The 243,793-nt window shown below is 38.6% G+C and overlaps 17 protein-coding genes, 1 long non-coding RNA gene and 2 other non-coding genes across 39 annotated transcripts; 14 read left to right on the top strand and 6 right to left on the bottom strand.

The window, feature by feature from the left end:
- Window positions 1-314: 314 nt before the first annotated feature.
- Window positions 315-27,288, top strand: LOC119546600 (fez family zinc finger protein erm). 2 transcript variants are annotated; one of them, XM_037853031.1, is made up of 2 exons: window positions 315-813; window positions 24,611-27,288. In XM_037853031.1, exon 2 carries the CDS (start codon window positions 24,623-24,625, stop codon window positions 26,462-26,464), a length of 1,842 nt encoding a protein of 613 aa, XP_037708959.1. In that variant the 5' UTR covers window positions 315-813; window positions 24,611-24,622; the 3' UTR covers window positions 26,465-27,288. The 2 variants fall into 2 exon arrangements, with proteins under 2 accessions (XP_037708959.1, XP_037708957.1); XM_037853029.1 differs by lacking the exon at window positions 315-813 and adding an exon at window positions 22,757-22,988.
- On the bottom strand, window positions 7,206-7,278 carry Trnar-ucu. The gene has a single exon. It is a non-coding gene; the product is annotated as a tRNA-Arg (tRNA).
- A 4,940-nt stretch (window positions 27,289-32,228) lies between the features above and the next one.
- On the bottom strand, window positions 32,229-38,074 carry LOC119548562. The gene is made up of 4 exons (XR_005219303.1): window positions 37,911-38,074; window positions 36,340-37,009; window positions 33,345-36,076; window positions 32,229-33,284 (listed from the first exon to the last, which is right to left on the bottom strand). It is a non-coding gene; the product is annotated as an uncharacterized LOC119548562 (long non-coding RNA).
- On the top strand, window positions 36,072-37,152 carry LOC119548560. Of its 2 annotated transcripts, none has more exons than XM_037855866.1 (3): window positions 36,072-36,264; window positions 36,323-36,574; window positions 36,633-37,152. In XM_037855866.1, exons 1-3 carry the CDS (start codon window positions 36,154-36,156, stop codon window positions 37,122-37,124), a joined length of 855 nt encoding a protein of 284 aa, XP_037711794.1. In that variant the 5' UTR covers window positions 36,072-36,153; the 3' UTR covers window positions 37,125-37,152. The 2 variants fall into 2 exon arrangements, with proteins under 2 accessions (XP_037711794.1, XP_037711795.1); XM_037855867.1 differs by having other exon boundaries at window positions 36,617-37,152.
- On the top strand, window positions 37,527-37,997 carry LOC119548561. The gene has a single exon (XM_037855868.1). It carries the CDS (start codon window positions 37,544-37,546, stop codon window positions 37,886-37,888), a length of 345 nt encoding a protein of 114 aa, XP_037711796.1. The 5' UTR covers window positions 37,527-37,543; the 3' UTR covers window positions 37,889-37,997.
- Window positions 38,075-39,014: 940 nt separating the features above from the next.
- LOC119548186 (mitogen-activated protein kinase-binding protein 1) lies at window positions 39,015-107,174 on the bottom strand. 14 transcript variants are annotated; one of them, XM_037855304.1, is made up of 21 exons: window positions 76,594-76,701; window positions 74,288-74,749; window positions 51,969-52,060; window positions 49,942-50,185; window positions 49,669-49,878; window positions 48,921-49,340; window positions 48,137-48,859; window positions 47,230-48,075; window positions 46,823-47,169; window positions 46,438-46,763; window positions 46,229-46,371; window positions 45,906-45,950; window positions 44,843-44,954; window positions 42,045-44,603; window positions 41,756-41,851; window positions 41,534-41,679; window positions 41,388-41,463; window positions 41,253-41,327; window positions 40,992-41,192; window positions 40,780-40,933; window positions 39,015-40,532 (listed from the first exon to the last, which is right to left on the bottom strand). In XM_037855304.1, exons 2-21 carry the CDS (start codon window positions 74,471-74,473, stop codon window positions 40,343-40,345), a joined length of 7,191 nt encoding a protein of 2,396 aa, XP_037711232.1. In that variant the 5' UTR covers window positions 74,474-74,749; window positions 76,594-76,701; the 3' UTR covers window positions 39,015-40,342. The 14 variants fall into 14 exon arrangements, with proteins under 14 accessions (XP_037711232.1, XP_037711233.1, XP_037711230.1 ...); XM_037855305.1 differs by lacking the exons at window positions 74,288-74,749; window positions 76,594-76,701 and adding exons at window positions 78,772-79,187; window positions 106,409-107,174 and having other exon boundaries at window positions 46,823-48,075; XM_037855302.1 differs by having other exon boundaries at window positions 46,823-48,075.
- Window positions 45,434-45,504, top strand: Trnag-gcc. The gene has a single exon. It is a non-coding gene; the product is annotated as a tRNA-Gly (tRNA).
- LOC119546062 lies at window positions 72,502-73,269 on the top strand. Its single transcript, XM_037852131.1, has one exon. It carries the CDS (start codon window positions 72,517-72,519, stop codon window positions 73,267-73,269), a length of 753 nt encoding a protein of 250 aa, XP_037708059.1. The 5' UTR covers window positions 72,502-72,516.
- A 3,318-nt stretch (window positions 107,175-110,492) lies between the features above and the next one.
- On the top strand, window positions 110,493-111,384 carry LOC119547138 (CD209 antigen-like protein E). The gene has a single exon (XM_037853852.1). The coding sequence runs from the start codon at window positions 110,506-110,508 to the stop codon at window positions 111,259-111,261; it is 756 nt and encodes a 251-aa protein (XP_037709780.1). The 5' UTR covers window positions 110,493-110,505; the 3' UTR covers window positions 111,262-111,384.
- Window positions 111,385-113,373: 1,989 nt separating this feature from the next.
- On the top strand, window positions 113,374-139,001 carry LOC119548854. Of its 2 annotated transcripts, XM_037856479.1 has the most exons (12): window positions 113,375-114,068; window positions 117,736-117,858; window positions 119,703-119,866; window positions 126,554-127,007; window positions 129,113-129,512; window positions 129,833-130,263; window positions 130,326-130,470; window positions 130,546-130,697; window positions 131,174-131,490; window positions 131,752-132,036; window positions 134,181-134,288; window positions 138,597-139,001. In XM_037856479.1, exons 1-12 carry the CDS (start codon window positions 113,921-113,923, stop codon window positions 138,792-138,794), a joined length of 2,925 nt encoding a protein of 974 aa, XP_037712407.1. In that variant the 5' UTR covers window positions 113,375-113,920; the 3' UTR covers window positions 138,795-139,001. The 2 variants fall into 2 exon arrangements, with proteins under 2 accessions (XP_037712408.1, XP_037712407.1); XM_037856480.1 differs by lacking the exon at window positions 134,181-134,288 and having other exon boundaries at window positions 113,374-114,068.
- On the bottom strand, window positions 124,874-126,084 carry LOC119548855 (membrane steroid-binding protein 2). Its single transcript, XM_037856481.1, has one exon. It carries the CDS (start codon window positions 125,996-125,998, stop codon window positions 125,129-125,131), a length of 870 nt encoding a protein of 289 aa, XP_037712409.1. The 5' UTR covers window positions 125,999-126,084; the 3' UTR covers window positions 124,874-125,128.
- Window positions 139,002-139,058: 57 nt separating the features above from the next.
- LOC119548853 lies at window positions 139,059-165,254 on the bottom strand. 4 transcript variants are annotated; one of them, XM_037856474.1, is made up of 12 exons: window positions 165,149-165,254; window positions 155,877-157,788; window positions 151,735-151,883; window positions 148,274-148,437; window positions 147,221-147,493; window positions 147,040-147,136; window positions 146,063-146,190; window positions 145,133-145,275; window positions 143,938-144,060; window positions 142,328-142,439; window positions 141,994-142,175; window positions 139,059-141,227 (listed from the first exon to the last, which is right to left on the bottom strand). In XM_037856474.1, exons 2-12 carry the CDS (start codon window positions 157,671-157,673, stop codon window positions 140,838-140,840), a joined length of 3,558 nt encoding a protein of 1,185 aa, XP_037712402.1. In that variant the 5' UTR covers window positions 157,674-157,788; window positions 165,149-165,254; the 3' UTR covers window positions 139,059-140,837. The 4 variants fall into 4 exon arrangements, with proteins under 4 accessions (XP_037712402.1, XP_037712405.1, XP_037712406.1 ...); XM_037856477.1 differs by having other exon boundaries at window positions 142,328-142,430; XM_037856478.1 differs by having other exon boundaries at window positions 142,328-142,427.
- Window positions 165,255-170,687: 5,433 nt separating this feature from the next.
- On the top strand, window positions 170,688-171,526 carry LOC119547800 (neudesin). Its single transcript, XM_037854817.1, has 2 exons — window positions 170,688-170,826; window positions 170,897-171,526. Exons 1-2 carry the CDS (start codon window positions 170,796-170,798, stop codon window positions 171,460-171,462), a joined length of 597 nt encoding a protein of 198 aa, XP_037710745.1. The 5' UTR covers window positions 170,688-170,795; the 3' UTR covers window positions 171,463-171,526.
- A 6,333-nt stretch (window positions 171,527-177,859) lies between these two features.
- On the top strand, window positions 177,860-179,815 carry LOC119546295. Its single transcript, XM_037852479.1, has 5 exons — window positions 177,860-177,922; window positions 177,978-178,229; window positions 178,291-179,009; window positions 179,063-179,434; window positions 179,500-179,815. The coding sequence occupies exons 1-5, from the start codon at window positions 177,860-177,862 to the stop codon at window positions 179,813-179,815; spliced, it is 1,722 nt and encodes a 573-aa protein (XP_037708407.1).
- A 1,086-nt stretch (window positions 179,816-180,901) lies between these two features.
- On the top strand, window positions 180,902-182,634 carry LOC119546293. Its single transcript, XM_037852474.1, has 4 exons — window positions 180,902-180,970; window positions 181,062-181,747; window positions 181,807-182,178; window positions 182,244-182,634. Exons 1-4 carry the CDS (start codon window positions 180,902-180,904, stop codon window positions 182,557-182,559), a joined length of 1,443 nt encoding a protein of 480 aa, XP_037708402.1. The 3' UTR covers window positions 182,560-182,634.
- Window positions 182,635-183,973: 1,339 nt separating this feature from the next.
- On the top strand, window positions 183,974-186,126 carry LOC119547172. The gene has a single exon (XM_037853902.1). It carries the CDS (start codon window positions 184,049-184,051, stop codon window positions 186,068-186,070), a length of 2,022 nt encoding a protein of 673 aa, XP_037709830.1. The 5' UTR covers window positions 183,974-184,048; the 3' UTR covers window positions 186,071-186,126.
- Window positions 186,127-211,409: 25,283 nt separating this feature from the next.
- On the top strand, window positions 211,410-212,646 carry LOC119547893 (putative gustatory receptor 22a). Its single transcript, XM_037854930.1, has 2 exons — window positions 211,410-212,430; window positions 212,483-212,646. Exons 1-2 carry the CDS (start codon window positions 211,410-211,412, stop codon window positions 212,644-212,646), a joined length of 1,185 nt encoding a protein of 394 aa, XP_037710858.1.
- A 1,831-nt stretch (window positions 212,647-214,477) lies between these two features.
- Window positions 214,478-215,691, top strand: LOC119547896 (putative gustatory receptor 22b). Its single transcript, XM_037854932.1, has 2 exons — window positions 214,478-215,482; window positions 215,539-215,691. The coding sequence occupies exons 1-2, from the start codon at window positions 214,478-214,480 to the stop codon at window positions 215,689-215,691; spliced, it is 1,158 nt and encodes a 385-aa protein (XP_037710860.1).
- Window positions 215,692-215,879: 188 nt separating this feature from the next.
- LOC119547897 (putative gustatory receptor 22d) lies at window positions 215,880-217,066 on the top strand. The gene is given in 5 exon segments (XM_037854933.1): window positions 215,880-215,978; window positions 215,981-216,291; window positions 216,293-216,798; window positions 216,801-216,856; window positions 216,914-217,066. Coding segments are annotated over 5 exon segments (1,125 nt in total).
- A 4,644-nt stretch (window positions 217,067-221,710) lies between these two features.
- LOC119547894 (gustatory receptor for bitter taste 22e) lies at window positions 221,711-222,938 on the bottom strand. The gene is made up of 2 exons (XM_037854931.1): window positions 221,922-222,938; window positions 221,711-221,863 (listed from the first exon to the last, which is right to left on the bottom strand). Exons 1-2 carry the CDS (start codon window positions 222,936-222,938, stop codon window positions 221,711-221,713), a joined length of 1,170 nt encoding a protein of 389 aa, XP_037710859.1.
- Between the last annotated feature and the right edge of the window lie 20,855 nt (window positions 222,939-243,793).

Here is a 243,793-nt window from a genome sequence, read left to right as displayed (position 1 = left end):
GGCAGATGATGAGCATGATGGCGTTAATAGCACACACACTCACTCACTCACACCACCTTTCTCCCTAGCTCTCTCTCTCTCTCTTTCACCCATCCCACCACTAAAAAGGTGCGAACGAGACGCATTACATGATAATGACGTTTCGCGGCTCTCCTCTCCCGTTTTCCAGTCAGTGTCAGTTGAGCGAGAGCGAGAGAGCGCGTCGGGTGGCCACATCTTGTTGTTGCTGCCTTTTTTGACTTTACCGACGGCATAATGCCGTTGCCATGTGGGTGTGAAAGCGAGACAGAGGAACAGGCTCTCTTATTGATCAAATTTACCGTTGCTTTCGCCATCGTTTTGTGCATGTATTACGTTCGCCCAAAGGACATCGCAACTTGGCTGTTGCGTTTTTGTTGCTCGCCTTAATTTACTTTGGCGCATAAATCAAATATTTACATTCCGAAATTGACGTCTTGAAAGCGCGGTCGCAAAATTTCACCGTTCGTCCTTTTTGCGCGAGAGTGTGCGTGCGAGAATCTGTGTGTGTGTGTGTAGGTGCAGGATTTAATACCTAAAACAAACAGTTGTTTTTGACCTCCAGCCGATTAGTAAAATACACAAAGTTACCAGCATTAATAAACACGCTTTGAAGTGAACGCCCAAAAAAAGAAAAACATAAGACACCTTTGGAAATTGAATTTCCCTGAAGGAACTCCATCTCAATATTAACTCAAGCTCAAGACATCAAAAAAGGGATATTAATTGCTGTGCGTAAACATTCGCAGCTTGGATCCTGGCAAATAAAGCGTGCGGAAAAGCCCTTACTTATTGGTAAGTTTTCTCTGTATTTGATTTTCATCTATGCATTTTAATGGTTATTTGCGCAAGGTTCAGATAAATTAGCAATTTAGGGGGCTGCCTTATCGGTATGGATTGATTGGATACCATTATTGGTGGTGGTGTTTTAATTTTGGAATTAAGTTTGTAACGTAGTGAAGGAGACGTTTCCGACCCTAACAAATATATAAAATTCCTGGATCATTATCACTAAACGAGTCCATATAGCCATGTCCGTCTCAAGCATAAAAAATAAATATGTTTTTACTTAAACTTTTATATTTACTGTTTTATTATATTGTATTGCAATATTGTAAAAGTATGTTAAAAAAATATCTTGAAAACATTTAAATAAAAGTAAAGAATTAGAACTCGGGACCTTTCTGTCTTTGTCCCTAAGCCTTTGACATCTGAACAACACTAGAAATCCGATTTATGTGATTGCATTTTAAATTTAAGGACGAATTCTTCTTATTTGAGCCGGATAGAACATTAGATCGGGTGACCATAACCCATAAAAACAATTGGTTGTCGATCAGGCAAATTAATGTATCTTATACACAAAAAAGAACATTGTTCTTGAATTGAGAACATTCGTTCTCAAAAACCGCGTAAGTACATTTTGTTATCAATGTCCCAAGATTTGATCGAAATGTTGAGAAGAGAAAAGTTAAATTGAGTTTACTTAAAAACTTTTTGATAAGATACACTACGAGAAAAGTTAAATTGAGTTTACTTAAAAACTTTTTGATAAGATACACTACTGAACTAATAGTTTATAAGTTGATATATAAATACCGCCAATACAACTTGATTCGGGCAAATGAAAACATTTTCTACTTCAAAAATATTGTTATATTTTTAAGAACATTTTCAACTCAAAAGAGAACGTCAGCATTCTTAGTTATAATTTACAATATACTTTCCTTTATTTCTCTGCTTAATATTTGCTGTTGTGTAATTATTTTGGTAACACTTTGACTCGGCTTACCGAAGTTAGACCTTATCGGTTTTAATTTAAGTATATTGTTTTATAGCTTTGGGAACACAACGGTTTAATATTGTTCCAAACTATTTGCCTTAAGCCAATTGACTGCCTATTGAACTGGTGCTCAAATAGTTCCTTAGATATTTATACAATTTAAAATATTTTTTTAACGAAAAGAAAATGAAAAAAGGTGATAAAAATTTTTTTAATTCGATAATACAACAGTTAGTCCTTAAAAATTTCGCATATCTATATCCCATTTACCATTATAGATTAAGAAATTATATGAATAGTTTGTATTAGGGTGAATCTCATAGCCGGGATCTCAAATAGATCTATCTTTCTTGTTCTAAATTATGCAAATTTGCGCGACAAGAAATCCTTAACCCCACACTAAAAGACATTAACCCCTGGGGAGCCGAAGTGGCGACCAGAAGAACTAAAATATTTAAGCCGTCGCCTGGTAAATGCCAACTAGCCGCTAAGCCGGCCACTCGACGGTTTTTCCACTTGCCACTTTTCACTTGGCCCACTGGCGAGCCAGGGACCAAAAGAAAAGGGGTGCGGGAAAGCCGAGGCAGCGGGGGAGAACGTGGAAAACGGGGCCACTCGAGGCGAGTGAGTTGCCCCAGGCGGTGGCAAAGGATCGGTCGTGTGTGTGAGTGTGAAATGAAATGGAAAGTGTCCTTAGAAGCTGCCAACTGAGCGCGACAATCTGTCAAATGTTCAAATGTTCAGTTGTCGTCGTCGGTCGTCTATCAATTGTTAATGTCACAGACGCCCAGCGTGAAGGTAGAATGTGGTTCAAATTGAGGGTGGGAGGTCCTACACAAAGAGAATATTTAAAAAATTTAAATATATTTTTCATTTTAAACCAAAAAAATGGTTAAGATGTCCTTAAAAAGCTGTAAATTATAGAAAGTATAAAATAGAAAATCAATTTATATATTGTGTTGATAATAATATATGTCAAAATGTCTTTATTCTATTTAAAACTGAAATGAATTTAAATATATATTTCCATATCTTGAAAAATAAAACCATTATCTCGGCCCAACTGTTCATAATTTTTAATGAAAATTTAAAATAGCTTAGGAGATTGATTTTCTTAGGTTACCTAAACTTAAGACTTTTTTCTTGCAGTGCAAAAGCTTGACTTAACTTGATGTTTTGGCCTGTTTAACTTTCGCTTGGCTGACGCGGGCTTTCTTTATTTTTAATTGGGATTTGTGCCGCTGGGTTGGGCCAAACGCCTTGGCGGTAGTCGCAGGACTTGCAGGATTCGCAGGACTCTCGCCCTCGCCGTCAATCTTCACCTCAGTGAGCAAGGAGCTGCGTCCTGAAAACGCCACGTGGTTGCTCTCCGTTCCCTCACCTTCTTGGCTACCCTGTGTGTAAAATGCGCTTTTGAATAAAGAACACAATATGCAGTCCTTTCAAATAAGGGAAGCGTTTACCGATTCCGATTTGTACTTTCCATTTTGTGGTTTCACTCGCTTTTTATTTGCTTTGGTTTTTTGATTTCCTGACACGGGTACGCCGGCAATCGTTGTGACATTTTAATTGTTTATTTGCTCAGAGTCCTTACGGCCTGCCCTCGCTTATTCCGAAGTCCTGTATCCTGTATCCTGAATATTCAGGCCCTCAATCCTGCATCCCACTCAAGTCCTCGAGTTCCGCATACAAATATATATATATTTTTTCAGTCCAAGATTTGCGGGTGAGAGAAGTTTATTTTTATTCCCCTCCGAGGAATTGAACTCGCGGTCTGTCCTGCGGTGGAGAGTCCTTCGCGGAGTCCTCCACTTTAAGCTACTGGTTTACGTACATTGGTTAATGTAAATATTTGGCTTTTGTTGTCACTTGAAGAGCTCTCCGCTGCTGTTTATTATTAGTTCCCTTTTTTCTGGGCACTTTGTATTTTATACGGTCATTTTTGTAAGCCCTCTGGGGTATTTGGCAGTTATGGGACTCTTGAAAAAATATTTTAAAGTGTATTATAGGTTTTCTAAGGATATTTGAGTTTAAATATAAATCATAAATTATTGTTTAAAATAACTTTACATTTAAGTACTAAAACTAACTAAATGAAGTTTTTTAATGTTGTAAATAACCCTTGTTTCTGATTTAAAACATATTTTCTAATGAGTTTCCATATAAACTAATCCTTTTATCTTTAAGTACTCACTTTCCTAAGTTCCCCGCTACCCGCTTAATAAAACCAGCTTATCTGATGTATCTTTTACATGTCGCTGACTCCGTATGATATCAATATTTAATAAAAATTGCCCCACACCCCGCGAGCAACACTTGAGCGGCCGTCGAATAAAAAAACCGAATAAAAAACGGTTAAGAAATCAACATAATCAACTTGTGAGTGCAACAGTGGCAGAGATGGAAAAATCTGAACCACCACCAGGGGAAATAGAAATATAGCTCTGGGCACCCTCATATCGCCGGCTGGTTGAACTCAATCAAACATTTCGGGCCTAATAAGCCAGTGGCTTGCATATGGCAGTCTATTAGATACAAATTGTTGGGATTGCGTTTGCGATTGGGAATTTTTCCCACCCCCCTCGGCTAAAAAATAGACGTCGACCATTTTGCAGCTTGGCTGCTCGGATAGTTGCTCTATTTTTCGGTCCGATTCGATTTGGGTGCTTTGCAACGGGGTTGCTCTTAAGGATCGCCATGTGTAGCCATTTTTTGAGAACCGTGATTCTGGTTCAGGACTAACCCCTATAAAGGACTTGATTCAAGTGCGCAAAAAAGTGAAATACAAAAAAAAAATAAAACACGGGAAGTCGCAACATGAAAAGTGAGGATTCCAGGGTTCGTTCGGTTGAAAAACCAGCAATTAAGTCCTGCGTTTATATAGTTTCCATCCGAATCCCTGAACTTCACTCCCCTCCATTGTAACTTTTTGTTTATTATGCCTAATTGCAGTTACTCCATCATCATCACCATTATCCTTGTGCGCTTTTGTCGGCGCTCCTTTTGCAGCTGCTTTCATTCGGTTCGTCCTTTGTCCTTTTCGTTCGCTCGTCGTCCCACATGGCGCATGCTTGATATTTTATATATTCCAAGGCAAGTTCTTGCGAGGCGTTTCCCCGAGCCACTTGCAGGCTTAGATATTTGCATTATTTGCCACTTTTTGCGGCACTGCTCTAAAAATAATTTCAGAGCTCGTTAGGGGTTCGCTTTTTTTGATATTTTTCATGTGGCGAAAATTGTTAGTTTCGAGCTGAGGAACAGGAACTTGCTTAGCTGTGCACAGTGGGCGACATCATTTTGTGTTTATAGTGAAGCCGAAAAAAAATCCATGGGCAAGGGTTACAAAAAGGGTAGATCTGTAGGGGTCTTACATGTGAACATCGCCATCTGAGCAGCAGGAATACTTTCTGCGTAGTTGAGTGGTGTTCAACTTGTTTCGCATTTGAATAGTTCATCGAGTATTCAGAGTGCAGAAGGCTGGGAACAACTTAATTCTGACTTTGAATAATAAAAGTTCACAGCGTAAGTCAGGTATTTCCATTTATTGAAAAAATATATAAACCATATAATATTTAAAACTTTAATTTCAACTTAAAAATGCAATTTTATAATTATTATAATATCATTTTTTGCAAAAATCATACATTATTTTAAGCCTTATTTACCCTTTATAGATTGGAAGTTCCTTCTTAATATATTATCTTTAAGATATAAAATTTGTATAACCCAAGAAATTTGCAGTTTTCTCAGCCTAAAAAAATAATGAAACATATAATATTAAAAACTTTAGTTTCATCTTAAAATTAAAATGTTATAGGAAAGAATTCACAGCGTAAGTCAGGTATTTCCATTTATTGAAAAAATAATAGACTATTTAATATTTTAAACTTTAATTTCAACTTGAGAATGCGATATTAAAGATATTATAATATTATTCTGTGTAAAAATAATAGATCATACATTATTTTAAGTCTTATTTTCCCTTTATACAACTGAATAGATTGGAAGTTCCTTCTTAATATATCATCTTTAAAATTTAAAATTTGTACAACCCAAGAAATTTGCAGTTTTCTCAGGCAAAGGTTAAGCCCCTGGAAATCATTTAAATAAAGATTACCAACATGCAAGTGCCCCCGTCAACAACTCAGGCACTCAGACAGAGGTCGATGAAAAGTAAATTATAGTGCACAATGCCATTTGGGGGCTGTGCCGTAGACTGTCGGCAAATTACGTGGTCGTATGTAAATGGGGAATTTATTTTTAAAACCGGTCGCGAGAAGAACATCGCCTGACTTGGGGTCTAGGTTGGGGCCTCTACAACGGCGATGATTGCACTTTTGAAGGCGGAAACCCGGCGAAACAAAATGGCGGCCTGCGATGGAATGGCTGTTGCCTTGGTGTGCGGATAATTTGCATGTGCGCTGATCATTTGACAAGCGACAACAAATTGCCGAGGCCAGGAATCTTCGTACTCCATGGATAAATCAACCCCGCCATGAGCAATCCGTGGGGAATTATGGGTGGTGGTAGGCTGCATCATTCTGTCAATATTTGCCCTGGTCATGTAAACACACTTTTAATAGCCTGTTTATCAGCTAGTTTGGTTTTGCCATGTATCTCTCAGATACTTGACAGCTGTTGCAATTTACGCTCGAACTGAACGCGATTCATGAGTTTCCGCCTTATTTGCGTTTGGGCTTGCGGCATCCGCATCCCAGAGTTTTCCCATTCTAGTCAGCTGAATGTATCTTTCAGATAACTTCGGTTTATTCGGTGTTTGCTGTTGGCAAATAGTTTTGAAGAGGGCGCCAATTTATTTGCCGTTTCTCAGTTTGTTTTTAATTGAAAATTACATTTTTCCAAAACAAATTCAACCCACAAAGAGAAATATTTGTTCTGCTTAATGAGGTTGAAAAGTGGGCTAAGGCAGATGTAAAACCCATCAAAGGTTTACAAAGCCAAACAAAAATCTTTATCAGCACCACCAAAATATTAGTTGGTTTTTTATAAATAGATTTATAACTCATTAATTTTTATATGTGTCATTAAGGCTGATAAGTAATTTCAAAAATGAACGTAATTTTCTTTCTTATATGATTTTGTTTTAATTTATTTAATTGTGATTTATTTATTTATAATATTCTTTATTAAACTTTTAGCCAAAATATTTTTTAAATAAATATTTTATTTTTTTACCTTAGCTTTACTCTTGTTGTTTAGATAAAAAATGTAGTTTGTAGTAGGCCTTTTGTCATTTGACATAGGAAAATTATTCTTTAAATAAACACAGAAGGTATGTAGTATTATTCACTTACTAAATACCTTTCTAAAGAAGTGGATCATTAAAACGCTTGCCTTCCAAATGTAAGAAAAAAATTGCAGATAAATATATCTGCTTATTCGACAACCCTTGCGGGAATCGAACCCGCCACCTTTGGATTAGAAGTCCAACGCGCTATCCAATGCGCTAAAGGGTCCAACGAACATCGACCGATTTTAAATGCACCCAGCTCGGCTGCGAATTTTAAAAATCGAAAATTACTCACACCCCATGGATGACGAAAACCAACATGTAATTGTGAAACAAAAGAGAATTCTTTTGGGTATTCTCAGCAAACAAAAAAGAGGTTTATAAATATTTCGTATGCATTTCGGTTCCGATGTTTGCCGGGCAATGAGTTTCAATTATTTATAGAGCTCGTTGGGTAGATACAACAAAAAAAAAGTATCTTAGGTTTGGAAAGGTTGAATAAATTGTCGCCGCTGGAATTTGTTGTGATGTCTGTTTTGCTTTTTGGGTTAATCGATAGATCGTTCGATGGAGATTACGTCTTCGAGGAGTTACTTACCCACCCCTCGAGAAATATCCCCCTTTGTGCTGAATTACGTTGGGGGCATTCAAGTGCTCAATTCGGTTTCTTTACTCGTTACGGAGTTTTTTTTTTGCTTTCTTATCAACCCGCTGCGATCTTCATGCGTTTTTAGCTAATAAAGGGGAGGGGGTTTTTCGAATAGGGGTAGCTGCTGTAGGGGTTTTTATTAGGGGTTCGGGTGGAGAGGATTTCCTCTCGTGACTCTCGACAATTACTCAACTCACTTTAGCTGCTGTTGCTACTTTCGGTTTGTTAACGAATTAATCAAATTGAACCAGACCAGAGAGCACCAGACACCCCCTTTCTTAACCCATGACGGCCCTAAATAGAGTAATTTACCCACTTGCAGTCCTGGCGATTTTTTATCTCTGCCCTTTCGTTTTTTGTCCATTGAAAGTGTCCCCCTTTTTTTTTGTATCTGAGGGAGTTTTCTCACTTGTTCGGCATTGTCGTTCCACGTGATTTATCTACACCTTCCGACGGCTTTATTTGGGTCTGAAAAATACATGCATATAGAAATACTTAGTATGCCAACCTGGGGGCAGATTATGCAAAGTATTTCTGGTCGCCGCTGCCTGCACTCGAAACGGATATTAAATTTTATTGCTCATGTTGCCATGGATTTTCCCGAAGGAGTTGGAGTTGAAAATATAAGAGGGCGGGGTGTGGAGTTGCTGATTTTATTGTTGCGCTCATTGAGCTCTCAAGTGGTCGACCAACCGGTCAATTAGCCAGGACTAATCGCACTGCGGAATGTGTGTGCATTTTTACCGGGGAATTAAGAGGAATTTCAGGTATTTTCAAATGCATTATTGAATTCTGATTAAAAGTTATACGAGTTTAGTTGGCTTATTCAATAAAGATTGTTTGAAAAGAGCAAGAAATAGTGATTCATATTAAAAAGTATTTAGAAAATAAAATGATTTCATTACTAAAACTGTAATACTCGTACAATTTTCTGAAAATAAAATGATTTCATAACTAAAAGTTTAACTTTAGTACAATTTTCTGTCTTTGCTAAATGTTTTCTCATAAATTCAAGATATATCCTTTAAGTGTTTAGTTCTGTTTCGACTAAGGATACTACAGATTCTATCAGATTAAATATTTATTTTCATGAAAATAACGAACGAATTTGTCTTTTCCGAATTCTTTGAAAACACTTGCACTGAACTGCAGCCAAATTTCCGTATAAAAGTATACGTACGTCTATTTTAACACAAAAAATGAGAGTAAAAGAGCTGATGAAATGGTACTTTATTTTAAAGCTCTAAGTAGTTAGTAATTTATACTAACCTTCAAGGAATTTTCTTACGGACTCCATTTCAATATCCTTCAGGAACTTTAACAACTGCTCGTCACTTTCACTTTCCATCACTTTAAACTTTTTGCAATATATGCGGCACAAACAGATCGAAACGCTGATGAAATGTGCCAGCCGAATGGTTCAGAAGAAGAAGAGCAAAGAAGAAGGGTCTAACGCGTGCTGACTGTTAACCGAAAGATACTAACGCGTTATAAAAAATCCGCAACACACCATTTCAAGTCGAAATGCAACTCATTTTTTGTTCTATTTTTAGTCCTTTCCGTTCTAACTTTCAGAACATTTTAAGATTATTGGGTTTCTGAGAACAAATTGAATTTGATTTAAGAACCACGTAATAAATGTACAACATTTCGTTCTTGTTTTGAGAACAATTTTGGTTTAACCAAATTTTAAGTACAAACTCAACTTGATTCAATCACAAAGAGAACATTTTGAGCTCACAAAATGCCGTTCTCATTTTAAGAACATTTTCAACTCAGATCAGAACGTCAGAATTCTCTCTGTGCATATATACTAAAAAAATCTATATATATTTATAATAATTACAATAAACATAATATAATAATATATAAGGAACCTGGAATTCTTACCCGAACTTCAATTTGGCATACGATTATATTCCCATTAGTAAATTTTCGTTTTGGCAATCAAAGCAATCTGGCTATAGAGTCACATCTAGCAGCCGTCTTCCTAGGCAAATTCTTAAGGATCAACATCCTGTCGCCTACTCGCATTACAGGCAAGCTGGCACGAGCCAAATTATAATGCCAAATTCGTCAGCGTTTCGAGAAAGAAAAGCGCACATAACCGGCAATTAATGAGCAGTTGTTCGAACGGCGAAACACTCGAAGGACAATGCCAGGACCTCGGAGATTGCGACTGACAGCCGGAATAAAAGGAATTCGAGTCCAAATAGGGAGTACAAAAAAAAACGCGGAGAGCATATGCATTTGATTCTCGAACCGAAAGCGACGATTTCGCTTTCGTTGCGGGGACTTTTAGGCATTGCGGAATATAATTAACCGGAAGCGCGGCACACGCGTCAGGACGAAAAACAGGACTCGAACAGGATGATCGGCACACCGACGCAGGATCTGTGGAACGCAGGATCGCGTGTCAACAACCGTAGAAAGAAAAAGCATTTCCGCTGCCACCGCCGCCGAAAGCGAAATCAAATGTCAGGGCATTTGGAAAAAGAAGCGAACAACGCCCCGCAGGAGCAACCGGTTTTTCGGCCAGGATAATCAAGGCTGGAGATGATCATGCACTTGGAGAAAAGGCCGTAATTCTTTCTTGATTTAAAAATTAAATTAAAAATTGTTAAGGAGTTTATTTTGATTGTCTTTCAGAAATTTAAAAAAATAATAATAATAATATAAACTTAAAACCATAGATATTCACAAGATTTATTTGTATTTAGTATAATACATTTAATCAAATGTATTTTATGTATTTTCAAAGCGCTTATTTTGTTTTAGTTCAATTTAAGTAAGGAATTAAGGTGTTTTATTAATATATTTCTTCCAGTGTAATAATGATGCTCATTCTACAATCAAAGCAAGGGCAAACAAGTCGCTCGATTATCCTTTTCTGCCCACTTCAAGGAGCGAGAATCTCCGCCGGCAGCTGCCTTGCTGAAAAAAGGAATCTCGATCTTGGTGGCTGAACAATTGTTCGACTGCGCACATTGCTTCCTGTCGTCCTGCGAGCCACCGGAAGGATCAGCGCCGTCTCCGAGGGTTGCTCCTTGCTCCAGGATCCTCCCTGCTCCTTACTCCCTATTCCACATTCCTAACTCTCTAGATCCTAGCTTACTTCGGTTTTTTTTTGGAGGCGTGTTCGCTGGTGTGTGTCGCATATGTAGCAATTAATATGCCTCAATCTTGTCGCAGGACATGTGCAAATACTACCCGCATGTCCTTGAGCGCGTGCCTCGCGTCCTTAGAGAATTTCTGGGCGTCTTCAAAGGGGGCGTAGCGCCTGCTGCAATTCGCTCCTTGAGCCTCTAACGTCATCCGATCCTTCGAGACCATTGTGATTCAGTACGGATTGAAGGAGGTGTGGCTGTGATGAACTGGAATTATTAGTAGGTGCAGCTGCCTCTCTATTTAATGAACTTCTTACGAGGGGAGTAATGCAGGGAATTAGGTTTGATGTAAACAGAGATGAACACCCTGAAAGCCTTTCAATTAAACGGAGTTTCTTTGCAGGGGAAATCATCTTTTGTTGAGTGGAGAAGTTTAAAAAATAATGGTTTCATTAATTTGGAAAGATTTTGTTAAAGAGAAATCGAGAAAAATAAATACCCAAGAGAAGCAAAATATTACAAAACGGCTTTGTTTTATTTAATTTAACTTTTAATTGTGGTATTTGTAATAAATCTAATTCTGAACTAAATATTATTATTATACCATTGTTTATTATTATTTCCAGAAAAAAGAGTAAATCGTAGGAGTCTATTATTCAAGATCTAATTTTAAAATTTTATAATCCCTTCATTACTTCAAATACAACCTCTAATCCACTTACAATCTGTCATAACCATTTATTTCCCATTTCCCTTTCGCTTAAGCTAATTACCTTGTCACACATTTCCCCTTTTTTAACGCCGCTTGTCCTTTTTATCTCCCTCCCAACTGCAATAACAAGCCCTAACACAATATTTAACTATCCATGTCGCAGGAAGGAAAGTAATTCTCCCACGAGCGGGGACAAATCATAATGGTAAATAAGGCACTTTCCGGCTGATTAGCATAAGGATATGAAAAGTGTTTCGTGTTCGCTGGAAAATTGTTGCCGTGTGCCGTCGCTTCGCTTCCTGTCATAAAAAAGCAACAAATACAAGCACCGCTTGTCAAGCAGGTCACAGGTCACCGTTTTGCAGGTCGCAGGCTTCAAGGGTTGAGCTAGAATACAAAAAAAAAAATGGAATATGGGAAAAGCGTTTAACGCGTGTCAACGTTTTCGGGCGGGAAATTATTAACATGCTCGGTAGCCACACCTTCGTCGCCCCCTTTTTGTTAACCTGCGGTTAAGCGCATTATGCAACATTGTGACATCCTCCATCAAAACTGGTCACGCGACCCTCGGCAATACAATTATAATTGCAACAAATTGAACGCCGTCGGTGGCACGCGTCTTTATTGGCCCATCTTCCGGTGGTTCGGAAAACAGATTGTACTTTGTTTTTCCCTCGCCTCGAATTTCCCATTAGCTGTGTGCTTTTTTTCTCATTGACTCGACTTCCTTCTGGGTTGATTTATTGGCTTTTACTTATTTCCGGTCGTGTCCGATGTTTCGATGTCCTTAGGACTGTTAAACGGTCAATTTCGATTGAACACCTATTATTGGCTTTCTTTTGAGGGCAGCTTTTTGTGGCTGACACTGGGTGATGACTTTTTGGGGTATAAACTAGGGCAATGTGATATAAACTTAAAATAAAAGGAAATTACAAAGTTTACCCCTCTGTTGAAATGTTTTAGCGCTGCTTGCAGGGTTAATGACTAAGTCGATGACTAAGTATGGGATTTTACTGGTGATGATTGTAGTTGGCTTCTACATAAAACAGGGATGTACAGTGAAGCTTCTACGCTCCTTTTTATATTCCTTAAACTTCTCGAAGTCCAAGCCATGTCCTTGAGTTACCTTAAACTTCCCTCTAGCAAAAAAAGGTCATATATTAGGCCAATCTTTGGAAATACTTGCAGATAAAATATCTTAAAGGTTTAGAAAGATACAGATAAGTATTTTTTATCTTAAAAATACATTTTGAGTTAACACAAATTTTGAATTATATTTATTAATTATATTAATTAATTATATTATTAATTAATTATATTATTAATTACAGTTTTAGAAAACTTAAAAAATGTAAACCCAAAAGGGCAGATGTTTTGATAACCATCGTTATCCCTTTAAAACCATAATTTGCATAATTTGTGTACCCCTCATGGAGGTCCTATTCGGTATTTTTGCATAAGTACATTGCAAATATTTTTAGATAATTGGGTAGATTTTCATCAAAAACAAACCGCAGCTGCTGACCAATGGTCAGCCGCAGAAATTAACCGCAATTAGTTATTTACGTTTATCAGATTATTGATCAACATTGAACAAGAAAAAAATCACTACAGCCAGCTGAAAATCGGAAACAATAAAATTATTTATCCTGAGTGGAAACGCTTAAGGGATTTCAGCAATAATTTGTGCTAATTTGGGTCCAGCGAAAAAAAGATAGAAAGAGAGTTCCCTTTACAAAGGATACGCAGGATTTATGTTCGCCGCTGTCTAATAACCCATCAAAATATAGTGGAAACATGTCAAAATACTGTCAATACATTTCTCAAATCTCTATCTGTATCTGCACTTGTGTTATATTTGTTCTCTGGAGAGCGAACAGGGAACTATTTCCCAGCTTTGAAACGGACCGACAATTTCCTAGGCTACCTACACCCGCATCTATAGCTCCTAATCCCTATGTGTGGGTCTCCCATTGTATTTGGATCGAAAGGAAAGCGGTTTCGGGAGAGGTCCTGGCCAGGATTATACCTGTAATTTGGACTGCTTAGTTTCTTAATTGTACTTAAATGTATGCATAGCTTATAAAATATTTGCCTTAAATATTTTGGTTAAATCGTGAAAGGGTACAAAACCCGCTGCTGGCTATACTTTTTCACATTCTGCGAAAAGTATGTGTACAAATATAACAGATGCCGGAATATAATAGATGGAAAACCTTGAGATATTTGGCTCGAGGTAAAAGCGAATCTATAAATTATATCAGAAATATGAATTAATTTTATAAGATTTACATTATTACAACTAAATCTACGGATTTATAATATCTCGATAATAAGTATAATCCCAAAATGAGACCTCTCAAAATTCACCAGATCTCACCAAAATAAATATATTTCCCCCCAAAACCCCTGGAGTCCAATCCACTTAACATGCTCCCAAACAATGAGTATATCCCAAACAAATTCTGAATGCTTCTTCACAGTCAATTTCGCTAATAAATGTGTTTTGCCAATGCTGGCGAAAAATAATTCCGCAACCCCCCTTGATATTTAATTTCCCTTTGGCTAAGCCACAATTTCCGGTGACACCTACCGAAAGCAAAAATCAACGCCCCCAACAGACATCAAATCACGAATTCGAAGCTGTCAAAATGCAGGCCACAAAAAGAAATTATGACAGCAGGGAGGAGTACGAAAAGTGGGTGTACGAATGTGTATATGTCAAAATGCCAGCATACGCATCGAAAGCCAATTAGGGAAAAATAAATCACGCTTCACATGCGAAAGGAAGAGCATAGAAAACTGGAGATGCACTGAGAAAATAGAAAGCTAAAACTTGATACATTTCTTAACTATTTAAATTCGAACAGCATTTATCTGTACACAGAGAGAATTATTCAAGTACATTGTTCTTGAATTGAGAACATTCGTTCTTAAAAACCATGTAAGTTCATTTTGGTTTCAATGTTCTCAATTCTAGAACGAAATGGTGAGAAGAGAAAAGTTAAATTGAGTTTATTTAACAACTTTTTTAATATGTATACTCTACTGGCTGGGCTTATAGTTTAGTAATTGATATATACAATGTAAATACCGCCAGTTCAACTTGATTCAAGAACAATGAATACATTTTCAACTTCAAAAATTTCGTTGTATTTATAAGAACATGTATATATTCTTAAATACTTAAAAAATGGCTAGTTTATATAGTTTGTAAACATTAAAAAAAGAAGTATATAATAATATCTTATATTTATTATTATATTAACTTACGTTTTATTCTTAAGGCCTTTTACGATTGCATATAAATTAAATTATTATTAATAATTATTATAGTTGGTAAAGGAGCTTATGAGGCTTGACCTAAGTTATATATATTTTATATTTCAAAATACTTTTAAAAGGAATTCATAAAATCTTCTAACTTTGTTATTTTCTCTGTGCCAAATCCGAATCCGAAACCCTTCAAACCTCCCACAGACAAAGAATCCACCACGCACATTGATGCCCAAGTACAGTAGTCATCCCCCAACCCCAAAAGAGGAAGCACCGAAGCCGAGCAAGTGCCAAAAGCTGATTTCACTGTAATTACAATTCACACTCCTTTCGGGTGGTTGTAAACGCTTGGGTTTGGGGGGTGTAATCCCGGCAAGGGGAAATAAAAACATCCTGCAAATGTGTTCTTTTTGTTTGGCAGCACTTAAGCGATGGCCTCCCCCACAGCCCCTCAGCAGACTTTTTTTTTATATATAGAGAGATGAGACTGCTTCTGAGGTTGATGATGATGATGGGTTGGCGAAACCCGCAAAATAGACACACCCACCCAGAATTGGGGGAATGGGCTGCTTCTGTTTCTCTTAGGGGGAAGGGGAAAAATCCTTTCCATTTCCACTCAAAAAAAAATCTAAAAATGGGAAGAAAAACTTTCAGAAACCATATTTCAAATGGAACTATTGAATTTTAAAAGATTAAAAGTAGGTCTTCGGAAAACGATTTTTTTTAAAATGGTGTATACTAAATATTTTACAGAAATGTGAATTTTTAACCAAATATTTTAATTATTTATCATTAGAAACAAAGAAACCTATCATAAACATATTTAAAAATATTATTTACTGCTTGTAAATAGTAAAATTATATGATAATATGATATGTTTTCAAAGTTAATTAGATGGTAAAATATATGTAATATATACAACTACCACCTATTTTTTTCTTAAACGTGTTTGTTCTTTTCTGATTTTTCTGCAAGTGTTCGGTGGTTTTCCACCTTCTGTGTGGGCGTTAAACGCGTGTCAGGCCTACCACTAAATAAACAAAGACAACCTTGGGTTGGCTATGAAACACCAGATCTCTGGGGATGTCGGGCCCTGGCACTGCGGATAAGAGATGGGGGTGTGCAGGCAATAGAAATGTCACAAACAAACCGATTAAACAAGTACTTTTCAAACAAACACCCACAAAAAACCACCGACACCGCCCAAGCGAATCAAAGCTGCGAACCGAAGCCCCGAATGAAATCAAACAATAACCGAAAAGTTTCCAAGGGCGACCAAGCATCCCATTGAACCCGAAAAACCCAACAACCCTTTTGGAAAGTTCGTCTGGAAACATACATTTCCCTTTTCCGGGGCTTCCGATTAAGTTGATGGTGACATCGTTTTGTGGGTCACGCGACTTGTTTCCCAAATTCGCTTGAGCTCTCATCTTTTTGGCACTGGCAATCTGCTAAATATGTTAATGCCTACTTAAGCCTATTAGTGTCAATTAATAAATTGTCGCTAAAAGGATTTTTTGCCAAACTTTTTAGAGCAGGGAACATGTCAAATGCATGTTGAATTTTAAAAATTGCGAGATGCGATTATATGGTCAACTGGTTATCCTAGCTAAAAGGGTTTTTAATGTTCTTGATGGTGGGAACCAATAATAAAATGTATAAGGTGGGGATAAGTAAGAATGTATTTACAAATTAGAAACTTAGAACGGTTTTCCGAAGGTGTTTAGACTTAAAACTAAGAAAGCACACAATTTCTCTAATATACAATATATTAGAATCATAGATTTTTCCATTATACTCCCCAAAGCAAATATCTATAAAGCAATCAAGCGATTCGGCACTCCAATCATCAACTCACCTGAGAAAAAACAGAAAACCAGACAGGACACTCCTCACATGCATGCCCATTCTCATTGCTGGTCTAATTTGTGGGTGTTATGGGGAATTAACCTCTTAATGAACTAATTTACTCAAGATTAAGATGGCAAACAAAGGAGGCGGCCGCAGCTAATTGTAAAAAAGAGCGGGACGCAAGGACCAAAAGAAGAGCGGGACGGGAACTGAAGTTTTGGCCTAGGTAGAAGATCCTATCTTGCAGATAGAAACCGAGCAAATTGCCAGGCGGTTAATCTATTTAAACGCGCCAAATACGCGCGACACAAAAGCAAATCACCAGAAGCAGAATATATATTTTTGGTCGAGTGCACAGATTTAGGGATAGAAAGGATCAAAGGACGAATGGCCAAAGGAAATCCGTCTATGGCCGGCAGCGGACAAAGGACAAAACTCGTCTAATTGCGCGCCTATGAGGGAAGCGAAGAATCCACAGTTCCGACTGGAGAACGAAGAATGGAGAATCCCGAGCGCAGAATGCAGAACGAGAGAACCTGCCAATTGTTTGGGAACATCCCTTAATCTGTGTCGGTAATCGGTAATCGGCGAAAATCGCAGGACGCGCAGCACAAAGCAGCGGCCGAGATCCTTTTGAACTTTTGCTTGGGCGCAAAAGAAGGTTAGCAAAATATTATTACAAACCTACGGAACCGTAACCCACATAACATTAAGTTGTGCACTCAGAGAAATATGGTATAAAGCGGGAACAGAAAATTTCAAATAAGGAAGTTCCCACAAAATAAAATTCTTAAATATTTCTGCTTTGTTAAGTACGCAGTACTTAAGAAATAACAGATTAAATCGTTTTCTTCAGAGTTTTATTAAAAAAAGATTTTAAAATGCAAAAATGTCATACAAATTTATACAAAAATCCGAAGTTTAAGTTCTAGCTCGAAGTTAAATACCAATTTTTTGTGGTGGTCGAATATTTTGGAATTTAGCCTGATCACTTACAAAATAATCTACACAAGTATAAGTTTCTTAAAATGGCATAAAATATGTATAATATAATATAATATCCATTTAAGACCCTTTTTTTCCCAGTGTATCTGCTTTCGCCTGTGCCCGTGTTTACTCTTGAATGAACTGAAAACATTTCAATTTGACAATCGTAATGGAGGCAAGGATGCTAAAGCCGCTCATGGCTAATATAGGCGATTTAGGGGATTACATCAATTGTAAAATTGGTCAAACACCGCAATTGTTTCACTCCGCAAATCGGATATTCCACTGCCCCTGGATACGCTTTCACCCACACAGTCGCGTTCCCACAAAGGAGCGCAGGACGAAGGACGAGGCAGGAATCCTCGGGGCAGCTGTTGAGTTTCCCTTTGAGAGGCCCTCATCGCCGGCCATTGTCCATCGCCGCTTTCGTCCTAGTTACACATATGCATACTCGTCCTGCCAACAAATGTATCTCATGGATACGCCGGGCCCAAAGTCCTTGTTCAATGCCTTGTAATCGCTCCTGGCTTACCGCAGATTATGCAAGCCGCTCTCTTTTGCTTCCCCCGGAATACCATTTTCCCATAGCATTGATTCATTTCCTCCGAAAAACTCTGCCAAATCTCTGCTGCAATCTGGCATCAGCCCAAAGTCCAGTTCCTTCCCGAAGGTGTAAATCTTAAATTTTAAGGTTAATTTTCCGATGAGGTGCGAGAAATGCGAAGCGTTTTATTGGTTTAGTAGATCAGTCCGGAGGCGTAGTGCTAAGATCGCCCACTAACCGTAGATTTATGCTGAGGTTGGTGAAAAGGTATAAGGAAGGTTAATAAAATTTATTAAAATATCCCCCGTCCTGTTCTGAAATTATTTTAAATACCTATGCTTAACAAAACATTATATTATACAAATGTGTAGAATGCATTCAACCTTGTTTTAAAGTAGACGTATTCTTATTGAATAAATGAAATAAGCGACCTTAAAAATGGTACTAAAGGAAATATGTATTTTTTGGGGAAATACCCAAAAGTTGTGGCTTGATATCATTAATATAAAAGATAGACTTCAGAAATAAATTACTTTTACGTATTTTTACACAGATGTTAAAAATGTATGCTAAACCTTATATTATACTAATGTGTTGAATGCATTCAACCACGTTTTAAAGTTAATTGAATAAATGAAATAAGCGATCTTAAAAATGATACTAAGGGAAAAGTTTATTTTTTGGTTCAATACCCAAAAGTTGTGGCCTCAAATCATTGATATAAAAGATAGACTTCAGAAATAAATTACTTTTACGTATTTTTACACACATGTTAAAAATGTAAGCTAATACTGGTAGCCCTTAAAAACAAAATAACTTATAACAAAATGGGTATACATAGCTCTATCACATTTAACCATCACTATTTTAAAGGTCTCTCCTTATGGTAATAATTTATATGTCGCCCCGAAATGAACTCTTGCCCCTCGAGAGCGAAAAAGAATCCTAAAAATAAAAGCGAAATCCAAGAGCACCGCAACCATTTTGCAAACTCATTAAAAATTAAAAAAAAGCAGCGGTATAAAAAAAGACATACAACAACAAGAAGGAGAGCTGCACTCTGTTTCCATCTCTTTCCCGCTGACCTCTGAACTCTGCTCTATTTGCATCTCTGTTTGGCACTCTTTCTCGCACAGCTTTTGCACTTTTCGTTTTATATTTTATTTTTGCACATTTTGCTGGATTTTCAAGTTCTTTTTGTTGTTGTTGTTTAGTTTAGTTCATTCTGCACTGCTCTGCATTTACAGTTAGTCCACTCTGCCACCCCTTTCACCACCCCTTGTCCTTATCAAGGATATACACTCCTCCTTTTTCGCCCCTCTTTTGAGTGTGTGTGTTTGGTCATGCTTGCATGGCCTTTGAATGGAAATGAACAGAGGTGAAAAAGGAGCAGAGATAGTGGAAAAGAGATAAGGTGAAAAAGAGGGGATACAGAGGAAAAAATGAAGTTGGATTAATGGCGAGAATTAAACTTTATCATATCCTAAAAATATTTTAGAATTTATGTGATTTACATATTAATGGAGAAAACTTTTCTAAAATAACTATATCAATTCGGTTTTTATATTTAATCATTTTTTTATGAGATCCCCTGCCAATTTATTTTATTATAATTATTTTTATAGTTTAACTTACTTTTTTTTATCAGTGTATCAAAGCTGCATAGGCCGTTGTCGTTTTGTTTGTTGAATGTCCAGTTTGTTGTTGTTTGTGCTGCTATTTTCTCGTTGTTGCTGTCTTTTTTCGTTGCTTTTATTTATTCAACTAAATGCAGATTGCACATTTCTGCATGCGCCGTTCATTTTGCTTCTAGTTAATCACGCTGCTTTTGTTAAGAATAATGGAATTAATCTGTACCATCTGACTTTATTGATGTGTGAAGTGAGTTCGTTATAAAATGAGCTACAATGAAATCAAATTGAGGCTGTCCTGGATGTAAAAGATGGTTTGATTAAAACTAAACAAATACTTTAATTTAATTTTAATAAAATTAACATTTATTAATGATAAAATAAGCAGCTAATAAAATTGTAAATTTGAATTTGAGTTGAAAATCCGTCGGCACCGCAGCGTTTTAATAATAAAGCAATTCAAAACCTTCTTGTTGTAACTTCCCAAGTGCATATATGTAAATTATACAATTATACCCCTACACCAAATGCTGATATCTATATCTAATCGACAAAGAACAGCTATTTGCATATCGATTTCCCCACACAAGAGGCGCACAATGAGCAAGTTTACCTGAAAATGCATTGGAAACGGCGGCCATAGTCCTTCAAGGATCCCTTAAATCCTCCCTACGCTCCCTTTCGAAGTCCCCGAAGAGTTGTGCTTTTGTGCGATTCTGCAGCTGCAACTGCTCAACTCCAGTGAAAAGCAGCCATAGCAGCCAAGGAAAGGTCCTGGGACCATAGTCCTGAAAATGGAAAAGGGGCAGGGAACCAGTAGAGCTCCCAGTGCAAACAGAGTCAAGAATGCCGCGCTGGAGATACCATCAAAATGAATATGAGATTATATTTGACTAGTGCTGGTTAGAAGCTGTACGGGGGGGTTTCAAATTAAACGGGAAAGAATAGGTGCACAGAAAAAGATTTTAAAGATTAATGTATAATTCTTAATATAATAAGGATAATTTAAAAATGTAAAATCTCTGAAGTTCTTCAAAGATATTACATTTAACAAGGAAGAACGCTATAGTCGAGTACCTCGACTATCAGATACCCGTTACTCAGCTAAAGGGACCAAAGGAAAGTGGAGATATGCAAGCAGCAAATGCGCCACCTACCGGCGGTAAACAGATTTAAGCGTTGTGGGCGTTAGAGAGGGCCTGGCAAAGTTTTTTTTAAATCAATCGATAGGTATTGACAAGACCAATACATTTCAGTTCAAATTTTTTATCTAGCATGAAAATTGTGGGCGCCACAGGCTTGGGCGGTTTGTGGGCGTTAGAGTGGGCGTGGCATATTCGCGTGACAAACTTGCGCTGCGCTCAAGCCTACGGAATCTAAATCTGAAATCTCATTTCTCTGTCTTTGATATTTTTTGAGATATCCGCGATCATATTTACGATTTTTTGAAGTTTGTGGGCGGTTTGTGGGCGTTCAAGTGGGCGTGGCAAACTTTTTTTTGGGTCAATCGATAGGTATTGATGAGAACAATACATTTCAGTTAAAATTTTTATTCTAGCATGAAAACTGTAGGAGCCACAGTTTTTGGCGGTTTGGGGGCGTTAGAGTGGGCGTGGCACTCTGCTGAAACAAACTTGCGCTGCGTAAGAAGCTCAGGAATCTGCACGCCTAATCTCAATAGCCTAGCTCTTATAGTTTCCAAGATCTCAGCGTTCATCCGGACGGACAGACAGACGGACAGACGGACAGACGGACAGACGGACAGACGGACAGACGGACATGGCTAGATCGACTCGGCTAGTGATCCTGATCAAGAATATATATACTTTATGGGGTCGGAAACGCTTCCTTCTGCCTGTTACATACTTTCCGACGAATCTAGTATACCCTTTTACTCTACGAGTAACGGGTATAAAAATTAAAATGTGTTACTAAATTGTTCTCTTTATAAAGCTGGAACCTTTTTAAAGCGACATAGTTTTGGAATCTTCAAAATTATATTACGATTTTGAAAACATAAGTCTCCTTACTATTTCTGAAGCTAACTTTCCTGATTACATTAAAGATTACTAATTGGATTACGGTTGAATTATTTTCTCTGTATATGGTAAGATAGAAGGGGATATAAGAGGCTCGTGGGTTCGGGGTGGAGAACTGGAGAATCAGAGAATCCTTGCCCGCTGGCGGGCTAAAGGTGAGCAAACAAAGACGCTGATAAAACGAAATGCCAAAACGACAATTGAAACGCCCAACAAAAGGCAGGGGCTTTCCCGGGAAGGGGGTTGCTACGAAAGCAAGGGGGGTGGACTAGTGAAAAAGTCAACTCGAGAGGGATCCCCGAGACCGGTGGCTGCCATTTTTTGGTGTCTGCGCCTCATCCAAATCAAGTGTGAACGGAATACGGCCAAAGGTGGCCCTCCATCGCTCTCTTTCTGGCCCTCCAGTGCTCGGTATATCTTTCTCTCTCTCTTCTGGTAAATCCCCTCCATCACATCACTCCTCTATGTATCATCTCTTCCCTGGGCTCTTGAGCTCTATCTCTATATAAATATTTTAGGGGCGGTCTCTTCTCACTGCCTCTCTCTTGCACCATAATATTCCAATTCGACATTTTGTCTTTTCATTCATAATGCAGTCGCAGTCGACGCAGACGTCGGCGTCGGCTTCAGGATATATATCATCCAATCTGAACATGATGATGAAGTTCTCCTTTTGCCTGTCGGTCCCATCAATCCATCTCGTTCTAACGCCCATTCAGGATGTCTGTCTTTGTCTCTCTCTCTCACTCTGTGTGTATACCACCTCTCACTCTGGCGAATGGAGGTTGCATACAGGACTTTCAGGGGTTGATTCCCCAGGATTCACCCCAGACCACTGCGTATGTCCTTTTCATATTTCTTAAGGCCCGCTCGGTTTGCTATTTGCCTTCATTCCGCTTCGGTCGCTGATCCTGTGCAGAACGCGTCCTGTTTCTCGCGTCCCCCGATTTGCATTTGAGAAATCTACATTTTTACGAAACAAGTGAACTCCTTTTGGGTGTTTAAGTAAAGGACCAACTTTAAAACCAGTTTAACTTGTGTGTGTCAATAGTTGTGCTTTGGAACTAACAAGTGGAGATTGGCCGCCTGCCAAAGGAATTGGATATCCACATAGGCAGTGCCTAAATATGGTTTACTTTGTACGTATTTTGAAGAATTTTTATTACTCCTTGATTGGGTGCCAAAACACCGACGGGAATTTGGGATTTATAAATATATAAGAAATAGGGAATCTTGATGATTTCATTATATTAACAGTTTTGGAGCATTTCTGATACAAACTAAAGAGCAGTAAGATGGTTTATTGCTGATTTTGACATTATCGTAAATAAAGTAAAATGATATAATAGTAACAGAACACTATCTTTATAATGAACTATAATACACTCTTAAAACATCTTGATTACCGTAATATAAAATACACTTCAAGTATTCATTTCCAACATTAGTTAGGCAAGTTAATTAAATGAACATTTCTGAAACTAGCCACTTGCTGATCTAAAGACAAAGTTCGTAAGTCTTCACATACTGATTCAATTTGATTCTCCACACATTCTTAATAAGCTTGATGCGGCACACACTCTTCAAGAGCAAAACTCTCAAGTGGCCACTAGAACACCAACATAATTTGGAGGCTTAAAACTTTAACTACCCACTCGTTCATAAATTATAACACTCGGGAAACTTTCGAATTGAGGGCTGACCGTCACTGCCTCCGGGTCAGCGTGTGAAATGGGTAACGCCTACTTTTTAATAAGATTAAACCGCACTTTGGGAGGGAAACTACAAGATGGGCGAGTTCCAGATCCAGATCGGACCTGGACTTATTGAGGCGTCAAATCAAGTTAATTAAAAACGGCAAGGAAGTCGGGTAATCGCACCGGATGTCGCACATTAGCCACACTCGAGGGCACATGGGGAAGATGGAAATGGAGATGGAGTTGGAGTCGGTTCCGGAGATCCAGCCAAGTGTAAGCGATTTAATGATTCGCAAATAAAGCCAAGACCCGCGCCAAAAATATTCGCATACTCCGCGAGAGTCTGTGTTATGATTGATGGCAATATGCTGACGAAAGGATTGAGGGCTTTGTTTGGGTTAAGTGGAGCGTGAGCCAGGGCCAAGCACGGGTTAAATGCAAATGCGGATATGCAAAAATCAATCGGGAAATATTAATATCAAACGCATTGCGGTTTGGTTTCGGGTTTGGGTTTGGCTTTAATTGCAACCCGCTGGCTGGCCATGAATTATCCTGCGGAAGTGTCCTGCCGCTGGGAGCACGCCCTCCGCTGGCGTTTGTTTGTACTCCCGAATTGCCAACGCATTAATCGCACTTGACTGATCAGGCGATAAATAATACATACAGCTGCGGTCAAAACAATAGGGGTTTTCAGAGGAGGTCTTAAATTATATTTTAGAAAGGAAATGGAAGACTGGATGATTTGTTTGGAAGCTATGTTCCTAGTTCTAAGATGAGTTTCCAAAGATCTAAAGAGGGTTTTTTGGTAACTACATTTCTTTCTAGTTTTAAGACGAGTTCCCAAAGATTTTAATTCTTTGTTAAATATTATAAACTGATTCTTGGTGATGTGAAATATTTTACCTTGATTTCCTGGACTGGGATTTCCTATTTATTTCCCCCCAGCTGTGCAGGATCGCTTTTATAGCTTTAAGCATCAACAATGGAGGCATAGCCCTTCGATTAATTGATACCCGTTGCTTAGTTTGCATACTCAATTTGGCTCTTTGTTTCCTTTATTGCAGAGTCCGCGTGGCATGCAACCGTGTAGTCCAGCGGGAGAAGTCGCCATGATGCCGCCATCTAAGAGTCCTGTGATGGAGAGCGCCGCCTCCGACCAGAATCCTGCCCAGCAGAGTAGCCAGCAGGAGGAGCAGAGTGCCAAGCGAGCGTGCCCCTTAAAGTTTTCAATAGCCAAGATCATGGAACCAGATCACAGGCCCAGTCAAGTGTCGCATCCACCTCCGATTCCTTTCCCTACCAATGATGACGAAGAAGATGAGGATCCCGAAATTGATGCGGATTCGGAGCGCTCTTGCAGTCCCATCGAGGTGATCAGTTTGGATCATTCGCCAACGGCCACGGTGAATTATGATTCCGCTTTCAAGAAGTATGTGCCGGGTCCCTGTTTGGGCGCCACTTCTTCGGTGGCCTCGCCCCCGAGCACCGCTGCTGTGCAGCAATTTGTGAGCACCCGTCACCAGGAGCTGCTGTCCCAGTATCCACTGCTGTACTACGCACCCAATCAGCTGATGTGCGCCGCAGCTGCCGCCCAATATGCGGCATTGACCGCCCAACAACAATCGCTGGCCAGTGCCGCCCACCTGAGCAGTTTCACCGCCTCCTTGAATGCCAGTCTGCATCACTCTCAGTCGCTGCGCAGGAATCTTGGTCATCCTTTGGCCGCGGCAGCTGCTGTGGCTGCAGTTGCTCAATCCCAGGCAGCTGTGCCCAACCTTCAACAGAGTCTGGAGAAGTCACCAGTGGCCCCGAGAACAGCTCAAAGTTCGGGATTGCAGGGTAACCTAAAGAGGAAGCGATCGCCGCAGGAGCAAGGATCTGGTGAGGTGACACCACCTCCGCCGGCATCGACTGCCACCTCATCGGCTGGTGGAGCACGATCTCGTTCGCCCTCGCCCCAGGGATCCATCGAGGACAGCAGTCCGGGATCTGCGAGTGGGGGTAAGCCCAAGACTTTCTCCTGCCTGGAGTGTGGCAAGGTGTTCAATGCCCACTACAATCTCACCCGCCACATGCCCGTTCACACGGGAGCCAGGCCATTTGTGTGCAAGGTGTGCGGCAAGGGATTCCGCCAGGCCTCCACTCTCTGCCGGCACAAGATCATCCATACCTCGGAGAAGCCACACAAGTGCCAGACCTGCGGCAAGGCCTTCAATCGCTCCTCCACCCTCAACACCCATTCGCGCATCCATGCCGGCTACAAGCCCTTCGTTTGCGAGTACTGCGGCAAGGGGTTCCACCAGAAGGGCAACTATAAGAATCACAAGCTGACGCACAGCGGGGAGAAGGCCTACAAGTGCAGCATCTGCAACAAGGCCTTCCATCAGGTGTACAATCTCACCTTCCACATGCATACGCACAACGACAAGAAACCGTATACTTGCCGAGTGTGTGCCAAAGGATTCTGCCGGAACTTTGATCTCAAGAAGCATATGCGAAAGCTGCACGAGATTGGTGGCGATCTGGATGATCTGGATATGCCATCGGGCTATGACAGGAGGAGGGAGTACACGCGCAGGGAACCCCTATCCTCGGAATATGGCCAGGCGTCGGGGCAACTTACGCCGGACTCGAGTTCTGGTAGTATGTCACCTCCAATCAATGTGACCACTCCACCACTTTCCAGCGGAGAGACCAGCAATCCCGCCTGGCCCAGATCCACCGCCTCACAGTATCCAGCGGGGAGCTTTCATCATCAACTGGGCGTGGCGCCACCACATGATTATCCCAGTGGTTCCGCCTTTCTGCAACTTCAGCCCCAGCAGCCGCATCAGCCAAATCCGCAACATCATCATCATCATCAGCAGCAACAGCAGCAGCAGAGACTCTCGGAGACCTTCATAGCCAAGGTGTTTTGACAGCGATACTATGCGGACAGCCTGAACAGCTCCACGGGTTCGACCTCGACGACCAGCTCCACGGTGACCACCACCACAACGACCATATCATCGATGGCCACTTCAAGGAGTGATCTACTGATCGACTGACTGCAGTTTGTGGCAGCGGCAGCCGCTGCTAGCAACTCGAATTCCGGGCAGGATCCCGGCGAGTCCCCATCCCCGGAACTGGGATGTACGGCCTTGGGCAGTGCTGTCCGGGCCTTGAATGGACTCTTGTAAGGCAGCAGAAGGACTCTCAAACCCACCTCTATCCATCCCGAAGAATCTTAACCTCAACCGCCACCAAATGGTTTCAACTTGTGCAATACTCTCCCACTCAGAAGATGATGATGACGATCACCCCAACCGCTCAACACATTTCTCTAATCCAAACTCTGTATATAGTATATCCCTAAGAAGTCCCATTTAAGAAAATCTCTCGATGTATAGATGTAGTTAAAGGATTTACCTAGTTAGTCACGAATGTGTAAACGCTCTGAGTTCTGTGTAGATCGGCTACACAGATCCTCAAGAGCACGTTTCGATATAGGATATGATGTTTTTGGCTTTGTGTTAGAGCTTCTATGGGATCTATCAACCGAAATACATAAATGTATCTTAGAGTTGTACTAGATATCTGTACTGTACGTATGTATATCCCTAAGTGTCTGTGTAATCCAACGCAAAAGTAATGAAATTGAGCAACATTTTAACGATGATCGATGAATGCATTGAATTTGTTTAGGATTTAAGTGATATTATTGATAATGTTTAAGCAATAAATCAATTCTTCAATTATTAAATGGTATAAATGTTTTAATTGGATAGAGAAAGTAAGTTAAAACGTCTTTAAGCATTTGAATAACCCCCCAACATATATGCAAATAACTGAGCAACGGTATGGGCTGTCATTGAGTTTGTCTCTTGTGATTTTAAAAAATGCAAATGGATGCGAAATGAAAACAATTATTGCTGCATTACTCGTGCCCAAGAGTCGCGTTTAATGGGCTCTAAACTGTCGCCACGTCTGCCGCATGACATTTGCAACTTAATTAGTGGCGACCAGCCCCCACTTTCCACTTTTCCACCTTCCCATTTCCACCGCCCACTCGGGGAAAACTCCGCAGGTGGCAGGACCAGGCACACGCCTCAATCATTTGCATAGCACTTTGATCTGTGGCTCGAGAAAAGACAAGGAATCCCGGAGTGGAAATGGACCTGCAAATGGGTCTGGGTTTTTGTTCTTGAGCCTGCTCATAAAAATGCAACAGAAGCATTCTTATTAGTCAGGCAGCTCAATTAATAGGGAATGGAAAAATGACGTAAGTATTTGAATCTTAACAAATATAGAAATAAAGATCTCTAAAAACCCTAAGCTTAACTCAAAAGTATTGTAGCATACATTTTTGGGATAATACAAAATAATAATAATAATAAAACAAAAAGAACACTAATAGGTACTGTATTTTTATGTTATATATAATAATATTATATTTAGATTCATTCCTGAATTTTAAAGAACTGATATTAAGAAAAGAGGATGCTTCAGATTGTTCAACTAACGATTTCCATAATATTATTTAACTCATGAATATTACCCTAACTGAATACTTTCCCTTGCACAATAAATAAATAAATATTTAATATACCCAGTGCAAATATTTATATTTATTTGGATAGCTTTATATAATTCAGTCGAATTTGATTTGGTGACATCGGACTATTGTAAAGCTTTAATACCTCCGTCAGGAACGACGCATGTGATGTCCACTTGAGTTGACATTTTTTCCCCCTTTCTTTGGCCATATCATATGAATAATTCAAAACGAATTGAATATCCAAATGGGAACGAAAAGCGAAATCGAGCGATGCGACTCGATGTTTTTTTATGCAAATAATCAAAGACGACTGACGTACAGTGGGCCCTCAGCATATGCTCAAGCCCACCGCCCACTGGCAGAAGGGCAGTGCCATTCAGTTTGACAATCCGGCAGAGAATAGCTTCTGGTTGTGCCCAATTTTCGATGATGACTTTTGACACCGCCTCGCGGCGTTCTTTTGAACCCGATTCCTCGATTCGTATCATCGTCGAAGGCCAACCCCCAATTGTGAAATGAATGTGAATGGTCCTTCAGCTGTTGTCATGTTGGCCGCTCCCCCAGTCGATTCCTTTTGATGTTTGCCTTATGCACGCCCAGTCGGCCATTCGAGTATCCATCTACCTATCCATCTATGCGAAGTGCCCCCCAAAACCTGCCCCCTACCTCCCTTTTCCCCTTTCAATCGCACTGACAAAAACTGACTTATTTGGCTAATTGAACGCGGTTGGTCGGTGGCAGCACTTCATGCAGATCTAGCCCGGATAATTCCGCACTTTCACCACTTCTCGACCCGCTTTTGCATAACACTTTGGCACTCCGGACAATACGATTTGGTCACCCAGCCGGATGACATTAATTAAGCTAATTAATGGCTATTGATTTGCAGTGGGCTATGGGAAAGTTATGATTTCCGCCCAAAGGAAGCTGCTAATGAGAGGTTATGTGGGAAAATGAGAAGGTGTCAGGAAAAGTTAAGAAATTATATTTTAGACTGAAAAAAATATTTCATTGGATTTAGTTTAATACAAAAACTGCTTATGATAACACCCAATAAGAGTCATTAATATAAATATTTTTATATTTTCAAAGGGACCTAAAATTTTAGTTTTTATTTCTTTAAGGAAACTATATAGAACTGTTGTAAAGACACAGAAAGAAAGAAATATTGTATTGCATAATCGAGCAATCCAAAAAAATATCTTTATCTAAAAACAATACTTTAAGGGATAGGTTATTCTTAAAACCTGAAGAAATAATAGTGTTATTTAAATATCTCTTGTGTTCGTAGAAATAATCTTAATTAGGGAAAATGTATTCTGTATAAATATCTAGGGATCATCTTTTCACAGAATAGGAGTAAGTGAAAAAAATGAATTAAGCTCAACAAACATGCGCTTAAATCACTTTTTTCACTTACTCCTTAAAATAAATAATATAAACTTCTGCCATTTTTCATATTATATGTCTAAAAGTATGCAGTGAATAACTAGTTGCAGTCTAACTGAATAAATTTATTGAATTTATGAATTTTGTTGCATACTTTTTGAAACCTAAAATTAAATTTATAAGTGGGATATATGAATTTTTAAGTTCTGAATAAAAAGTTGGGATCAACTTTGCAGACAATTGTATGTTTTTTGCGCTTAAATCACTTTTTTAACTCATTCCATTCAATAAAAAAAAATAATAACAACGTCCGCCATATTTCCGTCTCCCTTTCGATGCCCCCGAAGAACTGTTTACCCGCCATAAACAATTTCCGCAGGCGCCATAATTTTTTGTGTAGCCTCCTGAAATAAGCATAATATTTTCGTCCTTTGTTTTTAGCATATCAATAACTCTTATCGTCGGTTTGGGGGCCCCGTGGCACGCCCCTTCGATTGTGCCACAACAACTCGAGCACGCAACAGGGGCGAAAGCATGGAAAAATCCAAAGTACTCGAGCTGCTCGCTCTGCACAATAAAAAATTATAATCCAATTCCATTGTCCGACATCTGGGGGTGGGAGGTGGGAAAATACGGCAGACAACGACTGCGCTTATCACCCGAAATGAGGCAGAACAATAGGGACACGAGATGGATGCACCGGAGGGGGCAGGGATGTAAGTCGAGCGTGAATTGCAGCATAATCTCTTCCGGATATGATTACGCCACCAAGTGCGAGGAATTGTCTGGCCCTGGTGCTGTGACCTATCAGCTTTGTATCCTCGCATCTTTGCGTCCCCATCCCTGCATCCTCGTATCCTTGTATCACTCGGCTCAGCTGAGTTCATCTGCTGTGATTACAATTTCTTAAAAAGCTAAAGCTGCATTTTCCTTTCAATTACAAGGCACCCTCGGCACCTCTTAATGGCCATATAAGTGTATCTTGTGTAATGTACAATATGCTGGCTAAAAAAAAAGGAGAACAAAACAACACTTAACCCACGTTAATTGTCGACTCTCTGAACTATGACATGATCTCCTGCCACTCCTACACACCGAAAGTGTCCCATGTCAATGGCTGGTTGCCATTAGAAAAAAGAGGAATCCACGGGGCGCTCAAGATGACAGTATTTCAAAATTCTATATGAGTACTTGTAGTTTATAATCTAAGGTGGAGGATGGGTCCTGTGCACTGACAGAAAAACAGCGAAAACAGACGAATGGAATTGCATAACATTATCGTAATTAAGAAAACTGTAGAGTTTAGAAATCCAACTTTGACTAGACACTATTATAATATCAAATGTTAAAAACTGGGAAAATTTATTTGAAATCAAAATCATATAAGCTGACGAGATCCTAACTACCTTTGGTTTTACGTCCCCCCTTATTGAGCTATCAACCTTTACTCAAAATATTTTAGAAATCTTTGGGAGGCTCAAAAAATTTCCTAATATCATTCTGTTTTAGAAAAATACCAAGTTCATGAATTCATAAACAATTACACATTGCCCAAAATAAATCTCAGACAGATTATTCCAAGGATTTATTGGGATATTCCTGTCTTTTCTGATTAATAACCCTCATGGGTCAATAAATTCATCTGAGCTTTGCGAGACAATCGCAGCTTATTTCTGACCCTTCGATCTTTTTTTTGAGGAAGAGCAGCTGACTCGGGTCAGATTCTGGATGGGTGGGTGATTATCTAGTTGGGTTTTTGGGTTCCGTGGTTTTCTTTTCCGGGCAGCAGTTGCTCGACTTCCCAGCGAGAGGCGAGAGGCTGGAAAATGATGACAATATGTGATGGGATCGGCGGGCTGCTTGGCAACACATTGAAATGCATTCGAGTCGACGTAACGCGGCTCAATTAGTGCGGTTCAGCGACTGCCAATGCAGCTTCTCCTGTCCTCCAGTTCTCCGAGTCCTCGGAGTCCTCGTCCTCGTCCTCCTCCTGCGATTCCATTGCTCCAGCCATTGTGCGCCCGTTTGCCTGGCTTTATGTCAACTTCTTGCACGCTTATTCACACCTGAGGACAAAACCGCCCTGCAGGTTTTTGCTGCCTGAAGAGTCACGAATGCGCCGCCAGCTTCCGAGATTTTCCACGCCGCATTTTCACATTGGCGGGCAGCGAGGCGTCGCTCATTACGTGAAAAGCTGCTGCCTAGGATCCGCCTACACTCTATTTATTAGTTTGGCCTGCTTCGGCGCCTTTTCACTAGATAAAATCAAAACCTAGAGAAAAGCAGCATACGAAAATACCAAAAGACTGAGAAAATAATGCTGCATTTTAGGAGTGCCAAAATTCTAATACTAAAGTTAATTCAAGATTCTGAAAGTCATATTGCGTTCCAAATAAATATCTTTATATGCTATTTTAGTCGTCTAAAAGTATGCAGTGAAAAAGAGAAGAGAGAGCCTTTTTGACTGAATTTATTAAACTTCAGAATTTGAATAAATATATTATTGCATACTTTTTGAAACCCAAAATGACATATGATAGTGATTTGTTTTTTAAAGTTTACTTTTAGACACCTATTCAAGGGATTTCTAATTTCTACACATCTTTTTGGGGCTCCCAAATTTTAAAGATAATATCCTTTCAAGGGTTTTAAATTACTGAAATACCACATTGACTTAAAAATATACATACATAAAATATACATTGACTTTAAAAAATATACTTTTATTCCAACTATGACTCTGAGAATTTTCAGTCACACAATATATAAGCACACAAATATACGTATATATACACCTCCACGATATTAGGAACTCGATAAAATGCGGTGTTGCAAGTTTGACAGGAGGGAGACGTTGGAAGAAGATATCTTCGAAGATCCGCGGGTCCGTCGGATGTTTGTCACCAAGGTCCTTTTAATAGTGGCCGTGAGTTTGGAGTCAATACGAGTTCAGATCGATGCTATTAATCCGATCGCCTATTGCAGATTAACTTGGCTTTTACATCAGGGGCCATGGCGATTGCCATAACGACGCGGTCCGTCAAGCAATTTATACAAACACACTGGTATATTGGTCTCGCCGCCACGATCATCATATTCGCAATTCACATTATGATGTGTTGCTGCCGCTACCTCTTTCGACAGTCCCCTATCAAATGGATTTTGCTGGTAATATATGTCATATGCCATGCGGTGTTGGTTTGCTTCCTTGCAGTTAAATTTTCTCCTCTCCTGGTAAGCCAGGTTCCGGTGATATAAAGCCGAAACTTTACTCATCTTTCTTCTTGCAGGTTTTGCTGGCCTTCGGAGTATGTGCTGTCCTAGTCGCGGCATTGTGTATATTCGCAAGATTCGCACCTTGCGATTTTACCTCGTGCTACACATTCATTATGTTGATTGGTGTTACCCTGATTCTTTTGGGCATATTAGCATTTTTTTTCAGAAGTGTTCGGGTGGTATATTTGGCCTTCGGCGTATTCGCCTATACTATATTCATAGTTTATGACCTTCAGTTGATTATAGGCGGCAAACTTCACAAAAGGCAGTACGATGAATTAGATTATATTATTGCTTCCATGACCCTTTTCCATGATGTAGTACACCTCTTTATGTTCATACTGCGACTCGCTGGTTGGATAGATGAAAACTAGTAAAATTGTCATCTAAATTAAAGTGAATAAATGCGGATAAAAAAATATTGGAAATGTTGATAGAGCTCTCATAGGTGACCTGCTTTTATTCATAGCTTTCAAATAGAAAATATAGGAATTCGTATTTCATGTGCATTTTCTATGTATCCTTTATGTTATCATCTATAACAAATAAAGATTAGGTTGTTAATAATATCACATTAAATAAAATTTTGACATTACTTAGGCTGGTGTATCTTTCTTTGAAAGATGCTCTTCCAACTAAGGTCATTAGGGTTTCCTGTCAAGTCATTATATAAACACACTGATACATGTATACGTGTACACATCCACGATCTTTTGGACTTGGTAAAATGTGTAACAGGAAGAAGAGATATGAGACCAACGTGTTTGAAGATCCGGCCGTCCGTCGGATGTTTGCCACTAAGGTCCTTGCGATAGTGGGCGTGGGTATAGACTACTATACGTATTTTGTAAAACAAACTAATCCGATTGCCATATGTAGATCAACTTGACCTTTACCACACTGGTAATGATGATTTGTATATTGGTAGGACCTATTAGGAGTTTTTTACAAATTAACTTGTGGATTTGGATCCCCGCCGCTGTCATCATATTTATAATTCATATTATGATGTGCTGCTTCCAATCGCTCTTCCGAAAGTCGCCCCTTAACTGGGTGTTGTTGGTAGTATACGTCATATGTCATGCTGTTTTAGTGTCCTGCCTTGCAGTTCTATTTCGTCCTCTTTTGGTAAGCCATTGACATATCGCCGAATCCTTAATCGTCTTTATTTTTGCAGGTTTTAATGGGCTTTGGATTATGTGCCATCCTGGTCGCATGTCTTTGTGTCTTCGCAAGGTTTGCACCCTGCGATTTCACTGCTTGCTACACATTAATTTTCATCTTCGGTATTACCGTGTTAGCTCTGAGCATTTTAGCTCTCTATCTAAGAAGTGTCTATGTGGTATATTTAGGCTTTGCCGTGATCGCATACTCTACATTTATAGTTTATGACCTTCAGTTGATTGTAGGCGGCCAAATTCACAAGGAACAGTACGACGAATCAGATTATATTATTGCTGCCATGACCCTTTTCCATGACGTCGCATACCTCTTTATGTTCATACTAGAGATCGCGGGTTTGATAGATGAGGACTAGTAACAATGTCGTTTAAATTAAAGTGAAACTATGCGGATAAAACTGTGTTTTATATGTTGATATAACTCGCAAAGGTAACCTGAGTTTATTCACAGCTTTCAAATTAGAATTGTGGGTAACACTTTTCCTTGTACATTTTCCATGTAACTTTATATAATCAATTATATCAAATAATGGTTAAGTCACTTGCATCATTTCAAGTAATTATCATTATGCAATAATATTAATATTAGTTTTAAGTAATAATACATTAATTAAAATTTTGTCACAACAGTCTGGTGTATCTTTCTTTGAAAGATACTTTTCCAACTTTAGTTCCAAGAGTTTCCTGTCATATTACTATAAAACACACCTAACACACGTATACACAAACACTCTATACATATACACTACCACGGTCTTTTGGATTTGATAAAATGTGTAACAAGAAGAGGATTTATGAGCACAACGTGTTTGAAGATCCGGCCGTGCGTCGGAGGTTTGTCACCAAGGTCCTCACGATAGTGGCCGTGAGTATAGACTATTACACGTTTACCATTTGTTCGTCTTATCCGATTACCTTTTGCAGATCAACTTGACCTTTACATCATTGGCAATGACGATATGTATCATGACAAGGCCTATTAGGCGATTTTTAATTATTAACTGGTGGATTCCAATCCCAGCAATTGCTATCATATTTATAATTCATATTGTGATGTGCTACTGCCCAGGTGTTTTCCGAAAGTCGCCGATTAAATGGATTTTGCTGGTAATATACGTCATATGTCATGCCGTCATTGTGTCCTGCCTTGCCGTACATTATCGTCCGCTTCTGGTAGGTCAGTAATCAATGATATATCGACAAATCTTAATTCGACTTTCTTCTTGCAGGTTTTAATTGCCTTCGCAATATGCGCCGTCCTGGTCGCCTGTCTTTATCTCTTCGCAAGATTCGCACCCTGCGACTTCACCTCGTGTTACACATTAATATTCATCTTAGGTCTTGCCTTATTAGCTCTGGGCATACTAGCCATCTTTATCAGGAGTCTCTGGATTGTGTATATAGCATTTGGCGTGATCGTTTATTCTATATTTATAGTTTATGACCTTCAATTGATTGTAGGCGGCAAAATTCACAAGTATCAGTACGACGAATTAGATTTTATTATTGCTTCGATGATCCTTTTCCATGACGTCGTACATCTATTCATGTTCATTCTACAACTCGCGGGTTGGATAGATGATGACTAGGAATGTTTTCATTTAAATTTATGTGAAATAATATAAATTAAATAATAATAAAAAACTTAAGTTCATGATGTAAGCAGTCAAACATTTTTGTAACTAATTTCATGTCAGTCAAACATCTGGATATCTGGTCCATCGCAGATCAACTTGATTTTCACCGTAATGCTAATAACCTTTTTTGTTTTCCACATGAAAGCAAGAAGTTTCTTATTAAGACACAGGTATATTGGGCATGTCGCTATGGTTGTTATAATCACAATTTCTATGATGATGTGCTTTTGTATCAGCCCCTTCCGGTATTCCCCTTGGAAATACTTACGATATCATCCTAAATTTGTAAGCGGCATTATTTATTATTGTTGATTAGCGGCAAAACCAACGAGAACCAGTTTAAGGAAGAGGATTTCGTATTAGCTGCCATGTTCCTCTACAGTGACATTATATTTCCCTTTCCACTTTACCTTATTGGATTGATAGATTTATTAAAAATACATATAATAAAGCCATTGTTTCATTGTTTGTCGATTCAGTTTCCGGGCATTTCCCGTCATACAGATTTAACTGAAAACAAAAAATTATTTAGAAAATAAAATACACATATACATTTCGAGAACAGACGCATTCTTATAGGCGGCAAAATGTGCTGCGGTTTTAATATAGCTTGTTGCACTAAACCTCGCGAGGAAAATCCCTTCGCTAATCCTAAGGTTAAGCGTCGGTTTATTTGGAGAGTGTTGCTCATATTGGATGTGAGTATTGAGTGTATTGACCCTAGATCCAGATACTTATAAGAAAACCATATTTTAGGGATGCCTGATATGTACCCTCATTCCAACGTTCATCTTCCTGTGCTACCCACCGGCCCACTCGTATATTGCCGGTACATCGTACGTCTTTGCCATTCCAGCCATTATTGCTTTTATAGTAGTTCAGGCCTTCTTGTGCTTCGCAATGAAACTTCTCCAAAAAAGGCCCGTCAAGATTATATTCTTCATTATATGGATCATTGTCCATACCATCTTACTAACCGCGGTGTCAGTTTGGTTTGAACCGTGGGTGGTAAGTCCTTGGTTCGCTTTCTATATTCTTAATTTTGATTAGTTCTAACCCGAACCAGACTTTGATACCTTGCGGAATTCTGGCGTTTGTGATTTTGGCTATGGTCGTATATTCGAGATTCGTTCGCTGCCAGATCGGCCATAAAATTCCGTTAGCCTACCTCGTTGCAGCCGGATTAGTTGTCATAATACATGCCATCCTTCTAGGTTTTTTTTTCAAGTATTACTGGTTTCTCATATTGGTTAGCTTCTCCGTAGTGCTCATTTTGATAATGGTAGTGGTGCTGGATATTGATCTAATAGTTCGCGATAAGACACGTCACAAGTTCGGAAAGCATGAATACATTGTGGCTTCCATGATCATTTTGCGTGACGTTATATGGATCGTTATCATAGTTATTATAATATTGATAGCTGCTGCCTCAAGTTGTAATTGCTGTGGAGATGATAGTGATCATGAAAGTCATGAAAGTAATGAAAGTCATGAAAGTAATGAAAGTGGCTCTAGTGGGTCTTCTGCTTCTAGTGGAAGCGGAGGCTCCTCTTCCTAAATTTGTATGGTGTATCAAAATTTCTATAACTTTCTCTGTGATAAATTTAAAATATGTAAAAATATAGTTAAATAAACCAAAAATATTTTTTGTGATTTATTTGATGGTGGTGATCCAGAGAATGTCATCGTTGTTTTCATAACTGAGGGGTTTTAACCAAAGATTTATAATTATACTTGCAAAGCATATAACCGATATTGATATTAGCAATGGATTGCAATCGCTCAAGAATCTGGTTTGCGTTAATATTACTGTAATTGAACATAATATTGGTCATCTAGGGATGCGATGTTCACTAAGCATATGATCTGCTAAGGGGATTATTCACTAGAGATATCAACGTTTCAGAAAGGGTGCCGTTTTTCTACAGTCAATTTAACAATACATTAAAATATAACTATATCCAAAACATCAAGAAAATGTGCGAGGTGCAAAAGCTGGCCGATGGCCTGTACCAGATGTTTAACAAATACAAGGAGTTGCGTAAAATCGAAATGTTACAGATCCTGAAACGTGTGCGCTGCTGTGATTGCGGCCACAAAAAGAGACTTAGAAAGGCATTGAAGATAGAGTCTGGATGTCCGAAATCCCCAACCCAAGGTCGTATAAGCTTTCTTCTCGTCGCCTGTTTCGGATTCCTTATCCTGATCTCCATTTATATGATCTACGTGGCTCGGCGATACAATCATGTTCGAGCCTATGGCAGCAACGCCTGCGGATCGACTTTTTTCTATACCTACACGGATTGCGACGTGTTCTACTAAAGGACTATCAAATTTCACTTACCAAGGCTTATATTTTTATTCACATTTTGGTAACTGTTCTTGTTTTGTTTCTTTGGATGCGCCACAATATATATTTTCCATTCTTAAATATGTTTGTCAAGTTAAAAAAATGTGTAATTTAATTTGTAGTTTATTCGTTAGGCTACCAAAATTATTACTTTGAAGTTTGTTAAGAGGGCAGTGTGATATTAAGAAAAGTAAATAGTATTTATTGGGTGTTTTTGTGCTTTATTTAAGAATATCCATATTAAACAGCACAAATATATTTTCCTCATTGTTCACTTAATTTTTGTACTTTTTTTTTGCACGCTTCGAGATACACATTCAGGTGATGATGGGACCTCGGAAATTTGGGTGGCTCAGGGCAAGGGCGTGTCTGGCACTTATTGGGAACGTTTCGTGCTCAGCTTTTTCACCCGCTTTATGATTGGACGCTGCCGTAAATTATGCATAAAGCATAAATGCCAGAAAGAGACCAAACGACGGGACCGAGGGAGAGTGCTGGCTTTCGGGGTGAGTCCGTCATCGAACGTGGCCATTCAGTTTTATTGGGTTATCGAGTGGGGCAGGACCAACTCTCCTCTCCACCACCCCCAGTCCACAGGAGCTGCCGGTTGTTGGGCTAGCTCAATATTGACACACGTTAATTGAAGCCCAACGGCTGCCAAAAGTATCCGTATCAATAGCCATCCCTTAGCCGTGGGTCAGCGCCGAATTGAACAACCATTGCCTGCTCACATTGTGAAGTCGGAAAAGACAGGGAAAGTGGGTTTCCGGGTGGGTGAAATTCTGGGGTGGACCTTGGTGGGTTGTCATACGAGGTTCTCATAGAAAAAATGAAATCTTGTACAAAAGCCCATGTTTATTGTATACCTATTCCATATTTTCCTCCAAAATAGTTTGAACATTTTACCAAACATTTCTTATGTAAGAGGTTCACCCTTATTACCTTAATATACCATTATTTGGGTGGTGGTCGCCCAGTTGATTGTGTTTCACATGTTGGGCGATTACATCACCTGCTGCGCGGTCATCTCTTTGATGGCTTTAATAAATCCTGATTGCCAAGGTAATTTTAAACGATCCGTAATTGACTCTTCGAAACTTTACTTTTGTCCGGTAAACGTTGAATTATATTTTATTATACGGCTTTCATATTTCTTAAATGTTACACAATACACAATTCCTGCCAGTTAGTTGTATTAATCGAGTGTGGATGAGGATAATATTTTGTTCTGAATGCTGCCCATCCTATATACATGGTATGTTTATATGAAATCCTGCTGCCATATGAAAGTTGCATATGGGTAGATCACTTAGGAATTAGAATTCTGAGACCCCAAATTCTTAGCTGCCAAATTAAATACAAATTTATGCTATAAGTCCAGGGGGTCTCGGGTTTTAGTTGTTAACAGAATGGGCGATTTTGTTGTTAACAGTAAACAGGGGTGAAGAAGAAGAAACGTGGTTTAATGTTTTCAAAAATTGTGCATTATGTATTATTTTCGCTTTGAATTAGTTGCTTTTTTTAAGTTTAGTTTTGAGTTTAGATAGCATAATTAATCATAAGTGTTGTTTTTTCCTATTTGAAGTTAATTTTAATACATTTCGTTTAGTTGTAAATTATTGTAATGTAAATTTTAGGACTAATTCAAGTTCATATCTAGGTATATATGTATATTTATAGGTAGTGTTATAATTGTTGTAAATACAATCGAATAATTAACTAATACAGAATAATTACAGAACAAATTGTTTGGAAATAGATTTTCGCTCTGATCAAAAGTCTGAAATATCTTTGATTCTCCACATAAGCATTTCTCAGATAATCATTTGTGGTTATAAGTATAATTGTGAGTAGGCATACAAATAGTATATGGGGTATAAATTTAAATTTTGGAATATTCAAATTTGACACACATTTCTTGTAGTTTTGTCTTTTACATTTTGACTGATTCACAAACAGAACATAAACCAAATAGAGAATATAAATCATACAGAAAAAAGGCATACACTAAGCGCACTTTGTAACAATTCGCTCGACACCTCAAGTCCGGACATTCCGTATCATCGTGGCCTTAAACTCAAATAACACTTAACACGTACAAAAACTGCTTATTAAACTTAACATTTACAGAATTTAATTCAAGCTAAACGCAATTGGTTGCCATATAAATTATTGTTAAAAGAAATGCACACGCGCACAAAAACGAAACAGAAAACTTAGCAGCTACGCAACTTGAAATAATTACTAAAGAAATAAATTTACATCATCTGTGAATGGTTATTAATTACAAATTAGTGGTTGGTTGCTTGATTTGTTTGCCATTCGCCTGGGTGTGTGGTTTCAGTTAAATAAATAGGTGCTGGTTAGTCCTCCCCGCAGATCCTCTGCCATCGTTTAGTCATTTAGTCTAGCCTAAGCTCTACACACTAGGAGTTATTCTCACAGTCATCGGGTTTGTGCTTCGTGCGTAAATTGCTCAAAAGATCGGCACAGTTGTTGACCATCATCAGATAGTCTCCGTTGTCAGCGCTCAGCTGATCGTGGTTCAATCCCCCACTACCACCCATTCCCAATCCCCCGCCCACTCCGCTTCCATTGTTTGTTTTCTCCGCTTGTCTGAAATAAAAAGAAATATTTTATTAAATAGCCTTTCTTGAATGGGATTTATTTATAGCCTTTTATGTATCTACAGCGTTTTAAACTTGAAATGCATTTTTTTAGGAAACATTTTATGTTACTTTTTATATGATCTCAAGACAACTTAAAAATTTAGAAACTGAGAATAAATATTTAAATTTCAAAGCTGATTTAAAAACTGCTGTAGATGCATTCAGAACCAGCAATGGAAAGTAATGTATCCTACCGATTGGTGATGCTGCTTAGCATATTTCTGGACATGATAAGGGCGTTCTCAAGTTCCTTCAGCAGCAGCGAGTTCTTCAGGTTCGCATGCAGCTGCATAGCTGCCTGTGTAGTCGTGTAAAGTTTATTAATCACATTGTGTACTTGGGCTTCGGCTGTAAGAATATAAATAAATTAAGATTCTGTTTTGTGTATTATGCGATATGTTCTTACGATCTGTGCCCTCGAAGTCCTCCGTTGAAGTCACTCCACTTCGCTGTTTGGCAATTCCGCCCGGGCTGCCACTATTGTTAATCATTAGCTTGCTCTTGTGATCAAAGCCCAAATTTCTTGGCCTTGGTGGCACAATGGGCTTGTTGTTGACAGTGCTGTTGGGCGTCTCCTCGGAGCTAGAGTCGTCCTGCATGGGTGTGGCTGAAGGGGATTCAAAAATATTATATGGGTTTACAAGAAACTGGGATGAAGTGAACTAACCACTGCTGAAGTTTGGTGTCTTTCGACGATTGTTGTTGACATTGTTGATCTTGTTGCTGTACTGGCGACTGGCAGCTATAGGTTAAGTAATAGATTATTATAGGTTGATTTTCAATATTAAACATTATAGTATACCAATGGGTCCGTTGCTGCGTCCCTGTCCGTTGCTGGCACTACGCAAACGATTGCTGTCCTCTGGTTCGGAGTCGCTCTAAAAAAATGATATAAATAGTAATTTTTTAGAATAAAACTGATTGGGATCCCTAATCGGTAAAACTTACACCCTGATTGAGAACGTTCATTGAGTTGCTGGAGGCACCCAGTCCGGTTTTGCCCTGCAAACTGTTCCTTTTGCTGGCCGATCGCGAGACATTTCCATTTCGGTGCTGGACCTGCGGCTTCTGTGGTGTGCCATTCGATTTGCCAGCTATAAAAAGGTTTAAGAAATAACCAATTAGATATTTTGAAAGTATAAACATATATATAAGATCGAGGGTGCTTACGCTTGCCAAAGTTGCCCATGTGCAGGTCGCTCAGCGAGCAGGCGCGGCGTATGGAGGACTCCTCGATGGGCATGGGATTGAGCGTTTTGGGATTGCCTGAAAAGTGGGTCACAAATTAGTTTCGGTTCGGGTCATGCTGTTATAATATTTCTTGTGCTAGGATATCGAGATATGGAGGGGTGGTGGCCAAAAAGGGTAAATAAAAACTATTAAATAACTGTGGGTGCGCAAATGAAGGTGGCGGAAAACTCAAGAGGCACAACAACCAAGGCGGAAATGGGGCTCAAACCTGGCTCCATCCTCAAAACAACAGTGGGTCCGATGTCATCGTGATCGGTGCTGTCAGCAGTGATCTCTGGACTCGCTGTATTACCGCCCTCATCATCGGCTATCACTTCTTTGGCCAACTCGACACCCTGGCTATTGTAGATGCCAGTGAAATCGGTGCTCTCCAGAACATCGGGCAAGCTGCAATTCCTCCGGATATTTCTGGCATAGGCACAAAGATCCGAGGCATCTCTGGAGGTCAGCTCCTCATCTTCTGTGGGCTCCTCCCCTCGGGCCAGCATGTCAAAGTTCATGGTCAAACTCTTCACATAACCCTTTTCCTTGGCATTGCAATTGAAGGGCCTCAAACGCGATTCGGTGGCCAAACGTATTTGCTCCATTTTGTTCTCCTCCATGGCGATTAGCTTTTCAATAATATCGATCTTCTTGGCTATATTCTGGCACTGATGGCTAGTGGAGCCGCCTGCTCCTTTTCCCTTCCCACTTGCTTCTTTTCCCCCTTTACCGCTGATTTTCCCAGCATTGTCTAGGTTTTTCCTGTATTTTTCCCGCTCTTGTTGGATCTCATCTACCACTGCCTGCAGTTGGGGCTTGGTATAAAGTTTAAGAGTATGCATATTTTCCAAATTCTCCGGGGCATTTCCGTTTTCCGCGAAATACATTTCAAAGCTGCGCTCACCATAATCACTGGGCAGGCTGCCCACCTCCATTTCCGGTGGTTCTTCCTCCCTGGCCTGCCTTTCCCTCTCCCTTTTGGCACTGGGCGTATACTTGATTTGGGAGACTGTATTGAAACGCACCGAAATCTTTGGCCTGTTCTTCTGCCTCACACTGGTGGCTCTTCGATTGCTTTCGCTGGTATCGAAACGGGAGACTTTCTTTAGGCAACTTTGGGTTGCCGAACCTCCGGCCAGAGCCCCAGAACTCACTGAACTTCTCATCGCCGGCCTTCTCTGCTGATCCCTCTCACGTTGCTTTTCCCTTTCAAATTTTTGCAAATTATGCTCAAATTGCTGGACTACACTGGCAGTTCTGGACTGGGATTTCTGCTTTTGCTGTTTCTCCATGTGGCTCAAAGTGCTGATTAGATTCTGTGGTTTGGCCGGCACTGGGGGCTTGGGTTTAAGGGGTTTCCTCACAAAAAGATTATTTCCCGATTGCATGGGATTCGAGTTCCTTTGCTGACGCTGTTGGGCAAAGTCCGTACTCAAAGACTTGTTAACACCTGAGTTATATTGCTTGTTCTTCGAGCGCAGAGTGGGTATATTTTCAGTGGCCTGAACCTGAGCTATTCTCGGATATGTCTTCGAACTGGGCAGTGGCTTTAGTGGCTCCAGATTGTAGCCGGTGACATCGAAGCTATCAGTTGTTGTGGCATGCTGTTGTCGCATATAGTAATCGAAGCTGCCATAGGCATTTGGGCTATTCCCGTAGGACTTGGACACTGGTCCATGGATGATAAAGTTCCGGATGCCAGCATGACGTTGCTGAAGAACAGCCACCTGAGTTTGCGGGTACTCCAAAGGAGCACTCTGACAATCACTTTCGTCGGATAGAACGCTTTCCAAACTATTACAATAGCTTCCAGGTCCATCGCCATCGGAGAGCAGGGAGAGTGACTCCTGACTTTGCTGTCCGGTGAGGAAGAAACTGGCACTGGAATGCCGTTGCGTCTCCAGAAACCGGGCCTCATCCAATCTCCTCTGGCTGGCGGCATATTGCTCAGGTTGCAGGATATCCGAAAGAGATACTTTCCTCTCGCATTGATAGAACTCCCTGTAAACGTAATACTGTGTGGTTCTACCCGTGGGTGTGGAGTCACCAGTGGAACCCAGTCCACCCAAGTTTCGCAGATTCGCTGGCATCGAGTACGAAGCTGGTATACTGGGTTCATCCAGGTCTCCATACTTTCGGGTGATCTCATCAATCATCTTTTCCGTATCAGCATGGATCATATCCAAAATGGTTCTTGCATCATCTGCATAAACCGAATGTCTTTTGGGTTCACCAAGTAGAGCTCCTCTTTCATTTCCCTCCGCGGACCATTCTACCTCTTCGTGGACTGGAGATACTGGACAGGATTTGTAGTGTTTTAAAATACTGGGAGTACGTCTATTATTCCCAGCTGGATTTCTTTTAGCCCTCTGTTGTTGCTGCTGCTGCTGCTGCTGTTGGTGATGATGTTGCTGCTGCTGGGAATGTGAACGCATCACAGATGAGGATCCCGCTGCACATCCACCAAATGGAACCCCAGGAGGCGGATGGATCTGATGAACACCCACATGATGTGGATAAGGAGGATAGTGCTGTTGAACCTGTCGCATCGTCTGGAAGTTCTGTTGCAATTTGGATTTCGGTGCGGCACAATTGAAGAATTGTTGCGAAGATGGTGGAGCATAGTGCTGATTTTGCTGCTGGGTTTGGGGAAGTTGCTCCTTGGTTATTGGATATTGCTGCTGCTGCTGCACTGGTTGCTGATGTTGCTGCTGGGTATTTGGAGATGCAGCAGTTGCTGTTGGGTTTTGGGAGCTAATACACTGCGAAGTGTCATGGGAAGCAACTAATGGGGTTAGTCAAAATATCGTTTAAGGGGCATAGTATTTATCAAAAATAGTATTGCATTACATTATTTTTTACCACAGAGATCGCAAATGGGAGAGCAATATTTAGAAAGAGATAGACAACAGAGAGAGCAAACAACGGGAGAGAGAGTTTTTGGTTATATTAGCCTACTTTCCAACTTGGAGGGGATTTCAATTTGGTTTAACTGGAGGGGTTCCCTAAGTTCATATGACTTACCCGGCTTCGTGTAACGCCCTGGTCCTCCGCCCGCATTCCTCGATCCATCCAAATTGGCAGCCAGACTCAGGTCCGATATGCTATGGCTTCCCCGAAGGGGTCTATGGCCTACCTGTGGATCAAAAATGTATTATTAGTCATGGTTACCTATTTCCTAATTTTAATTAGTACTTTTAAATCAACAACAACCGGTTTTTTGTATTAGTCAAAAACAAAATGTAAATGGTGCATAATTTATGGGAAAGTAAATAAAGAAAATCAAAACTTGATTTAATTATAAATTATTTAGAAAAAACGTATTTATTCACATAGTGACCCTCAAAAAAATGTTATAAATCTAAGTCTTTATAATACATAAATGAACGGCTGATCTTTGAGTGAAGATTTCGGTTTGAGTTAGTGGTGTGAGTGGTTTTCTGGTTCCTCAAATTGCTTGAGTGGTGTTTAATGGAGTGAAAGGGTGAGGGGCTTTGCACATCTTTAGCTCATTCGGGTTATGTGACCAAGCAAGTTTCTTTTATAATCGCTAGTTTGGGCTATTTATAGAAAAAGTCGAATGGTGTAGGATGTTGATTTTCCTTACTTCACCAAGCATCGGTGGTTCAGTGGTAGAATGCTCGCCTGCCACGCGGGCGGCCCGGGTTCGATTCCCGGCCGATGCAAAACAATTTTTTTATTTTTAAACAGATAAATATTTTGTATACTTTTAAAGGCAAACATACGTTTTGTATTATTTCTTGCAAAAATAATTGTTGTATTATTGTTTATTGTTAAATAATGTTTTTTATTAGAATACCTTTTAAGGTATTTAAATTCGGAAAAAGGGTTTAATGTTATTTAGTTTAAGAGTTTCAAATGTTACTTGTTTTTAAAGGTATTGTTTTGTTCAAATAATTTAAAGAAAATGTTATTTTTTATGGGTTGAATATATATAAAGTTTCCTTGAGTGAATGTAGTGCGTAGTCTTTCTCCCGTTAGTGCCAAAGCATTGTGAAAATATACAAATCTGAAGCATCATTAGAAAAGCGAAACTTTCTTTAGAATCCAACATAAATCGGCTCACCTCGGCTATAGCATTCAACCTTGTGTTGCCATTTTTGCGCGTTCCCTAAACACACAAAATCGGGCAGGGGTTTTATTTTTTGTTTTTTTGGGTGCATGTGTTTTTGGGGTAGGGGGTTGGAGATTGGAGGACAGACCAGACACCAAAAACAAATAATGGGACACATATAAAAATACAGAAGAACAACAAAAGAAAAACACAAATTAAATGGGAAAATAAAAGTGGGGAAAAGAAAACCCGCGAATCGGAAAAGTCTGCAATGAAAGGCACACTCAAACGGAAATATACCGAGAGAAAGGTCATCCCTGACCCCCAGCACTTACATTCTCCAGTTGCTGCTTGACCTTGTTGATGACCTGCAGCAGCTCCTCCTTTTTGGTGCTCGTATATGACTTGGTGATGGTGGGCGGTGCGGCCACGCTTTTTCCATTTTCCGTATTGTGCTTGGCACTGATGCTGCGGCGACCTGGTAAAACGAAATATCCAATTAAATCCATAAAAAAGTTTCCTTCAAGGTGAAATGATATCTTACTGCTGCCACCCCGTTCCATGGGCGTTGTTAATCCCGGTCCCTCGGGCAAAGCAGCATGCAGGAAACTATTGCTGCTGCTCTGGGGGAGATTTTCCGAGCTACCGCCCAGCGTGGAGGCCAGCGAACGTTCTGCGTTTTCGGCACTGGGCGTGGAGCCCTCGTCCTCGGTATCCGAGGTTCCTGTTCCGGTTCCGGTGCTCGCCGTATGCGAACTTCCATTTCCGCTGAGCGCCGAGGTTGTAAGTTGAAGGCCTGTCTTTTCAAACTTTTGCCGGCGCACTGATTTGCGCAACTCATCCTCGTTCATGGCCGTCACCTTGAAATCTCTGCAAGAAACAACCAGATATTACTAACTGGAATTTTATATTTATTTGTAAATACTTACGTTGGCGTGCTGGGCGCTAGGTTGTTGTAGAACATTCCATGGTCGGAGCTAGTTCTCTCTCCATCGGAGATATCCTCTACATCTCCATCGTGATCATGGGTGTGGGTATCGAACCGCAGACCCGGCTTCAACCGTTTATCCGGCAGCTGGAGTCGCTGTTGGGCAGGTCCAGAACCCGTTGACATGGCACCATTGGAGGCAGAAACAGCCATCGAGGAAACGGAGGACACAGTGACCACCGTTCCATTGTTGCTGCTGCCGATGAACTTGAGTTCGCCCCTTCGCGTCTCCATACCGGAATCGATGGAGGAGTCCTCGCTCAAGTAGGTTTGATTGTATGTTATGTCCTTGGAAGAGGCACTATTGTAGTCAGAAGTCTGGACATTTACACCGCTATGACCACCTACAGAGGAAACGGTTCCCAGGGGACTTTCCGAGTTGGAGCGCAGATCATCGGCCGTTTCCAATTGTGTGCTCCTCTGGGCCCATCTGCCCCTGGCTCGGGGTGCCAGTCCTGGCATCTGTTGACTCGGCGATGAGCTCAGATTTCCCATCGATGAAGCGGCATGCATGGCAGGTACATTTGTGGATCCACCACTGGGTGTGGGTATGGACAGGGCTCCACTATCCGAATCCGCTGCTGCTTTTCGCATCGCCCACTGAGGCAGTTGTCCCACATCCGAAAACCTCTCAGCCACTCCAAACTTGGGCTGCAATTGCGGCTGCTCTATTTCACTGGTTGGTGATTCTAGGGCGATACCATCCGGTGGTGAAATGGAAGCCAGGGGTCGTGGCAACGGAGCATGTCCCGATCTGAGACGCTGTTGTGACATCCTCGCCTGCATTGTTACTATCATATCGTGTGGCACTTGCCAGATAAAAATACAACCATCGCCGCTGGCCGAGATTAAATGGCGGCAGTCGTTGGTGAACTTCAGACCTGTGACCAGCTCGCTGTGACCATACATCCTCGCCATACACTCACTGGAGTAGTAATCGTATACAGCCAGGGTTTTATCCGTACACGAAGTGGCCACATAGATGCCACTGGGATCGAGGCTCAGTTTAATCAGACTTCCTTCGTCCGAATGGGAACCCTTAAAGGTTTTGGTTTGCTTGGCATTCTGGGTTCCGTAGACCCGCACATTGCGGTCCTGGCAGGCGGTCAAAATGTGCTTCGCATTCGAGTCCACCTCCATGTCATACAACGTCGTCTTTCCAGAGGTGTTGGTTCCCCTCATGAAGATGTTGCCCTGTGAAAGAAGGAGAGAGGTTTAAGCATATACACCTTTATAATATAATCACAAGACTCACCTGAAAACTCCTAAACATAATGGATTTGTCGGCTCCGCAACTGATCATCTGGAAATTGAGTCCAGCACCTACAAACTTAATCGAGGTGATTGAGGAGCTGTGATCATCCAGTGTTTGTAGCAATAAATAATTTTGGGCCACATCAAAGACATGGATCAGACGATCCCTACTGGCACTGGCTAGCAACTTTCGGTCGATCCGCTCATTGGAATACTCCAGACAAAGCACCTCCGACTCATGAGCTTCGATGGTGGTGAGTAGGCGCAGATTGACCAGATTATACACACGTATATTGCCGCACCGATCACCACTGGCCAGGTGTTGCAGTTCCGGACTGATCTTGATGCAACGCACACCATTCCTTCCATCATAAGAGGAATTCCCAGCCTTATCGAATAGCGAAGATCCCTGATCCTTGATGAACTGCAGCTCCTCGTCGCTGTACACAATCTTCAGCAGTTCCTTGGAGTAGATGTTCCTTCGATAGATATCATTGTTGGTGCATCCATCTAATCCCCAGACGCGAATCGTGTCGTCCGAGGAGCAGGTGACGAAGCACTCCTCCGGGAGAGTTTGCGACGGCTCCCGCTCCACATTATATGGCACTGTCTCCACGCCCCAGATGCAAGTGGAGTGGTAAAGGAACGAGTGTGACTTGCCCACTCGTGAGATGTCACGCAGATCCCAAATATAAAGAGAGTGATCGTTGTAAACGCAGCTTACCTGGGGAAATAAAAATTGGGATGAGTATTTAAATATTTTTAAATTATTTGTAACGCCATACCTTGCAACGCTGTTCATCGAAAACCATGGCGATGCAGTCGGGAAACTTGGCCTGCTGCGGCACCGACATGATGTGGTTGATCTGAATGCCCTGGGCCACATCCACGCCCAAGTAATGAGTTCTGGGCAGAGTGGTCACGTACTCCAGCGTGGCCGCATTGAAGATGCGTATGATGGACTCGGCGCAGCCCACCAGGATGAATCTCTCGTTCACGCAGATACAGTTGGCATTGGTGGTGCGGCACTGCACCCACTTGTCCAGCAGGCGACGGGAACTAAACTCCACCAAGTGTCCTTGCCGCGTGATGGCGTACGTGCTCTCCGCACAGATACCCTTTCCGCAGGCCACCGCACAGAAGTCGTTGTCCCGCAAATCACCTAGAATGGCGCTCCGTCCCATCAGGGGAATGGGATCCTTGTACTGCAAAATGGGATGTAAATCATTAGCTCTTGACCTTCAGCAGAAAGTGGTTCATAAAATATTCAAAGCAGCAGAGGGCACTTCCATGAGATGTATTGCTTCTATATTTTAAAATTTATATACAAATTATTCAGTATGTAGAAACATTAAGGCAATATATTCGGAGTAGCAAAGCTTTTATATTAGTACTAAAAGTTAAAACAAAATTGATATGTCACAAGGAGATTATCTTTGGTTTCAAAGGAAAAGAGTTTATATAAAAAAAGGTCTAATAGTCTAGATAAAAGGCAAAATTCTGAGTTTATCATTTACAAATTGAAGGACCCACCTTTCTTCCTCCCTCCAGATACCAGTATTTGACATGGCGATTGCCCACGGTGACAAAGTAGCTGCCATCTTCGGCAAAACACACGGCCGCCACCTTGGAGCTGATTTTATTCGAGGCCATCTTGAGGTTGGCCCGCCAGTCGAACACGTTGACAATCATGTCGTGCTGGGAGCCCACCGAAACCAGGTACTTGCCAGTGGGCGAAAAGGCCTGCGGATAATTGGAGAAAATTATTAATTAATAGTTTATTAAAAAAAATAAAAAGGAACTCACCACACAGGTGACGGCGTATTTGTGGTCCACAAACTCTGCAATAACATTGCCGCCGCTGCAGTGCTCCAGACTTCCGTTTGGAGTTTCCAGCTCCCAGACTTTGATCGCCGGATTGATGCCACACTCGCCGGTGGCCACATAGCGACCGCATCGCGAAAATGCCACGGATGTGAATGCTTTGCGGGAGGTGTTGACCAAGTAGGCCTGTGTCTGGCGCTTCGCGTTGAACAGCACCACCGTGCAGCTAAAAATTAAGGAAAATAATATTATTTTTATAAATTAAAAATTATAAATAAATATATTTAAAAGTTAGGATTGCATCTACTTATCTTAAGCCCACATACTCTCATATTTAAAGATTTCGAATACAAATTAAAATAATCATTCAAAAAACACAAATATGACTAATTAGTGGCATTGTTATTGCCAGCTGCTAAGAATTACTTTGTTTATATTTACTGAAAGCATTGTGTTACGTTGATGATTAAATTTCAAAGCATTTAGAATGCTAAAAATGATATCGCATTTTAATTTAAAAAATTTTAATCGCCTGTATAATTCATCATGACTGTATAAATGACGATTACCAAATAAAATAATGTATGTAACAATAATATAATTAATTTAAAATACATTTTGTAGAACCATGAAATAATAACTACCATATAATATATATTATTTTCTTTTTACCTAATCCGTTAATTATTGTTTTAAAAGTTTTTAATCCTTCCACTCAGTGGTATTTAATCTGTGGGCCACGACCACTTAAATACGTCCTTGACCAAGGCAGGCGGTAAATGTTGGTTACACATTGAAAATGCCCAAGGATGTAGGTTCTGCTCTGCTTGGTTCCCTTTATTTTTCCACCCCACCACCTTCAACCTTTTCCTGCCCCCGTTTAACCCTCTTACGCCCGAAGCTAACTGCCTGCCCGCCTGGCTCATTATTAAGCTGCTCTTTGGCCTCCCCGGTTTTATTTCTGTTGTTTCTACTGTTGCTCGGTTAATGAGCGCATCACGCCCACATCTTTCACTTAGGGTTTATACACTTCTAGATGGTGTATAGTAAACTGTGATATAAGATTTGTTGGGTAACTAAATAAACTATAGGATGTACCCAACATCTTAAAAAATTCTGGCAAAACTCATTGATTTTTTATGATAATAATAAATAATTATATAAAAAGCGTTCCTTTTATGCATATTACTTCTTAGACATTACAGTGCATTTAAAGTTCGCTCGTAGTCCGCGCAAAAAATTTACCTCAGCATTTTCTATTTATTCATGCTTGCAAATGCTACTATGCATACATGTACGAGCAAAGAAAAAAAAACTTTTGCATCGCAATGGAAGCGTAAATGTGCCCTTTTTGTTAATGCACATAATTAGTAGAGTTCCTCGGCTTGATTTACTATAATTGAAATGTTGTCAGAATAAAGAAACGGCATTTAAGCGGGGGAAAAAAAAGATTCAGATTTAAGAGGATAAAATAAATGGAATAAATTGACTTTTTGTTTTAAATTAATTGGCAAGGATTTTCGTTAAACCGAAAAATCAACTGTCATGGCGGTTAATTTCCTGCCGCATTCCATTATCTCTAAGCCTTTGTTTAACCAATCTGTCATTGATAATTACAATTATTCAGTTTATTACGTATACGCCGCGTAATAGCCTATTGTGAGCTAAGCAAATATTCAGTGGCATATGCAAATCCTCTGCGGAAAAACAGCAATCGCGTTGACATTATGTCACTTTGGCCTCTCCCATTTTCCCCCTGTGGCTGTCACAGATTTTCCTCGTCGAGATGGGAAAAGTGCAGGCATGTGCGACAGTTGAAGAGAGATTAAATCAAACATTTTCATGGGACTTGTTTTTTTTTTTTGAGACTGGCCAGGCAAATTTAAAGCACAAAATTTAACGGAATTGAATTTTACCCTGAGCCAAAAAGGAAATGAGTTGCATGTTCTGATGGTTTCCTTTTTGTGCGCTGTTGGATACGTAATATTCTTGAGATATATGAAACTTACCCAGCTGGATAGGCCAGCAGGCCGCTGACTGGGGATACATCCAAAGCCGCATTGCTGCACACAGTCAGGCCCAAGACCTTTTTGAGTTTTATCTGCAAAGAGGAAGGAGTACAGCACAACATTAGATATTACATCACATAACTCGGGGTTCCAGTTTATTTGCTAAGTATTTCTACCCATTTTTTCGCTTTCGGCAAGGTCAGAAGCTTGTGGAATATTTGCCTAAAATACAAACCCAAACGAAGTCAACTTGCTGTGTGAATTGTTAACGCATACAATTCGCACATTTATCATGTTGTTTACATACGAACCCAGCCTTATACGATTTACATAAACATAAACAACAGAAATTGCCTCAGCATGTTAACATGATTTTCCAATGTTTTTTGTACGTTTTTCATAGATAGTTTATTAACAAGTATTGTTATGTTTTAAATTTCTACATAAGGGGCGAAAGCTGGTTTTAAATTTTTTTATTAAAAAAAAAATAACAAGGTTGCTTCCAAAACTAAAAAAGAAATGTATATTTAGTTTCTGGTTTCTAAAATATATTTACACTTGTTACCTAAAGAACCCTAATGATTTCATTCATTAAAACCAAACAAATATGGCTCTTTGTGTTTCGATTTGCCTTTTTGTATTTAAATGCCGCCTTGTTACGCCTCGCTAGAGCTTCACCTTGATCTTGCCCAAGCTACTTATAAGTTATTAACAAAAAGCCATAAAAAACTAAAACAATTAAGGGGCGTATAGCTCAGAACACAACAGGTTGAGTACTTCTAGCTATGGCAAAACAGAAAACGATACTAAATAGCAAGTGGCAAAGAGAAAAGGAAGTGCAAGTCAACACTACCGCATTGGAATCGAATATTGAATATAATATATGATATAAGGCGGAACCCAACAGTGGGCGATCTATAAGAAGACTGTGTCAACTTTGGCATGCTGAGAGCATCCGAAAGATGCTTGATTATAATTCTGCGACGCAAATCGTCGAAACGCAAACTCGGATTCCGATACAAAGTAAACGAGAATACATTCCGGCTGAGATCATCTCGAAGTGTCAGAGAAACAGAAACAAAACAAAGTAGCTCCAACGTTTGTTTACTACGAGCATTACTTTATTGGCTTGTTTCACTTAAGCGAATCTCGAGCCACACCAACGCAGCCTTAAAAATCTATATTTTAATGCATAAGGTCGATCTATGGAACCGGTTTTTTAAGACTTCACGCTCGTTCCTCTCCCGCATATTTGCATTTTTAATGACACTGATATGCCGTGAAATTGTAAACAAATTTTCTGAGCATGACTAAAGTATAGTAACAATGAAAATTAATGCTAGCCATGACTGTAAAATTATAATCAAAGCTTCCCCCAAAATCATGACCAACTGGCATCGATTTCGTTTAAGTGAAAAATAAAAAAGAGATATCGAGGGAGCAAAGCAATTACGGGGCGTATGCGCAATCAAATCCGTGAGTTTGATTTCAACTGACGAGTTTTATTCGTTTTCAAAAGATAATTAGGCAAGGCTTAACCAGGGAAAAAAGTTAATGGGTTTTAATAATTTCGAGAGATTTATTTTCTTGGAAATGCTTTTTTGATTAGCAGATTTTAGTTTCTAGTCAAATAATTGGTAAAAGTTGTAGTTCGATATATTTTTTTGCTTCACTTCTATTATGTGGATGTTTTGATTTTCTGACATGTATAAAAGAGTATATTTTATTTGTTTAATTTTTGATTCTTTTAAGTCTATTAATTAAAAAAAAACAATCCATCCAATTTTCATAGAATTCTGTAAGACCTTGTCGGTATTTTACAAATATTTTTCCTACCACAAAGAGCTGCCGCAGGTCGAAAGGTATTTAAAATTCCATTTATTTTACACATTTACTTTTTTTTTGACCAACGGAAGTCAACACACGCCATCCATCAAAGCTTAATTTGGGTGCTGCCAAATACAAAAGAGCCCTCACAAAAAAAAACTAAGCCAAACAAAGCGAAATTCTTTTGTTACATATTTGGTGTAGTAGCGAAATTTATGTCCATTGGAATAGAACTCAAATTTCCATTTTGTGTGACAGATGCGGCAGTCAAATGATAATTAATTATTATTTAACGAGTGACGAGATCTTGGCCATGACCAGTGAGTAAAATTGGCCAAGAGGCCCGAGGCGAATCACTTTTCGGTCAAGTGGCTTTTGGCCCAATGCCCGCAGTTTGTTAATGAAGTGCCTCTGACTTTACTGGGTCTGCTGCTTATTGTTTTGGCCAAGTTCAATGCACGCAGCTGTTGGCTGCAATTGTTGGCCAAATTCTAAACCCAACCCACATGGTATTGGCGGTCTGAAGCATTTCGGATTTCTGCCCACAATTCGAGCGAATAAAATAAAGGCCACAAATAAGCTGAAGCATTTCCAGCGGACAGGTGTCAACCAACAATCACGCAATGAAAATGTTTACCTTAAGGCCACAAAAAAATGCAAATTTAAAGCCCTCTTCAGTGAGAACAAAACTTGACTGCAAATTAAGGGAATTTGTTTGAGCGGGGGCGGTTCCATTTCTCCATTACTTTATTAATATTTATATTTGAACATGTTCATAAATAATTATATTTAATTCAATCAAGACTCTCTGTGGAAAACATGGCATGCAGCAAATTATTAGTTTGGTTACAGTCCAGCAGCCAAAAGCCCATTGGCGCCTCAAACAAAAGCCAGGCTTAATTGCCTACAAGCTTAATCAATAAATAAATAGCCAAACAGGAAAAGATGTTCATTAAGAATTTCTTGCATAATTAAGACATGAGTTATTGAAAGGCTGATAAAGTCAGCGACTTTTGAGCATGGCTTTATCAAATGAATATTAATTCTTGGCATAAATAAATGCTAAATTTGTGCAGCAATCTTTTTTGTTCTCTTTGGCAAATAGAATTTCTGGTTTTGTCAGTTATTTTTGTTTGCCCTACCACGTTTCATGCATTTCCAATTGGCTTTCATCGGCTTACTCGGCAACTGAGCATGGCCCTCATAACAAAGCTAAAAAATAAAAACATGTACACATAAAAAAAAAAAACTAATAAAAAGTTTTACGAAATGTATCATTTAAAACCCTCCTAAATTTGTGAAATATTTTTAAACGGGTTCAAAATTGCAAACTCTGCATTTTCTATAATTTTAATTTATTCTATATATTTCTTTCTGTGTATAAAAAGATATACATACAAATGGCAGCTAAGTATACCTTAGATACAATCGTATCCACAAGGCGCTTACGTGAGCAAAATGTTTATGACTATGAAAACCAGCCAAAATCCAAGCCAAGCCAAGAGATTTTCAATAGAACAAAATCGAAATAAGCTGGATTTTTTTCTCGTTTCAAATACAATAGGACTGGTATTTTTTATTGAGATTCCTCCTTTGAGTTTTAGAAGCTGCCGACATTAGCTAATTGCCTGTAATTACCCTGGGGGCACAAATCGCGGCAGCTCGAGCTCAAATGGAATATATACACTTATGCCGGGGCAAAAACCACAAAAATCCATTACAAGTGCGGAGACAAAAGTTTTGTAGCGAAATGAATCATGCGGTGGAGTCCGAGATACCGAGAGTGGGTAGAAATCTCATGGATATATGTATCTAACCATGTCCAAACGGATGTTGTTCTGGCCAATATGCAAAAGGGGGGGCTAGAGCCAGTGAAAAGCCAGCGAGAACTTGCTTTCTTAACCCACTAAAATGAAAGTTAAAATGGAACCGATGGCGTTCCGTTCCGCAAAGTGGGCGACCTTTACCTCATAGGCTGCCACATCCTCCTTGCCGTAAATGGCAGTTGGCGATGAGTTTCGGGGGGCGAACATTTCTCAATCTCTTCGAAGGTCCTTGACGACACACAACACCACATTCCTTGGTAAATATTCACTTATTTAGTTAATTGCAAATCTCGCTTCCACGTTATCTTTATTTTTATGGCACATTTGAGACAGAGACGCCCACCAAAAAAAAACTTAAGGCTATAAATTCGTAATTGTTTTTGTTCAGTTTGACTCTTTTTTTTGGGGGCGTAGTGGTTTCGTTTTTCGTATAATTAATAATACACTTTAAATAATACTTTTTACTGTTTTTTTTTCTCTTTTTTTATTTCGTTGCTTTTCGGCTCTTTTTGATGACTAGTCTTTATAGCATTTGTCTTGTGTTTCTCTGCTTTATGGTTTTTGCGACTTTGCGTCAAGGTCGTGTTGGGTGTTCTCTTTGTATCCGTTCGGTTCGTTGTATCTTTCAGTACTGCGGTATCTATGTATCTTTTGTTTCATACCACCGTAACTGAACTATAATTATTTATTGTATTTTTTCTTAAATTTTTTCTTTGCGTTTCTTCAACTTTTGTGTAGTTGTTCATACAAAATTCGTTGCACGTTTTTCGCTGGCTTGCTTGCTAATTTCTTTTTACAACAATTAAAGCGTCGCCTTTGTAATTATTCAAAAAATTGCTTGTCGTTTGTGGTTGTTGTGACTTGTTTTATACTATTTGTTGTTGTTATTATCGTTATTTTTTTTTTGTGTCAGCCGTTGTCGCGTATCGGTTTTTAGCGCGGCTCAAATGAAACTGGCGAGATTTCAACGATTTCAGCACGTCGTCGCCGATATCGAGTTGAGCCAACAGCCAGAGAGCTTGAGATATGACCAGAGATATATACAGAGAGAAAAATGAAATGAGAGAAAAACGCTCGTTTGAGACCTGTCCGATTGAGTATTTGAGCGGCACGCACACCTATCTGTTAGATACTCAGTCTTCAAGCTCGAAAATTTGCATATTTCACGATGAAACAACAGAAGAAACACGTTTCTGGCCCCAAGTCCAAAATAGCAATCGCTGTTCTAACACGCGAAACAAACTATTCAGACCACTTGAAAACGACTGCAACTTTTGTGCGGGAGGGCCAAGAAATTGGTGGCGGGTAGGGGGGCTAATAAGTTTTAAAGCACGCTAAAACAATTAATCAATTGCCGCTAGTTTTTAGCACCCACGATCGCTTTAATTATTTAATAATCTGCATATACACAGTGGAAAGTTATGGCATCTAAAGTCTGTCTGCACTGCCCACCGTTTGCAATAAATTCTTGGAATTACCGATTTGGTGGGCGTACATGTTGTTCCCTCCAAAAGCCGTAAAACAAAATTAGGCAAATCAACAGCAGGGCTAGTGGCTGAAAATTACAATGAGAGTATCTGGGGTCAGCCAAGTGGAACACATTTACCACTGCCATGCAGATAGTTAGATACGGATACAGATGACTACAGATACAGATGTATATCTGTTTATATGGTGCTGTATGGATTGTTGGGGCTGCTTCTATGGTCAAGATTCAGTCTGTGTGGCAAAAGCTAAATAAAGCCATTGCATTATGCACTGACTATTTGCAGAAAATATGGAAATTGCCGCTTATGACTTATGGACTTAATTGACAGTATATCATTGTGAGTTTTCACATGGGGATGGATTCGATTCGAGAACTTAATTTTTCATTGGTTTTTTAAAGCCTAAAATGGAGGAGTTTTCATTTTATTTAGCATTTGTTCTTGACGCTTATTAATAATTTGACTATTTTATTAATTTATAATAAATATTTAGAACATTTAAACTGGGCTACTTGGTATTGAACCATTTAAAGCAAATATCCCAGGCTTTTTTTTTCTTTTTTCTCCATAAATATCAAATTGTTATCCCCACTCACATCACTTTGAATATTTTTGATTCAAGTGCAATCATAAGCTTAGCCATTGCACAAAGGCCAATCAAATAGGTAGCTACCTTTCCATAAACAACTCACCAAAACACACACAAACACTAGAGACGACTGAAAAGAAAATCAATTTGCATAACACAAATCAAGTGAAATAATCAGGCATCAGTCGAGAGAAAAGAGACAGAGGTTGAAAAACCAAACCGATGCCCAAACAAAATCCAAACTTGAAACGCACTGCACCACCGACAGATTGACAAACAAACAAAGCACAGGCAAACACACAGCACACTGGAAAAAAATGCACAGTTGACAGACACCTTCAGTTTCACCCCACCCCGTTGTATCTCTGTATGTATTTCCCTGTGATCCGAAATTGTGCAGCCAATTTCTTTATCTTGTGCCATGGCCAAGTCGCAGTTCGGCGCTAGTTTATGGGGGAAAGTTACAACCGACTTGCTCTGACAGATGCTAGGCAGATAGATATAGACGGGGTATTCGGGGGATTCCCGGGGCATCGGGGGATCCGGGGCTCAACTATCTGGGTATCTGTGGGTCCGACCGCCTGCATGCGCCGCATATTCAAATGAATGCAGACTGCTCATTGTTGCTGCTGTTGCTGCTTGGTAGCCGTTTGTTAATACACAACGAGAAATGTTTACAAATACTACAATTAGGTAATCTTTTAACATTTTTGAAAAGCACATTTATGAATCCATTTAATTGGTTTAAAACGTTACCAAATCTTGTTTTTTAATATTTAAATTACAAATTCTCATTGATTTTAAGTCGCTAGTAAAGACGATGTGGAACTTTTCCTTAAACAAGAACTGTAAAAATATCAATCTTCAGATATAAAATCCAATAAATAAAAAAACATTTTTTCAGATGTGGAATATACTTTTTGGATTTTCAAAACACGTGGTAAAGTACATAAAGTGCCAAATAATTTTTAGTATTAAACTTAACAATATTTTTTGGTTAATGTAATGGTTCATGAAATTAGCTATAACAACAGAAAACTATTTAGGTCAAAAACAGAAAGCACCAGGTACAATTTTCTCGCTGTGCATCCGTGTTTGCTGCTGTGCCACTTGGCTGCCTTTTTCCCTTTGATTTGCGCCGTGAAAAATCGTTGGACTGCACTGGAATTACAAACTATCCATCCACAGTCTGTCTGCTGAGAGCTATTTATCGCCTTGCAATCCCACCTTCTTGCAATTTGTAATTAAAATGCCTTTTGCCTCATTGTCATTTTTGGATTGTACAATTTTCAAATAGTTTTTTGTAATGCAAATTGCCAATCGAATTACTTTTGTTCGGACCTGACCAATGCTGGAAATGAAGCCTTTGTTCGATTTGATTTGTGTGGGCAACTATAATCAATAATTATTATGATTTATTTGCATTGTTCTGGGCGTCGCAGATTAGATCTCTGTGGGCTAAAAACAAGGCAGTCTGTCAAATGGGGAGTATCTTTGGGGGATTGGAAATGAGTTAAGACCGAGATAATTTAGAATAATTACATAATTGGTCCGATCGTTAGGATTAGAGTAATCGGGAATGGTTTAATTACAGCAATAGATTTTAATTGCAGGCTTCACGTTATAATTATGTTTTATTATCAAGTTTTTCGAATGCTCAAATCCCATTCTTATTAAATTCCTAATTGCTCACATCTCTCTCAGAAATGTCTTGAAAAATCCATTGATCACTGATCAACTTAAAAAACGACTCAACATTTCATTCCCAGCTGTCGATCCGTTCAATCAGCGCTCCAATAAACCCACTCAATCGATTCTGCTGTGGCGCATGCGCATTTTGTCAATCTGTCAATATCTCGGCAGCTCGAATTAAAAAAGCTCGCGATGAGGTAAGCTTGAATATCTGAGCAAATCTGAGTCGACTTGCTATCTGCGCCAATCATTTGCAGCCCCATTGAAACGTTGCCGACAATTTTGATTAATTGCACAGATTTGCAGCTAGCTGCAATCCAAAGTGTTACAACAACAGGTTGGCCATCAATCGATGTCCCACAATTAATTCGAAATCAATAAACCCATAAAGCCTAATCACACGGGGTGTTGGAGAAAAAAAAACATAGACAAGAAATGGTAAAAATAAAATATGAAACATAATTCAATAATAAAGCGTTGCAATTTACTGCGCACACCACTTGAACTACGTGACAAGCGTGATGGCTCTTGGCGTTTTCTTCGGAAAAGTCTGGGAAAAACTGGCCATAAATTTGGCAAGGCGGCCGAAAAGAAAACAGTGCATGGAAAGTAGGAAGAAAATATTTAAGGGGCCAGGTTACTCTGGGGTGTCAAAGTTGATGAAAGATGCTGCCAGCTCAACGGGCTCTTAACTTTAACTTTGGCTTTTAAAGGAGGAGTGTCTTTTGGGCCTAGGCATTTCAATCTCGAGACTGCATCTTTGGCGGCTTTAGTTGATTTGAAAGTTTAATCAAGCATTAGTGTTAGTTAAAAGGCTATTTTCGGTGTTTTTATTGCCTTTTTTTTCGAAGAGTTGTTGGTGGCACGTAGTGCACTCTGTAATGGCCGCGCAATTTGTCTAATGATTGCTATTTGTGCAAGTAATTTGCGAGTGCAGATCAAAGAGAGAGGGTTTTATACGGATGGAGTTGAAAGTCTTTTTATTCCGGTCGATTATAAGTGTTAATTATATGGCTAAACTTCCGAGAAGGGGGAATGGGGCTTAAAACGCTTTCGATGTAAGCTTTCTTTAATTGACAAACAAATCTGTGATTTGAATGGCTAAGTGAACGTTGCTGACGTGAGTTGAAGATGATGGAATGCTAATGTGTGGGCTTTAGTTGGAAACTACTGTGGGAAGATGGGGAAAATTGTTTAAATGCCAAGAGACTCTAAATACATTTCCTATAAAAATGTAAAAACAAAACGTTTTTAATATTGTATATGCTTTGAATCTTATTTGAACATTTCACTTTTGTTTATACTTAAAAAAATTTAAGTATTTGATTGTCATTACATTTATTTCATAATATTGCCATCATAGATTTCTTTTGACTATATATTTACAACTTTCATGATGCTTCTCAATTTCAAATCGTCATCATAATGACCCCTTAAAAGTATCGATCTCCATCACAACTTAGCCCTCATTATCTCACTTCATTTGTGGTCGTTTCATTTCCCTTTTGCATATCAATTTCCCAAGCCAAAGACTTAACCCATTACAAACTGATGGCCACATTCAAGATATTAATTACATAATGCCCGAGCCAAAACCGTAAAAATATCAATTTCGTGTGGTCACAAAATGCATTTTAAGATTTAATTATATAGAGAGTGAAACATTTTTATATACCATTTTGTTCGTGCTGTGCTTCATTTTTATGTACTGCTAAATGCTGCAGAGGAGTTGTGGTCGCTGTTGTGAAAACCACTCGAAAAAAATGCGTTTCAAATTGAAACGAGGAGATACGCCCACAAACCGACGAGATACAGATACATGCGATTCCATATGTTATACAAAAAAGTCTCGGGAGCTGCAGTTGCAACGCACTTAACCAAATTGCTACAATTTGACAAATAAAAAAAAACAGAGTACACCCAAGCCAAAAGTGTTGGCTCTAATAACAAGTGTCAGTCTGTCAGCTGCCAGCCCCCAAAATCTGCCCACAGTTTGTCTTTTCTGTTTTTTATTTAAATGCTATTTTTTTGCATAATTTTGTTGGGGTGATAAATATTAAGTACTTAATTTTGTGGTATTAAAATGGCTTTATGACATTATTTATAATTTAATTAAAAGTCGGCAAAAGCATTGAAGAGATTGATACATCATTTCCGGCATTTCATAAATTTAAAATCAGCCAGATGCCAAATTCTGCCCACATAACATTTTTTGCATGAACGTATAACCACTCTTTAAGCAAGTTTAAGAATTTGAATTGATATTTATAACTTATACTTAGAGATTTAAAAAAAATTTTAAGAGCATTTTCTTATTCGACTTGATTTTTATCATCGAGTGAATTCAACAATTTTCGCTTGACCAAAATAAAATCTATGCGAATCGTTTTAACACCCCTAGACATTAATACGCCTCAGCAAAGTCTAGTTGCTTCTTTGCTTCCATATCTGAATCTCTTACAAAAAGCCATAAAATAAAGAAACGGGAACTTATACATATCTAGTATATTTTAAGCAGTCTAAATTGTAGTGCAAAAAGATAACGAAATAAATTATGGCCAAGTGTAATTTAGCATTTTTTTGTGTCGCGATTTTTTGCATGCTTGTTTTTTTTTTAGTTTGTGTTTCTCATTTCCTGAGCTCATTAAACAACTCTATAATTCACACCCAGACAGACTTGAGGGAAAATTGTCTTAGTTTATTAAATATTATTAACTTGCATAACATTTTTGAATTTATGAATATAAATCCAAATTGCTCGGGAAGTTATTAAAAATAATGTATCTCACTTAAAACTGAGTAGAGTAAAATTATTTAAGATATTACTAACAAAGGAGGTCAAGCAGCTCCGAACAAATAAATTGATCTTTTAAGCCATTATGATTTGTTGACAATCTCAATTGGTATATAAATGTTATGATATCATAGCTGATAAGGGAGTTTATAAAATAATACTTATACGACCCGTGGTGCGGCAGAACTTTAAAGGAGGAATTATACAGTAGATAAAAGTTATTTTATGATGGGAAATGTGTTTAAATTTAGAGTATAATTTATTATTTTTTAATTGTAATTTTTATATTTAGAAAGCTTGCATAACCATTTCGTAAGAGATCCCAAAAGTATACACTATTTATCAAAGAGGTTTTAGTAAGGTAAATGGTTTTGTAACACACCTCAAAAAGAAATTAAATATTTTAACATTTTGTTGAAGTAAAATACATATATAATTGGATGGCTAACCGCAACTATTTCTACTTCAAAGACAAATAATCTAAGACCACACACAAAAGACCACATCAACAAATAAAGAACTTTTAAGCTATGCAAATTTCTGAAGACAAAGAAAATAACATATGGACCTTATCTAAAACCATAGCCATGCCATTTAAATTGATTACTCATCTGGGTCAAAAGAGATGGCAAAGAAAGAGTCCGTGCTGGGATTAAGTTACCAATTCTTCAATGAGCCGTAAACAACAAGATTTAGCAACCTCAATTTACAATTTACATATGCCGCTGCAGCTCTCTTTTTACCTCGATTTTTTATCTGCATTTGAGTGGGCGTTCCGATAAATAAAGCCAACAAATTGTTATGGTTGCTTGTGATTATTTTTACAGCATGTTAAGCAGTATCCAAGTTTTTTTTTGGGTCGGACATGACTACCAGGTGAATGCAATTTGGCAGCTCAACAAGGTGAGAAAAGTCAGCGTCTTTGGAAAAAATCAATTACATTCAGTGGATTTTCCTTAGCTAATAAAACTGTCATGTTAAGCCCGCAAGTTAACTTGAAAATGAATAATAGAAATATAATTTTGATTTATGATCGAACTCAACCCGCTTAATACTCAACAAAACGGTTAATAGAAAGCTCAGATTCAACTCGAGAAATGTTTTATTTATGACTTCTGCCGCACGCAATTGAACCAAAAGCCAAGAGAGAAATAAAAACAATTTCGGTTAAGTAGAGGAACCACTCAAGGAACTGACATCATCTGCTGAGACAGCAAACAAAAAGCTTTTTGCGTCTCAGAACCAAAGAAATCTTATTAGAAATGCATTTGCAAGGCCAAAAACAAAACCTGAACCGCCAACAGTCAAGCTAAATTGAGTCTCAACTAATTCTTCACTTGGGCTTCACTCTAATTAATAAATCAACCTGTTGACCAAACAGAAAAGCGATACAGGAAGGCATATAAATTATAAGAAATGAAAAATAAGAGACTTTTCCATTCGAATTGTGGGCGTCGGAGGCAAATGGCTTGATAAAATGATAAACACTCTATTATCACCGTCAAAATGCAAATGAATCCAACATCTTATTTTTACTTAACCTTTTGCTCGAGGAATTCAATCTGTCAAACGAAACGAATATAAAGTGGGCGGCCGAAAAATTGCTTTTCTTATAAATATCGTTGAACTCAGACTGTCTGGCGAGGTTTTCGGTAGCTTCGTAAGATACATTATCTGTATCTGAGAACAAAAACATTTAGGAGTGCCCCGTACATCAATCAATTTGCTAATCATGTGGGTTGTATAAAAAAGAAAGAAGACAAAAAGCTGGGTACAAAGCAGAAAAAGGTAACGAAATAAAAGTAAATAAAAGGTGTTGAAATCAAAATCCAAAATTTATGGGAGGTTTATTTTAATTAAATAAGGTATCATTATCAAGTGCTTTGTTGTTAAATTTTACTTCTTCTTAAGGCAAAACTCTACCCTACCAAATCATATTTAATAGCTAAAACGTGAACCCCCATTTGTTTACCTACTTATCGCACCATATTTATGCGAAGCATTTAAACACACATTTGCCCACAAGTCTAGGCAAATTTGACAACTTTTTTGCCACTCGCCGGTCAGACAACATTCTCGCATTTCGAACTTCAAAAGTTTTTTGCCGATTGACTGTCACAAATCAAGTTTAAGTACAGCAACAAAGCAAAAAACTAAACAAAACTATGTAGAATAGTAAAAAAAAAGTGCCGTCAGTGGGCTGAAACAAATGTAATTGCGCGTGTCGAAATGTGGAACAAAAAAGCCACGAAACATATACATATAGATACTCTGTCAGTCAGCCAGCCTACAACTTTTAGATTCTAAACTCTTGATAAATTTATTTGTCTGCGGGCGACAAAACAATTGAATATTTTTGCCGGCCGGCTTCAACACAATTTAAAATGCACAACGCAACAGGGCGAAAAAAAGAAATACAAAATAAAACGAGAATAAATGCTGGCTGCATTTTGAAATTACTCAGACAGGCAGAAAGACAAGTGTTAACTACGTTTTCATGGTGCGGTTAACGTTCAACGATCGCGACTAGAGGAAAATGCCAAGACGTGCCCAAAACCCAAAGACCCTACTCACCCTTTCCCCATTTTCCTCGATTGCATAAAACTTTTCCGGAGAAAGAGAGATAGAGTGGAATAGAGTCAAGTGAAGTTTTCAATCTGTCGGGATTGGGCAAGAAATGCGGTTACAAAATATTTCACCCATCAATTTGGCGGCTTTAACAAAGTGTGTGGAGGGTTTTACATCTTGACGCTAGTAAAACTGTCAAGCTGACAAGTGGCCATCAAGTGGGTGGAGTTGGGTTGAGTGGAGACGGTAAAAAGATTGTAAGGGCCAGTGATTGATTATTGAAGGAGTTGGGGTTAACTTATAGCTGAGCTGGGAGAAAGAAAAATGGGAAAATACCTTATATTTATTATCCTCATTAAATGCTATCATGCTTATTAAATCAAATCATTTCCTACATCGAACAGCAACAAAATAAATATAAATCACAATAATTCTGCTTATCGATATAAGTCATTTGCTTAAAAAGCTAATACAACTGTTTATAGATCCCTAAATAGTTTTTTTAAATTACTCTTCACATCTCTCGAATATTATCTCTCACCTAATCAACCCGCATTACGTATACCACCCGTGCTCCCCTTTTATTTCCTTTTGCAAACCATTTAAAAATAAATGTTTAAGTCATCTCCCGCCAGGCAAAGTTCTTACCTCATATCTTAACTTCATGGCTTATCGTAAATAATACAAAATCTCGATTTCATTCCGACCTGCACTCGTTCCAGTCGGGTTATTTAAATTCAGCTGCGAGCCAAAAATAAACAAATGACGATAAGCATAAAAAATCACGCTCCGGTCTGATATAGTTAGTGGTATATAGTATAAAGAATAATTCCTATTTGGTTAGGCAATGGGCAGGGAAAAAAACTAGTCACGTTTTTCCGGTGCTCAATGCCAAAGTGCAAAATATGCAAATCTAAGATCGCAAAATGGGGGTGGAGATGGCGGGGCAGTGCTTATAAAGGGTGCCAAGAACTGGCTTCAAAAAAATAAGGTATGCCCAAGAGATATATATTTATAATCGATGGAGTGATGGATGGCTGGTTGAGCAATAGGTAAGCGAGGTTAAAAGGAGTAAGTAATGGTTGCCATTATTTAAAGGAGTAATAAATTTTAAATAATATATTTTTATATGGTTATAGAATGGAAAAATCACTCCAACTTTCCTACGTTTTCTGGATTTTTTTCCGATATGCTTGAGAAGAGCTTTTTTCCGGGTCAAAAATAGTTTGCTACGCTTGGTTGCCCTAAATTAGACTCAACTAACATTTGCACCCGCATGTATAAATAAATAAAACGGATTTTGATACGCGAAGTTCTTGGTTGTGGCTCAGTTCATTGACACTTTTCTAAAAACTTGTTATAATTTCATGGGTTCTACACCTCAGAGCCCCAACATACCTACATTAAACTTCTCTCCCAGTCTGTCTGTCTGTCACTTGCGGGCTCTAACTGTTTTGCATTGTTTTATGGTCAGCCTGACTTTTTGTTCACACATGGGAAACAAAGCCATCAAACAGCAGAAAAATAAAAAACAAAAAAAAAGGCAACTAAACACGGTGTGCTGCAACAGTTTCCATTTAATGAAAGGTGTGGAACCACAGTGGAATTACGGGTACAGTGGGTCACCCATGTGGGTTAGAAGTTGCAACACAGAAGTGCCTGAATCGCTAAACACCGTTGGCTTATTTAATGTCACAGTTACACGATCTTTTCTCGTTGATTTGGTAATGCAATAAAGAAATGTGCGTTACTCTTTCACTCCACAAAAAAAAACGTAGAAACATGGACAAAAAAGCCACTGGAAATTTATGTGCGCTCTACATAATGCCCTTGTAATTAGCCTTTGGGCGATTTGTCAGCCCAACCACTTTTGTCACGTTCTCTGGGCCAAAAGTCGTTCAAGATGGTGATGATGATGTTGTTGAAGTTGCTGTCTTTTGGGGCCTCAAGCATGAAATTGCCGGGCATGAAACTATCGTGAGTTCTTTGACAGCTACAAAAGATGTATGCGAAGTGGGTGTCAATTGGCAGCTAAGTTGTCTCGAAAGGTTTCTTATAAAATATGTAAATTCCCTATCAATAACACGCACAAGTTGCAGAAGCAGTTGTCAGTTCATGATATGGATACACCTAGTCAGAAAATTCCTGCGAAGGAATGACAGCTGCTGTAATTGATATGGCTATGCAAAATCATTGTACTAAAAATTTCCATGAAATTTTAAATGTCAAGGAAAAATGTCATTGAAAGTATTTTATGAATAGTATTTATGAAAAATCGATACTTCAACTAAATATATATTTCAAATGCCAACACAAATACCATCATATTTCCCTTGTTATGCATTAACAAACTCCAACTCGTAAACTAAACTGTTTTAACCCTACTTAATCCGTTATTACATAATTCATGAATTAATCCCATCCCATTTACCACAATCCAATCTCACTTTCAGCACCACAGGTCCATTCCATATTTATGCCACCTTCTTTTCACGTACTTTAGCGGAAACTTCAGCCTTGAAACACACCACCTCGAACAGCCAAGTAAGTGCATTAGTAATTGGGCTTAATAGTCGGGCTAATAAGTAAGAGATGGCACGCCCTACGGCCCCTTGAAAAACAATAAGCAACGGACCAAAACCTGACTAAACCCAACTGAACTTAACTCAACTCAACTGAACTGAACTGAGCCCAACCCAAGAAAACTGAAATTGAAACGAACGCTGCGAGCTGGCCGAAAACATTAATCATGCAAATGGCCCAAACACTTTTTCTCTCGCTTTTGGAAATTACAATCCAGAAAATGCCCCACTATGGGTGACTGCTCCCACAAAAAGGTGGATAGATAGATGCATATAACTATAGGTGTATAGGGGGACGAGGACGGAAAAGCGAGAAAAAAGGGAAAACAGTCTTTGAGGCGTTCGGCCAAGCGGCCAAGCGTTTTCCACATGGCCGCACAGAAAATTAGCAAACGAGATCAGACCAAGAAAAGCTATAATATACATATAGCTATCGGCTTGCAGATTTCCAATACGAGAAGCCCGAATGCAAAATGGAAAATGCAACAAGGAAAAGCTAGAGCGCTGGAAACCGGCGACCGGGGAAAAGTCGAAAGTAAAAGGAAAGACGAAAGGCGACTTTCCCAATACAGGCAGCAAAGGCTACTCCAGACTAGACTGGTCTGCTCTCCGCTTTTCCTTTAGCGATTTTTCCCCCGACTTTGCGTGGGTGTGTCGTCGTTGTCGGCGGGTCCAAAAGCGCACTCGGGATTAGCATATATTAGCGCCCCGGGCAAATGCAAGTCGGGGGTACTAAGCCATTCAGAGAGAGAGAAAACCCAAAGAGATCCGACCAAAAAGGCAAACGACAAAATATCTCATTTCCTCGACTCGAAGAAGGTGTACTCTAAAATAAGTCATAAACACATATTTAAAAAAAATAATAATCTTAAAAGCGCTTAGATGCTGATCAAATATTTCAGAACCTTAGAATACTATGCAAAAATCTTTTCAAAATCTATAAACATTATTCAAATATCTTAATGATATTTGTTCTGGTTTTACGATAAACAAAAAACAAATTACCTGCACTTTGTACTTGCTGGCAATGTCATAATAATAACTTTAATAAATATCATAAAACTCATTAGGATTTTTAAGACTTGTTTGATATGGTTTATTTGTTTTGGATTTTAGATCTTTATATATTTTTTATGGTTCGTTGGTTTTAAAAAACCATATACATTTTAATAGTTTACTTATTAGTTATTAAATAACACACGTTCCCAAGACCACTAAAATATTTAAGAGTAGCCCAAAGCAGGCTAATGCATTGCCACTTTTGTTTGGGGTCCAAGTTTGAGGTGGGTTGTGGGTGGTGCATAAAGCCTGGTGGTTTTAGCCTGGCCACTGAGTGAGTGGTTTCTTTTTGCTGCCTTTAGAGCTGATTTCATTGTTCGGTTAGCAAAGGCTTATAGACTTAAGCCGGGGCGAAGCCCAAAAGCTGGGGCATAAATTAAGACTCGGATATTGTTTCAATAGTTGACTTTTTCTAATCTTGAAGTCTGCAATCTGGAGATCAGAAACGGTATAGGGGGATAAGGGGCGGGAGCGGTCGCTTTGACTTTCAATATACGTCGTGTTTTGTCGCATGCCCAAAAGCCTTTCAATTAAACGAGCCGCACGTTTTTTTTCTGGGAGAAAAAATGCATTTTAACGCCAAAGTTCGACAGCGACAAAACAAAATAAACAGCATTGGCTATAAACCACCGCAAAGTTGAACATTTATATAAATTAAAAGTACAGTGGGGTTTTGATTTTATTATATATTATTTAGAGTTTTTAAATATTAGAAAATAAGAACTCTATATAAACAAACAATTGAAAAATGTAAGTGCTATATTATCTGTAAGTTTATCATAAGAAAAGGGTTAAATTCAATTTTGCTTGTCTTCTTTCCCTGTCCCAAGCTCACAAATTACCAAGGGCAATGTGGTTTTATAAAAGATATATTCATCATGGGATTAACACCCTCCATTAAGATGACATCTTTCATTTAATTGCCAGTCTCCACTGTATGTGGTAAGCATATTTTGTTACATTTTGAGGCCAACATGGGTTGGGGCACAGACAACGAAACCGAACCGATCCAAACTGGCTGCTGTTTTGTTTTTCTGGGCCTGACTCATGATGCATATGCCGCATATTGATACAGTTTTCTGTTATTTTTCAGCACCACAAAAAATCGAGAAAAAGAAATGATATATATACGGCCGGATAAATGATGTATGACGTTGGGTAGGGCTGAGACTGGAAGTGGAAAATGCTGTAGTCATTGCACAAAGACTCCCGTCTATTCATAGCCATTGAACTGGACACAGCTTTTCCTCAGAATTTCCCGCTGCAGTGCCAAGTGAAAAGCGGAAAAGACGCTCGAGATTAAAACGGCAACGATTTAAATGTATAAATCAGTTTTAATTAATCATTCAATGGCATTCAATTCTTTCTTGCCAACGAAAGTGGAAAGTGGACGCGAAAGGAAACAGATAAAAAGTCAAGGCATCAAGTGCAAAAGCTACCTTTCACAAAGTTGCCGAAAAAAATGTGGAGGAAAACCGCTTGGGAAAATGGAAAACCCCAAATGGCAACACTGGCCATAACCTGCTGCTCAGCAACACGATTTGAGTTAATTAAAATGCAACTCTTTCAACACCTACACTCTCTTTTTTACATCATTATATCACCTTCACCGTAAGTCCACATTCGCCTCGAATGCGTTATCGATAGTAGACTTGCTCCGTGATAGATACCACCCACAATTGCAAACATTAGGCGATCATTTGCCAAAATAATTACATGATGTCAGCCACAAATCACAGGCCGCATTCAAAGGTCTTTGGGAGATAAGTATATATCGGGTATTATAAGAACATGCTTATGGGAAGTTAATTGGATGTTTGCTTTGTCTTGGAGTCCCAGAGATAAAAACGATGTATGGAAGGTGAATGGAGGCTTAAAGATGGTTATATAAAATGCTAACTTTTAAAGTGAAAGGATGTATAGCATTACTTAAAATATTTAATGTTAGTATAGTCCTCTAATATTTTTATTAAACACTTTTTATAGATCTTTGTTGCTATGCTAGAAATACGTGCCAAATTAAATGACCATCGTTAAGCCATGATTTCCCACTATGACATATCAATCATAAAAAAGTAAACCCCGCTAATTGTGATCCGCTTAGCCGGTTTTAGCCAGGAAAACACCAGCCAACAATGCGAACAATTTCCAAGCAAACATTTAATCTTTCTTTCATCCAAAGCTGACAAATCAATTCCCCAGGCAAATTAAATAAGAATGATTAAACACACAGTTTTCACTTTGTGTTCGTAGGCCTTAAAAAGAGAATCGTTTAGGCCATATTTAGAAGAGAAGAAAAGCCGTCTCCGACTAAGAAAGTCTGTACATATATATGTTTGTGTACCGACTTGGCTTGATAAATGCTTACAAATCGCCAAACGACACTTTACTTTCTGTGGTGCAGTTAGAAAGTCGTGTTTGCGACTAATAGCGAAATATGATAAACGACAAGACAGACTTGATGAACACTTTCCCAGCGAACTGAGAGGCTGGTCATTAGAAGAAAACACCGCCAACAAGACCGGCAAGACGACTTTGCATTGGTTTTGTTTCTATTTTTTTGTTGTTGCTAGGCAAGAGAAAAGTAGAACAAAAAAGAGGAAAATCAAGACCGCTTTTCCGCGGGCAAACGGGACGGGGAAAAGTGGCTACACATTTTGCTTTCAATTTGCCAAGTAGCCAGCGCGGATAACATGGCGTATGAGCAATGCGCAAGATAATCGAGGGGATGGATCATATGGGCCAAAACAATTACGCCTGCAAATGAAGTTGCTGGCTTTTGTTGGTCGGCGGGTGGTGGGCGTGGCACTGCAAGGGGGGCGGGGGGTTGGTGGGTGTTGGTGGCAATTATGTCCAGCAGTCGTGTAGAAAGAGGGGAAAAGCATCCATCTGCATACATGGAAAATGCAGGAAAAACTCAACTCCTCCTCACGAGCAAATGTTTTCTGCTCCAAAAAGCTCAAAGCGGCTGTGAAAATGATTTTTCCCAGTTTTCTCATCTCGTCTCTAAAGACCGCAATAAGAAATAAAACGTAAAAATGCTTTAAACTGCAGCATAGCTGCCAATAATGAAACCGAAAGGCTAACAGATATCAAAAGCAAAATGCAAATTGCGTGCAAACATGCTGTTTGCTTATCCGCTGATGTGACCTTGAACTTTGGCACCTCCAAAGGGGAGAATAGCAAAAAACAGACATCAAACTTGTTAAATCAGAATGCCCCCTGAGCTCAGCTGATTAATTATTGCGCATTACGCAAGTCGAACGCTAAAAAGTTCCAGCCTTTGCTGTTGTAATTCCCCGCCGAGGGAAAAACAAATTAGAAAATTGTTTGCCGCAAATTGCGCTGCGCTGACATTTGCAAAAGTTGAGCTACGTTTTTTTTCGCAAACAAGAAAGGTTGCCTTGCTTGCGGTTGAAAAATACAAAATGAACTTAAATGATAATTAACAGATCGATGCTTTCATGGGATCTTTCAGTTGGGGGGTTAATGTACAGTACCTTATAATCCAAACACTTTATTTTTGTTTTTACTACCAGTTTATGTTAACTTTACTAGGAGGTTTGAAACAAATTATTATTTGTCTTTAAATGTGGATTACCAGGTTTCTTGGGAGGCCGCTGGTAAAGTGATTTGAAATCACCTTACAAATTAAGGGTCAGGTCACTTCAAGTACACTGAGAAATCCAAATGAATTATTATTATTTTTATTACCTTTAAAATCTTTCTGCTCATATATTTTAAGGAAAACTGGCCTTAAAACTCATTAGGGCCGCGCAACTGTTATAGGTAATAAATTCTACCTTCTACGTGATTCCAGATATTGGGTGATTTCTGGGTTATGTTTTATTGCAGGTCAATTTAAGCACCCCCGGACTAGGATTAGGAAAACCCAGAAATTGAGATGGATTTTGCAAAATCCCCAGATGACATTTGCTTTCCCTTATAGACTACCTGCGAAACATCTGGTCATTTAGGGTTGTGGGCGCCCAAACCGTGGAATAACTTTTCTACCTGTTGCGTATAAATAAGTCCTGAAACAGGACCACCAGCATCAGTTGTCTAACAACCAGCCTAGCTAAAGGACCTGCTCTTCCATTCAGTTCTACAAAAATCACAACAAGATGGCTTCGTACATTTGCACCCAGTTCCTGAACTTGAACGTCAATGACCTGCCTTCAAAGACCACCACCTTCACTTTGAACGCGGGTCTCTTTGAGCAGCGGGATCTTAACTTGTTCATCGAAAGTTTGGAGACCATCTCCCGCTTGGAGAAGGAAAGGCACGAGCGGCGACAGATCCGAAAGGAGAAAAAACTACAGCAGGAAAGGATGAGCGAGTTGGAGGACGAACGCTGCTCCAGTCCAACTCCCAGTGCCGACGAGGCAGCCGATGAGCCCATCTTGTATCTGGAGGCCAAGTGCATTCCCTATAAGGTATCAGAGCCCCTAAGTGCTAAGGTCGACAGCACTCCTGGTCTGCCCGAGTATTACACCTGTGATGACGAGGCATATGGTAGTGTCTCACCTTCAGCTCGAAGCAGCGTGACCTATTGTAGCTGCGCCGGGGTTTCCAGTCAGCATTCAGACTCCCAAGAATCGGGACTCAGTGTTTCCCCTTCGCCGCCTCATATACGACCACGATCCTTACGACCACGCTCCGTGGTAATATCCCAGTCGCAGACCAAGTATCGCTCTGCCAGATCCCGAATCATTAGTATGGTTCTAAAGAAGGAGTACAACAAGTGCCCTGAAAATCTGCAGCCAAGGGATATTAGCGAGGAGATCCGGGAAGAGTACCGAGGACATCCTACCGTTCGAAAGAATTCTCAGGAACCCAGTTTTCTAAACAGGGCCCTGCGCTACCTCACCTTATAATTTTCCTTAATAGTCATAGTTTGTAGTGTACGATTGTTTGTAAAGCATTTGCACTAATTAAATCTAAAATAAAATATAATTACCATAAGCATTTGAGTTTTTATTAAGGGTTATGAGCACTATTGGTTATGTATACAGATTGACTAAACAATTGAAATCAGAAATGGTTTAAGTTTATTTGCTATACGAACCAAACCTTAAAACAGATGAACAGGAACCGAACCGAAACATTTTTATTAATATGGTGCTCTGTATTATATCCGAAATAATATAAACAAATCGGAAATTGCCGTAACTACATGATGGGTAAGTGAAACCAATATAGCTCTGTACACAAATTACAAAGCTGAATTGAAAATTTCTTCTTCACATTCAGATTTTTTAGGTAAAAAAAAACACAAGCATTTGGAAAAGGAGATTTACCAATGTAATACATTATAATATCTCTAAAATGGTGTTCTTAAAATCAAAAATCGCAAATGAAAGTCATATGCAGAGCTGTAAAATTTTTATAACAACTTATCAAGCACAAACAAAATATTTTCTTTTCAAAATCTAAAGATTTCCAAGCCCGAAAAAAATCTGTAGCAACTTTTTGACATATTGGCCAAAGAAAAACCGCCGCAAGCCAAGGAAAAACTTAAATTGAAATGTCAAGTGCTGAAGTCTCCTCAAGTAAAGCTGCACTGCACTCCAAAAACACTGAACTTTTATTGCCCCACAAAGGGGGACATTTGCATCAAAAATAAATGAACGCGTGGAAATTGCACGACATCGGGTGGAAAAAAGGGGGAGGGGGTTAAAAACTGAGAGGCATAATTAATGGAAAACAAGCGGCTGCTGCACTCGTGGATCCATTCATGAACAATATGGAGTAATTTATGATGGGGTCGTCGTCAGTTTTTTTTAGAGCTTTGTTTGGGGGTATGCCATGTTTTTATACTTTTTTGCTTGCCATTTTTTTTCAGCTTGTTTTTTGTCTGATTTTTTTTTTGTTTGCTTGTGTGTTTGAACTCACTTTTTCGCTGCGCTCGTAATTCGCTGGGAACTTGGGCGAGCCGAAGACCGATGACGGCGATGGGGTTAACGGCGACGTCAGCGGCGACTGCGACTGCGATTGGAGCGCCATTCGTTGATGATGCAGCGTGGAAAGCGTCGGCGTCGACGCCGACAGCGACGCCGGGGTCATGATTAAATGCCGCATTATTTCGCCCGATTTTCCACAAATTTTTCTCACTTCTCCACCCGCCTTTCACTGGCTTTTTTTGCTGGCTATTGTTTCTGGGCGTTTTTTCGCTCGTTTTTTGTTTACTTTGTTGCGGCGATTTACATTTCAACAATTACATTGTTTTTTCCGTTTGTTTTGGTCAGCGTTTCGTAACGATCCGCTCTTTTTTTTTTGTTTAATATTATTTTATTTCCACCTTCTCACTTTATTTCACTGTAAATGTCAATTGCCTTTGTGGGACAAAACATTTTGCTAAAAACAACAGAAATTTAATAAGCTAAATTCAACAGCTGCCGCGGATGTTGACAGAACGGAACAGTCATCATTGCCAAATGGGTTACGTTCTGAATACCAGAAATAAAAGTGCTCCCTCACTCTCTGTAATTTGTCGCTCTCTATTTTGTGGTCAGTATACTAATTACAATTTTATCTATGATACTTAACACTATTTGTCTTAGTACGCGCATACACTGCTTTAAATTTAAAATGATATATGGGCGATTTGGAATATCGTTTATAATTATAAAAATCATATAACAGTTTAGAAAATATATGTCTTGATAAATATTAACCCGATTTGTTTTAGTATGATATAGGGCGAATCCAAATATTGTTTATAATTATTAAAATCATATAACAACTTAGATAATAAATGTCTACACAGTAATAAAGCTTTTAGCTCTTTTATAACTTGATAAATATTTAACCCGATTTTTCTTAGTTCGCGCATATATTGCTTAAAATTGAAAATGATATATGGGCGATTTGAAATAACTATTATAATGCTCTTAATTATTAATAAAAAATCATATTTTAATATCTCTACCATTTATATTTAACTTCTAGCTGTTTTATAACTTGGTAAATATTTTTCCCCACTTTATTTACAATAACTTTTAAAATTTTTAGCTACTGCCTAGCAAACGTTTTGCGATACTCACTCTTTCCCCGTTTCTCCTTATCTGACCACTTTAATTGCCTTTATTTTTATCACCTTGGTTTCACACAAATTTGCGTTTCTCCCTTTACCTGTCTCTTATCACCTTTTCCCCCTGATATTTCAATTCCGACTTTTGTTATTTTTTTTAATTCTTATTTCTGCTATAACTAGCATTTTTCAGCTTCTTCTGACGTTGTTGAACCTTATCAGATCATCATATTATCAAAGAAGCAGAACTGCAAACAATTACCGAATTTTGTATTTATTTGTTTTGTAGTTAATTCGCTTAATTAATTATTATTTAATTGACATTTTCAGGCCACTGCAAAAACAATTTCTGTTTTATTTTGGTTTGCGTTTTTTTTATTGTTTTTTAGCCGTCAAGCATATCAGAATTTTGATAAGCATTTTGCGGAGTATCATAAAAATGGAGATATAATGCGTATACGCCACCGAGACACCAAGGGAAATTGAAAGTGTTTGCGATTCAAATATGTTTTTTTGCATTGGTGACACAAAATTAAATTTATTTATAATTTTAATTAAAATTCTAATTATATATTTAGACAATTATAGTTAGGACAACCTCAAACAATGTACTTTTTCGAAGCCCTGAACATTATACTTTGTTTTCCCCCTTTTGTTATAATTTGCATATCGCAGTGATCTAATCACTTAATTAAATTAACCACAAGAATCTCAAAACAGTTAATTCAATTGAGTACTTTTTACTGCGGTTTTACTTAAGTTTTTTTTTTACAGATTATATAACACTATTTCGATCATTAAGTCTTGATGACGTTGGGTTGAATATCTGTTGTATTTATGTATTTTGTTTGTTGTTGTCTGCAGTTGGCAGCGCAGTCGACCGAATTACACGCACCGAAAATGTACAAAAGAGACAAAAACAACAAATAACAACATTCGAAGGTCATTTCGCAGTTTTTGGGCAAATTAGAAACATGAAAAGCACACGAAAAAACTTAGTTTAACACGATTTAAGCGGGTCAAATGCAATTTGTACGCCTGCCAAAATATTACTTTTATTTTGCTGTATTTCTTTTGGTTGGGTTCGTTTTTTTCTTTTCCGTTGATTAACTTTTCATAATTTTCCGAATTGCACAAACAAATTGCATGCGAATGGGTTTGCAAATACCAATACAGATGCAGCCAGGCGAGACGCAAAGAGAGCCCGAGTAGTAAGAGGAAAAGCGCGAGGAAAATCGAGGAGAGCTCGCAGGAAAATCGCGGCGTTCCAATTGGAATACGAATTGTAACTGAAAGACGGCGACCAAAGCAAACGAAGCTAAAGCAGCGCAAAGCAAAGTCGGCGGCGCAGGCAGAGAAAAGCTCACAGCGAGAGAGGGATAGGAGAGGAGCCAGAGAGCACAAGTACAAGCGACTAACGGTGCAGCCCCAACAGCTGATAATCAACAACGGATCACCACTCTCTCCGAAAATTTTGCAAAATCAGCTGTTAAGTTTTGTAAAATAAATAAAATTCTTAAATAAACATAAATCTTAAAAATATTTTTAAGGTCCTGAATTTTAGAAACATACATATACAATCAATTATATATCAACATTATATATACTTAAATTTAGTACATCCTTAAATTGAGTATATAAAAACTTGATTTGAGAACGTCTTAATAATCTTTGTGTAGGTATAAATTAGTATCTCGTTTCTTTATATCATTCATCTATATAATTTTAAAGATCCAAAAACTCAAAATATTTTTGAGAACCGCTAAATATAGTTTTACTCTTTTTAATCCTTCAACTAAGTGATATCTAATACAAAAAAAATACAGTTTAGCCAACCTTTTATAGGATACATTTCCCAAAATTTGTTCTCAGTGTATATTTCAGTATTTTTTTCCCAAAGAGGTCACCACTTTAAAGCTTTTGCCGAGCATGAAAGGCTTTCTCTTGCTCTCTTTCTTTCTAGCGTTTTGTCATTGGATCTCTTTATATTTTTTCTCTCTCTAAGACTCATAATTGCATTCGATTTTATTTATTATTTAATAGGCTTTTCTGTGGGTGGGTGGGTGTTTGGTGGTTTGTCTGTCTGTGTACTGCGTGCATTGAACTTGACATTAAACAATGCAATTGTTTTGTTTTTACTAATTGCGTGAAATTCGAGCGGTCTTTAATTGTGGGTTACTTTGTGGATCGTGAGTTGGGAAGTGTGTGGTGGGATGGTTAATGAACTTATTCATTCGGTGGGTGGTGCGGGTTGGAATGTGGGTCGATGGATGGACAACCGCTGGAGATGATTGATGAGGATTTTTTGCGAAGATGCTAATTAGCTGGGTGTAGCTTTCAGTGAATGATATGAGCAATCATTTGTTTTTTTGTCATCACTTGTGTTGTTAATACTGTTGGTAATTAATTGTAAAGTACACGAATAATTTTTTGTTTTGTAGCTCTTTAGGCTTTTAAATTTTAACTAATTTAACAATTTATAAATAAATCAAATATGTTAAAAAATTTAATTCATTTATCGGTGGCATTCCTCTGCACATTTTTCTATTGTATGGTCCTCGCCAACATTTAACAACTTTCCCAACCAACTATTATCAATTAAAGCCCCCAACCAAAAATAAAAAACTGACAAAAACCAACGCCAACTCATGACCACTCAGCATTTCAAAAGGAAAAATACTTTTTGTGGTATGCCAGCAAATTAATCAAATCGAAGCCAGATAGAAAAAAAATAAATTATAACAATCGGGAAAAATATATAAAAATAAATGACACAATCCATTCGCGGTGCATTTGTGGGCGAAGTTCGAATGAATGCAGCGAAACTTTCCATTTTCCCCTTCGGGCTAAGAAGATAAACAAAAACCGTTTGAAAAACTGGATCACATGCACTGCAGGCGATCGCTCATTTCAGCGGGATCCGACAGTGACAAATTTCACAACTAAACCAAGTTTGGAGCTTCTCACAAACACACAGCGAGTTCGATGAAAGGCGGAAAAGCAAAGAAAAGGAATGGAATACGCCTGAACAAAAGTATTTTACATAAACAAATCTTTATAGACTGTCATACATAATGTACGAACAAAATATCAAGGCTCAGAAAAAGATTAAACATTTAAATTAAAAAGAAAACATAGTTATCGAATTTGAAAAATTCATTTAAACGTTTTTTAAAAGGGAAGGATAGACCTTTTTTAGAAACGTTTTTATGCTTTGTTGCTGTAGGTGTCCACATACCAAATTTGGTGGCGGAACCCACAGTAGATCCTGAGATCCATCGTATTGTTGTAAGCAAACTCTTATACTCTCTGATTACAAAGTGCGTTATATTTTAATTTTACTCACCCTATCCATCAACTGCTCATCGTTGCGTTTGCGCCTCGCCGGCGCTCTTATAATACGTCCCACGTCTGGAGCGTCCATGGTTCGTCGTTCTCTCTGTCTCTTTCTTGCTCACCCACTTTCCAGTCGGGTTTCGAACCAGCGCAAATCACTTATACGCGAGCGCTGGTCGGTTGATGGATCCGCTGAGCGTAGCTTTGAGCATTTAGTTTTGCTCAGAGAATTTGCTTTGAGTTGTGCTCGAAGCTCAGAAAATCCACTGCATACTTTGAAGCTGGCTGCATTTGGTTTTTAAAATTTGGCAGTTTTTGTTGTTAAGTTATTTTTAATTTTTATATGTTTTTATGGCAAGTTTAGATATTTTATTAGTTTTTTGGAAGCATTTGTTGCAATTGGCTTTTGTTTTAGCGGCCAGCAAGCTGTAAAAGAGGAAATAAATTTATTAGTTAAGTTTAGTAAATAATTGAATTTTCTCAAACTAATTTAGTCCATAAAAGTTAACCATTACTTATTGAAATAGAAATTTAATAAAGACTTTTCCTCACTTAAGCTGTTCTATGGGTAATTGAAAATGCATTAAAAGGACTCCTTTACCTTTTCCTCGTTTACCTTAAGCACACTTTTCCAGCTGTTGGTGCCTGGGCGATTTCCTTCGCCTTCCCCCTCTTAGAAACAAAGTTTATCCCCACGATTTTACTTTTTTCCAGTTTTCCGCTGAATAAAATATGATTGAGGTTCAAGGCAACTGAAAGCTTTCAACTGCAACAATGTCAATTTGCTGGCTGAGGAGCTGCGGCGGTTTGTCCCGGGGCTAACTATTCCAGTGTTGGTAAATTGATTTTGACGGTGTGAAGGGGAGGTGCTTATAAAATAGTCAAGAGTTTAGAGGAAAAGCGGAAGGAAACTCGGAGCCACCTAATCAATTTGTCGAGTGGAAAGTGGCTGAAAGATTGGCAACTAAGTTTAGGATGGGTTTTAAGTTTTTCATTGAAAAATGTGTTGGGAAAGTGTTGTTAAAGCTGTGAGATGTGTTGCTAAACGTTTTATGAGGCAAACATTCTCAACCACAAAAAGGCAATCAATAAATAATGTGCAATTGTTTATTTCGTTTAATGATTTGTAAACCAATTAGGTTTAATTCGATAACTACTGAACGCCTATTTAACTTCTGCTATGAGTTTGCTCAGAACCTAAAACCCAATCGCAAAGTCAGACAAATCAGTGAAGCAATTAGACAATCTGCAAATCAATTGAATCAACATGGGGGCTGGAAGATTCGAAAAGTTCGTCACTACCCACTATTGACAAGTCATTTAAGATGCAGTCGACTGGAGGGGAAGTTCTGTTCACCAAAAACGGTTGCCGATTGTCATCCAATAATGGTCGTGTGACGTCTCCAGGGGGCCATAAAGCCAATGAATCACAAATCATTCGTAATTCTCACTTATTTATACACTCCCACCCAGATTGATAAGAGATGTCGCCGTGCGATTTCAAATGATTTCATTAGGGACAAGGTAAGTTTATCTTGTGCTTGCGATAAATGTTAGTGGGTCGATTGTGGTTGTGGTTTTTACACATACGAATATAAGTATATAGGCGGCACCTGGCCAAGTTAATTAAACAACGAAACAAGGAAATACTTGTAATTAATGCGCAAAAAGGTAGCAACAACAAAACAATGACTAAGTGATTACAGATACAAAGCGGGCTGCAAAAACAAAAAACAACGAGTGTTGAAGACGTCGGCGAACCCTCAAAACCTCTGCTTGAATGAATCCAAAAAAGTGTGGCGGAAAAGCGTGGAAAAACAGCGGGAAAAACGGCAAACAAAAGAAGATACCCCCAGTCATGAAGTTGAACAATTTTCCTCTCTTAGGTGTGCCACTATTTTTGGTGTGATGCCGATTGCTGCATTTTCCTTTGCATAATTTGTTGAAAGATGCCAAAGCAGGTGACTTAAAGTTGCGAAAATTCTTTCATTTCCTCACCAAGTTTTCTTTGTCTGGGAAAACTGAAGAGCATCCTATGAAAGGCGTTGACCAAAAAGTTTTAGCTATTTAACATTTATAAAGTGGAGAAGAGAATGTTTCAATGTTTAAGGCTTGCATGTGGCATAAATTTTCCTAAAGTTAAATTTTATTTCTGTAAACTAATACTTCTTACCTAAATCAAACCATAAAATTGTTGACTATTCAGCTGCTTTAAAAACAGTAGCACACGCCATTAACAAATCAGAGTTTATTAATGCAATCAGCACTAAATTGACAATATTATCATTTTGTTAACTTGTTTAATTGCCCGAGTCAGCTCCGACGAATGCGAAAAATATGGTCTATAAATAAGTGTTAACATATTGACAATAAACGGGTAATTTATCAAGCTAAACAACAGTAAATAAAAAGTAAAAGGGGACCTGCAATGCCCACATATAGAGCAGTCTCTACCTTTTACCCATATCTTTTGCTTTAGGATCCTCTTGCCAAGTGGAAAAGCGTGTAAAGGGGGAAACTCCAATCAAGTCAGCTCCAATTCCGCGCCACTTTTCAGTACATCTCGCCCACTTTTTACATGAACCAATTAAATTATGTATTATCTTTGGATTGGCTTTCAGTTTAAATCAAGTTGTAAATCGATTAGGGGGGAACTGTCGCCACTTTTCTTCTGTGTTTTTCTTTTGTATACAGTGACCGTCATAAATAAATGCAGTTGACGGCAGTTTTGAGTGATTTATGCGACAGTTTCCCAGGCAATTGGACTTTTTTTCTGATTCTTTCTTCCTATTTTTCTATTGATTAGATAGACTAGCGACTGGCACATATTGGGCGGATTTTATCTCTGACCATCGCTCCTATAGAATTTTTTTTTTGCAGTTATTATTGTCTGAGCGTTGAGAACAAGTTTTATTTCATTTTTTGCTGTCGGCTGATGGCTTTTTCTCGCTTCTTGTGAGTCAATTGACCCAAATTGTTGGGCTCCGGCCTTTGTGTCTGAATCGACTTGGGCAGCCTCTCTTGTTGTAGCAGACGTGTCGTTTTCGCTGTTCTCAAATTGGCCTCAAAATACCCTGTAATTCAACGGGGACAAGAACAACTAAAAATGTCCATTAAATAAAATTAAAGCTCATAAAAATTTGATATTAAAGATAATTAGCTTTAGATTTATAACAGATTATACACTTCTAAAGCTGTTACTGTTACAGCAATAGTTTTTCGGATAATAAATAAATTATATGCAAATCAAATCTCTTAATTTTAATTGCAATACATTTTATAAATAATATATTTGCAACAGTAATTCTTTTTGGAAAATAAAATAAATTATTTCCAAATTAAGACTCTTGATTTTAGTTACACTCCATTTTAGAAATTATATTTGCATTTAATGACATTATAGGGAACCATCAATTCCATACACTTTATTGAATCTCTATACATGTTTTTCCCTCAGTTTCCTGTTCTTTTGTTTTTAGTGGGTCGTCTTAAAACGAAAGGCAGTTGAACTTTGCCAAAATGATCAGCTGGAAAGCTGAAGAGGTTGGGCATGTGGCCGCAAATAACTCTTATCTGATTTGATGAGATACAAGCTCGGTTTAACTTAAATACTAATGAACCAACTAATGAATGTTTTGTTTTTTGATTTATGAAGAGTGTTGAAATACATTCAGTGAAATTTCAAAATTGCAAATTTTTAATGAATAATGAATGAATGCTTTGAAGTTAATCTTTAAAAAAAAGATTGATACATTATTTAATCACTCTCGCCATGCTCTACTAAATGTTCAGTCAGCTTGGATTTAAAACATTCCAGCCATTTTCTGGAATTAAATCATTAAATCCGTTTACGACAAATGAATCAATAAAATTCAAGGGCAACGCCAATTTGTTTGCTTTTCCCTCATTGTGCTTGCTAAAATTTTCAGCTGAGTCTGCAATTTATCCCAACATTTTATGGATCATTTAGCAAATGAGAGAAGAGGAGGCACCCAAAATGGAAACCGAAAGCCAAGCATCGTGAAAAATATTGCAAACTTTGGTTGAATTTATTTTGAGGCCTTTGACTTTTTTTTGCGAGTGCGAAACGAGTTCAATGAATTTCTGTGTCAACAGCTTTGCAAGTTTTAATTTATTTCGCCGCATTTTGATGACTCGACTTAGGCATTCGATGAACCCAAAAGCTGAGTCCAGTGAAGTGGAAAGTTTTAACAACTATTTTCCTGAATATCCAAAATATTATCTAAAGAAGCAGCAGGACAGAAACAGCTGGCTTAACGCTTCAAAAGACTGCCTAATGATTTGTTTTGTGTTCCGGTAACAAAAGATCAGTGCTGAGTTATTATAGACCTGATTAATACATTTTATCATACTATACAATGTCTGAGTTTTATATTTGTCTTCTCAAGATATAAAAAGGAAAACAGGATAAATAAAGGGTAATCGTAACTTTTCTTTAACAAAATATTTAAAAACATAAATTAACTTCTACATTTTATAACTCGAGTTATTGGATACCGATTTAGTCGTGGGATACCACTATAAGTTTGTGGTTGAATTCTCTAATAACCTACATTAAAATATTTCTTCTAAGCTAGGGTCAAATTTTGAACCCATTTTCATGTTTGATTTTTCCGTATTTGCAATGTCTTTTAGAATCGGAACCCAAAACTGCACTTCTGAATTCCAAAGCTTGAGTTATTTTATCCCGATTTAGACGTGGGATACCTCTATGAGTTTGTGGTTGAATTCTGTAATATTCTATAATAAAATGTTTCTTCTAAACGAAAGTTAAATTTTGTACCAATTTTCATGTTCTATTTTTCCTTATTCGCAATGTCTTTCAGAATCGAAACCCAAAACTGCACTTCTAGATTCCATAACTTGAGTTATTTTATCCCGATTTAGACGTGAAATACCTCTTTGAGTTTGTGGTTGAATTCTCTAGTATTCTTTATTAAAATATTTCTTCGAAACGAGGGTCACATTTTAAACCCACTTGTTAGATTTTTTCGTATTTCGAAGGGCTTCCGGAATCCGTACACTATGTAGTGTACTAAGTGTACTATATTTGTTTATATTTAATAAAAAAAAGTACTTATTTTAAAACTGGTTAACAAAAAAAATTTCCCTTCAACACTTTTCACTACTAAAATGTTAAATATTTCTTATGCTCTCAAAATTACCATTTTCTCTCATTATCTCGTCTGCATAGTGTAATTAAAATACAAACTCACCAGCCACAACCGAAAACGCCCACAAAACAAATAGTTTACGAGAGGGAGTAATTTTGTGGGGGGAGGATTTTCTGACTAATAGCAGAAAAGCAATCAAAAAGGGGCCTCAAAAGGGGCAGCACATAAAATTGAAATCCAAGTCGCTAAAGCTAAATTTTCCACTGAAACAGTGCAACATAATGAAGCTGGAAAATCGAGGAGATATTGCACATTGCACGCTGCGCGTTTTATTTTCTTCGACGCCTCAAGTGTTAATAAAATGTTACAGTTAAGTTGCCATGAGAGGCGGCATGGGAGGCGTGGCACATCCACCGTATGTGGTAAACATTTTTGCAAATGGAATGCAAAATGAATTGCAACCAAATGGAGTTGTTGCCGCCGCAGATGATATTTCAGTAGTTGTTGTTGTTGCGCAAGATGATTGCAATTCCATTTTCAATGATTGGCAAACAGCATCCCCAGGGGCGTAGAGCATTAGGGGGCGGGACCAGGGGCTGAAGGGTGTGAAGGCAACCAGTCTTGGATCCAAGAAAAAAAATCAGTTTAGTTAAGGCCCAGCACATGCAACATCTAAGGCAGCACCAACGAAAAATTTGCATGATGCGCTTGCCATATGCAAAATATTTTTATAGCACTCGCAAAAAGATTTTTAAAAATAAAAATATATTTAAAAGTGAATTAGTACTTAAACTAAAGCATAAAAAGAAAACGATCTTTAAGAGTATATCTCTAATTTAAATGTACTGCCAAATATTTTTTTCGTTATTAAGTTGTACATTTGTTATATTTTCGCCTTATTTTTGCAAGTGTAGTACATAAGTTATGATGCTTTCGGCATAAGGTGTTGTCTAGGGAAAAACTAGAGATCTCTTTAGGTAAAAAGATGTAGAAAAATTTAAATACACATGTGAAAAAATGCGAAATAAAGATAAAGGCCATAAGAAGAGGGATAAGTGGGGAAATAATTCCATCCGAGACAATGAGGCTGCAAAAACGAACGCAGTGCAGAAATTTACACGGAAGTCAAACGGTGAAGAAAACAACGAAAATGAATTTCCAAATCGCGATGGAAATGGTTTTCCAATTTGGCATGGACCTGTGCCTCTCCGGGAAAGTGCAGGGAAAACCCAAAGCAAATAGAAAAGTGAACTCGAGTTAAATGAGCGTTAAATTGCCTGGCAGCACTTGCATATGGAAAACAATAAAAGCTGTGAAATGGTTTAGGGCTTATTAAGAGCACACCGCTAAATACTCAAAAAACATTAGCATACTAAATTTTGAGCCAGCGAGGAAAACATGAAACCGAGTTGAATGAACTCAACGAAAAGAAATCCCTCATCTTTGGCATAATGAAGAAAACCCCGGCAATTGACGCAACATTTCTGCACACACTTGAGACAAAGCCACTAAAAAGAACATAATGAAAGGCAAACTAAAATAATAAAAGGCTACAGAAAGACAAAAAGAAAGAAGGTAAAAACTTCGCACACATAACTAACAATGGGAAGCAACGAACTGTCCTACAAAATTAAAACAAAAGGCTAGAAAAAGAAAGGGAATAAAAAGTCTAACTACTATCGTTCTGTGAAAAATGGCGTCACTACAATCGTCTTCCGATTTCCAGCTATCAAAAGCGTTAATTATATATAGTATAGCCATTAGTTATCAGCGTGAAAAAATAAAACGACTGTAAGCTGATATGGAAAGTCGCAAAGTCGAGAAGGGAAACCACTGAAGAATCGAACGGTAAAAATACAAGATGTGTCACGGGGCCTCGAAATCTCTTGTTTATTTCTACGGCGCCTCTGGCTTCTTTTGTTGTTTACCTGTCTCTTAAAGAAGTTGTTTTCTTTTCTCTTTTTTTATCTTGTCTTGAGCCATCAACAGTTATCAACTGGTGGCAATAAACATATATATCTGGTGGTTCGATTATGACATAGATGTTGAACAAGGCTGTTGACAAGACGTTATATTGAAGAACCTTTCGGGGAGGCATCAAATGTACATTGCTGTGACAGCCCGATGAGATCATATTTTCAAAGTGTTAAAATTGACTCTTAAGCTCACACGCAGAACATCGATCTTCTATATGATTTTGACCTCAATGAATGCTATTATATTTTGGCAGACTACGAATCATTATCATTATTTTAATTGGTGATATACTGCTGGGACTCATCAAATGGTGAACTTAAGCCATTGATTTTTAATGATTAATTATTAAACTGCATGCTCATATTCATAATCATCAAGTACATCTTAAACGATAATAGATTTTGATAGATATTTGCCATAAATAAGCTCAATAATTGTTATCTATAATCACGATTCGATCACGATGTACATTATAAATAAAGTTTAATGAACATACAGTTTTGGATCGTTTAAATTAAATGGCAGTATTAAAAAGAAATGTTTTCAAATTTTGTAATAAACGTTTATTAAGTTTTTAGAACACAATTATTTGATATAGACCTTCGCACATCTAACAGTTGACAGACTGCTTGGTATGATCAAAGTTCGTGTTGATTTCACCTGATTACACAAACGTTAGTTAAGTGCGATCTTAGCTAAAGTTAAACAACCTTAAGTTTGCTAGTTCAGATCAGAATAAAGTGAACTTTAGTCAACTACAAAATGCCCATAAATATAAGATAAGAACATAGAAGTTATACTTGTTAATTAAAATCAACAGCCATTGATAAGCTTTCTGTGACAAATTTTAGTGAAAGTGTTTATAACTTGTTTGATTATCTCTAAACAATTGTGTTTTATAATATCCAACACACTTCCACCAGGAAACTTTCAACAAAAAGATGTCTAATCTAACACTTGACAACATGGGGAAATGTAAAATCAACAGAGCTCATCAGCATGCTGCAGCTTTCATTCAAAACCCAATTAGAATTCAAGTCAAGAATTGTGTAATTAATATGCCCAGGAAAGAGCCGACTTCTGGTTTTGCTGGCAGGTTGCACACGTCAATGGCAGACCCAGAATCCCGAGATTCAGATTCGGATTCGTTTTAGGAACCGAGCTGACAGACTCATATCATATCAAATAACCTTCGTGTGGAAACAAACAGAAACCGGTTGCCTGCACTCTGCTTATATAAAATTATACCCACTACATGGGAGAGGGTTATGTGGTCGCGTAATAAAATTAGAAAATGCAAGGGGCCTTGTAGGGGTGAGGGGGGTCTTTGGGTTCCCAAGAGGAGGAAGTACCACCCATCAACCCAGCAACCCACCAACGGAGCTGCAACAGAGCGGAAACCATTCGCTCTTGCTGGCCATTTTTGCCGCATGGCTCTCAGCTGTTAGATGTTAGTTGTTAGCTGTCGGCCGTTGGCAAATCTCAGATGGCTGGCCATTTCTTGACACTTGACAAACTTGGTTAGCGGGTATTTACGGGGTAGATTGAGCAGCGAGATATTTACCCAAGGTTTCAGGGAGAGGAAATTGCATTAAAACCTAACTTATTTTCCCAGCAATAGGCAGTATTTAAGGAAACAACAAATCTGAAGCTGTAAAGAGTTACTGGCGTTTCATATCTTTGTGACCTTTAAAATAGTTGGCCTCTATAAAGATCTTGTTTCGAATTTTTTTATAATTACCCATTATATCTTAAAGTGAATTTAATTAAGTATTATAGCTTCATGGTAGCTACGGTAGCTATAGACTTAATTAAATTCACTTCATGATATAATGGGTAATTTTAAAAAATCTAAACAAGATTATCAAATTAATAGTATTTATGCTCAACAATATCATTTTCACAGCACGCACTTTATTACAACTTTACATATATTTTTCATATTTTATCTAGGGTACTTTAATGCCCTAACCTATCTTCCCCCTTCATTTAATTATGCAAATCCATCAGAGACTGGCAAATAATTACGAGTATCAACACCCACTGACGGCGAACTGTTATCGACATAAACTAGGCTGCCGGTTCGCGCCCACAGGGGGCGTGTTTGTCGCTATAGTCGCCATATCGGCTCATTAAGTCGTCTATGTCTAGGAAAAAAGTAATTTCCAGGCGTAACAATTGTTAGTGCAGCAAAACGCTGAATGGGCCACTTCATTAGCATTGTCAAACCAACCGCAAAATGACTCAACTTCACTCAAATTTCAGCTTGGAGAACAGAAATGGGAAATAAGTCGAGATCAAGATTCTTCAGGCCTTGTCTCGTAATCTCCTCAACTTTGATGGATGTGTCTTTCTGTGTGGGCCCCGTAAAGCCGACAAAAAAGAAACAAAAAATCCACTTAAAAGCATACATAAATATCAATTAAACGTTTGGCCACTGAACCTTTGTTTGACTTACAAAACCGTTCAAGTTTAAGTGATTTCTGAACCATGAAAGGCCATTCAACAAACTGAAGGTCATTGTCTTGGGGGATATTCATAGATTTTTGGGTCAAAAATTGGGTAAGCTTTCGCCAACACTAATGAAATGTCACAGCAAGTTAAACATAATTTTAGCCCAGCAATTGTGCAATTGTAGCTGGAAAGTTATGCCGAAGTTAACCCAGTTTTTCGGCCCTGTTAGCTTTAATTTGCAAACGAAACCAAAAAAAAAAGGGGGAAACGGGTTACATAGAACACAATTTTCGACTTCATGACATTCCAATTTGCATAGGTGAGTGAAAAACACAAAAAAGAGAGTGAAACCCAGACAATTATTTAGTTATTTTTTGACAATTCGATGAGCAGAACGGTAAAGAAAGAAAGCGAACCTCGTGTCCAGGAAACGGAGTAATGACACTACAAAAAATGGCTCAAGTGAGTCATTAAGCTGGAGAGCTCTGGTTTCCCTGTCTCTTTCTACAGGGCTCTTCCCATCTCTTTCTCTTTGTGGAAGCAGCCATAAAGGAAGCTATCCACACACACCTCAATGGAACTCAAGGGGCAAGGGCAAACACCTTGAAGAAAAAAAGGTGCACAACTGCATTTCCTTTGGTTCTTTGTGTGTGGCATAAAAAACACTTCTTGGCCCAAAGGAATTTTGTGGAGCCATAAAGGATTTCCTTTGTTCTGCTTGGCGATGACGTAAAACGGGTCAACAAGGGAGTGAGTTATCATTAAAATTCAAGGGGGTCTATATAGCAAGAAAATATAAGAACCTTCTGATCGTTGTGCATATTGGAAAAGCAGTAGTTAAACTAAGTTATACAACAAAATCTGAGGTGTCTAAAACCAAAAAGTATAAAAGCAAATTATTCTTTAAGAGTTCTTCAAGTTTTGTGGGTGTGAAACTATATTATACAAGCGGTCTTGAATAAATTAAGACCATAGCAAACACCGCAAAACTACCACGCATAAGGAGTAAACAATTTTAGTGGTATTCCCTTCCATTCCCTGCCAAACCCACTTTCTAACATCTCCGTAATTTTTCCACCATCGTTTCTTTCATTGTTTACCTTAGCAAGTTTTGCAGGAAGCAGACAAACTGACGATTCTGGCCAACCAAAAATATGCAGACAACAAAGACGGGAGGTTTTCCAAGGTGCACAGTGGAAAAGATTACCCAAAAATGGTAAAAATAAAAAAATTTAAATCAATTCGTATCCTTTTTAATGCAGCAAATTTAACGATACTTAAAAGTAATGTTATAATTTAAAATATTATCACATGTTGATCCTATTCTGACAATAATTATTCAAAAAAGTAATGGTTAACTTCAGTGTGGACTGCCTCTTATTCGCCTGTCTGGAAAACTTTGGGAGGGTAAGAAAAGGAAAGCGAGGGAAAATCAACCTGCGGGGGCGTTGTCAGACGTTTTCCAACCGCAGCGGGAAAAGCGGAGGGGGAAATGCGAAAGAAAAGCGTCAACTAACTACAGCTGACTGCGGCTTGGGCTAAATTGAGTTGGCATTAGTCAAACCAAACAGAACTCACAGAAATGGGGATTGTCTGGGGCGAAGAAGCACCTCAAGAGCGAAGAAATCATAGGTAAGAAACTTGGTGCTGCCCCCTCATTCTGCTAAGTATATCACATTTTTTTCCAGCTACGTGTGCCGCTTCTCACGCTCCAGCTTTAGTTCATCGGAACAGATGTTGGCAAAAATATTTCACGTCCATATATATATACATTTTTTATTTTTGCAACTTTTTTACTCATTTTTTTTTCTTTTGCCCGACTGCAACATTTGTTGAGCAGACAAACTCGCCATATTATTTGGTAAATTCACATGTCAGAAAACTGTAGGAAAGAGAGTTCAAAGTTTATATATAAAAACCAATATGTTGTTTGGTTGCGTCTGCAGGAAAAGACAGAAATGATGTCCGAATTCCCTCAAGAAATCGTCTGGACAGTTTGTAAAGTCAGTTTTGGGCAGTCAATAAAATGAAGTGTGAAAGAAATCCCCAAATATCACGTTAGAAAAATAAATAAAATACAAGAATTCTGTTAAGGCAACAATCAGGGTAGTTTGGGGCATAATAGGCCACAAATTAACATTTATGATTTATTTTAAACGGTTTACATTCGTTAAGGAATCATTATAACTCGGGGCCATAAAAATAAAGTCACTAATAAAGCGAAAAATATAACTATCAACAACAAAAAAAAACACCAAGTAAACTATTCTATGAACAAATAAACAAGCTTTTGCAATTAGGCGATTCATTCAAGAAATTCCTAAACAAATTGTTTGCATTTGATGCCCTCAAAAATCATTTTCAATAAATCAAGCCAAACCTGAGACAATTTAAGGAATAAACAAAAACCTTGCAAAACTACCAAGCTGTCTGGGCCAGGTAATAAACAATCGAAGCCGGCAAAATTGAAATTCGAGACCAAACAAGTTTTTCTGTTACTTTGGGGGATCGTTCAATCGTCGAAGTAAATAAACAAAAAAGCCACGTACCAAAATGCATTGCAACAAAGCAACAAAAGTGGCAGCCAACCAATGTGGAATAATTTGAGTCGCCCCGAGAGCGAGCATAAAACGCAGTCAAACAGTCAAATGCCATTTCCGACTGCAGTCAGACAGGAAAAAAAAACAACAGAGACAACTACCGCAGCAATAGTAACACCAGCAATAACAATATCTACAACAGCAGTAAAATAACTACTACAGTACAACATCAATAAGTTTAAACTGATTGAGATGTACACACGAGTATGTACTTGGCACCACAATTATATAAATTAAAACTCCTTTAAATTAATTCAAAAATTGTCTATATTGATGTTGTCTCAAAATATATAACCAAATACCAAAACAACTAGCCAGTAATTTTGTTTAAACAATGCCGATTAGATTTTAAGTAAAATTCAAGATCGATTTCACTTGCTTTTGAGAACATTTTTAGGTTTAGGGTTTAATCGGTTTATATTGAATATTTGGAAAAACGTATCTTAAAATAATACTTGCAGATCTTCGTGTGATCTTCGCTTTTGAAGTTTGTAATATTGGAATTTGTCCAGAATCACGAACTAAACTTCGGTCATCGAAGAACTTTTTTCACAATTTTTTTTTAGATTTCAAAGTTAGCCTTTCGGAAAAGAGTTTTCGAAGCTCGACTGTACACATACCAAACAGTCAAGTCATTTTCAAACTGAAAACTCGGGCCAGTTAAGAGCACGTGGCTCCCCAGACGGAAGCCAGTGGCCAACAACAAGGCATGGGTGTGCCAAAGGGGGTGGAGTTATGGAGGGGGGCCTACTGCAGCCTATGTCTGGCCACCACAGTCTGGTCTAAATACTCAGCGAAACGAACCAAGCGACGTGTTTTATGTGCGTTCACTGGTATTTATGGACTTGCATGTTCAACCGAAGACAGTTGGGCTTATGTTTATTATTTTTTATGTCGCTTTTTTCGGTGGTTAGTGCTGCTCCTTGTTGTGGGAGTTCTGTGGGGACACCTGGGGGAGACCCAGACCACTGGGTAATTTTTCTAAGTGCAACGCTTACATTCTTCCCCCATCGAAGGTGCGCCCACACGATAATGGAGGGGAAAAATAAAGCTCCACACACCTAAAAACCAACGCATATCATGGCTAATTTGGATGGTTGTGGCGGTGGTTTAGCCACCTGGAACAAGAAGTGGAGCATTCAACTCTGCGGGGGTTGTCCTGAGAATCGTAAAAATATACCAAATAACTCTATTTGCAGGAGACTGAGTTGCGGAATTTATGGATACTCTATCTAAGTGGGTCTTAAATAACATGTATCTTCTCAAGCCAGTGTATAGCCTCAAAAATAATTTTTAGCTAAATTTTAATTGTCACATTATAAATATAAACATCAACATATTGAATTCATAAAAAAAAACATCCAATTTTTAGTTTTCATTAAAAATGGTCCCATTAAAAATTTCACTTGCCAGTTTAAAATATGTTTTTATTTTAATAAAGTACTCCCCAATTTAATTCCATTCTTACGTATTTTCCATTTTATGTTTTATCACCAATTTCTAGCTAAACGCCCCAAAAACAGAGCATTCAAAGTATAAACACACAACTGCATTAATTCTTTTTCGGGTTATTTTTACTATAATTAAACAACCAGATAAACGGTGGGCGTTGCCTGATATGAGATTCGTTTCTGTACTGGTACTTTTGTGGGCCATTAACTTGCCTTGACTTTTTGACTTGAAGTTGATAGAAGACTTTGTTTATTACCTGAAAAGATAAGAGAGAAAAACATGTTGAAAATTAATAACAAAAACAGAAGACATACAATAGACATCATTAAAACGGTTAAATATTTGCAAAGAGCTTTCGTAATAGGCAATATCGAGTAAACAAGTCATGGAGTGTATGGAACATACTGTCCTACAATAAAAATCCACTGGGGAGCCATTCACATCTGTTCCTATCTCTTTCTACCGTCCTGAGGCTATCTCTTTCTGCTCGTGCAAATTAACCCACTTTTGTTGGCCCATTCGCACCTTCAACAACTGCCAACGAATTTATGATTATGAAATCGAAAACGGTTTTTGTTTAATTTAATTATATTGCATTTGTTTACCATTTGCTTGGGGCCTCATAAAAAAGCGAATATTAAATTGGTTTAAGCGGAAATATTATACATAATCGCTTATTGAAATGTGTGTTTCGCTTGCAAATAAAAGATTTGTGATTTTCTTTTGGGAGTGTATTTTAGTGATGTATTTTACTGGGGTAAAATAAATCTTTATTTCCTACACTGGTCGGCATATGTATTTTGACAAAACAAAAGTTAAGTATACTCATAACTTGAATTTACTTCTTGTAAACTATAGGCATCAATGGAAAGGTAATTTCAATGCCGTTTGAATGATACAATGCATTTCTTTACCCATTCAGTATTTATTGAAAAGGACGAATTTGTGTAAATCAACTTTTAAATTTTTTTTAAAAACTGATTTTTTGAAGGTGACAATGTCGGAAAAAATTTGTATGAAAAAGAGAAAAATATGGCTCAAATGCCTGTTTTTAAGCATTTTCAAAAATTCATAAAAAATATAAGAAAAATGATTTTTGAAAAATTCTTTTTGCAGTTACTATTATTTTTGTTTGAAGAAACTTTTTGCATCAAAAAATTTAAGTTTTCAAGTCGAGGAAAAAAGTTTTTAAAAAAAATTTAAAAGTTGATTTACACAAATTCGTCCTTTTCAATAAATACTGAATGGGTAAAGAAATGCATTGTATCATTCAAACGGCATTGAAATTACCTTTCCATTGATGCCTATAGTTTACACGAAGTAAGTTCAAATTATGAGTATATTTAACTTTTGTTTTGTCAAAATACTTATGCCGACCACTGTATGTTAAATATTTATATTTGCCAGATGCCCTAATTCTGTAATCTTTCTTCGATTTCCAAATATTTAAACAGGGGAAATGGTGACCTAAAATATTATTGCTTATTGTTCGTCATTTGTTGTTGAGTATTGCTGATTTTTTGTCTTTATTTATTTTCTGTTCGAAATTATTAATCTAACCGATCGTATTCTGCTAGTTTTTAATTTTAGTATTTTTCTTTTCAATTATTTTCTATTAATTTGAATGGATTTACTAAAGAAGATTTTCCAAAAGTATAATCAGCTTCTTTTTAACAAGTCTCTTTTGAAAATATGCTTTCTTTTGAAAGCGTTCTCGCCCTCCGCTAGATTAGAAAACTAACAAACCAACTTGATTTATAATAAACCTAGGCTGTAAGACCCTCCCCTCTTACTTTCTCTATCTAAACCACAAGGCTTTTTACCTTTCCCTCGCAATTTCTCATACCTTCCCATATATCAAAACAATAATTGTCGGATTCCCAGACTTCTAACAAGGAAGCTTCATTCGCAATGACTTTCAAACTTCGACACTGACCTCGGCAATGCCAAAATTCATGAAAAAATGCCACTCAGATACGACTCGTTCCATTGGGTTCCGAATCCACCCCTCCCCTTTTCATAAAGCCAACGACTTTGACTTTCTAAGGCAATTTACGTTTGTTGAGGTTTTATGGCTAGAAAGTCCACTTCGATCATGGAGTTGTAGAAAAATTCATAAGCATAAGCAAGCTAAAATCGTTTTGTGTCCGTTTAGCGGGCCAATAAAAATGTGCAACCGGCCTAGGTTTTTTTTCCACATTTTTTTTCTTGCCGTGTATTTGTGTGCACATGCATTATTAATGCCTCTGACAATTGCAACTGCATTTGGCCATGTGGCAAGGCATCGTCGCATTGTTTATAACTGTAATTTGCCACAGACAACTGAGAAAACTTTTTAGCCGGAATGTGTGAAATTTCCAAACTGCCGGCGCAGTTTAGTTTTAGTAATAGTTACACTCTAGCTGCCACCGACAAACATCTGGCCGTGTGCAGATAAGACCTTAATTGCATTCCCCAAATGTTCCGAAGAGGGGCTTAATTTATTAGTTCGGACAGCAGTAGGATTATTTATGACACCGACTGTCTGCTTGCATAATCAAATGCCAATTTACGATTGGCGCCACTGTATTACGATTGCCAATTGAAAGTGTGGCTTACACGTGTGAAAAACTCAATTAGGTAAGAATTAATTGAAAGGGGGTGTCAAATGTATGGATATGTTGAGAGATAATAGTTATAAGAAAGGTGGTAATTAGCCATTTTGAAGCAATACGCTTAAGAATGTGTTTTTTTTTTTTTTTTTTTTTTTTTTTGTGTTTTATAAGAGGTAAGAAAATGGCTTTAAATATTTCACCAAGCTTGAATTTTCTTTTCAGTTTTTAATATGATTCCTATTATAAAATTCCAACTTAAATAAAATAAATCAGTTTTAGCCACTTACTTATCCTTCATCACAATTTTAACAGCTATTTAGTTATGTGCTACAATAATACCATTTGCCATGAATAACCCAAATAAAGAGTGTACAAAATTTTTTCAATTTAATTTTCCTCAACACTCACCTTGGGACAACGGAAATGTTTAGACTTTTGTTACTCACAACTAATGGCAAAGCAAAATTATTAACACATAAATATATCTATAGATGGAAAAAATAGCTAACGAATGTCGAAGTCAAGGAAAAGTTAAGGAAAACTTATACATTTGTCCAGCGAAAATATTTGATGCGTATAATAATGAATTTGTATTTGGCAAATAAATTGTCCGATATGGAATTAATGCCAATTCGACACGCAAGCCAGACAAAACTTTTAGTCTGATTGAACAATATAATAATATTGAAAGGAATGGCGAAAAATGAGAGGGAATAAATGGGGTACTGAAAGAGTGTTTCCATATGTTGGCAATTTTAAGAAATGAATAATCGGTTATGATATACAGTGGTCGGCATAAGTATTTTGACAAAACAAAAGTTAAATATACTCATAATTAGAACTTACTTCTTGTAAACTTTGGCATCAATGGAAAGGTAATTTCAATGCCGTTTGAATGATACAATACATTTCTTAACCCATTCAGTACTTATTGAAAAGGACGAATTTGTGTAAACATCTACTTTTAAACTTTTTTCCTGGACTTGAAAACTTAAATTTTTTGATGCAAAAAGTTTCTTCAAACAAAAATAATAGTAACTGCAAAAAGAATTTTTCAAAAATCATTTTGCTTATATTTTTTATGATTTTTTGAAGGTGACAATGTCGGAAAAAATTTGTATGAAAAAGAGAAAAATATGGCTCAAATGCCTGTTTTTCAGCATTTTCAAAAAATCATAAAAAATATAAGAAAAATGATTTTTGAAAAATTCTTTTTGCAGTTACTATTATTTTTGTTTGAAGAAACTTCTTGCATCAAAAAATTTAAGTTTTCAAGTCGAGGAAAAAATTAAAAAAAAAAATTTTTAAGTTGATTTACACAAATTCGTCCTTTTCAATAAATACTGAATGGGTTAAGAAATGTATTGTATTATTCAAACGGCATTTAAATTACCTTTCCATTGATGCCTATAGTTTACAAGAAGTAAATTCAAGTTATAAGAATACTTAACTTTTGTTTTGTCAAAATACATATGCCGACCAGTGTAATTTCTTAAAGATTGCATAACGGGAAAAAGGTGGGGGCTGTAGAAAAAAATTGATGAGATGTTATAAACAAATTTACAAGCCCACCATATCAATTTTATAATCAATATGGCACGTTATAATTAAAATAAAGTACTTTTCTTTTGAAATTAAGTAATGAAGCCTACAAAAATCCAATTAAAAATTTAAATTATGCTATTTATATGCCAAGTTTCTATAAATATTTAATTTGTCACACCCAATTTTTAGAAAACTTTCGCTAGTTTAGTGAGAAAGATCGATAGAAAGTACCATCGACCTCAAGAAGATCAAGATACATCCATGGGACCAGACCAAATCGATTAAACCGAAAGTTCGTCACGTTTGCTCACTTCAAATCGTATCAATGAAATATGGAAAATATCGTAGTAGTCATGTGTTTTTTCGAAATGCTTTCGAGGGTCGTTTGTTCACTTTTACTCACAAAAGACGAAACGCATAAATAACCAGCAACGGTCATTGGCGATGATTCCGATGATGACAATGACGAACCGCTAATCATACTTTAAACATTACAACAATACAGCGCCCAGCCCAAGCAAAATCGACGAAACGTGCGCTTCATTAATATGTGAAAATAATAATGCGACACAAAAAAAGGCAAAAAAGTGAAATTTAGTATAAATTTCTTTGTAAATCTTAGAAAATATAATATTGATTTAAAGATATTTTAGGATTAAATAAAAAAAACTGAACCCAATTTTCAGCATTTCCAACTTTACCGCATCCAATCGGAACTTTCTTTTCCCAAAGAAGAAAATGTAACTCGAATTATAATTGATAAGCGAACAACTAAGGCGACTTTCATTGCGATTAGAAAACCGAAAAGGTGGAGTGGAGTAAAAGTTGAGCCAGTTGGGTGAGTAAAAAACCATTTAGTTAAGCGGTAATCGACTCTAATTGCGGCCTGGCTTTCGTGGGTTAAAGGTGTGCTGCCAATTAGCCAAAGCAAAGTGCGATTACTTTTGAGGCCAATAAAATACGAAGGTTGGAGAAGCACGCGAGCTGCCACATCCCATTCCTGTCTGCATTTATCTATATCTTTTAATTAACTATCTGAGGTGCAGTGACCCGAATTAATTAAACAAATTTACCAGCAGTTCGGTTCGATTTAAAAAGCAATTCATTTTAAGTGAAGTGTGGAAAGAGTGTTTATTTTCCTTAATTTTTGGAGGGAGTTTCAAGGGGCTCGTTGAGTAATCGGATAATCTTTAAACATTTAAATATAGAACAAACTTTTCACACTTGTTAGTACTCTCATTCTATTTCAGCTCTTAAGAAAATGAAAGGTAAACAACAGGGGGGAAAATGGCTTTTTGAAGGGCAAACGAATTATAAAATTTGTTGGATTTTGATCTGCTTTGTTTGAAAACAAAAAATACATTTAAATGAAAAGTTTAATCCGCTTGAACTTGTTTTAACTATTTTTCGCCAACATTTTTTCTCTAACCTTTCACACTCTATTAAATGACTGACAGCACAAAGTTCAATAAACTCCCAAAAAAATGATGTACTACCTTTGTTTTATTTCCGCTTTTCTCATTGGGTTGTTTTTAGTTCGTAGAAATTTAAATTGGCGTAACAAGACACACAAAAAAACTACAATCAAATGGAAGGAGATCAACGGCAACAATGAGGAAACACTTTGGATAGGGGTCAAGTTGAATTACTGAACAATAGCGATTTAAAATGAGACAGAGGGAAAAAGATATAGGGTGGGGTATTCCGTTTGTTCCAATTCATTTGGCAAGAACAAACAGAAAAAAATAACGTTATAGACAAAGAAGAGGAAGAATGCCGTACAATAAATTCGACAATTTTTACAGTTGGTAGTTTCATTTTCTGACATCATAGCCCCATAAAACCCACACTTCCAATAACTAGTATAGTTCTGGGGAACAAATGATGACTATAACCCTAACACTAAATTATTATTTAAGGTACCTAAAATAATTTGTAATATTTATGCATTTGTGGGTTTTTCAAAGAAATATCTAAAAAATACAAAGTATTTTTAAAAAATAATTGTTATTCCGAAAAAAAAGATAATTCAGATAATAAAACCCAATATATAACGTTGTAATTCTTTATTATTTTATATTTGTTTATTAAAAAAGCAAAAGTGTTTTTTTTTTTACATAAGATGTAATAAATATTCGCTTTTATTGCGATTATAACATAATATTTTTCAATAATCTTCCCCTCTGATACTTTCTGATCAAGCTATCATCAAATCGATCTCTTGCTTTCCCAAAATTAAAATTTCGCAGCCTTTCCCTCTCGCTATCGTGCCACTTCTGCGAATATCTGATAGTTATAGACTTGTCGTTTTGGCTGTATCTTATCTTTTCCCGTCTGACCCAGCTGACTTTTTCCGTCTAATGACAATAAACACGCGCTCATTCACACAGATACTCACATGCACGCACTCATGGAGTCAATTGTGTTGACCATGGCCAACAGATATTCAACATTCAATCATATTTGCTGACCCTCGCAGATTTTATTTATTTGCCATTACCTCCCAGGTTTTTTTTTTGCAATTAGACGCACCACACTTCCCTCTTATTTTGCCTCTCTTTGCTGGTTTATTGCCGATTTTACCTTGGGCCGCATTTTCTTTTGCTTTCCTATCTCTTTCGATTTTTCCCAGAGCTTTTCGCTTAATTAGTTTCTTTTTTGTATTGATTTTTAGTCATGCCCAGGTTTTTTTTTGTTTTCTAGCTATTTGTGTTGCTTATTTTCGTTCTTAAAGAAGGCAAACACGAGGCATTAGCAGATAAAATAGCAAACACTCCCACAAAAAGAGGCCAACACATTTTGGCAATCGCTTTGTTATTGATTTTGGTTTGGTTGTTATCGCTTTTTTCGGCTTGATTGATTAATGTAAAAAAACCTTGATCTTGTTGATCTATTTTAAAAGACCTCTGTTGTGCCCTAATCTGACCTGAATTTTAAAGGTTTCGACTAATTTTTCGGTCTAATTTCCCAGTAATGGAAACATGATCAATCATTAATCAGTTGATTTTGCTTTGATTTCTTATTTAATATTTCATTTTTCTTGGTTGCCTCGAGCACTAAAAAACACTTGAGACTTTTACGTTAAATTTGATTTTTCTTTCATTTATTTATTGTTTTGTTTTAGCCACTTGACGCTCACTTTCGCCTTTTTTTTTTATAAAATTACGTCTTCAGCTTATCTGTTTGCCAATTTGTTTTTTATTTGTGTACTTTTGGTTGTCACTTGCGGGTGTTATTGCGCCAAAAAACGTTTTAATTTTGGTGATGAGCAATAATTGTTTTCTGTAGGTTTAAGCTTTTGCTTGCGCACAGTATTTATATCAGCACTATATAAGTTATTTTTAGCAAAGATTTAAAAAAAAATTAAACATATTAAATTTAAAAAATATCTGCTCTTTTCAAAGTTTACATTTAAACTTATTATGATTATTTTTCTATATGATTTTAGGTAACTTTTAATTTATTTTTATAATAAAAAATATTTTATAGGGTCTAGATAATTATAAGTAAATGCCATTTAACAGTTCCTGTTACTTTGATTAGTTTTGGCTTAAACTTTCAGACAAATTCCACACTATTTCCCTTCTAGGCTGGGAACAATAAATTATAATTATTGCCAGTTAGTTTTGGTCTGGCAGTTGGCCAAAGGCAATAATATCCGGCGAGAGAAGGGGTCGAGCAAACCAAACGCAGCTGTTGCAATTCAAAATATAAATTTAAAAAAGTCGTCCCTGCAGGTTCTCAAACAATTTCCCCTTCCTGCCCCTATTTTACCCCTAACAACTCGACAAGTTTGAGGACAGACAACAACGAGACGCATAAAGTTTGTTTCTCTTTTTCCTACATTTTTTATTGCCAGCCTGTCACACAAAAAAAGACGAGGAAAAAATGCCTTTAAAAAAATGCCACAAAAATAAAAGCAACTTTGGCCAGTTGTTGGGCGACTGCATAATACTTCCTCTTCAAACTTGGCACAAGCCATGGCCAAAGCCAATTGCAGGCATTGCGGACCGAATTCCAATCCCTCTTAATGGGTTATGACATCGATGGGATATTTCGAGGGAACCGGGGTCTTCGAGCAACAATGTTTACCAGTCCTAAGCCCATATAATCGCAGTGAGCGGCAGCTGGCTTAAAACTTGTAATCCCGCAATTTTCCTTGATTAAGTTGTTGTTCGTTAATAGTTCGTTAGTTGGGTAAATAAACTAAAGTAAGCTCCAATGATTACTGGATGATGAGGATGAAAGTGGTATGGAATTGCCGGCCTTTCATGGAATGTGATCCACGATCATGAGTTGGCAGTTCCTCATCCCATAATCTTAATTTATCTCGCTGCTGCGGCATTGACAAGGAAAAACGATTACAAAACATTGTCGATTAAATAAATATTAAAAACATAAAAATAAATATTGTTCATGCTAACTACTAGTTGGGATATCATGGTTAAGGCAGTTTTCTTTCGCAATCTCTGTAGGGAGTCAGTATAATTAATGTTGTATAATTTCCTTCCTTTCTATTCCCACCATGAATTCTAGAAACAAGTCAGTAATTTCGCATAATCTCCATTGCCAGTCCATAAATTAGTTACCAGGGGGTTCTGCTCCACCCCCAAAAACTAGTTCTTATCCCAAGACTCCCACATAAAAAAGAAACCGTTGCGAAAATACTTTAAAACAAGAAAGAACGCTATAGTCGAGTGCCTGGACTATCAGATACCCGTTACTCAGCTAAAGGGACCAAAGGGAAATGGAAATAAGCAAGCAGCAAAGCAAGACTGAAATGCGCCACCTACCGGCGGTAGACAGATTTAAGCGTTATGGGCGTTAGGGTGGGCGTGGCAAATTTTTTTTTGGTCAATCGATAGGTATTGACGAGACCGATACAGTTCAGTTAAAATTTTGTATCTAGCATGAAAATTGTGGGCGCCACAGGCTTGGGCGGTTTGTGGGCGTTAGAGTGGGCGTGGCATATTCGCGTATCAAAATTGCGCTGCGTACAAAGCTACGGAATCTAAATCTGAAATCCTGATTCTATATCTTTGATAGTTTCCGAGATATCCACGTTCATATTTACGATTTTTTGAAGTTTGGGGGCGGTTTGTGGGCGATAAAGTGGGCGTGGCAAACTTTTTTTTAATCAATCGATAGGTATTGATGAGAACAATACATTTCAGTAAAAATTTTTATTCTAGCATCAAAACTGTAGGAGCCACAGTTTTGGGCGGTTTGTGGGCGTAAAAGTGGGCGTGGCACTCTACTGAAACAAACTTGCGCTGCGTAAGAAGCTCAGGAATCTGCACGCCAAATCTCAATAGCCTAGCTCTCATTGTTTCCAAGATCTCAGCGTTCATCCGGACAGACAGACGGACAGACGGACAGACGGACAGACGGACAGACGGACAGACGGACAGACGGACATGGCTAGATCGACTCGGCTAGTGATCCTGATCAAGAATATATATACTTTATGGGGTCGGAAACGCTTCCTTCTGCCTGTTACATACTTTCCGACGAATCTAGTATACCCTTTTACTCTACGAGTAACGGGTATAAATAGTATACATAACGCTAACCACATGACGGCTATCAATGCGGCAACAAATTCTAATTAAGCTACAAAACAATACAATGCAATTCAAGTCATTAGAATCGACCTCAAACAATGGCCATGGAAGAATGCTAAAAAAAAAGAAAGCTGAAGGAGAAAATCGAACTGGGAGTAAGGAGGAGTTCCCCGGGCATAAATACAAACTTGAGTGAAGATGGTTGAGATGGAGAGAGGAGTTCGAAGGAGGGGATTGTGTGCTCAGCAGCCATGTCTTATCGAATCGGGTTTGCCATTAACTTGGCCCGAACCAAAGTAAACTGCATTCCAGCCATACTCAAGTGCGAGTAGAACGAACTCCTCCCATACCATATATCTCTCCTCGAGGTGCTCCATCCACTGCGAATGTCTTCCTGCCCCTCACATCCCACCATTTTACCCCTGATTTCTTCCTCGCTGAGGAAGCGCCGGCAACTTACATGATATCAATAAAAGTGCACAGTGCTAAGATAAACTTGAAGAGCACCAGAAGGCCAGACACAAAACAGAAATAAAATAAGGCTGGGCTTTGAAGGTGAGAACTCGAAATGCCCTACCAATGAAGAAATAAACTACATTTAAAAAGAAATCATGTTCTATTAATTTTTAAAATAATTGAAACCATAGCTTCATTAAAAACTATTACAGCTAGATAATTCCATAGAATCCCTGAGTTTTAAGTCATTTACATTATCACATTTTTAGTAAGCTTTTACCGAAATGCAAAGTTATGAACTACCTTAAAAAACATATGTGACTTCCCTGTTTAAATATATATTTTGTCCGGTTTTTTCAGTAAATGTAGGGGCACTATAGAAAAACAACGTTATAATAATAATATAATATTTAAGATAGTTCGTCTTGCAATAAAAAAATACAAGTGATTTTGGTGAAATAATAATAATAATAACCCATAACCCATAATAATAACCCATAATTTCGCAACGATTGATAATAAGCATACTACCCTTAGAAAGAGTATAAAATATGGAAGTGGCAGTGGAAAGGAAAAAAGGTAGAGGACACCAAACAGCAGCAGCCAACTCCAGCCAGAACAACAAGTGGAGGATGAGGTAGAAAAGTCAGGAAAATGTAGCAGCAAAAATGTTGCACCTTTGTTAGCTGTTGCAGTTGCCGTTGCCGTTGCCTCTGTTTGTTGGTGGCAACTCTTGACTTCGGGCGGCTTAATGGATATGCAACGCATAGTGCAAATTATCCAAAAATGTTGGCCAGAAGAGAGTTGTTCCAAGGGGGAGGAAGGGAAAATGTGAGCAGAATACACAGGTGAACACGAAGCTAAAGTGCAGGCCACACTTCAGTCGAGACGTTCTCCCCAGGTTGCCATAATTTTGAGCCCTCTCCTTTTTATTTGTCTTGTTTTGTTGCCTTGGCAAATTTACAGTTACATTTTGTGGAATGCATTTGGGAATATTTTTGGCCAGGTGAAAACTGGTTTTGGGTGTTACATATGGGAGTATATTATTGAAAGGTGAAGAAAAGTGGTCCCATTGGCACATAATAAAAATGTACTAAATTCTGTTTATTATTTGAGCACTACAAGATGCTAATAAATGTACACATTAGGGAAAATCCAATCATTATTGTTTTGATGACGAATGAAACTGATGAATAAGAATTCTTCAGAAAATACAGATTTATATATGTTCCGAAGACACAATATATTATAATAAAAACATTATTTCATGACTTGTTTTAAAGTGTACTTCTACTATGGTCATTACTTGATTTTTTGTAAGCATTCAAAATTGTATAGCCAATTTTTGCAATCAAAGAAATGCTTAACATTGTTTCTTGATTACGTACTAACTAACATTTTACAGCTTCCTTTGCTGCCATTCTTAGTCTTTTCCTTATTTCCAGTTGATTGCAGCCGCCACAGACTTCCAACTGAGCCATGCCCCATTAGTTGGAATATACGGCATAATATTTAATGGGCACAGTTTAAAGTTGCAGGCCAATAAGAGAGCGGCTGAGATAAAAAAGAACGCAGTCTGGCCAAAAGGCAATAAAAGAAGACGGGGCACCGAGCCAATGATGTAGATAAGGGGAGAATGCAATTGGAAGGGGCCCGAGACACTGCGGACGCAGTAGGAATATTCAGATTTTTTCATATCGCATCTATGAGATACGTGAGCCCTTGCCTGGCACCGTCACAGATACAGTGAGAGAAATAAATAAAACGTGCTTGAGAAACATACAGAAAAAGAACCATCCCTGGAAATCCTCAAGATGACGGGGGTTCGGGATCCTCCTTTAACCGCCTGTAGATAAATTGCTCAAGCGAGGGAAACGGGTTGAATTCCAAAACTAGAAAACATGGCCATACATACGACTACAAAAATACTCAATGCGCACCTGTCGCCAGGTAAAGAACACAACCGGCAAACGTCTTAGTCAGCAAGGTAAGGCAAAAAGCAAAAAAAAAAACCAGAACTCAAAGACAAAAGTCCAGAAAAATCACACAAACACACTGAGCAGGTAGAAAAGAAGCAGTAGGAAAACAAACAAAATGGGAAAAGTTGGAAAACAGAGAAGATCTCAGACCCAGAGACGAAAAATTGAAAATAAGACAGCGTAAGAAAAGAAGATCCACAGCATATAGAATTAAAATCCACCTGTCACCGATCTCAACATTTTTATTTCTTTCTCTTTTTTTATAACTCGACTAAGCGGCTTTGACATTTGATCGTGAGTTTTGGGTTTCATCATGCCCTGCACTATAGAAGGCATAGGTGATTTAGACAGTAATCTTATTGGTAAAAAATGAAGTACATTTTGGCTATATTTTGTTGAGATGTACTCTTATGATCGATGATATACAGTGTTAAAACTTAATATTATTGAGAATACTTACTAATGTTTACAATATTATTAAAATACTTTCGTATCAAACGGTCCATACACAAAATATTTACAGAGTTTAACTGCATTCTTATCATAACACTACCAGACTATTTTTGAATTTTTATAGCGTCTGCGCTATCAGCTTTTAAACCGAAAGGGCATTGAATTCGTTTAGCTGAACATCATTTTAAGCCTGCCATGTGAAATGGTTTTTTATATATATTTCACAGCTCCCTAATCTGTCTTTTTTCCTCTTCATATGTTGTTCCCGCCGCAATTAATTTTTAACCCTTGGGTAACTTTAATGAGCTTAAACTGACCGCCGTCGTCGGCTCAAAATGAAAACACCACAAGACTCGAAAAAAATAAGATACGTAACGTAAGAAGAGACTTTACAAATTAGTCATTGTGATTAATGAGCCGCCGTTGCCGTCTCTTTCACCCTCAAATCTAGCCATCTCTCTCGCTTCTAGACGAGAAACGTGTCCAAGTTGCGCTGATTTATTTCGTGTGAGCTTTTCGAAAATGATTATAGGTGTCTAAGGCAGGGAAGGGGGTTTTAAGGGGGGCTGGGTGCGAAGGGGGATGCCTTGTGCAACTCTTGGATTTGCCCCTCTGCAGTTATCTAGATCAGCAGAGCGTTAAAGGGGCTGGATCCCAATGTTGAATGCATGTGTTTGGGTCAAGTTCACCTGTTTTGTGGCTGCCTTTGCGCATTTATGGGTTTATTTGACTATGAAAATCGTACGTTAAGGAAGCTGTTTCTTCAGACAGTTGGCTTTATAGATCTTTGTACATTTTTGTAGTAAAATCGACAGTAAAATGTTCTTATTATTGTTTTTATAAACTTGAATTCTAAGAACCAACATTTTTTAAAATCATTTTAATTTAAGAAAAATGAGTCATGGTTCTGTTTTAATTCAATATTGCAATATTGTAACTTGTTATTTTGTATATAGCATTTATAATCCTACATATACCATATAAATATTAAAAAAAAATGATGCGTAAACCAAGATTGAATTCGTATCTTATTCAAAAACAACTGAAGGAACTATGGGATATAATATTATATGTGCTTTATATTAAATTTTAATTATTCTCAATAGGAATAAAATATTTAGAACCTGTTTCCTAGTCGTATCTAGCAAAAACTCTCCCCAAAGTTTCGAAAATTATTTCATTTTAATGGGATCTATCTGCCGCATGGCCTTCAAAATATGTACACACCGAGAAAAGCGAGGCCGCTCAGCTGAGAGCGGAAAACCACCCCCAAAAGGGGGTGGCTCTGCGGCTGAACAGCCCCTCATCCACCTTCAAAAAGTGTGTGTTTGGTCTAGGTTAAATCACAGAAATTTCGACACATACGCAGCATCCAGAGGAATTTCGTCAACCCCCGAAAAAGTGTGAATGAAAGTGTGTCATGCGGTTCGAAACCCACCTTTATAGAGGAATTCCTTCAAAACAGGATTTTTATTCCAGTGTTTCCTGTTTTATTTTCCTTTCACCGGTTCTGTTCTCGAGTAAATCTTTCTCTCACTCGTTTTGATCTCCTTTTATTATCTTATTTTTTTCTTTTACTATTTATAGTTATTTTTTTTGTTTGATTTTTTTTTTTTCGGTTGCCTTTTACTTTATTTATTTGTCACTTGTTTGTTGTTATGGTTTTTGTTTGCCGTCTCTTTTATTTTTATTTTGCAGACAGGTGCACTAACAAAAACAACACACGTACACACACACGGACAATTTTGCAAGCGTCGCACACAAACACTGGCACACACACAAACACGGGGACTTTGGCTTTGAACTTCTTTTCTTCTTTCTCTCTGCGCCTTTTCCACTTTTACGCTTTATATACCCGCCGTGTATTTATCTAATCTCGGTTTCTGCCTTTAGATAAAGCCCAATTGCCGCGGCACTCGAATATAATTATTAACTATTTGTATTTCTCGCTACTGCTCCATCTCTTCCTCTTCCTCGCAAACGCCGCACGCTGCGAACACAAAACACACAGTCACAAGCACACGCACACAGACACGGCGAACGGGGAGCAAATCAAATTTCAAATTTTTTCGGCTTTTGGGGCTCTTCTGAATTTATTTATAATATTATCTTTAGCCCCTGGCCAATCCTTGTTTTTTAAACCAATTAGACCGCGGTTTTTTACAACTTTTTCCCTTTTGTTTTTCCGTTTTTGTTTTCGGTTCGCCCGCTGCGAACTGACTGCTGCCAAAACCGCCTGTGAAACGCGTCGAAACGCGCAAAAAAGACAGACCAGGGAGTTTTTGTTTTTAGATTTATCAGCTGTTGGCGGATGGTCACTCAGTCAGGTTTTAACAGAAATGTTAAAATGTAAAAATGTTCTGCTCTGCCACTGTTAGAAAACGTCAAATCATAACATTTCTGTTAAAGGTTACCCATAAAAAATACCATTTAAATATACCAAAAATATCCATGGACTATTGCCAAATTCTCACTACAGTTCCTGTAAGTTTCCACTCAAATGTTTTGGCGGGATATAGTTTATTTTCAAAAACGAGCGTAAAGTGTGGGCGGCATTTTTAGAATACTTGAATTTAGGTAAGTCAATTTGTAATACAATTGTTTAAGTAGTTCTCATATATTTTTTTGGAGGTTGGACTACATATATTGCATATAACGATCGAAACTAATTATTACTATAATTCCATTGCTCTACATTATATAAATTTTTGTACTTTTATATTAGTAAATTAGTTACAATGAAAGACAGTATTTTTTGAATAAAACGAATAAAAAAAGTTAAATTTAACAAATAAACAATAAATAAATAAATTGATGGATAAAAAGATTTGTCTGAAGATATGTAACCGGTAAAGGGAAGGAAGCGTGTTCGACCTTATAAAGAATATGTACTTACTAGCCGAGTCGATCTAGCCAAGTCCGTCTGTCCGTCCGGATAATCGCTGTGTTCTCGGAAACTATAAAACCTAGAATTTTGAGATTAAGAATGCAGATTCTAGCTCACCGCAAGTTTATTTCTAAAACCTGTCCAGCGCCAAAATTTGTGTTAAAGCGTAAAAAGGATTTTAGTTGGCAAACCGATGCTCCGAAAAATGGAATGCATCGTAAAACCAAATATAACTTGAACGTTAGCATGCGTATGTATGTTCTCAGCGCCAAAGGATTATTTCATTGGTATAACCAAAATGATCAACGATGATATTTTCATTCAGGCAAGCGTATTGAAAATTTAAAACGGACTATGGTCGGCCCACTGTAACGCCACTAAAATGTGTACAAGTTTAAACCGTTTGGTCCCTTTATAACAGCATATTCGCATGCGGTTCTTTGAATATATCCATTTTTTAAGCAAAAATGTTGGGGGCCTTTTGAAGATAATTAATGTATGTTTTGGTGCAATATTTGCATTTAAAAATACATAAAACGGGCCAGTCTTCCTGGCATTATTTGGCGGGACATACTTTATTTTTAAAATCGAAAAAAGAGTACTGGCGGCACTGTTGCGATAATTAGTATTTTCTGACTGCAGAAGAACACTTAACATTTATATTTAAGATTCTGGAAGATATGTATGTACTTTTTGAAAAAGAGCGCCACGAGTTAGGGATGGAGAAACAGCAAAACTATCGATATCTTCATCTGTTAATTCAGGGTCGTGTATCCGCTATGACAGAAGGGAGCATTCGCTAACTGTCGCTGTCAACTACTAGCGAATTCACACACCTTCATGACCTCGGCTAATCAAACCAAATCTGTTCTTTAAAAAAAGATCTTATTCATTAAATATATTTGTTAGAGTTAAGTTTTGACATTCAGACATGTAATTTATTTTTCTTGAATCTTAAAGTGGTTGCAGACTTAAAAAGAATTTATAGATAACTAAAGTGTTTTATGCTTTAATACATTTACTTCTTGTGTACTTTGGCGCAAATAAAATTAGATTTCGTTTTTGAGTCAGATTTTAAATTATTAATCGTTGACTCACTTCCGCTTTCAAAGAAATACTCTCGCTTTTAAAATCAGTCATTGGCCTTTAAATTCTCTGAGCATCTGAATAATATATTTTTTTTTACAAATTTGTTTTCGGTAAAACATATATAAGGCGTAATTGTAAGCAAGATAATTTGTTTTTTGTTGACCTGTGTGATTAATTTTTGCTTTTATACTATTATTTCTTCTATAGTGATGTTGCTCCTGTACTTTTATTATATTGTCGTATTTTGTGTGTATTTCGACACAATTTATCAATCGATGGTTATTTGCTTTATAAGAGATATAATAAATTGATTACGTTTTGTACTGTTTGTGCTCTCGCAATAATCTCCAGTCTATCTTGCTTTCAAGAGCAGTCATTGGCCTTTGAATCCCCCGAGTGTCTGATTAATATATTTTCGGTAGAACATTTGTAAGTCGCTGTGCGCTGGTCAGGGAATTAATACCGAATCAGTTCATCGGCAGCATTCGCTTTCTCCGCAGCACAGCATCCGTTAAAGGATCAATATGCAAAGCTGTGACTACAGATCGACATCCAAGCTGCCAGCATAAACGAAACGTTGGGTATCCAAAAGGATATTCAGGCCAGGTTGGACAGCCCTGAAGGGCATAGGTCACTCTGTGCTGACGCTCAGAAGCCACTTTTGGATCAAATTCAAGATGTTAAGAGGAAGTTGGAAATCCTTGCTGTGAAAATAAATGATATCGCCACCAAGATAGTGCCGGGTGGATTCCAGAAAATCGGTTCTAGATATTTTTATGTAGATAATGGTAAAACAAAAAATTGGGATGACGCTGAAGACGCATGCCAGGAGTCACTTAGCAGCCTTCAAAAGATTGCAAGAGTTTAATGTCGTGAAGGCGATGATCAGGGCGGGAAATAAATATTGACTGGGCCTCAACGATCGGATGTCTGAGGGAAGTTTAGCCTCCGGCTACCCAGCATCATTTTTGAAGTGGCTTGGAGGACAACCCGACAACTACCTTGACCTGCAGGACTGTGTTGACCTGAACCAGGGCCTCTTGGATGATTTACAATGCCATGCAACAATCAACTATATCTGCCAATTAGACGATGAATTTTAGGAAACTCTCTTTAAATAATAATATCTTTAAAAACCAAAGAGCTTCAAGTGCAGTTTTTTGTAGACGTTGATTGATATACAGCTCTTAAAAAATTGTAGTGATCTTAAAAAATAAATCATAATATTTTATAAAAATATTAAAACTTTTATATTACAGAGAATTCTGTAAAATATATTTTATACAAAAAGTTTTAAATTATTGTTTCAAATATCTGTTTACCTTAACGTTAACATTTTTAATAAGTTAGGCTTCTAAGATTACTGGGTATTTGTAATTTTGATTCTAAATATAATCCCAAGTTTGATGTTGACTGAATGAATTAACACGGAATTAACAAAATGCATTCAATCTAATGCAAGCACAATGTCGTGAATTAAGCACCTAGCACTATTTTTACTCACCTGTATATAAGTGCAAGCTAGAATTCTTTGGGCTCATTTCTTAAACAAATTCAGAATGCTCAAGTTTGCGCTGCTATTTTCACTTGTGGCTTGGAATTCGATCGGTTCTCTGAGTGGATTACAATCCGTGTGCCTGCTGGAAGACCCGATAAATCAATGTGGCAACTTCTGCATGACATCACTGGCGCCCATGTTGAATCACATTCGTCAGCACCAAGATGCGTGGGCCGCCAATGATCACTTGATAAAGAAAACGGAGGAAAGACTGAACAGGATTGAAGGCCTACTGACCGCGTTGAAGTACTTGAGGCAGAAAGGCCCAGAGGATACCTGGCCGCAGGATTTCAAGGCCAGGCTGGACAGGCTGGAAACTCAGCAGGGCGATCTGTTGAAAAAACTGGACAAATTCGATAGAAAAATCGTGCCACCCAAGTTCGAACTGATTGGTTCAAGGTTCTTCTACATCGAGGGAGAAACTCGAAAGAATTGGTCCGCTGCTGCAAACACCTGTCGGCAAATGGGCGCTCAACTGGCAGTTATTCGAAATGAAGAGGAGTGGAAGGCCCTCAAGGCGAAACTACCAAGGAATCTCATCTATTGGTTGGATCTTAATGATCTGGAAACCGAGGGGGAGTTCAAATCTTCAGCCACCGGTAAGCTGGCTCCTTTCTTCAAGTGGAGAGCTGGACAGCCCAACAATTCTAATGGCAGTCAGCACTGCGTGGACATCTTGGACGGACTTATGTACGATAACAAATGTGAAAGCCTGAGCTATTTCATTTGTCAGTCAGACGATGGCAGTTTGAACTAAATGGCTAAAAAGAATGTTCTTTAGGACCCGATAAGCCGCATCAATAAATATAGTCAACGAAGAATTTTATTACTACATGTGCGGCTTCCCATAAATTCAATTAGTTAAATTGTTTGGAAAAAAGTCTTAAAATAGGATAATTCTTGAATAAAATTAATTTAAGGTGAAATACTATTAAAATAATTTGTAAGTAAAAAACACAGAATAAGGAAAGTCTGAGATATTTTTTTTATATTATTTTCCCACAACTTTAATTAGCGTTTACCGATATGGGCTAAAATCTCTTCCAACTGCACTTTCAGCGAGACTTTTTACAGTTTCGTTTTTTAGCTTCTGGTTGAAGCTCCCTGAACTCACTGTTGATAAACCAAAAACGAGTACTGGAGTCTGGGACAACTTTGCTTACGTATTTTGTTTTACAACATGTTTGTGTTTGCCCCAGATATCCCTCACATCCATCTCAGATAGATGCATGCTATATATATAGAATAATCTGATAATATCTCTATCGTTGACATCTTTTGGCCGCTCTACTAAAAAGATTTCAACATATAATAAAGTGGCAGAAGGACAAAGAGACTGTGACAGCATAAAACTAATTGACAACACTTTCGGTTACCCGAATTAGATGTATATTTGTAGTTTTCTACATAGTGCCGAGACAGTTTAAATATTTTACTTTGCACTCACATGACACACGAGATGGCATCACATTATCTTATCTGTCAACTAACAAAACAAAGTTATGAACTCCCTTCAGGAAGCGCCGCTAATCAGTTAAGCTATACATATAAAGGTTTATACCTCTTTTATATGGGGGTTAGGCCGGGTCAGTGGGGCGTAAATATTCCTAGACACGCGAAGAAATGTCGGGGTGAAAATTCGCCAGTTGTCAGGGCATACATATCTGCTAATTTGGCGCCCAAGCACGTGCTCTGATCCCAATCAATCAATCGGTATGTACATGTAATTTCCCTATCAGTTAATGTGTTTTTTCTTTTTTCAATCCATGTGTTGGTCTTATCGAAAAATATGTTCAGTTTTGGTCAGTTGAGTTCGGTCTTTGCTTCGGTTTGCAACGTTGAAGAAATTTATAGAAGCCTTCACTGAGGAAATGCATAAAACTTTTGCGATCCTAAAGCGATTTTCCAGTTCAAATCCCTTCAAAAGTCCCAGGGCTGAAATTTTCGAGTGGAGGGGGGATTCTTTCACTGCATTTGAATACGGCTGATACGTAAAAAGTTGTGATATAAAGTAAGGAAGTCGAATCATCATAATTTAAGACGCACGATTTTAGGTGAAAACATTTTCCTAAAATTCGATATCCAGACACTTTTGATCGGCTAAAAAATGTTTTTATTAAATTATATAAAATATATAAAATATTCGTAACCATTGTGGCATTAAATTGGGACTCAATAAAATGATTTCACTTAAAATCCGACTTCTAATCATGATGATAAAATGATTGATTTAAAAAAAAGACTAATTTTGAGGAATATCTTTCTGAACCCCTTGTAATATACACCTAGAGTAGATTTCATAGATTAAATCTAACTGCATCCAGGTCCAAAAATAGATTTGTGGCTTAAAAAAACAGAATCGTTTACATTTTTTTTTTTACTTTATCTTTTGGTTTGCCCTCTCTCTGTCTGTATTTGCATTGCCTTTAATCCCCACCGTGCTCATATCACAGGGGGTGTATCTGAGGCCCCGACCACCCCGGCTGGTGAACCTTGGCCTACCAAGTGAGCTTTTCGCTAGATTCCAGATCCCCGGACCTCCGCGACCACCGGACTGTCAGTCACTCTTGCGGAGATCGCGACATTGTCGCACGTCAGCCGTCGCTCAGGTTCCGTGGGCTTTTTATCTCCATTCAAGAAACACGGGAGACATTATCTCTCGGCGATCTTGTCTCATCAACAAAACACCAACAAGAAGAGCTCAAGATCTGTCACCAACACACTGAGAAGCGCACCAATTTAAGTTAGAATCAGCATCATCATTATGATGATCGCTGTGCTCAGAGATCTGGGGGATACACGAAATCTGAAGATCTGAAGATAGAGATTTAGCCGAGAGGTTGATAAGAGATTTTCATTTTCCTGCAGCTCAGTCACAAAGCGAACGGCGACTGGGAAAGTTCAAGCGGCCAACTAAAACGGAAAATCGAGAAAGTGTGGAAAACGCGCAGTGAATTTTTGGAATAACAAATTGAGGGGAAAATACCAAAGTGGAGCAATAGTGGAAACCTTGAAAAGTGCGAGATAAACGGAGAAGTCAGTATAAAATAACAAAGATCATGGATTAGAAGTTGTGGAAAACAAAACTCAAGCAAATTGTGCACTGTGATTTAGTGTGTAATATATATATATGTATAGCAACAACAACTGGCTTGGTCTGCCTTGATGATCACAAATTTCAATTGAATTTAATCAAAATCACAAGAAAAAGCCAGCGAGAGAAATCGTAAAAAGCAAAATAAACTAGGGATTTAATTTTGAGTGCCTCGCAATGTGTTAGTCTGTGTGCGTATCTGTGTGTGACCGAGAAACTTAGATCGGTGGCAATTTTCCCCTCCCCTTTGGCCGCTTTTCATTGAAACGAACTTCAAAACTGTCAACGAGTCTATGCAAATAGCCAAGTGTTAGACGGCAAAATGGGGAAAATGGTCAGCGAGGAAATGGCCACGGATCCGGCGATTACGGAAAAGGTGGAGCTATCGCGATTCGGAGAGTTCTGCCAGCGACACGGCATCAATCCCAACCTGATAATGCTGAAGATAACTCTTTTCGTGATGTATGGCGGTGAGTAATGTGTAAAAAATATGTCATTAAAAACCAATTAGAAATCGCTCTTATCAATAAGGAAAAACGTAATGTGTCTGCATTTACACTGGGCTTTTGCCTTGGTTTTTACAGATATCACGCATACGCCACGTTGATTTTGAAAGAAATTAGCTAAATTAGGAGAAAATAAACAGACTGTGTCACCACATTATTTCATGTTTATTGTTAATAGTTGATAATTTATATATATTTTTATTTTTAAAATACATTGAAAGGAATAAAAATACCTTAGTATTTTGATTTTAAAGATAACTGAATTCAATTTGTTTTTTAATTATTTAGTTTACCTTTGATTTAGATATTATAAGAAAGGAATATGGAAGTACTTTAAGAAAAACTGCATTCTTTTCATTTTTATAAATTATAAACAAGGTTTTTTATGTACCAAAAAATCTTAAACAAAACTTAAATATTTACCAAATGTGTCAAAACGGAGGTACAGTTTCCCTTTTCCATATCTCAGAAATATAAATATTATTTATAGGCAATGTAGCAGCTGGAAAATTGTTGAGCAAAGTCCGGTAGACCGACTTGTTCTCTGGCAGTGAATCTGAATTCATTATCACACTCCACGAATCCCCTTCTCCGGAATGTAGGGGACTGGGCTGGTCGGAAGTTATCAATTAGGCTGGGGAAAAGATGTAACACATTTGTATAAATTCAGTTAGAGTCTGATGCACATTGAGCAGATTTTCCCAGCGTGTGGCAATTAGGCATTCATAATGCCTGTGTTTGTGTGTGTGTGTTTGTGCGTCTTTTGTAAATAAATCTAGCTTATGAGATTTAAGCTTGAGAAAGGTTTACTTTGATTCGCCTTGGACGAGTGTATATATGTGGCCGCCTCCGTTTTCTGACCGTGCGCCATTTTCTGAATGCTTTTTTTCTGGCGGTCAATGGCAAAAACATTTTACTAACCACCCACCCACCACCTCCCTTTGTCTTTTGCCATTAAACTCACATTGTCACTAAAATGAGTATTAATGCGTTTTTTATTTGGCTAAAGTTGAGCCGAGGATTCTTTTTCGGCATTTCTTTTATTTTCGTCTCGGTTTTTGGGCAGTGCAAAGTTCACAAAATAATTTAATTGGCTTAGAACATGTATGTGTGGCCATATAAAATGTTATTTAATACCTTTCATTGGCTAGACAAAGGAATTCCAGGGCACGTCATTAAAATGATTGTGGCTTCTGCTTTTCATTTTTCTGTGACATATTGATTGTTTTAAAATTAACTTTTAAAGGTCCAGTTTTCAACATTTTTCAATGTGGTATTGTATTTTTCTGTTGCTCTTTGCCGTTCAATTATGTTGAAACGTGTATTAATTAAATATCAATTGTAATAATTAAAATAGTCAATAGCTGAATAAATAAGAGAAAATGTCAATGATATAAAAAGCAAAAATGGATATTCCTTATATATATACAAACATTAAGTTGAAAGTTAAGCAATGGACTAACTTTTGAACTTGTATTTTTTATCTACTTAACCCTTTGACCTTTACAATTATTAATACAGGTAGGGGTTTCAAAAAACAGATATGCTTTCAAAATAAAAAGAGTACAAGTCAGAAAAATTAACGGAAATTCATTATTGCATATGAATGCATATTTATTAAAATGTAATTAGTTATGAATATGCCTTTTGTTTGTATAAGAATCCATTAGTGATTTTATTACCTCCATTTAAATATATTGATTTCGTTTCAATCATTTTGAATTGTGGCCTTTGTTATGTCTTCTTTGTTTTTTAATCTTTTGAATTGGCTTTCTCATTTTCGTGACGACTGACAGATATGCCAATAGTACATTTTTTCTTAAGTTCCCTTTTATGTCAATCAACTTTAATTTCCGAAATGAAATTACCCAGCATAACCATTGCCCTAAATGTCAATTCACTATTCACCGGTCGATGAAACCCCGAAATGAAAAAATGAAGTGCAATTAATATTTCTGGCAGCAAATTTTCCATTTGTCAGTGTCAGTTGTGGATCTCGACCACCTGTCCCCTCAAATATTCACAAATAAAGTGCAATATAGTAGTTGCGAATTGCATAGATGTGCCTGAACGTGTTACCCAAAACTTTGTGCATAGTTGAAAATATGTGCGACAAGCGAAAAACGGAATAATAATTATTAAAGTTGGGGTTTGGGGCAAAAGGGGAATTGAAATGGGCAAAGGGACATTAATTACGAATGACAGCGTGGCAGGAACAGATCCCAACCGAACGGAACCGAGAAAAAACTTTACACTGCCAGCTGGGCAGACAAAGATAAACACGATATTACAATTATTTTTGCTTTAATATTACATTTCTCAAAATTTTGGATATGCGGAAATTATAATTATGCAAACAAGAAAGGATCAAATTATTTTTTAAAAATGTGTGAGGCTTTCCGAATCATTAGGAAATAGTAGCAGGAATATTCGCTAATGATCTTATATTTTTTTAACTAACTAAATTATGTCCAGCTTACTATATTCTTTAAAGTGGATTTTATTTTATAAGCTTTTCTTTCTGTGTTCGAGAACGCGAATGAACATGAATGGCCGCCAAGCCAAACAACCCTGACATGCTTGCGTTTCCGTTTCCGCCGAGCGAAAGGGAAGAAACGGCAACGGCCATACGAGCAATTAATTGTTATTGCATTGAGCAAATACAAACAGACACACACACGGCGTATTATTGTTAATTATCTGAGGCGATGCAGGAGCTGTAAAAACGAATTCAAGCCGCCATTTTCCGAGGCCGAGTGTTAACTGCACTTTAACAAACGAATTTCATTCAGGACACGCACTTTTCCCCCCTTGAACCCACGCACACACACTCATTTCTACGTGCTCGGGATCCTTGGGGTGTTTGCATTTAAATTGGTCAAGGCTGTGGAATGAAATGGTGGCTGGGGAAAATTGGGAATGTGACTGCTTCCCTGTTTCGCCCAATTTGTTGCCATTATTTTCCTCCCACGATTTTCCCCGTTTTTCCTCCTCTTTTGACTGCAGCCACGTGACGCGTGCTCGTTGCGTTAATGTTCATAAATTATTAAAATGCAGGGCGATTATCTGTGGCCCTTTTTCGATTTCGGTTTCGCGGTGTCATCTCTGAACCATTTTTAAAGGTTAAATATTATCAGTTTTAGTGCCACGATTGACTTAGGAATTTTAGGAAAATATACATTTTGGCCTTGACCTGATTCTTTATTAACTAATTTAATTTAGAAGACCTATAATTAGTTATTATATTTATAAATATATTACAAATATTTTTTGTTGACTGATTTCAATACTCTCTTGTGTTTGCTCTATATCAACCAATTTAATAATAATAATAATGTAATTCACTGAAACGTAAAGGAAATGGCATACGAAAATCCCAAATTTTTAAAGTTGGTCAGCCATCCATCAGTTTGATAACCTTTTGTGTGCAAAATCAAACTCTTCTGTTCTTTTGCTCCCTCATTAACTCACAATTTTTAATTACCTTCGACGGGCTTTATTAACCCCAAAGAAATTCCATCATTTCGTTTGAGCAATTTCCCCTTCCTTCACATTTCCTGCTGATAATTAAGTTCTCCTTCTCGATTGCCAATAATTCGCACAATAATCTGTACTCCTTTTGTCATTGCAGCCACCTCATCGCTTTTGCCCTACCTGACGATTCACATGCAGTCGATTGGACTCACGGTGGAGGAGATTGCAATTATCTACCTGGCCCTGCCCTTCACCACTTTTCTTAGCCCGCCCATAACAGGTGAGTAGATGGGCGGTTAATTGTTTTAATGCATCTTAATTAGCATTCTGCGTCGATTTTAATTAAAAGTTTTGCCTTGTTTGACTACTCGTGCATAAAGACGAGAGCAAAAACCGAAAATCAAGCCAAGCGAAAATTGCCAAGAAGCTTTCTTGTGGGTTTGCCACTATTTAATTGTTTTTAATCAACTTACCAAGTTAAATATATAGAGTTAATATATTTCAATAGTGGGAAACCCCTAAAAGAACTCATACAAAATGTTTTCTTATTTAAAATTACAATAAAACATTTTATTTAAAAAGCAACGAACAAAAAATTAAATCGTTACCAAAAATACAAAGATTTTAAAAGCTCTTCGTTTCGTAAATATATACATTTATTCAACCAAACTGCCGACATTTGATTGGTTTTTTATCACCATCATAGCTGCAATCTTTTTCATTGCATGACACTTTCTTTTTTAGACCAGGCCACTTTTCCAAGCGAGTGCGAATAATTTAATTCACTTGCAGTTTAAATGACAATTAAACAAAGTTCTTGTTGTTCTCCTTTGACTGTCTGTATGTGAAGTGCCCCCATCGTGTGGTTGCATTCGCTTCCTTTTGTCCACCGCTTTTTTTATATCCATTCTTATTATTTGCTTTTGCATTTTAAAAAATGCATTTGCGGTATGGAATGTTGGCGACAGCGAAGGTTTTTAAACATTTTATGTGGACACTCGCTGCAGATACATGTTGAAGGGAGATGCACGCTGAAACAAAGGGACGAGGGGCTGTTGGGAAAAGTGCATAAAGCTGGTCAAAATGTTGGACATAAAAGCTGGGAAAAAAATATAAAAAGTGTGCTAAGTGAAAACGCTCTCGTAAAGTTGCGACATCAAAATTTCGATCATCCAACTTGCGTTATAATCATGCTAGATAGTCCCAGTTAATGGCATTGAAAGCTTCAAGGGACGGTGCGATAAAAGTAAAACGAGCTGAAGATATATGAGCGAAATAAAATAGGATGATGGAACAGAGCTTAAGCGTTTAAAAATAAATGCAATGGAGTTTAAGAGTAGTACTTGTAATAAATATTATTCCGAAATAGGTGGGAGCTGATTTAAATAAGAATTAATACTACACAGAGATAAATTTTCAAGTACATTGTTCTTGAATTGAGAACATTCGTTCTTAAAAACCGTGTACGTACATTTTGGTATCAATGTTCTCAATACTAGAACAAAATGGTGAGAAGAGAAATGTTAAAATGAGTTTACTTAACAACTTTTTGATAAGTATATGATGTAGATATACAATGTAAGTAACGTAATTTCAACTTGATTTGAGCGAAATAAAAACATTTTTAACTTTTAAAATGTCGTGCTATTTTTAGGAACATTTTCCACTCGGATGAGAACGTCAGAATTTTCTCTGTACAGTATTTTAAAAGTTTATAACATTGTAATTAACCGTAACCAATTTAAGAACAGTATTTGTAAAGTACATTTATCTTACTAAAATTTATTTATTAATTTTCTTTTCTTTTTAAAACTTTGGTGTGACTTATTGCTTTTAGTCAAATTTGAACATTTTTAAACTGCTGCTTAAATTTAGGACGCACTATTCAGGAATATGGCAGCTTTTCCAGTTTGTCTCCTTGGTGTGGCAAATCCAACTTAAACTGCATTTAAGCTGCTAGCAACCAATCAAAGCCCCCAGCCAAATTGTAGACAACTTACTTTGAGCAGCGAACTCTTGGATTCACACAACCGACGATGCAGTTTCCAAACATCTTGCTGCAATTTCGCTTACATTTTCCCCAGATTGATTCCATTTTTGTTTTTTTTCTTACACTCCCTGCAGGCTTCCTCGTTGACAAATTTGGCAAATACAAACCGGTCGTTGTGATGAGTCTGCTCCTGAATGCGATTTTCCATCACTCGCTGCTCTTTATACCGCAGCAGGAGATTCCGGGCGTGGTGCCATCGGCGTTCGTATTGAGACATCCAGACAGCGGTGATATTGAGGTAAGATGTTCACACACTGAAAAAATTAAATTAAGTAGGTATTCCATAGATATAAAAGTTAAAAAAATAAAATTCATAAAGAAGAATATTTTTTAAAAACATGTAAATATGATTTTTTTATGATCTGGGAACAGCAAAAGATCTGAAAAACATTTATTTTGTATAAGAATAAGTTAATATGACATATTTACTTAGCTAAAATTCTTTTCTGTGCCATACTCTAAGGCGATGAAAAGTTCCACCTTCAATCGATTAAAGCACCCTGACTTCGTTTCAATCAGTTTGAATGTTTGGAGAATACTGTAATCTGCTTAGGGGCTGCGGTTGAGGTGCGTGGGTAAATATCTTTAGACGCTTGTTTAGTTAAGAGCTAAAAATGATGTGGCTGCGGTTTTCCAACCTCGATTCTCTCAGTTTTCCCTCGCGGGTAAAGTTCCCGGATGCATTATTCTGCTGCTCATGGGGAAACAGCTGTTGCTCTTGTACAGTTTTAATGCGCTTACTTTATGGTTACCCTGCACTTTCCTCTTACCCACTCCGATTTCATACGCTTTTCATTTTCTTGATGACTTTGACTGTAATGTGAGTGAGGAGTAGTGTGTGTAGCTGCTAGCTGGTAATTAATATCGTACACTTAAAATGTTTCAAATTACCTGCCATTTATGTGCTGGCCATAAAATATTACATTTCACGTTTGTTCCTGTGGCCTAAGTGTGGTAACTACATTTAATTCTAAATATAATTTAACAAAGCCCTAAATCACATGTATTTGAAAAACACTTTATGGGATATCCATGAATTTACATAGGCAATAAATTATTTCGTTTTTAATTTGCATTTATGTTCTAACGAAAATTAAAGCCATATTTAGGCAATTTTTTTAAAATAAGTTATAAGTCTGATAATCTTTTGGCAATTGTATAATAAATGATTATATAATATATATTTATATTTTATTTTTCGCGAGAAATAATTTAATTTTAAATACAGAACTTATTTATTAATTTATCTCAACAAATTAAAGCCAGTATATAATACTAAGAAATATGAATACTTGCATAAAAAAGGGCGCTGAAAACTAAAGTCCTTCCGCCCCATTCAGAACTTAAAGCAATATGTTGCTACCATAAATAGGTTAGGATTTTCTTGCAATCTTTAAGTGTTCCACATTTCTGGCAGTAAATTTATTGCAGCCCGTCAGATAATTTTCAATGGCAATTGTTGCGTGCGAGTTGCCAAAAATCTTCGGCATCCTCTTAGCCATTGGGAACTGCTCTTAAGCGCTCCTTCCACTTTTCACAATGGTCTCACTTCAGTCACGGCATGTCTCTATTTTGGTGAGGACCAGGGAGCAAAGGATGTGGCAGGCGAGAACTACATAAAAGCCGGCATTTATTCGAGGCAGCAGCAACATAATGTTGCCACATGCAACACACCCACACTCCCCCCCACACACACACACACCAGCACATTTTGCGCACAAAAACACCCATACCAGCGTGCAGAGTATCTGTGTGTGTGTGGGAGTGTGTATCTAATGCGTGTCACGTTGCCGCGTTGCGCGACGCTGCGAATAAAAAGCAGGGAGATGCTTCGTTTCGTTTGGCAACTTCCTGCCGATTTCTGGGCTCCCAGCAGCATGCCACATGCTGACTCACACACAAACGCACCACGGAGCGTATACGCAATGCGACGCGGCACACACAGATGGATATTACGTATACGCATGGAGTACCACACTTGGCAGTCATTCCTTTATTCAAGCGTCTCGACACTCGACAAAAGAGCACATACAAGTACAAAAGGGAACAATTATTAACTCTCAGGCACAGTTATGTAGAAATTGTTTTGTAAATTTTTCAGATTGGTTTTACTTTCTTCTTTGTGTGCTGTATTTTTGGTCTGATTACTGTTGCAATATGATCTCTTTTCAAAGTATGTCAAAGAAATTTCTTCATCTAACAATTTTTATGTCTTCAAAAATCGGTATTCAAATATAATATCGGTACTCTTCGTTAAAAATACTACTAAAAATAAAGTACATACTTGAAATGTATAGGAAGTGCAAAATAAATGTAGAAACACAAATTAAATATCATAAGATTCTTTAAATACATAAATATTTCTGACTTTCCAATAATTGAATTTTATCAATAAACACGTAATGGAATACATTAAAAATTGTAGTAAATATTTAAAATAATATCTAATATGTATTTTTCGAGTGCACATGTTTTTCTGTCACCCTGCGAGTGCAGCAGCTGAAACCGTCCTTTCTCATTCCATACCATTTTTTGTCCTTTTTGCTGCCTTTGGTCCTGTTCCGCTCCTGGTTCTATCTGCATTTGTGCATAAATTTGCGTCATGTAAAATCATCGAAATAAAGCAAATAAATGTCATCCCATCTGAAAGAAGGGGCGACAGAGGGCACACAGGGATATAAATGTATATGTCGAACCAGAATTTCTGTGATTTCCCTCAGCGTTTCCTTTTTATTGATATCGATATATATATGTGTACGCTTTATGCTTATGATCATATCAATGCAAACGACTCTGACTGGGGCTTTGGGGGTTGGATGTTATTGCGTGTCCTTTGGGTCCTGTGGGTCCCTTAAGCCGGTCAGATGTGGCATAACAAATTTGAGTACATGCTTTATGGGTGCCAGTGAGAGATTTCGTGGCACACAGAAGCTGCACAGCTTTTCCCCGAGGTGTTCGACCGGAGTTCAGCTCCACAAAATCCTCTCGAGATTGCATGTTCTTTATGGAGTTTGAGGAGAAGCGGCTGACAGTCTCACACCTTTTGGCAATTGCATTTGGACACAAGCAGCTCTCGACTTCGGGCAGCAAATTGCAGCAGTCGCAGGACTACAGGACTACAAGAGTTTTACATAAATCGAATTATGGACTTGCTGGCGGAACGGTGGAGGCGAAGGGGCAGGGGTAACAGAGACATCCGCATGACTGGGATATTATGGTAAAACGAAGCCAAAGGGCCCTTACGATTGAGAGTGGGCCGAGGCTAAACAAATTCAAATGGTAAATGGAAAATAGAAAATGACAGAAGCAGCAACGCAGCCTGACAGCCAGCAAGCGAATGGAACGCATTAGAAACAGCTCACCAGGAGCAACTACAAGATTTTCCAGAGTGGGGGACATTTTCGGGGCTCTTCTCGAAGTTCTAGTTCTAGACGGTGCCAAAAAATCCACTTAAGCCGAGTGCACATCAGGTTTACAAGCACTAACAAAAAAAGTGGTTTTATATTGTCCAACAAGGTTGAAAGTAATTTAATTACAAGCTGAAAATGTAAAGGTATTGAATTCTGTGTCGAAAAAAATAAAATATGAATATATAAATTGAGAGAGCATAAGTTTGGATACATTTTAAGAATTGAAACATATTCAGCACTACTCTGCAAAATAACAAATACCGACTTTTAATTTTATAAAAATAAAGCTACAAATTAAATCCGTAAGATATATAATATATGCTCTTCTTAAAAAAAACTGTGAGCTGTTTTAAATATATATTTTTATTTTTTATTTGTGTAAATATTATTAATATTTTAAAGTAGTATTATATATTTGTTTACTATTAGTTTTGGGAATTTTCGTGTTGATTTTTCCGAGTGCTAGTGTGAGTGTTTCATGTCCGTGCCTGTGTATCACGTACATTTATCTTAGTGTCGTTTTGCCAGCACTTAAGCCGCACTAAAACACCAACACGAATGCACACTCGCACGCACATTAAAATCTTTCTTTCGCACACACACTCACAATGGCACTCCAGCCATTGCCGTTAGTCGTAATGAAACGCAATGGAACTGCTATTTCGGGGTAGATCCTGGGTCCTGGGTCCTTGGTCCTTGGCCCTTGGCCAAAAGACGCCCCAGTACTCGCCTCATTTCACAAATGTATCTGAAAGATACGCACACACGCATTCAATGGCGGCCAATCCCTCCCAGCATTCTCCACTTGGCACGGGCGTATATTGAATTTGTATTTATGATGTGCCCATAAAATACAATAACACCATTAAAATAGCTGCAGTAAACAGGGGGAGAAAAGACACCGACTAGGCGATTTGGGAATACCCTAAAACAAGGATAATGGAAAGATATATAGGGAAGGCATTAAATCTATCCAATTGATTTCTTTGTAAAAAATATAAAAATTTAAAAAACCAAAGTTACACAAATTGTGGCTACTTCATAAAGAAATTTAAAAAATATTATAAAGAGAGAGAATACAAAAAGAAAATGAAAACTTTAAATAAAATAATAACGATCATATCATAATAGGAAATTATTAAGAACATTACCTAAACTTGAAGATATTAAAAGAAAAGTTGAGTCAACAAAATTTATAGTCTTTACCCATTTTATTTTTGTAATTTTCTAAAATATATATTAAAGTCACAAATTAATTCGAATAAAAACTGCAGATTATTATTATTATAAAGTATTGAAATATTACATAAAAGTATTTCAATTGTTAAAGTCCCAACCCCAAGCTAGTAATACCCCTTTAAAGAGTAATTTGCTGGCATAAGGGCATGCAAACGCATCTTATGGCTACATTTGTGTTCATTCCGCACGTTCGCCGGACGTCGCCATCCTTCGAATCCAGGAGTCCAGGAGTCGGAGTCTCATGTAGCATATCCCGTGTATTCCTGTTCCACTGGCCATGTCCTGTTGCTTGCGGTTTACTATTTTATGCCATTATAGAGCCGAGCTCGGTTTGCCGTTTGGCATAAATTTATTTGGCATCGACCGCCGACGACGGCAGTGAACGGAAATTACCATTTTATTATTGCAGGCGAGCGCTCGATACTGCCGCCCAATCAGCCCCTTGCAACCCTTGAAAGAGCCTTATTGAATTCGCATTAAAATTGGTAACGGATATATGGACGAACACACACAGCCACAGGCAGTACACTGTTAAAATGGGGCTGCTTCTCTTCTTGACATTATAAATATTAACAAAGAAATACATTGCTGATACATTAACCCATTTATTTAATAGCAATATATTACAATTCCATACTGAATCTCAAGCAATATACAATTTTGAGTTATGTATAAAAGTGCTTTTCTCGGTGTAATGGCTGCAAATGCAGATACACGTAAAATCCGAAAGATATTTATTTATGTTTGTGTTATTATGGATGAGGGCTTAAGTTCATATATGGGCGGCTTATGATGGGTTAAGTGCCACTTTTGGCTGGATTTCAATGGGTGATGCGTGAAGGTGAGGGGATTTATGAAGTGGCCACCATCGTTACGTCTGTGTCATTCCAGATGGTCTGGTTGGGAGCATCATCTGTTGGGGCATCGCCATCATTATCCCCCTGGCCAGTTTCAGAGAACTCCTCCTTGTCATTATCATTCCCATCGTCATCAACCTTTCCATCGTCCTCATCATCCTCATCATCAACGCGATCATCTTGACCTGGTGGAAAATCATAGGCAGTGCGAAGGGAATCGCAATCAGAATTAATAGCCTCATCTGGTGAACCCAAATCCAAATCGGGTAGCTCTGGAATCAGTTCTGGTTTCATTTCTGGTTTCTGTATCGGTTCCTTCTCCACTTCCTTTTTTTTCTCCTTAATTTCCTCCTTAATGGTATTCATTTTAATCTTACTCTCAACAAACAGTTGTCTTTCATCATCGATTAGCTTGCCAGCAGGATAGAAGAAATCCTCCAACATCATTTGCCATTCAGACAAATACGTCTCATAGTCACGAATTTCGAATAGAGCTTGTTTCTTTATGAACCCAGTCACTTCGGTTCCCGAAAGCTTGGCATACTTGCCACCAGGTCCGAAATCATGAGCTGCACTGGAAACATCATAGATCACGTCGAGTAGGGCCACCAAATAGGTCTTGTCCGGACGCTCCGAGTTATACTTGGCCAACTGCTTTCGATTGAGACGTAGACCCGTCAATGGAGCTGGCAGCTTGCGGTGTCCCTCATTTTCGTAGTCCTCATCATCGTAGGTTCCATGTTGACGCCTGGTCTTCATATAGGCCACATAACCGAGGACACAGGTCATCGCGATTATGGCAAAGGGCGAGGTGACCAGTTCACGGAACTGAATGCTCCAGGATTTTGTCGGCAGAGAAGACATTCTAGATTTTCCTTGGTTTTCCCTTGGGTGATTGTATGACCTACCTATACAAGTTGATAACTGAGAACTGAGCTAACTGAAGGGTGAACGCTGTGAAGGAATAGTTACGGCCTACTGATTTTTCGGTTTTGCATTTTTAAAGGAATTTCCTTTGTCTAAGGAGACCAGATTAAGCATATAAAAAATAATGTAGAACGCAAAGAAAATATACACATTTGGATTATCAAGTGCAACTAACATCTTTGGTATTTATTTACTTAAACTCACAATATTTCGATTTAAGGTAACAGACATACAAATAAATAAAATGTGTTTAAGTAAATAGCAAAGGTATTTAGCCCTTCCACAGTTTTGATTTTACACATTTCCTTTCCAAGGAAGCGTGATTACACCCAGCTTAAACAATCGATGTAGGAAATCCAAGCAAATGTTCAGGGATATTTGAAGTTTCTGCTGAGCATGCTTTGGCTCTCCAGCTGTTTGCACAAATCCTTTACCCATTTCTAATTTCCAATACATTCCTTTTGTCTTTTTACCCCGTATTTTTCTCCGCAGGTCTGGTGGTCCCCGTGTCCGAGTCGAGAATGTCCGGAGGAACCGGAGCTGGAATTGGCCGTGCATCAGTGCGTCGACTATTGTTTGATGCAGGAGCAAGTTAATCCACAGCTTTACACGAATAACCCGGCGTACGATGTCCGTCCGGGCACCACGTCAACCAGCCAGAGACCCCAGCTAACAGCAACCACAGCAAGGACGACCACAATGGAACCCTCCTCCGAATCGAGCTCATCGCCAGCCCCAACCACATCGACCACCACATCGCCGGCGTCATCATTGCCAGCATTATTCGCAACGCAAACGAGGAGCAGATACCAAGAAGTACTTAATATGTCATCGACCATGTTCCCGCCAATGTCCCAGCTGAAGGAGGTGGGTCTGGGTCGGGGTCTGGAGCCCGGCCAGTCATCGTCAGCCGAACTGTCAGCCATGTCCATGCAGGGATTGAATTGTAAGTGACGTGATGAACCCGTCCACAGTGGACTCCCCTTGCTCAACCACCGACTGACCACAGCGTTATTATCATGGCCAGTTGGATGTGCACTGGCAAAAATTTATAGTCAGAACATAGTTATTTATATGATATGATAGTGACATCATAAAAAAAAACAATCATTCTAGCAAGGGCTCTGCAGCAATTTAAATTTAAATTTATTTCCTAAAGGTTCAGTAGTTCACCTTTTTAATTTTGGTTGATTTATTTTAATAAGATCTCAAAACAATTGAACAAATTTTTTTAATAAAAGCAAGGAGGTATAGTTAACAAAAATTCAATTATAGTTTTAAAAGAATGCCATTAACTTATGACATATTATATATTTATTATATCTCCTTAATTACTTTCTAATGAGGTTGTAAGATAGATAGACCAAACTTAAACAATTTTTTTTTTCTAATTCACGTTCAAACTTTTTTAATGAGTAATCAAAGTTAAAACAAATATATTTTTGTACCTCCGTTTAGTTTGATAAAGAACGAACCATGTTGTTTCTTAGACCTTTTGTAAAACCTCTTTCAACAGTACCATGCATTTTTGTATCCAAGTGTAGGATTGCAAGTTGCTTCTATATAGTTGGTCCTTTGTTCTTCCACTCAGTTTACTTGTTGTCGACTTGCAATGCTCTCCTATGCTCTCCCCAGCCATTTTTTGATATCCATATACTCCGTCCGTGTCCGTGTCGATGTCCGTATCCGTATCCATGTCCGTATCCTTGTCCGTGTCCGTGTTCCTGTCCCTGTCCGTGTGTTTTACTTTTATTAGTTTGTTTTTCCGTCTTTTGTGAGCACCCAACTGGGAGCAGGAGCAGGAACAGAAATGCCAAGAACAACTTGCTCCATAAAAGCCAAAGACCGAAGCGACTCTCTATGAAACTACAAAAAATAAGTATAATTCAACCTGTCTGAGTGCGTGCGAGTGCGGTGGCTGGGGGTTGTCATTAAAGCCTGACGTTTTGTGGGGAGCCAAAGTTTACGGGGAAACTTTTTTCCAATTCTCTGGAAAAAAAACCTTCACAGAGAGGCGTTTTTATTCCACATTATTAAAAGTGGGCGGCAGCTTGTCACTAGGTATGGGGAAAATAGACAGGGGAGTAAAATGAAAATATTTCCAATGGAGATGGAAAAGAGAGTGCTTTCACTTGGGATAATATCTTGGGTAAAAAGTTTAGTTTTGGCAAGAAGAAGATTGTGGGATCGCTACCTCTACAGCTTGTGCTTTCTATTTAACTTAAAGCTTTGAAGATTGAGCCATAAATCACATTGCCAATATTATGAATACTTTTGGATTGAGTACAAAAATTAATAAAGGGAAAATATGCCAACAACATCTTGTATAAATATAACATTAAATACACAGCTTAGATCAAATATTATACCTTTTATAATCAATCAATCTTAATATGTATCTATTTCATATTGTGATTCCCCAAATCCCAAAAGTGCTAGACCCAAATCATGTCCTACTCATGAGAGAAAAGTACCTCACATGCTGGCAAAACTTTCTCCCTGCCCCATTTCACCTAAACAAAACTGAGAAGAGTCCGAAACTTTGGTAATGTCCTGGCTGGAAATCACAATGTGGAAATTCCCGAATAGGGGGCACTACAGCAGCAGACAAAAGTGCATAACTAACTAAACATGATGGCATTACACTGGGCAGTACGCTTGACACTTGGCACAATTGGAAATTGGTCATGCATGGCCGGCACAGGACATCAGGGCCCAGGACACAACAGAGTACAACAGGACACAACTGGAAGTCGGAATCAGGCTCCAGTTTCCCCGGGGGTGCAGAAAAGTACAGGAAAAGTGGAAAAGCAATTTTACTGCCTGTCTGATTATGTGAAAAACTCACTTTAACATAGCGGGGCAAATGGAAAGGGAAAATGACTTACAATTACAGCTCTGTTGCGCAAATGCGTTGGAGAATTAAGTTAACTTTAAAGAAGTTAGGAACTCTAAAACATTTGACCTCTGACTTATAATTTCATAACCCAATAAAAAGGGAATATTATTTTTTATGCAGCTGACGTACTAAGTTTTTCTTTTTCTTAACAGTGACCGATAGTAGCCAGCAGAAATTGCCTTGGAGTAGTTGGGTGCATTCAGATAGTGAGGATGCCACGTACTTCATGCTGCAAATGCATCCCGATCTTGCCGATCCCACCGAGCAACTGGGCATGGAGATCGAACAAGATGCCAATGAGACGGTTACCGATATCCTGCAGAGATTTGGTCAGGACTACCTGGTCAGGGGTAAAATAAACCTCACCGATATGGACGATCTGGATTTGAGGTGTGGCGGCTTGGTTCGTCGCACGAATATGACACACTTGGGATCCGGTGCTGTAAAGTGCATGATGCAACGCTGTACCTTTACCATGAATGCCCCTGAAATCTGCCCACCGGACTATAAGGAGACCGATGAGATCATTTTCTGGGTTTACTTCTTGCTAAGGTGAGTTTAAATACACATTTTCTAGAGGGTGTTAAGATATTCTACATTTTAAAAAGATTTGTTAAAACGTTTAACTTAAGAAGTTCACCAAACTGTAAGACGTCTTTTTAGGTATTTTTTATCGGCTCTACCTTTTTGTAAATATATAATATATACTAAATATATGTTGATAATTTGAACAGATTTTATATATCTTGAGAAGTTTAAATTAAAATTGAACAAAATTCGTTTCCCTCTAAAAACAATACCTTTCACTCCATTTTAATTCGGTTATATTTTCACATCTGTGCTGACGCTGAAATATGTATTTTCCTCCCAAGATTCTTGGCCACCACAATGCTGTCAGCCGGAGTAACCATCATGGATCCGATTGCCCTGACAATGATTGAGAAGTATGGTGGCGATTTCGGACGCGAGCGATTGTTTTCCAGCATCGGCATGGCCATATTCTCTCCGATAACGGGCATTATGATTGATTACTCCTCGAGGGGCCTGGGCTATACGGATTATTCGGCAGCCTTCTATACGTACGATGTGTTGTTGGTAATATCCACAATGTCGGTGCTGATGATGCCTCTTGGCGAGAAACTGCCAGCTGATAACGTGTTCCGAGATCTATGGAACCTGCTAAAAATGCCCCATGTGATTGCCTTTATTTGTTTCCTATTCGTACTCGGCAATTTCTGGGGCTTCATCGAGAGCTTCCTATTTCTGTACCTCAAGGAACTGGGAGCTCCGAACTATCTGCTGGGTGAGTTTGGAAACATTCGAACTGGTTTAATGTTACCTATATATGTGATTTTTGATGACCAGGTATTACCATCACCGTGGGCACCGTGAGCAGTATACCATTCCTGTATGGAGCGGAGAAAATCACACGAATCTTTGGGCACGTTAATTTGATTATTATTGCTTTCTTCTCGCATGCCGGTCGTTTGGTGGGCTACTCCTTCATCGAGTAAGTGCGAATAATGCTGGTCACATGCCAGCCTAATGCAATTCCAAAATTTGATTCCCATCTCCTTCGATAAAGGAATGCCTGGTGGTGTTTTCCGTTCGAGGCCATGGAGTCGTTATCCTGCCACCTTATGTGGGTGGCTGCGGCGACCTACTGCTCGATTCTGGCCCCGAAAAGTCTGCTGGCCACCCTGATTGGTGTTCTGGGCATGGCTCATTTCAGTTTGGGTAAGTACCCGACTTACATGAGGAAAGCATGTTGCAGAAACATGGGTTTCCTGTTTGCACATTGTATTATTTCAGTGTGAGATATTTGTTTAGGAATATACAAAATTACAAAAAACAATATCATTAAAGCTGCAAGGCTAATACAATTTTCTAAACCTTTTATGAGATTTTAATCGATTTGAAAAATGTTTTATAATCTTAGTAAATTTTTCTTTAATATTTCAAACTTTCTAATATTTAGTTTATAAAAAGTTCAAGAACTTTATACATTTTCTTCAATATGTTAAAGTTTTAAAACTTAAAATTTGATTATTTTTTGATCTTTAATATATTTTATTAAATGTATCCATCTTTATAAAATGAATTTTTTTAACATTTTCAAATAATAACGTTTTTTGATTTTTTTTTCCGCGTGTACTTCCCTAATGAGGCACTTTCCGTTTATGTAATCACATTTGGTGTGTCTTCAATTTCAGGACGCGGCAGTGGTAGTTTTACTGGAGGACTACTCATTGGTCAGTTCGGCACTCGAGATGCCTTTCGGTACATGGGTCTTCTTGCAGTGGTGGGAGGCATTGCCTATGGGCTACTCCATCTGATTTGGCTGCGCAAATTCGATCATACAACCGAGGAATCCGAGGAGGAGGTCGAGCAAGTGGAGGCCGGAGAAACGGAGAAGCTCACCGAACCAGCCACAAAGGAGCAGGGCACTTCGATGTCCTTGGAGCGGCTGAGTTTGATGATTAAATACAATCAGATTGGCAGTCTGTCATCGCTGCCCAGGGGCTCGCGGGTAAGTTTTGGCTTAATCAAGAATCCTTTGTGGTCAGGTCAGAAAACCACATTTATTAATTTAAGGTAGAGCTAAGATTTTGAATGTGGTTCAAGGGAGAGTAGTCTTGGAATTTAAAAGTAGCTTTTATGAATAATTACCCTGTTTATATTTTGTTAATGATACCTTGTCCAATTGTCCACCTGTCGGACCTTTTTCCCTCGATTATTTTGTTAATGATACTGCGAGGCGCGCATTTTAAATTGATTTTCATTCCTGCAGGCCGATATCCATGACCATCTGTCGGTGCGTCGCAGCAGCTACAACGTGGAGTCCTTGAGGGGGGTTCCCCGGCACGGGAACATCGGTAGTGCCTCCAAGGTGGATATCCTGCGCTCGGCACTGGAGATTAATCACAAGTCCTCGAACAATTCGATGCTGAGCAAGGCCGATAACAAGACGTCGAATCAATCATTGGGTCGCAATCGGGCCGACAGTGCCCCCAAATTGAATCACACAAATCTGAAGAACATTTCACAGCCGGCCCTTGAGGGCGTGGTCCTGGAGGTGAGTAAATATCTATTTAAGCTCCCCTTTTTTTCGTCCTTTTTGTATGAGTGTGAGTGTGCGTGTTGTGTGCGTTTGAGTGTCTCGCTGCTTGCTGCCAATTGTTTTGATTTCTGTATATTTCTTCCACCAAAAAAAATTGCTTTGGGTCTACCCACTCCTCCGTCGTGTGTTTGGATTTTAAATACCCAACATCTGTTGCCACAATAACTTTTTAGCATGCTGCCGCGTGTCCTTTGTGCCCGGCTATGTCCTGTCTCTGGTTTTTGCCTTGACAGCCGGAAGCCGGGGCCAACTGCATCCGCCTCGGCTTCGATTCGTTCAACATGCACTCGGAAAATAGGAGACTGCACTCGGAAAAAAAATCGGCTATTCAAAATGGCTTTTAAATTGTAAAATTTTGGTTTATAATTAATATTTTCAACGTGTTTATTAAATATAAAATATTTTTAAAGAGTCCTTACTGCATTTTTGCATAAGCTTATTTAAGAAAATGTACTTATACATGTATCTTTACGAATCAAATCTTATGCTGGAGTATCAAAAACATTTGAATGTGTTTTGTAAGCTTTCTAAATTAATTAAGACTGGTTGTGGTACGATATTTTTCTGAGTGAACTCTTTTCAGTATGGGAGTGGGACATTCAAGAGGCGGTTGTTTTGTGTGTTTGGCATTTGGTTGCCTTTGTCGGGCGGTCGTTTCTTTTGATGCCGCCCCAGTGGATTCGATTTCTCTCTGGTTTCTCTGATGCTCCTCTATTCCCGTTGCCGTGCAGCTCGAATTCGAGCCGGGTTTATTGGTTTTTGTTTTCCAAAAGCATATTCGCCGCTGGCCACCATTTTTGCCAATTTAAATTCCGAGCAGGAAAGAACTGTTCAAATCCCCAGAACAGCTTGGGGTTTTAAGGTGCAAATGAAATGGGAATGTTGCTTTTAAGAGGCCATTATGAAACAATAGACTTTTCAATTACAAAAGGAGAACATTGTATGGCACTTTAAAAAGGTAGTTTATTTTAGAGCATTTCAAAAATCTACTGTTATCCTCGGCACCTCAGCTACAATATTTTTTGAAAGTTAATATTTGAAACTATATTTTTCCGAGCCACCCTATTGTTAGAAACCTATTTATAAAGACTTTGGACATTTTTACTAATTTATTGCACTTGGCATTGGCAACTTCAAGTTGCAATTGCTATCAAGCAAACAGTTTTATCCGAGCTATCCTTTAATTAAAAACTTTCCCATGATATATGTCCTGCAATCGATTATCCCCTTACCACCACCCTTCTCCATCCAAGCCAGCTGCACTCTCAAAGCCGCTTGTCAAAGTTAATTTCGTAATTAATTTTCAATGCTTTGAGGCGAGGCCTTTATGGCAACTAGGCAACCATAATTCAATAAATCAAATGCTGCTGCAGCAAAATAAATGGGAGGGAGGAAAACACAACAAATTAATGAATTTATGAACAAGACAAAGTTTACCCCTGGCATTTGCTCTTTCGCTTTTTGCAAAAACATTCCGATGCGAAACAGACCAAACTGACAGTTTTGCCTCCACACATCACCGAGCAAAGAAATGAAATAAAACAAAACCAAACCAAACCCTAGAAGACCAAGAGTTCACTATAGTAGTTTAAAAAAAAGGGGGCAACAGCCTCAGCGGGGAGTTGTTGGGTTTTACATACAGAAAAACTTGTAGGTGTTATAAAACAATTATATCTATTACTTTGATTTTATTTAAAGGTTCCAAAACAACGAATTGGTATTTGCATTTTTGCTATTTTGTTCAGATAGTATTTAGTAAATATGTTTTGACATACGATACGACCAAAATGAAGTTATTAGCGTAAACAATTAATACCGCATAGATCACCATTTAAGAGCACATTTTCTTTCTGTGTAAGGCCCAGCGCTTGCAAATTGCAGGCCAGTTGGGCTGTAGGATCCCGAACCAGGGAGCAAAACTTCGCTTTGTGCAAAATAAATTTGCCAAAACCAGAGAAAGCTGAGAGCTTTCTATTCGATTTCTCTGTATGTGTGAGATGTCGTGTGTGTGAGTGTGTATCTGTGTGAGTGCATCTCCCTTTTCCTATACGTGTGGATAATATATGCTATAGCCAAAAATGCCATTCGCATACAAACAGGGCGTGGAATCAACATTTTTTCCCAGCCGCATGAAAAAGTATCCAAGTGGTTTGTTAACTTCAATACCCGCTGTGGATTTATCCGTAATACCCAGCTCCATGTTAATGGTAATGTACAAGAATCCAACAAAAAACAAAACGAACTGTAAAACCAAAAAATAGCCAAAATAAAATAAAGCATGCAAGATCGAATGCAGAATTACCCTTTGCTAAGTAAATATTTTGATAAGTTGGAGAAATATTCAAAGTTAGAAAATGTAAAAATTATATATGGGCTTTTATCAGATCATTTGAAACACTGACTACTTTAAAATACTTATGATTTGGTTAATTTAGAAAGTAGTTAAATTCAAATTTTAATTTTTTTGTTTCAAAAATATCCCCAGCCATAAGTTAAAGTCATTGTTTAAATGTTTAAAAATTAATCAAAAATATTTTACCATTTGTTGCGACTTGAATATTGGCTAAAATTAGCGTACAACAGTTCAAGGACCTTTGGAAAGGATTTTTAACTAAGTTGTTAGAATGCAAGGATCAACATAATTTAGCTTCTCTATTAACACATTGTGTGGCCAAATATTTGCAGCCAATCGATGTGACCCCTCGACAAAGGGTAATTCGGCACACAAACATATGTAACTGCGACTGCATGGCATGTCCTGGGTCCTTCTGGCATCGCTTGTCCTGGGATGCAAGCGCCCAAAAGCATGCAGCACTGAATGCGAATAAACAGAGGCCACGGCAGTAGCAAAAGCAACCGAGGCAGCAGCATCCTTTGCCAAGATATTGCACTAATGCACTGCGAGAAAGTGTGGCCTTAATATATTACTTATAACTTATTAATTTAAGTGGCCTTTATAATTTTATCATATAAAACCATCCCGAAAAAATAGGTAGTTTCATCAAAACTCATAAACCTTTTAAAAGGCTTAAGATGCATTGCTTTAGTTTTCTTTCTCTGTAGGGATGCTGGAAAATGCAATGGCGTATACAGCATTTGTTGGTTGCTTTTTTTGATGGGTGGTTGGTGGAAAATAGCTGGATGGCTGTAGAACGTGGTGGTTCTGGCGTCGCAGTTTGCCAAGCCATCCGGGCATTAAGTTATTTCGTTGAATTAAAGCCCGCACTTGCGCCATTTGACTTTTGGGCATCACTTGTTTTTATGTGCATAACCCACAAAACCAAGCACCTACCATTCCGACCCCCTTAACCCCCCCGAAGTTGAGTTCTCCTTGCTGAACGCTTAGCTGAGTTTAGTTTAATTTTGCACACTCGTCGAGCAATTTGAGCTTGCCTCCTCACTTCAACTCACATCCCATTTGTCGTTTGTTGTTTTTCTCTGGCCCTCGTTTAAAGTTTTCCATTTCAGATATGGGGGCAGCTTGAAAAATGTCCCTTTTTCTATTGTTCTATGGTTTTTTCATGCGCTCTGATTTTGTTTACGTTTTACGCCAAATGATTTGTTGTTGAACTTAATACAAGTTGACAAAACGGAATAACAATGGCAGCTGTTGCAAAAAAGCAACAATGTTTGTTTTTTCCCAAGGGTGGGGGTGGTGTTTTTAGGGGGGTGGCAGGTGATTGGGTGTGGGGGAGTGCAAAAGAACAACAATGCCATAGAACAAACAAACAAACCGAAGCAAGGCCAAAGGCATCGTCTGTTAGAATGTAGCAAATGATTTCAAACTTTTCAATCGACTGTGGTAAATAGATTTGGGAAAATTTTAAATTCTATAATATATAAATTCGAAGAAGTAATAATAATAGTATTTCAAAGACGAAAAGATAAATAGATACTATTAAAAACAGCGACTTAAGATAAATTGTTATTTTGGAAAATGTGAACTGTTTTGTAAGAATACTCGTACATTTCTAAAAAATCAATTGACATTTGATAAAAATATTTGATGTTCAATGATTTATTTTAAGATTTAAGTCCTTATAAGAAATACCTATATTTTAATTAAAAATCTTAAATATTCCTAATTTTTCTTACCACGGTTCTTGGCAAGAGAAGCACATATGAGACGAATCCCAATCGAATACTCAATATTTTAGCATTGCCAACTCACGTCTTTTGTATGTGTTTTTTGCACACACATACGTGTACGTGTGTATGTTTCCACTTCCTTCGACGATTTCCGGTTTGCTTTCTCTTCTTCTTCTTCACCTATTGCTTTGCAGCTAGAAAAATTCCCATTTTCCTTCACAAACAAACACACATACGAGACTTTTATACCACTTTTTGCGCTGGCATTATTTTTATTTCTTTTTCTATGAAAGCGATTTATCGATGTGTGAGAGAAAGGACGGCACCAAAAAATAGAAATATTTATGGGAATGATCGCAGAATGAATGCCACGTAATTCGATGCTGTTGGCAACATTTGTCATTGTTGATTTTGGCCAGAGACGACTTCATAGCGCGCCATATACGTAGCTTGTCCGTCGAGGCCAATAACTTCTTCAGCGTAACGCACAAAAAGTGAGCGCGAAATTGCGCGTAAGTAATGCCCATTGTAAGGGTCTTCAAAGGACAGTGGCGGGGATTGACGGGACAAAAAGGGGGGCTTAAAAATGTATATATGGAAAGAAAGACCAACTTGAAGCCAAACAAAGGAATGGAAACAAAGGCAGCGCAAAATGAACTGAACAGGAGCATTATAGAAATTCTTGTCCCTTTTTCGCTAGATACACTCAAACAGAATGTCTAATACAAAAATGCATTCTCATCGTACTATCTTATTATGGGCATTAAGTATCATAATAAATAATAGAGTTGTGATATTTTTAAAACCTTTTTAAAAGCATTGCTTCCAACAACACCTCAAAAGAAATTTGTAAAGATGAAATACATTTTTAATAATTTTCTTAAGGATTCAAATTAACAAATAGGGTAATAAAGAATATATTTGGGAATAGGAAGATTTCAATTTGAAATAATTTATAGGGAAAAACTTTTTGTTTTGAAAAAATTTACGCCTCGATGTTTTCATAAACTTTTTGTCGGTGCATTCTCTTATTTTCCCCCTGTTTTCCTTTGAGTTTTCCTCTCGCTCTTCACCACACATGGCACTTAAGATGTGCATTTCTATACGGAGGAGCACTTGTTTGTGTGCGTGAGTTTGTTGGAAAACTTTTGTGCATTCAACTGCAAGGCCGGTGCATTTTCCGGCCATCCCACTCGTCAGCCACCCCCAAACACTTTTTTAATAAAAACCCAAACAACGAGCAAACTACGTTCGATGCATGGCGAATTATCCAAAAAGTTTGATGACGCGGAAATGCCTTTCGACAATAAACCAACAAAAAAAAAAAACTGGGGGGAAAACACCAAACAGCTCCGTTGCAACTGCTGCAGTTTATTCGTTTATTCGTGCATATGCGAAGCGAACTCAGCCGGAATGCTTATGGAATCGAGAATTGAGTGGGGGAAAAATGAAAACATCATTTGAAATTCGAATGGGGGAGCCAAGGACCATAAAAATGGCATATTCCGCTACAAAGGGCCCTAGGGAATAATTAGGGAACAGTTTAAAGGGGTGAAATCAAGTTGAAAGTCATCCTTGTGAAATGTCTTTAATATATTTCGATTTTAAGGCCTTAATTGGCCTAATGCCAAAGCAAAAACCGGCTCAAATCTAAAGATCCTTATAATCCCATATGATTAGTTAGCTTTTCATGAGATTTCTAAATGGGAAGCATAATTTACAGCGCAGACAGCAAACACGTTCATTATGTGGGGTATCCATATAAGCACAATCCACTTGGAATCATCGAACTACAACTCCATTAAATATAATTTATCGGCCACTTAAATTTCATGTTCAAACTCAAATTCGCATGCATGTTGATTATACTTGGCCGGAAGTGCATGAAAATCCATTGAGGGCGTAAAAGGGAAAAACTAAATGCAAGTTGAGTGAGTAAATTGTAAATAGCACTTTACACTGCACAACACAACACGATGTCGGCCACAATTCGGGATGGTTTTTATCCGCTTCATTTTTTTTTAGTTCTGAATCGGTTGGTTAATTTTTATGCTCGTTATGGAATTGGTTTTTGCATGCATTTTACCTTTATAATTGCTAATTGCATGTGTGCGAATAATAAAACGAGTGGATGGAAGTGTGTGGTTGTGTACTCACTTCAATTGCAGAAAATACAGTACAACTTTAATACAAATATCTATTGGATTTATTTTAATATCAACAGAAAGTAGAATAAAAACTATTATAAATTTTACTGAATTTAAAACTTTACATTTGCTTTAAAGTTTTACTGTATTTAGCATGGCATTCTTGTGGTACTTACCCTATACATTTAGCATTGGGCATGGCATAAGAGTATCTATTTTACAAAACAATTAATCATTTACCTTTTTGTTATTTTCATTTTTTTTCTTTTCATTTCCTAGGATCAGGAGGGTCGAAAGGTCATTCCTGAGGAGACGGAGTTGCATGCCTCGAAAACCACTGTGAATTTGGGGGAGGAGAAGGTGGAATCTCCGCAGCAGCAACAGCAACAGCAACAACAACAACCACAACAGCAAGCAAATGGAAATGGGAAAAGTCCGCCGCAGCAGCAGGATGATGAAAAATCCGATGCCACTTGATGGACTGCCAGCCCAATTCTCTGACCTGCCACACGTGGCGTATGAGTGATATTAATAAACCAAAAGCGAGGGGAATTGAAGAGAATAATAAAATTGATAAACGAAAACTATTGTTTAGTTGTACATGTGTGTGTTATGTTATATAAATGTATATGTCTATGTATAAATTATGCAAAAAAAGGAAAAACTGAATAAACCAAAATTGTTGAAAACACAAACGAATAATTGTTTTTCCACTCGAAATTGAATTTAAGGCTTTCCATGGTTCGCTGGATTTTCCACTTTATTTTGCTGATTGGCTTAAAAACTAAATTGTAATTGCCCAAAACGCCAAGTGTTTTGCCATAGGTTAAGTTGCTATTGTTTTAATTTCATTTTCATTACATTACTTTCATTTGCTTTGCTCTCTTTGTGTCTGTATTTTTCTCCTTAGGCTAAGGCTTCTCATTAATTAAATTTTATTGGTTTTTCATTTGTATGTTTTTTTTTCCATTTTCGTTTGCCTCAGTTTATCGTTATCAATTACTTAATATAGCGTTTTAATTACAATCTCATTTTTCTCTGCATATCAAATTGCACGAAAATCTATTATTGATGCAAAAATGTATGCATCAAGTCTCAATTTATTTCACTTATTTGCCTTATGGTTTTTTGTTTTCATTCGGTTTTTATTTGATTTAAATCGCAATTGAGCTCTACTTTGTGCCGACCTCTATTGCATTTCGATCAGCATTTATTTATGTTTACATATCAACAGCAATATGCTAAATGTGGCCAGCACCCGGACACACACACCACACACTCATTTATGGAAATAATTTCAAAATAAATATTATTTATGCACAAAAAACATATTAACTTTTGTGGCTACAATTTTAATTTATGCTAATTATTTTTCACTAACAACTTTCGACTGCGGTCAAACATTCGGGGCCAGCAGCGGCAATAATCTCTGATATCTGCCCTGACCGAATTCAATTTAAATCACCCTCTCCATTTGCCTCACAATTTATTGGTAAGGCAAAATTAATTAAAACTAAACTGAACTAAACAGAATTTTCCCGACATTAGTTGATATAATTCCAATATTTACGACACATTCATGAGAAAATTGATTTCATCGGAACTGAAAACGCATACACAATAGAATTCTGTTTCGCTATATTATTATTTAACTAATTGCAAACATTCGCAAATGAATATGCGGTGAAAACGTTCTATATTAAATGCTATCAAATTGTATTTTCTGTTGCTCATTATAGTGCCATATTTTCGGACTGGCAAACATAATTAGATGAACTCTCTTTGATGTTTCGGGTGGAAAAGTTTTGAATATGCCAAGGCAACTCTTATTAATTAAAATTACAGAGAAACCTTTTTGCTCTTGGCCAGGCAAATCATTTAATCTCCTTGAAATGTCCATATGCAAATGAGCACCTATAAACTTGAAATTCAGACCGGGCATTTGCATAACAAATTTCCTGAAGATTTTATGGTCACAATTAGCCGAGATAGTCTGCCATATCTGCTCCTTCCAGCCATAAAACGATTCCACATGAGGATGCCAACGTGAATTTATGTCTTGTCGGACAAACGTGCAAAATTCATACAATAAACTTAGGCAGTCAGGACAGCATATTAAACATTTACATAACTCTAGATGATCTCCCTCCTCCAACGTCACATTTTAAAATTAAACATTATCCCTCGTTTGTGTCAGTGTGGTCTTGTGTGTGCTTAGCCAAAATAAACCTTGATAAACAAGTTTGCTAAGCCTATTTATGCCAAGAGATACATGTATTAATCATACATGTTTGTGTTTGCATTAGCCCGGAATCATAATCATAAAGTTAATACACACACGTCTTTAGTTTATTATTATCGAATACTGTTCAATATTTGGAATATTCAACGAGTAGCATCAAAGATAATTACACAATCCCACGAACCCAACCCAATATTTTCTGCCGCTTAGCCCACACACTCCTGTTTGTGTGGGGTGAATTTGACTAGCCAACCGCCGTTGCCGCTGCTATCCAAGTCTCACTGTATCAACGGCGAGTGCTGTGAGTTCTCGCTAAAGTCCACCGTGTAGTACATGTCGTTCTCGAGATTCATGGCCAGGTGCCGCTGAAAAGGTCGCTCCTGCAGCTGGCCACCCAGCGTGGCCTGCGTCGGCAGATGTCGAGTTCCCGGCTGCGCTCCGCCTCCTGTGACACCGACGGAGCCGACCCTCGGTCCACCCGGGGGCGCCACATTATTGGCACTGCTGGTCGCAGTCGTCGCGGTGGCCCCTTTGCCACTCAGCCAATGTTTGTTGAGTTTGCCCTGCATTTTCGGCCGGCGACTGAAGCCCAATATGGGTATAAACGATGTGGAACGTGTCGAGAATTTCCGATACGTCTGATTGACCTTGCAGTGACAAATGGTGACCTGCAACGGAGAGAAATGGGCACGAGGGGTTAGGTAAATGGTTATGGATTGGTTCGTAATGGTAATGCACAGAGCACAGAGTGCTAGTTTGCCAAAAAAAGGAGGTTATTCGTTCAAAAGTACTTGGCTAAGGTCCAGATCAAGATGGTTTAAAATGGAATTTCAACTTTAGGAACTCACTATCGAAAAACAAAATCTAAAGCATATGAAGTCCCTCGATTTATTTATATATTCTAACAACTTTAAGACGAGGAAAATGAAAAATGAAAAATATAAAATAATTATTCAAGCACCCCCACAAGTTATTCCAAAAAAATAGCCAAACTTTGACCCCTAAATAACCCAACTTAAACTTTCAACATTAACCTGTCCAATACAGGACTTTATAAGTTTGCATTAATTTAGCAAGGGAGCCATACTGAATTGCTCTTGGCCACCAATAAATTGGCATGGATTCGGCTCTACACTTGAAGGAGCACACATTGTGAACGGACACCAATTGTATAAATTTGCATCTACTTTAAGCCTCGGGTTGCAGGCGATTGGGGAACTTTTGGTTAAAGCCTCGGCTGCAGCTCGAACCATTTTGCCGACATCGAAATGAATATGCAATGGCATTCCGCGCGCTTTGCATAACCGCAGAGTACAATTTCCCCCGTTCGGGGACTGGGACCTTGTACGGGTAGTCCGGGATTTTCGGGGAATTCAGAAGGAGGTTGGGGATGATGAGGATCGGGAAACGGGTGGCTGGAAGCGGGGAACTTACCACAACGGCAACGATGAAAATGGCGGCTGCCAGGACTCCGGCCGCAAAATATGCATTATGCAATTCAATGGGACTCTTAAGCACAACCGACGAACCGAAAGTTTTGTCATTAAAATTTCTGGCGTTCGCATCGTCCACAATAAATTCGCTGGAACTAACGACCGTCTCTACCACAAACTCATCTGCAAAAAGGCCGGAAAAGAAAGAGGCGTAAGAGGGGTAAAAAAAAGTTAGATAGCCGCCAAGGGGAACATATTTCCTAGTGGCCACGCTGATGGCCCTAATCAAGCTAATGACTTTTCGGGGAAATCCGCAGAGCTTCGGGGCAACTCACCTTCGCACATGGTTCCGGTGTATCCGGGACGACAGGCACAGTAGAAGCTCTCGCCACTGGACCAACAAGTGCCGCCATGGGTGCAGGGATTCACGTTGCACTGCTGGAAGTACTGAAAGTTATCAATGCATTGGAGGTGGGTTGAGTGGTAGAGTGCGTGGGGAACTCCCCATGGCAAGTACACTCAAAAAATATTTAAGTTAACACAAAACCAAAATCCAAATATATTAAAAACCTATAAGACTTATGGCTAATTAACTTCAGAATTGTTGAGGTTAATAGGAATGAAAGTATGTTTTCTTATTATTAAGCCACATTTGTTTCATTATTCACAATTTAGAAGACAACAAAAATGTATTTCTATTGGGAACCTATAAAAATATAAACAAATTTCAAATTTATAATAAATTATAGACTTTTAATTTTAATTTTTAAAAGTTCTGCATAATTGTTATCTGTTTTTTCTGGACACAAACAAAATGATCTATTTAAATAGCTCTTCATATTTTAAGACTTACATTCCAAGATGTCTTTAATTACTTCATAGCCCTTACAAATATTTCATTACATATCTTATAATTTATATGCATTTGTTTTAATTTATTCGTTTTATATTACTGTTTTTAAAAATTGTTAACTTATTTAAGGCATATAAATATGTTTAGAGATTACGAATTTCCTAATATTTTTATAGTTGCAAATGCAAGAAAACAATATCTCCTGACAAACAAAATGATTTTCCTTCATAATTTTCAATGCATTGTTATGGCAAAACACTTTTATGATGCCCAAATTGAGAACAACAATTTTTGTATTATATCTCTGCCCTAACGGAGTCTGGTATCATCTAACCACACCCAACTAACAATTAGAATGGAGGGGCTGCCGTTCCGCCATTCTTCCACTTTCTGTGTGTGTGCCTGGCATGTAGAATGTAATTAATTTTGCTGCCTTCCCCAACAGGAGCCACGAGCCACTGGCAGCCGCAATTTCGAGCCGTGGTCTGCCCCTGCCACGCCCCTCTATGCCAACGCCCCCTTAGACCCCCCCCCCCACCCCTGTATAATGACAGTGTTCTGCGGATCCTTGGGTCCTTGGAGCAGTCGCGGTTAGTCAGCGTGTCCATCATTTTCACAAAGCTTTAATTATGGCGCCTTGACGCTTAATTTATGTACATTTTGTTAAGTTTTATTTTAGCACCGCAAATTATCAAGTCCATTGAGCGTTTATTAAATTCCTCCCCCCACCCCCCCAGCGGGGCTAACTCAATTTATGAAGCAAGTTGGCTTGAATGGAAATTGATTTGCAAGTCCAAACAACCGGAAAACTTCTACACAGAATGGAATATCTATTTCAATGCAGAGACTATTCATTAGAGGCCGACGAAGTCGAAGTCGTAAATCAGTTTAAAAATGCACAGCAGCCGCACAAACAATTGTGTGTATGCAATTGTGCAGGGCCAAATTGGCTAGAATTATGCTACTGCGAACAATTTGTGGCTGGAATATGTTGGAATTTTTGCAGGACTAGGACTGCGAAAAAGGAACCACCCATTTCTCCCTTTCCCGAATAGCCAAAACCAAAGCAAAACTGCATAAATCATGACTTACCGTTCGTGGCATTTGATTACAATCCGGTCCGTTCCGACCTCCTGGGCATTCGCAGCTGAAATCATTTCCATGATCAATACAGCGATGTCCTTCGGGGCAAGGCTTGTTGGCGCAGAAATCGACCTAGAAAACACACACAACAGAAAAGCGGGCACAAATCAAAGCATATTGTGGCAGCAGAGTTGGAATAGAAACGAAACGAAACGAAACAGAACGGAGCGGATCTGCAACTTCATTACGTATTCAAAAATGTATTTGCCCAGAATTCGTATCTGAAGGATACACTGCTCCCACACACACACACACCCACACACATCCAATCCCATTTCCTATGCCTGTGTGTGTGAGCGCGAGAGTCTGGGCAAATTAAATCAATATCCATTCAAGTCCCACAGACAACTGCCTTCTGGCTGGCTGCGGAGTCCTTCCACTTTCTCATCGGGGAATTGTCGCGGGATTTGTTTTCAATACATAATATTGATTATCCCGGGGAGCTGGAATCAACTAATGGGCACTCTTGGGTCTTCGTTTCCATTGCAGATATATAAGTCATGTTTTCACACATCCTCAGTTGCTTCTTGAATGTTATAAGTGTTCAGTTTTAGAGCATTTATAAGAAAATGATCCTAAGGCCTTGGAAGAGCTTTGTGTTCTTCCGTTTTTAATATAGGCTTGGATGGAGCCATTTGATGCACTAAATTATTATTTAATTGTTAATTATTATACTTTTGCAATAAGGTAATTCAAAATATCGATAGTATCTCTATACAAAAATTATTATTAAAGGCAGTTTTTCGAATTTCGAAGAATATATTATTAATTTAAGGTATATTTTTAATACGCTGCGGTATTATGCATCCATTACTAATTATAATATAAATCAATTTATATTTATTTTTCTCTGGGGTTAAAAGAAACTACAGAATCGATAATATCGATTGCAACACAATCGGTAGGCAAAACTATCGATGCGTCAGTATACATGATTTCTAACCTATAATTGTAGGTCCAAGGTTTATTTTAAATCTACCTTTTAAGCCCTGAAGAGGTTATACAATTTTTAAGAGTTCTTAAATTTGACAACTCCCCTCCGAAGTTTCAACCCATTATTTCGCCTATTTTATAGGGTATTTACGACTGCGACGTGACTAAAGAGCGACTCCTTTCTTATATTTATTTGGCATTGTTCACTCACCTTAATTTGGCAACGGTTGCCGCTGTATCCCTTCGTGCAGCGACACTCGTAGCTGCCGATGTGATCGATGCACTCGCCGCCATTCTGACACGGATTCGATTCGCATTCATTATACTCGAAGTTGCACAGCTCGCCGGCGAATCCTGCGAGACAGGAATCGAAGAGGAGACAAAAAATGAAAATGTGAATAGGGGGAAGGGTTCAAAAGGTTGCGGGTAATGTAAATGTGCAAAGTAAATGAAATGGAAATTTCAATGGGAAATGGGAAATGCTTTGACTGGGCGACAGACTGAGACACCGCTGTCTCGACTTTCCCGGAATTGCCCTCGTCCCTGTCTCCCCGTTTTCTTACACATTTACTTTCATTGTGATTGAGTGCGATTTATGCAAATTGTGTTTGTGCCAATGAAATAATTTATGAGCTACGATGTAGATTTTTTGATTTGCGCTGATTTGAATTCGATTGCAAAAGCGAAATTTGATTGCCTTAAAGTACGTGTATTTTTGGGCAGTCAGGCTGGGATCCAAAAAAATGGAATTTACAAACGTATAAAATACATTACTAATAATACGATTTCTTTAAGAAAAAGGTTCTGTATATTTTTGGGGATTGTTGTTATAATATTATACATAAATTGAAGTTTTTAGAGGACATGGCTTGTTATATTACTATAACAAAAGTAACGTAAAATTGAGAGTCCAAATTTGTAACCCTATAGCACAATCTACTTTCAATTACCCTTTCTACGGCCAAACAAAACCCCAATATATAATGGATTCGGCTAAAGCCAACAAACGTTGTGTGAAATTTTCACGATGATAACTCACAAAATATTGGCATTATGGGAGCGATTTCGCCAGTGAATCAACAAAAGAATGATGGCAATTTGCGTTTATCTGGGTGGAACCTTGTTGGACGCATTTACTCACCTGGCTGGCAGAAGCAGCGGAACCCGTCCTCCTGGTCGACGCAAATGCCGTGAACACACGGCGAGGACTCGCACTCGTTCAGGCTGTGCTGGCAAAGAGGTCCTGTGAACCCGGGCGCACAGTCGCAACTGCAGGGGCGTTGCAAAAGAGGGGTGGTTAATACGATGGGGAGTCACAATGGAAAACAAAAAATGAACACAAACAATACTGAAACTGGAGAGAAATGGCAAAACTGCGGAATTTTTGAACATGCGACAAAAGTCAACATTTATGAGCAAACACAGACGGCGACGGCTAGACAGAACCGCAAAACAATGGCCAGGATAATTGAATGAAAGCTGCTGCTGGTGCTCCTCCAACTGAAAATATGTACTCGGCAAACACTCTAACTAAATATGATGACTACATTTTAGATGGTTTCCCCAGGAATACAGATATCTTCAGTTGAGAAAATAATTAAATAATGGGGAATGCTACAAAAATTATGGCGGTCTTGAAATCACTTTTAAATGTAATTTCAAGTGTTTAAAAGTATGCAGTGAATAAATCACAGTCGTCTTTCTGTAAGATTGCTTTCTACTTCTACATTTAAAATATTTTGTTGCATACTTTTAGACATGTAAAATGACATTTAAAACTGATTTCAAAACTCTAGTGACTTAGAGAAATAGTAATGGCTATTAAATTAATAAAAAATGTTTGTGGAAATATATTTTGGTTCATGTTTTTTAATGTTCTACTTTAAACCTTTTTTTAAATTAAAATATTTGAGAAATTTAGGTATCTGCATTAATACTTATAAAAATGTTTTGCTATTTTTTAGCCAACTTTTATTTATTTCCTAGTGAACAACTCAATTTTTTGGGATTTTCGTCTTCTAAAAATAGTTAGATTCCCTGTACATTTTTCTGAGTGCACCTAAGCCCCTCATCTTTCAGCCATTTCTGTTTTTTCTCCTTTGTTTGCCTTCGACTCACCGAAAGTGCGTGGAGTTGCCCACACAGCTGCCGCCGTTCATGCACTCGGCGGGATTGCAGGGATCCGACTCGTATTGACAGTTCTTGCCCGCATATCCTGCGAAGACAAAGTGGAATGAATGGATATTAATGGCATAATCGCAGGACGGCCCACTAATGAGGCTCTAAGCTAATGACCTACCGTATGGACACAGGCACTGGTACGAGTTGCCCTCGTGACCCTGCGACAGATCCACGCAGATGCCATTGTTGGTGCAAGGACTCGGATTGCAGGCATCTATCTCCTCGCAATGGGGTCCTGCGAAGCCGCTGCAGCACTGGCACTCGTACTCCTCCATCCCGGAATTCGAGTAGCACACTCCCTTGCCGGAACAATCGGCGTTCTCGCCGCAATTGTCGGTTTTCGTGGTCACCTTCAGGCGAACACACTGCGCCCCCCACAACTCGGACACCACTGGAGGGCAGAAGGAAAATGAAAAAAAAAGGAAAAGGGGTTTCATATTAATTAAGGCTACACGAAGGTTCCGGGTAAAGGATGAAAACAAAAAATATTTTTAATAGGCCGAAAGGGAACCCCAAACAGGGAAAAAATTGCTCCCCCAAGGCGGCTTCCTCTGACAAGAGATGGAATTGATATCGGCTCGATGAAGATGGAATACCCTAGCTGGGGAACTGAGAAAACTCTTTAAGAGGTGCTAAACACTTAACTAAAAATTGTTAGGATAGGTTAAAATAGTAATAACGTCTTTTTAATCCTGACTTAGGGGTTTATCTCAAAATAAAGACTTGGATTCCATAAATGTACTAGACAAGAATTCTGATCATATCAAAAACCTTTAGAATAGTTAATACATGGTGCTGAACGTTTAAAATTTTGGGATCTGCTTGGATTCTTAAAATAATAAAGAGAGTTTTATATAAAACATTATAGAAAACAAAAAAAAATTGTTTTTTAATGAAAAACCTCCACAAATCGACTATAAACGGTGACCAAATGTTATTGGTAAGCAAATTTCTAGGAAACTTAAAATGTTTTTCAAAATGATATACTATTTACTTTTATTTAAGTGAAGTTTACTAAGCTTATACTTTATTTTTCAACCTATCTTATTTTCAACGTTCTTATAAATTCAAAGCACAATGATCTAATTAAGATTGTTCTTCAACGACCCAAGCTAACCAAATTTGCAGCCACAAATTTAGTACAGCCCGCAAGTAGTAAGCGTCTACTCACCAATTAGCAGGTTAACTCCCTCGGTGAGGTCCTTATCGTACAGGGTAACCAGCTTCCTGCCATCGACCACCAGCGGCGTGATATCCAACAGGACGCCCTCGGTAACATCGCAGTGTTCGTGGCCGGAACGAGTTACCTGATACACCTGTGTGGCATGTACAGCGCTGTTCGTTCGTTGACGTTTATTGGGCCCACAATCCAGGTGAGAGAATGAAGCGGCGGGAAATATAGTTACACAGATAGACAATGAGAGCAGGCAGTTGGTGGTGGCAGCCAAGTTAAATGGCTCATGTTAGCTTGTTTAAGTTATAAATATGACCGAAGACGTCAGCAGAGGGAACTCGGCTTAGTCCCTATTCCATGTATTTTGCCTGTATATGTGCTTAATTAATTGAAATTTATTTATAAGCAGTTTCTCTCTCGCTTGCCTAGCTCTAGCGGAAATTAAATAGCACAAAAACGGAAATGAAATTAGTCGAGGCTGGGCAGCAGCCTCGGAAAAAGGGTATATTCTGAGGATTCTTCGGCCGGAGGATTTCCTCTTAATTTCACTGTTGCCAGGCGGTTATTGTGGTTACTTTTTGTTGGGTTTTGTTAGTATATAAGGAGATATTAATAGAGTGTAAGTTAGCACGCCCGAAGTTAAGATACAGGAATATATATTTATGTTAGTCTGTCTGCACTAATAGGATTTTTAAATTTAAATGTTAACTTAAATATAAGCGCTATTAATTCAGTTTATGACTACCTATCTTGCTAGCAATTTATTTTCTATTAAACATATTTATAGTTTTATCTTATTCATGGTCTTTTTGATAAACAATATTATGATTGCTTGACAGCGAAATTTATATATGTGCAATATATTTAGACAATTTCAATATAAACTCTGAAAGGCTCTTAAAGTGTTAAACATTTGTATGGTAACTTAAGAAAAAAGATACAGAGGGAGTCTTGTTCCCAGTCTTGTTCATTTGAAGCCATCTAGTTGACTTTGTACTCCTTCTCTGAAGACTGCTCTATACTTCCCCCAGACACAAAAACATAGTTACAAACAGAGGACGACACCTCATATAGGATCCAAGTTTGCAATTTTTCAACAACACGTAGTCGAGTCAGTGGAAGCAGACAAAAAAAAGGAAAAACTTGTTAGAAAACTGCGAGCCCAGAAAGTTTTCACTACCTCCAGCTTTGCCAATCTATTTGCTACCCACTCGCAACTCGCTTTTCCTTGGCTTCAACGTGGCATCAATATTTGTTGCTATTGCATTTGTTAACTTGGCTGGGACCCTATTCGCACACATGCACATATTAAATCGATAATAAAAACTTTTTTGACATCTCATTTTCATAGTTGGCGGGAACTTTTCTCTGCGGGCCCTGCGCTCAATTGTGCGCTATACTTCGCATCACTTTCACTCCTCAACTAACTCGATTGTTTGCGGTCTTATTTTGGCCCCAAGGAAAGTTACGAAATCGGAACTTATGCCAGGCATTTGGAGTTGCCAGCGCCCGCGGGCTGAATAAAGAAAAAAATATTTATATATATAGAAAGAAAAGCGGAAAATTTCCAACGCGGTCGCGTTTGATGTCTGCCCCAAAAAGTTCGACAAATGAATTTTAATTTTTCTTGCGCTTCTTTTTTGAGGGGGAAAAACTTTGTGATGGGTGGCGGCAGCATCTATCAAGCGATAAGATAAGAACCAGCCACCGAGCTAAATTAAAAAGACCAAAAAATGTGTGCAGCAGGCGGGGTAAAAATGATAGCAAAAACCGAGAGAAACGTGATAATTGCCATGGCAAAAAGGGTCAGCCAGCTGTGGTGTGTGTACGTCCAGGCCAATGACTAATGGTCAACAACTAGAATTGCACAAGGAAAAAATATCACAGCAAAAATTTAAATCAACTAGAAAGGGTTGTATCAAAAAATGTTTATTTAGGGGCCCAAGAATACAAAATTAAAGACTTTAAAAAATCTAAAAAATGCAAGACCTGCTATGTGAATATATTGATATATATAGGATTTTATTTTCATTAAAATTAAATTTGCTTACAGTTGATTGCGTAATAATTCCACTGTACACAAAAAGGGTATAATTTTTTAAAAGAATTTGAAAGCCTTTTTATTCAAGCATTAATGAGGACTTAATGCTTTTAATTAATAAGGCTTCGCAATAAGTACATTTCAATATAAATATGTTTACTACAATTTATTGTAGATATTAAAAATATTTAAGCAAGGATATTAATGTATTTAATTTTTTTCGCGTGCTTTGAAAACTGCCTGACACCGCATTTACATGCACAGTTCGTGAGGGGATTTTGGTCCTGTATTATAAAATAAACAAAACCGAAATAAAAATTGTAAAACAGAAATAAAGGAGAAGGTCAGGAAAGAGAGTTGGACTACGTCTATGGAGTACGAGGAGACAATTTAATAAACTGTAAAAAGGGCATGATAATGGCGAAACGTGTCTGGGACCAGTAACTATTCCCCCTATCTTCGTTCCTCGAGCAGACGTGCTGAAGAAAAATCAATAAAGGTCCTTAATGGACGTTATTATATAATAAGCCCCCCCGAACAAACACGTTTCAGTGCGCATTAAAGCGCTTAACTGAAAATAAAAACAAAAAAAAAGAGAAAAAATAGCTCAGCCAACCCGCCAACTAGGTGTAAAAAAATAAAGGAGTGATTTTATGTTTTTTCCATGGTGAGTTTAGGGGATTCCCCCTTTTTTCTAGTGAGCTCAGGTGTCTGCTGAAAGGGTCTGCCCATGATGAGCTCAATGATGAGACAGCAGTTGCTGCTGGAAGTGTTGATGTTGCTGCTGCTGCTGTTGTTGATGATGTTGCTGATGGCACATAATGACAGTTTTTCCCGGGACCCCAAGTCACTAGCTTTGATCTACTACATACATCACTGCCAGCAGTCAGGTTAACTTTATTTTGCCAGCAACGTTTCCAACAAGTAATGATGACAAAAAATGGGGATTATGTAATTGGATCCCTTATCCACAGTAAATTGATACTGTTGTTTTTTTGTACCATGTCAAATGATTTGTTATAATATTACAGGAGTCATGATTATCTGTTATGATTTATAAAAATCTATTTATGTCTTTAAAGCTAAAGCTATCAAAAGATTTAAAACTTTTTTAAACCAAGTTGAAAATTATAATAATTTATTATCATTTAAATTTAGCCCTTGGGTACTGCGCAGTGTATCTATGAAATGAATATAGCTCGGTAATAAATCATGGGTATGGAAAAAAGTTTTTTTGTATTTAAAAACATGTCACTCTCAACTGTTTTAAACTAAAAGTTTGGTATGCACAGCTGCAAACTCATTTGTATGTGCCATTTTTTTAACCTAGAGCACTAGAAATGCATTTGAAATGTTTTTTATGTATTTTCACTGCAATTCCAATTAACAAATTAATGGAAAGTTGTTTGCCACTTACCTGCTCGTGTTATTCGGCTCATGCGATGGATTCAACATGGCATCATTGATTTCCACAATTAAAATGTCGCCGGACTGGATTTCCGCCTCACCTCGCCATGTCAGGACATTCGGTATACAGTGCTCATCCGGCTTACAGTGTTCCGTGGTCTGGAGAAAAACAGATTGAGGATGGAAATGGTTTATTCAACTGATAGTGAGAGAGGTCTAAAAGGTTTTGTGGTTTGACAGCCGAACATAACTGAATTATTTAGCAAGTTTTCTAATTTCACTTTTTAAACATTGCCTACGGTCCAGCAGATGCTGTCCCTTTTAAGACAGTTTAGTTTTTGGCTGTAGAAATAAATTTACATAAGTAGTAGCCCGAACATAATAAACTTCCAGCTAAAAGGTTCATTTGGGGTGGATATTAGAAAAGTTCCTAACATATGCTCAGACCCACTTGATGTTGCCAAATTTTTATTAATTTGGGTTAAGCCACAGACATGAGCCGCCAGTTGGGCACGTCAAATTCGGTATACAAATAACAAAAAAAAAAATAATCCACAACCCAGTCTCGAATTTGCGGTTGTCCCTGTCCTTTTTTATGTGATCCACTCTTATGTCCAACAATTTTAGCATATTTTTGCGCAATTTGAAGCGGTTTAGTTTGCCTGCCGTTTTTTTATGCCGCTTTTGGACTGTTCGGTGGGGATTTGTAGGAGCTCTAAATTTATGGCATTTTAATGGCCTGTATCTACGTCTCTACGCACATAAAAATTCACATTGTATGTTGGTCAGTTCGCAAAAAAAAAGCTGCATATTTACATGTAAAAGGGGAATGTTGCCCCAGTGGGGAAATGGTCAAGTTTTTGGGTCACATAGAATTTCATGCGTGCTTTGTGGTCGTTTCTTTTTTTATGAACACCGCAGTAGGTAATGGCATAAATTTCCATTTTTATTCGTTGTATATGTTTTCCGAGTTTCTTCGCAAACATACAATTTGTTGAAATTAAAACCACAAATATCAGGGAATTTATGTTGTTGTACAAAACAGAGGGGGTTTTTGTAAAATAGGCAAGTTCACGCTTGGAATAATTCAAGACTTTGACAGTACTGCCTTATTTTTAAATAAGGCTATACTCTTAAAATAACACATAACAATTAGAGTCTTATAAAATTGTATAAAACAGCTTTGAAATCTGAGACAATCCAGTAAAATGTTTTTATTCATTTTAAGTGCCTTCAGGACATTATGCATTCAAGCTCTGCAAAAACTAAAAAAACTTTCATTTAGGCTTAAATGACTTAAAAAGTATCTAAATAAGAACTGAAAGAGAGGAAAAAGGACGAAAAATTCCATCAAAACGAGTCCCAAAACAACAAACGGCAGAGTAAACAAGTTCAGTTGAGAAATGTTTTCTCTGACCTCCACAGAAAAAAAAAGAAAATAAAAACACAGAACATTGAAGAAATGCTTCAACCTTTTATGCAAAACCTGTTTTCTTTAATTGTTTTCTTTTTCTCCGTACCTGGTCTCTGGGAAAAAGGACCTCGAGGTGCCCAAGGAAGTCGGCATTAATTTTATGCAAGGTACACATTATGCCAATGCCTAATGTATATGTATACCCATTTTCCTTTCAGGTGGCCCAGAGTTTGTATAATGCTGCAGAGCTTCTTAATTAAATTCATGGCCGAGCTGCCATTGGCCATTTGCTGACCAAAAAGTAAACAGGAAATCAATTTCGTCGGCTTCTTTGGCTGCCGAATTTTTCCGACCAACAAAAGAAACGAATCTCGACCAAACAGCCTTCAAATGGCCATCAAATTTAATGGTATTTCGGTTGAAAACACACAGAAAACAGTTTCAATAGACAGCCTCGACCAAATGTTAATTAAACATTCGGTGTACAGTCAGTTAGTCAAAGGTTTTTGGCTGCCAAAAAACATACACACATAACTCCAGATGCCGATGAAAGGGGTGAACATATTCTACGAAATGAATTTAAATATTTGCCAAAGGGGCAGCAGCTGTGATTTGGCCAGGCAAATGGCTTGATTTACGTCAATATAAACAGGACATGAAAGGGATGTGAGCTGAACGGAAAACTGACTCCAAACTGAAAAGCAGACCCACACAGAATTTGCCAGATGAGCTCCGGTTCGAGTCCCTTGTCTAGTTTATTCCTGATTTAACAACAAATGCGATTTAATAAAGAAATGGATAACCCTTTTCTCGGCTGAGAAGACAGTGCGTTTCAAATTTAGCAAATCATTTTAATGGCTGAGTTTTTACTCCTTTCTAAAATGGAATATATTAAAATTAATACTTACCTATTTTATGTAATTTGTGGTCATCAATTAATGAAGAGCAATTAAATAACCACAATTATTAATTAATCGTTTATATATTACTTTGACTCTATTTTAAAACTTTTTATCTACCTAATAAGATTTTTTTGTGGCATTTAAACCACAAACTATTTATGCAATTATAGTAATCTTTTTAAAGAAATTTAATTGTATAGCCATTTTTTTTTTGTTAAATAGAAAAGGTGAATCCAATTATTGTATGCTTTTTATAGAAATTTAATTTTATAGCCATTTTTTTTGTTAAATAGAAAGGTTTAATCCTTTGGGTAAATCCTTTATAGAAAGGGAAAGTCTTTTATATTTAAGACCTCGAATTTCACCTGTCTTAAGTAAAACCTAAGCAACCGAACCGGACTGTAAGCTCATCCCTAGGTTTCGTCCTTTTTTTGCATAAGGACTAGGGTAAAACCTTCATGTTTCCGGTCAACTCGTTTAGGGTCATCCTCCTATTTCCATCACACACATGCTGCTCAGGAAATGGCCAAATAAAATGGCGATCAATAATTTCCCTTTGTTGGCCAACTTATCGGGGGATTAAATTTGCAGGGTTCGCTTCGGAAAATCCTTCTTTTTTTTGGTTAGTATGCCGATGTCCTTTTCTTGTCCACTCAACTGTTCCCGTCTATGTTAACTCGAAACGTGCTTGTTATTTATTTATGTGGCCCCGGCCGCCATTGATTTCCTTCGGTTGCCGAATTGTCTCAGCTCTAAAAGGTTTTCAATTAGCCGAGCAAACAGTTTTAACAAGTTTCTGTTGATGGAAGGGAAATTGGATATCGAATGTCGGTTGTCGTTGGCCAAGTTAAAGAATGTTTGGGTTGCTTTTCGTGGGCTTGGGTTGCCCTGCGAACCCAATCCCTAATCAATCTTTTCGAACAACTTCAGCAGCTTCATTAGGAATTCTCGTTTCCGTTTGGCTAATCCGTAGGTTCGTAGAACCCGAAAACTAAGCTTCCTCCATACTAATTAGCCGTCAGCAGGCGTATTATGTAAATGGAGTCCGTTAGTATGTCGCCCACTTTCGCCACCCCCTTTTCCTTTCCCTTTCTCTTTCACTTTTCCCCTGCCCTTTCTCTTAACCACCAGCTAATTGCTTAACCCGCTTACTCGAATAACACACATACGCCGTGTGTACTCATTCCATTCAACTGTTAAGCCGTCTTTTCATCCGCTTCCTGTGTGTCCTATTGTCTGTCTAATGATAAGAACTTAATAAGGTCTCAATTGTTTTGATAAAGCCTTAAATGCACTGCACCAAGAAAAATGATTTTGGTTGAACTTGGTTAAAGTAAGGTTAATAAATTAAGGAATGAACAGAAAACTTGGTTTTGTTTGTTGTATTTTAGAAATACCATTTTTTAAACCATCTGAAGATCAGAATCTTATCTTTTATATTGTTAAGAAATGGTATTTCTCCACAATTATTCTTCAGTTCACAATCTTAACTGAACATTTAACAACTGAAATACATCTTTTTTTAATTTAAAAATCTTTTCTACTCTTCAGATTTAAAATGTATCACTTTAGATGTTCGTTTTATTTATTCCTTGGAATTTAAAATACAATAATATCCTAGCAAAGTTAATAAAATTTTTTGTTATCTTTAAGAACGATTGGTACGACCTGATAGTCAGTATAATTATATATATTTAAACAAATCTTGAAATTAAACCTGGGTAAACCTGAAGTAAGCCTCATAACTTTGCTCAATATCAACCGACTAAAGGGGGCTATTTTCATAAATTAAGAAAAGTATCTTGTAGATAGTTTTCCAAGTGGACTCGGACTCACCACAATGGGCAGCAGCAGTTCGTGGGTCTCGTTGCCGCGCCACAGATGCGAGTCCTGCGGCACGTTGGGGATCTCGCATTCGAGCGAATTGATTTTCTCCTGCAGGCGACTCAGGATGCGCGGCCTGGCAATTGGCTTTGCGGCGGCCTTAGTGGGATTAGCAGGCGAAGGACGAGTCCTGGCCGTGGCCAGCAGAGTGGCCATCGTTGTGGTGGTGGCCAGGATCATCGATGGCGATTCAGAGGATGGGGAGGGGGATTCCCCGCCAACTGGCCGCTTGTCACTCGACTTTGGCGGTGTCAAAGCCTTGAGCAATAATTTGGCACGCTTAAGCTCCTTTTGATATTTTCCAGGGGCTGTTGTTATTGTTGTAGTTGCTGGGCTGCCAGGGGTTGTTGTTGTTGTTATTGTTGTTGTTGGTGATGTTCTTGTGGTAGTTGACTCAGCAGCAGTTGTTGTAGTTGGGGCTCTAGCTGTTGTTGTCGTCATGGTTGTTGGCCCCAAACTTTTCCCTTCTGGCGTCACGTCCAAGTTTGTGTTGGCCCGAGTTGTATCCTCCGCTGACTTTATCGGACTGCCTTCAGCGCTGGTTGCCTTCATTAACTTGCGCTTATTGTGCAGCAGCATTTCGTTGTACAGCTCCTTGCTGTTGTAAAACTTTGTGGTTGAGAATTCGGGATGTGAGGCCGGTGGATTGGGTGCATCGGCATCCGTCTGGAACTTGGTGTTGGCAAAGTCAATGTGCGGCATGGCCATCACATCGCTGGCACGATGTTGCATGGGAAACTCGAAGCTCTTCTTCACCCGGCGATCAATGAAAGTCAAGCCAGGATGTTGGATGGTCGTAGTCCTTGGCTTAAGAGTAGTGGTCTCATGCAGCTGGAATTTGCTCTCGATTTCGGTGATGAGATCATCTTGATCGGCCAGCAGTTTGCCTGTGAAATCAGCTGTGGTTCCCTGATTAGGTCTACTCGTTGTGGTTTTTACTGTGGTGTAGCTCTCGAATTTTTCACGATTGATCTTAACCTTATCCCTCACCTCATCCACCTCTTTGTCCACCATCATCTCCACTTCATTGGGCATCAGATTCTGTTTGTATTCCTCAGCATTTTCGGGTTGTGTGAAAATGGTTCTCTGCTTGATCAACTCATCATTGTCGATCTGTATGATGGGCTGAATATCCTCGATTTTCAGGGGATACAGATCGACTATATTCAGCTTACTGGCCGTGGGCTGTTGGGCCAACATGGCATCGTATCTGGCCCGCTCCTCCTCATTCAAGTCGGCCAACGTTTCGGCTACTTGATATGAGGCAGCGGCCTGCATTTGAATTTGCAGTGGAGAAATCGTGGGGGTCACATCCTCCTCCTCCTGCTGCTCCTGCTGCTCCTCCTGGTCATCCTGATCCATGGCCTCTGGTTGTTCAGTGGTGGTTGTTCCATCCACTGGCCTTTCGATCAATTTAATGCGATGCAGTGCATCCTTGATGCTGCCTATTTCAACCAAATCGGTTTCGGCCATCCTCTGGGTGGTTGTCATTAGCCTCACAGTTGTTGGTGTCTCCACATTTTCCTCGGCAACTGTTGTTGCCCGCGTGGTTGTTGTGCTGGTTGTGGCCGTCGTGGTGGGCGTGGCCGTTGAGGTTGACCCGCCCACAGCTGAAATTTCCCTCGACTCTTCGGTGGTGATTTTCAACAGCGTTCGGTTGCCTTTTGCCGTCAAGTCATTTGTTATGGTTTCACTAGTTGTTGCAGCCCCAACCGCAATTACCAATGTAAAAATGCAGATTTTCCACATTTTTCTGGCTTTGAATTTCCCTTTGGGGATTTTTTTCACGCTTCAGGAATTTTTTATTTTGATTTCAGTTGGCTTCTCCTATTTTTATAAATATCCGCTCATAGCGACTGCAAATCTGTAAATAGAAAAATACATTTTATTAGTGCAAAGCATTTTGTGTTTTTAATTTTTTTTTTCGCAACCACAGTCATCAATTTGTAAAAAGAATATATGGTCATATTTTATTTACAAATCCATAGCCGACTGACTTTTCGTTGTTTGGCTTTTCTGGCGTACATAAGCAAATATTTGCATTTAATCGTATTTATTTTTCCAGCGAGTTTCGCTTTACAGTATTTGTTTGCTTATTTCAAAATCTGATGGTACAAATAGAATTTATAATGGCTGGCAACATATTAATTAAAAATCCATACAGCCTCACATTATTTGCACAAATTCCACACACTCACTCACATATTCGGCATTTTCCAACAATAAACTGGTAAATATACTTGTTCTGCGAATTTGTAGGCCCTCGAAAAAGATTTTTCGCTCAATGAATTGGTCCAAAAGTATGCAACAAATTTGTGCACTCAACACTTTGGAAATATTTGCTAAATGCAGAACGAATGCTTTTGTCAGCTAATCGAATGGTTTTCAATATGCGGGTCGGACCATTCATAATTCATTGGGCAAATTGAATAAGCGACAAAGTAAAACAACTTATACATGCAATTGAATTTGATGGCCCCGATAAAAGGAGACTGGGATTACATAATTGACAAAGCATTTCAAGGGGCACTGAAGCCCGAAATCAGTTGGGAATTTAAAGGGGAGCTCGATTGATTTGCGGATTGCCGCTCCTTAACCCACTGTTGCCCACTCCTGCGTTGGCCACTGCCTCTGGCAGCTGACAACTCACACTTGATTGCGCCCAGTGGACTGGACGAGACATCCATTGAGCCAACTTGAGTGGAACTCGAGCTGGACATACATTCATGACTGGCTCTGTACTGGGTCTTCGTCCTCCCTTTCGCAGTCTTATCTCTGCAGTTTGTCAACGCAACTGAAGACGCAGAGTCGCCCCATGAATTACTCGAGTGCACTGAGAGAAATTGTCTTTATAAAGGGGAGATAAAAAAAACATTAAGACAAATTAAAGAACTATTGGCGAAATCAGCTTAAAATTAAAACCTTTACGATATATTCAGTATTGGTAAAATATTTCGTCCATTTACCTTTAGAAGTTTGGGTTCTGTGTTGATTCTTAGGATTATAAAAATAATATAGATAATATAATTTTTATGTTAATCAGCAGTTTCTTCTTTCTTTTGTAAGTACCTAATTTGACATTAAATACAAATACAATTTATATTCCTTAGTTTTAAATGACTTTCTCCCAGTGCAGCTTCATGTGTGGATGGGCATGAATGTTGAATCTAGTTCAACAGTCGTTCGTTGTGGTACTTTATGTGCGACAGATTTATCAGGAAAAGCCATAATCCTGAAGAAGGATATGGGGGAGCTTGCTTGAGCTATTTATAGGCACATTTTCCCAGATTAAACCGGTTTGTGCACGCTCTGCCAAATGGTTCATATGACCAGTCCAAACGAGATGAGCCATCTAAGATATTCTGTTTGAATGTGGCTTTGGCCGTAAGGCAACTGAAGTCTAACGACTGCTTAAACTAAATTTACACGAGCGAATGCTGATTGGGTGGCTCACTTTAGTGGGGATAATCCATTTCATTTGGATAAATTCAAAGCAATTTTGCATTGATTTAAATCTTTGAAAATGAAAGGATGAAAATATTTACCTAAAATCTCAGTTATCGTTTACTTTAAATGTCATACGTGTAGTATAAATAGAAAAGGCAATTAATATATAAGATTAAACATACAAAAAATGGAATCTGTGTAGATATAGGGCACTTTGAACAACATATAATACAGTATGTTGATTTACTTCAGGACTAATACATCCGAAATAATACTGTACAAAGGCAAAACAAGTTCATATTTAAATAAAAATGTATTTGCAAAGCATTGTCAATATTAAATAAAATATCATACATAGTGTATACAATCGAAATTCATTAGTTTGTTTCACTCCCAACCTCAAGGACTGTTTGTAATTCCGTTCTGGGTTCCGTTGTGCTTATTTACGAGCGCCGATGGCTGGCAATAAATAAAACCTAGTCGCACACAGTGGCGTCGAAAAGTTGCCTCCTGCGGTGCATGTGTAATGCCCGACTAAGTAGCTGTAAAATATATTGCAATTTGTTGCAGCTGCGCATACCGCCCACGCCCAACCACCCACAATTCGGCATGTCCTTGAGCGCCCCCCGGCAGGCATTCAATTAATTATTGTAATGACGAAATTAATTAAAACTCATCCAATTTGATGCTGCGGCTGGGGCCATATTGAAAAGTATATTTATGCTCTGCGGTCTGTCAGGTAGATGGCAAACTTATATTCAGCACTCAAACGGATGTTAATTCTGTATTTAAGCGGGGAAACGTTTGGGGGTGAGGCTAAGGGCATCAGGGACTTTTCCGGCACAAACAACTTAAGTACATTTCTTTGTTTGACTGGAAGTAGCCAGCAAAAACAAACCAAAATCCGCTTAGTTCCGGCTGCTCTGGTCCCCTCGTATTTTTTAAAGTCCCCTTAAAGTCAACTCTGTAGCAGGTTCCGATAACTGACCCCAACTTTTCGCCTCTCCAGCCAGAGGCTGTGATTCCCAGATTTTTCATCACATTTTTGCGGTTGAACTGAACACACTTGCACACAAAAAGCAGGAAAAAAAAGTCGTAAGATGGGATAACTGCAGGAATTTTCATATTTCCTTTGAGGAATGAATTTATGCTTCGCAATTGCCTCCATTTTTTTGCTGACCAGTCTGGACATCAAACGGCCATTTTTATTTGACTGTTTTTTTTTTTTTGAGGGCGTTTCCATCAATTAGAAGTATATACAAAATTTGTATTGAAAAATATGGATAAAAAATACGGCCTTAGAGCATGCTAAAATGTGTGTGTTTAAATAACAAAGAGATTTTAATTGAAATATTTATTATACTTAGCAAGCGAATTCATTAATATTAATGTTTCTATGCTTCATAGGTAAAATATTTATGGTTTAAATAAGCGATTGCATTTAAAGCTTGCCTTTTTTTGGCAAAAAAAGGAAGTCCAAACATTTAAAATTCTTTTAATAAAGCGATTGATTTTTAAATTTTGAAACAAAAGTGTGTCCTAAAATGTAAAATTCTTTTTGGCAAAGCTTATTCAAATCCCCGGCATTCCCTTTCACACATTTAAAATTGTTTTAATAAAGCGATTGACTTTAAAAGATAGTAATTTTTAGTAAAAAAAGTGTATCCTAAAATGTAAAATTCTTTTTGGCAAAGCTTATTCAAATTCCCGGCATTCCCTTTCACGAAAATTGTATATTCAAATAGAAAAACTCATTTCTGTAATCCGGAATGAGATCAACGCTCAAGCTTCCCCGACTGTTTCCTGTCATAAATCATGCTCACAAAGCTAATTCCCAAAATGAAACAAATCTTATGCCGGCTTACGGAAAAAATAAAAACACTTAAAAAATTTCCCAATTTACTGAAGCTTACAAGGAAAGGCATACGAGAATGGAAATAAAATAAAAATGAAGAGAAGTAAGCCTGTAAAAGAGCGAAGTTGCAAAAACGTGGGCCGAAACACATAAATAAACACGTTCAATGGCAAATAAAAAATAAATCAAACATTTCACTTGGCGCAGCCCAAAAATAAATAAAAACAACAACAACAGGGCATCAACAAAAATATTGTAGAAATGCTGGAATAATAAAAGTGAAAATGAAAAACAAATAAAAAATGTGGACTATGGGCTGGGGGCAGGGGGCGTGGCCCTCTATGTCTGGGAAAACTTTTCCGCTGCTGCTGATTTTTCTTCTTCTTGGGCAAACAGTTGCAGCAGCCGAAGAAGAGGAGCAAAAAAATGAAAAGCGTTGTGAGAGGGCAAAATGTAAATAGAAATAAAAATGAAGCTTAATTTAAAATGCGACGAAGCGTGGCACACACACACCGAAAAAAGAAAATTCGTAGATTGCGCCGAACATTTTATACCTGGCTGTAAGTAGGCTACAAAAATATAGCATACTTTTTTGGGCAAGCGAAATATTGAGGGAAGTAAAGTAAATTAAATTAATTATGAAGGCATTAATTTTTTTAAATGAAAAAAGTATCTTTAATAATATCTTATGCATGGGAACAATCATTTCTTCAGTTGTTATATTTTTCCCTAATTCTATATATCCCCAACTCTGCAGATACTGGGTATTTAAATATATTTCTTCAGTTCTAGTTACATTTTATCCTTAACCCTCTATATCCCCAGCTCTGCTAATACTGGGTATAAAAATACATATACACTGGGGCCCATAAACAAGCGCTAATATCAACAGAGCGGGGAAAAGGCCATGGAGATGGGCCCGCTGCAGATAAACATAGCGAAAAACATTTTTCGCTCTATGCAAAGCAACTTTCCTCCTTCGTTTAACCCCCAACACCGCTCCTTATTTTTAGAAATGTGTGTGCTTTTTTTGGAGCCTTCCTTTGGTCTCATTTTTGGGGTAACACACATACATACAAACACATAAAAGAAGAAGAAATCTAAAACTCGGAACCGCAAAAACCACTCCATTCCCCTGTTCTCCTAGACCAACTCCATCCACAAGTTTTTGGGCTGCCGGTGACGCTTTTTTGATAGCAGCCACAGAGCCAACCGAAAAACCCCCCCTTATCACCACCCCAAAAAACAAGGACCTTAAAACAAGGTGTGTCCTTGCACAGTGGTGGCCAGGATGTTGGAAATCCAGTTTGCCTAATTGACATGTTGCCTCATTTGCCGACAAGTTGAGTGGAAGTTGTTGAGCTGCTTTTGAAAAAGGACATTTTGAAAACCGAAATGTACGGGGAAATGTTGTTTTCTAAATTAGTTTTGCCGGAAAAACATTTTAAAATTTAAATACTGAAAGAAACCAAATTAAATATATTTTTTTGAAGCTAAAAACTTGTTACGGAGAGGAATAGTCAATAAACAAGATGTATTTGAAAAAGAAATGTAGGTAAGCCAATTTCATTTCTATCTGTTTTTAAAAATCTTCAACAAATAAGGGACAATTTTTATGAATTCCTTCTGAAAGCACTATTTATATAAAACTTGTTGGCCTTCAGAAAATCTTAAACTTTTTAATATTAAGGTTTCCACTTCTTTACCAGACCATATAATTTCCCACAAGAACTTAACATTTAGAGTTATCTTTTTTTTATAATTTTCCAAACTTTAGTTAACTTTTCCACGCCCTAGCCACAGTGCTTGGTTTCAGGATGGCAAAAGGGGCGTAGTCAGAGGGGGGATTCCAGGGGTTTCGTGGCGACCAACTCAAAGTGTTCGGCACTGCGTTGTAAAGAACTCGCATTTATCTTTATTTTTATGCCACAAACACGGCGTCTTGCTCAAAGCGAAAGGGAGGGCGACGTGGCGAGGTTTTTAGTGCGGGGCGAATGGGGGTTTTGGCGGAGTTAACTTTGGCACCCGTTGCCTTCTGCCCCGCCCCCTTTGCGACCCACGCCACCCAAATCCCCCTTCCCGGGCCAAAGCCAAAGCCAACATTAGCTGGGGCAATGTTGAAGGCGGCGAACGCATACAAATCACAGAGAAAAGAAGGTGCGAGTGCGAAAAAGGCACTTAAAAAAATATATCTCTATTTTAATATTGGGAAATAATATATTAGTTTGTTAAAAATCCATAAACAAATCTTAACTAAGCAACAAAAATGTGAAGAATATTTTTATATCATATTTATCCATAAATCAACCTAAACTTAGCAAGAGTAAAAAAAAATTAAAGAATACTTTTAATCAAGAAAAGAACATTTTTGAAAAGATGAAACGGAGGCAATTTTAGATGATATATCACCCCAGTATTTTTGGCCTATTCAAAAGAAGTATAGAAAATGTAAATAAAAAAATCACAAAGCGGTGTTAGTAAAATATGGTAAGTAAAAAAGGTATCCAAGTGCATTTAAAAAAAAGGTTAAGATCTGAATATTTGTCTCCACATTTTAAATAAAGTACAAATTATGTCCCAATCTTTGATTACGTTTTTGTAGTGTAAGCAAAGAGGCTGGCCCCAAGGCTTTCGGGTCTTTGGGGCGTGGGCATAATCTCTTCAATCTTCTAGTTTTTGCTATGTAAAGTGAAGCGCTTAGGGCCTCTCCTCGTGGGTGACAACATCAGTTACCGCACCCACATACATCCCATCCAGTGCCATACCTTTAGTTGGAAAATCGAAGCTCTTGTGCGCCACTTGAAGCGCTAGGCTAAGCTGGAAAAAAGAGGACTAGAAAATGCGGGGAAAATTCGCAGTAGAAAGGGGAGCCCCCCAGAAGCTAAGTAAAGTTCAAGTGCTGAAAGCCAGAAAAAAGGAGTGGGGGGAAAATACCAGGCTCAGCCGGCGAGGACCCTGCACATCTGCCGGTAAATATTATTCAATGTAGTTCTTGAAAGCAAAATCACGTACAAACTTCGACCAAAACTCCCTCGACCGCCGATACGATCCGTTGGCTCTGCTTTTCGAGTTAGTTTTAATTTCCAATTATTTGTTTGGGTTCACCGTTTTTACTTCGGCCTTGGCTCGTGGCCCTCTGTTTGCACTTTTCCGTTTTTGTGTTTATTTTTTTTGTTAATTTCACTTTGTCGCTTTTTGTTTGTTTTTCATGAATTTTAGTTTGTTTGTACTGTAAAGAATTTTGTCGGTGACTTCTATAGAATGTTATCTTTGCGGGGGACAACTACCCAAACTGTGGGTACTTTTGTGTGCCAGCTTGTACATTTAGCTGATAATTCCCCAAAGTTTTTCTAATCCAAAAATAAGGGTATCACTGAAAGAAATATCAACCTCTCTCGGAATCAAAGAATATTCTTAGTAACATTTTGACTGAAACCTTTTCAATGCAAGCAGTTCTGATACTCAAAATAAAATTAAATTACAGCTTACTTTTATATCCGACCTAAGGCTTCATATATATAAACAAAAACAAATGGAAAGAAAAGATAGTCTTACATTGAACGCGTTTCTTAACATTCATTTTTAAAGTTTATATTGCCTTTAAATAGCTTGTGCAAATATTTTGACATTGAAATGGAATAACTAATGAATTGAAAAGGCTCTTGAGCACTTCAGCTATTGAAAATGTGTGTTCCCATTAATATTTTATACATTATCGAGGTATATAAATACCCAATGGGGATTTGTATTTATTATGGAGAAAATCGCGATTGAAAAATGTATAAATTTTGTGTTGTTAAGTTGGTGGCCAAGTTTATTTTCCCAAGTTTGCTACCACTTGGTCAATTAAATTTAAACCGAAAAGCGTTTTGGAGCACTCGAGCAGAATCATTATGATTGGCTAAGTCGGCTGTGAACTCACTTTAGCTTGCAAACAATGTAAACACACTTCGACCGGGGAACTTTTGAGGTCCCTTACGATATTCCGATTCCAAATCGCGACCAACCGTAACGCTTCAAAGTTACTCCGCTACTGGTCGAAAGGATGCTGGCCATGTTCAGATAAACGTCCTGGAGCTTTGCTATAAAATCTGTGAGAGAGTGCATTTCACTTTCGAGAACGACACTTTCTCTACATGCGCACTCAGCATCCGAGAGAAATGTTTTGGGTTTTATTTGCAAGGGATTTTTGTCTCCGAACCGAAAGGTTTTATTTGAAAATTACCCAAAACATTGGATGCGACGACAGCTGGGGAAACAGCTGATAATTTGAGGATGGTTAGGAGTCAAAGCTTTCATAACTTGTAGAGCGTTTTGTCTCTACATATGTTTTTTTATTATTTTTATATGTTTTTTTTGCCGGCTTTTCTGTCTGTTTGATGTTGCGGTTGCTTTGGCATTCCCATTATTATCATCATTATCGTGTGACGCACTCTTGGCTGCGAACTGCTTTTCATTATGCGCACTAATGTCTATGGCCTTTATGTCTAATGCGTGCATAAGGACCCACTCTGAAATCCCGACTTGGCTCTGTTTGCACTGCGCTTTACGTATATAATAATGCCATATATGTATACAAAAATATAAAAGGGGGCATGTCGGCGCACACATTATGCGGATTGGTTGGGTTTATTTGTATTTTTCTTGGCTCTGGATTATTTTTATCATCGCTTGTGCATGTAATTTATTATAATGATTTACACATTAAGTATCATTAAGCCGAGTGCTCGACTGTTGTGTAAGGGCGTATAAATTGCAACTAATTGTTCACAATGCGGCGTATGCGTGATATATGCGTGAAACTTTAATGAGAAAAGCGCAAATATTTACACGCACCCACACTGACACACAGTTATTAATAATCTGGCATCGTTTGGGGAATTTAACGCAAATTCTCATCGGCACCTTAATGAGCAACTTTTCCAAGTGGGCTTGGGTTGGGGGAGGTGGGAGAAAAGATTGCGGAAAATGATTACGGAAAATCATCCAGCTCGCACGCACAACTTTCCTTCTCATCAATTCGAAACTAAGATGGAAATTTCGCAGGCGTGCATGATATTTATGCCTTGGATTTTGGGTTTTCCTCCCCCTCAATTTTCCCAGGGAGGTTCATTAATTTTTCTCCATCGCTTCTTGCGCAATTATGCAAGGAAACTTTTCGCCGGCAGTTAGACAGACTAACAAACGGATTGATGGGGGGTAAGATATTGATTTAATGCAATGCCAGAACTTCACGATGGAGATTTGTGATTTATTTTTTGGCTGCCTGAGTGAGCAGTGAAATCTGCCAAAAGTTTGGCAGCAACTGTCAGTCTGCAGAGAGAAAAATATTGGATACAAGTTTCAAAGATAAGAAATACTAAAATTAATGTTCTTAATTTGAATAAATAGTATTATTTTGAAATATGTGTATTTCATACATTTCATACATACATTTTTTAAAAAGATTGGCTTAACTTTTGTTATTTTTGTTGCATATTTTCTTAATCAATAAAGGGTACATTTATTATATATCCTATATATGTTTTTCTCTGTGCCCCCGCTTAAAATCTCACTTAAAACCCACTGAATGACATTCGTTCCCCGGGCAACTTTGTCTGCTAAATGCCGGCATACATCTGATATTTTCCTATCAGTAGCCAAACACACCGCACAAAATGCATTAAAAATATGCCAGGCATAAAAAATGTTCTCTCATTCAGTAAATTTGGCCCACAAAGTTGGGCAACTTTCGATTTTTTTTATGTGGGCGACGGTTGAGGGGTTATAAAAGATTGGCACCGCGCTTTATTGCCCCAGTTTTGCTGGCCCTTTCTATCTATTTTTCAGGGGTTTTTTTTGTGGCTGGCGCCGCCTGCACCTTGACACTTTTGCAATTGTCGCATGAAAATATTTTTTCATCCGTTGTTATTCTTGCTCAATTTGTTTGTGTGCGCCCCCATTGTTTGGGCCTGGTTTTGTGGATTTTTATTTTCGCCCTTCCTCTATTTTTCTGTACTTTTACTGCGCTTTTTCTGTACTTTTTATTTATGGTTAGTGCAGCCAAATATTTCAGCATCAGGCGAAAAACCAAAGTGCCGAGTGTGAGGGCGGCATCGAGGCCAAAAACTATGTGGGAGTTTTTATTTTTTTCAGCTTTTTCCCTGCCTCTTCAGTTCAATGAATAAATCATTGGACACCAAGGGGATTGGTTGGGACTTTTGCAAAATGGAGTCGGACTTCTCTCTGGTAATGTTTGATAATATTTTAGGGGAATGTTTGTACTCGTTTTGGCTTTGCATAAATGTGGCAAGAGTGGGGCAATACGAAAAGAAAACAATTTAGGAGCTCGGTTTATTTTTAGAGAACTTTTTGGGCAAAGAGCAGAGAACATACGTTTAAGTCCCAGTGGCTAGCTAGATATTTTTGTATGAAAAGGAACTTAAGCAAGCTTTTCAAAAAAGGGTATTACTAAAATATACAATTTTAGTAAATAAATATTTAAATAAATATTTTTATAATAACAATAATAAAAGCAAGGACGTATAATAAAGCTAGAAATGCTTTAAGGAAACCCCTTCTTAAGTAGTCAATGCCTCAACCTTTTAATGTGTTTCCCTTTTTCCAAGTTCATTCCATTAGCTGGAAACCCTAGCCCCTTTCGAAGGCCTGCAGGAAAGTAAACTAAGCAAATCTGCTGGCAATTTAATCCTTTTGAAATTTGCTTTAATTAACTCGAATAATAAGCAGCATCCGCATACTTTGAACTTCTCCCGGTGCCGCAGCCTTTTTATGCTGTTTGTGGGCTTATGAGCTTTGGCACTTTGTGGTAGAAATTTTGTGATTTTTCTTCTTTTTTTTTTGTTGGCATTCGGATTTCCGACATTTGCCAAAGCAAATTTCAGCAGAGCGGGACTAATAAGCCAAACAAGAGACAGTGGTGAAAGGGGGCGGTGTGGAGAAGGGGGAGCGGCTGGCTGGCAGACAAAGTTAATACGACACAGCTGCCCTCGCAGTTGGTGGGCAATTGAAAAGTTTATTAATAACCAGCAGAAATGGCAGCGGCAGCCACAGGAACTTTAAAGAGATTCCTGCTCTTTTTCTGTATTTCTGTGTGATTTTTATTTTTAATTAAAAGAAGGCCTGGCTGAGCGGAAGCGCAGCGCGGTCTGAAGGAAATGTAATTATATTTGAACAGCATGCGAAATATGTTTTAATTTATTAAATTAAAATAAGCGAAAAAAAAAGGCGCGGAAGGAAGGCAAAATAACAACAAGGACCAAACAGGCAAAGGAAGCAGCCAGCCGCAAACCGAGTGCCCAAAGCAATTTGAACCAACGTCACACGCGGCGTATGCGTAATGTGCTCGCAACAAAATCAACGTTATGCAAATTTTAATGCGAGCATAAGGCGGAAACGAAACGGCGCTACGCTTTCCAGTTTTCTCTTGATTCCAGCTACGGTTATCGCCAGGGTATCGATCGGGTATTATGGTACTTTATAAAGGAAGCGAAAATGAAAGTCGAACTAGGAAGATAGTATGGATTAAAACACATGTTGAGTTAGGAAATACTCAGTAGAATTAATATAATTATTAAAAAAATCTTAAAAGATAGAGAAAGTAGCGGAAAAAATAAATTAATTTTGTGAAAAATGTACTATTGAATTATGCAATGGAAATAAAGATCACTAAAAATAAAAATTAAAATAAATAATATACAATATACACTGGTCGGCATATGTATTTTGACAAAACAAAAGTTAAATATACGCATAACTTGAATTTACTTCTTGTAAACTATAGGCACCAATGGAAAGGTAATTTAAATGCCGTTTGAATAATACAATACATTTCTTAACCCATTCAGTATTTATTGAAAAGGACGAATTTGTGTAAATCAACTTTTAAATTTTTTTTTAAAACTTTTTTCTTCGACTTGAAAATTTAAATTTTTTGATGCAAAAAGTTTCTTCAAACAAAAATAATAGTAACTGCAAAAATAATTTTTCAAAAATCATTTTGCTTATATTTTTTATGATTTTTTGAAGGTGACAATGTCGGAAAAAATTTGTATGAAAAAGAGAAAAATATGGCTCAAATGCATGTTTTTAAGCCTTTTCAAAAAATCATAAAAAATATAAGAAAAATGATTTTTGAAAAATTCTTTTTGCAGTTACTATTATTTTTGTTTGAAGAAACTTTTTGCATCAAAAAATTTAAATTTTCAAGTCGAAGAAAAAAGTTTTAAAAAAAAATTTAAAAGTTGATTTACACAAATTCGTCCTTTTCAATAAATACTGAATGGGTTAAGAAATGTATTGTATTATTCAAACGGCATTTAAATTACCTTTCCATTGGTGCCTATAGTTTACAAGAAGTAAATTCAAGTTATGCGTATATTTAACTTTTGTTTTGTCAAAATACTTATGCCGACCACTGTAATTTTATAATTTCCTAATGAATAATTTTATTTATATTATAAAATTATAGAATATTATTATTATTATATAATAATGACATGATTATTATTATTATTATTATTATTAAGTTACAAGCAAAATGTCGTGCTTCAAGAATATGGTAAACACACTAAACTCACAATAAATATGAAATAAAAAAAATCACTTAAATAACAGCTGTAATAAATGCTCAGTTGAACGAAAGAGCCTCAACAGACCAATTTCAGCTTTCCGGGCAATTGAGCAATCCCAGGGTATCGCTTAAATCCGACCAAAATCTGCGCAGGACTTCTTCGTCCTGCCAGTTGCCCTGCAGTTGTACTTGTATTTACATATGCGTCCGTATGTATTTATCCCAGAACACTCTCCTGGCACAAAATTACACTTTGTTGGCGGGACACACACACTCACATACTCGTAGCGCAAAAATTGTAATGAGCTTATTAAGTCATATTAAAGTCCAAGTACAACCAATTTGATAAAAACAGCAACTGACAGCAGACTGGCGACACACACATGAAAATGTTTATATGCGCCATTTTTTACGACAGCATTTGGCATTAATGTTAATAGCAAATGGCGCAGACACAAACCCTATATGAATGTACTACACTGAACAAAAAAGCTATCAAGAACAACATTTTAATCTCAAACTGAAAATTTAATCAAGTTTAAGACAAAGATTTTTTTGGCTTTTACCAAGTAAAATTATTGTTCAACTAAACCAAGTTATTAATATTTTTATTAAGAATATATACTAAATGAGTTAAAATTTTGAAATACCTTTCAATTTCTTTAATATTGTATCTAGAGTCTTCAACACAATAGTTCATCACAATTTTTGTTGTTAAATTAACACACATTACATATTTTTTCTTTTTCTTTTTGGTGCATGTAATTTATATGAATGATGTAAATGAGCTTGGCAGCAGGTGGCTTAACATTTTTATTTGCTCCGCACTGCGGTAAATTGTTCTTAACTCGGCTTAATTGAGTATGATCAAATGGCCGGGGAGTTTGCACTCAAATTCATTTTGACAGAATCTTTCAAAATTAATGAAATGCTAAGCACGAAAACTACATAAACAGATTTAAAGTATAGTTAAAAAAAAAAGGTGTAAAAGTCGAAAATGCTGCTACTGGGTGAATTATATGCAGCAAGTAAGTAAAATTATAAATAAAAATATTTAAATATTATTATATAAAATCTTCGAACCTTCATTTTTTTCAGAACTAAGTCCCAATTTGGAGACAATCTCTAGACTGCTGAAAAGTCCTCTTGGTCAGGCGGTAATATCCTTTTTGCTGGGCTACTTAGCCACAACAAAGTTGTCGCAAATTTATGGCAAGTTCAAGAGAGATTCCGAAATATACGTAGCATCGAAGGAAGTTAAGGATTCAGAGCCCATAGATGACATTGAGCTTTTGCCCAAGGGAAATGAGGTGGTGCTGCTCACCTCAATGGAACTAACTGCCTTCGATGGCTTGAACCCAGATCTGCCTATTTATACCGCCTTGAATGGCCTGATCTATGACCTGAGTCCGGGTCGGGAAAAGTTTAGCTGCCATGGTCCCTACTTTTTCCTAGCCGGTTGCAATGCCAATAAGGTCCTCAATATTGCCTGCCGTTCCATGGGCGTCTGCGCCAATGATGTAATCAATCGTTGGGAACGAAGCCTCAAGGCCGAGTTTGATATCGTGGGATATCTGATTGATGGGGACGTGGAGAACTCCAGTGAGGATCTTGAAATCGATCAAGAGTCGGAAAATGTTTGCCAAACGGAGCAAAACAACTGAGTTGAATGTGCTTTGAATGTACCTTTCTTTTAGTTTGGCAATAAAATTATATTTCGTTCTTTAACTTCCAAACTAAAAGAGGGGTATAGTCAATGTACCTAGTATTATAAACATGTTACTTTGGGAAAATTACTTGTATTTTGAGCTCCTGAAAGGCAATAAAAAGCTAACACCAGATGCACAATAATACGTTTTCCTATTACCAAATTAAATTACCTTTTAAATAAATAAATTTATTATTATATTTGTTTAAAAGTCTACCCTTTGCTCCTTAAAGGTTTATAGTTACCTAACAAATACTCGGCTCCTTTTTTATACTTCCCATTGGTTGAGATTTAATTAATTTCCCCGCCTTTCTTTTTGCCGTTTGACCGAGCCCTTGGCATTTGAAAAGTCTGAAAGTTTTCCCCGTCTTGTCTTCTAGTTTTTTCACCGACCGCTTTGACAGGAAAATATCGACAACGGCAAATGTCGATAACAACAAATTGTTTGTCGTGTTTTTCCTTTCTTTTTTTTATTCTTGGCTCTTTTTGCCCATCAAGCTGTTGACTTTGTCAAGTTGTCGCCGAATTTTCAGGGCTTCGGGTGATTCGGCTTTTCCATTGTATTGGTGTGTGTGTGGGAAAAACTTTGCGCCAAACACGCAATTGACTGAAATTGAATTGAAAAGCTGAAAGCTGAAAGACAAGAAGTGACAAAGAGGGCGAAAAAAGGACAGGGAATGCCGTCAGGTGCTACACAGCTAATAAAATCAAAATTACTTTTTGCCAGCGCCAAAGTTTCGGCAATCGACGTGCTTCAGGAATTTAAAAAAGTTGTCCAAAAATTGTTAAGCACACACTTCAAATTCAGTCAAATGTGCAAAAGGACAACACTCACACACACACTCACTTCCAAGTACCAAGAACAACATTTGGCAAAGTGTTATTTGAAGTGTTGAATTTGATCAAGCGCAAAGGTGACAAAAGGTCTGAAAAGTTAACAACAACAGGGGACCTATAATAACAAGTGGAAGGGAGTCCTTAAGAGGATGAAATGAGGAAGAACGGAGAGCCAGTCCAAGATTCCAGTGTCCTAAAATAAAACATTTGCATAAATTATGTAACGATTTCTCTTTGATTTTATATTTAATGCAGGCCAAAGTAAATAAAATTAATTTAACAATAGCCCTTACTCAACATATCATCATATAATTGGTAATGTGTACCATGTTACATAAGTAGTGTTCTGTATCGATGATTATTTCATTATTTATGATCCCTTTACTGCTGCTTAAAAATTGTGGTAATTATTCATTCAACTTTTAAATGAGGGTATAATTAATGGCTCGTTTGGAATATAATAACTGAAAGGGTACTTAATCATTTTCTCTGCATTTTATCTGTACATTCCTTATTTGTAGTCCCCAATTAAACATATTACAAAAAACCCTTTATGGCTCCTTTTTAATGTCGTTTTGTCATTACTTGTGCATTGTCCAATTCCAGTTAGCCACGCCCCCTTGACTTTGCCATTTATGGCTGCCTCCATAATTTTTGCCAAACTCTAAATTTATTACCATCTGGTTGTCATGTGCAAACGATGCTCGAACCCCCTGTTTTCTCGGGTTCTTGAGACCCCCCTCCTCATCCACTGTCATTCATTCATTTTAATGTTTTACGTGACCCATTCGAAATCGAATCGAATGACTCATTAAATGCAGAATAGACCAAAACAGGTGGTAGGGTAAAAAAAGATGGGGTGGGGTGGCCATAAGAGATGTGTTCGAGGTGAAAGGCAATTAACCACAAGAGCTTATGCCATGGAACGTGCCTAATTGCCAGAAAACACTACTCGGAATCTGGGTTTTTGGTATTTACCCAGGCAAAATGCTTGTGCGAGTGTGGCAAACAATTAGTTTTCCAATTTCGGAACTAAAATGTTTGCAAACAGCACAAATTAAATTCGCTTCAATTGCATTCCGGCTAAAAAGGAAAAGGATCCTCCTTCTTTCTGGCCAAAAGTTGACTTTGCTCTCTGCCAATCGCCGCTTGCGGGAGTTAATTTAATTAGTTTTCATTTATCTAAAGTACACGCTTCATTACATAATTTAACAATTCATTAGATTGAGCCGGGTGCGCCGTGGTAATTGAAAAGCGCGTCACGCTTTGGTCCCTTGATTTTCCAACTCATCCCGCCGCCCCCCCACAGATTTTTCCCGCCCATCTAGACCCTGCATTTGAGATTCCTTTCCTCCACCTCATTTCGCAGTCTGGTTTTTATGTTCACTTTGTTATTATTGCCGCCAGACAATTGCTAATGGTCGCTGTAATTATCATTAAATGGTTCGCTTTCTTTTTAATTCTTTTGCCATCTCTTGTTTTCCACTTCCCAATCCCTTCTATTTTATTTTTTGTTCCTGGGAACAATGGCAGTGGCTCAACAGCTGCTGGCTACATTTTAATGTGTTTGTAAAAGGATTAAACTGCACTTGGCTTAATTTAATTTGATTGCATTCGGGAGTGATTTGCCATTCATGGACAATTATGGACAAGTGAGTGAATAAAACTGCCAGTAAAGAAATTGTAACTATAATTTTCAGAGGCTAGGTGAGCTTGCAAAAATGAATTTAATTATTTGTTTAAGTTGTGTATATACAAAGGTTTATATTCAATCAAGGAAAGGCTAAGGCAAATATAAATAAAATAATATGTATTTTAATTTATTAATTAAAAATAAACAAATAAATATATTGGTTGAGATTTGATTTTTGTACTTACAAGGGATTATATTCTATCAAGGAAAGACTTAGACAAATATAAATAAATTAAAGTTAACCAACAATTTATTTAATTATCTACTTTTATAAGGTAGCATAAAAATAGATAGCTTTAAAGTCCTTAAAGTTAATTAAATTTGGAAAACCCTTAGAATGAATATATTTTTAAAAATCATTCTATATGTTTCCATTCCCACATATCACTCACGTTAACTCAATTTGTATGTGCCATACATATTTCCACACAGTTCCCTGTGTGCAACAACATTTTCCAGATTTTCTCGTATTTTCCGTAGAAAGAGGCTTAAATTTGGCAACGAGCATTGCGACAAGTCAAATGTCATGCAACCATTTTGGCAATAATTTCTTTTTTTTTCGAGGGGTATGGAAACATTTTGATGTTTTTGCCTGGCCAAAATTTGATTTACAAATGGCATTGGGCTGGGCCAGCATTGGAGGCCATTTCACATATACCAATGCCCAATGGCTTTTTTGGAATTCATAAATCCATGTTACCCAGAATGACACGAAACAAAGCGAAACGAAACGAAACGAAGCGAAAGCTGAACCAGTTTTGTCTCATATATCAGGCTTAATTGCAATTCAGAGCTGGAGGAGTGGGGGCATGCAATTTGCGATCTAAAGAGTTGACCCAAAGGCATTTTGCCGGCGATGTCTAGACTATGAGAGACCCAGCAGCCTCGGGTTCGGTTCGGGAGTTTGCAAATAAATTTCAGGCAAAACTCTGGCTCGGCCCATTAAAAGTGGCCACAGACTGGCTGTCTCGGGTGCGTTATGCGAGTACTTTATATTCAAAAGTGTGTAATTTGCAAAAATGTCGGCTCGAGCTCCGCTGGCATCGCCCCCCAGCGACACCGAGAGGCAGCAGCTGTGCTCGTCACATTAACCTGATGCCACGGGGGAAATGGGAAAAGGGCGGAAAACGCTGGCCAAGTGCGCAAGGGATTACACTTGGAGAAATTAACGTTATTGGTATCATATTCTTAAAATGTTAAACGAAAATTGTATTTAAAAGTGATTTTCCATTCGTGAACGATTATGGATTAGTGGGTTAATGGATTTGGCGCAAACGGAATTGTAACTGGATTTTCCAGAGCCTTACTTAGATGGCTAAAATTAATAAATTAGGAATAATTTGAATTTCTTATTTGAATCATGAGAAGTATTTTATTTACTGTACTGTATAAATAGACATTAACATATTTACAAATTTATTATTTTTTTGTTATTACTTATATTTTTAATATATTGAGAAACATTATATTTTAAGAAACAGTTGTTATCATAATCGTATGTTGAACTTTTAGTCATAAAAATGGCTAATTTATATAAAGACAGTTGGTTTTTGTATAAAAAATAACCTAATTTATTGCAAATTTAATTAAAATATATTCCCAATTTTGTAAAGGTATTTATCCCAGTGTATTTTCTGGATCCCTTAGGCTGACGGCTTTTTGTAGGTCGCCGACGTCGTCCTCGTCGCTTTTACGTTGTTCTGATGTGGTTGTTGTTGTCGTCAGGTCGCGGTTAATTATGTTTTTTGTATGTCCTTACGCATACCAAGACCCAAAAGGACGACGTCTTCCCCATATGTGCCTATGTGTGTGTGTGTGCGTGCGGCGTGTGTGTGATTATCGTCTCGGATTTAATGCGCACTTTGATGTGAAACATGGCTAATTTGGCTTTTTATGTTCTTGGCGGCGCTGCTCAGTTTCCCTTACTCGGTCCTGATTGCTGTTGTTTTTGGCCCTGAATGCGGTCCCTATTTTTGCCATATTTAAAGCCGCATTAGTGCCTAACTGGTGGCATTTTTACACAGTTTCGGTTTTAATGATGAGTATGTCAAATATATATATAAAATGTCAAACGTCAACAGAATGATGAAGGATTTTAGGAACAGTCAATTTTTTTCATACTCCCAATTTGAACAGATTTCTTGTTCTAATTATGAGTGACTGTTACTTTTTTTATATCTAGGATTTATAATTTTTTAAAGTATTTGAATGTAAGGAAATGTTTTTTCCTGCATTTTGAATCATTATTAATTTTATCTTTTATACAAAAATGTGATATATTTTTAATATTATTTAACTATTTTAAGTGCTAAACAGTACTTCATTCCTTTACCTGATTCCCTGACCTTTAACCTTTGTGATCTTAAGATGTTTTGCGATTTCAGCTTATCCCGCACTTAACTTGGCAATTTACTTCAATTTCCTGCCAGTTCTTGTTGATTCCACCTTAAAGCAGCTTTTACCCAGTCAACTTCCATGGAGACTAAGAGCTGCTGTTCTTTCAATTAATCCTGGGGAAAAAACATTCTCAGCTTGCAAGGCCTGTCGAATTTTTTGTACTGGGGCAATTTGTGAATTGTGAAAATTGATTTATGGCATTTTTGCGCAGCCATCTCACATTTCACTCTTCACTTTTCGCTTTGCTGGCGATGACAGCCGACGCACAACAGCCAACAAACGCCAAAGTCAAAACGGTAGAAAAAAAAGGGAGATGGCTAAAACAAAAAATTACGGCAAGCTAAAACAAATGGCAGACATAAATCCATCATCATCAACATTATCGTGATGGCCGAGAAGCAGCCAAGCGTTTGAACAAATTGACTGCAAGCAATTTGGGCGAGAAAGTGCAAAAAATAAGGAGCATAATTTAGACAAATATTGCTCATACGCAGTGGGGCTCATTAGGGACCTGTTCGGGTAGTAAACTTAAATAAATCGACAGGGAGTCGAAACATTAACCAGTCGCACTTTTGGAGCCTTGATTCGCAACTTAATAGAGTGCTTTATCAGGAGGCAATAAGTTATTTCAAGTCTCTGCCACAAAATAAACTGAAAGTTTATTAACAATTCTTGCCTCGGGTCGAATTAAATAATGGAAATTTGAAAATTCCCCCCTGGCCATCTGCAGATAAATTAGATTCAGACCAAAGTTTGGCCCAGTCAGGCAGTCCATCTGAATCGCAACTAAATTCCACTCGCATTTCGTTTAGCTTATAATTCACTTATAAAAGGGCAAGACCAGATGTTCGACTTTACATTTTGACCAACATTTTTCAGTTCTCAAACAACAACAAACAAGCAACTGTTTTTCGCCCTCTGGCTCACAATTAAGTTTAAGGATATGGTTTCGGTACGCAATTCTGACTGAAACTCTTTTAAGGTTAAAAGTCCATATTAAATAATTCAACATTTTTGTTTGGGTGTAGTGCTATCATTCATAAGCTCTGGCTCTTCTGGCTCTTTTAGTAAATTTGAGCTTGATAATGGAATAACTGATAAGACATAAGGTCCAATACGTATATAAATGAGAACAATTTGGCACATTAATAGGCAGCAGCCGATTTGGTCAGATTGGAATTTCTGTTGAAATATAGAGCAGCCGTACAGTCGGATGTTCATTTAATTCAAAACATCAAATTGGATCGGTCGAGAAGCTTGATTATTAAATCATACTGTTGGGAGAAACACTGACTATCTTCGTTCTCTTTTCCTAAAAGAAAAAGCAGCCATGAAACGAAGATTTATTTCCATTTTGGTCATGTTATTGACCTTTCAGAAGCCCACAGAAGGCAAGCAAAATTTTAATTTTATGAACGAAGAAGAAATGTTGCATTTGGGAAAAATCTATAAGCAAATTGATAGATTGAACAATCTGAATATAGTTCAGGTGAGTCCACATTCTTCTAATTCTGATCGCGGCAGTAATACTTAATACACCTCAGCATAGACATGGACCTGCCTTTGCTTTACACTCCGGCTACCTTACAGATTTCTATAATATAGAGGGTTGGATTTCAGAACTATACGGGGATATGAGACGGTACGAGTCGATGAAATTTGAAAACGATACGCAAATAAATTTGGCTGAGGCACAGGTTTCGATTGGGCGCGAGCAGAATTTTCAATTAATAGAAAATATTTACCTCAAACTCTTCAAGGATAACTTGATCGACTACCTGGCAAGGGGTAACCAGGTAACTAAATAATTTCCCTTGAAATAAAAAATACCTTCTATTCCGAAAAAAAACGTATTAGCTATGGCACATCTCTACTTGCAAAACGCCACAATCCCCTCAGCAATTTCTTTACACGTTCTATGTGGACTACATTCTACTAGAACTAAAGGCCCACGCCTTGGTAGAGTGGTCCTGGATGTTGCTCAGGAAGTTCGGAAAGGGAGGATCCATCGAGGAGGAGAAAGCTACTCGGAAAGCTTACCAGCGAAGGACTTCCGGAACTCTTCCAAAGATCAAGGACTTGATGAGTCAGGCAGATCGCTCCGTTTGGCGGTGCGACCCAAGGCAACACGAGGCCGGGGTCACCTACGAGGAGGTCACCCGCCTTCTGCAGGGCTACGTGGAGAACGAGGTGGACCTGAACAGCGACGGAACCTGCCGTCGTGACTGTGGCTACTACACATCCTCCAGAAGTCAGGGGTGTTTCGACAACAAGTTCTGTTCTGAGCAGCCAAAATGCGCCGGGGGAGTGTACGACTGTCGCTATGTGGAATCAGATATGCAGATTTGTCAGGCGGATAAGAACTCCAACAGACGGTACGAGTTCATCCAGTATGAAAGTGGACTTGTTCATGGACAGAAAGGATCCTGTGACACGTGGTTAAACCGTGCCAAAAGTTGGAATCGGTGGATTTTCCAGGAATGCAGCTACTGTGTTTGCCTATGCGATGATCAAAGCCCCAAGTCGGATCGGTTCTTTAACCTGCGACCTGTGATCGCCGATGTGGAGAAGAACAGGTTTGCTCTCTGTCAATTTTCCTACAACAAATATCTGAAACCATATCTTACAGAATCGTGACGGGACTTCGATTTGTTAAGAGCAATCGCATATTTCACCTGCAAATTCAGGAGGGCGAGCTCCTGCCCCTTGGAGTCATTAATGAGGCCACTCTTCAGTGGAAACCCGTGGATGCGTACACCATATCCGATGAGGACGTGAAGATAAACGTTGACCTCCACATGTTGACCTATGAGAAAAGATCCATTAATCTTGGCAAAGTGGAGGCGAACAACAACTCTGTGGTTACCGGGCTGCGGTTCCAAGTGGTCGGAACCCATCTTCAACTGGAGGCCCAATTCAGCAGAGTTGATTTCGAAAACGGAAAGCTCATCGAGCCGGAGACAACGAGCTCTTGGCTATCCGGGGGCTACGATGAACCAAGGTAAGTTTTTATATGTATCTTTAAAATAAATATATTACCTGATTTCTTTTCCATACTTATCTTAGGAAGAAGATATCCCTAAGGGACGCCCATGTGCCCACGCGATCCTCTGACTCTTCGATACCTTACCCGAGTGACAAACAGTATATCGAATTTACCAACACTGGCTTTGACCAGGATGCTGCCCAGACCACTGTGCCCTATATCGACATCCAGGAAGTGGTTTCTGAACCGGTGGTCCCACTCTCCGGAATTGGAGTTTACTTCAAGGGCAGTGACGGATATGGTGGATTTCTGGCACCCAAGATTATCACCTATGACTTTATGCCACACGTCCAGGTGCCCACGTGGGAGTCTCTGAACTCCAAGAGCCCGGAATAGTTTCACATCCACAGCATGTGTCTTTTCTTTTTAAAATACAAAGATTTAATTATGAGCTTAAGCTTTCTAGTACCTTTTTTATTTCGATGGACTGTGGTGGCTTTATTTCAGTTGATTGTCCACTTTAAACCTTTTTATGGTTATTGTTGTAATTGCATATAATAAGGAATCATTGGCACTTAAATGGGTAGGTACTAGTTAACATGAATTAAAATTTTGTTTTTTGAAAAAAACGAATCGTTTTTAAGTGTACCCTCTTCTTTATTTTCATTTGGCCTTGTGTAAACGACCTTGGTCTAACTCTTTAGTCGAATTTCATACGACAAGAGATATACAAGTGGAGATCAGTTATTTGGAGGCTTATTATAATCGGTATTTCATTCTGTGGTGTTTTGGTTACATCAGATAAGAAATTTAAAAACAATTGGCACATAAATAGCCGAACATAGCCGAATTGATCAGATAAGAATCTCAACTGATATAAAGAGCAGTCGTACAACTGGAAGCTGTTCATTAAATTCAAAACAACGGATCGGATCGGTCGAAGAGCTCGAGTTGTTATCAATATATTAGGGAGTCACCAGAGAAAAATTGTCATTGATTATTTGCCTCTAAATCATTTAACGTTGCGCAATTTATTTCGTACAAAAAAGTATGAAATGTGGAAATATTTTGTATTTCTCCATGCTTTTGGCCTATCTAAATTTAACAGAAGCCAACAAAAATAATCTTATGGATGACGAAGAAATGTTGCATTTAAGAGAAACCTTAAAGCAAGTTAATAGATTGGAGCAGCTAAATGTAGTTCAGGTGAGTGAGTTTTTCTTTAAAATTTGGATCATCTCAGTCATTTCCAATAAACCTCAGCACAGACATGTCGCTGCCTTTGCCATAGGTTCGAATGGCTATTTAAATGAAAGCATTCCATGTGTGAGGGATATGATAAATATCTATAATACTATAGATTGGATAACACGTCATTACCAATACTTAAACAAGTTCGAGATGGATAGGTTTGAGAATGTAACACAAATAAATTTGGCTGAAGCCCAGGTTTCGACCAAAGAAGATGATAATCTCCATGCTATGGAAAAGATAAACCTAAAGCTCTTCGGAGAAGATGACCTGATGGGCCAACTAGCCAGGGGAAACCAGGTAATCAAACACTTCCCTTAAAATAAAAAACACTTCTTATTTCGAAAAACCGCATTAGCAGTTACAACTCTATACTTGCAAAACGCCACAGTCCCCTCAGCAATTTCTTTACACGTTCTATGTGGACTACATTCTACTCGAACTGAAGGCCCACGCCTTGGTAGAGTGGTCCTGGATGTTGCTCAGGAAGTTCGGAAAGGGAGGATCCATCGAGGAGGAGAAAGCTACTCGGGAAGCTTACCAGCGAAGGACTCCCGGAACTCTTCCAAGGATCAAGGACTTGATGAGTCAGGCAGATCGCTCCGTTTGGCGGTGCGACCCAAGGCAACACGAGGCCGGGGTCACCTACGAGGAGGTCACCCGCCTCCTGCACGGCTACGTGGAGAACGAGGTGGACCTGAACAGCGACGGAACCTGCCGTCGTGACTGTGGCTACTACACATCCTCCAGAAGTCAGGGGTGTTTCGACAACAAGTTCTGTTCTGAGCAGCCAAAATGCGCCGGGGGAGTGTACGACTGTCGCTATGTGGAATCAGATATGCAGATTTGTCAGGCGGATAAGAACTCCAACAGACGGTACGAGTTCATCCAGTATGAAAGTGGACTTGTTCATGGACAGAAAGGATCCTGTGACACGTGGTTAAATCGTGCCAAAAGTTGGAATCGGTGGATTTTTCAGGAATGCAGCTACTGTGTTTGCCTATGCGATGATCAAACCCCCCAGTCGGATCGGTTCTTTAACCTACGACCTGTGATCGCTGATGTGGACAATAACAGGTATTTCACCTAGTCCAAAGGAGAAACATTACTAATATCAATCGAAACCTATCTTACAGAGTCGTGACGGGCCTTCGATTTGCTAAGAGCAATCGCATATTTCACCTGCAGATTCAGGAGGGCGAGCTTCTGCCCCTTGGAGTCATTAATGAGGCCACTCTTCAGTGGAAACCCGTGGATGCGTACACCATATCCGATGAGGACGTGAAGATAAACGTTGACTTTCACATGTTGACCTATGAGAAGAGATCCATAAATCTGGGCAAAGTGGAGGCGAACAACAACTCTGTGGTTACCGGGCTGCGGTTCCAAGTGGTCGGAACCCATCTTCAACTGGAGGCCCAATTCAGCAGAGTCGATTTTGAAAACGGAAAGCTCATCGAGCCGGAGACAACGAGCTTTTGGCTATCCGGGGGCGACGATGAACCAAGGTCAGTTTTTATAATGCGTAACATACAAAAAAATGTATTACCTGAGTGCTGTTTTTATTTTGTAGGGTGAAACTATCCCTAAACGACGTGCAAGTGCCCACGCGATCGTCTGTCCCCTCGATACCGTACCCTAGTGACAACCAGTATATCGACTTTACCAACACTGGCTTTAACCAGGATGCTGCCCAGACCACTGTGCCCTATATCGACATTCAGGAAGTGGTTTCTGAACCAATGGTCCCGCTCTCCGGAATCGGAGTTTACTACAAAGGCCGTGATGGCTATGGCGGATTTCTGGCTCCCAAGATTATCACCTATGACTTTACACCATACGTCGAGGTGCCCACATGGGAATTGCTGAACTCCAAAAAGCCGGAATAGTTTAAACTCTTGCTGTTGTATGCTTTTGTACTTGCACCATCCCAGTTGTATTACATTTTATTAATGAGTGATCAATTTAAGCCCAGAGAAGAGTAAACAAAGCGTTTTTAATTCTATTAGTATATTTTGTGTTTATGGTTTTGTTTATATTGGAATTCCATTTAAAACTATTTTGCACTTATTTGCTTATCGCAATGTTCCATTTTTTTTAATTCGAAATCAGCAGATAAGAAATGAAAAGAAAACATTAAATGAAATGAAAGAATTGATGATTCAGACTCTTGAGCTTAACGATTTATTTTGATGTTATCAGGTCATTGTGTCACCATTTTTATTTATTAAAGCGAAAAAAAATCCATGAAGTAAACTATCGCTCTTTACGTATTTTTTAGAATTTTTAATCATGTTTTTGACTTCAAGAGATTGACATTGTGACATGCAATTTTTTAAAACTTTATGTATTTGACTTCTTATTTAAAAAGAGAGATTGCCAGGGTGGCTTATAATTCATTTGGGATCAGAAGGGCCAATAAAGATTGGTATGACGCCATCAGGTCTGATTCCATTATGACCCCAGGCAAGTCAGCTTGCTGAACCTTAACCTTCCACCAGTCCCACTCCCTTTATCCCTTGGGACTGCTGCAGTTTGGCAAGGAGCAATATCAAAATTTAGGAACAGCACCAAAGGACCAAGAAGACCAAAACCTTTTTTGTCGCATGCTCAGCGCGGATTTTGACTGCATAAAATATGAAATTAAATTGCTAGCCAACAAAATGGCGCCGGGGAAAATGACAAAAATATGAGACAGAAGTGCAGAACCCCCGTATTTTTCCCCCACTTTTCCACGGAAAAGCTCTTTTGGCACTTTGTTGCGAATTCTCTTGGCGCTGTCGAGTTGATGACTTGCAGCTGTCGCATTTCTTTTCTGACTTTAGCAACTGCAGTGGAACCAAACGAAACGGCTGTTGGCACCTGGTTAGCCACCAGCTGGATGTGGATGTGGATGTGGATCCGAGAGTTGGGAATTTATTTGACGGCAAATATTGCGGCCGCTCATGGGAAGTTCACTTCGCAACCAAAGACAGAAGATAAGCATTAAATGTAAATATAACAATAGAAAGATTTTTCATGACAATTTTACTAGTTTTGTTTAAAGAAAACCCTCATGATCAGTATGCATGAGGATAAATCAAGAGATTTTTGGCAATAACATCACATATGTATGTATCAGTATTCGATTATAATGGGTACATGCAATAACGCCCAGTGAAATATAAACCAATAGCGATATTTTGGTTCGTTCTATGGATAACTTTTACTTGGAATAAGCCGGACGTATAAACGTAGTAATAGGTCTTACCTTAAATAGATTTCTTGAAAAAACGTATTTCGAATCGTTGTTAGCCTTGACTTTCCTATCTCATTCATTTTATTTTCTAAAATTGAATATTCTTTCTCCCCATTTTGAGATCTATTTTTGATATTATCATGGGCGAAAGGAACTTTCGCAAATTGGGCCTGGGTGTAATCCTGACGGCCCTCATCCTCTACACGGTGCTCTTTATGGACACACAGATATACGAGGCAGGTGGAAGGATACACAATGCATTCTTCGTGAACACAGACGGATGTCGCATTATAGCCATGGATGTGATGAACCCAACAATCGCCAAATACACCGATTGGGAGTGGAAGGACGAGCGATTCTACCTGGAGTGCCCATATCAGACTTGGTTCCGAACGGAGGTGGCCAACGGGGAGTGGTACCTGAAGCTAATCCGCGACATCGATAAGATTCTGGAGGAAAACGATCTAACTCACGACTGGCAGATAAAGTGCTTTTGGTTCCATATGGACGTCGTATCACGATGGAGGGCCAGGCTTTCACATCGAACCCAGTTCCCTCTAGAGTTTCCATATGCCCTGAAAGTCCCCAAAGGTGTGAGGCATTTGCGAATAAGGTGCATTAATATTTTTACAAACAAATCATTGTACGAAGATGCCCATTTCTTTGTTCAACCTCCACCGGAAAAGTTGCTTAAGAAAGCTCCACCGACTTTAAAGTACTGGGATGAGGAGAAATATTCAAATAAGGAGACACCACCCATTTCCGTGATGATCCTAGGCCTGGATTCCGTATCGCATCTTAATTTGCTTCGCCAGATGCCGAAGACGGTGCGATATATGCACCAGAATATGTCGCATGTGGAGTTTTGGGGCTTCAACAAGATCGGTACCAATACCTTTCCGAATTTAATAGGTTTACTCACGGGTCTCAGTGCCTCAGAGTCGCAGAAGTTTTGGCTGCGACAGAATTATATGGATAATTTACCACTGATTTGGAAGGAGTACAAGAAGGCCGGCTATAATACCAGTTTTGCCGAGGATATGGCCATATACTCAATGTTTTATTATGGCAAGCCAGGCTTCAAGCGTCCCACCACGGATAACAATTTGCACGAGTTTATGGTGGATATGTATATCATGCGACAGTCCAGTTCGGTGGCGGACACCCATTGCGTTGGAGAGAGGACCTTCATGGATGTCCTTTTGGAGATGATTGACCGTCTGCTGCCCCACAAACAGCGCTATCCGTTCTTCTCATTCTACTGGTGGGCCAATGGCTTTCATGAGTTCTTCAATTCTCCCCGTCTTGCGGATGGAAGATTTGAGCGATTGTTGAAGAGCCTAGATGACTCCGGTATTACCAATAATACCATCATACTATTCATGTCGGATCATGGCTTGCGATGGGGTCGCTTTCGCAGAAGCTTTCAGGGAATGATTGAGGACTGCCAGCCGTTTTTATCTGTTCTTTATCCCGATTGGATGAGGAAGAAGTATCCCACGGCCATTAGGAACCTAGCTGGCAATGCCCATAGTCTGATAACCACCTACGATCTTCACGAGACCTTGAAACATATCTTGGATCTGAAATCTCTGAATGACAAGCCCATTGCCCAGAAGACTGAGGAATTGTGGAAACTCAAGGGCTCGAAAACCCCAAGGGCCGTCAGCCTTTTTCTTCCCATTCCGCCCTGGAGGACCTGCAACACTTCGCATATACCCAGCGAATTCTGTCTGTGTCACAAGCAAGTTTCCATTCCCGAGAGTAATCGAGTTGTGAAAAAGGCGGCCAGCATTATCATTGATTATGTCAACCAGTTGATGGCGGAGTATCCCGTTTGTATTCCCTTGGAATTGGATTCTATTGAAAGTGCCTATTTTGCTGCTCCCCAGAGGGATAATGAATACTACATCGAGAAGGGGCACAAGAACTCGTATCCCGAGCAAGGTCCCTATTGGGAGAAGCGAAAATATGAGGACAGGGATATCGTGGTGCGATTGAAGACCAAGCCGGGAAAGGCCTATTTCGAGGGAATGACCCGCAGGCAGGGCAAAAAACTTTCCCTCGTGGGGGAAGTGGTTCGAGTTGGCGATGATGGCAACAAGAACAACGACTGCATCGAGAATCCCTTACTGGAACCATTTTGCCACTGTGCAATATAGGGTTTTCAATTTATTTTAACGAAGAAAAAACATGAATAAACGTGTGATAAATTTCATCAGCTATTTTTTCTGGTATGAAATGGGATTAATAAATCGTAATAAGTCCAAAGTATTCATTTTTACATCAAATATATTTCCCTAAAATATTAAATTTAAATATTATAGTTCAATAACAATTGTGATATGATATTTGTTTTTATTGACGTGAAATGTTTAAAGATAATATCTATATTTCATATTTTCTACCAAATTGCTTTTTTTCGAAATACTGTATGCCGACTTTTTTTTTGTGCTATTCCATTTTCAATTTTGTGAAGCAATATTTATTTTCATTTTTGAAGCTTATCTTTAAAAATGAAAGTACTTCACCTTATCGACAATTATTTAGAATGTTTTAAGAAAACTTGAAACTTTTATGCAAACTTTGGAGGCAAAGTATCCAATCCAAATCTTTCCACTCCATCCAAACTAATCTCCGGTTGATTTTTCTTCGCCCATCGTAAACTGAAAACTGCCCTCAATAGCTTCTGGTCCTGGCAGCATCATACCCCACCAATTATCTGTGAGTTATAACTTTTGATTTTGCACGTCGAACTTCTACCAATTAGTGGCCTCTGCCGCCGGTGGCGAGTCTTTAAAAGTTTGCCGCATGAGTTGGCAGATGCCAATGGAGCACCTGCGGGGGAACTTTTGAGGGATATACTATACATAGGATGGTTTGCAGGTGGACCACTGCGATTCCGAACTAATGGCATAAGCCGCTTATGTACCATGTACTCTCGTACTGGCAGTTTGCTCTTACTTTTAACCCACTCACCAGCAAAAACTTTTTTAGGATTATGGCAGATTTGCCAAGCACACATATATGTATAGCTGGGGAAAGAGACAGATAGAGGGGTGCGATAAGGAAAGGGAGAGAGAGCAAAAAGCGAACGCTTTATAGTTTCAATATTTGCCTTGTCCTGTTCGGGGAAAATCCCCTGGGCACATAGAGCAGCAAACGCAGCACGGATTTTTAAATGGACTGGCAAACATTTGGTGAAAAACTTTAGGAGAAACAGAGACAGAAAGGTTTTTTGCAGAAAGAGACGGAAATGTTGGCTCCGTTTTACAGTAGTTCAGTTTTATTGTTTTTAGCCAATTAGTCTTGGTCTCTAAACCGTCTCGGCAATCGTCTTGAATCTCTCCCCAAGGCGTCCTTAGCCAAACGAAATTTATATACACTCGTTTCAGGGCTTCCTTGGAATCCTTTGGCGTCGGCCAAAGGAAAGTTAAAATATGTTTTATGGAGGACCATCAAATTTGAAACACAGCAGCAGCTTCTGTTAAGTCAGAAAATTAGTCTGTGGGTGTCTTTTACAAAAAGTTTATCAAGTTATTCTTATAAAAAACCCAAACTATAAAATTATTTACCAAATTGAAGAACTTTTTAAAGAACTAAAATAGTTTTTTAAAATGTTTGCTTACAGAATATTATCAATACTAGGTATATTTTATTTGGTTTGTATCTTATGGTATTTTATTAACTTTAATAAAATGTCTCAGACAACTCTGAGAACAGTAGTGTATTCAGAGCTTCAACATGCCATTTCAATTCCTTGCCTTGTTTTCGTTTTGCGTGTGAAACTGAGAAACATAAGATAGCCGGATAAAATCCATTTACCATGCTTAAGTTGCTGCTAAAATGATTTATGTGCCGAGTTTATTTATTGCACCTCAATGAATCCAAATTTAAATGTTTCGCCAGCGGAGCAGGAAAACCGTAGAATTTAACGCACGTCAGGAGGTAGACAAACATCCGGATGATAAAAAAGCAAATTCAGGGATAATCGAATTGGAAGGCGGAAAATGAAAATGGAAAATGCCAACTAGAACATAAAATGCATTCAAAGCTTCAATTGTTGAAACTTCCCAAAAAAGTGTATATATATATATATTTATGTGAATTATGTTATTTATGGTTGAATGGGGAGGAATGGGATCAGCAAACAAAAAAATTTATAGATATAAATTTGCCAAACGGATGCTTTGTTGGGCACAAGAGGATACATTTTGTGCATTCGTTTGGAAGGATTTCAGCTCCTCTTCAGCCTGTTCAAACAGATTGCGAATAATGCGACTTAAATGATTTAAACCATGCAAGCAGAAACAGATCGGATTTTGAGAAAATAAACCTAAGTCCGAATGAATTTCTTAATAAGCCCCGCCTGATTGCTCTGCTGAACTCATTTGTAATTTAAGCTATTTAAAACTAGCTTGGATTGTTTACTTACTGTTGAAATCAATTGCTGATAATTTTGGCGAATGGCCTAATAATTCCTCAATAACTCAATTAAATTGCCCAGCTAAGCTTAATATAAATTAGCAGTCATAAGATCTGCTAATTATCTGCTCCATCTAACCAAATTTAATTATTCTCTCCGATATAACAGCCACATGTAGAAAATGCTCCCATAAAATGAGCAAATGATGTCCATCAGTTATTAGAAAACCACACAAAGAAGCAACTAACCAGGACAAAGGATAACTGGCACAGACAAGGACAATTACAGGGAGCACAACTGAAGTGGAGTGTCCAGGATGGGAGTCGAGTGCCAGGATAACCGCATCAACCGCAGCAGTTCATGAGGATGCTGAAAACAGGACCAGGTCAAGTGGTTCCTTTTGAAAGGAGCAATACTAAATGGAGAAATTGGAGAAGACTCTGCTGACCCAACGGCAAGCCACAAATATCAATAAGCCAACTAATTGTCCAGGTTATAGCCAGAATAATCTATGTGATTGGTCAAACGTTTTCAATATTTCCTGAAAACAGCAGTTTGCCCCCTGTCCCGACTAAATTTTCCAAAGGAAAACCCCAAGAATAAAGCTGTAGCTACCTTTCCTTTCTATTCACGGCAATTCCAAACAATAAGTTGCCATTTTACTGCTAAATTCTTAACCTTGTCCTCAATCGTAAAGGGAGCAGTCGTCTCCTGTTTTCCCTCGCTTTTCCTCCAGATGTTGCCCAAGATTATTTTCACCATTTTCCTTGTGGCCTTTGTTTGGTTCCCTAGAATAGGAAAAATTGCTAGGGAAAATGGGAAGGAGCTTTCGTGGGCTGAAGCCTAATCAGATATTTACGCCGCAGGCGGTGGCTCAGAGAAGAAAAAATATCCAGTGGTACACCTTCCTTACACCGAAAGAAAATCCATGTATTTTAAAATATTTACTGTACGTTATTCTATGTGAAAGAAGCTTACTATATATATTTTTGTGCATTTATATTCTTTAAAGAGATGAAAAGTATAAACTTACATTAAGTTTACTCATACAATGTGTTATTTTTCTCACTGTACTCATATTACATTTGAGCTTTGGGCTTTCGACTCTCGCTGGGTGTTAAAATAAATGAGGAGCATTTAAGGCCAAATCCCCATGGCAGACCAACATCATCCGCAGTCCGAATCCGAATCCGAATCGGAATCGATATGTGAACCCTCCTCTCCATATCTTTCCACTTTCTGTGTTTCCTGGGAAATCCGTTTCCTGTCAAGCTTTCCCTTAATTGGCAGCATTTATCAAAAAATTTCATAGCCATAATGCTGGCATATTCTGCATAAATTTAACACCGCCTAGGGGGTGTGGCATAAATCCGTAAACCCATACATCTGCATCGGAACGTGTCCAAGTAGAAGAAGCCCAGAAATCGGGTCGCAAGTTCCACTTTCTCTTGACTTGGAGCTCCTTTGTGTGTTCCCTGTTTGATGTGTTGTGTGTGGAACAAAAAAAAGTGGGAAAGGAGAAAAGTTTATGGAGCGCATTTCACTTGACCTGCTTGGAGGTTTGAGATCCTCGAGAGCGAATGGTAAAGGGAAATGGGATGGAAACTATTCGAGGAGCGAATAAAGTTTGCTTTATACTTTCATTGTAGGCCAAGGCAAATATTAACTGTGGATTGAGGGGCGTACATCGAACTGCGGATACATCTACTTAATTGACCCACTCCTCTAATTAATTATCTCCCATTATGAGCATGGGATTAACACCCGATTGCATTTCAGGCGCTTTAATCGCTGCTCAACCGCAATTTTCCCCTCTCCAATGGCTTTCTCCTTTACCCCCGGAACTGCACTTCCGGTTCAATTGGCCAACCTCGAAACCGGAAGGATATTGCGCCTACTGCACAAATTGGGGGCGTGCCCAGTTGTTGTCCCTCCTCACTGGTCTGCTGTTAATGAAAAGGAAGCGCAATGGGGTTCCACTATCTCCCACTTCCCCTGCACTCTCACATATGAATAAATTATTGATATCCCAAATTCACTTCGATATGGAACTTGGCTCCGAGCATTCCAACACTCGCAAAAATGCAAATATTAAAACAGTTATGAATGGGAGTGCTCCTTCGCCACCCTTTTAATCCTTCGTCCTGGGGAATCTTTAATCCCTGACTGCCCACCAAACAAATGAGGATCAAAGGGGGGAAATGGGTTCTGGAATTTATGGGGAGTTGGTATCCTCTTTCCACACTCACTGGCATATTTAATGTGTTTGCAAATCACGGCTATGGGAATTACCGGGGGGTTAAATAGGGGAAAAGCGTAGCTCGGGGATTTTCATTTGGTCAGCTGCACAATTCTGACCAAATTGGCAAACATCAGGGGCAAAAGGCTGAAGGCTTTCATATGAGGGTACCATATATGAGATGTCATGCGGGTTTGCTCTGCATTCAAATTGGGATCAGATGAGAGGTGAAAATGTGAGGGATTTAATTAGATATTTAGGAGCTTATGAAGGGAAACCTTAAAGTGAATACTTAACATTTTTAAAGACTACCTACAGTTAAATTTTATAATGGTAATAATAACTGATACCTTCAGTGGCAATTGCAATAATTAAGGATCAGGAATTAAGAAGCCACAAACTGTTTAGCTATTTGAACGTCACTTTAGTTATCTTGTAGGTTTTCCTTCCTTACTCAGGAATAAACCAAAGCACAATGCCAAAGAGAAACTGACGAACAATGGATGGTTTCCAATCTGCAGTACCCACGAGGAGAGAGGACGGCGCAGGACATCCGAGCAGGACAACCACGAACCGTCCACGTCACAAACAGGAGCAGGAGGACAAACAGCGGAGACAGCCGACAAGGACGATAATCAACTGGTAAACAGCCGCAGTCGCCACCAACCTCCAATCTCCAATCTCCTCCTGCCTTTGACTTCAAGGACCTCTCGTCTCCTTTCCACTGCAGCAGCAATTAAATTTGCCAGATTCCGTAATTGCGTCATGAACGGACGACGAGATCTGCCACGCCCCATTAGCCCCGCCCACAAGCTAGTGGTTGCTATTAAAAAATCATAAATTAAGTTGTGTTATCCTTTTTTAACCTATCCTATTCCTATCCCCAATGCCTTCTAGTCGAGTTGGTAGGAAAGCATTCTGGTCCCTAATAAAGTGCTCTTTGATTGCTGTTGGATGTTTATTGCGACTTTTGTTTTATTTCTTTCATTGCCACTAGATGCGGAGAAGAAAAACGCATCTGCAATCTGTCTTTCATCCATTTTCATTGCATTTTCATAGCTTCAATTGTTAATTAATTTCTTATTCTCTTGCCATTTCTCTCTGCTTTCTTTTGGCTTTGTTTTTGTGGTTCTGTTTGGTTAATTGCCATTTTGTTGTTTCAGTTTGCCTCGTTATACCCTTGCAGAGGGTATATTGATTTCAGTCAGAAGTTTGCAACGCAGTGAAGGAGACGTTTCCGACCCCATAAAGTATATATATTCTTGATCAGCATGACTAGACGAGTCGATCTAGCCATGTCCGTCTGTCCGTCTGTCCGTCTGTCCGTCTGTCCGTCTGTCCGTCCGTTTCTACGCAAACTAGTCTCTCAGTTTTAAAGCTATCGGGCTGAAACTTTCCCAAAAGTCTTATATCTTTTGCAGGTAGTATATAAGTCGGAACCAGCCGGATCGGACAACTATATCTTATAGCTCCCATAGGAATAATCGGACAAAAAAATGAAAAAAAATTATATCTTTGGTGTTTTTTAGCATAAAAACTCCTAAGCTTGGAAATAACAATTTTTAAATAATTTTGAATTTTGAATTAAATATTATCGAAATCGGACGACTATATCATATAGCTGCCATAGGAACGATCGGAAAATTTGTGGAAAAATAATATGAAAAAAATTATAGCTTCGGTGTTTTTCAACATATAACCTCCAACGCTTGGAAATAACATTTTTTAATTAGTTCTGAATTTCGAATTAAATTTTATCAAAATCGGACGACTATGTCATATAGCTGCCATAGGAACGATCGCAAAATTGGTAGAAAAATAATATGAAACAAATTATAGCTTCGGTGTTTTTTAACATATAACCTCCTACGCTTGGAAATAACATTTTTTAATTAGTTCTGAATTTCGAATTTAATTTTATCAAAATCGGACGACTATATCATATAGCTGCCATAGGAACGATCGGAAAATTGCTACGAAAATAATATGAACCAAATTATAGCTTCGGTGTTTTTTGACATATTATCTTATACTATTGGGAATATCATTTTTTGTGTTTTTAAATTTAATAATTATAGCTGCAAGGGTATATAAGCTTCGGCTTGCCGAAGCTAACTTCCTTTCTTGTTTTTCCTTCACTTTCTGGGGATTGAAAAATATTTCCAAACTGATTGCACTCTGCTGATGAACTCATTGAAAATTCAGTCAAAGTTGAACCCACAAAATGATCTGGCCAGGGGAAGTACTTTCTTTTCCCCCTTTAATCTCTTATTACGGGATTCCCCATTCTGGCAGCCTTGAGACAGGATTTTGGTTTACTTTCTGCCATAAATTGTAAATAAACTCGAAAGCCGCCGTGAACTTACAAGATGAGTCATAAACTTTCGAAAGACAAATCATAAAAACGGGGAAAACACGAATTCCTTTTTGAGATGTGTGGTGAGAAAAATAAGAGGCTCAGGGGAAATAATTTATTAAATATTTTAATAAATGTATGGAATTTATCAGATTAACTGAGGTTGCACATAGCAAACAGAGTGAACTTCCCCGCTTTCTAATTTTCACTTTCCCTTATTTTCCCTATCCTAATATTTAAGCAACCTTTTGACTTCTTCATTAATCAATTCCCCACCCTCTTCAATCGGAGCAGAAGGAGATTTTGATATATTACTAGGGACCAACTCCCCATGATTACTTCTTTAATTAAAGCTTCTACAAACTCATGTCCTGCTGAGAGGAGAAGAGTGGCGGAAATTTAATAAAAATGTCACAGCTGAGCTGTGCGAAAGGACCTTCTATTCTCGCTTTCAATTTCCCCAAGGACCTTGGCAACCTCCCACGATAATTATGAAATGGAACTAATTTTTTCAGCTGTCGCCGGAGAAGTTTTTCCAGCTGCGAACTGACCACTGGGAAAGCTTTAAGGCGGGAAATTCTGAAAGAGAAAAGCCAGAAGATGTGAGTGAGTGATTTGCATGATGATACTTTCTCCAGTTTTCTTTTCTTCCTCAAACCACAAACGCATCCTCTTGAATAAATTCCAATGGCCAATTTTGGACAAACTTTGTGACATGTGGAGGATGAGGATCTGGTGGTTTACCCGTGGTGCCAATGTCATCCAGGCAACATTCTGACAATTTGTGTAAAGCAAACGGGAAAAGCCGGAGGAAGAGTTCCCCTGCTGAATTATTCATAAATATGCAACGCATTTCCATCTTGTTTTAGGTTCGGTGGAAAATTCACCTTTAACCGACGACAGGCCAGGGAAAATGCGGATACAGATTTGTCGAACTAGAATCCTGCGGAGGTGAGCTTGACATTGAACATCCTTTGGCGTCGGAAAAGATGGAAGGCATTTCCTTGATATTTACTGAGATTGTGGGCTATGCAAATCAGAGGAAGTCAGTTGGAAAGGGATATCCATCGATGGGATTATGTTTGCTGTACTGGAATAAAATCACCTTAATATTATTGAATTAGTTGTATATATTGCCCAATATTTAAGTTTAATTTTGTTCTTTAGTATGGACATGTAACGTTTATAGATTCCGGATGCATACATACCTTTTTGACATTTACGTCCAACTTATTTCTTATTTTACTATCCGCAGACATTTTCGGTTTCTTTTTTACAATCCCGCATTATAAATTATTCTACCTCCCACTTTCCCTCCCCCTAGTTATATTGTTGGCCTTATCCAAAACCAAACAGTTTTCCCCGAACCATTTTCCTTTTCCCGCCTCAGAGTTCCTCTCCTTTTTTCTCTTTGCAGACGTTTTATGGTTTTGCACTTAGCAATTAACGAGTTTACTCTTTTTAGTGCTACTCCCAGTGCCCGCATCAAGTGGACATATCCTCCTCCACCCCCTCCACTTTCTCCCCCTTTGGAACCCGCTTTCTCCACTCCTTTCACCACCCAAAAACACCTCCCAGTTGGCTCGTTGCTCTCAATTAGAGTGTCACTTCCGTTTGGAATTTAGTTCGCTGCTGGACAAATTTACCTATGTGCAGGTGCCATCACCTCCGCTTTCCCACCGCCTATTTTCCCTACCCCTCCTTGACCCCTCCCTGTTTTTCCACCCACTTTCCCCCCTTTCCAGCTGCCATAAAAACGGAACTCGGACACGAACTGCATTGCGGTCTTTTGCTCTTCGGGGGATGCTTAATGGAAACAGGATGAGGATGTGGATGTGGATCTGGAGAGATTCCGACTTGATCCCGTTTGGGTTCGTTGGGAAATTATCGTACTTCGGAGAGTTCTTAATTTGGGGAGGGGTTCAACCGAAGTTCAAGGTCCGACAGCGAATTTATTCCGGGGAAATTGCCATTTCATTGCATTAAATTCTGTTCGCGGACAAAGGAAACTTCTCACCATTTTCTCCTGAGTTCTGGTTACAAATGAATGCACTTATTCTTTGGAGTTTCTACTTTCTTTGCTCTTATTACCTCTCCTGCAATCACTTTCTACTTAGTTGCTTTCTTTGTGGAAAATGCAGCGGAAATTATTTCTAAATAAAAGTAGCAGGGCCACAGAAAATGGGAAAATGTCAAAGAAATTTAAGAACCAGAAGGGAAGTGCGATTTCATTGGAAGGCAGGATGTATTGCAGTGAAAACTCTGATTGAATTGGTGTCAGGGAATCGGAAAATAAAAACAGGTGGGAAAACAAAAATTTTAAAGGTGAGGGGAAGAGGAATGAGGAATTTCCTTTGAAGCTGTTTTCATTTCCGGAAAAGGTTCGAAACACATGTCGCTCCTCACCTTTCACTGGCCTTTCCACTTTAATTTTCTTTGCGGTTTCCTTCTAGCTTTTTATCTTCCCTTTCTCCCGCGTTTCCCCGGAAGTTAACATTAATTATAGGAAAAGTGCCTGCGAACCCATTTTCACATCATTAAAAATTATTTATGTGGGCCAAGTGGAGGATAACAGGAAGCCAAGGATACAATTTAAGCAGAATTAATGTCTGTCTTCGCCTGTTATATCTTTTCTCAAATATGAAATAGCAAAACGGCTTTACAGAACTTCGACTGCTGGGAGGAATTCGCGAATCTTCAGAATCGCTTTGTCCGTCTCATTGAAATTTGCATAATTCGCAGCGAGTTTTGTGGCCAAAATTTAACGAGCCACACAATTTGTCAGCGGACAACCTCAAATTATTCATGGCCAGTCAAAAAGGCAGGACAGGTGTGAAAGGTGGGAAACTCTGTCTGTGGAGCAATCAACTTTTGTGTCTATGAATTTGTAATTGGGGAGAGCACAGAAGTTAAATGGAACGGAAGCAGACGAAAATTAAATGCCAAGGAAGGCTGGGTTAAGGTGAAAATAGGTGGCTAAATGTCTGGAAATCTTCTAAGAGAGAATGGAATTATTTAAGGGGTTCATGGGTTTTCTTATATAACTAAAATTTAAAAAAATTACTGAACTACTATTAGAAAATAAACTAATATTTATGGGCTTGTAAGCTTTAATGTTGTATAATTTGTAAACTTCCAAATATAAATTAGTGCCCATTTAGACACAACATTAGACAAAAGCCAAAACGCAAATAGAGCAGCAATGTTGATATCAGGATGTAATGAGGGGGGAGTACAAGTACAACCGGTATGTTACCAAATGGAAAACAATTTTCAAATTAATTCGGAATACCAAAAACCAACAGAAATACTGCAGATGGACAGGGAAAGAAGGCGGGGTCTCTGGGAATAGAAACATTTCATTTGTGGTCATCGGTAAATAATTTAGAGCTGCTGCAGCAACCACTCTTCCACCGAATTTCCCTGTTTTCCCTGATGATATATTACCCCGATATCCGCGACTGAGCTATTTAATCAACAAATTATACGGACACACAATGTGGGCGGTGATGCGGATGGGGGCGTGGCATTGGGCAATGACAATTGAAACTGTCAGATTGGACAATAGAAATGACAGCTTAAATTTCATAGTTACGTTTTAGATAATAGTGATTCGTGTGAGAAATATTTATTGATGAAAATAAATGAAAGCGAAGCGAATTTTTGGCCCCAGGTCTTTCAATTTATTTTGATCGATTTGCCCGACACGGCTTGAATTTCATTTTGGCATATTTGGCAACTTTTCAACTAGTTTTTTCGGACGCCTTACCAATGCGATTCAAACAATATTCTATCACGATTCTCTTAGCCGCTTTTTCAATTTGCTTGGGGCTTGTGTTTGTTTATCAATCGAATTTGAATTTTGTAGGATAAACGAATTGAACGAATGAAGAATTTAACAATCTGATAAGAAAGAGTCTCTTTAATAACCATTTATTTGGTTTGGTACGGGAATCTCAAAACATATTTCCATCTAAAATGGATTTAAATTGTATCCCCATCAATAGTTCAACTTTATCATTGGTTTTCCTTTCAAGTCTTGAATTATTGTCTTGGGGCAGTCCACGAATTCATAGGAATTCCAAGGATGTCCGCCGTATACATCATCCCCTCAATCATCATCATCTTCATCGATGAATTCGCACGTGACCCAATGCCATATATTTTCCTTCCTCTCGATTTCCCCCAATCCTTCGCTGGGAAAACAAAGGAGTCGGGAAAACGTCAACAAACACAAGCGGGGAAATCGTGAGTGGGATAAAAGAGGGGTGGGGAGGAGGGAAAATGTTCTCAAGTCAATTCGCCAAGTGAATATTTTGTGTCGCTTTCGTATTTTGCATGCGTATTTCCCAATCCCACTGCCAATATGCTAAGGGTGGGAAAGAGATGGGGATAGCAGAGGGAAGGAGACAGAGACACACATGTTGGCTTTTCCGAAATTCTCTTCTCACGTAGCCGTAAACCATTTTGGGGCAAAAAAAAAACAGATAAAAGAAGCGAAACCGAGACCAAACTACAAATTTTGCATGGCGGATGAGAAATGCCAGGACCACGCCCCCTCTAGGCCTCCTCCCTCTTTCAAAGGCCTTTCTCCAGACTGAGGCGACTTTATTACGGGCCATTCTTCCCCGAGGGAAAGGAGAGGAGAATTGAGATGAACGCGACATTTCAACGAAATTAAAAGAAGGCAAAATGCTGAGAATGTCCTTTGGAAAAGGGAGAAAAGGACGGGGAACCATCGAGCTTGCCAATTTAATTCGTTTCTGAATTCCAAATCCAGTTTGCTGGCTTTTGGCCAAAATAATTTACAATATTTACGGGGCCATCAAGAGAAGGAGTCGAAGGAAAATCTTGGCCAGCAAAGTGGGTCAAAGGAGGTGGAACATGGGGCATTTGGTTATGCGAGTAAACATGAAATTAATATGCGATATGGAGGCATTCAAATGCAAATACCAATAAGATGTTAAGTAGATTATGAATGCAACAACAAGGGAGTTATTTAGTAAATTAGGAATGAGCATCGTAGTTGGAAGCCTATAAACTAGCATTATTTTATTTGAATGAGGGATTTTCCACAAGTGCAGATTAATGATGAAGTGGGGTTAGACCTTTCTGGAATAACAGAGGGTTTTCTCAAATTTAATCGACCTAACTATGCATGAAACTGCCATATCCTCTCACTATAAAGTTGGTTATACACCTGACCTTTGGTCATTATCCCACTTCCACCCTTGAAAGCCCTCCATGGATTCACTTAAGTTCATTTGAAAACTTTCCTCCCAACTACAGCTTACTTAAATATGAGTGAAACCAAAGGAAAAACTAATTTGGGTCTCAAAAGAAGCCAGAATATGATAACTTATCCCATAAGTTTCTCCCCCCCTTTCCACCTGAGCAGATTGTTTCGGTCGGAGGCAGTTCCTCTTCCATATTTGGGGATTCCTCAAGTTGAGGAGGATATCTAGAGGAAGTGGAAGTGAGCCACATAATTCCTGGACCTCTGACAATTTGAAACTTGCACCGCGAAATTACGCGGACTGATGAGCAAAGTTGGCCCACAGAGACATTCAGCACTCTCCGTTTTTACTCACATTCATAGAGATGAGAAATTACCCACAGAGAATTGGAGAGAGATGGGAGATGAGAAGTAGGGGAGTGAAAGAGAGGGCTTCTCTGGCTGCTCAAGTATCGTGTAAATGGCAACAATTTTGTTGAAGTGAGCAGCATATTTTGAATACCTCCCACATTAAATTATAATGCACTCGTAAAGAAGTATAGTCGTTTAAAAAATGATGTAACCAATTTGATATATCATAAAAAAACCCTAAGAAACCATTTTTTTTTTGTTTTAAATCAAGATAAAGTTAACAGATGGATTTTTCATTTCAACAATTATTTTATTTATATTTTATTTTTTCACTGTAAACACACACTTTCGGCTTACGTTACATGTGCCTCGCATTATTTAAATTTTCATTCTTTCAAATTTATTTCGCCACAGAGCCATAATTTAATGCAACTTTTTTGTGGCATCTCCCCCTCTCTTTCTGTCTCCCTTCCCACCGTCTCTTTCTTTTTGTGTTAATATGTGTGTGTTTTTTAATGTGTGTTACTTTCCTCTCGGCGGAAATTTTGTGCTTCCCTTTCAGTGGCTTTTTTTGTGGTTTCAAATTATTTGGTGGCTGAAAATAAGTCAAAGGGAACAGGGGGATTCCCCTCTCTTTCATCCTGGTATCCCTGTCTCTTTCGGCCCCATCTCCCTATCTCTTTTTCGCCAGCTTAGTTCCCTTGTCTCACTTCCACCGCTGTAAGCCAAACGCTTAGCAAACAAAAGCAATTACGATGGGTGCTCCACTGACTGAGGCCTTAAATGGGTCCTACGTCTCCGCTTTTCGCTTTCTCCTTTCTCTCGGAAAAACGCGAGACATAAAGTCAAGGGATTGACAGGTGCCCCGCCTACTTTCCATCCATTTTCCCGCCCCCCTTTCATGCCACAATATGTCAAAGCAAAGGGAAAATCACTGCAAGACCCGAGAAAGTTTTTCTCGGCAGAATTGTGGCCAAACTGAAAGCTGTTAAGAGAGGGGAAAAGTCTCGCCATTGCAAACAATGGAAAACTGCTGCCCCCTGCCGCATTTTCACTCATTCACTCTGCTTGCATTTCATAATTAAACAGAAGTGGAATGTTTTCCCTTTCTTATTTTTTGGGAAATTCCACAAATCTGTTGCCAGGAAAAACTGTGACACTGTGACACCTCAAATCGGAGGGAAGGAAAGCCCGTTAAAAAAAAGTAAAAAAAACAAAATGGAATGAGAGCAAAGAAAATTCATTGGCGACTTTGTTTTCATTTATCGCGAACTTTTTTTACTTTCTCCCTGCTTAGCTGCAATATTTCCTTGTCTCCAAGTCCTTTTCTCTTTTGTCTGGCCTGGAAAATAAGAAAAAGCGATACAAATCTTGACAAGTGACCCAAAATCAAAAGAAAACTGAACTGGGATCTAAGCTGCTTAGGGAAGAATAAAAAGAAAAGAAAATAAATTCAGGGAAAATGATCAAACAATTCTAAAAGTAAACATATTCGCACATTTTCCGCAGTGCCAGTTAATTTACTACTCCCACTTGTCGAGAAAAAGAGAAACCATAAATAAGTACTTTTTACTATAAATAAATAACATTTTCTGGATAAATGCTTTCCTGTTTTATTTCATGATGCTGTAAATATTATGCCGACAAATAAAAATATTTATTCACTTACAACTCTGTTAAGGATGGAAAACTTTGGCAACAATTAAGCTAAAAGTTGCTAATTTTTTGTGGCAAGCCCAAACTTTTTGTAAAGGAAAAGGACGGGCAAAAATATTAAATACAATTACCAAATTAATTTACATGACTGAAGAACTTGAAAAACAATTAAAAAGTTAGCAAAGTTTGAGCCCAGACAAACAAAACTGAACCCAACAAAATAATTTGGATTGTAGACCTTTACAGTGAAAAGTTTGCCAATAAATCGAAATGTTGTTAGACAAACTAATGCGAAATTCTTTGTATCCCTTTGGCTGCTGAGATATTTCAATCGAATATTCCGTTTGCTCTGTGGATTTCTAAGCCGCAAAGGTTTGTTTGTTGCGCAGTTTTCCTGGTGGTTTTCCTGTGTTTGCCAAGCGGATTTCCCGGAGAAATAAGTTTGAAAATGGTGCAGTTTTTCCTCTGCTTATCTGTTGATTTATCTTACTTTCCTTTGTCTCTGTTTTTCTGTGATAAACAAATTAACAGAATGTTGAGCAGTGTTATTCGACCTAGAGATGGAAAAAAGGAGAGGGTAAAGTTTTCCTGCCGCACAAATCAATTAAAAGTTTCCCCAAGCTCAGACAAAACTCTTCAATCTTCATCAGACTTTAAAGGGAATCTCTTTTTTCGGAAGAGGAAACTGCAATCATGAATCAGGATGGTACTCGAGCATCTCCTTCATATATATTTAATGGCGATTCGAACATTGATTGATGACAAGATCTGCTTGGCTCATCCTCATTCTTATTCCCAGATAAACATTTCTAATTGATATTTAAATTGAGACTTTTGTTTGCTGCTCTCGCAAGGCAAACAAATTTAGGAAGTTTGCCAACCTCCAAGCCAAATAAATTTAAATTCGGGTGGATGACAACCCATATCCTCGAAAACCTCCTCCTCCTATTTGAAATGTGCGAGTCGTTGACATGAATAATAAGAATTTCGACCAAGACGGAGGACTGTCTGCGGAGTAAGGACTAAGGACTACTGACCTCCCCCAAAATGGGGCCCTCAAACGGATGTTGGTCTCTAAATTATGGCAACAGAGTGCGGAAAACGGGAGAAGAGAGCGAAAGCTTTTCGAGAGAATTCTCTGAAGGATAATCTCGAAGGAAGAGAGCATGTTCCTGGCTTCATGTTGACAATGTCTCGCAACATTTGTTGACGAGGAAAACAGGCAGCATCCTTCGTCCTTTGGTTCTCCCTTTACTCCTCCCTTTTTATTGATTTCTCGTTCTGTTTTCACTTCGATTTGGGGTTGGAAAAGAGGAAAAGATGGAGGGGATGGGTGGCAGATGTATTTCTGGGTCAATTGCTTTCTGGTTGCCTATTTCACCCATCTGTTGGTGTTTGTTGGTGACACTTTTCGGGGGTTCCCCCCACAAAACCGCAGGCATTCAACTTGAAAAGGGGTCACAGTATGCCATCCCTTTCCACACTTCACACACTTTAAACCAATTACGAACTTGGCCCTAACGACAAACACTTAATTGGTATGAAGGCCTTGGCACAAAGTTTTCACTGGCAATTTGTGATGGTTGCGCATTTCCATCCAGTCCTACTGACATGCCACTCCCACAAATTTATTTGTTTGGTTTGGCGTGGGAGGAAACTGCACTGAATTCTGCGGACATAGCCAAACATTAATGAGCGGATGCAGGTCAAAGTGCAGTTCTCTTCTTTTTTCTCCTCCTAACCCCTGATCATCGGAACCCTTTTGTGATAGATGATGCTGCCTGTTCTGTTCCTGGCACCCGTTTAAAATTCCGCTCACGCAGGATCCCTGCCCCTTCCCTTTGCTCCTGATTCTGGCTGTGGTCCTGCTCCTGGCTTCGTCCCTCAGCAACGAGTTGCGGCTGCCATGGACGGCGAAGAGGGGCTTAAATCGGGGAACACGGGTGGAAAAACAAGGTGCAGTTGCAATTTGGGGCCTCGGTTCGGCTCACATTGTCAGCACTTTCATTATTGCCCGCATTTTAGATCCAAAATAGGTGGAAGGGGGACTAGGTATATGGGCGGAGGGGCGTGGCCGTGCAGCTGAGTTCAGTTGATTTGAGAGCATTTTTCCACGTTACTCACTAAAGTTCCGATGAGGCAGCAAACAAAGCATTTTTCAAGTGTTTTCTTGCATTTTCAGGCATCCGATGAAAGGCAACCAAATGGAGATGGAATCTGAGATGGCTAAAAGAGATTGCCAGTGACACTTGATCAGGTGAGTTAAAGTATACTTTTAATTGATTGGGTGAGATGAGACAATGAAACCTATAGGAATTTAAGCTGGGAAAAGCTTAATCGAATAATGGCATTACTTTTAAATGTAGCTTAACATTTGTTCGAATTTCATCTGACTGATTGGATTTACTTTAAAAAGTTGTGACAATCTGAAGAACAAAGGCTCTACAACTTAACATTTTATAAATTAATATACAAATATGCCATAGGTTGCCATGGTTTCTTTAAACAAATCCAGTAATTAAGTCGAAATTATAGCGAGTGTCAATTGACCAATGACTATTACCAAATCTCGCAATCCTTACGAAGATTTAATGTTCACCCACCTGTTTCAGTATCCCTTCCTAGATGTGTTTTTACTCTTACCCAGCTCTTAATTCCATTACTCATACGCAGCGTTGTCCACACTCGTCTGCCCCACTTGTCTTTTTTATCCGACTGGGGAAATGCTTTTAGTTCCGCTTTCAGAATTTTTAATGAGTTCACAGTCCGAGAGCTCGGACACAGATTAGAGAAATGGGTTCCTTCACTTTTAAAACGGTCAAGGTTACTTGCTGACCTTGAACTTACACACGAAGAAACTCGAATGGAAACAGCATGAATCATTTCCTTGCCTTTTTCTCACTGAAACAAGAGCACTTCGCCACAGAACATCTTGTTCCCTCCTCCAAAACATTTCCTTACTTTGTTTCACTGTGTGGCATTCCTTTTGGCACAGAAATGCAAATGAAAACACTCGCATAAAGTGGAAGATTCTTGTGGTATTCCACCCACCTTGAGACGCTGTTTTGCCAGGCAAATAAGGATTTTTCCCACGTTATAGAGAGCTTTTCCTGACCCCAATGCATCGCTAGTCGAGGTTCTACTCTTCGCTTAAATGGAGATGAACACCTCCTTGCCCCTTGGCTTCCTTCCCATCCTGGGGTCACATCAATTTGAATGTTTCGCCTTGTTTGAGATGCTAATGCTGCGGAGAACACGAATATCTCAGTTGTCGGGGAGCAGAGAGGTTAACCGGAGGTTAGGGGGAAGTCAAGTTGCACCTGAGTCACGTCCTCTGTTTCCATTCTCGATTGGGCGACAGATGAACACTCGGAAATGGGTCGAAGTCGAAGGTGTTGCATGATTTATGGATGGATGAAGATGAAGGGAGTCTCTGAAGGTGAGGGAGATGCACTTGCTACCGCTGTTTATGTTTCAGGTGGTTAATATCCTCCGAACATGGTGACAACTGAGAAGAGGGCGACCAACTCGAAGGAGTCCCCATTTGCATTTGTATCTCTACTCTTCCCTTTTTCCATTTCTCAAGTGAGATGCTTCATGCTCAACAACCCAGGAACTACGATAGAGACATCTGCCATTTATCCCGATTCCTTCCCACATTGTTCAGTGAACGCCCATTGAGGCATGCATAAAATATGTTACAAGGCAACCGACCATGCCCTCTTTGCCGACCGGGCGGCGGATCCTGGATCCTGGGAGATGCCATCCTGCCATCGATAAATTCGTTAAAATCTCCTCTTCGTTCAATTAAAAGAGGAAACAAAATAAACCGAAAACACGTCACCAGAAATGAAGGAAATTTAAGTGGAGAAGAGTGAGGAAATGTAAAGTGAAATGTCATCCGTGAAGGAAAACAGGAAAAATATTCCTGAATCGATCTGAACTGCCGTAAAGAAGAAATAAAAGTTTCGACTCAGGGTGAAAAAATAAAGGGGAAAAGAGTGTAAAATGAGGAAAGCCCCAGAGGACCAACTGTTGCAATGAAATTATCCCTATGGCAAGGACTTTCCTCCATAAATTGTGGCTGAATGTTAATTAAATGCAATTTCAGCGCAAGTTGAAAACTTTTCAAAGGACAACTGCTGGGGCAGTTACGTGGAAGAAAATTTATTGACATTTTAACTATTGGATTTATTTTTAGTTTGGTGACCTCAACAAATCAAAAAGTGCCCCAACCTCTTTTAAATTGTGTCATTTTAAATTGAAGAATTTCCATTCTGAATGATTTTTGGAATAAATCAAGTAAATGGCTGAGAAAGACGATGAAGCTAAGCAAATTAAAGTTAAGAGCATATGGAAATTGGAGGACCACCTGCAGATGGATTACTTCAAAACTAAATTAAATAAAGGCGGTGGCGTATGAGTAATAGTAATCCGATCTCAATTCTCTTCGTAATCAGACTGAGGAGTTAAATTCCGTTCCAGTCTCAGTTTTCACTTGCTTATGTGTGAAGAGGTTCCTAATTAATTTTGTGTGACTACGCAAATGAAGGGAATCCGGAATGGAGTTTCTGGTGGAAATTCGGGACGGCAAGTCATGTGAACTAATGATAAACACTCTCGTTGGGGATCTGTGGAAATGGAACTGAAATGGAATGGGAAACTAACCGAAAGCGGATGCTTAGATAACAGACAACGAAAGCCAGGAAGTGGGAGTTGGATGAGTAGTAAACGGAAATAGGAGGATGGAAAGTGCAAAGGACATCATCCGTTCAGTGAATAATGGCAAACTTTAACTGAAAATTTTATCACTTTCAACGGAAAATATCAAAAAGACAGGATCAAATGCAGTAAAAACTATGACCGAATGGATATGGTTCATAAAATGCAAAAGAAACACAATTAATTGCTAATGAGCCAATCAAATGGAACACATTCCAAAAGCTTTTATGCCAATCAAACGCAAAGCAGAATGCAATGAAATTCGCTGGAAAATGTAAACAAAGTTAACGAGAGAAATCTGAATAATCAAATGTTGCGCTCCATTGAAGCCGATAAACGGAAAGTTGGGAATTAACCTGTCAATTATCAATATCATTTTTTTCGAGGGACTCTCAAGTAAATGTGCTTAAAGTGCAAACTTTTCCCAGGAAAAGCATTTTGAAATCTGCCAAATGAGGCGGAGAAAAGCGGAGGGAAAAGGGCAAAAGGGAAGCATACCGAATGAAAGAACATGGAAAACTCCCGCAATTTGTTGCAAAAACAAAGAAAGTTTTGCCTGTCGAAAAGGAAATGCAACAAAGTTAAAGGAAGGGAAATGCAGCTGGGAAGATATTTAAATCCTTTTTCCTCGGACTTTTTCCCTTCTTCAGTGGTAACTGCAATCAGCCACGCCCTCAGTTCTCGCTCCGCCCACTTTGATGACGCTTAATAAAAACCCACAAAAAAAGGGGGAAAATGTTGAAAATGCAGAGCGGAAAGTTCATGTTTTTCTCTGTCAACTCTTCCTTCAGTTGGCTTAAAGAAAGTAAAAAACACAAAATGTGGACGATGAAAGGGGATTACAAATGGGGAAGGACTAAGGACACTAGCTGCTTGCATTTGTGTTGTTTACAACTGGCGAGTGACTTTTATTGCCTCCCATTTGGATTTGCATTTCTGGGCAACTAGTTGCCACCTAATTGAAAGTAGGTCGAAACGGGATTATATGAATAGTAGATTATGGATTCCTTACCGATCGAATACCATTTAGAAACTTTCAGTCCAAGAAGCTTCTATTGAAGTTCCTTATATATGAAAGGATTCCCCTACATGGTTAGTTTTCCTCAGCCTCATTTCCATTCTCGCCACATTGAGCAACTCTGAATGTGCGAGCATAAAACTAAGTGCTCGCTTTCAGGATCTCTCCCTGCTCATTCCTTATATCACATATATCCACCACCAACTTCACATCCTGTGCCTTCCTGAATCCTTTCATTTCATATTTAGCCAAAGGGAAACGCAACAGAAAGGAAAATGCGGCTAGACAAGAGCAAGAAAACAAGAAAAGGACCACAACTGGCATGGGAAAGAGACGGGAATAGAGGGGGTGAAAGAGACGGGTGACAGGACAGCAGTCAACATTTGCTGACTTAGCTGCAATTATGGCAGATATTTTTATGAACTTGATGTCAGCACATACTCACACTGAGACACAACCTCCGACACACACACGAATTGCTATAGCTGAGTAGATAGGGACATTAGGACTTCTGAATGGAGGAAAGCTGCGAGCTGGAAGGCCCAACGGTGCATGGAAAATGGAGATGAAAATGCCAGTTTGAAAATCATCCACAAGGGCTTGAAAAGTAACCGACTTTATTTGAAAGTGGGGAATCTTATTTCAGTTTCTCAAAGATTTAGACCAAAGTTGCATTAAAACTGATGCTTTTTTATCAGGGACTTTGTATTTATTTTGCTTGTTTTTCCTTTCTCCAAATATATCCCTCACTTACTAAAAACATAATGGGTAATTTCCTGCACGCCTTAAAAACCCACATCAAATTATTATTTTCACTCTGTTGCTGTGTTTACGGGTGGCACTTGCAAATGAAAAACATGCCCACACGAATTTCCGCCGGAGGACAGAAAAAAACAGAACTTAATTGTTTAAATATTTTCAGAGCACACACGTAACGCCCTTTGACCCCTGCTCCCCATACCCTTTTCCCATACCTTTGGAATTCCCTCCACTGAAACAATGAAAGTAGGCGGAACAAAATTAGAGCTCCACTTTTACCAAAAAACACACTCCCAAATAATTTACGGCGCAGTTAAACATGCAAACATTTTCATTGTTAATTTTTATGCAGGAAAAATCAGGGAATTGTGCGTACTTTGCTCCTTTGTTGCAGTTTTTACACCCTTTGTTGAAAAACAAAATACGGGAGATCTGAAAAGCACATTTTCATGGCTCTTAGTTCGAGGCCCAATAAAAATCACCTACAATTCATTTCCAGTTTCATGGCGTTCCCAATTTCCCAATTTTATTCCGCTTTAAGAGTCCCGCGAGGAAAACGATGAAATTCTCCGTCGTAAAATTAAATTTCTCCGCAATTAATTCCGATTTCCTTTCCTCTCTTGGGGAAAACTTCGCTGGAATTTTTATCGCTGACCCGGAATGACCTTCGCATCGATTTCATCGCCTCCCACTTCCCAGCCTCCCCTATTTTATTTTATTTTCTTTTAATTTATTTATCTTTTTCGTAGTTGATTTTATGCTCCAGCTCACTCTGCCTTTCTCCTTAACTTTTACGCATTTTTGGTCCCCTTCCTGTCGCCTTTTAATTGTCTTTAAATTATTGTCGAACAGAGGGAATGGAACCACCGATTTCTGTTTATCTTAAGCAATATCCACCAAGAGTGGAATAAACTTTCTTCGAAATTTATTGCTCCGGAAATTAAAGAAAGTTTAGTAAAGAAAATGGATGTAGGGAATGGCTCTAGGGAATTTAGTTTTACATTCCGCATCTAATAAAATATTTTATATCTGCCTAGAATCGAAAAAATCATAAAGAATCCTTAGATTAGTATCAAATGGCTATAATAAATCGCTATAAATATGTATAATCTATTTATTGACCTCACCAATTTCGTCGCCATGTGAACTCTTCCACAGAGTTCACAGAAACGTATAACTTTATCTAGAAAAACAACAACAGGCTGATTTTTATCACGGGCGCATTGAAAATTTACGACTTTCACAGCGTATAAATTCTGCGCCGTTTGCCAATTTTTATTATCTGCAAAATACTTTATGCGCATCTGAGGAATACACGAGTGTAGGGAGTATCTAATGGATACATGAACCCAAATTGAGACACTTTGCATAGACCAAAGCAATCATCATCCCCTCGACTGGAGTCGGGAAACTTCTTCAGGGGGAAAGCTCGGAAAATGAGCCAAGAAATAATGATAAAAGGTGAAAAATGCACTTAGCGGGAAGGGAAAACGGAAAATGCTAAGCGTAACTTATTACGAAAGATGGTGGGGGGAAGGAAAAGAAGAGAAAAGAAAACTTTCCGCGAAACTTCAGCTGCATGTGTTGCATACTTTGTGGCGCTGCATAGAAAGCATGAAAAACGAGCGAAGGGAAAAGGAAAACATTGTGAAATTTCAGCCCCAAGTAAACGGAAAAACTAATTTTTAATGTCCTTCATAGGAAAGGGAACAGTAGGATAAGTTTCTTCCTCCGATTGCGATGCAAAATGTTGTCACTTTGTATCCTGACAGCCAGGATCATCAATCGCTGCTCTCTTTTTCCCTGTCTCCAAAGGATCCCTCGGAAGAACTTAAGAAATATAATGTATGTAGAAGAAGAAACCCCATAGCACCAACTTTTTGTGTGCCAATAAATTTTCAATTTCCGTCTTGAAATTTGCAATTTATTTCACTGCAAAGCTAATTTCCCCGCTCTCCCAACACTTTTCTCCTTTGTGAGAGTTATCCAAGGTGGACGGCTAGCTTTTCCTGCAGTTTTCCACACAAGCTAAAAGGAGTTTATCGAAGGACACAAATTCGATGGCAAATTGCATTGTCTGCCCAAAGATTGCACTTTATTAGATAAGCAAAATAAAAGGTAAACATCTGCCGGGATTCCCCTCCAGTCCTTTGACGAGTAAACAACTGCAAAAGTTCGCCCGCCATTTTCCCCGAAAATCGCGGCATTTTCCCTCAGCAATTTGATTTGATTTGCAGACTCTGCGAAAATATTTCATAAATATTTACCCACCATTTTTTCCCGATTTTAAACTCTTTTTCTGCGTTTTCATCTTATCGCAGTACGAACATTTGCAACTGTGAAAATATTTTTCCGCTTTTCGTTTGTTTTTCTCCTGCTACTTTGTAGTGCAAATATTTTCCACCATTTTTGCACTTCATTTGCAGGGTGGGCGTGTCCGAGGGGGCGTGGCTGTTTGTTTTCCTTTGATGTGCTAAATTGGTGCACCGATTGCATTCGAAATGAGATTTGATCGCCTTGAAATCATGAGAAGTTAACTGGGGGTTATGGAGAATAGGGGAGGGTGAAAGTCCTTAGTTTGCATACCTAACTCTCGGAACTGAGATTTTTATTCCCTTCTCCCCTTCGGGACAATATCCATTTGATTTTAACGACTTGCGAGCAAAGTTTTCCCGCAGGCAACGCGAATCCTTTTCCAAGTGAAACATTAAACTTTGCCCCATCAGAGAAATAAGGGTAACAACAACATGGCGAAGGATATCAGCAGACACGAAAGCCAGTCAGGATAATGGCCAAACAAGACACGACAGCAATGGGAGAAAACATTTCCAATAATCCCAAGAAAAGGTTAAAGGAACGACATTTTCATAACGTTTTCCTTCGTTTTAAGGCATTACAAATAAATGTATAAGTTCCAGGGTCATGGCGCATTATAAGCCTTGAATCACTTAGCTAATGTCTTACCAAAAACAAAAATGGAAAATTGGATGTTAAAAAAAGAAGAAGAAATCGTGTGAAAATAGGAATTCTACCCCGTCACGTCCACTTTTTATCCTCTCTCAACCGCTCCTAATGTAATTTGTCTAATTAACTCATTCTGGTTTATTCTTCAACTGCTCCTTCCTGTTTACTTTAAAAAGCCCCTTTTGGCGGGATATATTTAAGCTCCGTTTGAACTTGGCAAAGGGAATACTTTAGGCCTCTAATTATGCCAGTTGGCTAAAAAATGCGAGTGGCGTTGCCTAATTGCAGGCGACAACCTCGAAGGCGGCTCACGTGGCGTATGCGCAACGTCGGATAACTTTTTGCGTTTTCGCCTTTGGAGGTGTTGTTCCCTGGCGCCTTATTTTTAATGAAATCACGCACATTTCCGGGAGTGTGGGTAGGTCATGAGTTGAACCAAGAAAAGGAACAGAATCGTGCCTTTCATGCCATAATTCCGCGTTTAATCAGCGCTGAAGAAAAGGGGTATATAGACGAGTAAAAAAGTATCTGTCCTAGAATTCAGAGGGGGATCTGCAGTAACCCTTCACCACAATGATGTCCTTGCCTCCTATCCTACTGCAATCGTTCTGCGGTTTCTCACAGCCATCCGAAAGGATGAGGAGTTCATTCAAGGAAAACGACAATCCACAATTGCGGACTATTTTGTGTTTAATTAAGCTCGAACTGCAAATGGTTAAAGTCGCTCTCCCTTACGAAAACAAAGCAGACTCGTTTAGCCATGCAAATTGGATGAGCCGCAGGATGTCCAAACACCTGAAAGGATCCTCGTCCTTCGGCATTGTTGCCCTCTATTTACTCCCCGGCAGTTTGCTGTGGTCAGCAATTAAAAATTCAAACTAGAGTTGTGTCGAGAAATGCCTAACTAATTCTAATTGCAAGCTGTGTAGCGAAGGTCCCCAAAGGACCCACAAAGGACAACCCGACGAGGCGGCTCAGCTGCTCTCAATTGTTATGAAAATGCGGTTTGATAATGGAATGAATCTGCTTGAAAATTTACAAAGTTGATGGAAATGTGCTTTCCAATTAATTGAAATCTGATTGCGCAGGGATTAATTTTGGACTTTATTCATCTTCTCGGATTACTCGAAATAAGCACTCTGATCAGCTTACAAAATGGCCAGAGGCTACACTTTTCTATTGTCACTTGCATTCTGCCTGAAAAAACTTTAAGAGGTGCCAAAAAACAACAGTAATAAAATGGAAAAATAATGGAAGTTCAGGTGACAGCTGCTAAAAGTTTCCCAGCTAACATAACTGCCAAAGTGAAAGGTAGTTGGAAAAGCGTTAACTTTGCAACAGTGTCAAAAACTGCAGGCGCATCGGGAAAACAAGTTTAACCATTCGAAAGTTTGTTGCAGCCAATGGGGAACAGTAAAAAGAGGATGTCCGGTTAGCAAAATGTCGAACAGGAATTCATCGATGACGATTCGCCAGTTATACATTTTCCCCAGCTATAATTCACTCAGTCGTAGCTTAATTTAATTTAATTAAATTCTAAATGCCTGAAAATGCTCTAGTAAGTCTACAGATATATCGTATTGAATGTTATTAATGTTTCCTACTGTTCACCCCTAGAGAGGCAAAGTCCCAATCCCTTAGCCAATAGTTTCGAATAATTAATTAGCTTATCTGGTTGACCATCCATTCCCTATCAAGCCTTCGCCCTCCAATGTTCCTTTGGCTCCGATGGGTAATTTCCGTTTCACAAATTACTCCCAGTCGAACTTCAGAAATGTTACAACCAAAACGCGTCCATCGCACTCGCCAGCGGTTGGCCCATTTCACCCTGAAGGCAACGTTGTACGTATCCTGGGTCCTCGGACTATTTCCATTCACATTTGACTCCAGGAAAAGGAAACTGCATCGATCGAAGTGGCTTATGGCATATGGCTTGGTTTTGAACATAAGTCTGATGGTTTTGGCCTTACTGCCATCCACTGATGATCACAATTCTGTTAAAGTTGAAGTCTATGAGCGTAATCCCTTGGTAAAAGAGGTCGAGGAACTCGTGGAGGTTATAAGCTTAATAACCACGATCATAACCCATTGGCGAATCTTCTGGAATTCAAAGGAATTACTTGCTGCTCTGAATGAACTCCTGATGCTAGAGGACCGTCACTTTAGCAAGCTCATCCTAGGCGAATGTCGTCAGTTCGATAGGTATGTGATCGAAAAGGGTCTGGTGGTAATCATGGAGATTGGTTCCTCTTTGGTGATTTACTTTGGAATACCGGATAGCAAGGCTGTTTTTCATGAGGCAGTGTGCATCTACATTGTTCAGCTGGAAGTTCTCATGGTGATAATGCACTTTCACCTGGCAGTGATATATATTTATCGATTTGTGTGGATTATCAATGGACAACTCTTGGATATGGCCAGTAAGCTGCAGAGAGGTGAAATTGTGGATCCTGAGCGAATCCAAAAGCTCCTCTGGCTTTATGGTCGCCTTTTGGATATAAACTCCCGCCTGGCCGCCATTTACGACATCCAGGTTACATTTTTTATGGCCACCCTGTTGTCGGCCAACATTATTGTGGGTCATGTCCTGGTCATCTGTTGGATCAACATCAAAAGATTCTCGCTGGTAGTGATGATTCTGCTTTTTCCTCAAGCCCTCATCATCAACTTTTGGGATCTTTGGCTGGGAATCGCCTCTTGTGATTTGGCCGAGAGTACGGGCAGAAAAACCTCCATGATCTTGAAGTTGTTTAACGACATTGAAGGTATGGACAAGGAACTAGAGCAAAGAGTAAGTGGTTATATCTTACAGTGTTATATTTTAATCTTTTATTATCCCTCAGATAGCTGAGTTCACATTTTTCTGCAGTCACCGTAGGCTGAGAATTCGCCACCTTGGTTTATTCGACATTAACTACGAGATGGGCTTCCACATGATTATCACCAACATTTTATATGTACATTTCTTGGTGCAATTCGATTACATGAATTTAAAATTCAAATCAGATTGATTGAGTCCAAGAATTGACATAACTTAATTTTTAACAAAATAACGAATATTTTCTTTTTATGGATATTAAAGAAACCTTAATTAAAATTTCGTTTTCATTTCATTTTAAAAATTATTAACTTGACTTTTGGCAGAACAATAATACTTATTCACTCTTACAAATTATTGTTGGTACCCCATTTTGTAAGTATATTTCCGACATTATTGTTTGGTTTGAAATCGATATTTCATCAGCTTATTAATTACTCTAAAAGGGTTTATGTAGATGGTTAACTACATTGTCTATCAGCACTTCATTTAGTGACTTATTAGTTTGTATGCATTTGTTTACATTTGCTCAATTGATTTCACCATTTTGCTTTTCACTCGGAGTTGGAAATGTCGGGTTTACGTCGCGAATTTTTTCGCCGTTTGGCTTGGTTAATCTTGAAGGCAGTTCTATATGGATCCGTACTATTTGGACTTTTACCCTTCACTTTAGTTTCACCAAAATTTCAATTAAAGCGGTCTCGTTGGCTGCTGTTCTATGGCATAGCAGTGAATTGTTTTCTCCTGGGCGTGATGGTTTATTACGAAAGTCAGAGAAAGTCCCTGGAGGCCCTTGAACAAAGTCCAGTCCTGAACATGATATACGAGCTCACTGGAATAATGGACATCTTCTCAACTGTCGTGATGTATTTTATGAATTTTTGGGGAAGCAAGAAAGTTCAGGAGATTGCCAATGAACTTTTAACTCTTGAGTACCAGGACTTTGATGGTCTGATGGAATGTAATTGCCCAAAATTTAACCGCTATGTAATACAAAAGTTTATAACTTTGATGGGGCAATTAGTATCCCTGTTGATATTGAATTACGGAATGCCTGGAAATAGACCATCCACAATCCAAATAATCACCACTTTCTTGATACAGGTGGGCATGAGTCTTATCAGCATACAATATTATGCTATAGTCCTTTTCATCTATCGCTATGTTTGGACAATCAATGGTCAACTCGAAGAACTAGCCGAACAACTAAATAAAAATCCCTTGACAAACTCCTCAAGAATTCGGGTACTTCTCTCGTTGTACCAACGGCTTTTGATGCTAAGTAAAAAACTAGTAGCGACCTACGAGTTACAGATGACTATGACGTTAACAGTTGGCTTAGCAGGAAATATTGTGATCATATATTTCCTTATTGTGTTTGGAACCAGCATGGATAGAACTTTTATGGTTCTCTCGTACTGTGTGCTAATAAATATTTGGGACTTTTGGTTGAACATAGTTGTATGCGAACTCACGGAGGAAGCTGGTAGAAAAACCTCAACTGTCCTGAAACGTTTTACTGATCTTAAGCAAAATGATGTCGAACTAGAGAGAAGTGTATGTATTTAGAGTAATGCTCTTTAAATAAATAATTAATTATTTTTTCAGCAGTTAAATGAATTCGCCTGGCTGGGAAGTCACCGAAAATTCCGATTCCAGATGTGCGGCTTTTTTTCGATAAATTATGAGATGGGTTTTCAAATGATCACAACCAATTTTCTATATTTGATTTATTTAGTTCAGTTTGATTATATGAACTTGTAAAAGCTTTTTATAAATTAAAACAATTTTTTTATTTTTGGATTTCTAGAAATCCAAATCTGTATTTTAAGCTCTAATGCTGTATACTACCGACATGCCTTGTTCGCCCCAAATCGATATATCATCGCTGTATTAATAAGGCTAATAGCGATTATATAGATTGTTAGCTTTGACAGCCATCAGTACTTCGTTTAGTGACTCTCCCACACTTTTTCCAGCATTTTCTTACAATTAACTAATTCATTTCCCTTTCGTGTTCGGAAATGTTTGGTTCACGACGCGAATTTCGCCCTTATTTGGCAAGTCTCATCCTTAAGACAGTTTTATATGGATCTTGGCTACTTGGTTTATTTCCCTTCACTTTTGACTCCGGAAGACGTCAACTAAGGCGCTCTCGATGGCTTATTTGCTATGGCTTGATCATGAATTATTTCCTTATGTTTCTCATGGTAATTATTGGAACTCAACGTCAGAAATTAAAGAAACTAGAAGTCTTCGAGCGAAATCCTGTGCTGGAGAGCATAAACATTGTAACTGCACTGATGAGCATTATTTCAGCTGTTGTGATACATTTTATGAATTTTTGGAAAAGCAAGAAAGTGCACAGAATTTTCAACGAACTGTTATACCTGGAGCATCAAGAATTTAAGGAGCTAAACAAAACCAGTTGTCAAACATTTAACTGTTTTGTGATTCAAAAATGTTTGACTGTAATGGGTCAGCTTATAAGTTTCTTGACGATCAACTACGGAATGCCTGGAAACGAACCCCATTTGTTGTTGGTTCTCCTAAGCTGTGTTTTGCAAGTATCCCTGAATTTAAACATCATGCACTATTATGTCGGAATCTTGTTAATCTTTCGTTATGTATGGATGATTAACGAACAACTTAAGGAACTAGTGAATCGAATGAAACTCAATCCCACTACAAAATCATCTAGGATTAAAAGACTTCTCTCCTTGTACAAACGTCTTTTGGAGCTAAATAAGAAATTAATAGCAGCCTACGAACTCCATATGATCCTAATTCTAACATCTTGGTTAGCTGGCAATATTGTGGTCATCTATTTCTTAATAGTGTATGGAATAAGTATGCGTAAATACTCGTTCTTTTTGATAGCATTTCCGCAGTCTTTGCTCATAAATAGTTGGGACTTCTGGTTGACTATTACCATATGCAATCTCACAGAAAAAGCTGGTCAAAAAACCTCAACCCTTCTGAAACTTTTTACTGATCTTGATTATAAGGATGATCAGCTGGAAAGAAGTGTGAGTACTTATATTGGAAGGTATTGTTATATATAATTTATTACTATTTCTAACAGGTGAATGAGTTCGCATGGCTGTCCAGTCATCGCAAGTTCCAATTTAAACTGTGTGGACTTTTTTCTGTAAACTACAAAATGGGTTTCCACATGATCATAAACAGTATTTTATATTTGCTTTATTTAGTTCAGTTTGATTATATGAACTTGTAAGAAAAACGTTTTAGTTTAGAAAATATCCTAATGATTAAATTAGGTAAACTTTAATATTTTTGGTGAAAAAATGTTTGTTGAGTCAACAGACCGCTGTATCTTATTATTTACTGTAAATTAATGACGTTAACATTAATCGATTTCAATTACTTGAGGGTGATTGGTATTAGTTGGTCAGTCGTTTAGCAATGTTCCGAGCTCGTAGTGGTTTTAGACAAAAGTTGGTATACATTATCCCAAATTCCATTTTATACAGCTCCTGGCTGCTTGGATTATTTCCATTTTCCATAAGTATGAACGGAAGCAGAGGAGATTGCTTCGCTCAAAGTGGTTAATCCTTTACGGATTTCAACTGAGTTTTGGTATGCTTTTCCTGATAGTAAAACAGAACGGAGAGAGCCAGGAAAACGTGGTCTTTCCTAGAAATTTTGTGCTGCATCAAATTAGTTTGCTATTGGGAATACTCGGAGTGTTGACCATCTGTACGATGCATTTGCGAACCTTCTGGAGGAGCAGGAATCTGGAGGGGATTTACAACGAGTGGATGCTTCTTGATGTCAAGTTCTTTTGCCCTGGTGCCGTGGAGTGTCCCACATTCGATAGTTATCCATAAGGGTTTCCTAATAGTCGTAGGACTGCATTCCACATGGATTGTGCACTTTGGAGTACCGGATCAAAAACTGCCCATTAAAGATCTTTTGGTCATTATGTTGGTCAAACTGGGAACCTTTCTCCTGGCCATACATTTTCATTTTGCTGCCGCCTTCATCTACCGTTTTGTATGGCTTATAAATAGAGAACTTCTGGCCTTGGTAAACTCTTTGGGGAAGAACCGCCAGGGTATCTCCTCCAGAGTTCGTTTACTCCTGAGAGTCTACGAAAAATTTGTGAGTCTTTATGGAGGACTAACAGAGTGCTACGACTATCAGACGTCCCTAATGATGATAGCCTTCCTGGCTGCCAACATCAATGTTTGTTTCTATATGATCTTGTTTAGGATCGGTATGAGCAATATGCTGTTCATGTTTCCTTAGGCACTGGTCAACAATTTTTTCGATTTTTGGCTGACTATTGCAATTTGTAATTTGGTCGAATGCACTGGAAGAAACGCTTCCTGAAGTTATTTAATAATATTAAGAATATGGATAAAGAGCTCGAAAGAAGTGTGAGTTTGGGAACTAACCTAAAAAACCAACTATAAAATTTATAAATTATCTTGCAGATCTCTGAATTTTCCTTATATTGCAGCCATTGGAGATTGAAATTCCCTCACTGTGGGTTATTCCACCTTAATCGGGAGATGGGTTTCCAAATGCTGGTCACAAGCGTTTTGTACTTGCTTTTCCTGGTGCAATTTGACTTTATGAACTTGTGATTCCCCAGGCTTTCAATTAGTCGGGATTTCCCTTCAAAGCTGTCACTTAGTTTGTCAGACAGACATGAGATGCAATATTAAGCAGGTGACATCATGGCAATAAAGCCTGAATCACTTTCCCTACAAGTTGTTGATGTCGAGTGAACCAAGTGAATGACTTGCAGTTGGGAAATGTGAGGGAAATCGGAACAGGGCCGCAGGGCATAAGCTGCAGCAATAAAAGCCAAACTCCTTTGCCATTCTCTCTGTCTTAAACGAGGCTATGCAAAAAGCCAAAAGTAAAGCCCACAGAAAATCACACAAGTGAAAAGCGTCTGGAAAATGGAGTGGCTGTAAAAAGAAGTGCAATTAAGGCCAGCAAATGAACGGGTTTTGTCCTTTGCAGCTGGCTAAAAATGCAGGGATTCCCCTATTACTATTCTCTACAAACAATGGAGCTTGCTTTCAGGAGCAGTTTGGGAGACTACTAACTTTTGTTCACCCTCATATTTATGTAGAATAATAGGGCTATTGGGGGGTGCCACACAAAACACTAGGGTTTGAAATCACTTAAATGCCATTTAGGTATCTAAAAGTATGCATCACTATATTTTAAGCTCAGAAGGATGACTATACTTTAATTACTGCATACTTTTAGACACCTAAAAATAAATTAAAAAATGATTGCAAACCAAAGATAAGGCAATTTATATTCCGTATTTACGGCATACTTTTAGACACCTATAATAAAATTAAAAAGAGATTGAAACACCCAAAATAATTCAATTTGGTTGGAGTATTTTAAATAAAATTTTTCTAAAATGTATAAATAAAATAAAAATTCAATTTTAATGCCATTAAAGCTAAGATGACTTCTGACTTACATGGTTTATTAAACTTATCTTGGCAAGCATCTGAACTTGATTTATGCCTGTACTACCACACATTTTATCTATTATTCGTTTGTTCAGATATCGGCAACATTTAGGCCAGAAAACTACAACTGACAGGCAACAATTAGGCCGACAATGTGGGGCTGGGGAAAAAGTCAGACAAAGGATGCCCACACACTGGGGCCTTCGTCCTTGGCATCCTCGGCATCCTTGGCTGTCAGGAGCAGATACAGGCCTCCGGTCCTTTTTCGTCCGCGCCGAGGGAGAGCCCCATTATCTTCGATTATCGAGAGCACAAAGCCAGCAGCGATAACAGGGCCCACAGCAGCCACACTCGACACAATCGCGCAAATTGATTTTTATTATCCTGTGCCGGGGACTCCCCTCCTTCAGCACGGCATCCTCGAGCTTCTGGCAAATTTCCTGCTCATCTGCACGTTGGCCAAACAAATATAAACTCGAGTGTACACAAGCATTTGATTTATTGCCCTCGCCCAGGACATCCGCCAATTGTTTGGGCCACGTGGCGGCCCCCGGATCCTTGGGATCCTTTGTTTACACAATAAAATTCCAGCAGTGAAGTCAGCATTAGGTCAACATGCTTGCCATTGGGGCGACTCGTCAACGTTTACGGATAATTCGATTCGCTCATCTCGATTTGTGCCAGCTTTCAATATATTTTTATTAAAACGACAGCATCTGGTTATCGCCACTGCCTGTGCTGAGTGAAGCAAATTTTCACCATTTTCACGGAGGCAGAAAAATTCATAAAAATATTTCCGTTTTATGATGATTCGCCCTGTCAGCAGAAATAGGCTCAAAATGGATTTCCTTTATAGTGATAGGTTCGGTTATCTCGCCCTTATTTTTGTCTCCATTATGATATCATATTGTTTATGGTACTGGTTTTTATGTACTGCAATAACACAAAGAGTCGGAAATGGAAACATTGGTCCAAATAAAAAAAAATCCTTTTAAATTCCTTGTAAATTACTCAATTTCTTAGCTAAGTATTTATTATAACTATAGGGCTAATCAATTAAATTTCAAAATAATTCAAAGTTCCCATTCGTCTTTCTGTCAGCTTCTTCTGCTGTTTCCATTATCATTCCGGACTCCGTTCTCTCTCTTTTAATTAAAGTTTTGCCAAACAAAATGTTCTATAGCTACAATATTTAGTCAGACTTTCCACTAATTGCCCGGCTTTTCTCGGCTTCCTTCCATCGCATTTTCCTCCTTCCGCTAGTTTCATTTTAGCTGGAGACACAAATCGGCTTTGCTCGTCGCTGAATTGTTGTTTAAACTGCCAGCAACTTGCAGCAAATTGGCAATTATTTAATTTCGCAAACTTCTCTAAGCCAAAGTTTCGGCGAGAGCTGCTCCCCATCGATCGGCTTAAATAAATTGAGGGCTGGAGGCCAAAATTATAACGCATTGGCAAACTAATTAAGGCAGCCGACTCGAATCAATGGAACAATTGGCGGGTATTTATCGTAATTAGGAAAAGGGCTGAGGGTTGCCCCTTCATTAACTGCTTCCCTTGAAGTTCAAAGTCCCCTTCGGTTAACTCCCCACACACTCTATCAAATACATTCCCCAATTTGCGGCTGCTGGAAAACATATAAATTTAAATTAAAAATCTGCTGATAAACTTTGACCTTTCATTTTCAGCCTTCGGCAATCCTTTTGGGCCATTGAACGTCCTTTACCTCAGAGAAATGGAAAAAAAGTTTCGCCTTTCCCTAATTACAATAAATGGTCAGTCAGCTCAATTTCGTGGAAAGCCTGGCGGCAAATTTTAATTAATTTACTGAACAAGTTATAAATTGAGGTGAACTTGATGGCAGAACAGTGTAAAGGGTTGAAGGCAATTTTTATCTGGCTTAATAAAAGATGCGGAGTCCCTTTTACAAGCATGCTTTTTTGTAATATGCCTAAAGGTATTCAATAATTTTACGCCTGATACTTAGTCATTTGGATAATTTGAAAGCTATTACACACAATTTAATGTAGGTGCGCAATAAAATATATGTTCCTTACCCCTAGTGATTTTTATGTTCTCATAAAATAATGGCTGAACATATAAATATTCCGCCAGACAAAAACAGAATAAGAGCGGAAATTATCGACGAAATTTACGAGGCAGGCGATGGAACATTTTGGCGAACTAATGTGTCCATCAGGATTTTTATGGTGTAAACAAAGCAATGAACAATTTGCGCGCATTCCGGATAAAGCCAATAAATCAAATATATTGGCCAATGCGAAAGGGAGGAAATGTGGCCCGAAACTTTTTGCTGAGCCAAGTTGAATGGATATGGGAATCGGGTAAGTGGCCAAGGGAGAAAGTAGGGGCCAAGGACTCGGGATAATAAAAATCAATTTACGCACTTTTGCTGTGAGCGACGTGTCCTTTGTAGTTGTTTTTATAGCTGCTGCCCTGCTCCTGTCGATGCTGTGGATGTCCCCCCCCGGCATTGTCTTCCTCATCCTGACTTCTAATCGAGGCTAATGGCGGTGATTCCAGGGCTTAGAGTGGGGGGCAGTGGTGGGTGGATGGTCTTGGCCTGGCCTTGACAGCGGTTGGCCCCTGACAATAAGTGGCTAAGGGTCAGATTATCCGCAGCCTCAAGTGTTGATTTTTTAACAGGATTTCATCCCGGCCCTCAGCACTGTAATAGAAGCTTTACACAGGGACTTAATTTCACTCTACACTGATAGAAAAAGCACAGTAAATTCAATTTTTAACTTAACAATTTTATTTATTTAAAAGATGATTTTAATAAGAAATGTATTTTCATTTTATGACAATAAATATTTTAAGTAAATTTGACGAACATTGAATTGAATGCTTTCTAACTTGATTTAAGTACTATTAATTTAAATCGTGCATTTCTCTGGTCTAATTAAAATATTTACTAAGAAGTTATGAATTCAATGTGCAGATATTTACTTTTGCTATTGGTTTTTTATCAGTGTAGATAGGTTGTGTAGATAGTGTAGATAAGGTTACCTAAGCTTTTTGTGTATTTTTATGATGTTTTATAAACTTAAAGCTAGCATGGGAAGTTAATAGGAATTTTAAGAAGTGCTCTAATTTAAAAGATTAACCCCTTCTGCTTAAAACAAGAAATACACGCATTTATTTCAATGGAAACCCGCAACAAAAGCCAAACGCAGAGCACAATAAATCAGGAAAAACAAGCAGCCAGTGAGTACGGAAAGTGCGGAAACAGCTGGAAAATCGCAGTCAGGGAAATTAGCAGAGCACACCATGTGAATCACACAAGAGGCGAACAAAGAAAATGCACCAAAGCTGCTTTCGGCTTTTCTCTGTTTTCACTGCAGCCATTGTTCGCCGGAAAATCCAGCTGCATTCTTAGCCAGCCAAAAAATACAAAAACCCGTTCATTTGTTGGCCTTAATTGCGCCGCTTTTCACAGCTACTCCATTTCTCCGAATCCTTTTGGCTTTTGCATGGCACATTTCTCCCTTTATTGCTGCATTTTTTTCCTGCTGATGTCCTGCGGCCTGATGTTCCGTTCCCCCAGTTGAAAAGTCAACAAGGCTTTCACTTAGACACGTCTTCGTGTAAGCTCGGGGACACATCCCACTTGTTCTGGCATCCCCCTTTCAAAATCCCCCGACTTCTTGAGCCGTCACTTGTTAGTCCTTCGGGCTCCCCCCTTTCGAGAACCCTCGACTCCAGACGACACAAAGAAGTGCGAACCAATTAGAGGACACTTCCAGAGGCGCTTTTAATATGCTTTCTTCACAGGTTCCAAAAATCAAACTGAAGAAGGAACAGCAGGTACAGGAAACTGGTGATGGCCATGCGAAAACCCATCTCGTAGTTTACGTAGAACAGGCCACAATGGTGGAATCTCAGCCTGCGATGGCTGCAGAATAAGGCAAAGTCGGAGATCTATGGAATATACCTATTTACATATGTAAAATATTATTAAAAAGAAGGCTAAACTTACACTTCTCTCAAGTTTTTTATCCAGATGTTCGATATTATTGAATAACTTTAGAATGCTGGATGTTTGCCTTCCTGTTCTCTCCGCCAAATCACAGACTTCAATGTTGAGCCAAAAATCGAAAATATTAGTAACCACTGCTTGTAGAAATATGACTACATTAAAATCCAGCCCATTATTCAGGCTGATAGTGTAGATAATGAAGAAATAAATGGCTAAAATGTTGGCAATCAGAAAAGTGGCCATTACCAGAACCATTTGGTAATCATAGATGGAGGCCAACCGATTGCTGAGTTCCAAAAGATGATGGTACAAATTGAGCAGATTGTCTATCCTTTCAGACTCCACAGTTTCTCCGTTAGCAAGTTGGTTTACCAGTCTGAGAAGTTCCCTATTTACAGTCCACACATATCGGTAGATGAAAACCACTGCCAGATGAAATTGAGAGGCTGCCAGAAGGACTGCCGTCATCATGAAGCACAAACTGGTTAGTCCAATGAAAAACTGGATACTAAAATTCGGTGACATTCCCAGTTCCAAAACCAGCATCGATATAAGTTCCAAAACCACAGAGGCACCTTTGTACAGGACAAACCCATCGAAGCTGCGGCATTCCTCTGAAGAATAATGGCGAAAGTGGCGATATTGTAGATCCTGCAGTTCGTTCAGGATCTTTTCTATATGCCCACTCTTCCAGAATCCTCTTAGCAGCATCATGGACACCATCGAGAGGCACTGAAGGTCGTGGATGCCGTTAATCTGCTCGGCCAGTGCGTTCCTGTGGAACACCTCCATTTTCATCGGCGTCTCACTCTCCGTGTCATTTGTGACCACCAGCAGAATAAATCCGGCATTCAGGACAAGGCCATACGCAATTAACCACTTGGAACGATGCAATCTCCTCGTCCAGCTGTCGTAGGTGAAGGGAAACACGCCCAGGATCCATGAGCCATACAGGACGCCCTTCAATGTGAGGCCCGTCAACTTCTGGCGGAAGCCACTTCCGCTGGGGCGGAACATTCCGGCCGGAGAATCAACCTCGAATGGTCAGGAGTGTAATCCGCCGACGAGTGCCAGCTGCGATAAGGCTGGTTGGATGTAAAAATGTTTTCCGGCTTTAGTGTGGGAAATGCTGATGAAGGGATTACATGTACTGACCAACGGGCAGTACGCCTCGCCTGCACTGGAAAAAATCAACGAAACCAGTAAAACCATTTAATATTTTATAAGATAAGTAAATTATACTGTTGGGAAATACATATGATCAGTTAAAAAATTTTTAAATAGATACTTTTAAATATTCTTCCTTTTCATTATTATATTTACATTTCTTTTTTTTTCCCCAGAAATTGACGAGGTGTTTTCTGTGCATAACCTTGCCTTTCCTTAACCAGTGTACAGGCTTTTTATAGGCCAAACGAGCTCTTTGTGCTCATAATGCGAGCAACATTTGCCGCGATTAAATCATTTAATTAATTGGATGGACATGGAGTTGAAGTTCAGCTGAAGTTTTCCGCCCCCAATTTCCCCCCACTTATATAGTTGAATCATTTCTGTTGGCAGGAGGCTCGTGAAAAATTATTTCGAGAGGCCAAAAGGAAACCTGAAAACCAACTCGAGAGGAGCCCATCATTGCAATTCATCTGAAATCTGTGAAAAGCTTCGAGTGCGATAATATCCCCGGCATATTTCACTTCATATCTGGAGAGTTCTCCTGGAGATGGAAGAGGAGTACGAGTGTTTGAGTTGTGGGCTGAAATCCTCTCGAGAGGCCTGCTCGCACTGCTCCGGAAAATTGCCGAAGTTGTGCAAATGAAATTTCATTCAATTAGTGGGGCAGACGACAAGTTTGATGCCTGTATGAGCAGCTCAAATTGGAGTGGAGAATCCGAGAAAAGTGTGCGAATAATGGTTGATGTCCAGTCAGGCGTTTAAGTCATTGGGCCCAAATCGATGCTTGGACCTCAGATAAATTGGGCCTGATTCGTGTCAATAACTGAGTTATTTATTTCGAAGTGGCAGCCACCGTTTGGACACATTCCTCCCCAGAAACGCCAGTTTTTTTTAACTTTTCTCCATTGGCCGCAACTAACTTTCGAATGGTTAAACTTGTTTTCCCGATGCGACTGCAGGTTTTGACACTGTTGCAAAGTTAACGCTTTTCCAACTACCTTTCACTTTGGCAGTTATGTTAGCTGGAAAACTTTTAGCAGCTGTCACCTGAACTTCCATTATTTTCCCTTTTCATTACGGGTGTTTTTTGGCACTTTTTAAAGTTTGTTTCAGGCAGAATGCAAGTGACAATAGAGAAGTTTCACCCCTGGCCATTTTATAAGCTGATAAGAGTGCTTATTGCGAGTAATCCGAGAAGATGACTGAGTCCAAAATTAATCCCAGAGCAATCACATTTTAATTAATTGGAAAGCACATTTCCAACCACGTTACTTGTAAATGTTCAAGCATATTCATTCCATTATCAAACGCATTTTCGTAACAATTGAGAGCAGCTGAGCCACCTCGTCGGTTTGTCCTTTGTGGGTCCTTTGAGGACCTTCGCTACACAGCTTGCAATTAGAATTAGTTAGGCATTTCTCGACACAACTCTAGTTTGAATTTTTAATTGCTGACCACAGCAAACAGCCGGGGAGTAAATAGAGGGCAACAATGCCGAAGGACGAGGATCCTTTCAGGTGTTTGGACATCCTGCAGCTCATCCAATTTGCATTGCTAAACGAATTAGCTTTGTTGTCGTAAAGGAGAGCGACTTTAACCATTTGCAGTTCGAGCTTAATTAAACACAAAATGGTCCGCAATTGTGGACTGTCGTTTCCCTTGAATGAACTCCTCATCCTTTCGGATGGCTGTGAAAAACCGCAGAACGATTGCAGTTGGATGAGGAGGCAAGGACATCATTGTAGTGAAGGGTTACTGCAGATCCCCCTCTGAATTCTAGGACAGATACTTGTTTACCCGTCCATGCACCCCCTTTCTTCCGTGCTGACTAAACGCGAAGTTAAAGCATTAAAGGCTTCTGTTATCTTTCTTGGTTCAACTCATGACCTACCCACTCTCCCGGAAATGTGCGTGATTTCATTAAAAATAAGGCGCCAGGGAACAACACCTCCAAAGGCGAAAACGCAAAAAGTTATCCTACGTTACGCATACGCCACGTGAGCCGCCTTCGAGGCAGTCGCCTGCAATTAGGCAACGCCACTCGCATTTTTGGCCAACTGGCATAATTAGAGGCCTAAAGGATTCCCTTTGCCAAGTTCAAACGGAGCTTAAATATATCCCGCCAAAAGGGGCTTTCTAAAGTAAACAGGAAGGAGCAGTTGAAGAATAAACCAGAATGAGTTAATTAGACAAATTACATTAGGAGCGGTTGAGAGAGGATAAAAAGTGGAGGTGACGGGGTAGAATTCCTATTTTAACACGATTTTTTCTTCTATCTTTACCATCCAATTTCCCATTTTTCGTTTGGTTCGACGTTAGCTAAGTGATTCAGAGCTTATTATGCGCCATGACCCTGGAATTTATACATTTATTTGTAATGCCTTAAAACGAAGAGAAACGTTATGAAAATGTCGTTCCTTTAACCTTTTCTTGGGATTATTGGAAATGTTTTCTCCCATTGCAGTCGTGTCTTGTTTGGCCATTATCCTGACTGCCTTTCGTGTCTGCTGATATCCTTCGCCATGTTGTTGTTATCCTTATTTCTCTGATGGGGCAAAGTTTAATGTTTCACTTGGAAAAGGATTCGCGTTGCCTGCGGGAAAACTTTGCTCGCAAGTCGTTAAAATCAAATGGATATTGTCCCGAAGGGGAGAAAGGAATAAAAATCTCAGTTCCGAGAGTTAGGTATGCAAACTAAGGACTTTCACCCTCCCTCTATTCTCCATAACCGCCAGTTAACTTCTCATGATTTCAAGGCGATCAAATCTCATTTCGAATGCAATCGGTGCACCAATTTAGCACATCAAAGGAAAACAAACAGCCACGCCCACCCTGCAAATGAAGTGCAAAAATGGTGGAAAATATTTGCACTACAAAGTAGCAGGAGAAAAACAAACGAAAGCGGAAAAATATTTTCACAGTTGCAAATGTTCGCACTGCGATAAGATGAAAACGCAGAAAAAGAGTTTAAAATCGGGAAAAAATGGTGGGTAAATATTTATGAAATATTTTCGCAGAGTCTGCAAATCAAATCAAATTGCTGAGGGAAAATGCCGCGATTTTCAGGGAAAACGGAGGGCGAACTTTTGCAGTTGTTTACTCGTCAAAGGTCTGGAGGGGAATCCCGGCAGATGTTTACCTTTTATTTTGCTTATCTAATAAAGTGCAATCTTTGGGCAGACAATGCAATTTGCCATCGAATTTGTGTCCTTCGATAAACTCTTGTGAGCTTGTGTGGGAAACTGCAGGAAAAGCTAGCCGTCCACCTTGGATGACTCTCACAAAGGAGCAAAGTGTTGGGAGAGCGGGGAAATTAGCTTTGCAGTGAAATAAATTGCAAGTTTCAAGAAATTGAAAATTTATTGGCACACAAAAAGTTGGTGCTATGGGATTTCTTTTCTACATACATTATATTTCTTAAGTTCTTCCGAGGGATCCTTGGCGACAGAGAAAAAGAGAGCAGCGATTGATGATCCTGGCTGTCAGGATACAAAGTGACAACATTTTGCATCGCAATCGGAGGAAGAAACTTATCCCACTGTTCCCTTTCCTATGAGGGACATTAAAAATTAGTTTTTCCGTTTACTTGGGGCTGAAATTTCACAATGTTTTCCTTTTCCCTTCGCTCGTTTTTCATGCTTTCTTTGCAGCGCCACAAAGTATGCAACACATGCAGCTGAAGTTTCGCGGAAAGTTTTCTTTTCCCTTCTTTTCCTTCCCCTTACCATCTTTCGTAATAAGTTACGCTTAGCATTTTCCGTTTTCCCTTCCCGCTAAGTGCATTTTTCACCTTTTATCATTATTTCTTGGCTCATTTTCCGAGCTTTCCCCCAGAAGAAGTTTCCCGACTCCAGTCGAGGGGATGATGATTGCTTTGGTCTATGCAAAGTGTCTCAATTTGGGTTCATGTATCCATTAGATACTCCCTACACTCGTGTATTCCTCAGATGCGCATAAAGTATTTTGCAGATAATAAAAATTGGCAAACGGCGCAGAATTTATGCGCTGTGAAAGTCGTAAATTTTCAATGTGCCCGTGATAAAAATCAGCATTGAAAATGCAGCGTCGAAATAGAAATCTTCAGCCTGTTGTTGTTTTTCTGTGAAAGAGTTCACATGGCGACGAAATTGGTGAGTTCAATAAATAGATCATAAATATTTATGGCGAATTATTTTATACATTTGGTTCATACCAATCCTCTGGTTGATCATGATTAAATGATTCTAGGCAGATATAAAATATTTTATTAGAAGTGGAATGTAAAACTAAATTCCCTAGAGCCATTCCCTACATCCATTTTCATTACTAAACTTTCTTTAATTTCCGGTGCAATAAATTTCGAAGAAAATTCATTCCACTCTTGGTGGATATTGCTTAAGATAAACAGAAATCGAAGCTTTATCCCCTCTTTTCGAATATAATTTAAAGACAATTAAAAGGCGACAGGATGGGGACCAAAAATGCGTAAAAGTGAAGGAGAAAAGTCAGAGTGAGCTGGAGCATAAAATCAACTACGAAAAAGATAAATAAATTAAAAGAAAATAAAATAAAATAGGGGAGGCTGGGAAATGGGAGGCGATGAAATCGATGCGAAGGTCATTCCGGGTCAGCGATAAAAATTCCAGCGAAGTTTTCCCCAAGAGAGGAAGGGAAATCGGAATTAATTGCGGAGAAATTTAATTTTACGACGGAGAATTTCATCGTTTTCCTTGCGGGACTCTTAAAGAGGAATAAAATTGGGAAATTGGGAACGCCATGAAACTGGAAATGAATTGTAGGTGATTTTTATTGGGCCTCGAACTAAGAGCCATGAAAATGTGCTTTTCAGGTCTTCCGAATTTTGTTTTTCAACAAAGGGTGTAAAAACTGCAACAAAGCAGCAAAGTACGCACAATTTCCCTGATTTTTCCAGCATAAAAATTAACAATGAAAATGTTTGCATGTTTAACTGCGCCGTAAATTATTTGGGAGTGTGTTTTTTGGTAAAAGTGGAGCTCTGATTTTGTTCCGCCTACTTTCATTGTTTCAGTGGAGGGAATTCCAAAGGTATGGGAAAAGGGGATGGGGAGCAGGGGTCAAGGGGCGTTACGAGTGTGCTCTGAAAATATTTGAACAATTAAGTTCTGTTTTTTTCTGTCCTCCGGCGGAAATTCGTGTGGGCATGTTTTTCATTTGCAAGTGCCACCCGTAAACACAGCAACAGAGGGAAAATAATAATTTTATGTGTGCTTTTAAAGCGTGCAGGAAATTACCCATTATGTTTTTAGTAAGTGAGGGATATATTTGGAGAAAGGAAAAACAAGCAAAATAAATACAAAGTCCCTGATAAAAAACCATCAGTTTTAATGCAACTTTGGTCTAAATCTTTGGAAAACTGAAATAAGTTTCCCCACATATAAAATCGGTAACTTTTCAAGCCCTTGTGGATGATTTTCAAACTGGCATTTTCATCTCCATTTTCCATGCACCGTTGGGCTTTCCAGCTCGCAGTTTTCCTCCATTCAGAAGTCCTAATGTCCCTATCTACTCAGCTATAGCAATTCGTGTGTGTGTCGGAGGTTGTGTCTCAGTGTGAGTATGTGCTGACATCAAGTTCATAAAAATATCTGCCATAATTGCAGCTAAGTCAGCAAATGTTGACTGCTGTCCTGTCACTCGTCTCTTTCACCACCTCTATTCCCGTCTCTTTCCCATGCCAGTTGTGGTCCTTTTCTTGTTTTCTTGCTCTTGTCTAGCCGCATTTTCCTTTCTGTTGCGTTTCCCTTTGGCTAAATATGAAATGAAAGGATTCAGGAAGGCACAGGATGTGAAGTTGGAGGGGGATATATGTGATATAAGGAAGGAGCAGGGAGAGATCCTGAAAGCGAGCACTTAGTTTTATGCTCGCACATTCAGAGTTGCTCAATGTGGCGAGAATAGAAATGAGGCTGTGGAAAACTAACCATATAGGGGAATCCTTTCATATATAAGGAACTTCAATAGAAACTTCTTGGACTGGAAGTTTCTAAATGGTATTCGATCGCTAAGGATTCCAAAATCGACTATTCATATAATCCCGTTTCGACCTACTTTCAATTAGGTGGCAACTAGTTGCCCAGAAATGCAAATCCAAATGGGAGGCAATAAAAGTCACTCGCCAGTTGTAAACAACACAAATGCAAGCATCTAGTGTCCTTAGTCCTTCCCCATTTGTAATCCCCTTTCATCGTCCACATTTTGAGTTTTTTACTTTCTTTAAGCCAACTGAAGGAAGAGTTGACAGAGAAAAACACGAACTTTCCGCTCTTCATTTTCAACATTTTCCCCCTTTTTTTGTGGGTTTTTATTAAGCGTCATCAAAGTGGGCGGAGCGAGAACTGTGGGCGTGGCTGATTGCAGTTACCACTGAAGAAGGGAAAAAGTCCGAGGAAAAAGGATTTAAATATCCTTTAACTTTGTTGCATTTCCTTTTCGACAAGCAACACTTTCTTTGTTTTTGCAACAAATTGCGGCAGTTTTCCATGTTCTTTCATTCGGTATGCTTGCCTTTTGCCCTTTTCCCTCCGCTTTTCTCCGCCTCATTTGGCAGATTTCAAAATGCTTTTCCTGGGAAAAGTTTGCACTTTAAGCACATATACTTGAGAGTCCCTTGAAAAAAATGATATTGATAATTGACAGGTTAATTCCCAACTTTCCGTTTATCGGCTTCAATGGAGCGCAACATTTGATTATTCAGATTTCCCTCGTTAACTTTGTTTACATTTTCCAGCGAATTTCATTGCATTCTGCTTTGCGTTTGATTGGCATAAAAGCTTTTGGAATGTGTTCCATTTGATTGGCTCATTAGCAATTAATTGTGTTTCTTTTGCATTATATGCATAGTTTTTACTGCATTTGATCCTGTCTTTTTGATATTTTCCGTTGAAAGTGATAAAATTTTTGTATTTTCAGTTAAAGTTTGCCATTATTCACTGAACGGATGATGTCCTTTGCACTTTCCATCCTCCTATTTCCGTTTACTACTCATCCAACTCCCACTTCCTGGCTTTCGTTGTCTGTTATCTAAGCATCCGCTTTCGGTTAGTTTCCCATTCCATTTCAGTTCCATTTCCACAGATCCCCAACGAGAGTGTTTATCATTAGTTCACATGACTTGCCATCCCGAGTTTCCACCAGAAACTCCATTCCGGATTCCCTTCATTTGCGTAGTCACACAAAATTAATTAGAAACCTCTTCACACATAAACAAGTGAAAACTGAGACTGGAACGGAATTTAACTCCTCAGTCTGATTACGAAGAAAACTGAGAACGGATTACTATTACTCATACGCCACCGCCTTTATTTAATTTAGTTTTGAAGTAATCGATCTGCAGGTGGTCCTCCAATTTCCATATGCCCTTAACCTTAATTTGCTTAGCTTCATCGTCTTTCTCAGCCATTAACTTGATTTATTCCGAAAATCATGTAGAATGGAAATTCTTCAATTTAAGATGACACAATTTAAAAGAGGTTGGGGCACTTTTTGATTTGTTGAGGTCACCAAACTAAAAATAAATCCAAAAGTTAAAATGTCCAGAAATTTTCCAGACAATGAAAATAGAGCAGAGTTATTAACTCTTTTCCATCCTTTTCATTTTCTTCCACGTAACTGCCCCAGCAGTTGTCCTTTGAAAAGTTTTCAACTTGCGCTGAAATTGCATTTAATTAACATTCAGCCACAATTTATGGAGGGAAACCCTTGCCATAGGGATAATTTCATTGCAACAGTTGGTCCTCTGGGGCTTTCCTCATTTTAAATTTTTTTCCCCTTTATTCTTTCACCCTGAGTAAATCGAAACTTTTATTTCTTCATTACGGCAGTTCAGATCGATTCAGGAATATTCTTCCTGTTTTCCTTCACGGATGACATTTCACTTTACATTTCCTCACTCTCCTCCACTTAAATTTCCTTCATTTCTGGTGACGTGTTTTCGGTTTATTTTGTTTCCTCTTTTAATTGAACGAAGAGAAGATTTTAACGAATTTATCGATGGCAGGATGGCATCTCCCAGAATCCAGGATCCGGCGCCCCTTTCGGCAAAGAGGGCATGGTCGGTTGCCTTGTAACATATTTTATGCATGCCTCAATGGGCGTTCACTGAACAATGTGGGAAGGAATCGGGATAAATGGCAGATGTCTCTATCGTAGTTCCTGTGTTGTTGGGCATGAAGTACCTCACTTGAGAAATGGAGAAAGGGAAGAGTAGAGATACGAAAGCAAATGGGGACTCCTTCGAGTTGGTCGCCCTCTTCTCAGTTGTCTCCATGTTCGGAGGATATTAACCACCTGGAACATAAACAGCGGTAGCAAGTGCATCTCCCTCACCTTCAGAGACTCCCTTCATCTTCATCCATCCATAAATCATGCAACACCTTCGACTTCGACCCATTTCCGAGTGTTCATCTGTCGCCCAATCGAGAATGGAAACAGAGGACGTGACTCAGGTGCAACTTGACTTCCCCCTAACCTCCGGTTAACCTCTCTGCTCCCCGACAACTGAGATATTCGTGTTCTCCGCAGCATTAGCATCTCAAACAAGGCGAAACATTCAAATTGATGTGACCCCAGGATGGGAAGGAAGCCAAGGGGCAAGGAGGTGTTCATCTCCATTTAAGCGAAGTGTTGAACCTCGACTAGCGATGCATTGGGGTCAGGAAAAGCTCTCTATAACGTGGGAAAAATCCTATTTGCCTGGCAAAACAGCGTCTCAAGGTGGGTGGAAAACCACAAGAATCTTCCACTTTATTCGAGTGTTTCCATTTGCATTTCTGTGCCAAAAGGAATGCCACACAGTGAAACAAAGTAAGGAAATGGTTTGGAGGAGGGAACAAGACGTTCTGTGGCGAAGTGCTCTTGTTTCAGTGAGAAAGAGGCAAGGAAATGATTCATGCTGTTTCCATTCGAGTTTCTTCGTGTGTAAGTTCAAGGTCAGCAAGTAACCTTGACCGTTTTAAAAGTGAAGGAACCCATTTCTCTAATCTGTGTCCGAGCTCTCGGACTGTGAACTCATTAAAAATTCTGAAAGCGGAACTAAAAGCATTTCCCTAGTCGGATAAAAAAGACAAGTGGGGCAGACGAGTGTGGACAACGCTACGTATGAGTAATGGAATTTAAAGTAGGGTAAGAGCAAAAAAACATTTAGGAGGAGATACTGAAACATGTTGGTGAACAATGAATCTTAGTAAGGATTTCAAGATTTGGTAATGGTCATTGGCCAATTGACACTCGCTTTAGTTTCGACTAAATTACTGGATTTGTTCGAAGAAGTCAGTCAGATGAAATTCGAACAAATGTTAAGCTACATCTAAAAGTAACGCCATTATTCGATTAAGCTTTTCCCAGCTTAAATTCCTATAGGTTTCATTGTCTCACCTCACCCAATCAATTAAAAGTATACTTTAACTCACCTGATCAAGTCTCACTGGCAATCTCTTTTAGCCATCTCAGATTCCATCTCCATTTGGTTGCCTTTCATCGGATGCCTGAAAATGCAAGAAAACACTTGAAAAATGCTTTGTTTGCTGCCTCATCGGAACTTTAGTGAGTAACGTGGAAAAATGCTCTCCAATCAACTGAACTCAGCTGCACGGCCACGCCCCTCCGCCCATATACCTAATCCCCCTTCCACCTTTTTTGGATCCAAAATGCGGGCAATAATGAAAGTGCTGACAATGTGAGCAGAACCGAGGCCCCAAATTGCAACTGCACCTTGTTTTTCCACCCTTTTTCCCCGATTTAAGCCCCTCTTTCGCCGTCCATGGCAGCCGCAACTCGTTGCTGAGGGACGAAGCCAGGAGCAGGACCACAGCCAGAATCAGGAGCAGAGGGAGGGCCAGGGATCCCAGCTGAAGTCTGCGTGAGCGGAATTTTAAACGGGTGCCAGGAACAGAACAGGCAGCATCATCTATCACAAAAGGGTTCCGATGATCAGGGGTTAGGAGGAGAAAAAAGAAGAGAACTGCACTTTGACCTGCATCCGCTCATTAATGTTTGGCTATGTCCGCAGAATTCAGTGCAGTTTCCACCCACGCCAAACCAAACAAATAAATTTGTGGGCATGTCACTAGGACTGGATGGAAATGCGCAACCATCACAAATTGCCAGTGAAAACTTTGTGCCAAGGCCTTCATACCAATTAAGTGTTTGTCGTTAGGGCCAAGTTCGTAATTGGTTTAAAGTGTGTGAAGTGTGGAAAGGGACGGCATTCTGTGACTCCTTTTCAAGTTGAATGCCTGCGGTTTTGTGGGGGGAACCCCCGAAAAGTGTCACCAACAAACACCAACAGATGGGTGAAATAGGCAACCAGAAAGCAATTGACCCAGAAATCCATCTGCCACTCATTCTTTGCATCTTTTCCCCTTTTCCAACCCCAAATCGAAGTGAAAACAGAACGAGAAATCAATAAAAAGGGAGGAGTAAAGGGAGAACCAAAGGACGAAGGATGCTGCCTGTTTTCCTCGTCAACAAATGTTGCCAGACATTGTCAACATGAAGCCAGAACATGCTCTCTTCCTTCGAGATTATCCTTCAGAGAATTCTCTCGAAAAGCTTTCGCTCTCTTCTCCCGTTTTCCGCACTCTGTTGCCATAATTTAGAGACCAACATCCGTTTGAGGGCCTCATTTTGGGGGAGGTCAGTAGTCCTTAGTCCTTACTCCGCAGACAGTCCTCCGTCTTGGTCGAAATTCTTATTATTCATGTCAACGACTCACAGATTTCCAATGGGAGGAGGGTTTCGAGGATATGGGTTTGTCATCCACCCGAATTTAAATTTATTTGGCTTGGAGGTTGGCAAACTTCCTAAATTTGTTTGCCTTGCGAGAGCACCAAACAAAAGTCTCAATTTAAATATCAATTAGAAATGTTTATCTGGGAATAAGAATGAGGATGAGCCAAGCAGATCCTGCCATCAATCAATGTTCGAATCGCCATTAAATATATATGAAGGAGATGCTCGAGTACCATCCTGATTCATGATTGCAGTTCCCTCTTCCGAAAAAAGAGATTCCCTTTAAAGTCTGATGAAGATGGAAGATTGAAGAGTTTTGTCTGAGCTTGGGGAAACTTTTAATTGATTTGTGCGGCAGGAAAACTTTTCCCTCTCCTTTTTTCCATCTGTAGGTCGAATAACACTGCTCAACATTCTGTTAATTTGTTTATCACAGAAAAACAGAGACAAAGGAAAGTAAGATAAATCAACAGATAAGCAGAGGAAAAACTGCACCATTTTCAAACTTATTTCTCCGGGAAATCCGCTTGGCAAACACAGGAAAAACCACCAGGAAAACTGCGCAACAAACAAACCTTTGCGGCTTAGAAATCCACAGAGCAAAGGGAATATTCGATTGAAATATCTCAGCAGCCAAAGGGGATACAAAGAATTTCGCATTAGTTTGTCTAACAACATTTCGATTTATTGGCAAACTTTTCACTGCAAAGGTCTACAATCCAAATTATTTTGTTGGGTTCAGTTTTGTTTGTCTGGGCTCAAACTTTGCTAACTTTTTAATTGTTTTTCAAGTTCTTCAGTCATGTAAATTAATTTGGTAATTGTATTTAATATTTTTGCCCGCCCTTTTCCTTTACAAAAAGTTTGGGCTTGCCACAAAAAATTAGCAACTTTTAGTTTAATTGTTAGCCAAAGTTTTCCATCCTTCACAGAGTTGTAAGTGAATAAATATTTTTTTGTCGGCATAATATTTACAGCATCATGAAACGAAACAGTAAAAGCATTTATCCAGACAATGTTATTTATTTATAGTAAAAGGTACTTATTTATGGTTTCTCTTTTTCTCGACAAGTGGGAGTAGAAAATTAACTGGCACTGGGGAAAATGTGCGAATATGTTTACTTCTAGAATTGTTTGATCATTTTCCTGAATTTATTTTCTTTTCTTTTTATTTTTCCCTAAGCAGCTTAGATCCCAGTTCAGTTTTCTTTTGATTCTGGGTCACTTGTCAAGATTTGTATCGCTTTTTCTTATTTTCCAAGCCAGACAAAAAAGAAAAGGTCTTGGAGACAAGGAAATACTGCAGCTAAGCAGCAAGAAAGAAAAAAAAAAGTTCGCGATAAATGAAAACAAAGTCGCCAGTGAATTTCCTCCACCTTCATTCCGTTTTATTTCTACTTTTTTAAATGGGCTTTACTCCCCTCCGATTTGAGGTCGTGTCACAGTTTTTCCTGGCAACAGATTTGTGGAATTTCCCAAAAAATAAGAAAGGGAAAACATTCCACTTCTGTTTAATTATGAAATGCAAGCAGAGTGAATGAGTGAAAATGCGGGAGGGGCAGCAGTTTTCCATTGTTTGCATTGGCGAGACTTTTCCCCTCTCTTAACAGCTTTCAGTTTGGCCACAATTCTGCCGAGGAAAACTTTCTCGGGTCCTGCAGTGATTTTCCCTTTGCTTTGACATATTGTGGCATGAAAGGGGGCAGGAAAAGGGTGGAAAATAGGCGGGGCACCTGTCAATCCCTTGACTTTATGTCTCGCGTTTTTCCGAGGGAAAGGAAAGCGAAAAGCGGAGACGTAGGACCCATTTAAGGCCTCAGTCAGTGGAGCACCCATCGTAATTGCTTTTGTTTGCTAAGCGTTTGGCTTACAGCGGTGGAAGTGAGACAAGGGAACTAAGCTGGCGAAAGAGAGATAGGGAGATGGGGCCGAAAGAGACAGGGATACCATGCTGAAAGAGAGGGGAATCCCCCGGTTCCCTTTGACTTATTTTCAGCTACCAAATAATTTGAAACCACAAAAAAAGCCACTGAAAAGGAAGCACAAAATTTCCGCCGAGAGGAAAGTAACACATATTAAAACACACAGACTTATTAACACAAAAAGAAAGAGACGGGGGAAGGGGACAGAAAGAGAGAGGGAGATGCCACAAAAAAGTTGTATTAAATTATGGCTCTGTGGCGAAATAAATTTGAAAGAATGAAAATTTAAATAATTCGAGGCACATGTAACGTATGCCGAAAGTGTGTGCTTACAGTGAAAGAATAAAACATAAATAAAATTATTGTTGAAAAGAAAAATCCATCAGTTAGCTTTAACTTGATTTTGAAAAATAAATAAAATGTTTCTAATGGGTGTTTTATGATAGATCAAATGGATTTCATATTTTTTAAACGACTTTACTGTTTTACGAGTGTATTATAATTTTATGTGGGAGGTATTCAAAATATGCTGCTCACTTCAACAGAAATTGTTGCCATTTACACGATACTTGAGCAGCCAGAGAAGCCCTCTCTTTCACTCCCCTACTTCTCATCTCCCATCTCTCTCCAATTCTCTGTGGGTAATTTCTCATCTCTATGAATGTGAGTAAAAACGGAGAATGCTGAATGTCTCTGTGGGCCAACTTTGCTCATCAGTCCGCGTAATTTCGCGGTGCAAGTTTCAAATTGTCAGAGGTCCAGGAATTATGTGGCTCACTTCCACTTCCTCTAGATATCCTCCTCAACTTGAGGAATCCCCAAATATGGAAGAGGAACTGCCTCCGGCCGAAACAATCTGCTCAGGTGGAAAGGGGAGGAGAAACTTATGGGATAAGTTATCATATTCTGGCTTCTTTTGAGACCCAAATTAGTTTTTCCTTTGGTTTCACTCATATTTAAGTAAGCTGTAGTTGGAAGGAAAGTTTTCAAATGAACTTAAGTGAATCCATGGAGGGCTTTCAAGGGTGGAAGTGGGATAATGACCAAAGGTCAGGTGTATAGCCAACTTTATAGTGAGAGGATATGGCAGTTTCATGCATAGTTAGGTCGATTAAATTTGAGAAAACCCTCTGTTATGCCAGAAAGATCTAACCCCACTTAACCATTAATCTGCACTTGTTGAAAATCCCTCACTCATATAAAATAATGCTAGTTTATAGGCTTCCAACTACGATGCTCATTCCTAATTGTTGGAATCACTCCCTTGTTGTTGCACTCATAATCTACTTAACATCTTTTTGGTATTTGCATTCGAATGCTTCCATATCGCATATTAATTTCATGTTTACTCGCATAACCGAATGCCCCATGTTCCACCTCCTTTGACCCACTTTGCTGGCCAAGATTTGCCTTCGACTCCTTCTCTTGATGGGCCCGTAAATATTGTAAATTATTTTGGCCAAAAGCCAGCAAACTGGATTTGGAATTCAGAAACGAATTAAATTGGCAAGCTCGATGGTTCCTCGACCTTTTCTCCCTTTTCTAAAGGACATTCTCAGCATTTTGCCTTCTTTTAATTTCGTTGAAATGTCGCGTTCATCTCAATTCTCCTCTCCTTTCCCTCGGGGAAGAATGGCCCGTAATAAAGTCGCCTCAGTCTGGAGAAAGGCCTTTGAAAGATGGAGGAGGCCTAGAGGGGGCGTGGTCCTGGCATTTCTCATCCGCCATGCAAAATTTGTAGTTTGGTCTGGGTTTCGCTTCTTTTATCTGTTTTTTCGTTTTTGGCCCCAAAATGGTTTACGGCTACGTGAGAAGAGAATTCGGGAAAAGCCAACATGTGTGTCTCCGTCTCCTTCCCTCTGCTATCCCCATCTCTTTCTTACCCTTAGCATATTGACAGTGGGATTGGGAAATACGCATGCAAAATACGAAAGCGACACAAAATATTCACTTGGCGAATTGACTTGAGAACATTTTCCCTCCTCCCCTCCCCTCTTTTATCCCTCTCACGATTTCCCCGCTTGTGTTTGTTGAAGTTTTCCCGACTCCTTTGTTTTCCCAGCGAAGGATTGGGGGAAATCGAGAGGAAGGAAAATATATGGCATTGGGTCACGTGCGAATTCATCGATGAGGATGATGATGATTGAGGGGATGATGTATACGGCGGGCATCCTTGGAATTCCTAAGAATTCGTGGACTGCCCCAAGACAATAATTCAAGACTTGAAAGGAAAACCAATGATAAAATTGATCTATTGATGGGGATACAATTTAAATCCCTTGTACAAGGAAATGTGTTTTGAGATTCCCGTACCAAACCAAATAAATGGTTATTAAAGAGACTCTTTCTTATCCGATTGTTAAATTCTTCATCTGTTCAATTCGTTTATCCCACAAAATTCAAATTCGATTGATAAACAAACACAAGCCCCAAGCAAATTGAAAAAGCGGCTAAGAGAATCGTGATAGAATATTGTTTGAATCGCATTGGTAAGGCATCCGAAAAAACTAGTTGAAAAGTTGCCAAATATGCCAAAATGAAACTCAAGCCGTGTCGGGCAAATCGATCAAAATAAATTGAAAGACCTGGGGCCAAAAATTCGCTTCGCTTTCATTTATTTTCATCAATAAACATTTCTCACACGAATCACTATTATCTAAAACGTAACTATGAAATTTAAGCTGTCATTTCTATTGTCCAATCTGACAGTTTCAATTGTCATTGCCCAATGCCACGCCCCCATCCGCATCACCGCCCACATTGTGTGTCCGTATAATTTGTTGATTAAATAGCTCAGTCGCGGATATCGGGGTAATATTTCATCAGGGAAAACAGGGAAATTCGGTGGAAGAGTGGTTGCTGCAGCAGCTCTAAATTATTTACCGATGACCGCAAATGAAATGTTTCTATTCCCAGAGACCCCGCATTCTTTCCCTGTCCATCTGCATTATTTCTGTTGGTTTTTGGTATTCCGAATTAATTTGAAAATTGTTTTCCATTTGGTAACATACCGGTTGTACTTGTACTCCCCTCTCATTACATCCTGATTTCAACATTGCTGCTCTATTTGCGTTTTGGCTTTTGTCTAATGTTGTGTCTAAACGGGCTCTAATTTATTTTTGGAAGCTTACAAATTATACAACATTAAAGCTTACAAGCCCATAAATATTAGATTATTTTCTAATACTAGTTCAATCATTTTTTAAAACTTTAGTTATATATGAAAACCCATGAATTTTGTGAATAGTGAATAACAATGCAGACTTTGAATAATTTCATTCTCTCTAAGAAGAATTCCAGACATTTAGCCACCTATTTTCACCTAAACTTAGCCTTCCCTGGCATTTAATTTTCGTCTGCTTCCGTTCCATTTAACTTTTGTGCTCTCCCAATTACAAATTCATAGACACAAAAGTTGATTGCTCCACAGACAGAGTTTCCCACCTTTCACACCTGTCCTGCCTTTTTGACTGGCCATGAATAATTCGAGGCTGTCCGCTGACAAATTGTGTGGCTCGTTAAATTTTGGCCACAAAACTCGCTGCGAATTATGCAAATTTCAATGAGACGGACAAAGCGATTCTGAAGATTCGCGAATTCCTCCCAGCAGTCGAAGTTCTGTAAAGCCGTTTTGCTATTTCATATTTGAGAAAAGATATAACTGGCGAAGACAGACATTAATTCTGCTTAAATTGTATCCTTGGCTTCCTGTTATCCTCCACTTGGCCCACATAAATAATTTTTAATGATGTGAAAATGGGTTCGCAGGCACTTTTCCTATAATTAATGTTAACTTCCGGGGAAACGCGGGAGAAAGGGAAGATGAAAAGCTAGAAGGAAACCGCAAAGAAAATTAAAGTGGAAAGGCCAGTGAAAGGTGAGGAGCGATATGTGTTTGGAACCTTTTCCGGAAATGAAAACAGCTTCAGAGGAAATTCCTCCTTCCTCTTCCTCCCACCTTTTAAAATTTTTGTTTTCCCACCTGTTTTTATTTTCCGATTCCCTGACACCAATTCAATCACAGTTTTCACTGCAATACATCCTGCCTTCCTGTGAAATCGCACTTCCCTTCTGGTTCTTAAATTTCTTTGACATTTTCCCATTTTCTTTGGCCCTGCTACTTTTATTTAGAAATAATTTCCGCTGCATTTTCCACAAAGAAAGCAACTAAGTAGAAAGTGATTGTAGGAGAGGTACTAAGAGCAAGGAAAGTAGAAACTCCAAAGAATAAGTGCATTCATTTGTAACCAGAACTCAGGAGAAAATGGTGAGAAGTTTCCTTTGTCCGCGACCAGAATTTAATGCAATGAAATGGCAATTTCCCCGGAATAAATTCGTTGTCGGACCTTGAACTTAAGTTGAGCCCCTCCCTAAATTATCAACTCTCCGAAGTGCGATAATTTCCCAACGAACCCAAACGGGATCAAGTCGGAGTCTCTCCAGATCCACATCCACATCCTCATCCTGTTTCCATTAAGCATCCCCCGAAGAGCAAAAGACCGCAATGCAGTTCGTGTCCGAGTTCCGTTTTTATGGCAGCTGGAAAGGGGGGAAAGTGGGTGGAAAAACAGGGAGTGGTCAAGAGGGGTAGGGAAAATAGGCGGTGGGAAAGCGGAGGTGATGGCACCTGCACATAGGTAAATTTGTCCAGCAGCGAACTAAATTCCAAACGGAAGTGACACTCTAATTGAGAGCAACGAGCCAACTGGGAGGTGTTTTTGGGTGGTGAAAGGAGTGGAGAAAGCGGGTTCCAAAGGGGGAGAAAGTGGAGGGGGTGGAGGAGGATATGTCCACTTGATGCGGACACTGGGAGTAGCACTAAAAAGAGTAAACTCGTTAATTGCTAAGTGCAAAACCATAAAACGTCTGCAAAGAGAAAAAAGGAGAGGAACTCTGAGGTGGGAAAAGGGAAATGGTTCGGGGAAAACTGTTTGGTTTTTGGATAAGGCCAACAATATAACTAGGGGGGAGGGGAAGTGAGAGGTAGAATAATTTATAATGCGGGATTGTAAAGAAGAAACCGAAAATGTCTGCGGATAGTAAAATTAGAAATAAGTTGGACGTAAATGTCTAAAGGGTATGTATGCATCCGGAATCCATAAAGTTTACATGTCCATACTAAAGTACAAAATTAAACTTAAATATTGGGCAATATATACAACTAATTCAATAATATTAATGTGACTTTATTCCAGTATAGCAAACATAATCCCATCGATGGATATCACTTTCCAACTGACTTCCTCTGATTTGCATAGCCCACAATCTCAGTAAATATCAAGGAAATGCCTTCCATCTTTTCCGACGCCAAAGGATGTTCAATGTCAAGCTCACCTCCGCAGGATTCTAGTTCGACAAATCTGTATCCGCATTTTCCCTGGCCTGTCGTCGGTTAAAGGTGAATTTTTCAGCAAACCTAACACAAGATGGAAATGCGTTGCATATTTATGAATAATTCAGCAGGGGAACTCTTCCTCCGGCTTTTTTCCATTTGTTTTAAACAAATTGTCAGAATGTTGCCTGGATGACATTGGCACCACGTGTAAACCACCAGATCCTCATCCTCCACATGTCACAAAGTTTGTCCAAAATTGGCCATTGGAATTTATTCAAGAGGATGCGTTTGTGGTTTAAGAAAGAAAAAGGAAACGGGGGAAAGTATCATCATGCAAATCACTCACTCACATCTTCTTTCTTTTCTCTTTCAGAATTTCCCGCCTTAGAGCTTTCCCAGTGGTCAGCTCGCAGCTTGAAAAACTTCGCCGGCGACAGCTGAAAAAATGAGTTCCATTTCATAATTATCGTGGGAGGTTGCCAAGGTCTTTGGGGAAATTGAAAGCGAGAATGGAAGGTCCTTTTGCACAGCTCAGCTGTGACATTTTTATTAAATTTCCGCCACTCTCCTTCTCTCAGCAGGACATGAGTTTGTAGAAGCTTTAATTAAAGAAGTAATCATGGGGAGTTGGTCCCTAGTAATATATCAAAATCTCCTTCTGCTCCGATTGAAGAGGGTGGAGAATTGATTAATGAATGCGGAACATAAGTCAAAAGGTTGCTTAAATATTAGGATAGGGAAAATAAGGGAGAGTGAAAATTAGAAAGCGGGGAAGTTCACTCTGTTTGCTATGTGCAACCTAAGTTAATCTGGTAAATTCCATACATTTATTAAAATATTTAATAAATTACTTCCCCTGAGCCTCTTATTTTTATCAGCACACATCTCAAAAAGGAATTCGTGCTTCCCCGTTTTTATGATTTGTCTTTCGAAAGTTTATGACTCATCTTGTGAGTTTATTTACAATTTATGGCAGAAAGTAAACCAAAATCCTGTCTCAAGGTTGCCAGAATGGGGAACCCCGTACTAAGAGATTAAAGGGGGCAAAAGGAAATACTTCCCCTGGCCAGATCATTTTGTGGGTTCAACTTTGACTGAATTTTCAATGAGTTCATCAGCAGAGTGCAATCAGTTTGGAAATATTTTTCAATCCCCATAAAGTGAAGGAAAAACGAGGCAAACTGAAACAACAAAATGGCAATTAACCAAACAGAACCACAAAAACAAAGCCAAAAGAAAGCAGAGAGAAATGGCAAGAGAATAAGAAATTAATTAACAATTGAAGCTATGAAAATGCAATAAAAATGGATGAAAGACAGATTGCAGATGCGTTTTTCTTCTCCGTATCTAGTGGCAATGAAAGAAATAAAACAAAAGTCGCAATAAACATCCAGCAGCAATCAAAGAGCACTTTATTGGGGACCAGAATGCTTTCCTACCAACTCGACTGGAAGACATTGGGGATAGGAAATGTTAAGAAAGGATAACACTGCTTAATTTATGATTTTTTAATAGCAACCACTAGCTTGTGGGCGGGGCTAATGGGGCGTGGAGCATCTCGTTGTCCGTTCATGACGCAATTACGGAATCTGGCAAATTTAATTGCTGCTGCAGTGGAAAGGAGACGAGAGGTCCTTGAAGTCAAAGGCAGGAGGAGATTGGAGATTGGAGGTTGGTGGCAACTGCGGCTGTTTACCAGTTGATTATCGTCCTTGTCGGCTGTCTCCGCTGTTTGTCCTCCTCTGCTCCTGTTTGTGACGTGGACGGTTCGTGGTTGTCCTGCTCGGATGTCCTGCGCCGTCCTCTCTTCTCGTGGGTACTGCAGATTGGAAACCATCCATTGTTCGTCAGTTTCTCTTTGGCACAGTGCTTTGGTTTATTCTTGAGTAAGGAAGGAAAACCTACAAGATAACTAAAGTGACGTTAAAATAGCTAAACAGTTTGTGGCTTCTTAATTCCTGATCCTTAATTATTGCAATTAACATATCATAACCATTATAAAATTAAACTGTAGGTAGTCTTTAAAAATGTTAAGTATTCACTATAAGGTTTCCCTACATAAGCTCCTAAATATCTACCTAAGTCCCTCACATTTTCACCTCTCATCTGAACCCAATTTGAATGCAGAGCAAACCCGCATGACATCTCATATATGGTATCCTCATATGAAAGCCTTCAGCCTTTTGCCCCTGATGTTTGCCAATTTGGTCAGAATTGTGCAGCTGACCAAATGAAAATCCCCGAGCTACGCTTTTCCCCTATTTAACCCCCTGGCAATTCCCATAGCCGTGATTTGCAAACACATTAAATATGCCAGTGAGTGTGGAAAGAGGATACCAACTCCCCATAAATTCCAGAACCCATTTCCCCCCTTTGATCCTCATTTGTTTGGTGGGCAGTCAGGGATTAAGGATTCCCCAGGACGAAGGATTAAAAGGGTGGCGAAGGAGCACTCCCATTCATAACTGTTTTAATATTTGCATTTTTGCAGTGAGTGTTGGAATGCCTGGAGCCAAGTTCCATATCGAAGTGAATTTGGGATATCAATAATTTATTCATATGTGAGAGTGCAGGGAAAATGGGAGATAGTGGAACCCCATTGCGCTGCCTTTTCATTAACAACACACCAGTGAGGAGGGACAGCAACTGGGCACGCCCCCAATTTGTGCAGTAGGCGCAATATCCTTCCGGTTTCG

The sequence above is a fragment of the Drosophila subpulchrella genome, chromosome 2L (assembly GCF_014743375.2).
Source record: "Drosophila subpulchrella strain 33 F10 #4 breed RU33 chromosome 2L, RU_Dsub_v1.1 Primary Assembly, whole genome shotgun sequence".
NCBI lineage: Eukaryota > Metazoa > Arthropoda > Insecta > Diptera > Drosophilidae > Drosophila > Drosophila subpulchrella.
The sequence above is the reverse complement of the archived record's forward strand: the minus strand, read 5'-3'. Positions and strand labels throughout refer to the sequence as shown.

What these genes read in the sequence shown, in the direction of transcription:
- LOC119548560 (XM_037855866.1), top strand. Translation starts at nt 36,154, where the DNA reads ATGTGCTGCGGTTTTAATATAGCTTGTTGCACTAAACCTCGCGAGGAA. An exon ending in GAGTGTTGCTCATATTGGAT is followed by an intron (nt 36,265 to 36,322) that starts GTGAGTATTGAG and finishes ACCATATTTTAG; the next exon opens with GGATGCCTGATATGTACCCT. An exon ending in TTTGGTTTGAACCGTGGGTG is followed by an intron (nt 36,575 to 36,632) that starts GTAAGTCCTTGG and finishes AACCCGAACCAG; the next exon opens with ACTTTGATACCTTGCGGAAT.
- LOC119548561 (XM_037855868.1), top strand. Translation starts at nt 37,544, where the DNA reads ATGTGCGAGGTGCAAAAGCTGGCCGATGGCCTGTACCAGATGTTTAAC.
- LOC119546062 (XM_037852131.1), top strand. Translation starts at nt 72,517, where the DNA reads ATGGCTTCGTACATTTGCACCCAGTTCCTGAACTTGAACGTCAATGAC.
- LOC119548186 (XM_037855302.1), bottom strand. Translation starts at nt 74,473, where the DNA reads ATGCGGCATTTAATCATGACCCCGGCGTCGCTGTCGGCGTCGACGCCG. An exon ending in ACGCAGCAACGGACCCATTG is followed by an intron (nt 41,328 to 41,387) that starts GTATACTATAAT and finishes CTTAACCTATAG; the next exon opens with CTGCCAGTCGCCAGTACAGC. An exon ending in CTAAGCAGCATCACCAATCG is followed by an intron (nt 40,533 to 40,779) that starts GTAGGATACATT and finishes TTTTTATTTCAG; the next exon opens with ACAAGCGGAGAAAACAAACA.
- LOC119547138 (XM_037853852.1), top strand. Translation starts at nt 110,506, where the DNA reads ATGCTCAAGTTTGCGCTGCTATTTTCACTTGTGGCTTGGAATTCGATC.
- LOC119548854 (XM_037856479.1), top strand. Translation starts at nt 113,921, where the DNA reads ATGGGGAAAATGGTCAGCGAGGAAATGGCCACGGATCCGGCGATTACG. An exon ending in GTCCATGCAGGGATTGAATT is followed by an intron (nt 127,008 to 129,112) that starts GTAAGTGACGTG and finishes TTTTCTTAACAG; the next exon opens with TGACCGATAGTAGCCAGCAG. An exon ending in TGGGTTTACTTCTTGCTAAG is followed by an intron (nt 129,513 to 129,832) that starts GTGAGTTTAAAT and finishes TTTCCTCCCAAG; the next exon opens with ATTCTTGGCCACCACAATGC.
- LOC119548855 (XM_037856481.1), bottom strand. Translation starts at nt 125,998, where the DNA reads ATGTCTTCTCTGCCGACAAAATCCTGGAGCATTCAGTTCCGTGAACTG.
- LOC119548853 (XM_037856474.1), bottom strand. Translation starts at nt 157,673, where the DNA reads ATGTGGAAAATCTGCATTTTTACATTGGTAATTGCGGTTGGGGCTGCA. An exon ending in CACCGGAACCATGTGCGAAG is followed by an intron (nt 142,176 to 142,327) that starts GTGAGTTGCCCC and finishes GCCTTTTTGCAG; the next exon opens with ATGAGTTTGTGGTAGAGACG. An exon ending in TTTTCATCGTTGCCGTTGTG is followed by an intron (nt 141,228 to 141,993) that starts GTAAGTTCCCCG and finishes TCTCCGTTGCAG; the next exon opens with GTCACCATTTGTCACTGCAA.
- LOC119547800 (XM_037854817.1), top strand. Translation starts at nt 170,796, where the DNA reads ATGCTGCTACTGGGTGAATTATATGCAGCAA. An exon ending in GGGTGAATTATATGCAGCAA is followed by an intron (nt 170,827 to 170,896) that starts GTAAGTAAAATT and finishes CATTTTTTTCAG; the next exon opens with AACTAAGTCCCAATTTGGAG.
- LOC119546295 (XM_037852479.1), top strand. Translation starts at nt 177,860, where the DNA reads ATGTTGCATTTGGGAAAAATCTATAAGCAAATTGATAGATTGAACAAT. An exon ending in ACAATCTGAATATAGTTCAG is followed by an intron (nt 177,923 to 177,977) that starts GTGAGTCCACAT and finishes AATACACCTCAG; the next exon opens with CATAGACATGGACCTGCCTT. An exon ending in GCCGATGTGGAGAAGAACAG is followed by an intron (nt 179,010 to 179,062) that starts GTTTGCTCTCTG and finishes CATATCTTACAG; the next exon opens with AATCGTGACGGGACTTCGAT.
- LOC119546293 (XM_037852474.1), top strand. Translation starts at nt 180,902, where the DNA reads ATGGAAAAGATAAACCTAAAGCTCTTCGGAGAAGATGACCTGATGGGC. An exon ending in AACTAGCCAGGGGAAACCAG is followed by an intron (nt 180,971 to 181,061) that starts GTAATCAAACAC and finishes AAAACGCCACAG; the next exon opens with TCCCCTCAGCAATTTCTTTA. An exon ending in GGGGGCGACGATGAACCAAG is followed by an intron (nt 182,179 to 182,243) that starts GTCAGTTTTTAT and finishes TTTATTTTGTAG; the next exon opens with GGTGAAACTATCCCTAAACG.
- LOC119547172 (XM_037853902.1), top strand. Translation starts at nt 184,049, where the DNA reads ATGGGCGAAAGGAACTTTCGCAAATTGGGCCTGGGTGTAATCCTGACG.
- LOC119547893 (XM_037854930.1), top strand. Translation starts at nt 211,410, where the DNA reads ATGTTACAACCAAAACGCGTCCATCGCACTCGCCAGCGGTTGGCCCAT. An exon ending in GGAACTAGAGCAAAGAGTAA is followed by an intron (nt 212,431 to 212,482) that starts GTGGTTATATCT and finishes TCCCTCAGATAG; the next exon opens with CTGAGTTCACATTTTTCTGC.
- LOC119547896 (XM_037854932.1), top strand. Translation starts at nt 214,478, where the DNA reads ATGTTTGGTTCACGACGCGAATTTCGCCCTTATTTGGCAAGTCTCATC. An exon ending in ATGATCAGCTGGAAAGAAGT is followed by an intron (nt 215,483 to 215,538) that starts GTGAGTACTTAT and finishes TATTTCTAACAG; the next exon opens with GTGAATGAGTTCGCATGGCT.
- LOC119547894 (XM_037854931.1), bottom strand. Translation starts at nt 222,938, where the DNA reads ATGTTCCGCCCCAGCGGAAGTGGCTTCCGCCAGAAGTTGACGGGCCTC. An exon ending in ATAAAAAACTTGAGAGAAGT is followed by an intron (nt 221,864 to 221,921) that starts GTAAGTTTAGCC and finishes TATATTCCATAG; the next exon opens with ATCTCCGACTTTGCCTTATT.